General features: G+C 44.2%; 1 protein-coding gene across 1 annotated transcript; it reads right to left on the reverse strand.

Moving 5' to 3' along the window:
- Positions 1 to 3,887: 3,887 nt before the first annotated feature.
- Positions 3,888 to 222,527, reverse strand: ATP10A (ATPase phospholipid transporting 10A (putative)). The gene is made up of 21 exons (XM_069757826.1): positions 221,935 to 222,527; positions 153,555 to 153,759; positions 135,310 to 135,395; positions 122,370 to 122,476; positions 120,818 to 120,949; positions 95,469 to 95,599; positions 88,001 to 88,253; positions 86,517 to 86,734; positions 86,207 to 86,401; positions 71,375 to 71,933; positions 59,422 to 59,525; positions 55,606 to 55,732; positions 49,864 to 50,048; positions 26,014 to 26,326; positions 24,927 to 25,003; positions 21,047 to 21,172; positions 19,230 to 19,430; positions 8,866 to 8,946; positions 8,672 to 8,776; positions 8,361 to 8,548; positions 3,888 to 6,986 (listed from the first exon to the last, which is right to left on the reverse strand). The coding sequence occupies exons 1-21, from the start codon at positions 222,384 to 222,386 to the stop codon at positions 6,371 to 6,373; spliced, it is 4,461 nt and encodes a 1,486-aa protein (XP_069613927.1). The 5' UTR covers positions 222,387 to 222,527; the 3' UTR covers positions 3,888 to 6,370.
- Positions 222,528 to 288,358: the final 65,831 nt, after the last annotated feature.

The raw sequence follows: 288,358 nt of genomic DNA on the forward strand, positions 1-288,358 counted from the left end.
CCTCTTCCCCCAATGGCTGCCAATCTGGGTCAACAACTGGGTCATCTATCACCTCCTCTTCAATTTCATGTGCACCTTCCTCTGTGTCACCGTGTAAGGTGCTATAGCGTTCGTGACGGGGCACCATAGTCTCATCAGGGTCAGATTCTGGCTCAGTACATTGCGAGGGCACTGTAGTGATCTGAGTCAATGGAACAGCATAATAATCCACCTGTGGCTGTGCACTCCATGTCCGATTCATCTTGTAATGGGCTTTTAACAATTTCCCTCTCTAACCCAGGCACGGTATATGTCAAGAGCTCCATGGAGTAAACTGTAGTTTCGCCTGCCGCATCCTTCACTTTTGGTTTGGGTGGACACAAGGAAGTGACTTGTTCCTGACCGGGAGCATCCACTGACGACTCGCTGCTTTTAGATTTCAAACCTTCTGAAGAGGAGGCAAAAGAGCTAGGGGCTGAGTCAGCAAGGAAAGCCAAAACTTTTTCCTGCTGCTCCAGCTTTAAAAGCTTTTTTCCTACTCCCAGATAAGGGAGCCTTCGAGGCCTTGTGCAGCCAGATGATGACGCTGGCTCAACACCTCGAGCCTTTGGTGCTATTTTGCTTTTCCCACTACCACCAGATGCTCCACCACCACCATCAATACCAGCTGGCAATGCCCGCCCACGGCCTCTTCCACCAGACTTCCTCATTTTTGGAAAAATCTAACCAAAATAACAACCGTTATATGGTACTGTGAAACAAGGTAGAAGGTGTATATAAACTTGTGGAGAATTTTAATCTCCCTTTTTTTTTTTGGGGGGGGGGGGGGGTCGGGGAGACTGCAATAAAACTCAGGCGTTGTGTATTACACTACACAATGTTAGTGGCAGAGCGTGGCTGGAAAATGTACGACAAACTAACAGAACTGTGACGTAGATCCACTTAGTGCCAATTTAAATCTCCCTTTTCTTGGGGGGAGACTACAACAAAACTCAGGCCCAGTGTACTACACTACACAATGTAAGTGGCAGAACGTGGCTGGAAGATGTACGACAAACAGAACTGACGTATAGAAACTTTTTGGCAATTTAAATCTCCCTTTTTTGGGGGGGACTGCAGCAAAAAACAGACCCTGTGTATTACACTCACAATGTAAGTGGCAGAACGTGGATGGCAGATATATCAAAAAATACAAGGGCTGTAGTGCAATTTCAATCTCCCTACAATGATCAAAGGACAAGTATGGCAGCAATAAAAAGACCATTCCTCCAAATCGTCTGTCTGTGGATGGTAGACTAAGGTCCTGAGTTGTGTGATTTGCAGGATTTTGCACAACTCCCTCATCACCTTGGACATAGAGTCCCTTGGTCTGTTAGGATCTATTTAGGTAACCCTGTTCTGGAAAAGATGTGGACCAACGCCCGGGCTATACACTTTGTAGAGGAGTTTTGCAGTGGTATAGCCTCCGGATACCGTGTAACATAGCCAAGTATCACCAGACTGTATGGAAGCCCTCTAGCGGACTTGACCAGGAGTCCCACTAGTTCCATGACTTTGCAATCAATAGGGACCTCAATGATAGGCAATAGCACAAAAAAGCAACGGAAGTGAGTGATTGGGGTGGTCAGCTGGCAGGTGGGACATGACCTACAATATATTAATGATTTCTCAGTGACAACTAGGCCTGTTTTTTCTATCCCCAGATGATCACCTATCATGTGTATGGTCAGTATCCAACACTCGGAGTCTGAACGGCCCTGGCACCAGTAACTGTTCTATTACCTCCCATCTCAGCTTGGTGACCCAATATAGTAACTACCCATTTATAACAAAATACGGGTATCGATTTCAGCCTCTTGCTTTTGAGCAATGCCATTAAGTACAGGCACATTATCTGTCGCCCTTTAAGTCCCTGAGGTTGGTAACGAGGGATGCTGCATCATCCTCATCGCCAAACACACAAAAGGGAAAGGGAAAGCTGTTAGGTGGCCTGCAATGAGGTATCTTTAGGAGCGACCAGGCATCTTACCTTTCCCCCACAAACCCCAAAACAATGCAAAGTCCCTTCCTTTTATAACAAGTTGTAATAGGTTCTTGACTATGCTAACCTCATGGGATGCTGTGCCATAGTATGGGTCTATAACCAATCATGCTATAGGGTAGTCTTTACCATCCCCATGGATAGAACGGACAGCCACCATCTTTCCAGGAATCAGCCGATGAGGAATTGTGACCCTCATTAGGGTTACGAACTCCCCAAGTCTAATAGACCAGTTATTTGTACTCCGTTCACTGACACGAGACATGCCTGCGGTCCCTCGCTTGTTTGAGGCACAGCACTGCAGGCAGGATGTACAAAATACGAGCAGCACTGTCCTATGCTACAGTCCATTGGCTTGTGATCATGGGGCAACGGGTAGCTATGTGACCTGGGGTATGACACTTTCAACAAACTACATTATTAGATGGGGCCTTTGGCAACAACTCTGACACCTCTTGGATGCCTGCCAGATGTGGCTCTAGTTCCTCTCTTTTGGGTGTCACCCCCCTTTGAGAATCCCATTATGGAGATGCTTAGACCTCTTGCTTCCCCCCAAGGAACACTCAACTGCCTAGTATCTTTCCACCAGGCCGTCGGCATTACGGGGATCTACCTGGGCAACCCAGGTTTGCAATGGCCTTGGAAGGGAGTGTATGAACCTGTCCATAATGACCCTCTCCACCATCTGTGCTGTGGAAGAAGATTCAGGTTGTAACCACATTTGGACCAGGAGTAGGGGGTTGAACATTTGGGACCAGGGAGGTTTGTCACTGCAATAGGCCCAGTAGTGTACATGTTGTGCCTGACAGTGACTCTTAAGAGCACCAAGATCTCTGTTTTCAACTTGGTGTACTCTTTCGCACCCTGCACGGCCAGGTCATAATAGGCCTTCTGCGGTTCCTCTGTTAAATATAACGCCAGAACCTATGCCCACTGCTCTGGAGGAAATTTATCACGTTCCATCACCTTTTCAAAATCTGTCAGGAACGCCTCAACATCATCACCCGGAGTGATCTTTTGTAAAGCTCTCCTTACAGTCTTCCTCATGTGTGAGTCATCACCTGGATTTGGGGGTAGGGCGGATGCTCTGCCACGGAACGCCTCGGCTAGGAGTTTCAGCTGCTGCTGACAAAACCTATTGCTGCTGCAGATTAGCCTACACCAGTTGCTTTATCAACTCCTCCATGTTGTCGACTTCCGCTACTGCAGTCACTTTGACCCAGGACAAGCAGTATCTTTGCGCTAGTCACTGTCCTTTGGGATTCGTGCTAATGCTTCTAGCACCAATTGTAGGATTTCTACTCACTTGGTTGCAGTTGAGGAAGGCACCAGAAGCGGTTTCATTAAAATGTCCAGGCAGGTTTATTATGGCTGCATATACCTCTCAGGAATCAAAACAAAAAACAGCCTTTTCCAGCAGAAAGTGAAGATGCAAAGAAAATAGTCCATACAGTATTGCAGGTTCGCTCACTCAGATTGGTGTCCAGTTCTTAAGGCCTTAAGTACAGACCAACACACTGGAGATCTACACATCTCGACACTGAATGAGAAAACTAGTCTCCATTTTATCTGCCATACTATTCCCCCGGGGTGGAAAATGTGAGCAATCCGTTCCACCCATCTCCTTGACTGCTCGTAAAACTCGGCCCTGATACGTCCCCTATTAACTCTCTCAGCACTATACGTGCTGGAGTCTGCTTTCCCGGGCGTACAGCACCAAAGCTACCAACAGAGACATATTTCCCCTCAAGGACATATCAATATATATTTCTGTAAAAAAGTTTGATAAAACTTGATAAATATGAGATCATTGTTAAAAGGACACATCACGCTAAGGAAATAGGCTCACCAAATATATTTTATAGAAATAACCCTCTATTTTATTTACTGGTTGTGTGTATGACAATGACCATATTACATCCCATTGGCATTTATTTCCCATCATACAATTAAACTGCGGGGTGTTAATGATGAAACTATAAATTGCTTACCCAAAATATATGCAATACAATCTGTTTATACATTTAAAATATGACATTTTCTTTCCAGTAGTTAGCATTACTATGGTATTTTATGACATGCATAATGTTAGCATAGATGTACTATCAACATCATATTAAAATATATCTAAAGCACACTAACAATAAATTTAAGTTGTAATGCCTTTATTCACATGTAGGCTTATATAACTATACTCTGGTTTCTATTATTACATTACAGCAAGTGATCTGACACATTATAGTTCAGGTTAAATAGCAGTCATGGAACGAATGCCAGAAGATGTGATACAATCTGTATAGTCAAGTCAAATTTGTGGACCAGTAACAAACGACACTTTAGTTTAACAGTTGGTCCTTACAAAAAGATGTGCAGCGAGTAACATTTTTACCATCACATTGTAAACAAAACATTAATTGTACTAATCATTTTATCAAGGATACTTTTTAAACCTTTTAATTTCTCCTCGTCATGTGTAGCGATAAAGCAAAATGATTTTGCTAAAACAATATTAGGAAAAATCAATCGTCAATAATCCCTTCCCTTCAGGAGGCTCTAAAGCCCAACAAAGGAAATTTGTCAAGTGAAAAAAACAGTATTAATCTGCAGATATGGGGTCAATCTGCAGGTTAATAGTGTTCTGAACCTGCCTAGTACTTAGAGCCCAACTGTCGGGAGGAAAAGAACTTTATCACTCCCGGCAGCATTTGGTATTCAGTCTCCGCTCTGCGTATAGAGAACAGAGCTGTAATCGTGCCCCCGGGATGGACTGACAGCAGGGTCAGCATTAGGGTCGGCTGTCAGTCAATGCCGGGGGTGTGGAAACAGCAGCAGCTGTCTATACACAGAGCAGTGACTGAACCAAAAGTGGGGCCACCCACGTGACTGAATGCCAAACGCTGCTGGGACGAAAAAAGTTAATTTCCTCTCTAAGTGTGGGGGCCAGGCAGGTTAAGAACGCGATTAACTTGCAAATTAACCCAATATCCGCAGGTTAATAGCGTTTTTTTTTCATGTGACACGGCTCCCTTCAAAGAGTAACTGTCGTTTTCATTTTTATATCATAAACCAATAGTACACTTGAAATTAAGAAACCTTGCAATATATATTAGCACAGAAATCTGCCTCTTTTTCCTCCTGGATTGTATCAAAATGTGACAATAGTGCAGCCTCAGGATCTATAATTTTAAGACAACATATACCAACATATAAGACATTTAAGAAGCAGTTATCACTTCCTTCAAAAACAATGAAATGGTTGTTTTAGAAATTGTGTAGCCACAAAGTTGCTTCCATAAGGATCTAGGAAACTCTGCTCTATGCTGCAGTTTGCCAGATGCTTACTAACAAGGTCAAAGTTCAGCTGGTTATGGTCATGGAGCCATTATGGCAGTGCACAGGATGTATAGTATGGAGCTGTATAGTATGTGGGTACGTCTGTGCAGGCTCTGCCATGTGCCAGATATATGGAGCCATGCCAGAGGTGAGCACCCAGCTACAGACAGAATATGAATATACCCCATTGTCCTGGTCTAATTTCTACAGTTTTGCATAAATGGGAGTCATACAGAGGTTTGGTGAAGGACTAACAAACCGGCATAGGATTCTTGTTACTACTCCATACAAAACAAGTACAGGCCTATTTTTTATTTTTAGAAGGGTTTAGTGCCTATCCATTTAGCTCTCTCCTCAAAAGCAACATGGAGTTCTGGTCAGTCCAGTTCTAATGCAGAACTGCTGTAGATTACTGCAGATTAGTTGCCCGTAGTGTTTACATCACCCACTATCCAACAATGTGCTGTTCCCTATAACAATGTACGTTTGAGGTACAGTGAACCTTTATGTACTTCTATAGCTTTCTTAGGTATACAGCTTAATAGTCACTATACACTGGACCAAATTCTCAGCTATCAGCCCATCAATGTTATATTAAACCCCATTTCAATCATTTACTTTTCTCATATAAGGCACTTTGTTAAATGTATTCATTCAACAAATCAAAAATCAGTGTAAATGACAGGTAGTCTTCCAGATGTCAGGCACCATGGGAAGTAATTGCACAATTTGTCAAATAAAATATAAACTTGAACTCTACAAATAAATCTCTCTTTTGTATGTTTCAGAAGTTTGGTAAAGCCAGTTAAAAAAAAAATATACAGCATTTTTTCCCCCATAAATCTCTAGTATAATTTCAGAACAGGTTATTTACATAAACCAGAAAATAGTTCTGTACCGCTGATCATCTGCTTCCGATTCAGAAACAAAGTAAATTACCTAAAAAATACTGTGCAAAGTAGAAAATATAAATAGTGTTTCAAATATATATATATACACAAACATACACACATTCATTTATAAAAATGTTGTTTCTTGCACTTCCCCATTCCCTGGGCTCCTTATTATTCTCTCTGGAAAAATGCTGGTATCGCATCTTAGGCTAACTTTCAAATCTTCAGAAATACATAAATCAGATGGCAAAACAGAAGAGGAATCTTTTGATACAGTCTGAACAGGTAATATTTGCGTTGCTCTACTAGAGTCTTGCAATAAAGGAGTAGATGTTATCCAACTCATTAAACCAATGTCCGACTGGTCCATCTTTGAATTCCACTGAATTATTTCATCCATATACATAGCTTCTGATGCCACAGAAGAGTCAACAGTGTATGGCTGGAAAAGAGATTGGTCTTTATCCTTTAGAGGAAGGGAAGGGATTGTATCTTGCTTAGGAAGATATAATAACGGAGTCTCTCTCTCTTGATCCACATTGGCTTCTTTTTGGTTCCAAAATGAATGGAGGTCACTTACAGTTGACAATGTAGTATTGAGTTGTCTATCTGGAGCAGCTGTTGTGATAGAAGTCTTTTGACTGACATAGGACAGGCATTCTGGATGTGCTTTCAACAACTGGCGTCCAACTTGAACCTGTGTTGGAAACATTGTGCCTTGGATAGATTTATATAAAAACCTAAAAGATATTCAAATGATAAAATAAATACAAAATAAACACAAGAGAAAAATTTGTTAAATATTCAGCATATCATTTAAAGGGTTCTTCTCATGTTTAGAGATAGGTAGACAATGAGGAATTAGGTAAGTTTGAAATTTGTTATTTCTTCCTGCCCCATTCCCCTCCTATCACTGCTTCTCTCTCTCTATCAGTAGCCTGGGTAGTGCGCTCCTAAATAAAGATCGTAATAACTACTAGTGATGAGCGAAAAAGTGTTATCCAAGCATGCTCTTCAGCATGCTTGAAAAATATGTTCGACATATTTCTTCATATTATTTGAGCAAGCCAAAGACACTTAACACACAAGCATGCTTGGATGACATGTTATTCAAGCACGTTTGCTCATCACGAATAACTACCCTTTATAAAGTAAACTCAGAAAAGGCAAACACCTAACGCTTCTTCCTGTGACGATGGAGTCCTTAAATAGGTTCCTGACGGAGCATTAGATTAGATATGGCTAATTTGAAGTTAGTGAAAATAGGTTCCCCAGAGGTTGAAGGGGTTGTCCAGTACTCAGACAACCCCTTATCAATCTCTATGCTTCCCGTTATTATTTTCTAACACTTCCACTCACCTCCGGTTCCGGCGCTGGCTATCCCAGGGATCTCGTGAATTACAATCCGGCCAATCAGTGGCTGCTTCACTCTCCCTGCTTTCAGATAAATCACACAGATCTGGAAGAAGTGAGAGCTGCTGCCATCATGTATATATGTGATCCCTCCATAAAAGAGAAAAGTAACGGAAAAGTTGATTGGCCACATTATGACACACGATCCCAGTGACAGTCAATGCAGATACCCCTGGAATTGCGCTGGCATTGGGGGGAAATATAGAGGTTATTATTTAAATAAAGGAAACATAAGGATTGAAAATGAGCTAGCAAAGTCGTGGACAGCCCTTTTATCTTTGCAAATCTTAATTACAAAAAATCCTACAAATGTGATACAAAACTCCAAGATAATTAACTAGAAAAGGACCTTGTGTAGTCTTAATCTCCAGTCTTGCGCTCTTCCACCTGTCCTCCACGTCTGCTAACTGTCTAACTGTATGTTAGAAAAAAGGACCTCATGGAACCCAATGGAAACCAGAGTATCAGACTATACAGTTTATAATTTCTAGTCTGTAACCATGCAGATTGTTACAACTGATTAGTAACTATGAATACCAAATGGTAAAACTATATATTTTTTCTATTAAGACCATTTGCAAAATTTTAATTAGATGTACAGTGCTGGAGCAAAAGAAAAGTGTACATGACACAGAGTTAGTGAACGTGAAAGTCAGAGTGACACAAAAAGGGGAAAATGAACAAAACAGAACTTAAAATACCTCGGTAACAAAGCAGCGATGGGTGACAAGATGCAAATAAAATAAAACAAAGGATTGGCGAGGAGTTTCTGCATAGTCCAATATGGATTTGAAGGAGGATTGCAGGATGGACAGGTTGAATTGTAAATCAAAGCCACAGTAAAAAATAGTAGAATACTGAAGGCAATGGAGGACACATTGATCCACGTCTGAAAACAAAGTAAGTCAATTCATAAATGTATAATGTATGTGAAAAATATCAATAAATGAATAACTGTATACACAAAATGTGAACTGAATACCATAACACACACAAAAAAGTGGTATCTTACCCAAGTTTTGGTCTCAATACCCAAGTGCAGCATGATGGTGAAAAGCGCACATGTGACTATTGGAGTACCCCATGTAAACAAATCAATATCAGAATCATAAAAGGTCTGCATAAAAAAAAAAAAAACAACAATAATATGCAAATTTACACTTTTGAGCCATGTGCATGTTTATGGTGAATTAGTAGGTCACTTACAAGATATGGAATGAAGAAACAAATAAGACTTTGATAAAAAGCATCAACCATGTTGCGCCAAAACATATGAGGCTTGTACTCCTGTAGAGAAATAAAAAGCAGAGAATGGCATTTATGGTATGGTACATTGGCATTAATTAGTAATATTGGAAGGTTATTCTTACTCTGGGCCATAAATGACTGTACTGAAAAGAGGGGTCTAATTCCAATCTTAAAAATCTTGTGTCCAAGTATAGAAGAGCTGATTGATTTGCGAGACTCCAAACCAGCATATGTGGTACCTGGCAGCTAGAGGGTAGTCCTGCAAATGTTTTACCTTCCGATGTCCCTGGCATAGCATTTGATTTGTCAGGGTCGGGGCAATGTCATCTGTACAACGTGACGCACACATGACATAACGCCATCCCTGGCTAATCAAATGCAACACCAGGTATGCTGGAATGTAATCGATTCGCTGGACTACCGTCAAGCCACCAGGTACCTGGATGCTGGAGCGGGAGCAATACAAATTGATCTGCTTATTTCTAGTGCCCAGCTCTGGATAATGTTGAGCTATATAAATCCACAAGTTCAGTGATTGTCATTGCATGAAGTAATTATTTAATTTCAGCAATAATAGAATGATATACAGTGGCTTGCAAAAGTATTTAGCCCCTTAGATTTTTGCCTATTTTGTTACATTACAACCTCTTTAAATATTTTTGTAATCCGATTTTAGAGTGATGCATCCGCAATACACTGTGTGCAGAATTATTAGGCAAGGTGTATTTTGATCACATGATTCTTTTTATACATGTTGTCCTTGAGAGCCAACTACCAATTAAGTAAATCAGGTGATGTGCATCTCTGTAATGAGGAGGGGTGTTGTCTAATGACATCAAACCCCTATATAAGGTGTCCTTAATTAGGCAACTTCCTTTCCTTTGGCAAAATGGGTCAGAAGAGAGATTTGACGGGCTCTGAAAAGTCCAAAATTGTGAGATGTCTTGCAGAGGGATGCAACAGTCTTGAAATTGCCAATCTTTGAAGCGTGATCACCGAACAATCAAGTGTTTCATGGCAGATAGCCAACAGGGTCGCAAGAAGCATGTTGGGCAAAAAAGGCGCAAAACAACTGCCCATGAATCGAGGAAAATCAAGCGTGAAGCTGCCAAGATGCCATTTGCCACCAGTTTTGCCATATTTCAGAGCTGTAACGTTACTGGAGTAACAAAAAGCACAAGGTGTGCGATACTCAGGGACATGGCCAAGGTAAGGAAGGCTGAAAAACGACCACCTTTGAATAAGAAACATAAGATAAAACATCAAGACTGGGCCAAGAAATATCTTAAGACTGACTTTTCAAAGGTTTTATGGACTGATGAAATGAGAGTGACTCTTGATGGGCCAGATGGATGGGCCAGAGGCTGGATCAGTAAAGGGCAGAGAGCTCCACTCCGACTCAGACGCCAGCAAGGTGGAGGTGGGGTACTGGTATGGGCTGGTATCATCAAAGATGAACTTGTGGGACCTTTTTGGGTTGAGGATGGAGTGAAGCTCAACTCCCAGACCTACTGCCAGTTTCTGGAAGACAACTTCTTCAAGCAGTGGTACAGGAAGAATTCGGAATCGTTCAAGAAAAACATGATTTTCATGCAGGACAATGCTCCATCACATGCCACCAACTACTCCACAGTGTGGCTGGCCAGTAAAGCTCTCAAAGAAGAAAAAATAATGACATGGCCTCCTTGTTCACCTGATCTGAACACCATAGAGGCCCTGTGGCCCCTCATAAAATGTGAGATCTACAGGGAGCGAAAACAGTCCACCTCTCGGAACAGTGTCTGGGAGGCTGTGGTGGCTGCTGCACGTGATGTTGGTCGTAAACAGATCAAGCAACTGACAGAATCTATGGATGGAAGGCTGTTGAGTGTCATCATAAACAAAGGTGGCTATATTGGTCACTAATTTTTTTTGGGGGGGTTGCTTTTGCATGTCAGAAATAATAATTCTGCACAGTAATAGTTACCTGCACAAACAGATATCCTCCTAAGATAGCCAAATCTAAAAAAAACACTCCAATTAAATATTAAGCTTTGATATTTATGAGTCTTTTGGGTTGATTGAGAACATAGTTGTTGATCAATAATAAAAATAATCCACTAAAATACAACTTGCCTAATAATTCTGCACACAGTGTGACGCCCCCGGAAGAAGCCAGGGCGAAACGCGCGTCGGGGCGCTGGGACAGTGACGTGGGAGGACGCTTCTCATCTAGCATACCATCGGTAATTATTTATAGCCTTTTTCCTTGCCTTGCTGGTTATTTATATGTATTCTGTATACAGGTTTTATTAGGCTGGGATCTGGAATGTGGATAGGACTGCCTTTTGGCTAGAGCACTGGATATTATATGGATGCTTTCGGCACCTGTAGTTTATATAGCTATTGAGGTGGTCTGTTGTATTTGGTATATTTGGTATCTGCTGGTTGTGATCCTCCCCGCCTTCCCATGGGGTATTTCCAGGATGATTTGTTGTAGCTTTCTCTTTTTTGTTTGTGTATTGTTTGTATTGTTTGTATTATTTTTTTCTGTAATAAATATTTATTTTATCATCATCTTTTTTGGTCGGCTTCTTTTCAGATGTCAGGGAATTGCTGCCATCTAGTGGTTTATGCATATATAGTTGGGAAGTACCATATGTTATTCAATTGGACTTTTTTGATAACACAGTGTAAATAGTCTAAGGCGGTGAAGTGGTAAACATTTAGGCATAAATTAAATTTATGGGATCAAATAACTCAAAATTTCCATGTGCATATATATTCAGCCCTTTTGCTATGAAGCCCCTAAAAATTTCTGGTGCAAGCAACTACCTTCATAAGTCACATGCTTAGTAAAAGGAGGTCCACCTGTGTGTAATCTAAGGGTCACATAGTCTGTAAGTATACACACACACAACTTTCTGAAAGGCCAGAGAGGCTTCAACACCATTAAGCAAGAGGCATCACTAACCAAACACCATGAAGACCACAGAGATCTCCAAACAAGTCAGGAACAAAGTTGTTGAGAAGTACAATAGTGTTCAAAATAATAGCAGTGCAATATGACTAGCCAGATTAAAACCTCCGTTTTAGGTGAAGTCTGAGCCTGAAAAATATGGGTCATTCGAGACATTGTTCAGAAGAACAGCATACTGGAGAGGGTAAAACTTATAAAGAAGTGCAGACAATGATAGGCTGTTTAGCTAAAATTATCTCCAATGCTTTAAAATGGAAAGCTAAATCAGAGAGACGTGGAAGAAAACTGAAGACTACCATTTCAATGTATGGAAGAATAGCCAAAATGGAGAAGGCTCAGCCAATGATCAGCTCCATGATGATCAAAGACAGTCTCAAATTACCTGTGAGTACTTTGACAGTTAGAAGATGCCTGTGTGAAGCTAATCTCTTAGCGAGAAGTCCCCACAAGTCCTACTGTTAAAAAACCCCACATGTACTAAAGCTGATACAATTTGCCAAAGAACACATCAACTGGCCCAAAGAGAAATGGAGAAACATTTTGTGGACTAGTGAAAGTAAAATTGTTCTTTTTGGGTACAAAGACCGCAGACAGTTCAACAGACACCCCCCAAACTCTGCATTCAAGCCACAGTACACTCTGAAGACCGTGAAGCATGGTGGTGCAAGCTTCATGATATGGGCATGTTTCTCTCACTATGGTGCCAGATCTATTTACCGCATACCGGGGATCATGGACCAGGTTGCATATATTAAAATACTTGAAGAGGTCATGTTGCCTTACGCTGAAGGGGATATGCCCTTGAAATGGTATATGCCCGTTCAGCAAGACAACGACCCTAAACACACCAGTAAACGAGCAAAATCTTGGTTACAGTCCAACAAAATTGAGGTTATGGAGTGGCCAGCTCAATCCCCAGATGTTAATCCGATAAAACAATTGTGAGGTGACATAAAAAATGCTGTTTCTGAGGCAAAGCCAACAAATGCCAAAAAATTGTGGGATGTAGTCCAAGCATCCTGGGCTGGCTTAACAGATGATAGGTGCCAGAACTTGGTTGACTCTATGCAACATAGATGTGAAGCAGTTCTAAAAAATTGGGTATACAACTAAATATTAGGTTAGTGATTCACAGGAATGCTAAATGTACAAAAAAGCACATATTATGAATTTGTAAAGACAAATGCAGACACTGCTATTTTTTTTTTACAACAGCCCAATGTTCATTTTTAGTTATTTTCTGTAAAGTAGTTAAAATTATATACATTTATCTTCATGTTTTGAAATAGAAAACAGTGCGCAATGTTCCCAATGCATGTAAATAAAAACTAGTATAAAGATTTTGTGATTAAGTCATGTTTTTGAACACAATGCTATTAGTTTGAACACTGCTGTACAAGTCAGGGTTGGGTTATAAAAAATATCCCAATCTCTGATGATCTCATGGAGCACCATAAAATGCATTATCAAATGAAAAGAACATAATGCCACTACAAACCCGCCAAGAGAGGGCCGCCCACCAAAAGTCTCAGCTCCAGTCTCAGTGATTGGAGTATCTGTCTATACGACCACAATAAGCTGTGCACTCCATACAGTTGGCCTTTATGGACACTGCACCAGCCGAGGCAGAGCAGGTATCGCTACCGGAGTCGGCCGGCCAGGACAGGGAAAGGCCTACTCTATCTACCGTTCTGAATCATGTATGCCTGCATGAGGTACCCCCGTCAGGGACAGGAAACAGGAGCTGGAGCAGTTTTGCCTTGAGGAAGGGGCAAAAATACCAGTGGCAAATTGTGGACAGCTGATAAGAGACTTATCCGAAGCGACTTGTAGCAACTGTCAAAAATGGAGGCTCTTCCAAGTAGAGACTTTAGGGGGGTGAATAGATATGCACACTGAATAGATATGCACACTGAAGTTTACAGTTATTTTGTCCTATTTGTTGTTTGCTTCACAATAAAAAGAAAACCAAATGCTCACAGTTGTAGGCAAGTTTTTACATGAACTAACGCAAACCTTAAAAAAAACAAAAAAACAAACTAACAAACAGGGAAATTCCAGGCTGTGAGGTAGAAAAACACGAAAAATACCAAGGGGATTAATACTTTAGCAAGCAACTGTACTACTTGGTATTAGTCCACCAGTGAGAAAATAACAGTTCATCAGGTACTCCACCTGTAGTAAGTTCCAAATGTTTGTCTTGTGACAATGAACTATTAACTTTGTATGGTAGAGGCTAGGCTTCACAAATAGAGGATCGTGCATTGGTGGGAAATTAAAGCATGCATTTTTCGAATACTTAACCCCTTTCTGCCATTAGACGTACTATTGCGTCCATGTGGGGTGGGCTTTACTTCCCAAGGACGCAATAGTACGTCATATGCGATCGGCAGCGCTCACGGGGGGAGCGCCGCCGATCGCGGCCGGGTGTCAGCTGTTTATCGCAGCTGACATCCGGCACTATGTGCCAGGAGCGGTCACGGACCGCCCCCGGCACATTAACCCCCGGCACACCGCGATCAAAGATGATCGCGATGTGCCGGCGGTACAGGGAAGCTTCCCGCTGGGAGGGGGCTCCCTGCGGGCTTCCCTGAGCCCCCCGCAGCAACGCGATGTGATCGCGTTGCTGCGAGGGTCTCACCTCCCTCCCTGCTCCCTCCAGCCCCGGATCCAAGATGGCCGTGGATCCGGGTCGTGCAGGGAGGGAGGTGGCTTCACAGAGCATGCTCAGAGCAGGCACTGTGAAGGCTGCAGCGCTGCATGTCAGATCAGTGATCTGACAGAGTGCTGTGCAAACTGTCAGATCACTGATCTGTGATGTCCCCCCCTGGGACAAAGTAAAAAAGTAAAAAAAAAAAATTTCAAATGTGTAAAAAAAAATAAAAAAAAATATTCCAAAATAATGAAAAAAAAAAAATATATTATTCCCATAAATACATTTCTTTATCTAAATAAAAAAACAAACAATAAAAGTACACATATTTAGTATCGCCGCGTCCGTAACGGCCCGACCTATAAAACTGGCCCACTAGTTAACCCCTTCAGTAAACACCGTAAGAAAAAAAGAAAAAAAACGAGGCAAAAAACAACGCTTTATTATCATACCGCCGAACAAAAAGTGGAATAACACGCGATCAAAAAGACAGATATAACTAACCATGGTACCGCTGAAAACGTCATCTTGTCCCGCAAAAAACGAGCCGCCATACAGCATCATCAGCAAAAAAATAACAAAGTTATAGTCCTGAGAGTAATGCGATGCAAAAATAATTATTTTTTCTATAAAATAGTTTTTATCGTATAAAAGCGCCAAAACATAAAAAAATGACATAAATGAGGTGTCGCTGTAATCGTACTGACCCGAAGAATAAAACTGCTTTATCAATTTTACCAAACGCGGAACGGTATAAACGCCTCCCCCAAAAGAAATTCATGAATAGCTGGTTTTTGGTCATTCTGCCTCACAAAAATCGGAATAAAAAGCGATCAAAAAATGTCACGTGCCCGAAAATGTTACCAATAAAAACATCAACTCGTCCCGCAAAAAACAAGACCTCACATGACTCTGTGGACCAAAATATAGAAAAATTATAGCTATCAAAATGTGGTAACGCAAAAAATATTTTTTGCAATAAAAAGCGTCTTTCAGTGTGTGACGGCTGCCAATCATAAAAATCCGCTAAAAAACCCGCTATAAAAGTAAATCAAACCCCCCTTCATCACCCCCTTAGTTAGGGAAAAATTAAAAAAATGTATTTATTTCCATTTTCCCATTAGGGCTAGGGTTAGAGTTAGGGCTAGGGTTAGGGCTAGGGTTAGGGCTAGGGCTAGGGTTAGGGCTAGGGTTAGGGCTAGGGTTAGGGCTAGGGCTACAGTTTGGGTTGGGGCTAAAGTTACAGTTAGGGTTTAGATTACATTTACGGTTGGGAATAGGGTTGGGATTAGGGTTAGGGGTGTGTCAGGGTTAGAGGTGTGGTTAGGGTTACTGTTGGGATTAGGGTTAGGGATGTGTTTGGATTAGGGTTTCAGTTATAATTGGGGGGTTTCCACTGTTTAGGCACATCAGGGGCTCTCCAAACGCGACATGGCGTCCGATCTCAATTCCAGCCAATTCTGCGTTGAAAAAGTAAAACAGTGCTTCTTCCCTTCCGAGCTCTCCCGTGTGCCCAAACAGGGGTTTACCCCAACATATGGGGTATCAGCGTACTCAGGACAAATAGGACAACAACTTTTGGGGTCCAATTTCTCCTGCTACCCTTGGGAAAATACAAAACTCGGGGCTAAAACATATTTTTTGTGGGAAAAAAAAAGATTTTTTATTTTCACGGCTCTGCGTTATAAACTGTAGAGAAACACTTGGGGGTTCAAAGTTCTCACAACACATCTAGATTAGTTCCCTGGGGGGTCTAGTTTCCAATATGGGGTCACTTGTGGGGGGTTTCTACTGTTTAGGTACATTAGGGGTTCTGCAAACGCAATGTGACGTCTGCAGACCATTCCATCTAAGTCTGCATTCCAAATGGCGCTCCTTCCCTTCCGAGCTCTGCCATGCGCTCAAACGGTGGTTTCCCCCAACATACGGGGTATCAGCGTACTCAGGACAAATTGGACAACAACTTTTGGGGTCGAATTTCTCCTCTTACCCTCGGGAAAATACAAAACTGGGGGCTAAAAAATAATTTTGGGGGGAAAGATTTTTTTTTTAAATTTTCACGGCTCTGCGTTACAAACTGTAGTGAAACACTTGGGGGTTTAAAGCTATCACAACACATATAGATGAGTTCCTTAGGGGGTCTAGTTTCCAAAATGGTGTCACTTGTGGGAGGTTTCTACTGTTTAGGTACATAAGGGGCTCTGCAAATGCAATGTGACACCTGCAGACCATTCCATCTAAGTCCTCATTCCAAATGGAGCTCCTTCCCTTCCGAGCCCTCCCATGCGCCCAAACAGTGGTTCCCCCCCACATATGGGGTATCAGCGCACTCAGGACAAATTGGACAACAAATTGTGGGGTCGAATTTCTCCTGTTACCCTCGGGAAAATACAAAACTGGGGGCTAAAAAATAATTTTTGTGGGAAAAAATTTTTGTTTTATTTTTACGGCTCTCCATTATAAACTTCTGTGAAGCCCTTGGTGGGTCAAAGCGCTCAGCACACATCTAGATAAGTTCCTAAGGGGGTCTACTTTCCAAAATGGTGTCACTTGTGGGGGGTTTCTACTGTTTAGGTACATTAGGGGCTCTGCAAACGCAATGTGACACCTGCAGACCATTCCATCTAAGTCTGCATTCAAATGGCACTCCTTCCCTTCTGAGCCCTCCCATGTGCCCAAACAGTGGTTCCCCCCACATATGGTGTATCATCGCACTCAGGACAAATTGGGCAACAAATTTTGAGGTCCAATTTCTCCTGTTACCCTCAGGAAAATACAAAACTGGGGGCTAAAAAAATAATTTTTGTGGGAAAAAAATTTTGTTTTATTTTTACGGCTCTGCATTATAAACTTCTGTGAAGCACTTGGTGGGTCAAAGTGCTCACCACACCTCTAGATAAGTTCCTTAGGGGGTCTACTTTCCAAAATGGTGTCATTTGTGGGGGGTTTCAATGTTTAGGCACATCAGTGGCTCTTCAAACGCAACATGGCGTCCCATCTCAATTCCTGTCAATTTTGCTTTGAAAAGTCAAACGGCGCTCCTTCCCTTCCGAGCTCTCCCATCCACCCAAACAGTGGTTTACCCCCACATATGGGGTATCAGCGTACTCAGGACAAATTGTACAACAACTTTTGGGGTCCAATTTCTTCTCTTACCCTTGGGAAAATAAAAAATTGGGGGCAAAAAGATAATTTTTGTGAAAAAATATGATTTTTTATTTTTACGGTTCTACATTATAAACTTCTGTGAAGCACTTGGTGGGTCAAAGTGCTCACCACACCTCTAGATAAGTTCCTTAGGGGGTCTACTTTCCAAAATGGTGTCACTTGTGGGGGGTTTCAATGTTTAGCCACATCAGGGGCTCTCCAAACGAAACATGGCGTCCCATCTCAATTCCAGTCAATTTTGCATTGAAAAGTCAAATGGCACTCCTTCGCTTCCGAGCTCTGCCATGCGCCCAAACAGTGGTTTACCCCCACATGTGGGGTATTGGCATACTCAGGACAAATTGTACAACAATGTTTGGGGTCCATTTTCTCCTGTTACCCTTGGTAAAATAAAACAAATTGGAGCTGAATTAAATTTTTTGTGAAAAAAAGTTAAATGTTCATTTTTATTTAAACATTCAAAAAATTCCTGTGAAGCATCAGAAGGGTGAATAAACTTCTTGAATATGGTTTTGAGCACCTTGAGGGGTGTAGTTTTTAGAATGGTGTCACACTTGGGTATTTTCTATCATATAGACCCCTCAAAATGACTTCAAATGAGATGTGGTCCCTAAAATAAAATGGTGTTGTAGAAATGAGAAATTGCTGGTCAACTTTTAACCCTTATAACTCCCTAACAAAAAAAAATTTTGGTTCCAAAATTGTGCTGATGTAAAGTAGACATGTGGGAAATGTTACTTATTAAGTATTTTGTGTGACATATCTCTGTGATTTAATTGCATAAAAATTCAAAGTTGGAAAATTGCGAAATTTTCATAATTTTCGCCAAATTTCCGTTTTTTTCACAAATAAACGCAGGTACTATCAAATAATTTTTACCATTGTCATGAAGTACAATATGTCACGAGAAAACAATGTCAGAATCACCAGGATCCATTGAAGCGTTCCAGAGTTATAACCTCATAAAGGGACAGTGGTCAGAATTGTAAAAATTGGCCCGGTCATTAACGTGCAAACCACCCTTGGGGGTAAAGGGGTTAAATAACTATACTGGCTTCAGGTGTCCGTGCCTTAATTTTCCAGTTTGGGAAAATTGTAGTAAATTTCTGCGCTGCTGAATTACTAGAATTCCAGAATTATTAGAACAAGTGGCTTTATTATTCTACGCATTTCAGAGTTCAAGACTCCTTCATCAGGAAACACCACAGGAACATGATTCTGGAATTCTAGTGATACAGCAGCGCAGAAATTTACCACAATTTTCCCAATCTGTATCTAACGGCTGGTCCTTCCTGGACTCGTGGATCTGCAGCAGCGAATCCTTTCAATGCTTCAACTCAGTTACATCTGGGGAGTGCAATCTTATGGATTAACTTTTTAACCTTCTCAGATATGGCACTATTTGAGCTCTTTCCTTCAACAGTTTTCATTTAAATTTTCCAGTTGTCATACTGCTGATAATTACAATCAAATTATAGTATTATTTACATTTTAAAATTAAAAATGGAATATGATCATTGTAGCACAAGGCTACAAAATTACCTGCATTGCCTGCCCACTTTTGTACAGCTCAGGAACAGCGATTAGCATTTCTGCTGGTAGGTCTTTATCAAGAATTCCAGTAATCAGTTGTGGAATGGATGAAAAGAGTAAATTGAAAAAGATAAGATACCACTGGTCAATCATTGTTGATCCAGAGAAACCACAAAAAAATTGGTACCAAAACAGGAGTGCCACAAACATCTACAAAGAAAGCAAAAGGAATAGAAGCAAATGTAAATTTTCATCATTGTGAAGCAAAAAAGTGACAAATAATTACTTACACAGGACACCATACAGTCTTCTGTGGGATTGAAATAACAGAAAAACAAAAAAACAAATACTCACAAACTAGTCACACTGAATGCCAAATTTTGACATGCACGTGTTGAGAAATGTAAGGGTTTTTTTTTTCACAAAGCTAAAAACATCAGTATGAGTAACTTTTGCATTTTATATCTCTTGCATCTTCGGGAATCAACTTGACCAGCTTTTCAGCAAGTAGGCATTGTATAAAAACAGTCAATTATACAAGGGAGAGTTCTTCAAAAATCTATTTGTGAACTGCTGAAGTGGAAATTGTGAAGTAAATAGATTTGGTCACAATCTAGAGAAATATAGCAGCAGCCATGTTACAGCTCAATAAAAGAATTCTATTGGATTAGTTTGTAGCTAAATTCATTCAGCTCACCGATGAAAAGTTAAATGTGATTTACCGATACTTTGGTTTTATAATGTCTTTATATGTAAAATCAGATTATTTTTTTTTGAGGCAACTAGTTATTTTTCAAGTTTTGTTGTTGGTGCAGTATATAAAATAAAACATTATTCATACCAATTAACCCATTTCTGTCCAGGTGTTTAAATTCACTAAATACTCAACGTGTGAACGTGGCCTAATAGGATAGGTGCTTGTATGTGCAGTAGGAGGCTTCAATGCTGTGACGTGGAACCAAACTATACCACTGTACTGCAATGTTATCGTCAGGTCACAGCAGCAGCATTCAGAAAGACAGGGTGGGCAGCAGTGTGAGCAGCCTCTTCTTACCTCGACGCCCACAGGTATCTCCAGCATCAGATCAGAATACCCACTTGGAGCACATCTTCCTGCACAAAAAAAGTGGAGGCAGAGCTTCCTACTGCACGTGCTCAAAAGGCACCGGTTCTATTAATATTCAACGACAACTTCCTGTCGGTGGCCATTTAAATTCTAGAGTGATTACCTCCTTTCACAAAACAAGTATTTGCCAATTACAGGTATTTATGAATTTTCTTATAATTACCCTTCTCCCCCATTTCCTGAGAAACTCTTTAGTGGAGCCAAACCAGCTTTTAGACTAATCGTTGACCTATCATTTTCATTTTTTTAAAAAAAATGAAAAAAACAAAAAACAAAAACTGACTCAATCCAGCGTCCCTTACTGGCGGTGCGGGGCTCATGCGAGTCTTATTTGCCTGCCAACATTTAGTCCTAGTTAGAGGAGGGCAAATTAACAAATATCCCCTTTTGCCACGGTCAGCTTTTTATAAAAGACCGAAAGTAGAAGAGCTCCGACAGATTACCACATAAAGGCTACAAAAACACGGCATTCGGTCAGTATTTGGTCAGTACATGTAAGCCAAAACCAGGAGAGGAACAATCAGAGGAAAAGTATAATAGAAACATATGCACCACTTCTGCATTTATCACCCACTCCTGGTTCTGGCTTACAAATACTGATGGAAAATACTGACCAAATACTAAATGTGTGAACGTGGCCTAATCATAGCTTACGCATCAACATGAACAGTAATATAATCAGATTTACATATTTACTTACAGCATTTTTGTAAAAGAAATATAAAACCATATTTGCAAGTCGAGAATAACACCATCGACCATGAACAAGCAGCAGTTTCTCCAAGTATCGGAACCTTGGCACAGCAAAGTCACTGGCCATCACAGCCTGGAGCGAGAAGGTAGGAAGAAACAGGCAAAAATATAGTTAAAGCAAAATCACAGCATACATTTCCATATGCTCATGTTTGTGTTTGTCATTTGAGACTTTAGCTAGAGTCCCCCGATAAAGGACACATTGTGCTAGGCTGAAGCAAATAAAGCAATCCTGCAACAATATTCTGTATGTGTAACAGGCACACAGATGTTCACTTTCCGCTGTGTAATTAGATGTGTGTACTATACACATTACAGCAATTTTCACAACCAGAATTCGGTTTGATTTGCTGGGTTTAGCATTTGCTCTGGCAAGTGTAATGGAGTGCAAAGCAAAATCAATTTCCTTTATTGAGTATAATGAAGTGCATAGGGAGGTTAATTCAATTTGTTGCATATTCAATGACTGCAACCACGAACGGTCAATCATGTTTTATCCACTTTAAAGAATCAAGGAAAACGCACTCTCATCTCTAGTCTATATAATACAGCTTTAGAGGTGACTTCGGGAAAATTGATAGGTTTAGAAGTATTTTGTATGATGGAATATGCACACCACAGCCATCTCCGTATGGAAAGCAGGGGCAGGAATTTAAGGAAAAGATTCATTCTTGCTCCATAAATCAATAGTACATATAAATGTAAGAAACTTTACAATACATATTATTAGAGAAATCTGCTTTTTTATCCTCCTGTACTGATCATTCTCAATTCATAGGTATAATCTATCTTCAGTGAACACAGAATTTCCTATTACTAAGATAGGAGATGACAGTCGGTGCTCAGAAAAGTTCTATAGAGAACTAGCACTGTCCTTTCAGGGAGTTTGTAACAGAATGTCTTCTATCTCCTCCCCTCTCCATAGAACTTTATAAGTACCAACTGTCATCTCCTGTCTCAGTAATGAGAAAATCTGTTTTCATGGAATACAGATTCCACACATAAATCGAGAGTGAATCAGTCCAGGAGTTGAAAGAAGCAAATTCTTCTAAGGCTCCTTTCACACTAGCGTCGGAATCTCCTCGTCACAATGCGTCTGGGAGAGATTCCGACGCTAGCGTTTGCTGCATTGCACAATGGAGGCAGCAGATGCATTTTTCCAGCGCATCCGCTGCCCCATTGTAAGGTGCGGGGAGGTGGGGGCGGAGTTCCGGCCGCGCATGCGCGGTCGGAAAAAGCGGTCCGTCAGGAGAAAAAAACGTTACATGTAGCGTTTTTTTCTCCCGACGGTCCGCAAAAGCACGACACATCCGTCGCTCGACGGATGTGATGTGTGGCAATCCGTCGCAAATGCGTCGTCAATGCAAGTCTATGGGGAAAAAACGCATCCTGCAAGCACTTTTGCAGGATGCGTTTTTTCTGCAAAACGACGCATTGTCACGGATTGCAGAAAACGCTAATGTGAAAGTAGCCTAATACGACATTATTTTCATGAGTGTTATTGATTTATGAAATAAAAATTAAAACGATGGCTACGATTTAAAATTATTTTTAGGAAAATCACTAAACAGAAATGCCTTGTAAACAACAAGTTCATTTGAATTTCCCATTGTACTGTATATTTGTGTAACAGACACACGGGATAGGTACCATCAAATGTTATCAATGAGAATTATTTTTAGGCTCACAGAAAAGATAAGTTAACCTTTTTTTTAATGTACCAAAAATTTCAATTTTTTTTTTATTTTTTACTGATGACATTGACCATAACCACCAGAGAACACATGTGATGTTTGCATAGAATTAGTAAAAATGGTACTGAAAGCCTAACGAAAAAAAAGGTTGTAATGGAATTGGCTGTCTAAATATTTAGACAATCATTTACAACCTAATCAATTTGTTTTACTTTTAAATACCATCCATTAAAAATTCTATACAAATAGCCCACATACCTTGTCAAGTACAGGCAGAGACAAAAACTGGAGAAGTGCAACTCTCATCTGTAAATTAAGCTTTAAGTAGATTTTTACACCTTTATGAAACTTTTTTACTACATTATTTTCTCCCCTCTGTAGTAAGAATGTGCGTGGGCACCAGGAAGCTCTACTTGGTAATCCAGTACTGTGCCATCTGCCTCCCACAACGCTGCACACAGAATTCAGAACTCTTTATATGAAGTTTCTTCTCTTGTTATAGGACAACAGCAATCAGAGTTCACTCACACTTGCATATAAATGGGAAGAGTAAAATCTGATAAAATGTTATTCAATGAGGCAGCGCAGATCAGTGTATTTTTCTCAGCTGCATTTGCCATGAGAGAAAAAAAAATCAACTGTATGCTGTGATTTCATTCTGAAATGCGGTTGGTGTGAAGAAAAAATAAAAAATAAAAATTGAATGCCATAAGGACGGCATTCGATTTTTATGGATACTTTACAATTCTGTAAGACAGGCAACTGTAAATGGTGCTGTATTAGACTAATAGCTGCTGAGTAAAAAAGGGGATTACATATGGATAACGAGTCAGAAGAAAAATCATCCCACTCTCCTGGATGAGAACTGACAGATTATTTATGCGCAAGTGTGAACGAACCCTTACACTTAGTGCGCAGTCAGGCGGCCTTATATCACGGGTTGCAATGCTCGGACTGGCCGGCGGCTCTGCTGACCCGAGTGTGACACCATGTATTTCTATGCAGCTCTAACGCTCAGGTCAGAAGAGTTGCCAGCCAGTCCGTGCACTGCGATGGTCATTCATGTTTTACAGCTGTCAGACTGCGCCCTTACTCACCATCTCTGACAAGCAGTCATATTATGAACACAGCCTGCTCAGCAACGCAGAGATCCCTTCACACTGCTGAAGAGGACAACCAGCGGAGAGACCACTAAGGGCCGTGATTAGCTGCAAGTGGTCAGGTGACTAGAATGGTGCATCAGAGAAACATCCGATGACTTGCCATTCTAGACACCTAAGAACTGTAATCAATCACAGTCCTTAGCGGTCCGGTAACAGAAAATTGTGAGGTCAACCCCATTAGAGATGGAGGTGAATAAGCCAACTACCAGACACCAAGATTATAGAGCTACAGTATGCGAGGTCGCTACGAACAACACGTGTAGCCCAGTCGCACTTGAGTATATCTGCTGCTTCTTCTAGTTTCAATAGCATTCCTATAGACATTAGTGATAATAGAAACAAAAGCCTGTATTCTTATGAGAGCAACATAGAATTAAAGGGGTATTCTCAAGTTGTATTTTAAAGCAGCGAAGACCTAAGCATTCTCCCTGGTTTCTGGCAGAGTAGCACTCTTCATTGAGTAACAATTTAGTTGTAGCATTAGTAGAACTAAAAGGTCCAGCACAAGTTCTGGTTTAACACATTCAGCCACAAGTGGTTTGTTTTAGAGGGTACACTGCTATCATATTCACACAGATATAACATGACATTTGAACACAGTACACAGCTTGGGACAGCTAGAACTGCACTGGGAGAAGCTGATTCTGCAGGCTGGTGATTTTGCAGTATTATAACCGCAACTTGTTAGACGTTGAGGTGAGCAGATAAGAAAGCAGTATAGAAATCAATGTGCTGAAGAGAGGTGGCTGGTATGTTAGGAGTCAACTCCTCTCCTAGAATGTACACGCTCAGACAGGGTCTGGGCAGGCACTAGTGGCTGAACTCTAGTAAACTAGCTGTACACTATGAAAGATAAAAGCCCTCACTGCAGGAGAAAGACAACCAATTTTTCTATTTCAAACTTGCTAATTAAAATAATTTAATACCTTGAGAATATATTTTTTAAGCAAAAATACGAGTCTGAACTTGCCTGCATTCCCTCCTGACCAGATATCCCAACACCAACATCTGCTACCTGGATCATACTGACATCATTTGTTCCATCACCTATGAAGAATAACAAAAATAGGAATGATAAAAAGCAGTACAGCAGTGGGGGAACATATAATAGAAATATGCAAAGAACAATGGTGGAACATACTGATAAAAAGTTACATTGCTTAAATTATGACCAGTAATAAGACAGATCATCACTGAAATTTCACTTTATAAAAATGATCTTATAGCTATCCATGCCAACAGTCAAAACAATCCTAACAGTGCTGACAATAACTTGAACCCCATAAAAGGGATAGCGTTCCAGCAAATTTGTAGCGAACGTGGCTAGTATGCAGACATTTCTGAGGCCTTAAAGAGAATGTATCAGCAGAAAATTACCATTTCGTTAAATCATATTTTTATTTCAAATGTTTTTCTTAAAATGTTTGTCATGTTCTTTTACATTTTCCATAATATGATCTATGTAACAAAAATATTAATCAGGGGTCTTGCAATTTTCACTGGGCATCAAGTCTTATACTCATACTTCCTGTTCATTAGAACAGCTTCTTGGACATAGACAGTAATAGACTGGCTCTAACTCATTCCAGGCATACTCTAATCTAGTCAAAAGGTGATTGTGCAGGTGTGAGGGGCATGGCGGGCGCGGTTACATGACCTATTGTGAATAATGTGATCCTATGCCATCCATTTGATACTTTCATTGTAATCCTCCCTGTAATGAGAGTGATTTCTAAAAAGTGGTCTGTACAGAACAGGAAGTAGGAGTCCAAATTTTAAGCTAAGTGACTGGTGTGAAAAGTGCCATTTTAAAAAAAATACATATATATATATATTTTAATATAGATAGCTATATGGCAAACAGAAAATATAAGGCAAACCATAAAAAAATGCATTCAGCATAAAAACCTGAATGAAAAAGTAGGTAATTTCCTACTGACACATTCACTTTTTAATTCAACAAGATTAGGGACAGAAATGTTGGAAAGTATGATATCCATTTTTGCAAAGTTGTTTTGGGGATTTCCAGAGTAGGTCAGGTAAATACAACAGCGTACCTATTGCTAAAGTCATTGCTTTAAGCTTGTCTCGAACAAGCTTTACTACCATGCTCTTCTGTAGAGGAGTAGAACGACAGCAGAGAACAGAACGGCATTTTCGAGCCAATGAAATAAATTTATCCGATTGGGTTGAGTCTAGTGCAAAGGCTAGTGTTTTGCCATCGATAACAAGTCCAAGATTTGGGCTTTTTGTAGATGAAGGTAATGAAAAACCCAAGTCAACATTCCAAGTAGATCGTTCCTTCGAGTTATTTGGAATCTTGGACTCCACATAGTGCAAACACTGGTCAAGCAAAGCAGCACAGGCATCCTACAAAAAAAGAAAGTATAGGTGAACAATGTACAGAGATACAATGAGAAAAAAAATGACAGTTGTTTAACCCCTTCATGCCGTGACAATTTTCCGTTATAAGTTTTTCCTCGCCTTCTTCCAAGAGGCATAACTTTATTCGTCCATCAATATTGCCATATGGGGGCTTGTTTTTTGTGGGATGAGTTGTACTATTTTAATGACACCATTTTTTCTACCACATCGTATACCAAAAACGGGAAAAAAGTCCAAGTGCAGTGAAATTGCAGGGAAAAAAAAAAAAAAAAAAAAGCATTTGCTTTTTGTATTTAACATCTTCACTATATGGTAAAACTGACTTGCCAATATGATTTTCCATACGCAGATACCAAATGTCTATTTATTTTATTTTTTTTGTGGTGAAAAAAAAATTCGGAAATTTGCATGACTTTTTTTTGAGACCTGTAACATTCTCATTTTTCTGGCTGGGACAGGGCTCATTTGCTCCCTGAGCTGATGTTTTCACCGATACAATTTTGGGGTAGATACAATATCTCTTATTGCAATGTTGTGTTGGCAAAAAAACATGTAATTCCGGCAGATTATTTTTTCTCGTTACATTGCTTACCAATCGGATTAAAGGAGTTGTCTACTACTTGGACAACTTCTTGTCATACCCCTTGCTTGACCCCGATAAAATAATAAAACCTTTTCTCAACCTCTTATATCGACGCAGTTTCAGTGATGTCGGTACTCATACTTGCCGGCACCCTTGTGCGGTATTGTGACACGTGCCCACGGCATCCAATCGGCGCTGACGTCTCTGTCTTTGGACTAATCTAACATGAAGAGGAAGGCAGAAATCAGTTGCCTCCCGGACTTCCTCTGCATGTTCAATATGTCCGAAGGTGGGGACAGTGACACCAGCTCTGATTGGGCGTCGGTGTCACGTTTCACAACACTGCACGAGAGCCCCGGGGAGAATGAGTGCAAACAACGGGGGAACGGCACCGACACGGAAGGAAAGTATAGGCTTTATTATTTTATGAGGGCTAGACATTTTGATCAAGAAGGGGTTGTCCAAGTAGTGGACAACCCTTTTAGTTTGTTTTATATTTTGACAGATTGTACATTTCTGAAAGCAGCAATATCAAATGTGTATTTTTTTTTAAATTGTTTTATTTTCAACAAGGCAAAAAACGGGGGTGAACTTGCATTTCTTAATTTTTGTACTTTTCACTTTAAAGGGACTCTGTCACCTGAATTTGGCGGGACTGGTTTTGGGTCATATGGGCGGAGTTTTCAGGTGTTTGATTCACCCTTTCCTTACCCGCTGGCTGCATGCTGGCTGCAATATTGGATTGAAGTTCATTCTCCGTCCTCCATAGTACACGCCTGCGCAAGGCAATCTTGCCTTGTGCAGGCGTGTACTATGGAGGACAGAGAATGAACTTCAATCCAATATTGCAGCCAGCATGCAGCCAGCGGGTAAGGAAAGGGTGAATCAAACACCCGAAAACTCCGCCCATATGACCCAAAACCAGTCCCGCCAAATTCAGGTGACAGGTTCCCTTTAAGTAGTCTCCTTAAAGAGACTTGAAGCTGCGGTCATCCGATTACCTGTGCTATACATAGCAGGGCTTCAGAACTGCTATGTATAGCAGAAATCACGATCTATGAACGCCAGCCAAGAGTGGGTGTAATGACAGGCACATGGGTCATCAGAAGATTCCCGGCTGTTATGACAACCCGTTCAGCGTGATCAGTGCCCCACAATTACATGACAGGGGCAGAATGAATCACGCGCTTACGGCTGGCTGGCATGTGTTAAATCCTGCTGTCAGTGATTGATAGCGGGTTTTAACTGGTTAACAGCTGTAAGCTCAGCGCCGCTGCACCCATGGCTGTTAAAAGCACATGATGAATAATTAAATCAGCAACCATGTGCGGGGAAAGATGTGGGCTCAAGTGTTGTGAGCCCGCATCAAAGTCAGAGGCACGACACAGGACATAAATCTACGTTATATGCCATGAAGGGGTTCTGGATTACACAAGAGGATAAAAAGAGGTTATAAAACAATTGTGTGGTCTTTTTGGTGGCAGGATTCAGTTGGCTATCATCCCAGACTACCATGGCCATTAAAAAAAACCCTTATGGAGTAGCTAGTTAACTGAGGTTCATAGAAAATTACTGCTGGTACGGTCCGTCAGGCTTTTTTCATCTGCTCACTCCCCTGCCACCTGCACACCACACTTTAACATGATGTGGATGTTATTCTAATATCAAGGACCAGGTGAGTACTCAATTTCTTTTCCTCTCATCTGTGAAACCCATTTAACCTCCTGAAATCTAACAATTTTGAAAATTACAAATGATGGGTGATGAAAACCACTATCGGCAGCAAGAAAAGACTTATACAAACACCTGATAAAAATGTAATACAAAAGATACATGTAAAAGAAAAGAAAAATGGCTATTGGAAAAATGCAGACAATACTACGAGAGAAGTGAAGAAAATATAACAAAAATCTCTTTATTCTGAGGGCCATACAGCCCGTACCTTGGATCTGAATTGTTTGAGATTGCTAGATTACCTTTTCTACTCCACCATTGCTATAGCGTATTTGTGCAACAGCCTAGTATCTACATTTGTTTCTTCTACAAGTTTGCACTTTTACTAGAGCTGGTGTTTATATATCCTTTGATTGCAAGTCATAGCTAGATCCAAGTTATTATTTAACCTTTTTGGGAGAGGAGGGGTGAGGGTTAGGTCAGGACACATACCACTGTGCATTCGTTTGTGATGACGTTATAAACATTTAAAAAGCAACAAAATGCTGTCTGTTGCTCCACTTTATGAATTAAACTTAACATAAGCCTGGGCCTTTGAATATATTTTTTGTTATTTAGGGTGAAATTTTTTTTTTTATAACACAATCTGTCTATTCAGCTTTTCCATGTGTGTTTGTAGGTGTGATTGTACACCACTGCAAATTTTTTCAGTGCTTGACCGCCAAAAGCAGGGCTGTGGAGTCCAAATCATAGAGTATGTGTCCATTTTGATGGAGTCAGTATAAAATGGACCAACGTTGAAAATATATAACAAATTCGGTACAGTAGTACAATGTAGGTGCTGTACATTTTTTCATAATAATTTGGTAAAGTTATGAAATGTCTTATAAATATTTGTTCTGTTTCTGATCTAAGGTTCACCCTTTTAGTTGAGTCGTGGAGACAGAAGTCAGGGAAATTGAGAAGTCGGAGGTTTGGCTTACTGACTCCGCAGCCATGGCCTCAAGGTGTTGTTGCAGTGTATTAACCTGCTTAAAGAGGAAACTGCCAATAACGAATGCAGTTTTCATGAATGGTCTGCAAAATTGTTTAGAGCGGAGTATGCAGCTCCATGCATTGCTCCATGCATTGCTATGCGGCCGCACGCTCCGCTCCGGAGTGCTTGGTTTTAACCTGCGAGACTCGGACGTATCTCGCTGTGTGTGATCCCGGCCTTAAGCTCATGCTTAGATTATCCCTCTCTGCTTGATAATTCTGTTCTTGTCACTCACCCCCTGGTATTGACATGGCTTTCTGACCACCGCTTTGTCGGAAGCCAGCTCTCACTCTGTGGACATCACCCAGGGGACCCAGATCCCTATACGGTGATTAAAGGGTAAAGGTCAGGACACTCTCTGGGATCTATTAGATGGAGAAGCAAGGTCTGTCTAAGGAAGCCTTCATCTGAATGCTTGTGGACACACAACAAGCTGCAAAGCACTGCTTATCCTGACCACTTTCTATCATAGCAACAATTCATTTTTTTCAGCAATTTGTGTTGTAATAGGTCTTCTGTGGCTATCCTTCACAATCCATGTGAATCCAAGATTCTGTTGCAGTTTCACTGGTCGTTTTTTCCCCATGTCTACTTTTGGCAAATATAGACTACTGCACATCTGGAACACCCCACAAGAGCTGTGGTTGCCTAGTCGCAGTCTTGTCCATGCTCAGGTGCTTACAACTGAACATCATTTTTTGATTCTGACTGTTCACTTAATACATTTTATATCTGATCCTATGACAGGTTGTATTGTCACTAAATAATCAATGTTTTTCACTGAATCTGTCAGCGATTTAATATTATTGCTGATTGGGGAATAAATGAGCCGTAGTGTGAACCTTACAATTTGGGTTTGTGGAACTTTATACACCTGCATTGCTGTGGGGCAGGATTACACTAGCGATGAGTGACGGCACAAGCAATATGTACTACTGCATTGCATGACTACATTTTATAACACTCAATACTAATGCTACTTCATGGGAAATGGAAATGGGAAGCATCATGAAATTGGATGAAAACCTTATAATTATCCTGTATGAGGCTGATCTGTAACATTGTTTAAAATATGTAATATTCCTAGATAGCTTCTCCAAGCTCTTTGCTGCTCCATATGTTCTGAGGGTTTTAGATCAATATGGCTTAGCTGCAGCAAAAGTTACAAGACTAAGTCAGCATAAAGCACAATAAAATTATCATCTCCATATGATTTGCTAGAAGCGGGCACTCCCCCAACTGCTAATGCTAGAAAATAATCAGCAATTTCTATGCATGATCTTTAAGCACAAAGAACATATATCACATTTTTGTACATCTTCAGCATTCCAGCATTCATTCCTCGGATAGAAACTGTTGAGATTGCAAGCAATAAGATCAGTAATTAATTAAAAAGGAAATGCGCTTTTATTGACCACTGACAGAAGTACAATTTCAGCTTTATAGCAGTTCGTACTTTGCTTTCACCTTTTAGTGAACCTTCACTAACCTATTAGGACAGTAAGGCTATGTGCACACGTAGGAAAAGAGGTGCAGAATTTTCTGCACAAAATCTGCATCTCCTGGCAGAATTCGCAGCCGCGGATTTGCCGCGGTTTTTAAGTGGAATTTGTGTGGTTTTTATGCGGAACTGATGCGGATTTTCAGCGGTTTTGGGCCACTGCGGAATTTTAACGAGGGGTGCATAACCACTGCAGATCCGCACAAAAGAAGTGACACGCACTTGTTTGAAATCCGCAGCAATTCCGCACTGATTTTTCTGCACAGCTTTTTTTTTTTTCCATAGACTAACATTATACTGTACATTACAGTGCGGATCTGCAGCGTTTCTGCGCAGTAAAATCCGCTACGGATCCGCAGCAAATCCGCATCGTGTGCACGTAGCCTAAAGCTACAGAAAATTCCTAACAAGCACACCATCTCTCAAACAGTCACTTTTACAAGAGGGATATATGAAGGTATTCACCCCGAAAGAAAACCACCTGCAAGACCGTCTGGATTAAGAATATTATTATTATTTATTTATATAGCACCATTGATTCCATGGTGCTGTACATGAGAAGGGGTTACATACAAGTTACAAATATCACATACAGTAAACAAACTAACAATGACGGACTGATACAGAGGGGCGAGGACCCTGCCCTTGCGGGCTTACATTCTACAGGATTATGGGGAAGGAGACAGTAGGTTGAGGGTTGCAGGAGCTCCGGTGTTGGTGAGGCGGTAGCTCCGGTGTTGGTGAGGCGGTAGCTCCGGTGTTGGTGAGGCGGTAGCTTCGATAGTGATGAGGCAGCCGCCGTGTCAGTGCAGGCTGTAGGCTTTCCTGAAGAGATGAGTTTTCAGGTTCCGTCTGAAGGATCCGACTGTGGTTGATAGTCGGACGTGTTGGGGCAGAGAGTTCCAGAGGATGGGGGATATTCGGGAGAAGTCTTGGAGGCGATTGGATGAGGAGCGAATAAGTGTGGAGGAGAGAAGGGGGTCTTGGGAGGACCGGAGATCACGTGAGGGAAGATATCGAAAGATTAGTTCAGAGATATATGGAGGAGACAGGTTGTGGATGGCTTTGTAGGTCAGTATTAGCAATTTGAACTGGATACGCTGAGGGAATGGGAGCCAGATAAGAGATTTGCAGAGGGGGGAAGCGGAGGAGTAGCGAGGACAGAGATGGATTAGTCGGGCAGCAGAGTTAAGGATGGACTGGAGAGGTGCAAGGGTGTTAGCAGGGAGGACACAGAAAAGGATGTTGCCGTAGTCAAGGCGGGAAATGATGAGGGCGTGCACAAGCATTTTAGTAGATTGGGGGTTGAGGAAAGGACGAAACCTGGAGATATTTTTGAGCTGGAGGCGACAGGAGGTGGAAAGAGCTTGGATGTGTGGTTTGAAGGACAGGGCAGAGTCGAAGGTTACTCCGAGGCAGCGGACTTCGGGTACAGGGGAAAGCATGATGTCATTGACTGCGATAGATAGGTCAGGTAAGGAAGATTTGTGGGATGGAGGAAAGATGATGAGTTCAGATTTGTCCACATTGAGTTTGAGGAAGCGAGAGGAGAAGAAGGAGGATATGGCTGATAGGCACTCTGGGATTCTGGACAGCAGAGCGGTGACGTCTGGGCCAGAGAGGTAGATCGGAGTGTCGTCAGCATAATACGGAATACGGATTATATTTATATACACCATGTTTGCATTTTCTAACCCCTTGAGGAATCATTTTTTCTAAGTAGCTGCATGAAACCTTTTTCCTTTTGGGAGACAAAATGGTACATTATGTGGGTGCAAAGTTTTGGTACATACATATATTAGTCAAAAAGAGAAATGATCCAGCTGGAGGTGGAGGCAGTTCAGACTTTGTGAGACTTTATTAGACAACTAAAGCGATAAATAGTTCTTCAACAAGAAAAATCTTTACATAGCAAACACCTGGCACACCAGTGAGGAGGATCAACGCGTTTCAACTATGAAGTCTTACTCATGATCTGCCATGGTAGATCATGAGTAAGACTTCATAGTTGAAACGCGTTGATCCTCCTCACTGGTGTGCCAGGTGTTTGCTATGTAAAGATTTTTCTTGTTGAAGAACTATTTATCGCTTTAGTTGTCTAATAAAGTCTCACAAAGTCTGAACTGCCTCCACCTCCAGCTGGATCATTTCTCTTTTTGTCTTCATTTGCTGTGGGCGCTCACCCCGAACCGTGCTGGGCGTTGGCAGGTCTGGGGATTTCGTCTAAGACCGGTAAGCTGACTGCATTCCTTTTTTCTTTAGTTATACATATATTAGTGTTTCAAGCAGATTTGTCACCAGGTATGAGCATGTAAACTGCATGCATTATTAAACTGATGTATAAGATCGGATGTGGTTGGTAGAATTACAGTGAAAAAAAAAATCCATAACAGAATGGTTTTCAAACCTCTTTTCCAACATTTTCCTGCATGATCATCACATTCAAGGCAAGTACACAAGGCTGATAAGATAATAATAATTATAATCTTTATTTTTATATAGCGCTAACATATTCCGCAGCGCTTTACAGTTTTGCACACATTATCATCGCTGTCCCTGATGGGGCTCACAAGCTCAATTCCCTATCAGTATGTCTTTAGATCTAAAATATCCCTTTAGTAATAAATGCAGATTGCATTGTGAAATATAAAAGAGTTGTATTCACCTGCACTGTCTATAAAAACGAACAATAAAATGAAAAATAGATGAATAAATGAATAAGAGAGCACTTAATGAATAATCATTGGTTATGCAGTGGATGTTGTAATAGGTCCTTGAAGTACTACCAGAATCTTAGGGGAATGAGGAGAGGAAAAAAAAAAGGTAAATGTTCGCATTGGTGAATATAGTGAGACTAAATAGATTTATAATATATACTCACTCAGATATTAAATGGAAATGTGCAATGAAGAGACGTGATCCCTGTGTATCTGCAATTGATGCGGGTATTGTGATGACCACGGTTGCTTAAAGGGAACCTGTCACCCCCCCCCAGTCATTTGAAACTAAAAGAGCCACCTTGTGCAGCAGTAATGCTGCATTCTGACAAGGTGGCTCTTTTAGTTATTGGTGCTGTAAATGCAGAAATAATCCATTTTGTAATTTGTCCGAAATACCTGTCTTCAGTCCAGGAGGCAGGTCTTTCCCCCCTGCTGCAGACGCCTCACAGCCATCACTCAAGTTATCTTGGTGCCGGGCGCCGCCTCCTCAGCGCTGTTTGTTTTGAAATCTGCCGGCGCCTGCACTCGTTTGTCTTGCCTGGGCCAGGTGCAGTGAGCGCTGCCCGTCTGTCCTCATATGCAGTCTCGCTGACTGCGCCTGTGCGGCCGCCCTGCTTGTTAATCCCAGCCCCTCAGTGTCTTATGATTTATTCACACTGCGGGGCTGGGATTCCTGGGCATGCGCACTGCGTGTCTAAGCCACTCACCCAGGTCGCAGTGCGCATGCCCAGGAATCCCAGCCCTGCAGCGTGAACTGTGAACAGCACATTTAGCATTTCTTACTCCCACACTACCTCCTCATCTTGCCCTCTCTATTGGTGTCCCTCAAAGCTCTGTCCTAGGACTCCTAGTCTTCTCCATCTATACCCTTGGTCGGGGACAACTCAAAGTCCTATGGCTTCTAGTACCATCTATATGCTGATGACACTCAGATCTACCTCTCTGGGCCAGATGTCGCCTCTCTGCTGAACAGAATCCCAGAGTGTCTATCAGCCATATCCTCCTTCTCCTCTTGCTTCCTCAAGCTCAATGTGGACAAATCTGAACTAATTATCTTTCCTCCATCTTGCATATCTTTCCTACCTGATCTATTTATCACAATAAATGACATCACACATTCCCCTGTCCCGGAAATCCGCTGCCTCGGAGTAACCCTTGACTCTGTCCTGTACTTCAAACCGCATATCCAAGCTCTCGCCATCTCCAGCTCAAAATTATATCCAGAATCTGTCCTTTCCTCAACCCTTACTCTACCAAAATGCTTGTGCATGCCCTAATCATCTCACGCCTCGACTCCTGCAACATCCTCCTCTGTGGCCTACCTTCTAACACTCTCGCACCTCTCCAGTCATTAAATCTGCTGACCGACCAATTAATCTCTCTCCCCGCTACATTCCTGTTTCCCCCCTTTGCAAATCCTTCACTGGCTCCCAATTTCCCAGCATATCCAGTTCAAACAACTAACACTGACCTACAAAGCAATCCATAACCTGTCTCCTCCGTATATCTCCGAACTAATCTTCCAATATTTTCCCTGACGTAATCTCCGGTCCTCCCAAGACCTCCACACTTATTCGCTCCTCACAAAATTGCCTCCAAGAATTCTCCTGAATATCCCCCATCCTCTGGAATTCTATGCCTCAGCACCCCCAATTATCCACCACATTCGGAGCTTTCAGGCGGGACCTGAAAACCCATCTCTTCAAGAAAGCTTACAACCTGTAATGATCACGCTACCACCTCACCACCATAGGGGTAATGCAACCATCAACCTATTGTGTCCTTCCCCATAATCATGTAAATGGAAGCCCGATAGGGTTCTCTTCCCTCTGTACTGGTTTACCATTGTTAGTTTATCTACTGTAAGTGATACTCGTATTTTGATGTAAAGGTACTGTCACACTAGACGATATCGCTAGCGATCCGTGACGTTGCAGCGTCCTCGCTAGCGATATCGTCCAGTGTGACAGGCAGCAGCGATCAGGCCCCTGCTGGGAGATCGCTGGTCGGGGAAGAAAGTCCAGAACTTTATTTCGTCGCTGGACTCCCCATAGACATCGCTGAATCGGCGTGTGTGACACCGATTCAGCGATGTCTTTGCTGGTAACCAGGGTAAACATCGGGTAACTAAGCACAGGGCCGCGCTTAGTAACCCGATGTTTACCCTGGTTACCATCCTAAAAGTAAAAAAACAAACACTACATACTTACCTACAGCCGTCTGTCCTCCAGCGCTGTGCTCTGCACTCCTCCTGCTCTGGCTGTGAGCGTCGGTCAGCCGGAAAGCAGAGTGGTGACGTCACCGCTCTGCTTTCTGGCTGCCCGGCGCTCACAGCCAGACCAGAGAAGCAGAGCGCCGAGGACAGACAGCAGAAGGTAAGTATGTAGCGTTTGTTTTTTTACTTTTTAGGATGGTAACCAGGGTAAACATCGGGTTACTAAGCGCGGCCCTGCGCTTAGTTACCCGATGTTTACCCTGGTTACCGGGGACCTCGGGATCGTTGGTCGCTGGAGAGCTGTCTGTGTGACAGCTCTCCAGCGACCAAACAGCGACGCTGCAGCGATCCGGATCGTTGTCGGTATCGCTGCAGCGTCGCTATGTGTGACGGTACCTTTACCCTTTCTCATGTACAATACCATGGAATCAAAGGTGCTATAAAAATAAATAATAATATGTGCACATGATGAATACATCTTGAGGCAGCAAGGCTCAATTAGGGATTAATTCTGGAAATTCAGTATATGAATTAGGTTAGGGATTGCCCGGGTGTAGTAAAACTTTGTTTAGGGAACAGGATAAGTAAAAAACAAACTCAGTCATACTTACCTATCAGCACCCAGCTGGAGCCATCGCAAGCAACTTTGCAGATACAGAAAGAGGTGATGTCACCATTCTAGTAGCTGCTGGAACATTGCAGCTTGAGATGTGCTGCAGTGGTCAGATACTGTAACTTTGTGAAGTGTGTTATCATAACTTATGACCAGCTGCTCAAGTCATTTAATCACTGTAAACCCCCCCCCCCACATGCTCCAGTGGTCAGCCAGTTGGTGGAATGGTGACAGCCGCTTTAGAAAGTGGACATGCAAAACACATATCGGTGTTGCGGTGTCCATATGGTATACTTCTGATTAGCATATCATGAGTATGAATGATGTTTATACATGATGTATCGCCAGAAAAATTGAGAAAAATTAGATGATGTATTAGCACTTTTTCTTGGTTCTAGGACTGGACCCTATGATTTATCAAGTGAGTTATGGTAATAACCTTATGATGCATCTGCACTTTTAAAGTCGGTATGCAATGTGATCCAAGATTTATATTCCAAGTGTTACAATTATATAGTTTTTGCAGTTTATTTGAATATTCTCTATACATCTTCTATTTACAATTATATTTAAATGAATGCACTCAATTTATTTTAATATCAAGTATAAAATATATATACCAAAGCTCCCACTTCCAAAATGAATATTCAGTGAACGAAAGCTGCATATACCAACAACACAAACTGCCTATGTGCTAAATAAAAGCACTCTGAAAATATGAGGATATGCGCTAAAGTCCCGATTTTCAGGTCTGGTTGCAATATTTAAATGTAGGACCAAAGAGAACCGGCTCTATTCTGTGGGTATAAGACCTCTATATTGGGAGGCATCCTATGGATAGAGGTCAGTGTATAGCCGTGGATTTCTCCATGATAGGATACAATCAAAAGTACATCCGCAGAGTCCCACTATTAATATGATGGTTTCAGGAGATGTCCTCGGAATAAATGTCAATGAGTTCCATGGATTTCTCCACACTATATTGAATGGATAAATAACGCCCAGACTCATGGATCCATCAATACTCAGCGTTCTGTCCGGTAATGCTTGATGATGCCTCCCACGATACGAAAAAAAATAAACAAAAAAAACACACCGCTCTATGCTATGGTGAAGTCACCAGCTACGGACTGCTAAACAGGCAAAAGAGTAAGTCTCTAATCCTACGCGTTTCGGAGGAGAACGATGGTAAATATGAAAACAGGGATTTTTTTGTGTACTCACCGTAAAATCCTTTTTCTCTGAGCCACTCATTGGGGGACACAGGACCATGGGTGTTATGCTGCTGCCACTAGGAGGCGACAATAAGCTAATACAAAGAAAGTTAGCTCCTCCTCTTAAGTATATACCCTCATGTTAGGGCATATTAGGTTAGGCTATAGGTTGAACTAGATGGACTTAAAAGTCTTCCTTCAACCTTAATAACTATGTTACTATGTTGGCTCCAAGAGAACCAGTTCAGTGCAAAAGCAGTAGGATGGGTTGTGTGTCCCCCAATGAGTGGCTCGGGAAAAGGATTTTACGGTGAGTACACAAAAATCCCCATTTCTCCTTCGCCTCATTGGGGACGCAGGACCATGGGACGTCCCAAAGCAGTCCCTGGGTGGGAAAACAACATAAAAGATCAGGCTTCACATAACAACTGATTGGATGTGCACCACTGCGCCCTGCAGAATTCTTCTGCCCAGACCCGCATCAGTGGAAGCTTGAGTGTGAATATTAAAGTGCTTCGAGAAAAGATGTTGACTGGACCAAGTCTGTTGTGAATTCTGTGGCTGAATTCACTCCTGTGGTCACAAGTGGTACTGCAGCTTCTGAGCTTCCTCCCTCAGGTGTTCTGGTGAGCTCGTTAACTGCTTCATTACTTAACTCCGCCTGATGCTGCTATCCTTGCTCCTTGTCAATGTTTCAGTGTTGGATCTGAGCTTCTCCTGATTGTTCCTGTGACCTGCTGCTCTGTATAGCTAAGTGCTTTTTGCTTTTTTTGTTGCTTTTTTTCTGTCCAGCTTGTCTTTTGTTTTGCTGGAAGCTCTGAGACGCAAAGGGTGTACCGCCGTGCCGTTAGTTCGGCACGGTGGGTTTTTTTTGCCCCCTTTGCGTGGTTTTGCTTTAGGGTTTTTTGTAGACTGCAAAGTTCGCTTTACTGTCCTCGCTCTGTCCTAGAATATCGGGCCCCACTTTGCTGAATCTATTTCATCCCTACGTTTTGTCTTTTCATCTTACTCACAGTCATTATATGTGGGGGGCTGCCTTTTCCTTTGGGGAATTTCTCTGGGGCAAGTCAGGCCTATTTTTCTATCTTCAGGCTAGCTAGTTTCTTAGGCTGTGCCGAGTTGCCTAGGTAGTTGTTAGGCGCAATCCACAGCCGCTTTTAGTTGTGTTTAGGATAGGATCAGGTGTGCAGTCTACAGAGTTTCCACGTCTCAGAGCTCGTTCTTGTATTTTTGGGTATTTGTCATATCACTGTGTGCGCTCTGATCGCTAAGCACACTGTGTTTCTGGATTGCCTTCATAACACCTGTCATTAGCAAACATAACAGTTGAAGGAGCCTAACTAATGATTCTCAATAGAGGGAAAGAAAAAGTTCTGACATCATTTTTTTTTTTTTTCTGCTCTGTGTTCACTTTTTTTTTTTCCCCTAGACATTTGGGTGATTCTGGACACAGGTGTGGACATGGATATTCAGGGTCTGTACTCTTCAATGGATAACCTCGTTATAAATGTACAAAAAATTCAAGATACTATTGATCAGAAATCTATGTTAGAACCAAGAATTCCTATTCCTGATTTGTTTTTTGGAGATAGAACTAAGTTTCTAAGTTTCAAAAATAATTGTAAGCTATTTCTGGCCTTGAAACCTCATTCTTCTGGTAATCCTATTCAACAGGTTTTGATTATTATTTCTTTTTTGCGCGGCGACCCTCAAGACTGGGCATTTTCTCTTGCGCCAGGAGACCCTGCATTGAGTAGTGTCGATGCGTTTTTCCTGGCGCTCGGATTGCTGTACGATGAGCCTAATTCAGTGGATCAGGCTGAGAAAAATTTGCTGGCTTTGTGCCAGGGTCAGGATGATATAGAAGTATATTGTCAGAAATTTAGGAAATGGTCAGTACTCACTCAGTGGAATGAATCTGCGCTGGCAGCTTTGTTCAGAAAGGGTCTCTCTGAGGCTCTTAAGGATGTCATGGTGGGATTTCCTATGCCTGCTGGTTTGAATGAGTCTTTGGCCATTCAGATCGGTCGACGCTTGCGCGAGCGTAAATCTGTGCACCATTTGGCGGTACTGCCTGAGGTTAAACCTGAGCCTATGCAGTGCGATAGGACTATGACTAGAGTTGAACGGCAGGAATACAGACGTCTGAATGGTCTGTGTTTCTACTGTGGTGATTCCACTCATGCTATTTCTGATTGTCCTAAGCGCACTAAGCGGTCCGCTAGGTCTGCCGTCATTGGTACTGTACAGTCCAAATTCCTTCTGTCCATTACCTTGATATGCTCTTTGTCGTCGTTTTCTGTCATGGCGTTTGTGGATTCGGGCGCTGCCCTGAATCTGATGGATTTGGATTATGCTAAACGTTGTGGGTTTTTCTTGGAGCCTTTGCGGTGTCCTATTCCATTGAGAGGAATTGATGCTACACCTTTGGCCAAGAATAAACCTCAATACTGGGCCCAGCTGACCATGTGCATGGCTCCTGCTCATCAGGAAGTTATTCGCTTTCTGGTGTTGCATAATCTGCATGATGTGGTCGTGTTGGGGTTGCCATGGCTACAAACCCATAATCCAGTATTGGATTGGAATTCCATGTCGGTATCCAGCTGGGGTTGTCAGGGGGTACATGGTGATGTTCCATTTTTGTCGATTTCGTCATCCACCCCTTCTGAGGTCCCAGAGTTCTTGTCTGATTATCAGGATGTATTTGAAGAGCCCAAGTCCGATGCTCTACCTCCGCATAGGGATTGTGATTGTGCTATCAATTTGATTCCTGGTAGTAAATTCCCTAAAGGTCGATTATTTAATTTATCCGTGCCCGAACACGCCGCTATGCGCAGTTATGTGAAGGAATCCCTGGAGAAGGGACATATTCGCCCATCGTCATCACCACTGGGAGCAGGGTTCTTCTTTGTAGCCAAGAAGGATGGTTCGCTGAGACCGTGTATTGATTACCGCCTTCTTAATAAGATCACTGTTAAATTTCAGTATCCCTTGCCATTGTTATCTGACTTGTTTGCTCGGATTAAGGGGGCTAGTTGGTTCACTAAGATAGATCTTCGTGGTGCGTATAATCTGGTGAGAATCAGGCAAGGAGATGAATGGAAAACTGCATTCAATACGCCCGAGGGTCATTTTGAGTATCTAGTGATGCCGTTCGGACTTGCCAATGCTCCGTGTTTCAGTCTTTTATGCATGACATCTTCCGTGAGTATCTGGATAAATTCTTGATTGTTTACTTGGATGACATTTTGATCTTCTCAGATGATTGGGAGTCTCATGTGAAGCAGGTCAGAATGGTTTTTCAGGTCCTGCGTGCTAACTCTTTGTTTGTGAAGGGATCAAAGTGTCTCTTCGGTGTGCAGAAAGTTTCATTTTTGGGGTTCATCTTTACCCCTTCTACTATCGAGATGGATCCAGTTAAGGTCCAAGCCATCCAGGATTGGATTCAGCCGACATCTCTGAAAAGTCTGCAAAAGTTCCTGGGCTTTGCTAATTTTTATCGTCGCTTCATCTGTAATTTTTCTAGCATTGCCAAACCATTGACCGATTTGACCAAGAAGGGTGCTGATTTGGTCAATTGGTCTTCTGCTGCTGTGGAAGCTTTTCAGGAGTTGAAGCGTCGTTTTTGTTCTGCCCCTGTGTTGTGTCAGCCAGATGTTTCTCTTCCGTTCCAGGTCGAGGTTGATGCTTCTGAGATTGGAGCAGGGGCGGTTTTGTCACAGAGAGGTTCTGATTGCTCAGTGATGAAACCATGTGCTTTCTTTTCCAGGAAGTTTTCGCCCGCTGAGCGTAATTATGATGTGGGCAATCGAGAGTTGCTGGCCATGAAGTGGGCATTCGAGGAGTGGCGTCATTGGCTTGAAGGAGCTAAGCATCGCGTGGTGGTATTGACTGATCATAAGAACTTGACTTATCTCGAGTCTGCCAAGCGCTTGAATCCTAGACAGGCCCGTTGGTCGTTATTTTTTGCCCGCTTCGACTTTGTGATTTCGTACCTTCCGGGCTCTAAAAATGTGAAGGCGGATGCTCTGTCTAGGAGTTTTGTGCCCGACTCTCCGGGTTTATCTGAGCCAGCGGGTATCCTCAAGGAAGGAGTCATTGTGTCTGCCATCTCCCCTGATTTGCGGCGGGTGCTGCAAAAATTTCAGGCGTATAAACCTGATCGTTGTCCAGCAGAGAAACTGTTCGTCCCTGATAGGTGGACTAATAAACTTATCTCTGAACTTCATTGTTCGGTGTTGGCTGGTCATCCTGGAATCTTTGGTACCAGAGAGTTAGTGGCTAGATCCTTCTGGTGGCCATCTCTGTCACGGGATGTACGTACTTTTGTGCAGTCCTGTGGGATTTGTGCTAGGGCTAAGCCCTGCTGTTCTCGTGCCAGTGGGTTGCTTTTGCCCTTGCCGGTCCCAAACAGGCCTTGGACACATATTTCGATGGATTTCATTTCTGACCTTCCCGTTTCTCAAAACATGTCAGTCATTTGGGTGGTCTGTGATCGCTTTTCTAAAATGGTCCATCTGGTGCCCTTGGCTAAATTGCCTTCCTCCTCTGATTTGGTACCTTTGTTCTTTCAGCATGTGGTTCGGTTGCATGGCATTCCTGAGAATATTGTTTCTGACAGAGGTTCCCAGTTTGTTTCAAGGTTTTGGCGAGCCTTTTGTGGTAGGATGGGCATTGACCTATCCTTTTCCTCGGCTTTCCATCCTCAGACTAATGGCCAGACCGAACGAACCAATCAGACCTTGGAAACATATCTGAGATGTTTTGTTTCTGCAGACCAGGATGATTGGGTGTCCTTTTTGCCGTTGGCTGAGTTCGCCCTTAATAATCGGGCCAGCTCGGCTACCTTGGTTTCTCCATTTTTTTGCAATTCTGGGTTCCATCCTCGTTTCTCTTCAGGACAGGTTGAGTCTTCGGACTGTCCTGGTGTGGATTCTGTGGTGGATAGGTTGCAGCAGATCTGGACTCAGGTAGTGGACAATTTGATCTTGTCCCAGGAGAAAGCTCAACTTTTCGCTAATCGCAGACGCCGTGTGGGTCCCCGACTTCGTGTTGGGGATCTGGTTTGGTTATCTTCTCGTCATATTCCTATGAAGGTTTCCTCTCCTAAATTTAAACCTCGTTTTATTGGTCCGTATAGGATTTCTGAGGTTCTCAATCCTGTGTCTTTTCGTTTGACCCTCCCAGACTCCTTTTCCATACATAATGTATTCCATAGGTCGTTGTTGCGGAGATACGTGGCACCTATGGTTCCATCTGTTGAGCCTCCTGCCCCGGTTTTGGTGGAGGGGGAATTGGAGTATATTGTGGAGAAGATTTTGGATTCTCGTGTTTCTAGACGGAAACTCCAGTATCTGGTTAAATGGAAGGGTTATGCTCAGGAAGATAATTCCTGGGTTTTTGCCTCTGATGTTCATGCTTCCGATCTTGTTCGTGCCTTTCATGCGGCTCATCCTGGTCGGCCTGGGGGCTCTGGTGAGGGTTCGGTGACCCCTCCTCAAGGGGGGGGTACTGTTGTGAATTCTGTGGCTGAATTCACTCCTGTGGTCACAAGTGGTACTGCAGCTTCTGAGCTTCCTCCCTCAGGTGTTCTGGTGAGCTCGTTTACTGCTTCATTACTTAACTCCGCCTGATGCTGCTATCCTTGCTCCTTGTCAATGTTTCAGTGTTGGATCTGAGCTTCTCCTGATTGTTCCTGTGACCTGCTGCTCTGTATAGCTAAGTGCTTTTTGCTTTTTTTGTTGCTTTTTTTCTGTCCAGCTTGTCTTTTGTTTTGCTGGAAGCTCTGAGACGCAAAGGGTGTACCGCCGTGCCGTTAGTTCGGCACGGTGGGTTTTTTTTGCCCCCTTTGCGTGGTTTTGCTTTAGGGTTTTTTGTAGACTGCAAAGTTCGCTTTACTGTCCTCGCTCTGTCCTAGAATATCGGGCCCCACTTTGCTGAATCTATTTCATCCCTACGTTTTGTCTTTTCATCTTACTCACAGTCATTATATGTGGGGGGCTGCCTTTTCCTTTGGGGAATTTCTCTGGGGCAAGTCAGGCCTATTTTTCTATCTTCAGGCTAGCTAGTTTCTTAGGCTGTGCCGAGTTGCCTAGGTAGTTGTTAGGCGCAATCCACAGCCGCTTTTAGTTGTGTTTAGGATAGGATCAGGTGTGCAGTCTACAGAGTTTCCACGTCTCAGAGCTCGTTCTTGTATTTTTGGGTATTTGTCAGATCACTGTATGCGCTCTGATCGCTAAGCACACTGTGTTTCTGGATTGCCTTCATAACACCTGTCATTAGCAAACATAACAAGTCGCAGCTTAACAGACCTGCTCCGCCGAAACTTGATGCCAAATGGCACAAGAAGCCCCCACCGACCGAGTGGAGGGTGCCCTGATCCCCGCTGGGATAGGCTTACCTCTGACGCAGTAGGACTCCTGGATGGTGGAACGAATCCACCTGGCTATCGTGGCCTTTGAAGCGGCTAACCCCTTCCAGAGATCCTCAGGAAGCATTAACAAAGCATCAGACCTTCGAAAGGACGCCATCCTCGATACGTACTTTCTCAGAGCTCTGACTACATTCAGAGTGTGGAGAGCCCTTTCCATCTTGTGGACTGGAGCCGGACAAAATGAAGGAAGAACAATGTCCTCGATATGGTGGAAAGACGAGATGACCTTGGGCAAAAAAGGGACGGCCTGAGGACAACCTTGCCCTGATGGAAAATAAGGAAAGGCGCCCGACAGGACAGAGCAACTAGCTCCGAAACTCACCTGATTGATGTAACTGCAATGAGAAAGGCGACCTTCCAGGACAGAAAGGTCAGCGAAATGTCCTTAAGCGGTTCAAAAGGAGTTTCCAGCAAAACTCCCAGGACAGAGTTGAGGTTCCAAGTATCTAAAGGCATGCGATAGGGGAACCACATGTGAAACCCCTTGCATGAAAGTCTGCACCTGTGGTCTTGTTGCAATCCTAAGCAGGAATATGACCGATAAGGCGGAGATCTGGCCCTTGAGAGAGCTGAGCACCAGGCCTGAGTTCAGACTGGTCTGTAGGAACTCTAAAATGGTGGGAATAGAGAAGACGAGAGGAGGACGTCCACGATCCTTGCCCCATGCAAAAAATGTCTTCCAGGAATGGTGATAAATGCGTACCGACGCAGGTTTAAGAGCACTAATCATTGTGGAAACGACTTGTTGTGAAAAACCAGTATGGGTCAGAACCCAGGATTCAGCGGCCAAGCAGTTAAACACAGGGCTGCTGAGTTCTGATGGTATATTTGACCCTGGGAGAGCAGATGTTGATGATCCAGTAATCGTCGCGGCACGTCGGCGAGGAGGCGCACCAACTGTGCGAACCACGCCCGGCGTGGCCAATCCGGAGCGGCCAGGATCACTGAAACCCCCTCCGCTATGGCTTCCTGATGACTCTAGGAAGTAGCAGCAGCGGGGAAAATAAAAAAAATGTACGGAAGACTGAACTGGCACCACGGAAGAACCAGATCATCCACTCCGATAGCTCTTGGATCCCAAGACCGAGCTATGAACTCGTGAACTTTGGAATTCAGTCTGGATGTCATCAGATCCACATCCGGGTCCCCCAGCGAAGACAGATCTGTTGGAAATCTTCCAGATGAAGTTCCCACTCCCCCAGGAGAGACCCTGACAGCTGAGGAAGTCTGCCGCCCTGTTTTCTACGCCTGGTATGTGCACTGCTGAGATTACAGAGTGGTTCCTCTCTGCCCATTGGAGAATGCGAGTTACCTCGCACATGGCCGCCCTGCTGCGGATATCCCCTTGATGATTGATGCATGCCACAGCCTTGTTAAAAAGGATATCTGCTGGGCTGGGACGGGGAAGACTTGGTTAAATTTATCAGCCAGCCCAGGCGAGAAAGGGTATCTATCCCAAGTGATAAGAACGGACTCCGCGCAGTCATGGAAAAATGGACCATTGACTAGAATGTCGACCAGATAAGGCAGAACGACCACGCCCGCGAGAGTGCGAGATGGACATGATGGCCGCCATGACCTTTAGGAAAACAAAGAGCGGAAGGGAGGCTGAAGGGCAAGGCCATGAACTGAAAATGCTGTTTGCAATGGCGAAACGCAGGAACTTCTGATGTGGGGAGGGGAGAAAAATAAAAAATAAAAAATATCGGGATATGCAGGTAAGCATCCCGAATGTCGATGGATGCCAGAAACTCCCCTTTTTCGTTGAAGTAATGACCGAACGCAGAGACTCCATGAGGAAAAGACGGACCTTGACAAACTTGTTTAGAAATTTGAGGTCTAGTATGGGTCTCACCTTTACATCCTTTTTTGGGACAACAAATAGGTTCGAGTAGAATCCCTCGAACCTTTCATTTTCTGGGACCATGACGCCATTGGGACGCAATGAATCTATGCTTCGGGAAAAAGCTTTTGCCTTCACCTCTGACGTTGGAGGACGGGAAGGGAAGAAATGTGCTGAGGGGCGCAAAGAAAAATCGATTTGTATCCGGAAGACACCAGGTCTCTGACCCATTTGTTGTGGACGATGGAAAGCCAGACCTGACGAAACAGAAGTAGGCGACCGCCTACCTTGCTGGTGTTGACCGGATAATGCCAGGAGTCATTGGGTGAAAAAATCTCTGAGACCTAGGTCCCTTAGATCTAGATTGTTTGGGACGACTTTTCCATTGCTGGATGGGCCTATAGGAGGTCCTCTGTAACTGCGTGGGGAGCACCCTGATCCGGAAAAAGTAGTGGTGGTGGACAAGCCAGATTGGTGCGAAAGGATCAGAAAATGATTTGTTGTTGACGCCGAAAAGGATGCCTGAGCCTCTACTGGGGAACAAATTTGCTCTTTCCTCCCGTAGCATCGGAGATAAGCTGATCCAGCTTCTCTCCAAATAAATGGCCACTCTGATAAGGAAGGGATGTCAGAGACTTTTTTGATGCAGAATCCGCCTTCTATTCTCAGCCATAAAGCCCTTATGATCATGATGGCATTTGCCGCTGACAGAGGAGCACAGCTAGCCGCATCCAAAGATACGTGTACCAGGTAATCTCCTGCCCGAGAAATCTGACTGACCAGATGCGTGGCCTCCGGACGAAGATTACTGTTCTGAATGGAAATAGCCAAGGTCTCCGACCAGGAGACCATTGCTTTAGCTACCCACGCTGCAGCGAAAGATGGATAGAGAGCCGAACCTGAGGTCTCAAAGACAGTGAAAGCCAAATTTTCTATCTGACGGTCAGTAGGATTTTTAAAGGATGATCCATCCGGCAGGGATAGAAGGGTTTTGGATGCCAGGCGAGACACTGGCGGGTCTACTACAGGAGATTCAGCCCAATCTTTCCTCAGATCAGCTGAAAAAGGATACTTCGCCTCAAGAGGTCTTTGTCCTGTGAAAGGTTTATCTGGTTACTCCCTGTGCTGATTAACTATAGCCCGAAACTCTGAGTGAATAGCAAATGCTCTATGAGGTCGTTTAGTCCTCTTGAAAGACACAGGGTAAACTGGCACAGAGCAAGAGTCTTCGTCAATTTTCAAAGTCTGGTTGACGGCCTCAATCAGCGAATCCACTGTTTTCTGAAAATCTGGTGAATCCGGATCCAAGGAGATGTCCGATTCATATTCAGAATGTTCACTACACACCCCTGGATGCCAAGGCATGTGATTGCTCGGGTGACATACTACGGAACCATTTTCTAGACGCCTGTACGTTGCTAGAGTGCTTGCAGCCCCTGCTAGCTGACGGCTCCCGTGTAGGGGAGGATCCAGCTACGCCAGTCATGCGAACGACAAGATCCACAGAAGGAACATGGAAAGATTCAATCGCTTTGGCCAGAGAAGCCATGGATTGCTACAGTGACGAAACCCACTCAGGGGGACTAAGTACACAGGACTCGGTGGCAGCGGGGGGGGGGGCTCCTGAGCGTATTTGGGGTCACAGCCGTTGCAGAGCTGTGAACTCTGAGCTTTAGGAAACGCAGACTGGCAGGAATTACATGAAGTGAAAAAGACTAGTTGAGATTTTTTAGGTGCCTTTGGCTGAGACATGATGTACCCTCTATGTGCCTCTTTAATAGGGATTCCTACAGAGTATGGAATACAGCAGAGGTGCGGGAGAGTGATAGTGCAGCGCTCCCTTACCCAGATCCTGTGTCGCCCTGCTGATGTGGTTAGTGCTGTCCTCAGCGCTGATGCCTCCGGATCCTTGTGCAAGGAATCCGCTTCTGGATGTCAGTGTTTGTCTGGAGGCAGCAGGTGAAGGAGAAAAATGGCCGTCAAGATCTGCATAGGCGCTTCTCGTCCTGGACGAGAAGTGCCAAAATAGTGGGCGGGGCCGTCTGGTGCCAGCCAGTGCCGAATGGCAGAAGAGCCGAATGTTCGACCCCCCCAGGATGGGACCATAATGCCAGCGCCGCCCCGTACTGCCTACTCAGAGCCCTCCAGCTCCGGCACTTACCCAGAGAAGCTGCCGGGTGGCAGGTAACACCGCTATATGCAGCAGGTCAAGATACAGCAACTCCTCCTGCTGTCGCTTTCATAGGGAGGTGGAGCGGGACTGCCTCCTTGCATCATCCGCTTTAACAGTTTTGATGCAGTGGGGGCTGCACAGACGCCAAAAAAGTGCCACTGTACATCCAAGGGTTGAATCCCCCAGGATGGACAGGGCTGAGTGTCCGACATTAGGTCTGGCTGCAGAAGATGGTACATGGAGGAGACACTCCATGTGCTCGTCTGTTGATGGTGCGGTGAGATCGGTGCCCTTTAATGGACTTGTCGCCCCTAAAAATCAGCCCAGGCATGAAGTCCCACGCCGCAGGAGGGGGTACATGGAGGCAACACTCCACTTTCGCGCCTGTTGTTGGTTTGGGGAGATCAGAACCTTGAAAGGATCCGTCGCCCCTTCATCCGAAGAAAAAAGTAAAACTAAAAGAAAAAAAAATTGAAAAGTTAAAATAAAAAAAAGGATTTTTGGTCTGAAGACCAGACCTGTGTGCCTCCTATGGATACCAAGCATGAACTGGTTCTCTTGGAGCCAGCATGAGGGTGTATACTGCAGAGGAGGAGCTATCTTTCTTTGTATTAACTTGGTGTCGCCTCCTAGTGGCAGCAGCATAACACCCATGGCCCTGTGTTCCCCAATGAGGCGAAGGAGAAATACATTTTATTTACAGTTATTGGGCACGGCCATGTGGACGAGTCTCGCACCAAGTTTAGCGAATATCTAGGAAATTTTTCTAGAAAAAAATAGAAAAACATTCAAGAGGGGGCAATTTCATACATTAGATGTCCAAAGCTGAAAGCCAGTGGATTTTTGAATTGAACACACTTACACCAGCTGGAGTGAATAGTGAAATAAAGCCATTTGCATTTACAGATAAACAAAAACATTAACCACCAACGGATATGGATCCGGAAACAAACCTTCAAGAGTCCTAGGATGAGCAGTTCTGAAGGGTTTAATAGGGGGAAGTTTAGGGTTGGACACAAGTTAATACTGAGCTTCACGACTTGTGCCAAGAAGGGACTTCCCAGAGACATAAATTTTTATCATTAGTACTTGGCACTTTTTAAATTAGTTTATAATGTCATATTGATTAAATAATACTAATTTACATGATCTATGGGGCCATATTCTGTATTAGCTACAGCATTTGCTATGGTGAATCGTTAATAGGGGATTTATTATCAGAAGCTGTGTGAAAAACTCACTAAAATCTCATTGTGATAACTTAACCTAATGGTAGTTTTTCTTCACTAAATTTCTTCGGTATCTAGCTTCCATACATAAATAGTGCCTTATGAACAGTAAATTAATCGCTACCTGTTTGCAAAGAATATGAGTGTACTAGCTAGATACAGATGGGTACCGGTAGTAAAGTGTGATGGCTTGTTATTTTTTGCTTGAACAACCCCTTTAAGTATAAATGCATTTTAGAGAAGAAAAAATACTTTATCAAATAAGCAATTGATAAGTACAAATCTTACCATAGATTCTGCATTTAAAGTGATGAGATCATCATCATGATCCAGAAGCTTGCAGGAATACCCTATATTTACAGCAGTTTCCTGTTTATCTCCAGTCAAAACCCAGATTTGCAGTCCAGCCTTGCGCAGCCTTGTAATAGTTTCTGGAACGCCTTCCTGTAAGCGGTCTTCTATGCCTGTAGCACCTGATGGAAATAAAAATTGTCTGGTTTAAAAGATGCATTAGACTCAGTAACAAATAGTCATTTACAAGTGGCAAAATTTCAGTTACAGACATTTCTGAGACTGAAAATTAGTACTGTTCTTTCTGTTGTAGCTGCAACCACAGATTTCTGCAGATCCTAAACATACTAACGGTATCCTCACAAATTGCATTTTTCTTCTTTTGTGGAAAGTAATTTGCTTTATCTGAAACAATCCCATTCAGATGTATGGAACAGATTTCTAGCGTCAGAAATGTCTGCAACAAAATCTGCAGCGTGGGAATTCACCCTTCTATTTCCTGCAATTAGCATCTAGTTGTCCCCATATCGCTAATTAACAATATGACTGGATAATTAACAAGATAATGGCCTATGTTTATTTGCTAAAATGAATAGTTCTGAATGATAGAAATCTGTTTCTTAATAGAGGACAGATTGAAGGCAAGAGTAAAATTTATATTCTGAATCTTGGAAAAAACAATTGTATCAATGAAGATACATTGCAGCATTTATTCCTGTAAGAAAGGGGCAACAAAACCCAAGATCTGATAAACTGTCCTCTGTACGGTCTGCTTTAGGGCTCATACCCATCACTGTAAAAAAAAAAAAAAGGTCCGATATTGGTCCAGAAAAGTCTTGAAGGATGTCAAGCAAGTGCCATGTACAATGCAATTTTTGTCATTGAGTTGAACTGAGTGCATTGGATCTCAACTCTGATGACCTTTCTGATGGCACCGCAAGAGTAGGAACCTTCTCATGCTCGCGGTGATGTCAGTGAGGTGACAGGTGTTCACTGGATATGAACTCCAATCAACCTTATTAAATCACCACGAGTCACTGAGAAGAGCAAGCATGCACAGCTCAGTGTCTCTGCTAGATAGCAGGTTGCATAGTCGCATCATGCAACAATTCATCTAGATGTGGCAGACCTAGACACGTCACGGGACAATTGGATTTTTATCTTCAGGTCGGCAACAGTTGAGGATGATGTTGCTTTATTATTTACTAGATGGTGGCCCGATTCTAACGCATCGGGTATTCTAGAATATGTATGTAGTTTATTTATGAAGTTTTCAGAATACTGCAATTTATACACAGGATTCGGCCGGGCGCGACCAATTAGCGAAGCGTAGTTCAAATTCCGCACCAATTCACGGCCGGACTGCACCTGTCGCTGATTGGTCACGCCCGGCCGCGAACAATCAGTGAAGCCAGGGTCTGCTCCAGGTTTTTGAGGGCCCCGGGAGAAAGAGTCTCAGTGGGCCCCCCTCTTTAACACATACCATGATTCATGATGCACAGATACAGCAGAGAAATATAGCACAGCCAAGTAGCATACAGCTCATGTAGTATATAACACAGCCCACGTAGTATATAACACAGCCTACGTAGTATATAGCACAGCCCACGTAGTATATAACACAGCCCATGTAGTATATTGCCCAGCCACGTAGTATATAGCACAGCCACGTAATATATTGCACAGCCACGTAATATATTGCAGCCACGTAATATATAGCAGACACATCGTATATAGCACAGCCACGTAATATATTGCACAGCCACGTAATATATTGCACAGCCACGTAATATATTGCACAGCCACGTAGTATATAACACAGCCCATGCAGTATCTCACACAGCCCACGTAGTATATAGCAATGTGGGCACCATATCCCTGTTAAAAAAAAAAAGAATTAAAATAAAAAATAGTTATATACTCATCTTTCGTCGGCCCCCGGATCCAGCCAAGGCGTTTACCGTTGCTCCTCGCGATGCCCCGGTTCCAAGAATGCATTGCGGTCTCCCGAGATGATGACATAGCGGTATCGCGAGGCCGCTACATCATCATCTCGCGAGAACGCAATGCATGGACCGGAGCGTCGCGAGGAGCAGCGGGAAAGGCGACGGAAGGTGAGAATAATGATTTTTTATTTTGTTTATTATTTTTAACATTAGATCTTTTTACTATTGATGCTGCATAGGCAGCATCAATAGTAAAAAGTTGGTCACAGAGTTAATAGCAGCGTTAACGGACTGCGTTACACCGCGGCATAACGTGGTGTAACGCAGCCATTAACCTTGTGTGAGCGCTGACTGGAGGGGGCACTGAAAGTAGAAAGGGACGAATTCGCGGCCGGACTGTGCCCATCGCTGATTGGTCGGGGCCTGGACCAATCAGCGACACGGGATTTCCGTGACAGACAGACAGACAAACAAACAGACGGAAGTGACCCTTAGACGATTATATATATAGATCTTTTTTACCGGGGATATGTGCTTCAATGGATTGGGCCTAACAGTGAGTATAAATTTTCTTGGTTAAATTTAAAATTGGAGTTAGTAATGGGGGCGTCTTATAGACATCTCTCCATTACTGACCCTGGGCTTCATGTCAGCTGTCAATACAAAGCAGACATCAATCCCAATACTATCACCCCACCAGGGCAAGTGGGAAGAGCGAGTCTAAGTGCCAGAATTAGTGCATCTTATGGATGTGCCTTCTCTGGAGCGGCTGAGAGCTGATGTTTGTAGTCTGGGACAGGCCAATATCCATGGCCTCTTCCTAGCCTATGAATATCATCCTAAAGCTGTATGCATAGCCTTTGCTGGTTATTAATTATAGGGGGACTCAGTCTTTTTTTTTTTTTTGGGGGGGGGGGGGAGGGGGTCCCCATTTTAATAACCAGTAAATGCTAGGTATACAGCTGTGAGCTGATATTAATAGTCTAGGAAGCTCCATGGGTATTTTTTTCCCCAATCTGAAGCTTAGTGTTTGCCGCATGGTTTTTTTTTTGCCTACCTCTGGATCAACATGTTAGGCCATGGGTTAAACTAGATGGACTTAGAGTATTCCTTCAACCTTAAATACTATATTACTATGTATACTACCCCCTTCCCAGGCTATAAACTTCAGCTCCTAGTTGTCTGCTTTCCCTCTGTTGGTTAACAAAACTTCGGGGGATCTCACACAATTCTCTTTAGAAATTTTTATTACGTAATAAAATGCATGTACAGTAAGGCCCCTTTCCCACATCAGTTTTATTCCATCATTCACAATCCGCTGGCTCGACGGATCAGTCGCAGATTGTGAAAAACTGATGTGACGGATCCATTTTTTGGACGGATCCGATTAGTGGATCTTGCTAATTGGATTGGAGTATGCTCAGTTAAAAAAAAAAACGGAATTCATCGCAGGATTCTGTCATTTGACGGATACGGCGCCGTAGGCTTCCTTTCTAGCAAATGATGGCAATGGATCCGTCGTTATCAGTTTTTTCGACGTACACAAAAAAACATTACTTTGTCCGTTGTCTCCGGCCGCCGGAAAACAATTTTAGACAGATCAGACGAACGACGGATGAATGTGAGGCCATCCGTCGCGAATACAAGTCTATGAGAGAAAAAAAAACGGCTCCAGCGGCATCAGTCGCCGGATCTGTTTTTTTTTCTAAATTTGACGGATTGCGACTGATGGCAAAAAAAAAAACTGATGTGTGAAAGGGGCCTTAGCTACACAAGCACTGTAATAATTATATATGTGACTGACATCTTTATACCTATCTATCTATTCTTTGTATTCTATCTATTCTAACTTTTCATCCTGCAATTTTACTGTACGCGGCTGATGAAATGTCGGGTTTTCAAGGACATGGGTGTGTAAAAATGGGACTCGCATGGTCCGACTGCCATGTGATTTTTGTTTTTATCACACCCATTGACTTGCATTGGCGAGTCTCCGCCGAGATAAGAGGACAATCACAGCATGCAGCAATTTTTTTTCTCAGCCTGATCTGAGAGAAAAAAAAAAGAAAAAAAAAACAAAAACGCATACTAGCAGAGACTCATAGATTAACATTGATCAGAGTTCAATACGCTTTTTTTTTTATTGTATTGCACTCATCTTTTTTTTTTTCTCGCAAGTGAGTATGAGCCCTTAGGGTAACGTGATTTGGCACTCGCAGCACACACCCGTTTTAAAAATGCAGAATCCCTTTAATAGCTGTGGACAAAACTGCATAGCTATTAAAGGAATTCTGTCACCAGGTCTACAGTGGTATTCACACTCTTGGCTTCTTACTTAGTTTTTTACATTGCAACCTGTGTTTAAATATTTTTGTAATCAGATGTGTATTATGCATCAGCACTAACTAAGTTAGTGAAGTGAGGAAAATTTATGGGATTAAATAACTAAAAATTGGCATGTGCATATGTATTCACCCCTCTTGCTATGAAGCCCCTACATATTTCTGGTGCAAGTAATTACCTTCATAATTCACAAGGTTAGTGAGTCCACATGTGTGCAATGTAAGTGTCACATTGTCGGTCAGTATATACACACACTTTTCTGAAAGGTCACAGAGGCTGCAACACCATTAAGCAAAAGGCATCACTAACCAAACAACACCATGAAGGTCAAGGAGATCTCCAAACAAGTCAGGGACAAAGTTGTTGAGAAGTACAAGTCAGGGTTGGGTTAGGAAAAAATATCTCAATTTCTGATGGTCCCATGGAACACAATAAAATTCATTATCATCCAATGGGAAAAAACATGGAATCACAACAAAAACTGCAGATAGATGGCCACCCACCAAAACAGTCAAGCATTAATCAGAGAGGTAGGTCATAAGGTAACGATGAAAGAACTGCAGAGTTCCCAGGCAGAGACTGTAGTATATGTACATATGACCACCGTAAGAAGTACACTCCATGGAGGTGGCCTTTATGCAAGATTGGGGAGTAAAAAAGTATTTTCCTACACACAAAAATTGTAAGGCTTGTTTTGAGTTTGCCAAAAACTCCACAAATGTATAGACTAGAGGATGGAGCTGTGGTCACATGAGACCAAAATTTTACTTTTTGGAATTCAAAGTAAAAACCAACGCAGCTCATTACCCCAGGAACACCATTCCTACAGTGAAACATGGCGTTGCAGCATCTTACTATGGGGATGTTTTTTGTCATCATGGATAGAGAAAATGGTCTGAGTCAAGTGGAAGATGGATGGTGCGAAATACAGGGATTTTCTTGATCAAAACCTGTTTCAGTCTGTCAGTGATTTGAGACTGGGACAGAGGTTCATCTTCCAATAAGGGGAAACATGTAAATGTTTTGGAGTGGTCTAGTCAAAGTCCAGACATTAATCTAATTGAGAATCTGATTGAAGTTGGCCAGGGACAGAATTGGACTAGTCAGGTATTTCACTATAGTCCCTGGCCAACTTTTTTAGCCAAATATGTTTTACTCTGAAACGTAGCAGGATTTTAGAGAAAACAGTTTTTGCAATGGTTTAGGCAGGCTGCGATTCATACTGCCCGTGGTTCAAGCGACATGACCCAAATGACAGTTTCCCTTTAAGCAATTAGTTAGTATTAAAATATATTATATTAAACGGTAACTAACAAATGATGAGACAGAAAAAAATAAAGTGCAGGGTTTCCTGAACATTACCAGTTAACAGCGCTGAGTATGTATCTATACAGTATTAAAATAACAGCCTCTGCCTATTCTTGTATGAAAGAAAAATTAATAAACTTACCCAGCAAATGCAGATTGGTCTCCAGGCGAACTGCAGATTGAAACAGTAGCTCTTCACGATTCTCTAATGAGGATTCTGCTTGTAAATGAAATTTCAACCAACAGGCGTACTCCTCCTTACTGAGAACCTGGAAGAAAGTAATTTAAAATGTGTATTATTTATGGACTATAATCTCCAAAGTAAACTCTACTTGGATAATATATGGTTTGTGTTTAGACAGCAAAGAATAAGATGACACTAAGATGGATTAACAACATGTTTAGATTCCGCTATCTGCACAAGGCCATTTTATTCTAACGGAGATAGAAGATGTTCCTGACAAACTATTTCTGTAAACTCACAAGTAACCACATATGTATACAAGATGACGAGATAAAGGCACCTTCTGGTGAAATAATGTTGGCACTAAATCTGATAAAAAGCCAAGAAACCACGTTTTATAGGAAATAAAGAATGGGGATTTCGAATAGAAACCTTGACTGGCTGGTGGATACGCTATAAAGAAAGTGCCCCCCAGGGAGAAAGAGGCGGCAGAAAACCCAAAAGTATGGATTTATCTGTATACTAGAGCCAATAACATTATTCTATGCCAAAGAACAAGAATACAACATACAGTGGTCAGTATAAATGAGTACACTCCCTTTAAAAATTAACATTTAAATTAACATCTCACTGAATACAAGAACAATTTCCAAGATTTTGATTGGGTTTAATTTATCGCTCCCCTTCTTTCCAGAGCCATAACTTTTTTATTTTTCCGTCAATATGACCATGTGAGGGCTTATTTTTTGTGGGACGAGTTGTACTTTTGAACGATACCATTGGATTTACCATGTCGTGTAACAGAAAGCGGGGAAAAAATTCCAAGTGCGGTGAAATTGCAAAAAGTCTCACACTGGGTTTTTTTTTTGTGTGGCTTTTTTGCTAGGTTCACTAAATGCTAAAACCGACCTGCCATTATGATTCTCCAGGTCATTACGAGTTCATAGAACACAGGTTCTCTTTTATCTAAGCAGTAAAAAAAATTCCAAAGTATGCTAAAAAAAAAAAAAATAAATTGCGCAGTTTTCCAATACCGGTAGCACCTCCATTTTTCGTGATCTGGGGTCGGGTGAGGGCTTATTTTTTGCGTGCCGAGCTGACGTTTTTAATTATACCACTTTTGTGCAGATACGATCTTTTGATCGCCCGTTATTGCATTTTAATGCAATGTAGCGGTGACCAAAAAAAGTAGTTTTGGCGGTTTTATTTTTTTGCTCGTTACACCGTTTAGCGATCAGGTTAATCCTTTTTTTTTTTATTGATAGATCGGGTGATTCTGAATGCGGTGACACCAAATATGAGTAGTTTTTTTTATTGTTTTATGTTGATTGGGGCGAAAGGCGGTTGATTTGAACTTTTATACTTTAAAACACTTTTTTTTTTATTTTGCCATGCTTCAATAGCCTCCATGGGAGGCTAGAAGCATCCACTACTCCATCGCCTCTGCTACATAGATGTGATGCACAGATCACCTCTATGCAGCAGAATTACAGGCTTGCTATGAGCGCCGACCACAGGGTGGCGCTCATAGCAATCTGCCATCAACAACTATAGAGGTCTCGAGCAGACCTCTGGTTGTGATGGCAACGCACCGATGACCCCTGATCATGTGACAGGGGCCAGCGGTGCGCGTACTTATGGCCGTGTGGCTGGCACCGCTTGTTAAGTGCCGTTGTCAGAGTTTGACAGCGGCATTTAACTAGTTATTGGGCGCGGGTGGATTGCGATTCTGTTTGTGCCCATTGCGGGCACATGTCGTGGCTATGAGATGGGCTCACGGCCGAAGCCCACCGCAAAGCGGGGGATACTGCCAGCTGACATACTTTCCCGTCAGCTGGCAGAAAGGGGTTAATAGAACTTTTTTTTAACCCATAACATGAAAGTAAGATTAATAATAAAAATTTCAGAACAAGATCTTCAATTTCTTCAAATTAGTTGATGTATAAATGAATACACCACACATCAAAAACTACCACATCTAGTATTTTGTAAGACCTTCATGATTTTTAAGGATAGCATGAAGTCTTCTAGGGATAGAATGAACAAGTTGGTGACTTATTGCAACATCAATCTTTTTCCATTCTTGAAGACTGACCTCTATTGGAGCCTTGATGCTGGATGAAGAGTGATGCCCAACTGGTCTCTTTAGTGTTCCCCATAGGCGTTCCATTGATTTCAGATCAGGAGACATACGGTACTTGGCCACTGAATCACTTTCACCCTGTTCTTCAGAAATGCAACAGATGTCAATTTGCAAAATTATGTTGGGAAAGTGCACGTGTACCAAGGGCATGGGAGCGATGGTGGCATCTTCTATTTCAATATGGAGCAGTACATTCATGATGCCATCAATGAAATGTAGTTCCCGACACAAGAAGCACTCAACAGCCCAACATAAGGATCCCGCCATCACCATGTTTCAATGTAGGCACCATGTATTGTTGAAAAATGCGGAGTACCTAAAGTGAAACAGGGTGATGGCATTGTCCTTATGTAGGGCTGTTGAGTGCTCCTGGTGTCAGGGAGCTATATTTCACTGATGGTACCATGAATTCACAGATGTACTGCTCTATATTGAAAAACAAGATGATACCATTGCTTGGCCTTGGAAAACATGCACTTTTCCAACATAACACATCTGTTGCATTTCTGAGGCTGATGCACACAGACATGCTTAGTGATTGGCTGGGGCTAAGTGGAGTGGGCGTGGCTGATGCACATTTTTGCATATATAGATTTTTAGAGCACCATTGATTCCATGGTAATGTACATGAGAAGGGGTTACACACAAATATAAATTACAGTGAACCTGTAACCAACATTGACAGACAGGTGCAGATGGGAGAGGGCCCTGCCCTTGCCTGCTTACATTCTACCGGGTATTATTACTTTCATTTACTTACGGGTTAATCAAATGTTCCATGGAACTCAGTACTCTCATAATTTTGGCAATTTTTCTTGCACGATAAATTGATTAAAATCTTATAGTAGAGGAGAAGGAATTAGAAGAAACACAAAATGCAAGAATTTGCATTATTAATGTGGTAATACAAAAATATGTGATCTATCAGGTCACTGCTCTGAACATTTTTGTAATAGTAAAAGAGGGGCCTGAACAATTACCGGTGCTAGACACAAACTAACCTGCACGGCAAAGACTGACGTCCCTTCCTAACAGAGACCAGGTGTGAATAGGTGCGCACGAGGAGTAGCCACATCCATATATAACAAAGTTCTAGGCTGATGGCCTACATATATTTTATAGAGCAGTAATGCAATCACATATTTCACGCTTGCATGCTACAGTGTTACAGACTGCAATCTCCCTCAATGACAGAATTACGGTATCATGTTCTGCTGTTCTGGGCTGAACCACAGCTGCAGAGGAATAAGAAAACAACCAATAGATTTTCTTTTTGTTTACATATTCTACAGAGATCATTATGAAGGAAGGCAGGAGAGATGAGCAGTGGTCATCACCCACTGTCAGTGGTCGACCCTGTATTATCTGCCTCCAGCTCATCTCATAGGCGTTTCACAATGGCATGACTGCTAAGTGATCTCTACTCAACAGCATTAGTCTATTACTAAACATAGTGGTCAGAGTGAAATCTGCAAAAAAAAAAATATTTGAAACATAAAAACTTGATGTAAAACAACAGAGCATTTTCTGATGACACATTCCCTTTAAACTGACGAATAAACACAACAAACACAATCAATATTCTCTGCTGAGAGACAGTAAAATTATTAGTAATAATAAAGAAGACTTACTCGTTTGGCAATACACAAAGTACGTAATCCATCAACTGCATAACAGTTCAAGTAGTTTTGAGTTTTGGCTTGGATTCTCCTTTGGTACTTTCCCACAGAGCTCCCTAAATGAAAAAAATAGACAGGTCAGTAAACTGTTAAACTAGAGCTTTCCCAGGAAGGCAACATGATGAACACTGTAGGGCAATCTGATGTGTAATGTATGGGGGCGCTTTGTGGGTATTATAGTTTCTCTCTCTCCATCACCAGTAGCAGACATATCCTATCTTTAGAAGGGAATCTGCAGTCAAATTGGTATACCTTCATTGCTTACATCATGTCCATCTATTTATCATCACTGTTCACAGTGTGCAGTCCCTCACACCAGGCCCCGTCCCTAGTGGGGCTTGTAGGCCACACTCAAGAACAACACTACTGGACAGTGTCCCAATTAATGCTTCCCATACACATTAGCTTGCCACCAAAAGCCATCTCCGAGTCTCCCATACACATGCATGATCTCCTCAGCTGAGAATGAATGAGATCTCAGCAGAAAGAGGAAAGCAATGCTGGATTTACCATACACCAATGGCACAGAATGATCTCTGGTCAGTTATTTGTTAGCTGATCGTCGATCACTTGAACCCTTCACGACATGCCCCGTACTGGTACGGCACATGTCGTGTCTCCCCCTTTGATGTGGGCTCCAGCGCTGAGACCACATCAAAGTCGTGACATGTCAGCTGTTTTGTACAGCTGATATGTGCGCGCAATAGCGGCAGGTGAAATCGCGATTCACCCGCCGCTATTAACCAGTTAAACCCTTCATGACCTATTTTGACCTTAATGACCTGGCCGTTATTTGCAATTCTGACCAGTGTCCCTTTATGAGGTAATAACTCGGGAACGCTTCAACGGATCCTAGCGGTTCTGACTGTTTTTTCGTGACATATTGGGCTTCATGTTAGTGGTAAATTTAGGTCGATAACTTTTGCGTTTATTTGTGAAAAAGATGGAAATTTGGTGAAAATTTTGAAAATTTCGCAATTTTCAAATTTTTAATTTTTATTCTGTTAAACCAGAGAGTTGTGTGACACAAAATAGTTAATAAATAACATTACCCACAGTCTACTTTACATCAGCACAATTTTGGAAACAAAATTTTTTTTTGCTAGGAAGTTATAAGGATTAAAATTTGACCAGCGATTTCTAATTTTTACAACGAAATTTACAAACCATTTTTTTTAGGCACCACCTCACATTTGAAGTCAGTTTGAGGGGTCTATATGGCTTGAAATACCCAAAAGTGACACCATTCTAAAAACTGCACCCCTCAAGGTGCTCAAAACCACATTCAAAAAGTTTATTAACCCTTCAAGTGCTTCACAGCAGCAGAAGCAACATGGAAGGGAAAAAATGAACATTTAACTTTTTAGTCACAAAAATGATCTTTTAGCAACAATTTTTTTATTTTCCCAAGGGTAAAAACAGAAACTGTACCCCAAAAGTTATTGTACATTTTGTTCGGAGTACGCTGATACCCCATATGTGGGGGGAACCACTGTTTGGGCGCACGACAGGGCTCGGAAGGGAAGGAGCGCCATTTGACTTTTTCAATGAAAAATTGGCTCCAATCTTTAGCGGACACCATGTCGCGTTTGGAGAGCCCCTGTGTGCCTAAACATTGGAGCTCCCCCACAGGTGACCCCATTTTGGAAACTAGACCCCCCCAAGGAGGTTATCTAGATGCATAGTGAGCACTTTGAACCCCCAGGTGCTTCAGAAATTGATCCGTAATTATGAAAAAGTACTTTTTTTTCACAAAAAAATTCTTTTAGCCTCAATTTTTTCATTTTCACATGGGCAACAGGATAAAATGGATCCTAAAATGTGTTGGGCAATTTCTCCTGAGTACACTGATACCTCACATGTGGGGGTAAACCACTGTTTGTGCACACGGCAAGGCTCAGAAGGGAAGGAGCGCCATTTGACTTTTGAATGAAAAATTAGCTCCAATCGTTAGCGGACACCATGTCATGTTTGGAGAGCCCCTGTGTACCTAAAGATTGGAGCTCCCCCACAAGTGACCCCATTTTAGAAACTAGACCCCCCAAGGAACTTATCTAGATGCATAGTGAGCACTTTGAACCCCCAGGTGCTTCACAAATTGATCCGTAATAATGAAAAAGTCCTTTTTTTTTTTTCCACAAAAAACTTCTTTTAGCCACAATTTGTTAATTTCCACACGGGCAGCAGGATAAAATGGATCCTAAAATTTATTGGGCAATTTCTACTGAGTATGCTGATACCCCATGTGTGGGGGTAAACCACTGTTTGGGCACACGTCGGGGCTCGGAAAGGAAGTAGTGACGTTTTGAAATGCAGACTTTGAAGGAATGGTCTGAGGGCATCATGTTACGTTTGCAGAGCCCCTGATGTGCCTAAACAGTATAAATCCCCTACAAATGACCCCATTTTGGAAACTAGACCAACCAAGGAACTTAAGGTACCGTCACACTAGACGATATCGCTAGCGATCCGTGACGTTGCAGCGTCCTCGCTAGCGATATCGTCCAGTGTGACAGGCAGCAGCGATCAGGCCCCTGCTGTGCTGTCGCTGGTCGGGGAAGAAAGTCCAGAACTTTATTTGGTCGCTGGACTCCCCGCAGACATCGCTGAATCAACGTGTGTGACACCGATTCAGCGATGTCTTCGCTGGTAACCAGGGTAAACATCGGGTAACTAAGCGCAGGGCCGCGCTTAGTAACCCGATGTTTACCCTGGTTACCATCCTAAAAGTAAAAAAAACAAACAGTACATACTTACCTACAGCCGTCTGTCCTCCAGCGCTGTGCTCTGCACTCCTCCTGCTCTGGCTGTGAGCGTCGGTCAGCCGGAAAGCAGAGCGGTGACGTCACCGCTCTGCTTTCCGGCCGCTGTGCTCACACAGACAGTACAGGAGGAGTGCAGAGCACAGCGCTGGAGGACAGACGGCTGTAGGTAAGTATGTAGTGTTTGCTTTTTTTTTACTTTTAGGATGGTAACCAGGATAAACAACGGGTTACTAAGCGCGGCCCTGCGCTTAGTTACCCGATGTTTACCCTGGTTACCGGCATCGTTGGTCGCTGGAGAGCGGTCTGTGTGACAGCTCTCCAGCGACCAAATAGCGACGCTGCAGCGATCCGGATCGTTGTCGGTATCGCTGCAGCGTCGCTAAGTGTGACGGTACCTTTATCTAGATGTGTGGCGAGCACTTTGAACCCCCAAGTGCTTCACAGAAGTTTATAACGCAGAGCCATGAAAATAAAAAATCATTTTTCTTTCCTCAAAAATTATGTATTACCAAGCAATTTTTTATTTTAGCAAGGGTAACAGGAGAAATTGGACCCCAATAGTTGTTGCCCAGTTTGTCCTGAGTATGCTGGTACCCCATATGTGGGAGTAAACCACTGTTTGGGTGCACATCAGGGCTTGGAAAGGAGGGAGCACCATTTGACTTTTTGAACGCAAGATTGACTGGAATCAATGGTGGCGCCATGTTGCGTTTGGAGATCCCTGATGTGCCTAAACAGTGGAAACCCCTCAATTCTAACTCCAACACTAACCCCAACACACCCCTAACCCTAATCCCACCTGTAGCCATAACCCTAATCACAACCCTAACCCCAACACACCCCTAACCACAACCCTAACCCCAACATACCCGTAACCCTAATCCCAACCCTAACCCTAATCCCAACCCTAACCACAACTTTAACCCCAACACACCCCTAACCCTAACCACAAGCCTAATCTTAACCCTATTTCCAACCCTATCCCTAATTCCAACCCTAACTCTACTTCCAATCCTAAGGCCGGCCTCACACTCAGCGTTGAAAAATATGGTCCGTATATTACGGCCGTAATACGCTGAAAAGTCCCCAAAATAGTGGTCCGTAGCTCCTCCGTAGGCAGGGTGTTTCAGCGTTTTTTGCGCATGGCATCCTCCGTATGTAATCCGTATGGCATCCGTACTGCGTGTTTTTCTCGGAGGCTTGCAAAACCAACATACGGCTATACAAGGGATCCATGTGTAAAAAAAAAAAAAAAACATATATACTGATTTTATATATATATATATATATATATATATATATATATATATATATATATATATATATATATATATATATATATATATATATATATATATATATATATATATATATATATATATATACACAGGTCCTTCTCAAAAAATTAGCATATAGTGTTAAATTTCATTATTTACCATAATGTAATGATTACAATTAAACTTTCATATATTATAGATTCATTATCCACCAACTGAAATTTGTCAGGTCTTTTATTGTTTTAATACTGATGATTTTGGCATACAACTCCTGATAACCCAAAAAACCTGTCTCAATAAATTAGCATATCAAGAAAAGGTTCTCTAAACGATCTATTACCCTAATCTTCTGAATCAACTAATTAACTCTAAACACATGCAAAAGATACCTGAGGCTTTTATAAACTCCCTGCCTGGTTCATTACTCAAAACCCCCATCATGGGTAAAGGTACCTTCACACATAACGATATTGTTAACGATATCGTTGCTTTTTGTGACGTAGCAACGATATCGTTAATGAAATCGTTATGTGTGACAGCGCCCAACTATCAGGCCCCTGCTGGGAGATCGTTGGTCGCTGAATAAAGTCCAGAACTTTATTTCGTCGCTGGACTCCCTGGAGACATCGCTGGATCGGCGTGTGTGACACCGATCCAGCGATGTCTTCACTGGTAACCAGGGTAAACATCGGGTAACTAAGCGCAGGGCCGCGCTTAGTAACCCGATGTTTACCCTGGTTACCATCCTAAAAGTAAAAAAAAACAAACAGTACATACTTACCTACCGCTGTCTGTCCTCCAGCACTGTGCTCTGCTCTCCTCCTGTACTGGCTGTGAGCGTCAGTCAGCCGGAAAGCAGAGCGGTGACGTCACCGCTCTGCTTTCCGGCCGCTGTGCTCACAGACAGTACAGGAGGAGAGCAGAACACAGCGCTGGAGGACAGACAGCGGTAGGTAAGTATGTACTGTTTGTTTTTTTTTACTTTTAGGATGGTAACCAGGGTAAACATCGGGTTACTAAGCGCGGCCCTGCGCTTAGTTACCCGATGTTTACCCTGGTTACCGGCATCGTTGGTCGCTGGAGAGCGGTCTGTGTGACAGCTCTCCAGCGACCAAATAGCGACGCTGCAGCGATCCGGATCGTTGTCGGTATCGCTGCAGCGTCGCTTAATGTGAAGGGGCCTTAAGACTAGCGACCTGACAGATGTCAAGAAGGCCATCATTGACACCCTCAAGCAAGAGGGTAAGACCCAGAAAGAAATTTCTCAACAAATAGGCTGTTCCCAGAGTGCTGTATCAAGGCACCTCAATGGTAAGTCTGTTGGAAGGAAACAATGTGGCAGAAAACGCTGTACAACGAGAAGAGGAGACCGGACCCTGAGGAAGATTGTGGAGAAGGACCGATTCCAGACCTTGGGGAACCTGAGGAAGCAGTGGACTGAGTCTGGTGTGGAAACATCCAGAGCCACCGTGCACAGGCGTGTGCAGGAAATGGGCTACAGGTGCCGCATTCTCCAGGTAAAGCCACTTTTGAACCATAAACAGCGGCAGAGGCGCCTGACCTGGGCTACAGAGAAGCAGCACTGGACTGTTGCTAAGTGGTCCCAAGTACTTTTTTCTGATGAAAGCAAATTTTGCATGTCATTCGGAAATCAAGGTGCCAGAGTCTGGAGGAAGACTGGGGAGAAGGAAATGCCAAAATGCCTGAAGTCCAGTGTCAAGTACCCACAGTCAGTGATGGTGTGGGGTGCCATGTCAGCCGCTGGTGTTGGTCCACTGTGTTTCATCAAGGGCAGGGTCAATGCAGCTAGCTATCAGGAGATTTTGGAGCACTTCATGCTTCCATCGGCTGAAATGCTTTATGGAGATGAAGATTTCATTTTTCAGCACGACCTGGCACCTGCTCACAGTGCCAAAACCACTGGTAAATGGTTTACTGACCATGGTATTACTGTGCTCAATTGGCCTGCCAACTCTCCTGAACTGAACCCCATAGAGAATCTGTGGGATATTGTGAAGAGAAAGTTGAGAGATGCAAGACCCAACACTCTGGATGAGCTTAAGGCCGCTATTGAAGCATCCTGGGCCTCCATAACATCTCAGCAGTGTCACAGGCTGATTGCCTCCATGCCACGCCGCATTGAAGCAGTCATTTCTGCCAAAGGATTCCCGACCAAGTATTGAGTGCATAACTGAACATTATTATTTGATGGTTTTTTTGTTTGTTATTAAAAAACACTTTTATTTGATTGGATGGGTGAAATATGCCAATTTATTGAGACAGGTTTTTTGGGTTATCAGGAGTTGTATGCCAAAATCATCAGTATTAAAACAATAAAAGACCTGACAAATTTCAGTTGGTGGATAATGAATCTATATATATATATATATATATAGGAAAAAAATGAGTGCAGCACAACGCTCACCAATGGGTGCCAGGCCTCCTGGAAAAGACCATCCTCATGTCCATCCAAGTAATATACCAAACAAAAAACGGAAGGCAGCACTCCAATGGATAATGAAGGTGAAAAAAGCTGTGAAGTTTATTTCAGACCCACATCTCGCGACGTTTCGGCTCGCACTGAGCCTTTCTCAAGCCTTGGCCTTGGCTTGAGAAAGGCTCAGTGCGAGCCGAAACGTCGCGAGATGTGGGTCTGAAATAAACTTCACAGCTTTTTTCACCTTCATTATCCATTGGAGTGCTGCCTTCCGTTTTTTGTTTGGTATATATATATATATATATATATATATATATATATATATATATATGTCAGTAGACACATATATGTACATATATTCTTACTTCATACAGCGCTAGATAGCTTTAAAGCCGGTAATTCAATTGCCGGCTTTTGCCATCTCCTTCCTAAAACCCGACATGATATGAGACCTGGTTTATATACAGTAAACCATTTCATATCACTTTTTTTTGCATATTCCACACTACTAATGTTAGTAGTGTGTATATGCAAAATTTGGCCGTTCTATTAAATTAAAGGGTTAAATGGCGGAAAAAATTGGCGTGGGCTCCCGCGCAATTTTCTCCGCCAAGAGTAGTAAAGCCAGTGACTGAGGGCAGATATTAATAGCCTGGAGAGGGTCCACGGTTATTGCCCCCCCCCCCCCCCCTGGCTAAAAACATCTGCCCCCAGCCACCCCAGAAAAGGCACATCTGGAAGATGCGCCTATTCTGGCACTTGGCCACTCTCTTCCCATTCCCGTATAGCGGTGGGATATGGGGTAATGAAGGGTTAATGCCACCTTGCTACTGTAAGGTGACATTAAGCCAAATTAATAATGGAGAGGCGTCAATTATGACACCTATCCATTATTAATCCAATAGTAGTAAAGGGTTAAAAAATACACAAAAAAAGAACTCATTGTTCGAAATGCGTAGCCTGCTGCTACTCATTCTGCTGTGAACCATGTCATTGGACTTTGGATTTTATCCTCAATAAATTTTGATATTTTTGGAAGCTGGATTTCTTTTCCTGTTTGCCCTAAAGTACAACTCCCCCTGTCCCTGCAGATCGGGTGAAATTGGAGTTAACCCTTTCACCCGATCTGCAGGGACGCGATCCCTCCATGACGCCACATAGGCGTCATAGGTCGGATTGGCATTGACTTTCATGACGCCTACGTGGCATCACAGGTCGGGAAGGGGTTAAATGCCGCTGTCAAACGCTGACAGCTGTATTTAACCGGAGCTTCCGGCCGTGCGGCCGGAAATGAGCGCATCGCCGACCCCCTTCACATGATCGGGGGTCAGCGATGCGTCAAGATAATAACCATAGAGGTCCTTGAGACCTCTATGGTTACTGATGCTGGTTTGCTGTGAGCGCCACCCTGTGGTCGGTGCTCATAGCAAGCCTGCAATTCAGCTACATAGCAGCGATCTGATGATCGCTGCTATGTAGCAGAGCCGGTCAGGCTATGCCAGCTTCTAGTCCCATGGAGGCTATTGAAGCATGGCAAAGGTGAAAAAAATATGAAAGTTTAAATTACCCCCCTTTCACCCCATCCAAAATAAAATAATAAAAAAAAAAAAAATCAAACCTACACATATTTGGCATCGCCGCGTTCAGAATCGCCCGATCTATCAATAAAAAAAGCATTAACCTGATCGCTAAACAGCGTAGCGAGAAAAAAATTCAAAACGCCAGAATTACTTTTTTTTTTGTTGCCGCGACATTGCATTAAAATGCAGTAACGGGCGATCAAAAGAACGTATCTGCACAAACGTGGTATCATTAAAAACGTCAGCTTGGCATGCAAAAAATAAGCCCTCACCCGACCCCAGATCACGAAAAATGGAGACCCTACGGGTATCGGAAAATAGCACTTTTTTTTTAAGCAAAGATTTTAATTTTTTTGTCACCACTTAGATAAAAAATAACCTATACATGTTTGGTGTCTATGAACTCGTAATGACCTGGAGAATCATAATGGCAGGCCAGTTTTAGCATATAGTGAACCTAGCAAAAAAGCTAAACAAAAAACAAGTGTGGGATTGCACTTTTTTGCAATTTCACCACACTTGGAATTTTTTTCCCATTTTCTAGTACAAGACATGGTAAAACCAATGGTGTTGTTCAAAAGTACAACTCGTCCCACAAAAAATAAGCTTTCACATGACCATATTGACGGAAAAATAAAAAAGTTATGGCTCTAGGAAGGAGGGGAGCGAAAAACGAAAACGCAAAAAGGCTGCGACGTGAAGGGGTTAATAGACTAACTAGACACTGAACCATACATAGTGGTTTAGACAGAACATTAAGAGTTGTTTTACAGAAACCAGCATAAAAGAATGGCGTACCTAAGAGTACGGAAATCAACTTTATGACAGCTTGTCGTGTGGACACAGTTAAAAGGGTTGTCCGATGAAAAGAAAGAATCACTTATCCATAAGAAAGTTGGCAACTAAAGATTGGTGCCGATATTCTTAACAGGGGACTTTTTTCCCCATTAGAATGGAACAATAGTGCCATGCTCTTCTCCTCTGTTTATTCCTTATGGAACTGCAGAGCGCTATGGTCGGCTTTTTCTGGCAGTCCACATAGAGAAGGACGATCATGCTCATGGCTGTTCCATTCCAATGGGGATAAAAGTGCTTCACTCTTGTGATCAAAGGGAGTGTTTGGTAAAAAGAAGTTACCAGTAGTCTCATCTTCGGTAATGTCACTGCTCTATAATTGTGGAAAGCTCTACTGGCTTAGGAGTGTCAAATAATATGATTAATATAAAATAAAAATAAAGAATTGATACTTCTACAAACAAGTCGCAGTTGTCTAGTCTTTCATAAAGGTGGGACAAAAAAGACTGCAGTGTTTCTTGTTCTGAGGGCAGACGGGGGATGAGCTGCAGCTTTGAGGCATAGCCAGATATCCACTGCTTTCTTTTCTACTATTTTTTATACCTCTTTCATTTAGTAGTTTGTTAATATGATTTAGACATTCAGTAACCGATCCCCTTAGTGGGCAGCCTTGGATATCTGCTAGGTATCTTGCACATGATTTATGTTCCTCTGTGCAGACGATCAACAAACTGAATGTAGATTTGGAGTGTTCGGGACCTTGGCTATGTGTAGCCATCCTGACAGGTACCAGCGCTACTGATCTGATCCATTGCTTCCAGAAATAGGTCTCTAACAGCTGCGCTATGTAAGGGGTATGCGTCTTACGACCCAATTATCAATGGGAGGTCAAGCCAACTGCTTGTTTGCTTATCAAAATCATTAGTCTTGTGAACCATCACATGAAATAAATCAGATTAATATGGCCACACTGGTCATGTATGGTGGCTTTATGCAAGACTTAGACTGAACACATTTTCAAATTTGTACTTTTACTTTTGCTTTTTTCAAGTATTGGCGAGATGAATATAAAATACAGCAAAGAGCAGCCATATCTAACTTTGGGGACCTGACTGATAACTTGAGACGGAAACCATCCATTTAAATGTTATATTTTAAGACATACCAAGGTTGCTTTAAATCAAGATGCCCATATAGTTGTCCCTTGAGATGGACAACTGATCAGAAAGACTATCATCAAGCCAAATGTGGCATGTAGGCCTCACAGAAGGATGTACACTTGAATCTTATATTTCGCCAATTTATTGGAAATCTCGAAGTTACGGTTCAGTGAAGAACATGCATTTTTGATAAACAAAACTATTGCAGTTATTTTTAGCCATAAAATACCATTTGATACCATCTGCTTTGGCTCTCTGTACTGGGAACAGGTTCAAAAAGTAATCCCATGTGACCGGAGGCCCGAAACGCACGTGCAGCTAGGAGAGACTCTCTCGAATACGAGAGTTCTCATTAGAATGTCTTGAATACACGAAAAGCAGCCATCTGAAACTACAGACAAACATACCTGCACAAATCCTCCTTACATATGTGCAGTCAAGTCTTAGGAAGCAAGACAGCTGCTTTTTATAAAAATTTCTAGCAATATGCCCCGTCCCCATATACAGCAATGTAACATTATGGGAGCATGCTCTGCACAATCCTGGAACATGATTATTAAGATTTGTATCGACCATTACGAGCACATGAGTGATGGACTTCTCATTCTGCCCTTTATGCCCTTGGGACACACAGCATGCACTATTTTAACATCCTACTCATTCTGAAGAGCTCATAAATTATTTCTATACAATGTATATCCATGTCAGTAACAAATATATGAGGCACTCACACCAAGAGCCGACACCTTGTACATCGATGACATGCTTGGCAGTGACCCGAACGTCACATTATTTTACAGTGTGTTCCATAATTCATAAGCTAGTGGCATTCTACGATCCATGGAAAGCACGGAGTTCATTTCGGATCGGTACTTTTTATAAAACACCATAGGAATCACTTAACATATTAGTTTTTAACTCCCTTAGGTGGCAGCTTTTTGGGGCCTTACGAATGCAGTGATTTTTGTCTCGGAGAGACATACGCTAACTTAATTTATCCCCACTAATGTAGCCTGATTCAGGGTTACATTCACAAGGAATATATTTGCTAGCAATTTACCACAGAGATAATTCTGTGGTTGAAATTTGCGCAATAAATTGTGCAATTGCAAACAGCAATTGAATTGTTTTTTTCTATGGTGGTCCACTGTAGAGGACACGGAACTATATGTTATCATGGCTGCAACAATACTAAGTATTTTCCACTTAAAGTGAACCTGTCAGCAGGATTTTGATAAGTAACCTACATAGTCAGGTTGGTGCCATTATACTGATTAAAATGATACCTGGGATGAAGAAATCCATCTTGTGGTTCTTGTGTAATCAGTGTTAGAAATTTTCAATAAATGATATGCCCGTGCTCCGGGGCAGGACTGTAGGCAGAGTCTTTTCTTTCTGGTCTAAGCCAGAGAACCCAAGGAGAGACCTGCTCACAGGCCGCCCCAAAGCACAAACATTTTCCTCATCATAGAGATAGAGAAAGAGACCGACTGTTTGTCTTGCTTACACAGCATCAGTGCTTTAGCTGTGAGGAGAGTTGCACCTTGAAACACAGTAATAAAGTCACTATAATAAATAAAAAGGTAATATAAAAAAAAAAATAAGGATCAGACTGTTTCACTGTCAAATCTGGCTAAATCTAAATAAATACAGTAAAATCCTGGTATAATGTAATTATTAATTAATTAAAAAAAATAAATTAAAAAAATCGCTAGGTGAAGGGTAAAGTCACCATGATAACGTTATAGAACATTGTAGACTTTTCAAATAGACAACTAGCGCCAACCCTCTTTATATAATATAGTGGTCTCCCAGTAACTGAATTGTAGTTTTACAACAGTTGAAGAGATGGAGAACACGACTATTATATACAAGTAATGTTACGTCTTACCTTTAGACCTTGATTCTACGAGATCAAGAACAACGGAGTCCGCCCCTTTAGTGTAAACAACAATTTCATCTGTAACTGGATGTCTAACCACAACAGACATTCTTTTCCTGGTTGAGTCAAATCCCAGCGTATGCAAGAGTTCAAAGTTTAATCTCCCCAAATGGGGTAATTCCACCATTACTTGGTCAGACAATCTACCAACCAGAGAAAAATTATACGCCCTGGCTGCATATACAAGTGCAGCTTCATCAGGACTCTCTGCCTCGTAGCGCAACTCGCCTTCATGTCCATCATCTGATAGTTTACTGCCCTGTTGAGACGTCCGACCACTTAAAGTGATCTGTGGAGAGCAGGACAATTTTCCTTCCAGCTTCATAAAATTGCCCTCGGTTGAGGTTGAGGATAAGATACTTGATCCAATTCTTTGCATTGATTTGCTAGTCGAAAGACTCGAAGAACTGCTGCTATTTGATCCAGAAGTTAGCCTGCTGGGTGTAAATCTCCGGATGAAGTCTTCAATGGTTTTAACTGGAGATTTCAGTTCAAATCGAACCCTTACCTAAAAATGTAATATATACATCTTAGTGTTTAGCAATAGTTTTAGATTCTGGATATTCACTGTGATTTATAGGAAGGAGCAGTTTTCATTAAAAAACAAACAAACATTTGCTCTATTTGAAAATATGACTGTCAGATGTAAGACTAGTTACTAGTGATGAGCGAATATACTCGTTACTCGAGATTTCTCGAGCACGCTCGGGAGTCCTCCGAGTATTTTTGAGTGCTCGGAGCTTTAGTTTTTCTTACCGCAGCTGAATGATTTACATCTGATAGCCAGCATAAGCATATGTGGGGATTCCCTAGCATCCAGGCAACCCCCACATGTACTTATGCTGGCTAACAGATGTAAATCATTCAGCTGCGGCAATAAAATCTAAATCTCTGAGCACTAAAAAATACTCGGAGGACCCCCAAGCATGCTCAAGAAATATACTCGAGTAACGAGTATATTCACTCATCACGACTAGTTACTACTGTGGCAGACTAGCGGCATCCATGTATTAAATGGTCAGACTACAAAAAAATGAAAGCTCCTAATAGAATGACACCTAATCAAGAGTTAGAAAAGGCAGACCCAAGTGCTTAGTCAATTGCTGGACTAGCTAATGCTTAGAAAGAGGTTGCCTGTCAAAGTTCAGAGATCAAAGTGTATGCACAGAGGAGAGCGATGTGTGAGTGCACGCTCTTCTTGTAAGTGTAGGCACTGGCATTCTTCGGAGACAACACTGGCTCTAGGTCAGTGTTTCCCAAACTCCAGTCCTCATAGCCCCCCACAGGTCAGGTTTTCGGGATTTCCATAGTATTGCATGGGTGAGAGAATTCCAAGTGCCATGATGCTACTTCCATCACCTGATCCTGAGAACATGACCTGTGGGGGGCGTGAGGACACGGTTCTAGGCAAACCAGCACTGTCAATCACCTGAGACAGTGGAGGGGCAGATTTATACAACAGGCATGATTTTTATAAAAAGTTTATATATTATTAATTATTATAGCACCATTTATTCCATGGCGCTTTACATGTGAGGAGGGGTATACATAATAAAAACAAGTACAATAATCTTAAACAATCCAACTGGTTACCTTTGAGGAACTGAATTTAAGTCCATTAATGCAGAAAATTCGTACCAAGAATGGAACAAATTACATTTATCGGTGGTTGGTAGGGTGAACCTCTTAAGGCCCCTTCACATTAAGCGACGCTGCAGCGATACCGACAACGATCCGGATCGCTGCAGCGTCGCTGTTTGGTCGCTGGAGAGCTGTCACACAGACCGCTCTCCAGCGACCAACGATGCCGGTAACCAGGGTAAACATCGGGTAACTAAGCGCAGGGCCGCGCTTAGTAACCCGATGTTTACCCTGGTTACCATGCTAAAAGTAAAAAAAAACAAACACTAGATACTTACCTACCGCTGTCTGTCCTCCAGCGCTGTGCTCTGCTTCTCTGCTCTCCTCCTGTACTGTCTGTGAGCCGGAAAGCAGAGCGGTGACGTCACCGCTCTGCTTTCCGGCGCACAGACAGTACAGGAGGAGAGCAGAGCACAGCGCTGGAGGACAGACAGCTGTAGGTAAGTATCTAGTGTTTGTTTTTTTTTACTTTTAGCATGGTAACCAGGGTAAACATCGGGTTACTAAGCGCGGCCCTGCGCTTAGTTACCCGATGTTTACCCTGGTTACCAGTGAAGACATCGCTGGATCGGTGTCACACACGCCGATCCAGCGATGTCCACGGGAGATCCAGCGACGAAATAAAGTTCTGGACTTTATTCAGCGACCAACGATCTCCCAGCAGGGGCCTGATCGTTGGTCGCTGTCACACATAACGATTTCATTAACGATATCGTTGCTACGTCACAAATAGCAACGATATCGTTAACAATATCGTTATGTGTGAAGGTACCTTTAAAGATGATTGTAATGCCACAGTTGTTGTACGTGCTACATAACTCTCCCATTTGGATTACACAATGCAGATTCCGTAAGATTAGGTCTTTGTTTGGGGAATTAATATGGGGAGGAAAGAGTCCTAGGTTTAAACAGGAGATACTTCAGAGGGCCAAAACAGAGGGGGGTCTTGCACTTCCTAATCCATGGCTATACTTCTTAGCAGCACAGTGTCAACATCTCAAAGGATGGGGGGAGGAGGCAGGGAGTGTGCAAATACCTAATAGCTTGAGGTTCTTACTACAGGCAGACGTTTTGAGTGACAGTTTGGAGGGAGGACAATTCAAAAAAATGGGTTCACATGGGTGCACTATCAAATTAATTCACAGAGTATGGGAAAAAGTCAAACTCATTAGGGAAGTGAGTGGGTTCACCAGATTCTCGCCTATTTGGGACAACATTTATCTACCGGAATTTAGGCAGAGGGAGGGTTTTCACTTTTGGTCTGCAGCAGGTATTAAATGGCTGGGGCAGCTGATAAGTCAGGGCAGACTTAAAACATTTGAGGAGTTGCAGGAAGAATTTCAGTTGCCACGGTCTGAATTGTTCCAGTATAATCGTATCTCTCATGCTTATCAGGCACAGAATAAAAGGGGAGCCATAGTGGTACAGATTGATCTCATGATCGACTATATCCTTAAGAATAGCTGCACGAAGGGGGCGATTTCAGAAATATATGGGTTTCTACTTTTTTCTTTCCTGGAAAAATATCCCATCCGAGCCAAAGGGAAATGGGAAGCTGAATTGGGAATAATTGACAATGATAGATGGGAGTCGGTCCTAGAATATGTGACCAAGATATCAATGAGTGAACCAGGCAGGCTATCACAGTTATTCGTAATCCATAGGGCCTATAGAACCCCTGACAGGTTGTTCAAGGCTGGGCTTAGGCAGAACTCGGACTGCCCTCGGTGCTCACAATCCCAGGCGGGGATATTGCATATGATGTGGCAGTGCCCTAGACTGTCCTCCTTCTGGATAGTTGTTTTAAATCGTATTGAACTGGTGTATGGATGTTCTGTCCCTAGGGTTCCACTGACTTGCATATTGGGATATGTGGAGGAAATTGTTACGGACAACATGTTTAAAATAGCTATTGCACGATTGTTATTCATTGCTAGGAAATTGATCGCCAAATTTTGGATTAGAGAGGAACCTCCAACAAGAAGAGACTTTCTTAAGCAAGCGGAGCATATACTTACTTTGGAGAAAAGTATCTACACCAAAAGGAATAAGCTGGACATCTTCCACAAGCTGTGGCAACCGTGGATGGACTTGAATTAGGATGATAAATGAGAATATAGGGAACCTAGTATTCAATGGAAATATAACGGATGTTTATTCAAATGGTTGTATGATGATGGGAAGTGGGGTGGCTCTGGCTGAGGTCTCGGGTTGGGCAGGGTGGGGGGGCTCTGGGTCGGGGGGGAAAAAGTTATCTGTAAATGTTTAATGAAACATTGCCATGAGAAATATTCTGATTGTTTATTCTTTGCGGATAATAAAAATCTATCTGATAAAAAAAAAAACAATCCAACTGGTACAGTAGGAGAGAGGACCCTGCCCGCGAGGGCTCACAGTCTACAGTACAAGGGATGGGTGAGGATACAATAAGTCAGGGTAGAGCTGGTCGTGCAGCGGTTTGGTCGATCGGCGATTACTGCAGGTTGTAGGCTTGTCAGAAGACGTGGGTCTTCAGGTTCTTTTCTATGACTCAGTTTACAATTGTTTTAAAATATATGTTATTGTAAGATCTGCTTAAACAAATACTATCAATAATGACCCAATAGGCACATATGAGGGGGGGGGGGGGGGGGAAAGCACAAATATGGATTTAATATCCAAAAGTAAGGTAGGAAGTGTAAAATGAAATGTATGAGACCAAGTCTTATACAATCTACACTATTGCACCCAGCAAACCTTGGGACAGGAGGTATGCTATAAAATTAACCCTTTCTAATTGGTAGCTACTGACACAGTAAAGTGAACCTTAAAAGGGTTTTCCACAGTTTTGATATTGACAACTTATCCTTTGGATATTCATAGCCTAGAGAGGGGCCATAGATATTGGCCCTCTCCGGCTACAAATACCAGTCCGCAGCCGCCCAGAAATACAGATGCGCCAGTTCCGGCACTTAGCCCCTCTCTTCCCAGTCCCGTGTAGCGGTGGGATATGGGGTAATAAGTGGTTAATGTCACCTTGCTATTGTAAGGTGACATTAAGCTGGGTTAATAAAGGAGAGGCGTCATAAGACGCCTATGCATTATTAATCCAATAGTAATAAAGAGTTAATAAAACACGCACACATTAGGAAAAAAGTATTTTAATATTCTTCATTTAACCATACTTACCATACTTCAGCGCCTGCAAAAAACGTAAAATAATAAACCGTATACTACCTGTCCGCCGTAGTCCAATTAATAACGAGTGTCCCACGGCGATCTCCCCTATAGAACTGTGACATCGGGTGATGTTACTGCTCTAGAGGACCCTCAGTGACACACTGACAGGAGACAATGGCTCCTGCAGTGCATCACTGAGGTTACTATAGCTCAAAGTCTCACTTTATGGCAATTGCTGCGTGGGAAAATTTCTCACACAGCAATGCCAAAGGTGAGGCTAGGGACTATTTTTTTTACAGCGACGGAAGAATACAGTGCGGAAGGATACCTTCCTCCCGTCATTGGATTCCTGGAGTCCCAGGAGAGCGGTCGCATCAGCTGATGCTACCGTTCTCCACGGGAGATCGTCGTGGGACACTGGTGGATTTCTGCGGATCAGGGAGTATATTGGTTGTTTGTTATTTTAATATTTTTTTACAGATGACACTGGCTTCGGGAACGAAGTGACAAGTGATGGTGAGTATGTACTCTATGTTTAATGTATTGTATGCAATGCATCAATGTAGTATGTATGTAATGTATGAATGTAGTATGCAATGTATGAATGTAGTATGCATGTATGTAGGTAGTATGCATGTATGTAGGTAGTATGCATGTATGTAGGTAGTATGCATGTATGTAGGTAGTATGCATGTATGTAGGTAGTATGCATGTATGTAGGTAGTATGCATGTATGTAGGTAGTATGCCATGCCATTGGTCCATCGGAGCACCTCCAACAGTGCTTGTCGGGCCGAGCTGGGCAGATTCCCTCTACACCTAACAGTTCTAAAGAGGGCGCTGTCATTCCGGGCTCACCTGCATAGGAGCAATCCAAGCTCCCATCACCATAAAGCCCTGATACATGTAGGTGAAACAGAAAAACCAGAACCCTCGGAACAGCCCAGCCAAACCCAACCGGACCAGAACACCAATCACAACAACCTGACAAAAGCCGGAATCAGGAAGATGGCAGACGAAGGCCAGGAGAGGTATGTCAGTGACTGGAAGAATGATATCATCAGCTCACAGAAACTGACCATGTACCGGAGCCTACAGAGAGACTACAGACTGGCGCCATATCTGGAGAAACTCCCGGACCCCAGAGACCGCCAGATCCTGAGCCGATATAGACTCAGCGCCCACAGTCTGGCCATCGAATGTGGCCGACACAGGCAGAGCTACAAGCCCAGGGAGGAAAGACTGTGCCAACACTGTGACCAGGAGGCCATAGAGGACGAAACCCACTTCCTGCTACACTGCTCCAAATACTCAGCAGTGAGGGACACTCACTTCAGGAGACTCTCACATCTCTTCCCAGACTTCATCACCATGAAGGAGGAAGAGAAAACATATATCCTGCTGGGAGAAGAAGAGAGAGCGGTGGAGATAGCAGCGCGGTATGTGAGCGAATGCCATAGACTGCGAGAAAGAGAACTATGATGCCATGGACTATAGCCCCCACAATGGATCTGCCCCATCCACCTCCCCTATGCCATGGTCTACAGCCCCCACAATGGATATGCCCCCATCCACCTCCCCTATGCCATGGACTATAGCCCCCACAATGGATCTGCCCCCATCCACCTTCCCTACAGCTCCTACCCAACATCCCCACAGTCCCTATCCCTATTGCATTTATACACTTGCTTTGGCAAAACTGATGTGTATTTGGTCCTGCCAATAAAGCTTCTTTGAATCTTTGAATCTTTTGAATCTTGTATGCATGTATGTAGGTAGTATGCATGTATGTAGGTAGTATGCATGTATGTATGTAGGTAGTATGCATGTATGTAGGTAGTATGCATGTATGTATGTAGTTTGCATGTATGTAGGTAGTATGCATGTATGTAGGTAGTATGCATGTACAGTTAGGTCCATATATATTTGGACAGAGACAACATTTTTCTAATTTTGGTAATAGACATTACCACAATGAATTTTAAACAAAACAATTCAGATGCAGTTGAAGTTCAGACTTTCAGCTTTCATTTAAGGGTATCCACATTAAAATTGGATGAAGGGTTTAGGAGTTTCAGCTCCTTAACATGTGTCACCCTGTTTTTAAAGGGAACAAAAGTAATTGGACAGATTCAATAATTTTAAATAAAATGTTCATTTTTAGTACTTGGTTCAAAACCCTTTGTTGGCAATGACTGCCTGAAGTCTTGAACTCATGGACATCACCAGACGCCGTGTTTCCTCCTTTTTGATGCTCTGCCAGGCCTTCACTTCGGTGGTTTTCAGTTGCTGTTTGTTTGTGGGCCTTTCTGTCTGAAGTTTAGTCTTTAACAAGTTAAATGCTGCTCAATTGGGTTGAGATCAGGTGACTGACTTGGCCATTCAAGAATATTCCACTTCTTTGCTTTAATAAACTCCTGGGTTGCTTTGGCTTTATGTTTTGGGCCATTGTCCATCTGTAGTATGAAACGACGACCAACCAGTTTTGCTGCATTTGGCTGGATCTGAGCACACAGTATGTCTCTGAATACCTCAGAATTCATTAAGCTGCTCCTGTCCTGTGTCACATCATCAATAAACACTAGTGACCCAGTGCCACTGGCAGCCATGCATGCCCAAGCCATTACACAGCCTCCTCTCTGTTTTACAGATGATGTGGTATGCTTTGGATCATGAGCTGTACCACGCTTTCTCCATACTTTTCTCTTTCCATCATTCTGGTAGAGGTTGATGATGGTTTCATCTGTCCAAAGAACGTTCTTCCAGAACTGTGCTGGCTTTTTTAGATGTTTTTTAGCAAAATCCAGTCTAGCCTTTTTATTCTTGATTCTTATGAGTGGCTTGCACAGTGCAGTAAACCCTCTGTATTTACTTTCATGCAGTCTTCTCTTTATGGTAGATTTGGATATTGATACGCCGACCTCTTGGAGAGTGTTGTTCACTTGGTTGGCTGTTGTGAAGGGGTTCCTCTTCACCATGGAGATTATTCTGCGATCATCCACCACTGTTGTCTTCCGTGGGCGCCCAGGTCTTTTTGCATTGATGAGTTCACCAGTGCTTGCTTTCTTTCTCAGGATGTACCAAACTGTAGATTTTGCCACTCCTAATATTGTAGCAATTTCTCGTATGGGTTTTTTCTGTTTTCGCAGCTTAAGGATGGCTTGCTTCACCTGCATGGAGAGCTCCTGTGACCGCATGTTTACTTCATAGCAAAACCTTCCAAATGCAAGCACCACACCTCAAATCAACTCCAGGCCTTTTATCTGCTTAATTTAGAATGACATAACGAAGGGATTGCCCACACCTGTCCATGAAATAGCCTTGGAGTCAATTGTCCAATTACTTTTGATCCCTTTAAAAACAGGGTGGCACATGTTAAGGAGCTGAAACTCCTAAACCCTTCATCCAATTTTAATGTGGATACCCTCAAATGAAAGCTGAAAGTCTGAACTTCAACTGCATCTGAATTGTTTTGTTTAAAATTCATTGTGGTACTGTCTGTAACCAAAATTAGAAAAATGTTGTCTCTGTCCAAATATATATGGACCTAACTGTATGTAGGTAGTATGCATGTATGTAGGTAGTATGCATGTATGTGGTATGTATGTATGTAGTATGCATGTATGTAGTATGCATGTAGGTAGTATGCATGTATGTAGTATGTATGTATGTATGTATGTAGTATGTACCGTGTTTCCCCGATAGTAAGACACCCCCGATAGTAAGACGTAGTGGGGGGTTTTAGGGGGTCGGATAATGTAGGACGTACCCCGAAAGTAGGACATAGTGCAGACCTGGGCAAGATGCGGCCTGCATCCGGCCCGCCTGACGTTTTTAAACGGCCCGCGGCACTGGCACTGCTCGGCCAGCCGCCAGAGACAGTGAGGCTGCTGCGCGTCGCTACGCCAGGTTCCCCTACCCTTCAGGCACTCCAGCGCCTGCGCGCCCTGCATTGAAACACGGACAGGCGCTGACCGCCGCTGGCACTTCCGCATCAGAGAAGCCCCAGCAACGGGTGACGTCACTGAGCGTGACACAGGCTGCTGCGCCGGACGCCGGTGTTTTGTGCACCTGTATACTGCAACTTGTGGGGTCGGTCGGTGCCGGTGCTCCATACCACGGCCGTGGGGACCAGGTAATGGAGCTGCCTGCCTGTATGCATGATAGGGGGAGGGAGCAGCGGCCAGCCCTGGGGGGGATGCGGATGGGGGCAGCACAAACCGGACCATGGGCTGTGTGGGGCACAATTATCAGGAGTCAGGACAGTATGATGGGGGCATAAGTGACAAATCAGGACAGTATGGGCCCCATACTGTCCTGATTTGTCACTTGTGCCCCCATCCATACTGTCCTGATTTGTCACTATGGGGGCACAAGTGACAAATAAGGACAGTATGGGCTCCATACTGTCCTGATTTGTCACTATGGGGGCACAAGTGACAAATAAGGACAGAATGGGGGCACAAGTGACAAATCAGGACAGTATGGGCCCCATACTGTCCTGATTTGTCACTTGTGCCCCCATACTGTCCTGATTTGTCACTATGGGGCACAAGTGACAAGTAAGGACAGTATGGGGCCCATACTGTCCTGATTTGTCACTTGTGCCCCCATACTGTCCTGATTTGTCACTATGGGGGCACAAGCAACAAATAAGGACAGAATGGGGGCACAAGTGACAAATCAGGACAGTATGGGCCCCATAACAAAAATCGACATTTTTTTCCCCAATATAAGACATACCCCGAAAGTAAGACATAGTGGGACTTTTGGGGGTAAAAAGAATGTATGACACTGTCTTACTTTCGGGGAAACACGGTATGTATGTAGTATGTATGTATGTATGTATGTAGCATGTATGTATGTAGCATGTATGTATGTATGTATGTATATTTCACAGACAAAAATAAATATTTGGGGTAAATCAGACTTAGCTCACAGAAAAATCCCCAAAGGAAAATTTCAAGGATACCATAAAATTTAACCTTTATTTCAAGTATAATTAAAACCATATGTGTGCACTTGCAAAACCATCACCAAAAAACAAGTGTACTACAGGAAAGGCCGGGACAGTGCCAAGCCCTACACTCACTGGATGCACCCTACCTGCCTGCGGAGGTTGGCACCCTGTGTCCTGCGCCGTGGCGCCCCCGCTCCTCGTCGGCTCTCCCTACTATCCCTGTATAGCCCTGCTGGGATAGGGAACAGAAATATTCATATATACAGTGCGTAGATAGAAATAACTTGAGGAAATAGAGATAAATCAGTATGACTATCTAACTAAAACTAGTGTTCTAAACTAACTTGGTAAACTGTGTCCCTAGTTTCTCATGATGGAGTTCTAGCCTTATTATTCCCGATAATTACACAAAAAAGACTAAAGTAGGTAAAGGTGCTCCAGTGTATCTTTGTCAGAATCTAGGACTAGATGCATATATTATCTCGTTTGGTTTTGCATATACTGGGGATATCTCTAAGGGTGCTGTTATAACAATAGAGAAGGGTACCTGCTGTGATATCCAGTCATACCTCACGTTGCCATACAATGTTTTGATATCAAGCCGCAACGTAAATACATTAGTAGGTACTTAGAGCAGCCACACACTGCACCATTTGTAGGTGTAATAATAATATATTTACAACCCCAGTATAAACCAAACCGTTAGACCACATTGTTCAATAGGTCCTATATCAAAACCATATCCCCTTGGACTTAAGAGCTTGATATCAAAACATTGTATGGCAAAGTGAGGTATGACTGGATATCACAGCAGGTACCCTTCTCTATTGTTATAACAGCACCCTTAAGGCCCCTTCACATTTAGCGACGCTGCAGCGATACCGACAACGATCCGAATCGCTGCAGCGTCGCTGTTTGGTCGCTGGAGAGCTGTCACACAGACCGCTCTCCAGCGACCAACGATGCCGGTAACCAGGGTAAACATCGGGTAACTAAGCGCAGGGCCGCGCTTAGTAACCTGATGTTTACCCTGGTTACCATGCTAAAAGTAAAAAAAAACAAACACTACATACTTACCTACAGCCGTCTGTCCTCCAGCGCTGCGCTCTGCTTCTCTGCTCTCCTCCTGTACTGTCTGGGAGCCGGAAAGCAGAGCGGTGACGTCACCGCTCTGCTTTCCGGCTCCCAGACAGTACAGGAGGAGTGCAGAGCGCAGCGCTGGAGGACAGACAGCTGTAGGTAAGTATGTACTGTTTGTTTTCTTTTACTTTTAGCATGGTAACCAGGGTAAACATCGGGTTACTAAGCGCGGCCCTGCGCTTAGTTACCCGATGTTTACCCTGGTTACCAGTGAAGACATCGCTGGATCGGTGTCACACACGCCGATCCAGCGATGTCTCCAGGGAGTCCAGCGACGAAATAAAGTTCTGGACTTTATTCAGCGACCAACGATCTCCCAGCAGGGGCCTGATCGTTGGTCGCTGTCACACATAACGATTTCATTAACGATATCGTTGCTACGTCACAAATAGCAACGATATCGTTAACAATATCGTTATGTGTGAAGGTACCTTTAGAGATATCCCCAGTATATGCAAAACCAAACGAGATAATATATGCATCTAGTCCTAGATTCTGACAAAGATACACTGGAGCACCTTTGCCTACTTTAGTCTTTTTTGTGTAATTATCGGGAATAATAAGGCTAGAACTCCATCATGAGAAACTAGGGACACAGTTTACCAAGTTAGTTTAGAACACTAGTTTTAGTTAGATAGTCATACTGATTTATCTCTATTTCCTCAAGTTATATATATCTACACACTGTATATATTAATATACATGGTAGAAGGTTTACACAGTAAAATATCGATATTTGCAGATGATACAAAACTATGTAAAGCAGTTAATACAAGAGAAGATAGTATTCTGCTACAGATGGATCTGGATAAGTTGGAAACTTGGGCTGAAAGGTGGCAGATGAGGTTTACCAATGATAAATGTAAGGTTATACACATGGGAAGAAGGAATCAATATCACCATTACACACTGAACGGGAAACCACTGGGTAAATCTGACAGGGAGAAGGACTTGGGGATCCTAGTTAATGATAAACTTACCTGGAGCAGCCAGTGCCAGGAAGCAGCTGCCAAGGCAAACAGGATCATGGGGTGCATTAAGAGAGGTCTGGATAATTCAAAAAAATGGGTTCACAGGGGTGCACTATCAAATTAATTCACAGAGTATGGGAAAAAGTCAAACTCATTAGGGAAGTGAGTGGGTTCACCAGATTCTCGCCTATTTGGGACAACATTTATCTACCGGAATTTAGGCAGAGGGAGGGTTTTCACTTTTGGTCTGCAGCAGGTATTAAACGGCTGGGGCAGCTGATAAGTCAGGGCAGACTTAAAACATTTGAGGAGTTGCAGGAAGAATTTCAGTTGCCACAGTCTGAATTGTTCCAGTATAATCGTATCTCTCATGCTTATCAGGCACAGAATAAAAGGGGAGCCATAGTGGTACAGATTGATCTCATGATCGACTATATCCTTAAGAATAGCTGCACGAAGGGGGCGATTTCAGAAATATATGGGTTTCTACTTTTTTCTTTCCTGGAAAAATATCCCATCCGAGCCAAAGGGAAATGGGAAGCTGAATTGGGAGTAATTGACAATGATAGATGGGAGTCGGTCCTAGAATATGTGCCCAAGATATCAATGAGGGAACCTGGCAGGCTATCACAGTTATTCGTAATCCATAGGGCCTATAGAACCCCTGACAGGTTGTTCAAGGCTGGGCTTAGGCAGAACTCGGACTGCCCTCGGTGCTCACAATCCCAGGCTGGGATATTGCATATGATGTGGCAGTGCCCTAGACCAGAGGTCCCCAACTCCAGTCCTCAAGGCCCACCAACAGGTCATGTTTTCAGTATTTCCTTAGTCTTGCCCAGGTAATAATTGCATCACCTGTGCAATGCAAAGGAAATCCTGAAAACATGACCTGTTGGTGGGCCTTGAGGACTGGAGTTGGGGACCCCTGCCCTAGACTGTCCTCCTTCTGGATAGTTGTTTTAAATCGTATTGAACTGGTGTATGGATGTTCTGTCCCTAGGGTTCCACTGACTTGCATATTGGGATATGTGGAGGAAATTGTTACGGACAACATGTTTAAAATAGCTATTGCACGATTGTTATTCACTGCTAGGAAATTGATCGCCAAATTTTGGATTAGAGAGGAACCTCCAACAAGAAGAGACTTTCTTAAGCAAGCGGAGCATATACTTACTTTGGAGAAAAGTATCTACACCAAAAGGAATAAGCTGGACATCTTCCACAAGCTGTGGCAACCGTGGATGGACTTGAATTAGGATGATAAATGAGAATATAGGGAACCTAGTATTCAATGGAAATATAACGGATGTTTATTCAAATGTTTGTATGATGATGGGAAGTGGCTCTGGCTGAGGTCGGTGGGGTGGGGTGGGGCGGGGTGGGTGGGCTCTGGGTCGTGGGGAAAAAGTTATCTGTAAATGTTTAATGAAACATTGCCATGAGAAATATTCTGATTGTTTATTCTTTGCGGATAATAAAAATCTATCTGATAAAAAAAAAAAGAGAGGTCTGGATACACATGATGAGAGCATTATACTGCCTCTGTACAAATCCCTAGTTAGACCGCACATGGAGTACTGTGTCCAGTTTTGGGCACCGGTGCTCAGGAAGGATATAATGGAACTAGAGAGAGTACAAAGGAGGGCAACAAAATTAATAAAGGGGATGGGAGAACTACAATACCCAGATAGATTAGCGAAATTAGGATTATTTAGTCTAGAAAAAAGACGACTGAGGGGCGATCTAATAACCATGTATAAGTATATAAGGGGACAATACAAATATCTCGCTGAGGATCTGTTTATACCAAGGAAGGTGACGGGCACAAGGGGGCATTCTTTGCGTCTGGAGGAGAGAAGGTTTTTCCACCAACATAGAAGAGGATTCTTTACTGTTAGGGCGGTAAGAATCTGGAATTGCTTGCCTGAGGAGGTGGTGATGGCGAACTCAGTCGAGGGGTTCAAGAGAGGCCTGGATGTCTTCCTGGAGCAGAACAATATTGTATCATACAATTATTAGGTTCTGTAGAAGGACGTAGATCTGGGGATTTATTATGATGGAATATAGGCTGAACTGGATGGACAAATGTCTTTTTTCGGCCTTACTAACTATGTTACTATGTTAATATTTCTGTCCCCTATCCCAGCAGGGCTATACAGGGATAGTAGGGAGAGCCGACGAGGAGCGGGGGCGCCACGGCGCAGGACACAGGGTGCCAACCTCCTCAGGCAGGTAGGGTGCATCCAGTGAGTGTAGGGCTTGGCACTGTCCCGGCCTTTCCTGTAGTATGCTTGTTCTTTGGTGATGGTTTTGCAAGTGCACACATATGGTTTTAATTATACTTGAAATAAAGGCTAAATTTTATGGTATCCTTGAAATTCTCCTTTATGTATGTATGTATGTATGTATGTATGTAGTATTTTTTTTTTTTTTTTTTTTACATTCAACACATTAGCCGGATGATGGGACTACTACTGTCCCATCATTGGCTAATGTGTCAATCACTGTCACTGTAGCAGGCATCGTCCGATGGGACTTGTAGTCCATTGTAGTGGCCATTTTCCGGGAGGTCACCACATACGACAACCCTAAGACAGCAGCTTGCCAATAACATGCAATAGCCTACCAAGGGTTCCTCTTCCTATACTGCATTCAGTTCTGATGAAGGTCCCTAATAGCACTGAAAACATTTAACTACAATGAATGCACAATAAAAGGAACTTTATTATCACAAACTACTATCCTCTGAGTGCCAAGTTTATTCTATAGTGTACAATACAAAAACTAAAGCCGCAAATCTGAATCAGTTTCAAAACCTTTGGCCATAACCATATAAAAAGGTTTTGGTATGAAGGTTTAACCACAACAGCCGAGACAAATAAGTACATTTATCACGTACTACCACATTTACCTTTTGTCTTGGTTGGTTTGGTGCGGTTACAACTACGGTGTTGCAAATAGTCAAGGCAACGAAAAAGTCAAGTACATCCATCAGTTCTGGTGTTGATTGGGAAAACAGATCTTCATGGTTTCGCACGATTTTCAAGGCTTTCGTACAATCATTGACTTTTTCTAGTAGCTTTGGGTCAGGGGTGATATCTTTTTCCTAAAGAGAAAGTATAAGAAAAAATATAAAAGCAAAATGTATGAAGGTGTATTTAAATTGTGCCCCAGCAATTACATACAAACAAAGATGGACATTTTCTTTAGAAAGCACTGACCATGGGACTACTGAATGCCGTGTGCTTGGAGAGGATGCTAGCTTTCATAACTTCAGCCCGGCTGCCTGTACGCCGGTGCGTCTTAGTACTTTGGCTTCTATGGATCACTTTAACACTTTGATGACTGCCACTGCTATCTCTTCGTGGGAGAGTTCCTGATTTTGGCACAACGTCCTCTTCTTCCGACTCTACTTCCTGATAGGCTGCTAAACGCTTTGCTGTAGATCAAATTTGAAAAATTATAAATGCCACAGGACGTGTAAAAAATGAAATCTTCTATATGCATCTTAGCAAACTGTGCAAGGGGAGTCATTTTCAATTAACATTACAGAAAACAAGCTAGCCACAAATAGCAAAACTAAAGGATCAAAGCTTCTTGTCGTCCTTCTCTATTTAATGCTGCAACATTCATCTACAAACTAAAATCATTTATTTCTTGGCACTTCTTGCTTTTTATCAAATCCACCATAAACATGTATAAACCAAACATTACAGCCAAAATTTACCTGGTCTTTTCTATTTGCTACTATAACATGGAGGTCTTGTATCAGACTTTTCCGGATGGAGGGCAACAAAATGTCACTTCAGAACTTTAGGAAATGAAATATCTCAGTGGCAATTCATACAGAAAAAGTTCTGGAGTGGGACACCATTTCATTGGAGAATTAAAAGCTGCTGACAGATGGGTGTCAAAGTAATGCACTTTTCATTGCAGAAATATTTATCGCCGCCGCAGCAGCAGGGTCTAATAATAATGCTCGGAGCAAGCTCTGCCATACCCTGGCAGACAGAAAAAGTTAAACAGATGCCCATCTCACAGGGCGCTGGAGTGTATATGGGAGAACTAACAGCTGAAACATTATATTCACAGATGGCTTTGTTTTGTAGTTATCAGGGCTGCTCAGGTAGCTAAATATGCATTTTTCTACAAGCTGCATCCCTAAAGTGAGCAGGAAAATTAAGGAGTTTGTCATTAGGGCAGCCTAAGGCCTTTCTACTTTTATACTGTGCTACATTTATGCTAAGGATCTGCTATAACTTCCAAGGAAAACTTGTCTTAAAGTCCTAGTAATGAATATAACAAGTATGCAAATAAGAGCATCTTTAAATTCTTAGTATGAAGAGCTGTTTGACCTAAAAGGACTGCAAGTGGTTCAATATTCTCAAAATTGGAATGAAGGCTCAAAGCAGGTCTTATATGATAGGAAACCATGTAAGCCTAAAAAGGTAGAAACAGAAGATCATGAGATTTACTGACAAAATAGGACTAATGGGAGGAGCATGAATGGATCAGTGGTCGAGCATCCATATTGCCGTTTCACCCAAAGTCTATGAGAATGATGGTAGGAGACATACAGAATGCAGATACAAGCCAACATATTTTACGAGGCGGTGCACACACAACAATAGCCCATACAATTTCCTGTTACCATTGTGACTAACAACCTAACTTCCCAGCCTTCCGCACAGTACAGTGTGCTCACCATTAGCATCATGGGAATATTCTATTCCGGACACTGTGCATCTTCTAAACACCATTTTATTCTCAGTTAGCGTTCCAGTTTTATCGGAGAAGATGTACTGTATCTGACCCAAATCTTCAGTGATGTTTAGAGCTCGACACTGAAGACGAGAGTCGGTTTCTTCGTCATATAAGTCTTTATCTTGGTGAATAAAATATACTTGGCAGATTTTAACAATTTCAATGGAAACATACAGAGAAACTGGAATAAGCACCTGTTAAAGGGGAAAAAAATAAAAAGTAAGGAAAGGTTATTTTCTGAAGAATAAAATAGCGGCATCCTGAAATAGCACCTTGCAATAGCTCTGATTTTTTTTTAACACATGCAAATAAACACATTCAGAATAATGGCACTTCAGTTTTCATAGGGTAGTACGTTACATCGTATAGCCAGCGTGCATCAGGTCATATATTGGGAGCCTGAGCCGTGCCTGCCAGATTATAGCTACACACATAAATATAAATATACATTTCTGCCAAAACACAAAGGTCATCTTTACTACCTGTACTATTTGCCATTTTGTCTCCTGAACTATTCAAGAGGTTCAGGTTTATGTAGTCTACTTATAGTTTGTGAATTATAAAAATTTCAACATAGCGCAAGCCTATTAGTAAGTATGCCAGGAAAAAACTCTTGATGCACACACTAAGCATATCCATGGGAATCAAAGAAACGTCAGCATGCCAAATAAATGGAAAATACCATGCAATGTTTGTTAGGATGTCACTATATGGCATCATTCATAGACATCCTCTTAATAGTTTTCATGACACATCAGCTAAACGAATCCCATAATAGCTTGTGTATTCATGAAAAATAAGCTCCAATGGCATGTTTTAACCCCTTAAGCCCCGAGGGTGGTTTGCACGTTAATGACCGGGCCAATTTTTACAATTCTGACCACTGTCCCTTTATGAAGTTATAACTCTGGAACGCTTCAACGGATCTTGGCGAATCTGACATTGTTTTCTCGAGACATATTGTACTTCATGACAGTGGTAACATTTCTTTGATATTACCTGCGCTTATTTGTAAAAAGAACGGAAATTTGGCGAAAATTTTGAAAATTTCGCAATTTTCCAACTTTGAATTTTTATGCCCTTAAATCACAGACATATGTCACACAAAATACTTTATAAGTAACATTTCCCACATGTCTACTTTACATCAGCACAATTTTGGAAACAAAATTTATTTTTGTTAGGGAGTTATATGCGTTAAAAGTTGACCAGCAATTTCTAATTTTTACAACACCATTTTTTTTTTAGGGACCACATCACATTTGAAGTCATTTTGAGGGGTCTATATATGATAAAAAATAACCGAGTGTGACACCATTCTAAAAACTGCACCCTTCAAGGTGCTCAAAACCACATTCAAGAAGTTTATTAACCCTACTGGTGATTCCCAGGAATTTTTGGAATGTTTAAAAAAAAATGAACATTTAATTTTTTTTCACAAAAAAATTACTCCAGCTCCAATTTGTTTTATTTTCCCAAGGGTAACAGGAGAAATTGGACCCCAAAAGTTGTTGTGCAATTTGTCCTGAGTACGCTGATAACCCATATGTGGGGGTAAACCACTGTTTGGGCGCATGGCAGAGCTCGGAAGGGAAGAAGCGCCATTTGACTTTTCAATGCAAAATTGGCTGGAATCGAGATGGGAAGCCATGTTGTGTTGGGGAGCCCCTGATGTGCCTAAACATTGAAATTCCCACAAGTGATGCCATTTTGGAAAGTAGACTCCCTAAGGATCTTATCTAGATGTGTTGTGAGAGCTTTGAACCCCCAAATGTTTCACTACACGTTAGGACGCAGAGCTGTGAAAATAAAAAAATTTTTTTTTTTCCACAAAAATTATTTTTTAGCCCCCAGTTTTGAATTTTCCCAAGGGTAAGAGGAGAAATTGGACCCCAAAAGTTGTTGTGCAATTTGTCCTGAGTACGCCGATACCCCATATGTGGGGGGGGGGGGGGTAACCACTGTTTGGCCGCATGGCAGAGCTCGGAAGGGAAGGAGCACCATTTGGAATGCAGACTTAGATGGAATGGTCTGCAGGCGTTTGCAGAGCCCCTAATGTACCTAAGCAGTAGAAACCCCCACAAGTAACCCCATATTGGAAACTAGACCCCCCCCCCAAGGAACTTATCTAGATGTGTTGTGAGAACTTTGAACCCCCAAGTATTTCACTAGATTATAACGCAGAGCCGTGAAAATAAAAAAAATCATTTATTTCCTACAAAAATGTTTTCCCAAGGGTAACAAGAGAAATTGGACCCCAGAAGTTGTTGTCCAATTTGTCCTGAGTTCGCTGATACCCCATATGTTGGGGTAAACCCCTGTATGGGCGCACGGGAGAGCTCGTAAGGGAACGAGCACTGTTTTACTTTTTCAACGCAGAATTGGCTGGAATTGAGATCGGACGCCATGTCGCGTTTGGAGAGCCCCTGATGTGCCTAAACAGTGGAAACCCCCAATAGTAACTGAAATTCTAATCCAAACACACCCCTAACCCTAATCCCAACCGTAAATGTAATCCAAACCCTAACCCTAATGGGAAAATGGAAATAAATACATTTTTTTTTTATTTTTACTTTTCCCTAACTAAGGGGGTGATAAGGGGGGTTTGATTTACTTTCATAGCGTGTTTTTTAGTGGATTTTTATGACTGGCAGCCGTCACACATTATTTTTACTGCAAAAAATATTTCTTTGCGTTACCACATTTTGAAAGCTATAATTTTTCCACATTTTGGTCCACAGAGTCATGTGAGGTTTTTTTGTTTTTGCAGGACGAGATGACGTTTTTATTGGTAACATTTTCGGGCACGTGACATTTTTTGATCACTTTTTATTCCAATTTTTGTGAGGCAGAATGACCAAAAAACAGCTATTCATGAATTTCTTTAGGGAGGGGTGTTTATACCGTTCCGCGTAAAATGGATAAAGCAGTTTTATTCTTCAGGTCAGTACGATTACAGCGATACCTCATTTATATCATTTTTTTATGTTTTGGTGCTTTTATACGATAAAAACTTTTACAGAAAAAATAATTATTTTTGCATTACTTTATTCTGAGGACTATAACTTTTTTATTTTTTCGCTGATGACTCTGTATGGCGGCTCGTTTTTTGCGGGACAAGATGACGTTTTCAGCGGTACCATGGTTATTTATATCCGTCTTTTTGATTGTATGCTATTCCACTTTTTGTTCGGTGGTATGATAATAAAGCGTTTTTTGCCTCTTTTTTTTACGTTGTTCTCTGAAGGGGTTAACTAGAGGACAGTTTTATAGGTCGGGTCGTTACGGACGCGGCGATACTAAATACGTGTACTTTTATGGTTTATTTTTATTTAGATAAAGAAATGTACCGTATTTTTCCGGCGTATAAGACGACTGGGCATATAAGACGACCCCCAACTTTTCCAGTTAAAATATAAAATCTTCTCAAAAGTCGGGGGTTGTGTTATATGCCGGGTGTCGTCTTGTAGGGTGGGTGCAGAGCAATCTGCGGTCGAAGTATATAGTGGGGGGGAGTGGTCCCGCTGACGAGGTGAGGGAGCGCCTCACCAGGAAGGTGTAAGTGAAGCAAACCGTCAGCGTCTGGGATGCCAGGGTTATGCAAATAAGAGAGAGCGGTGCAGTGCCTAGAAAAACACTAATCTGGCTCACCCTTGTATCCTATTATCTCCTTCTCTGCCTCTGCTTCACTTACACCTTCCCCGTGAGGTGCCCCCTCACCTTGTCATTGGGATCGCTCCCCCCACAATATGCGGCGACCGCAGATTACTCCGCACCTGCCCTATAAGACGACACCTGGCGTATAAGACGAGAAGATTTTCAAGGGTTAAAAAGTAGTCTTCTACGCCAGAAAATACAGTATTTATGGGAATAATATATATATATATTTTTTTCTTTATTTAGGAATTTTTTTAACACATCTAAATATATATTTATTTTACATTATCACATTGCCCCAGGGGGGACGTCACTATATAATGACAGATCGCTGATCTCACACTTTGCAGAGCACTGTGTCAGATCAGCGATCTGACGTGCACTGCTGCAGGCTTACCAGTGCTTGCTCTGAGCAGGCGCTGGTAAGCCACCTCCCTGCAGGAACCAGATGCAGCCCCGCGGCCATTTTGGATCCGGGGCCTGCAGGGAGGAGACGTTCGGTACAAGGTGAGCACATCGCCTTGTACTGAGGGTCTCAGGGAAGCCCGCAGGGAGCCCCCTCCCTGCGCGATGCTTCCCTATGTCCCCAGAACGCTGCGATCATGTTTGATCGCGGTGTGCCGGGGGTTAATGTGCTCGGGGGCGGTCCGTGACCGCTCCTGGCACACAGTGCCGGATGTCAGCTGCGATAGTCAGCTGACACCCGGCCACGATTGGCCACGCTCCCCCAGTGAGCGCGGCCGATCGCTATGACGTACTATCCTGTCCCCGGGAATTAAGTCCCAGGTCACCTTGACGGGATAGTATGTCATATGGGATTATGGGGTTAATGATCATAACATTCACGTAAAAAAAAAAAACCGAAGCAAAGCCGATTCTACCACTTATTGAAAACATGCACTCAGATGCCCTCCCAATAATTGTTGATTGCACCAAGTAAAAGTAGAAGCAATAAATAAAAGAAAATAATTGTCTTTTCTTAGGGTTCGATGCAGATTTTCATAGATGACATCCATTTTATTTTAATGGTACCAGTTTGCTTTTAAAATGTTTTTCAATGTGTGATGTTTTTTGGAGACAACTGAGGTGTACGCTAGCATTATGTTCCCATTAATGCTTCTTTTATGCATTATTAGGCAATTTCTACAGCCTTGTTCATTGTTTAAAGTATATGTCAGGAGCTCTCCCCAGCATACAAGTTAAACAGACATTATATAATATATATCAGAAACATAGCACCAAAGGATGAGATGCTGAGAGAAAGCCTAAGGCAGAAACAACAACAGATCTGGAAGGAAGCACAGGAACATAAAGCGCCATAGCAAGACATGCCGCTGCATGGGATGAACCATCGACTGGTGGCTGACGTGGAGAAATCCTACCAATGGCTAGAGAAAGCAGGACTCCGAGACAGCACAGAGGCACTAATCATAGCGGCACAAGAGGAAAACACTAACTACCAGATCCATAGAAGCAGGAATCTACCACACAAGACAAGACCCAGGGTGCAGACTACACAAAGAATCCTCAGAAACTGTCCAACACATAGTGGCAAAATGCAAGCAGGAACAGCATATGCCGAACGCCACAACCAAGTAGCGGGTATTATATACAGGAACATCTGCACAGCATATGGGCTAAGTCCCCCTAAGTCCAAGTGGGAGACTCCAGAAAAAGTGGTGGAGAATGAAAGGGCTATAATCCTGTGGGACTTCAACATCCAGATGGATAAGCAGGTGTTGGCAAACCAACCATACATTGCGATAGTAAACAAGGATCAGAAGACAGCAATGATAATAGATGTGGCAGTGCCAAGTGACAGCAACTTCAGAAAGAAGGAATATGAGAAGCTGGAGAAATACCAGGGCCTCACAGGATAACTGGAGAAGATGTGGAAGGTGAAAGCAACAGTGATTTCAGTGGTGATAGGAGAACTTGGGGCAATGACCGCTAAGTTGGGAAAATGGGTACACCAGATCCCAGGAGTAACATTTGAACTCTCTGTCCAGAAAAGGGCAATGCTGGGAACAACTAAGATCCTGTGCAGAACCATCAAACTCCCAGGCCTCTGGTAGAGAACCCCAGAATGAGAAAGGACAAAAAAAAACACCCCGATTGGGGGGTGAGAAGGAAGTTTTTTTATACATGAATGTAAGTATATAGATGATCAACAAAAATAAAAAAAACTGAAAGCAAGCATGGACATCAAAGATCTGCAGTGAACTCACTGAGCTGAACTGCGGTGAATTCAGTGACTTTTTCCCACGGTGCTGAGGTCACCACAGTTCAGCCCGCTTCTGGGAAGGCAGCCTCAGTGACTGACAGTAACCTCCATGAGGTCACCGCTGTTCACTGATGCTGTGCTTGGCAGAAGCTCATTCACCAGTGGATCTCAGCCTGGATGGTCACTTCTTGGCACAGTCCAGGTTGAAAACTATTAACCCCCAGGCATGGATTACGGTGTGGCACAGAAGGTCGGACAGGTGAAGGATATTGTTTTTTTTTTATTTTTGTTTTATTACAAGAGATGATGGATCCAATGGAATGGGCGTTCGGTGAGCATAACTGTGTTTGTTATTTTAAAATAAAAATGGAAAAGTGTGTTTTGTTTTATTTCAAATAAAGGACTTTATTTTGACTGTCTTTATTTACCATACAACTATAGGACTAGTAATGGAGAGGTGTCTTATAGACACTTCTCCATTACTAAGCTGTGGGCATGATGTCACCATCAATACAAAGGTGACTTCAACCCTGCAAATATGAACCCACTTGCCAGCACTACACAGCAAGTGGGAAGAGCCAGACAAAGCACCAAAATTGGTGCATCTAATAGATGTGCCTTTTCTAGGCAGCTGAGGGCTGCTATTTTTAGGCTGGAGAGGAGGGCCCCTTACCAGCCTGGGAATACCGGCCCCCAGTTTTAGCAAAACTGGTTGTCAAAAATGGGGGGACCCCACACAGTTTTTTTAAATTTATTTAAATACATTAAAAAATAAACAAACACAAGAGTGGGACCCCTCTATTCTTGATAACCAGCCTTGCGAACACTGACAGCTGAGGGTTGCAGCCCCCAGCTGTCAGTTGTGCCTAGCTGGTTATCAAAAATATAGGAGAACCCATGCTAGTTTTTTTTTTAAAGGGGAGAATGATGAGAGTAGAGTGGTCTTCAGCATCAGGCGTCGAGGAACAGCTCTTACTGTACCGCTGCTTCTGAGGCACCGGTACGTTTCACACGGATGACAGCCCTGTGTGCAATCCGTGTGCAATCCGTGTGCACGTGTGGGACGTTTTGCGGCCCGTGCTGCTGTTAAACAGACATGTCAGTGTATTTTTCCCACAGACACACGGTCCGTGGAAACACTCTGACATGTGCATAGACCCAGTCACTTGAATGGCTCTACATGTGTAAGTGTCTCCGGTACGTGCGAAAATATTGTGAAAGAGGCCTAAAAGTGTATGCAATACAGTACAATTCAAGTAAAAAAAGGTGCAGAACATTAGGGAGATACAAACATTAAAATGTAATTTGACATTAAACCAAGCTTCTTTGCCTTTAAAAGATTATATGATTTATAATTACATTTAACCATGATGTATTGCACAAGATGGAAACAAACTTCATCTCATTTATAAAAAACAAAATACGGAATCATCACATTACAAATCATCAATTGTTTTTAAGAGAAGAAACAACCAAAGCAAAAAGTGAAATATTGCGGCCTAAGGATAGTTAAAACTAAATTGGTTACCTGTAAAACAATGATCATGGTGAAAAATAAATATACAGCTGAAAGAAGTGGCTTCACATAATTGCCATCGCTACCGAGGACATCAAACACTGGTCTCTTTTCCCCATACTGGTATACCCAGAGCGCATGACCTAAAGAAGAGTAGAAGAGACATCACTGTACCGTTCAACCTTTAAACACTTTGCCATCTGAAGGGTTGGACCCTCCATATAGAAGCCCATTTTTAAAGATCATGAGAACAAAACAATCAAATCTTAGTGGTTTGAGGTGAATAATGTACAGGTCTAATACATATATCCATAAAGGCACAGATGATTGGCCTCAGGGAGACCAAAACATCCAACACTGCGGAGACACCATCACGTGTTTCTCAACGCAGTGATTCCAGAACACTGCCCCCATCCCTTATGGGAAATATGCAGATGCATGTAAAGAAGCTGCGGAGACACCATCACGTGTTTCTCGACGCAAGCAGTGAATAGCCAGGCCTTTCCCCGGGAAGGAACAACCACGGGAAGGGCAGCATCCTATGAAGGAAAGCCACCTATGCCAAGCATGGTATCCATCCACAGACAGCTGTTTCGGGGTGTTTGCCCCTCATCAGTGTGGCATAGGTGGCTATTCACTGCTTGCGTCGAGAAACACGTGATGGTGTCTCCGCAGCTTCTTTACATGCATCTGCATATTTCCCATAAGGGATGGGGGCAGTGTTCTGGAATCACTGCGTTGAGAAACACGTGATGGTGTCTCCGCAGTGTTGGATGTTTTGGTCTCCCTGAGGCCAATCATCTGTGCCTTTATAGCCTTTTTACTAGGCACTGCTCCTAATAGCCAGATTCCTACTCCACACTGATGAGGGGCTAACACCCCGAAACAGCTGTCTGTGGATGGATACCATGCTTGGCATAGGTGGCTTTCCTTCATAGGATGCTGCCCTTCCCGTGGTTGTTCCTTCCCGGGGAAAGGCCTGGCTATTCACTGCTTGCGTCGAGAAACACGTGATGGTGTCTCCGCAGCTTCTTTACATGCATCTGCATATTTCCCATAAGGGATGGGGGCAGTGTTCTGGAATCACTGCGTTGAGAAACACGTGATGGTGTCTCCGCAGTGTTGGATGTTTTGGTCTCCCTGAGGCCAATCATCTGTGCCTTTATAGCCTTTTTACTAGGCACTGCTCCTAATAGCCAGATTCCTACTCCACACTGATGAGGGGCAAACACCCCGAAACAGCTGTCTGTGGATGGATACCATGCTTGGCATAGGTGGCTTTCCTTCATAGGATGCTGCCCTTCCCGTGGTTGTTCCTTCCCGGGGAAAGGCCTGGCTATTCACTGCTTGCGTCAAGAAACACGTGATGGTGTCTCCGCAGCTTCTTTACATGCATCTGCATATTTCCCATAAGGGATGGGGGCAGTGTTCTGGAATCACTGCGTTGAGAAACACGTGATGGTGTCTCCGCAGTGTTGGATGTTTTGGTCTCCCTGAGGCCAATCATCTGTGCCTTTATAGCCTTTTTACTAGGAACTGCTCCTAATAGCCAGATTCCTACTCCACACTGATGAGGGGCAAACACCCCGAAACAGCTGTCTGTGGATGGATACCATGCTTGGCATAGGTGGCTTTCCTTCATAGGATGCTGCCCTTCCCGTGGTTGTTCCTTCCCGGGGAAAGGCCTGGCTATTCACTGACTGCTTGCGTCGAGAAACACGTGATGGTGTCTCCGCAGCTTCTTTACATGCATAATACATATATCCAGTCATTAGATTTCATATTACATTGTTGGCCGCGTGGGCTCACAGGGGTTGGTGAAAAGTAGAACCTAATGAATGTACCATATATTAATGAAGTTAGGATGCAGACAATGTATTTACCTGGGTGCATAACAAAAGATAGGCTTGTACACCACATGTGCCCCTTCGAACCTTTGACTATGCTCATACAGTTTGTTTTTTGTCCATTCCAAAATTCTACTTAAAAGCCCCTTCAAAAACTCTAATTCATTTCTAGCAGAAATCCCCTTTGCTGTTCATATGAGATTTTTTTTTCTCCTGAAGACTTTTTGAAAAATCTCTGGTGGAAGAAAAATGCAGGTCACTTCTGACTAAATTCACTCTAAATGAAGCAGTGTCCAAAGAACAAAGGAAAAAAAAACAAAAAAAAAACCGCCTCTGCAGGGGAAAAAAAAACCCTCGTCCAAAGAGTCTGTATCTTCCCGACCCCCACTCCCCCAAGTATTTCCCACTTGAAAAACTTCATAGCTTTACATGTTTGATACACTTGGGTATGGCCATATAGATATAGATAAATGGAAAGCAACACCTTAGTTTAACCCCTTAGTGACAGAGCCAATTTGGTACTTAATGACCGAGCCAATTTTTACAATTCTGACCACTGTCACTTTATGAGGTTATAACTCTGGAACGCTTCAACGGATCCCGCTGATTCTGAGATTGTTTTTTCGTGACATATTGTACTTCATGTTAGTGGTAACATTTCTTCGATATTACTTGCGATTATTTTTGAAAAAAACGGAAATATGGCGAAAATTTTTAAAATTTTGCAATTTTCAAACTTTGTATTTTTATGCCCTTAAATCAGAGAGATGTCACGAAAAATAGTTAATAAATAACATTTCCCACATGTCTACTGTACATCAGCACAATTTTGGAAACAACATTTTTTTTGTTAGGGAGTTATAAGGGTTAAAACTTGACCAGCAATTTCTCATTTTTACAACACCATTTTTTTTTAGGGACCACATCACATTTGAAGTCATTTTGAGGGGTCTATATGATAGAAAATAATGAAGTGTGACACCATTCTAAAAACTACACCCCTCAAGGTTCTCAAAACCACATTCAAGAAGTTTATTAACCCTTTATGTGCTTTACAGGAACTGAAACAATGTGGAAGGAAAAAATGAACATTTAACTTTTTTTGCAAAAATTTTAATTCAGAACCATTTTTTTTATTTTCACATGTGTAAAAACAGAAATGTAACCATACATTTTGTTACGCAATTTCTCCTGATTACGCCAATACCCCATATGTGGGGGTAAACCACTTTTTGGGCGCACCGCAGAACTTGGAAGTGAAGGAGCGCTGTTTGACTTTTTCAATGCAAAATTGGCTGGAATTGAGATCGGACGCCATGTCACGTTTAGAGAGCCCCTGATGTACCTAAACAGTGGAAACTCCCCACAAGTGACACCATTTTGGAAACTAGACCCCTTAAGGAACTTATCTAGATGTGTGGTGAGCACTTTGAACCCCCAAGTGCTTCACGGAAGTTTATAACGGAGAGCCGTGAAAATAAAAAATCGCTTTTGTTTACACAAAAATGATCTTTTCGCCCACAAATTTTTATTTTCACAAGGGTAACAGGAGAAATTAGACCACAAAAGTTGTTGTGCAATTTCTCCTGAGTACGTCGATACCCAATATGTGGGGGTAAACCACTGTTTGGGCGCACCGCAGAGCTTGGAAGAGAAGGAGTGCCGTTTTACTTTTTCAATGTAGAATTGTCTGGAATTGAGATCGGACGCCATGTCGCGTTTGGAGAGCCCCTGATGTGCCTAAACAGTAGAAATCCCCCACAAGTGACCCCATTTTGGAAACTAGACCCCCCACGGAACTTATCTAGATGTGTGGTGAGAACTTTGAATGCCCAAGTGCTTCACAGAAGTTTAGAATGCAGAGTCGTGAAAATAAAAAATATATTTTTTTTCCACAAAAAAGATATTGTAGCCCCCAAGTTTTTATTTTCACAAGGGTAACAAGAGAAGTTGGACCCCAAAAGTTGTTGTCCAATTTGTCCTGAGTATGCTGGTACCCCATATGTGGGGGTAAACCACTGTTTGGGCGCATGGCAGAGCTCGGAAGGGAAGGAGCGCCGTTTTGGAATGCAGACTTTGATAGAATGGTCTGTGGGTGTTATGCTGCGATTGCAGAGCCACTGATGTACCTAAACAGTAGTAACCCCCCATAAGTGACCCGATTTTGGAAACTAGACCCCCCAAGGAACTTATCTAGATGTGTGGTGAGAACTTTGAATGCCCAAGTGCTTCACAGAAGTTTAGAATGCAGAGTCGTTAAAATAAAAAAAATTTTTTTTCCACAAAAAAGATATTGTAGCCCCCAAGTTTTTATTTTCACAAGGGTAACAGGAGAAATTGGACCACTAACGTTGTTGTTCAATTTATCCTGAGTACGCTGATGCCCCATATATGGGGGTAAACCACTGTTTGGGCGCACGGCAGAGCTCAGAAGGGAGGGAGCACCATTTGACTTTTTGAGCGCAAAATTGGCTGTCGTGTTTGGACACCCCCTGATGTATCTAAACAGTGGAAACCCCCCAATTCTAGCTCCGACCCTAACCCCAACACACCCCTAACCCTAATCCCAACCTGATCCATAATCCTAATCACTAACCCTAACGATAATCACAACCCTTACCCCAAAACAACCCTAATGTCAACCCTAACCATAACCCTAATCAAAACCCTAAATCCAACACACCCCTAATCCTAATCTCAACCCTAACCTCAAACCTAACCCTTATCCCAATACACCCCTAATCACAACCCTAACCCTAATCCCAAGCGTAACCCTAATGCCAACCCTAACCCTAATACCAACCCTAATCCTAACCCTAATCCCAACTCTAACCCTAACTTTAGCCCCAACCCTAGCCCTAACTTTAGCCCCAACCCTAACCCTAGCCCTAAGGCTACTTTCACACTTGCGTCGTTTGGCATCCGTCGCAATCTGTCGTTTTGGACAAGAAACGGATCCTGCAAATGTGCCCGCAGGATGCGTTTTTTGCCCATAGACTTGTATTGCCGACGGATCGTGACGGATGGCCACACGTCGCGTCTGTCGTGCACTGGATTAGTGTTTTGGCGGACCGTCAGCGCAAAAAAAGTTCAATGTAACGTTTTTTTGTACGTCGCATCCGCCATTTCTGACCGCACATGCGTGGCTGTAACTCCGCCCCCTCCTCCCCAGGACATAGATTGGGCAGCGGATGCGTTGAAACACTACATCCGCTGCCCACGTTATGCACAATTTTCACAACGTGTGTCGGTATGTCGGGCCGATGCATTGCAACGGCCCCGTACCGACATAAGTGTGAAAGAAGCCTAACCCTAAATTTAGCGCCATCCCTAACCCTAAATTTATCCCCAACCCTAACCCTAAATTTAGCCCTAACCCTAGCCCTAACCTGTTGTGAATTCTGTTATCGAACTCCCTCCTGTGGTCATGAACGGAACTTCGGCGAGTTCTGTCCAAGGACTCCCTCTGGTGGCGGTGAGTGGTGCTGCTGCTTCTGAGGTTCCTTCCACAGGTGACGGAGTTTATTCGTTGGCTGGCTGCTCTATTTAACTCCACTCAGATCGTTACTCCATGCCAGCTGTCAATGTTCTTGTACTGGTTCAGTTCGCTCTTGGATCTTTCTGGTGACCTGTCTACTCCAGCAGAAGCTAAGTCCCTGCTAGTTATTATTTGTTCATTGTTTTCTGGTCCAGCTTGCTATCATGATTTTGTTTTGCTAGCTGGAAGCTCTGGGATGCAGAGTGGCACCTCCGCACCGTGAGTCGGTGCGGAGGTCTTTTTGCACACTCTGCGTGGTCTTTTTGTAGTTTTTGTGCTGACCGCAAGGATACCTTTCCTATCCTCAGTCTGTTTGGTAAGTCGGGCCTCTCTTTGCTGAAACCTGTTTCATTTCTGTGTTTGTGACTTTCATCTTTACTCGCGGTCAGTGTGTGTGGGGGGCTGACTTTTCCTTTGGGGAGTTTCTCTGAGGCAGGGTAGGCTTTATTTTCTATTTCTGGGGCTAGTTGGCTCTTAGGCTGTGGGGAGGCGTCTGGGCCGTGTTGGGCACGCTCCACGGCTATTTCTGGTTGTGTGATGGGATTAGGGGTTGCGGTCGGTAGAGTTCCCACTTCCCAGAGCTTGTCTTGTGTGAGTTTAACCATCAGGTCGTTCCTGGTGCTCCTAACCACCAGGTCCATAACACTAACCCTAGCACTAACCCTAATTTTAGCCCCAACTTCTCCTGCCGGCCGGCAGATGGAGACAGATGGCGGGCGCACTGCGCATGCGCCATTTTCTTTTCCCCAGAAGATGCCGGCGGCCAGGAGGAGCAGCAGGACCCAGGGACACCGGTAAGTATAATAGGGTCCCCGAATCCCCCTATTTCTCTGTCCTCTGATGTGCGATCACATCAGAGGACAGAGAATGTTGTGAATTCTGTGGCAGAGCTCCCTCCTGTGGTCACAAGTGGTACTTCGGCTGATTCTCTCTGGGAGCTTCCGTTTGTGGAGGAAACTGGTACTGCTGCTTCTGAGTTTCCTCCCTCAGGTGATCTGGTGAGGTCGTTAGGTGCTTCTCTACTTAACCCCACCTAATGCTTTGATTCATGCTTCCTGTCAATGTTCCAGTGTTGGGCTTGTGTTTCTCTGGATCATTCCTGTGGCCTGCTGCTCTGCATAGCTAAGTGCTTCTTTGCTATTTGTTGCTATTTTTTCTGTCCAGCTTGTCCATTTTGTTTTGCTGGAAGCTCTGGGACGCAAAGGGTGTACCTCCGTGCCGTTAGTTCGGTACGGAGGGTCTTTTTGCCCCTTTGCGTGGTTTTCTTTAGGGTTTTGTGTAGACCGCAAAGTTATCTTTCCTATCCTCGTTCTGTCTAGAATATCGGGCCTCACTTTGCTGAATCTATTTCATCCCTACGTTTGTCTTTTCATCTTACTCACAGTCATTATATGTGGGGGGCTGCCTTTTCCTTTGGGGTATTTCTCTGAGGCAAGGTAGGCTTGTTTTTTCTATCTTCAGGCTAGTTAGTTTCTCAGGCTGTGCCGAGTTGCATATGGAGCGTTAGGCACAATCCACGGCTGCCTCTAGTTGTGTTTGGAGAGGATCAGGGATTGCGGTCTGCAGAGTTCCCACGTCTCAGAGCTCGTTCTATTATTTTGGGTTATTGTCAGATCACTGTATGTGCTCTGACCTCCATGTCCATTGTGATACTGAATTGCTTTTCATAACAAGAGAATTACACTTTGCTTTTTTTTTTGCGGTCGCCGGTAAACAGGTAATTACCGACGATCGCAAAACTCTTAGCGAGACCCCAAAGATTCACCCGGGGCCGGCCGGCGGGCGCACTGCGCCCGCCATTTTGAAGATGGCGGCGCCCATCGGGAGCCACGAGGAGCACCGGGGGAGACAGATGAGTATTGGGGGGCGATCGGGGATCCCTTTTCTCTGTCCTCTGATGTGCGATCACATCAGAGGACAGAGAAATTAAAAAGAAAATCGCGTTTTGTTTTTTTTTTGCGATCGCCGGTAAACGGTTAATTACCGGCGATCGCAAACGCGGGGTCGGTAAAACCCCCCCCGAATCATGTTCTCTGGGGTCTCGGCTACCCCCGGCAGCCGAGACCCCAGAGAAAATCCGACTCTGGGGGGCGCTATTTACTTTTTCCACAGCGCCGTTAATTAACGGCGCTGTGGTTTAAATACCCTTAGCGGCCGCCGTTAAAAGGCGTATCGGCGGTCGCTAAGGAGTTAAATCTATTCTGTACTTTTAGGAGAACGCGTAGTAGAATACCTGCCTCTGCACCTACCGCTCATCTCCATACAATTTTATGAGCACTAACTGCCATGCTTCTCAGTAAAAATTAACCTGTTTAATGGAGAATGAAGGACAAGTCCAGGAAGAGAAAAACTAAAGTGTGCGATAAATTATGTTCATTATTTTTATATGTATTATTGAGGGTGAGACGGTTACTCTGTAAAAGTTATACAAAGTTGGTATGTCTCAAACTGGAAAGTCTGTAAGAATTGTGAATAAGAATCATTAAAATATTGCACTTTTTTATGTAGAAATATGTCCCGAGAGATATCAAAAGGAGATTTGGAAACAATACAGACAAGTGAAGCATCCAAGAGAAATAAAAAAATAAATGAATGTGATACCTGAATGGTGAAACAAGTCAGGACAGGGTGCAATGCAATAAGGGAAACAATGCACTAATGACTTCATAGATCAAATACCTGCACAGACATGGTCATAGCCATGAACTCATGGAACATGAAGAATGCCAAGCACGTGTTCATGAAAACCATAGCACGTTCACGAAACATGGACAGCTAGGTGACTAATACCTTAGTCTGCAGATAAACAACATTTAAGATTGATCGTATCATCCGCATCGTGAAGGATATTTTCATTAGGAGACACCAGCTTGAATAATGAATGTTCACAGAATATTCTTTGAAGAAACATTAATATTTTCATTATGAAATCCATGAGTCAGAAAGCCATACATCCACATTCCCAGGGCCGAGTCTATACTAGAGAATGCCATGGTTTCAAAGCTAAATATAGGAATGACGTCAACTCAACCAGTACTGAATGTATTAGAGCCAGCAGATTCTCGGTTTTATGAGAGGATCAATGATGAAACCTCTGTGGCCAATTTCCATTGGGTTATTTTTTTAGTTTTTTCCTTCCCTTCCTCTAAGAGCCAGAACGGTTTTATTCATCTGTCCACAGACACACGAGAAGTTGGTTTTGCAGGACGAGTTGTATTTTTGAATGACACCATTTATTTGACCACATAGTGTACTGGAAAAGAGGGAAAAAATTCCAAGTGCGGTGAAAGAGAAAAAAAAATGCAATTCTGACGTTGTTTGGGAATTGTTTTTACAACAGATTGTGTGATAAAAAAAGACTGCAGTATGATTCTGCTTATCAGTATGAATACAGCAAATTTGGCCATTTTTTTTTATTATTTTAGTGGTGAGGAAAAAAATATCAACTTTTTTTAAGTTTTATTTTGTGTCTATTTGCAAACACAATGTTTTTATTTTTGGTGAACGGAGCTGTGAGGGGGTTTATTTTTCACAGGGCAAAAAAATGTTTTTATTGACACCATTTTGGGGTACATATGACATTTTGATCACTTGTTACAGTCTTTGTGGTTTTGTAATGACCAATAAATACAATTTTAGAGCTTTGAATTTTTATCCAGTTAACGGTGTTTAATAATCAGGTTAATTATTTGATATTTTGACAGATCAAACGTTTCTGGATGTGACGCTACATGTATTTTTTTCAATCCCCCAGTACGGAATGTCTTATTTAAGTAAAGGAGAATCCACAAAGAGAAAGTTGTAACATTTATATTTTTGTGTCATGCTTCAAAATGTTTAGGAGGACAATGTGACATATAGAAGTAAATAGGACACAATCACCGAAATTCTTAGGAGGTATTTGTGTGCGGCTTAGGCCTCTTTCACACTTCCGTTTTTACAATCTGCACAGGATCCGTCAAAATGTTGAAATTATGGATCCTGTGCAGATTGTAAAACGGGTGCACTGGGCCCGTTTTTCTGAGGACCCGTCGAGGCTATGTGCACCTGTTGTGTATGCATCTTCGCAGCGGTTTTCCGACGCTGGAAGGTAAGAATATTGCTATTTTTTTATTTTATTTTTAACATTATATCTTGTTACTATTGATGCTGCATAGGCAGCATCAATAGTAAAAAGAGAGGGCGAGAGAGCGAGAGCGAATTTCCCCGACGGGAAATTCCTCCACGCATGCTCAGTTTCAAAAGACGGAACCCGTCACTGGATTCCTGCTTTTGACAGTCAGCGACGGATCCTGCGCCCATAGTCTTCCATTAAAGCCAATGACGGGCAGCACAGGATCCGTCGCTGAGCGATTTTCTGACGTGCAGAAAAAAAAAACCTTCCTCTGAGTTGTCCCCGCCCGACGGACAGCGACTTTCCGACGGATCCAGTGCACAACAGATGAAACGGATGGCTATCCGTTGCTAATACAGGTCAATGGGAAAAGACAGGATCTAGCAGAAAAATTTGCTGGATCCTGTTTATTCAAAAATCGACGGATTTCGACGGGAGCTCAAAGACGGAAGTGTGAAAGAGGCCTTAAAAGGAATTCATGAGTAAACAATAATGAACATGCCACTTGGCATAATTCCTCAATGACAGGATTAGTTTTCATTTATAAGAAACGCCTGAAGTACCTGATTATAATGGATGATTACTGTATATACAAGCAGTTGAAAAAAGTATTTAGCATGTCACCAATGTTCTATTTAAATATATTTCTAAAGGTGCTAATGACATGAAATTTTCACCAGATGTCAGTAAAAACCCATGAAATCTACATTGTCAAAGAAATCAAAGCATAAATGTCCATAAATTAAGTAATGAGAAATGACACCGGGAAAAAGAATTGAACACAAAGCATAGAGAGGTGCAAAAAGCCATGGAAAGTCATGACACTAGCTGAAATCTATCAGTAATTAGAAAGCAATCCTGCCACTAAGTGGAAAATAATGCCGCAGGTTCAACTAATGGCCTATAAAAAGGTGTCTCATTAAGAAAGGTGCCACACAAGAAACATCTCATTATAGGTAAAACCAGTGAGCTGTCTCAATACCTTTACAACCTTATTGTTATCAAACATACTGATAGCACAGATTACACAAGAATTTCTAAACTACTGGAGGTTCCAGTGAGCACAGTTAGGGCCATAATCCGGAATTGAAAAGAATATTTCACCATATACCAGTCATATGCAAGTGCTCACTGCAGGATATCAGACAAAGGCGTGAAAAGATTTATCAGAACAGTTGCCCAAGAGCCAAGGACAGTGTGTGGAGAGCAACAGAACGAATTATAATCAGCAGGCATAATTGTTGCACTCAACCTCTATGTCCTATATACATGCTTACAGTAACCATGAAAGACTCCATTGCTGAGCAAAAAGCATGTTCAAGCACGTTTAAAGTTTGCTCAAAAACATTTAGACAAGCCTCTGACATACTGGGAGAATATAGTTAGTCAGATGACATCAAAATTGGACTCTTTGGATACCATACTACACACCATATTTGAAGGCCAAAAATCACTGCATATCACTCCAAGAACACCATACAAACAGTGAAGTTTGGAGGTGGAAACACCATGGAGTGGGGCTATTTATCAGCATACGGCAATGGCAAACTTCATATAGTTGAAGGAAGGATGAATGGACAAACGTACGGAGACATTCTTGATAAAATTCTGCTGCCATCTACCAAGATGATGAAAGTGAAATTAGGGTGGACATTTCAGCAAGACAATGATCCCAAACACATGGCCATGGAAACGCTCAATTGGTTACAGAGGAAGAAAATAAAGCTGCTAGAATGGCCCAGCCAATCACCTGACCTGAATCCAACAGAACATTTATGAAAGAACTAAAGTTGAGAGTTCATAGAAGGAACCTATGGAACCTTTAGGATTTGAAGAGTGTTTGTGTGGAAGAATGGACAAAAATCACACCTGAGCAATGCATGCAACTAGTTTCTCCATACAGGAGGGTTCTTATAGCTGCCATCGCCAAACAAAGCTTGTGTACAAAGTATTAACTAAATTTCTGTTAAGTGTATTAAATACTTTTTCCCTGTGTCATTCCTCATTATTACACATAATTTATAGACATGTATAGTTTGATTTCCTTGTATGAGTGAACTGGATGGATTGTTGCGGACATCTGGTGAGAATTTCATGTAAATAGCACCTTTATAAACATATTTACTCAGAAAATTGGTGACGTGTTGAGTACTTACTTCACCCGCTGTACATAGCAAAAACAATCAGCAATGATGATTCTCTACCTGCACCTAGCAATCTATTAAAAAATAAAATTAGGCAGCCTTGATCAACCATCTATTGATCAATACGAGGTTAATGGCATAAAATTATAGGATATTCCCTGCATCATAACTTTGATCAGGAGACACAAACGGGCACTTGGTAGCTTATCTAGCAAGGAATGCCAACACTAAAGTTGTAGCCCTTCATGAAATGAACGGCACCATGGTTTCTGAAACTTTGCAAGTAAACTTAGCCTTTGCAGATGTACAAGTCCTATAACTAGCTCAGTCAGATAACAAATTAGTGATATTTTTGGATCTCCTTTCTAGTGCTCTTCCCAAACAGCTCACTTTTGCTTGATGAAGACCTAGCTGAAAGGAAGGTGACAGATGCGATTATGACTTTTCCCAATAGACAATCCTTGGAAAAAATGTAAATGTAAAAACTTTTTGCCACTGAATTGCTTAAACTTTACAATTCTATCCTTAAAATTGGACTGTTGATGAATTCCTTATGAGAAGTCCTAATAGTCTTGATACCAAATCCTGGTAAGGACCCCACTAATAGATGCTCTTAAAGACCCATTAGGCTCCTAAATAACAATATAAATCAAACAATATTAAGATTTTAGCCAAAATTCTGGCATAAATCAGTGAGGTTCTAGTAAAAGAAAAAAAATCCTACAAGAAGACCAGTAAGATGACATTAATCAGACTCCTCATTAATCTTGCGCTTAAACACACCACTGTGGACAATGAACTGTCATTTGTATTGTTCAGGCCAAAGCGTTTGACTTGGTGGAGGGAGATCCAAGAAGCAACATTTCTCCTTGCAGAGAGTGACATGTTAAGCATGCCGAGATGAGCAGTCTTAAAGCCACAATGCTCCTCTGGGAAATATACATATTGTCTCTTCAGAGGGGAAGAGGACTAGAACTCTAGTGCCACCTATAGGAAGTAGCAATCCTAACAGTCAATGTCAACCCTTTAACGGGCTTTGTTACATGACTTAGGATAAAAGCCAAAACCAGAATCTCAATTTGCAGACACTGCACTGACGAGGGACAGTACCCCGAAACAAAGTGTGAGATCTGGTTTGGCTGTGTGAGTGGCGTCTGACCGGGATCTAAGAAGTAACCCTTCTCTCCTTGCAGAGAGGGACACGTTAAGCATGCTGAGATGAGGAGACTTAAAGCCACAATGCTCCTCTGGGAATATGCAAATTGTCTCTTAAGTACCCCGAAACACATTTTTTAGATTATGTCCTGGATGTAGCAACAGAGACTATGTCAGCAGCTGTTCCACTACAGTGGAATAATAAAATAATGTACCTGGGTATTGAAGCAAGCAGACAGCTGAACAGACGAGTTCTTTGAGGATAATCAAAATTAAATTGCTACCTTCATTTTTGGACATTGTAAGTAATTCCCCTCTATGGGTCCCAAAGTGTTTATTCGCTGCCCTTCATAGGGAGCTCTTCAGAATACTATCTAACATTGTACAAGGAGTATGCACCGCACGTTCCAGCAGTTACAGGTGGCCTATAATGTTTCCGAAAATTGACTGTTCAGATACTATCATCTGCGGAATGTATTCACAGAACAGTTTGGGGGACCAGGAATAGCTCTTGATCTCACCATCTTAGAGGACCCAGCTCAACTCACAGTTCTAGCTAAACCGTTGTCTATCATCTAGCTAGAACTTTTGTCCTAATGAAAAAATAAATTCTGTAGCAATGGAGTGAGGCTAAATCTAATATATGAAGATAACCCCAGTCACACACTTGTCAGTACGGCCATCCCCCGTAAGCACTCTGTATGCTGTATATATGCCCCAAATCAGCTCTGCAAGTAACAAAAAATAGTTTATCATCATACTGTCCCGATGGGCATCTCTGGTCTGACGCCTCCTCTCTTCTCACAATCGCTGTCCTCATTCCCAGCTTTGTGTAGATGACATCCTACGTCATCCAGTGTCCTCCATCGCGCTTCTGTGCAGGTGCATTTCTCTGTGCCCTGCTGTGCGCAGAGCAAAGTACTGTAGTGCGCATGCTCCAGCTTTAACATTCGGGTCATCTGTCCATGTGCGCAGGCGTACTTCTCTCTGCCCTAGGTAAGGCAGAGAGAAGTACGCCTGCGCATGAGCACAATGGAGGAGGCTGCATGGATAATGTAGGAAGCTAGATTTTGTGCCTTGCAGATCGGATTGAGGACATATATACAGCATTATAGTATGCTCTAACAGAGGGCTAACAGGTGACGGCTCGACAGTACTTTATGTGGAGAAAGCCTGGCGACAGGTTCCCAATAAGCTCCTCAGTAAGATGTATTATATACAATCAGTGTCATATAAAAATGGGCAGGATGGGATTTGCAGACAGTAATGAATATGTTCTGGGAGTGTGGGATACGCCAATTATTGGTGGGATGCTCTGGAATGTATGGCGACTCAGGGAGATTGATTATTGGCACACCTTCATAAGAGCTGTCTGTTTGAATTAGGGGGGAAGCCATCTTTAAGTGTTGCTGTTTGCAGCTTTCATAAAATGTTGCTATATTATGTAAAACAAAGTTGTATTATTAAATTGGAAACATCTTAGAAAACATTCAAGAGCTGTGTGAATAAAAAAAGAAGTGAATAGTGTACTTATAATGTATAAGCTTACATATGCAGCAAGAGGATGCTCGGATAAATTTCCCAAGACAAAGAGAAGCGATACTTCTTGGATACTAAGACAAGGGGGAAATTGATGGACTCCCATGCCACAAACTCAGGGGCACAGGACTGTTAATTAATGAGTATTAATGTTTATAGGAAAGGTATAAATGCCAAAGCTCATCACAATTCTTTACACCATGTGGTCGCACTGAACTGTAGTTGCAACCTCTCCTCCCTCCCTTTTATTTCCTCCATGTTTATATTTTGTGGACCCCGGTTGGGGTAGTTCCAAAAACTCTTGTATGTCCATAATATTGGCTATTTTCTTAGGCCTCTTTCACACATCAGTTTTTAGCCATCAGGCACAATCCAGCTAATTTTGAAAAACACGGATGATAAAATGAAGAAATGAGCCACGTTTGGTCAAGGGTATGTGTATCTGATTTGTGCTATAGTTTACAATAATGAACTAAGGTAAAAAGCCACAAAACTTATATGAGAATAGACCATTACACCCTTCACCTCCGATGACTTTCGTTTTTTTTTTTTAAATTCTCCTACCCCACTTCCCCTTTCCTTCTAAGAACCGCAACTTTTTTTTTTCTACTTTCCACATAATCTTATGAGGGCTTGCCTTTAACAAAAACGAGCTGTACTTTTGAATGACAATTTATTTTGTCATATATGATGCACTGGAAAGCAGGAAGAAGATTGAAAGTGTGTTAAAATTGCAAAAAAAAAGTGCAATTTATTTTTGGGATTTTTTTTATTTACTACGATCACTATATGGTAGAACTAATTTCATTACCCCTCCACAGAGAGAGATTTTAGTCTAAGAAGAGGATTCACAGTAGGTTCCCATTCAGATGAGGACGTTTATTCTCAGCGAGGAAAGGAAAGTTTAGGACCTGGTATACGAGAGATGCCTTAATGTGGCTACCAGGTACACATGAATTGGCCAATTTATGCGCTAAACACTCATTTTTTCATATTTCTCATGCAGTTCAATTTTCATGTTTGCATGTTTTGGCGCCGCAATGTCTGCTGCCTTATTTATTTAACTGTATGGCAAAACTGACCTGGAAATATAATTCTCCAGGTCAGTACGATTGCATAGATACCAAACATGTAGGTTTTTGTGTTTTTTTGTTTTTTTGTTTTTTTTAAAGTGGTGAAAATAAATTTGGAGATTTGTAAAAAAAAAAAAAACCAAAGGAAAAAAAAAAAACTTTGCTTGTGTCGCCATTTTCAGAGATCTCCAACTATTTACATTTTCACATATTGCTCTTTTTGAAGACTTATTATTTTTGCACCCTGAGCTGAAGTTTTTATTGATAACATTTTGGGGTAGATATGATGTTTTGATCCCGTTATTGCATTGTACTGCAATGCTGCAGTGGCCAAAAGAAACGTAATTATGGCGATTTGATTTTTTGGGCACTATGCCATTTACAGATTAGATTAATTTATCTGATATTTTGATTTCGTTATTTGACACGACCCCCTGCAGTTAAATGCTGTCTTTGGAGATTGACAGCAGCATTTAACAGATTAACGATCGCAGGCTGTTAAGGTACCTTCACACTGAACAACATTACAACGATAACGATAGCGATCCGTGACGTTGCAGCGTCCTGGATAGCGATATCGTTGTGTTTGACATGCAGCAGCGATCTGGATCCTGCTGTTACATCGCTGGTGGGAGCTAGAAGGCCAGAACTTTATTTCGTCGCTGGATCACCCGCTGACATCGCTGGATCGGCGTGTGTGACGCCGATCCAGCGATGTGTTCACTGGTAACCAGGGTAAACATCGGGTTACTAAGCGCAGGGCCGCGCTTAGTAACCCGATATTTACCCTGGTTACCATTGTAAATGTAAAAAAAAAAAACACTACATACTTACATTCCGGTGTCTGTCACGTCCCTCACCGTCAGCTTCCCGCACTGACTGTGATCGCCGGCCGTAAAGCACAGCGGTGACGTCACCGCTGTGCTCTGCTTTGCGGCCGGCCGGCGCTGACACAGTGCAGGGAAGCAGACGGCGAGGGACGTGACAGATACCGGAATGTAAATATGTAGTGTTTTTTTTTTTTTTACATTTACAATGGTAACCAGGGTAAACATCGGGTTACTAAGCGAGGCCCTGTGCTTAGTAACCCGATGTTTACCCTGGTTACCCGGGGACTTCGGCATCCTTGGTCGCTGGAGAGCTGTCTGTGTGACAGCTCTCCAGCGACCACACAAGGACTTTCCAACGATCACGGCCAGGTCGTATGGCTGGTCGTGATCGTTGGAAAGTTGCTGAGTGTGACGGTACCTTTAGAGGTATGCAAGCCTGCGTCAAAGGCAGACACGCGACATATGACGTACATGTAGGTCATATGTCATGAAGGGGATAAAGATGGTTGCCTGTGAAAACAACTAACTAACCACGTACTGGTGGGGGACTGACCTCTTTGACCTGCAAAGAATGGCAGAATGGGGAACTTTCATCCCTGTTAAAATCGAGTGATAGGCCAGACATGCGCACTGTGTTCCCACCAGTCCCCATGGAAATACAGTTAAGTAAATAAGGCAGCACACTGCAGTGCTAGAATATGCAAACTTGAAAAACGAAATTTGAACTGCATTACTGCACTAGAAATATCAAAAATGAGAGTGTTTAGCGCATAAAAATGGCCAATTTTATGTGTACCTGGTAGCCCCTTTACGGCATATATCTAGTGCAGTAATGCAGTTCAAATTTCGTTTTTCAAGTTTGCATGTTCTAGCGCTGCAGTGTGCTGCCTTATTTACTTAACTATATACGAGTTGGCTACTCTAGGTTCAGCACCTGTTCACACTGAGTCTATGTTTGGATGTGCCGGTCAGGTTTTTGAAATGTATTCTCTAGCCTTCTGATCGGCACTCCGCCTCCTAGCCACAGTGTTGTGAATTCTGTGGTCAAGCTCCCTCCTGTGGTCTTGAGTGGTACTTCGGCTGGTTCTGTCTATGAGCTTCCTCTGGTGGATGTGAGTGGGGCTGCGGCTTCTGAGTTTCCTTCCTCAGGTGACGAGGTTAAGTCGTTAGGTGCTGCTCTATTTAACTCCACCTAGTTCTTTGTTCCTTGCCTCCAGTCAATGTTCCAGTATTGGTCTTGCTCTCTCCTGGATCGTTCTTGTGGCCTGTCTACCCTGCATAAGCTAAGTTCTGCTTGTGTTTCTTTTGTTTGCTATTTTTTCTGTCCAGCTTGCTATTTTGGTTTGTCTTGCTTGCTGGAAGCTCTGGGACGCAGAGGGAGCACCTCCGTACCGTTAGTCGGTGCGGAGGGTCTTTTTGCGCCCTCTGCGTGGTTGTTTGTAGGTTTTTGTGCTGACCGCAAAGCTATCTTTCCTATCCTCGGTCTATTCAGTAAGTCGGGCCTCACTTTGCTAAAATCTATTTCATCTCTGTGTTTGTATTTTCATCTTTACTCACAGTCATTATATGTGGGGGGCTGCCTTTTCCTTTGGGGAATTTCTCTGAGGCAAGGTAGGCTTATTTTTCTATCTTCAGGGCTAGCTAGTTTCTCAGGCCGTGCCGAGGCGCCTAGGTCTGGTCAGGAGCGCTCCACGGCTACCTCTAGTGTGGTGTGATAGGATTAGGGATTGCGGTCAGCAGAGTTTCCACGTCTCAGAGCTCGTCCTATGTTATTAGTAACTATCAGGTCATTTTGTGTGCTCTTAATCACCTAGTCCATTGTGGTTCTAAACCACCAGTCATAACAGTACTGGAGGCCCAAAGTACTAATGCTTCTCAATAGAGGGAAAAGAGAAGTTCTGAGACCATTTTTTTTTTCTTTGCACTGTTTGGTCTTTCTTTTCCCCTTTACATCTGGGTGGTTCAGAACACAGGTGTAGACATGGACATTCAAGGTCTGTCCTCTTTGATGGATAATCTCACTATAAGTGTACAGAACATTCAAGATTTAGTGGTTCAGAATCCTATGTTAGAACCTAAAATTCCTATTCCTGAGTTATTTTCTGGAGATAGAGCTAAGTTTCTGAATTTCAAAAATAATTGTAAACGGTTTCTGGCTTTGAAACCCGGCTCCTCTGGTGACCCAGTTCAACAAGTAAAGATCATTATTTCTTTTTTATGTGGCGACCCTCAAGACTGGACATTTTCCCTTGCGCCAGGAGATCCTGCATTATGTGATATTGATGCGTTTTTTTCTGGCGCTCGGATTGCTTTATGATGAACCTAATTCAGTGGATCAGGCAGAGAAAATCTTGCTGACTCTGTGTCAGGGCCAGGATGAGGTAGAGATTTATTGTCAGAAGTTTAGGAAGTGGTCTGTGCTCACTCAATGGAATGAATGTGCTCTGGCAGCAATTTTCAGAAAGGGTCTCTCTGAAGCCCTTAAGGATGTCATGGTGGGATTTCCTATGCCTGCTGGTCTGAATGAGTCTATGTCTTTGGCCATTCAGATCGATCGACGCTTACGTGAGCGTAAAACTGTGCACAATTTGGCGGTATTATCTGAGCATAAACCTGAGCCTATGCAATGTGATAGGACTTTGACCAGAGCTGAACGGCAAGAACACAGACGTCGGAATGGGCTGTGTTTTTATTGTGGTGATTCCACTCATGCTATCTCCGATTGTCCTAAGCGCACCAGGCGTTTCGCTAGGTCTGCCACCATTGGTACGGTACAGTCGAAATTTCTTTTGTCCGTTACTTTGATCTGCTCTTTGTCATCCTATTCTGTCATGGCATTTGTGGATTCAGGCGCTGACCTGAATTTGATGGACTTGGAGTATGCTAGGCGCTGTGGGTTTTTCTTGGAGCCCTTGCAGTATCCTATTCCATTGAGAGGAATTGATGCTACGCCTTTGGCCAAGAATAAGCCTCAGTACTGGACCCAACTGACCATGTGCATGGCTCCTGCGCATCAGGAGGATATTCGCTTTTTGGTGTTGCATAATCTGCATGATGTGGTCATGTTGGGGTTGCCATGGCTACAGGTCCATAACCCAGTATTGGATTGGAAATCTATGTCTGTGTCCAGCTGGAGTTGTCAGGGGGTACATGGTGATGTTCCATTTCTGTCTATTTCATCATCTACCCCTTCTGAGGTCCCAGAGTTCTTGTCGGATTACCGAGATGTATTTGATGAGCCCAAATCCAGTGCCCTACCTCCGCACAGGGATTGCGATTGTGCTATCGATTTGATTCCTGGTAGTAAGTTTCCTAAAGGTCGACTGTTTAATTTGTCTGTGCCTGAGCACGCCGCTATGCGGAGATATGTAAAGGAATCCTTGGAGAAGGGTCATATTCGCCCATCGTCGTCGCCATTGGGAGCAGGGTTCTTTTTTGTGGCCAAGAAGGATGGTTCGCTGAGACCTTGTATTGATTACCGCCTTCTAAATAAAATCACGGTCAAATTTCAGTACCCCTTGCCGCTGCTGTCTGATTTGTTTGCTCGGATTAAGGGGGCTAGTTGGTTCACCAAGATAGATCTTCGTGGTGCGTATAATCTTGTGCGTATTAAACAGGGCGATGAATGGAAAACAGCATTTAATACGCCCGAGGGCCATTTTGAGTACCTGGTTATGCCATTCGGGCTTTCCAATGCTCCATCAGTATTTCAGTCCTTTATGCATGACATCTTCCGAGAGTACCTGGACAAATTCCTGATTGTATACTTGGATGATATTTTGGTCTTCTCGGATGATTGGGAGTCTCACGTGAAGCAGGTTAGAATGGTGTTCCAGGTCCTGCGTGCTAATTCTTTGTTTGTGAAGGGGTCAAAGTGTCTCTTTGGTGTTCAGAAGGTTTCATTTTTGGGTTTCATTTTTTCCCCTTCTACTATCGAGATGGACCCTGTTAAAGATCAGGCCATTTATGATTGGACTCAGCCGACATCTCTGAAGAGTCTGCAAAAGTTCCTGGGCTTTGCTAATTTTTATCGTCGCTTCATCAATAATTTTTCTAGTATTGCTAAACCGTTGACTGATTTGACCAAGAAGGGTGCTGATGTGGTCAATTGGTCTTCTGCTGCTGTGGAAGCTTTTCAGGAGTTGAAGCGTCGTTTTTCTTCTGCCCCTGTGTTGTGCCAGCCAGATGTTTCGCTCCCGTTCCAGGTCGAGGTTGATGCTTCTGAGATTGGAGCAGGGGCTGTTTTGTCGCAGAGAAGTTCTGATGGCTCGGTGATGAAACCATGTGCCTTCTTTTCCAGGAAGTTTTCGCCTGCTGAGCGTAATTATGATGTTGGCAATCGAGAGTTGCTGGCCATGAAGTGGGCATTCAAGGAGTGGCGTCATTGGCTTGAAGGAGCTAAGCATCGCGTGGTGGTCTTGACTGATCACAAGAACTTGACTTATCTCGAGTCTGCCAAACGGTTGAATCCTAGACAGGCTCGTTGGTCGCTGTTTTTCTCCCGTTTTGACTTTGTGGTTTCGTACCTTCCGGACTCTAAGAATGTGAAGGCGGATGACCTGTCTAGGAGTTTTGTGCCCGACTCTCCGGGTTTGCCTGAGCCAGCGGGTATTCTCAAAGAGGGGGTAATTTTGTCTGCCATCTCCCCTGATTTGCGGCGGGTGCTGCAAAAATTTCAGGCTAATAGACCTGACCGTTGCCCAGCGGAGAAACTGTTTGTCCCTGATAAATGGACGAGTAGAGTTATCTCTGAGGTTCATTGTTCGGTGTTGGCTGGTCATCCTGGAATCTTTGGTACCAGAGATTTGGTGGTTAGATACTTTTGGTGGCCGTCTTTGTCACGGGATGTGCGTTCGTTTGTGCAGTCCTGTGGGACTTGTACTCGGGCTAAGCCCTGCTGTTCTCGTACCAGTGGGTTGCTTTTGCCCTTGCCGGTCCCGAAGAGGCCCTGGACACATATCTCTATGGATTTTATTTCGGATCTCCCTGTCTCTCAAAAGATGTCGGTCATTTGGGTGGTTTGTGATCGCTTCTCTAAGATGGTCCATTTGGAACCCTTGTCTAAATTGCCTTCCTCCTCTGATTTGGTGCCATTGTTCTTCCAGCATGTGGATCGTTTACATGGCATTCCGGAGAACATCGTTTCTGACAGAGGTTCCCAGTTTGTTTCGAGGTTTTGGCGAGCCTTTTGTGCTAGGATGGGCATTGATTTGTCTTTTTCCTCGGCTTTCCATCCTCAGACAAATGGCCAAACTGAACGAACCAATCAGACCTTGGAAACATATCTGAGATGCTTTGTTTCTGCTGATCAGGATGATTGGGTGTCCTTTTTGCCTTTGGCTGAGTTCGCCCTTAATAATCGGGCCAGCTCGGCTACTTTGGTTTCGCCGTTTTTCTGCAATTCTGGTTTCCATCCTCGTTTCTCTTCAGGGCAGGTTGAGTCTTCGGACTGTCCTGGTGTGGATACTGTGGTGGATAGGTTGCAGCAGATTTGGACTCATGTAGAGGACAATTTGACATTGTCCCAGGAGAAGGCTCAACGTTTTGCTAACCGTAGGCGCTGTGTGGGTCCCCGACTTCGTGTTGGGGATTTGGTTTGGTTGTCATCTCGTCATATTCCTATGAAAGTTTCCTCTCCTAAGCTTAAGCCTCGTTTCATTGGTCCGTATAGGATTTCTGAGGTTCTTAATCCTGTGTCGTTTCGTTTGACCCTTCCAGCTTCTTTTTCCATCCATAATGTATTCCATAGGTCATTGTTGCGGAGATACGTGGCACCTGTGGTTCCATCCGTTGATCCTCCTGCCCCGGTTTTGGTTGAGGGGGAGTTGGAGTATGTGGTGGAGAAGATTTTGGATTCTCGTATTTCGAGACGGAAACTCCAGTACCTGGTTAAGTGGAAGGGTTATGGTAGGAAGATAATTCCTGTGTCTTTGCCTCTGATGTTCATGCTGCCGATCTGGTTCGTGCCTTTCATTTGGCTCATCCTGGTCGGCCTGGGGGCTCTGGTGAGGGTTCGGTGACCCCTCCTCAAGGGGGGGTACTGTTGTGAATTCTGTGGTCAAGCTCCCTCCTGTGGTCATGAGTGGTACTTCGGCTGGTTCTGTCTATGAGCTTCCTCTGGTGGATGTGAGTGGGGCTGCGGCTTATGAGTTTCCTTCCTCAGGTGACGAGGTTAAGTCGTTAGGTGCTGCTCTATTTAACTCCACCTAGTTCTTTGTTCCTTGCCTCCAGTCAATGTTCCAGTATTGGTCTTGCTCTCTCCTGGATCGTTCTTGTGGCCTGTCTACCCTGCATAAGCTAAGTTCTGCTTGTGTTTCTTTTGTTTGCTATTTTTTCTGTCCAGCTTGCTATTTTGGTTTGTCTTGCTTGCTGGAAGCTCTGGGACGCAGAGGGAGCACCTCCGTACCGTTAGTCGGTGCGGAGGGTCTTTTTGCGCCCTCTGCGTGGTTGTTTGTAGGTTTTTGTGCTGACCGCAAAGCTATCTTTCCTATCCTCGGTCTATTCAGTAAGTCGGGCCTCACTTTGCTAAAATCTATTTCATCTCTGTGTTTGTATTTTCATCTTTACTCACAGTCATTATATGTGGGGGGCTGCCTTTTCCTTTGGGGAATTTCTCTGAGGCAAGGTAGGCTTATTTTTCTATCTTCAGGTCTAGATAGTTTCTCAGGCCGTGCCGAGGCGCCTAGGTCTGGTCAGGAGCGCTCCACGGCTACCTCTAGTGTGGTGTGATAGGATTAGGGATTGCGGTCAGCAGAGTTTCCACGTCTCAGAGCTCGTCCTATGTTATTAGTAACTATCAGGTCATTTTGTGTGCTCTTAATCACCTAGTCCATTGTGGTTCTAAACCACCAGTCATAACAGTACTGGAGGCCGTGCCGAGGCGCCTAGTGTTGTGAATTCTGTGGCAGAGCTCCCTCCTGTGGTCACAAGTGGTACTTCGGCTGATTCTCTCTGTGAGCTTCCGTTGGTGGAGGAAAGTGGTACTGCGGCTTCTGAGTTTCATTCCTCAGGTGATGTGGTGAAGTCGTTAGGTGCTGCTCTATTTAACTCCACCTAGTGCTTTGATCCTGGCCTCCAGTCAATGTTCTAGTATTGGACCTGTTTCGTCCTGGATCGTTCCTGTGGCCTGCTGCTCTGCATAGCTAAGTTCCGCTTTGCTATTTTGTTTGCTGTTTTTTCTGTCCAGCTTGTATATTTGTTTTTTCCTGCTTGCTGGAAGCTCTGGGACGCAGAGGGTGTACCTCCGTGCCATAAGTTCGGTACGGAGAGTCTTTTTGCCCCCTTTGCTTGGTTTTTGTAGGGTTTTGTGTTGACCGCAAAGTTACCTTTCCTATCCTCGCTCTGTTCAGAAAGTCGGGCCTCACTTTGCTAAATCTATTTCATCTCTACGTTTGTCTTTTCATCTTAACTCACAGTCATTATATGTGGGGGCTGCCTTTTCCTTTGGGGTATTTCTCTGAGGCAAGGTAGGCTTATTTTCTATCTTCAGGCTAGCTAGTTTCTCAGGCTGTGCCGAGTTGCATAGGTAGCGTTAGGCGCAATCCACGGCTGCCTCTAGTGTGGTTGGAGAGGATTAGGGATTGCGGTCAGCAGAGTTCCCACGTCTCAGAGCTCGTTCTATGTTTTTGGGTTATTGTCAGGTCACGGTGTGTGCTCTGACCTCTATGTCCATTGTGGTACTGAATTATCTTATCATAACAGCCTAGGTCTGGTCAGGAGCGCTCCACGGCTACCTCTAGTGTGGTGTGATAGGATTAGGGATTGCGGTCAGCAGAGTTTCCACGTCTCAGAGCTCGTCCTATGTTATTAGTAACTATCAGGTCATTTTGTGTGCTCTTAATCACCTGGTCCATTGTGGTTCTAAACCACCAGTCATAACACCACAGGTGTTTTAATTACAGCAGGTCCAATACCCCTCCACAGAGAGAGAGAGAATTTTAGTCTAGGAAGAGGTTTCACATGTACCCATTCAGATGGAGACGTTTATTCTCAGCGAGGTAAGGCAAGTGTAGGACCTGGTATAAGAGAGATGCCGTAAAGGGGCTACCAGGTACACATAAAATTGGCCATTTTTATGCGCTAAACACTCATTTTTCATATTTCTAGTGCAGTAATGCAGTTCAAATTTCGTTTTTCAAGTTTGCATGTTCTAGCGCTGCAGTGTGCTGCCTTATTTACTTAACTATATACGAGTTGGCTACTCTAGGTTCAGCACCTGTTCACACTGAGTCTATGTTTGGATGTGCCGGTCAGGTTTTTGAAATGTATTCTCTAGCCTTCTGATCGTGCACTCCGCCTCCTAGCCACAGGTGTTTTAATTACAGCAGGTCCAATACCCCTCCACAGAGAGAGAGAATTTTAGTCTAGGAAGAGGTTTCACATGTACCCATTCAGATGGAGACGTTTATTCTCAGCGAGGTAAGGCAAGTGTAGGACCTGGTATAAGAGAGATGCCGTAAAGGGGCTACCAGGCACACATAAAATTGGCCATTTTTATGCGCTAAACACTCTCATTTTTCATATTTCTAGTGCAGTAATGCAGTTCAAATTTCGTTTTTCAAGTTGGCATGTTCTAGCGCTGCAGTGTGCTGCCTTATTTACTTAACTATATACGAGTTGGCTACTCTAGGTTCAGCACCTGTTCACACTGAGTCTATGTTTGGATGTGCCGGTCAGGTTTTTGAAACCCATGGAAATACAGGGCACTGTGCTCTGCTTTATCCACAAGGTAAGTGATAACTGTTTTTACTGGACAACCCCTTTAAAAGGTTTATGCTAATCATTTTCTTTCGCAATTTTTGGTGCCATTTCCAAAATTGTGGCCAAATCTTCAATATATTTGTTTAAAATCTCAGAAAAGCAGAAAAATATTTAGAATTCAGAGTCCCTAGTGGTTGATACCTTTTAATGGCTAACTGAAAAGATGGTAACAAATTGCAAGCTTTCGAGACTACACAGGTCTCTTCATCAGGCAAAGACAAGCAGAAGGCATTTTTTAAGAAGAAAAAGTGACAAACTAGTAATAACCTACAGTAAATACTGAAATATTGTTACATGTAACGTCCCATGAAATTGCTAATGCTCCAGCAACTGAAGCTGCAAACACTTTATCAATTCTTACCAATAGCGGAAAGCAGACACATAATTAGGAGGATCAACACACACCAGAAGACGTCAGTATTCATCTGCCTTTCCAGCTTACTTCGCTTATAACGAGGTCCATTGTTGTTTAACAATGCTTTGGTCTCATGACCTATACAAACGAAAGACATTATATATACCTATTAATGCATGAACACGACACATTGTATGTACTATTGAAGGTACCCACACTCACAGAAGCAAAAAGGCAGCTACATTAAAATTATAGGGGCATGTCAACTCTTTCCCCAGAAAGACATCAGGGATATTGAGTTTCTACATGCAAAATCCTTTGCTGACAGATTAGCCAGCACCCAAGGTGTCTGACAATGATTTGCCCATCTCCCTATTGTGTACACATGCATGCTCGACTATACCAGAGTGTGCATGTATAAATGCAAATAGGATAGTCAGGAAAAATACATAACTGCTGGAAAACATGTATGATCACTAGTGATGAGCGAGTGTACTCGTTGCTCGGGTTTTCCCGAGCATGCTTAGGTGGTCTCCAAGTATTTGTGACTGCTCGGAGATTTAGTTTTTGTTGACGCAGCTGCATGATTTACAGCTGATAGCCAGCCTGAATACATGTGGGGGTTACCTGGTTGCTATGGAATCCCCACATGTATTTAAGCTGTCTCTCACCTGTAAATCATTCAGCTGCGGCAATGAAAACTAAATCTCAGAAGTTACAAATCCTCGGAGACGACCCGAGCAACGAGTATACTCGCTCATCACTAATGATCACCTTTAGCTCAAAAACACTTCCATTTCACATTTGTCTGTGTTTTTTTTAATGTTACCTGTAATCCATGTATACAAAATTAAATATACAGAAGTACAAGTGTGATCAATTTAAAATACAGAAAAAAGTATAATTTATTACATCAAAATCGTATGGCTAAGGAAGGTTTAAAAAACATAAAAATAAAAAAAGGATTGCAAGATTACCATTCACTAATGGTAGGTGGACACGGTCAGTAAACACTGCGGTTTGGACGCTGCGTATATCCGCAGCGTCCAACCCGCAGGGTCCAGATGTTACAGCATAGTGGATGGGATTTCAAGAAATCCCATCTCCACTATGCGTGCACCGACTCCCGCAATTTATCTGCGGAGATGGACATGTGGCACGTCTTTCCAGACTGCAGCATGTCTATCTTGTGGAGGCGCTCAGTCTTCACAAGGTAAATGTCACCCGTACAATGTATTGGGAGCGGTGATTCTGCACAATTCAATGAACACATGCAAAATCATCTGCGTTCAAAAGCTGGCAGCACTTTGGACGCAGCGGACATGTGCAGCGTCCAAAACGCTGCCAATTACTGACCGTGTGCAACTACCCTAAGAGTCAGGTGGTCCCCATACAAATTAGATGGTCAGTCTCAGGAGAACCACCGTATAAGGACACCTCGGAAATTCTGTATATAAAATCAGCACTCTAAGACTTAATATTCATATATTTATCAGGAATCACTAAATGTAATAGATGAGCGATTCTATTTAGTGGCAACGTTGGAATATGTCAGTACCTGCATAAACAACTATCCCAGACACAACTTCTGTATTTCTAAGAGTGCATCCTCGTAACAGGAGATTTTCTTTGTAAAGACCAGATTTTTTTCCATTTTTATGAACCCTGCAAAAAAAAAAAAAAAGTTTGTACACGTTACACAATATAGCACCCACACTCATCCGCTAAATACTCGCCTCACACATGGCACTTTTGTTTGGGATTTTCAGTTGACCAATTCACCAAACAGTGCAATCTAAGTAAATGGGGCTTTAGCGACTGCTGGTCACGAACTACCACCCAAAAAAAATCTGCAGTGATTTTGAAGCATGGAAAAGATATTCAGGCGCACGGCATATCCTATCAGATGCATATTTTGCATTAGTGGCATATTACTGCACTGTACGCACGTCGATAAGCAGACCATTGTTTTATGTAATGCGGTACACAATTTTCGCTTTGCCATTGTAGATGTAAAAGTCTGCTTACAAAATACACCTCAAAGAAAAGATAAAAGTGTTGATCCTAAAACACCAGTTTTGGTTATGCTTTTGCAGCATCCAAGTACAAAAAACATGACATATTACTTTGAGAAATACCCAAGCCATCGTCCCTCTATCACAGTCTGAAAAAAAAAGATAAAAAAAAAGCTGAGGTTTCCAAATTATGGTTTAACCCCTTAATGACCGCCAATACGCCTTTTAACTGACCTGAGATATAAGAATAGCCTCCCCACAAAGGTGACAATACAGCATCTACCGACTGTACAGTATAGCTGACAACTTGCTGTATAAGCCAGGATGAGTGTTTGCACCTTCAAAATCTGTTTAACCCCTTAGATGCTGCTGTCAATAGTGACTACATCATATAAATGGTTAACAGAGTGCGGGGGCTTCCTCTTTATCCCAATTTGTGCCCTGAGATGATGATTGTGTGGTCCTGATGTTTGCCATGGGAATTGACGACCAAATAGCGGCCTTAGAGTCTGACGGCTGTTGTAACCTGTTCAGAAGTTAGTGGCATTTAGGTGGTAAAAATACACATTTTCATTCCTGTCATGCCACTTTACATTCATTCCTGAAAAGCACATGAAGGGTTAATAGACAACTTGACTGCAGTTTTCAATATGTCAGGAGGTGCGGTTTTCAAAACGGTATGACTTTTGGGGGTTTACCAATATATAGGACCCCTAAAGTCATTTCAAACCTGGAAAGGCCCCTAAAAAAAAAAACATTTTTGTAACTTTCCATGAAAAAATGAAAAATTGCTGCTACATTATTAAACCTCCTAAAACGCTAACAAATTAAAATAACATTTTATAAATGGTGCTAATGTAAAGCAGACATGAGGGAAATGTTATTTATTAATGCTTTTTTGTGGTATGACTATCTGGATTAAAGGGATAATCATTAAAAGTTTGAAATTGCTAATTTGTTTAACATTTTTCAGTGCACATTTTTGATATTTTTTAAAAATAAACACAAAACATATGGACCTAAATTTATCATTATCATAAAATATAATGTGTCACAAAAAAAAAAATTCTCAAAATCACTGGGATCTGTTGAAGTGTTCCAGAGTTATTATCACATAAAGTGACACTGGTCAGATTTTTAAAATTTGGCTCTGTCACTAAGGGGTTAAAGAGAAACCTTTTGCTGGGATTGCCACCTTAAAAAATACGGTGAATTCACACCACTGCAATGTTTTTTGCTATAACTAACGACATCAGTGTCCATCGTGACTTACCCTTAAGATTAGTTGATACATTGTATAACAAGCTAAATTAGCCCCAGACCCATAACCATACATAAATGTACATGTGGCATAGAAGTGCCATATAGGTCAGTGTGCCCTGCCTATGCCCGTCATGTAGGATTCTCACAGTTGACTGCAACACAATTGAGAAAAAAAAAAAAAAAAGTGTTCACAAATGAAAAAATAAAATTGCAACTCATCTCCTAACCATTAAAATGTTAATCACGGACAACACATGGAAATCACACAGATGGCATCCGGGTGCTATTCGTGATTTTGGCGGACCCATAAACTTGTATTGGCAAAACTATGCTAGGATCAAAAACAAACAGGTTTCTGAGACTTTTGCAGACACTCAGACATAAGAACAATCATGTGTGAAAAACACAGATACTGTAGAACACGTATGTGAAAAACGGACATCTGAAAGAGGCCTTAAAAGTGGAAAAGAGGACAATGAAAACATTTTTGTTCTTCTTCATAGCATTGCAGAGATATGGGCTTTTGTAAATTTCTCCTACAAACAAGGGAACTTTAACAGCCATTATTCTCTGGAGAGGCTTACTTTCTCCCCTGTAGGACTTTACTCAATCTTAAGGAGGCAGCATCATTTACCATATATACTCGTGTATAAGCCGAGATTTTCAGCACATTTTTTTGTGCCAAAAACGCCCCCCACACGTTGCCGATTTGATTCGTTTCCGCAGCGTTTTTGGATGCGCGGAATTGCATCAAATCTGCAATGCAGTACAGTAACAATGATAGCCAATGGGAATTTGAGAATTGGTGTGTAATTCTTTGTGCGGAAACGCAGCGTTTCTGCACCCATTGACTATACATTGAGTAAGGCAAATCCGCACATCAGAAAATGCATGACAATCCACAACAAATCTGCAAGTAATCAGCAAGAAATCCACATTAAATCTGCAAGCATTTTGGCCTGCGCTTTCTGCCAAGAGATACAGATTATGTGCGGAAAATTCCGCAGGCCAATCCGCAACGTGTGAACATACCCTGTTCAATCTTTGACCGAGTGATAGAAGTAGTCATCTCCAGGATCTCATCTTCTCGCCCTACTATCTATATACGTGACCCTTTTCCTGGCTGTCTCACTACAATAAGCTTGCTCTTTCTTGTAGTATTTCCCTCTGCTTTTACATGTGCTGCTAGAACTGAAATTCTTAATCTAGTCTTGCCTGATCAGCTCTCTGCTGAATCTCCTCTTGACCTTTACAATCTATTTTCCACACATTACAGAATCTGTCATTACTAAAGTCCCAAATAATCTACTAACAAATACATCAAATGGCAACTGTTCTCAGATTCTTCTCTTTGCAGCATTTCACATGGAAGACCACCAACTCACTATGATACGCTCTACTGGTCTTAAAGGGATTGTACAAAGGTTGTTAAGTAATTCACTTTCCAATTGAAAGAAGATAGCACATGGATTGCTGGGAGTGCAACCATTATATTTCCCACAGATTCGGAGTACAGTGCTTGGCCATTTCCAGCAATTCCATAGGCAATAAGCAAAGCTGAGGTGCGCACACCTTTGCTCTCTCCAGGCACATCCATCTCCAGAGAACTTTTCCCTAGACTGGCGGGGTTCCCAACAGCAAGAGCCCCAGCAACCAACAGATTACTGCCCATCCTATTTACAGGGGATTTCATACACGGTGTGTACTATTATAAGACCAGTGAGTTTTTTGACCAGATCATCATTTTTATGCCGATTTTTCAACTCCAAGCCGAAGTTATTAGATGATGCAGATTAAGGCTACGTTCACATATGCGTTGCGTCGGGCGCAGCCGCGGCGACGCATGCGTCATGCACCCCTATATTTAACATGGGGGGCGCATGGACATGCGTTGTGTTGCGTTTTGTGACGCATGCGTTTTTTTGGGCGCAAGTGTCAGGGCGCAGAGGACGCTGCTTGTTGCATTTTTTTGCGCTATAAAAATGAACGCATGCGTCACAAAACGCTGCGTTTTGCTGCATTTTTGCGTGCGTTGCGTCGCCGACGCAGCACACAATGACGCAAATGTGAACGTAGCCTAAGTGATGCATATTTATGTAATACTAGATGGTGGCCCGATTTTAACGCATCGGGTATTCTAGAATATGCATGTCCACGTAGTATATTGCCCAGCCACTTAGTATATTGCCCAGCCACGTAGTATATTGCCCAGCCACATAGTATATTGCCCAGCCACATAGTATATTGCCCAGTCACGTAGTATATTGCCCAGCGACGTAGTATATTGCACAGCCACTTAGTATATTGCCCAGCCACGTAGTATATTGCCCAGCCACGCAGTATATTGCTTAGTGATGTAGTATATTGCGCAGCCACGTAGTATATTGCCCAGTTACGTAGTATATTGCCGAGCTACGTAGTATATTGCGCAGCCACGTAGTATATTGCCCAGTGATGTAGTATATTGCACAGCCACGTAGTATATTGCACAGCCACGTAGTATATTGCACACCCACGTAGTATATTGCACAGCCACGTAGTATATTGCACAGCCACGTAGTATATTGCCCAGTGACGTAGTATTTTGCACAGCCACGTAGTATATTGCACAGCCACGTAGTATATTGCACAGCCACGTAGTATATTGCACAGCGAAGTAGTATACAGCACAGAGCCACGTAGTATATTGCCCAGTCACGTAGTATATTGCCCAGCCAGGTTTGTCACAGGTGAAAAAATAAACATATACTCACCTTTCCGAGGGAGCCGTTGTAGTCCACGGCAGGTTCCGGTCCCAGGGTTGGTATTAGCGCGAGACCTGTGATGATGTCGCGGTCACATGACCGTAACGTCATGGCAGGTCCTTGTCGCGCTGGCCCTGTGATGACGTCGCGGTCACATGACCGTGATATCATGGCAGGTCCTTCTGCCACCGGACACTGCAATGGAAGATGGCGGCCGGCGCGAGCTGCAACGGAGGGTGAGTATAGCAGGTTTTTCTTTTTTAATTATTATTTTTAACATTACATTTTTGACTATTGATGCCGCATAGGCAGCGTCAATAGTAAAAAGTTGGGGAGACACAGGGTTAATAGCGGCGGTAACAGAGTGCATTACCCGCGGCATAACGCGGTCCGTTACCGCCGGCATTAACCCTGTGTTAGCGGTGACCGGAGAGGAGTATGCGGGCGAAAGGCAATGACTGCGGGGAGTAAGAAAAAAAAATTAAACGTAAAGCAACCATTATCCTCCAGTACGGTCATATTCCAGAACTACAACCTCCTGGAGAGCTAAGAACAAGGTGTTCAGTACTCAGACATTGCCAATGTAAGGAGGCTGAAACCCGACCACTACTGAGCACGACACAGAAGTTGAAACATCAAGACTGAGCCAAGAAATACTTGAAAACAGATTTTTCAAAAGTTTTATGGGCTTTTGAGAGTAGAGTAACTTAACAGACCAGATGGATGGGCCCATGGCTGGATCAGTAATGTACACACACCTCCACGCAGAAGCCAGCAAGGAGCAAGGTGAGGTATTGCTATGGGCTGGTATTATTAAAGATTACCCAATTGCATCTTTTTGGGTTGAAGATCAGCTCAAAATCAATTCCCAAACCTACTACCAGTCTTAAGAAGACATTTCTTCAAGCAGTAGTACAGGAAAAAAAAAGTCTACATCTTTAACCTATTCACGACCCTTGATGTATAGGTACATCAAAAATCGTGTCCGGCCTCCGATGCAGGTTCTGACGCCGAACCCCCATCTTTCGCCGCAATTGACGGCTGATTTAGGCCATGTGCACACGTTCTGGAATTTTCGCGTTTTTTCAGAGGTTTTCCGCTGCAAAAAAAGCTTTAAAAAACGCTTACAGTAAGCATCACATCATGTTTAATGCGTTCCGCAATTTTTGTGAACATTTTTTTTTTTTTTTTTAGATAAAAACGCAGCATGTTCATTAATTTTGCGTATTTTTCACAGATTTCCCGCTATATTATTGCATTGGGAAGCTCCGGAAAAAAACAAAAAATCCGCAAAAAAAACACATGCAAAAAAAGCGAGAAAAACGTGAAAAATAAGCGTGCGGATTTCCTGCGAAAGTAGTCTGAATTTGCTCAGGAAAATTCTGCTTACTTTCCTGAACGTGGGCACATAGCCTTAATCAACCATCAAGTGCCTTTATCATGGCTGGTAACCAGTTAAATGTAACCCACGCCGGCTGCAAGCGTGTCACAAATCCCACCCATTGATGTCCCTGTCACATGATCGCGGTGTTCCGATAGGTTGTCATGACAACGGGGATCTGCAGAAGATCCTAATGCCAGTCACTGTGGATCTCCTGTTAACACCAGAGATATAGATTTTATATATAGTAAAAAAAATAAACAAACACCACCCTTTTGCCCCCCTGAAAATAAATTAAACCCTTCAACCCAGAGCCTGTTTTCATCTTCATGATCAGACAATTTTCTGACCAGTGTAATAACTCTGGAACGCTTCAATGGATCCCAGGCCAGGGATTCTGAGACTGTTTTTTATGACATATTGTACTTCATAATAGTGGCAAAATTTCATCCATATGCATTTATTTGTGGTGGGAAAAAAAAAAAGAGAATCGGAAATTTGGTGAAAATTTGGAAAAGTTAGCAATTTTCAAACTAAGTTTTATTATGAGAGTCATATCACACAAAACAGTTAATAAAAAACATTTCCCACATGTATACTTTACATCAGCACATCATTTTTTTTGTTAGGAATTTATAAGGGTTAATAGTTGACCAGCAATTTCTCACTTTTACAACAAAATTTACAAAACCTTTTTTTTTTTTTTTTTTAGGAGCCACATCTCATTTGAAGTGACTTTGAGCGGCCTATATGACAGAAAATACCCAAAAGTGACACCATTCTAAAAACTGCACCCCTCAAGGTGCTCAAAACCACATTCAAAAAGTGTATTAACAATTCAGGTGCTTCACAGGACCCCGTTATGACATCGCAGGGTCTCTGATCCAAGAGCAGAGGGACAGTCTTCCCTCTGCCCATGCTCGCTAAATGCTGCTTTTGAGTTTGATTGCAGCATTTAGGGGGATAGGGGAACCACTCTTGGCACGGAGAGCCGGGTATCAGCTGTGAGGATCAGCTGACACTGGTGGCGATCACCGGCGCACAGCCCCCTGCGCGCGATCGCTATGATGTACATGTATTACATCAATCGGGAAGTCCTTCCCGATCATGACGTACATGTGCTGCAAATGTCGGGAAGGGGTTAAAAAATAAAATAAAAATGCACTTTTCGTATAGCTGTGTTCAGAAATGTCTGATCAAAATAAAGAAACAATTACGGTAATCCGATTGGTAAAAGGCGCAAAAAAAACCCCGCTGGAATTACAGCTTTTTGGCTACCACAACATTGTAATAAAATGTAAGAGGTGATCAAAACATTGTATCTACCTCAAAATGGTATCAATAAAAAAAATGTCAGTTCGGGGAGCATAAAATAAGCCCTCACCCAGCCCTAAATGAAAATTGCTAAGTATTTCAGAAAGTGGCAATATGCATTTTTTTCTTACAAATGTTTTTATTTTTTTTTTTAACCACTTAAAAGAAAAAAAACACACATGAAAAATCCTCACCATACTTAAAGCACAACTGTCCTCATTGTCAGGAGTGCCATTCCGATGCGGCTGACCACATGCAAATGAAAAAAAAAAAAAAGTCATCAAGCGTTATTTCATATAAATTGAAATAAAAGTTCACATGGGGACGGTGATAAAATCCCCTCTGATGCGTTTGTCACCCAATGTGCCCTTAGTCTTCGAGTCTTCAAGCATGAATATGTAAATTTGGGTTCTGGTACCAGAACTTTATTGCAAAGTTCGGCTCAGGAACCAGAACTGTACAGAAACTGGAAATGGAGACAGAACCCAATTGAAAACAATGGGAACCCGAACTTGTAAGATGGAAAAAGCCCTCTCTCTTTGCAATGGACTTCACCAGGAAACTCCAGACATTGCAATGGACTTCTGGGAGAAGTCAGTGTTCGGCATTTAGCACCGGACACCAACTGTCCCGTATGAACCCTACACTTTAAAGCTCCGGTTCGCTCTGCTCTAGTCTTTACAGATGTCCGTAGGATCCGAGAATGCTGTTTTATAGGTACCGTTGTCATGAGGAATTGAGTAAACTTGCTACTCATACACCACACCATCCATTGTCACAACGCAACCCCCTTGATCAGACTTTCCGATTATTAGATTGGAATTCATAGCCAAATGCTCGATTTTTCAAATTTATCAAAGTTGTCACATGGTGTTCCATATGCAGCAGTGTCAAGAAGCAGCCCCCTCATGGTTTGCTCAACTAAGGACTGGAATGAACCTGCTGCCAAGTAGTCCTCTAGTGAGAATCTCCTGCTGGCAGAACAGAGATTTCATAAAAACTACTCTAAAGGTACCTTCACACATAACGATATTGTTAACGATATCGTTGCTTTTTGTGACGTAGCAACGATATCGTTAATAAAATCGTTATGTGTGACAGCGACCAACGATCAGGCCCCTGCTGGGAGATCGTTGGTCGCTGAATAAAGTCCAGAACTTTATTTCGTCGCTGGACTCCTGCTGACATCGCTGGATCGGCGTGTGTGACACCGATCCAGCGATGTCTTCACTGGTAACCAGGGTAAACATCGGGTAACTAAGCGCAGGGCCGCGCTTAGTTACCCGATGTTTACCCTGGTTACCTTCCTAAAAGTAAAAAAAACAAACAGTACATACTTACCTAACGCTGTCTGTCCTCCAGCGCTGTGCTCTGCTCTCCTCCTGCACTGGCTGTGAGCGTCGGTCAGCCGGAAAGCAGAGCGGTGACGTCACCGCTCTGCTTTCCGGCCGCTGTGCTCACACAGACAGTACAGGAGGAGTGCAGAGAAGCAGAGCGCCGGGGACAGACAGCGGTAGGTAAGTATGTAGTGTTTGTTTTTTTTACTTTTAGGAAGGTAACCAGGGTGAACATCGGGTAACTAAGCGCGGCCCTGCGCTTAGTTACCCGATGTTTACCCTGGTTACCGGCATCGTTGGTCGCTGGAGAGCTGTCTGTGTGACAGCTCTCCAGCGACCAAACAGCGACACTGCAGCGATCCGGATCGTTGTCGGTATCGCTGCAGCGTCGCTTAATGTGAAGGGGCCTTAAGCAGACCAGTAGGTGACATTGCTGGCATCGGGTATCTGTCTCTACAGAATGCTGCTCTCAGATTACATAGCCAAAACCCAGCAGCATGTATGTATGTATGCATGTACACACATATATTATTCTTCTATTGTATCAAAACATTACTGATCAGAAACAAAATGTCACTTGGGTCACCCTCCCACCGTTAAGCAGCATCAATGGCTTATCAATTAAGATATTCAGCTTTGGTAAGGACTAATATTTGCTGATATTTATACATTCTTGTATAATTAGCTTAGCGTAATTTAATTATGGTAGTTGATGAACTGCAATACTATGTATTATATTCTCAAAGGCTTAGGCTTTGACTATATGCTGCAAATTAATTGCCATTCAGATGATATTAATTAAGCTGTTTTGGTTTGAGATTTTGCACTTTTAATCTCTATTCAGCCAAGCCATCCAAAGTTCAGCCTTGATTTTATGCATATCCATAGCACTTTTCCAAGAACTAGCATTGCTATTCTTGTGAATGGTGGGTGTAATCGCAAACATTTCCATTTTCTAACAACAATGATATTTTGTGTTGGTCCTAGAACGGAGCTGAATAATTATTTTACAATCTCCCCTTGTGATGCGATTGTTCTAGAGCATATACAGTGGGTATGGAAAGTATTCAGACCCCTTTAATTTTTCACTGTTTCATTGCAGCCATTTGGTAATTTCAAAAAAGTTATTTTTTTTTACATTAATGTACACTCTGCACCCCATCTTGACTAGAAAAAAAAACAAATGTAGAAATTTTTGAAAATTTAATAAAAAAGAAAAACTCAAATATCACATGGTCATAAGTATTCAGACCCTTTGCTCAGACACTCATATTTAAGTCACATGATGTCCATTTCCTTGTGATCCTCCTTGAGATGGTTCTACTCCTTCATTGGAATCCAGTTGTGTTAATTTAAATTGATAGGACTTGATTTGGAAAGGCACACTCCTGTCTATATAAGACCTCACAGGTCACAGAAGCCTCTCCTCAGTGGAAGACATATGAAATCACCCATAGAGTTTGCTAAAAGACACATGAAGGACTCCCAGACTATGAGAAATAAGATTCTCTGGTCTGATGAGACGAAGACAGACCTTTTTGGTGATAATTCTAAGTGGTATATGTGAAAAAAACAGGCACTGCTCATCACCTGCCCAATAAAATCCCAACAGTGAAACATGGTGGTGGCAGCATCATGCTATGGGGGTGTTTTTCAGCTGCAGGGACAGGACGACTGGTTGTCATTCAAGGAAAAATGAATGCGGCCAAGTACATAGATATCCTGGATGAAAACCTCTTCCAGAGTACTCTGGACCTCAGTACTTGGCCGAAGGTTCACCTTCCAACAAAACAATGACCCTAAGCACACAGCTAAAATAACAAAGGAGTGGCTTCAGAACAACCTTGTGACCATTCTTGACTGGCCCAGCCAGAGCCCTGCCCTAAACCCATTTGAGCATCTCTGGAAAGACCTGAAAATGGCTGTCCACCAACGTTCACTATCTAAACGGACGGAACTGTAGAGGATCTGCTAGGAAGAATGGCAGAGGAGTCCCCTAATCCAGGTGTGAAAAACTTTTTGCATCATTCCCAAGACGACTCATGGCTGTCATAGCTCAAAAGGCGCTTCTACTCAATACTGAGCAAAGGGTCTGAATACTTATGATCATGTGATATTTCAGTTTGTTTGTTTTTTTATTAAATTTGCAAACATTTCTGCATTTCTGCTTTTTTTTCAGTCAAGATGGGGCGCAGAGTGTACATTAATGTGAAAAAAATGAACTTTTTTGAAATTACCAAATGGCTGAAATGAAAAAGAGTGAAACATTTAAAGGGCTCTGAAAACTTTCGGTACCCACTGTATTTCCATGAACAATCTGTAGAACACACCTAGACCCGATACATGAACATTTCATGTTCTTGGTCTGGGTGGGACATTACCAGGAAACTCAAACTTCTGCAGCACACTTGACAAGATAGTGCCCAAATGACAGAGGGGAAAACAACTGATATAACTCATATGTGCAACTTGGAAGGCAGAAATGAAACACCTGGAAAACGAACAACTATTTATCAGCCCTATGATCACCGGTTCTAGCGAGTAAAGTTTTAAAGTTGCCTAGTTCTACTGACCTTAATCCTAAAGGGAATCTGCCCCCACGTTTTGGTACCACATCTAATAGCAACATTCTGTAGGGGAAAGTACCTGGTTTCCAGCAAGGTGTCATTTACTGGGGTGCATGCTGTAATTTTAATAAAAAATGACAGCTTTCTGGGTATAATGGGCCTGCTTTCACTGCAGTAAGTCATTCTCCCTTGCACTTCAGCATGAGCGGTCGCCTCAGGACACCATTCACGCTGATGAACAAATGTAGCACAGATGGATTACGGTGTGAGAATCTATGGATTCTTTCACCTTTGGACAGGTGAGATAGTATTTTTTTTTTATTACTTTTTTTTTCCTTTTTTTTTTTTTTTTTTTACAGGGGACAATGGCTTCAGAGAATTAGGTGTAAAGGCGAGTACGAATGTTTTTTTTATTTTATGCTTAACTTTACACTCAATGTATTGAGTCCCCGCTGTCTACAACTCTGAACATTGTCCCCTGCTTGCGCTAATCGCAGGGAGAGCAGACGACAATGATGTGAGCAGTCTTCAGCACCTGGCGTGTGAGAACAGCGCGATTTGTGCTGGTTTCTCTCGGGCGCCGGCATGTGCGATACCTATGCGGCACACCATTGCCACACATATGAAACACATGGACAGATCCAGGTTTTTTCAGCAACAGAAATATCAGGACGTGTGAACTGTGCCATTCTCAAATTGGGTGGTAAAAATCTGGTGACTGATTCCAGTTAAGAATGTTAATGTGAAATAATAATGGCTATATTACAAATAAGCAGTGTGCTCATCATAATGTGGATATGCCGAATATTATAGCGCCATCGACACATGCTCAGTAAAGACAAGCCCTTATCTTGCCATGGTCGCCTGTGATGCGATGTATCCTCTCACATTTGTAGGAAGGAGGTGTGAAAGAATCAGCAGCAGGTCAGCCCCTGGAGTGAATGTCAGTGATGATGCACTATTAGAAATTCTGCTGTGTATGGTGGAAGTTTCAAACAGAACGCTAATCGTAAATTGTGAATAAAACCTGAAGAGGAGATATCTGAAGAACAGGTGGGAGTTTCACATTTCGATAAATCCTGAAAATGCTGAGGGACAAATACATCATTGCATTTCCACTAATAGTTTGGCATGAATACTTCTCAGTGACGTTTTGATTTCTGACAAATTCATAAAAGCATCTTGTGCCTTTTTGAAATGTATCTTTTAGTTTCCAATTTAATTTTTTTACATCAATGTGGCTTTTCCAAATGTTTTAGGATACATCAATTTAAATTTTTTTTAAAAAAAAGTGCGGACACTTGGTGCAAATGTACTCATTGTTTGCTACATTTTTGAGCAATTTTGGTAAAAATTGTGACTTTTTGAGCAATGGAGTTGCAAAACTAGTCAAAGACAGAAAAAAGAAAAAGTGAAACAGCACGCTTTATGTTGCACTAAATTCATGAATCGCTTGCACCATTTTGAAAAATTTAGCACTAAAAATAACAAAAACCACAAGACAAAAAAGAAAGTTTGGTATGGGACAACCTCTTTAATGTACAGCGTTGAAATCCGCAGCACAAATAGCTAAAGATTTCATGCACAAAAAAAAAACAATATACTGTATTTGTTGTGTACATTAAAAAAAATCTATTTTGTTTTTAGTAAAAGCGGGGAACCAACCACCATGAACCTTAAATGTCTAAAAGATACCTTTGGATATCCCCACACTCAAAAAAAAAATTATAATAAGTTAACATACATGTAATGCCCGACAATGAGAAAAATTCAGAGGAGAGATTTTGGAAGAAAATCCAAATACTTAAAAAAAAAAAAAAAAAATCTATTAGGCGATTAGGCTTGGAAAATTCTCCATGTGACCTAAAAATACTTACATGTAACCGCGAAACCTGCTCAAATCATTATTTGGTTTCTCACATTCAATAACACTGTTAAACGTCATTGGGTCAAACTCAGATTCCTGAAACAAAAGGAACATATAAAGATATAAATTTAGGTTCAGCAAGTGAGGTGTAAAAACATTGTGCAAATTACACACGTGAATGAGCGTGGAGAACAATCTGGTTTCCTTCTGACCACATTGTATTTTTGTATTGTGACGCTTTTGCTGCTTTATATGAATGCTATGTAAATAAGAGGACCTGAAACAGAGATTGGCAGCAGGAAATGCCTTGTGTGGTCGACAAATTGCGAGGTAACAAGTACAAGAATCCACTCCAATTAAAGTACTCATTACCACTGAGCGTCAGCTAGTAGATTATTCTTCTAATTCCAGTTTTCCATAAATGCATTTACCCTTTCCAATTTAGGCTTCTTTCACACTAGCGTCGGGCCCGGCCCGTCGCAGTGCGTCGGGCCGAGGTTACCGACGCCAGTGTTGCCTCCGCCGCACAACGGGTGCAGCGGATGCTGCTTTTCAGCGCATCCGCTGCCCCATTGTGAGGTGCGGGGAGGTGGGGGAGGAGTTCCGGCCGCGCATGCGCTGTCGGAAAAGACGGTCCGTCGGCTGCAAAAAATGTTACATGGAACGTTTTTTGCGGCCGACGGTCGGCCGAAAAACGGCACAACCGTCGCGCGATGGTTGCGACGTGTGGCAATCCGTCGCAATGTGTCGCGTAATGTTAGTCAATGGAGAAAAAACGCATCCTGCAAACACTTTTGCAGGATGCGTTTTTTCTGCAAAACGACGCATTGTGACGGATTGCAGTTAACGCTAGTGTGAAAGTAGCCATAGATTTTTTGTTTCTACATTATGTATCTAACAGGTAATTTCTTTTTTAGAAAACATACTGAATGTGCATAAAGGGTTAAATCAGCTCAACAGAGGCCAATAGGGCCCAATTACCCTCCGCTGTCAGTTTACACACGCACAAAAAAAAAAAAAAAATGGAATACCATAGTCAACTACAACAGTATAAATTATACAGGAGGGGCGAATTGTGGAAATTCCACGCTGCTGGCAGTTGAGTTGGTAAATCCAGGTCCATAAAAATAGGTCTGCGTTATTTTATTATGTTAACATTTTTGTCCTAAAGAAAAACCTCAAACCTACAGGCTCTTCTCGCAAAATTAGAATATCATCAAAAAGTTTATTTATTCAGGTTTTTCAATACAAAAAGTGAAAGATTACACTGTGTGCAGAATTATCAGGCAAGTTGTATTATGATCACTTGATACTTTTTATACATGTTGTCCTACTCCAAACTGTTGAGGCTTGAGAGCCAACTACCAATTACGTAAATCAGGTGATGAGCATCTCTGTAATGAGGAGGGGTCTTGTCTAATGACATCAAAACCCTATATAAGGTGTGCTTAATTATTAGGCAACTTCTTTCCTTTGGCAAAATGGGTCAGAAGAGAGATTTGACGGGCTCTGAAAAGTCCAAAATTGTGAGATGTCTTGCAGAGGGAAGCAGCAGTCTTGAAATTGCCAAACTTTTGAGACGTGATCACCGAACAATCAAGCGTTTCATGGCAAATAGCCAACAGGGTCACAAGAAGCGTGTTGGGCAAAAAAGGCGCAAAATAACTGCCCATGAATTGAGGAAAATCAAACGTGAAGCTGCCAAGATGCCATTTGCCACCAGTTTTGCCATATTTCAGAGCTGCAGTGTTACTTGAGTAACAGAAAGCACAAGGTGTGCAATACTCAGGGACATGGCCAAGGTAAGCAAGGCTGAAAAACGACCACCTTTGAACAAGAAACATAAGATAAAATGCCAAGTCTGGGTCAAGAAATACCTTAAGACTGACTTTTGAAAGGTTTTATGGACTGATGAAATGAGAGTGACTCTTGATGTGCCAGATGGATGGGCCAGAGGCTGGATCAGTAAAGGGCAGAGAGCTCCACTCCGACTAAGACGCCAGCAAGGTGGAGGTGGGGTACTGGTATAGGCTGCTATCATCAAAGATGAACTTGTGGGACCTTTTCGGGTTGAGGATGGAGTGAAGCTCAACTCCCAGACCTACTGCCAGTTTCTGGAAGACAACTTCTTCAAGCAGTGGTACAGGGAAAAGTCGGTATCGTTCAAGAAAAACATAATTTTCATGCAGGACAATGCTCTATCACATGCCACCAACTACTCCACAGCGTGGCTGGCCAGTAAAGATCTCAAAGAAGAAAAAATAATAACATGGCCCCCTTGTTCACCTGATCTGAACCCCTGTGGTCCCTCATAGAATGTGAGATCTTCAGGAAGGGAAAACAGTACAACTCTCGGAACAGTGTCTGGGAGGCTGTGGTGGCTGCCGTACGCAATGTTGGTCGTAAACAGATCAAGCAACTGACAGAATCTATGGATGAAAGGCTGTTGAGTGTCATCATAAAGAAAGGTGGAGAGTTTTGTTTTTGCATGTCAGAAATGTTTATTTCTAAATTTTGTGCAGTTATATTGGTTTACCTGGTGAAAATAAACAAGTGAGATGGGAATATATTTGGTTTTAATTAAGTTGCCTAATAATTATGTACAGTAATAGTTACCTGCACAAATAGATATCCTAAGATAGCCAAATCAAAAAAAAAACAACACTCCAATTTCCAAAAATATTAAGCTTTGATATTTATGAGTCTTTTGGGTTGATTGAGAACATAGTTGATCAATAATAAAAATAATCCTCTAAAATACAACTTGCCTAATAATTCTGCACACAGTGTATATAGAGTCATTACAAACAGAGTGATTTATTTCAAGTGTTTATTTCTGTTAATGTTGATGATTATGGCTTACAGCCAATGAAAACCCAAAAGTCATTATCTCAGTAATTTAGAATACTTTATAATGCCAGCTTGAAAAATGATTTTAAAATCCGAAATGTTGGTCTACTGAAATGTTTGTTCAGTAAATGCACTCAATACTTGGTGGGGGCTCCTTTTGCATCAATGTGGCGTGGGTCTGATGTCTCATCTTTCTCTTGACAATACCCCATAGAGTTTCTATGGGGTTAAGGTCAGGCGAGTTTGCTGGGCAATCAAGCAGAGTAATTCTGTTTTTAAATCAGGTATTGGTATTTTTGGCAGTGTGGTCAGGTGCCAAGTCCACATTGCCATAAAGCTTGTCGGCAGAGGGAAGCATGAAGTGCTCTAAAAATTCCTGATAGACGGCTGCGCTGACTTTGGTCTTGATAAAACACAGTGGACCTATACAGCAGATGACATGGCTCCCCAAACCATCACTGATTGTGGGAACTTCACACTAGACTTCAAGCAGCTTGGACTATGGCCTCTCCACTCTTCCTCCAGACTCTGGGACCTGGATTTCCAAATGAAATGCATAATTTACTTCCACATGGAAACACCTTGGACCACTGAGCAACAGTCCAGTTCTTTTCTCCTTGGCTCAGGCAAGACGTTTCTGGTATTATCTATTGGCCATGAGTGCCCTGACACAAAGAATGTGACACTTGTAGCCCATGTCCTGGATACGTCTGTGTGTGGTGGCTCTTGAAGCAATGCTTCCAGCAGTAGTCCACTCCTTGTGAATCTCCCCCACGTTTTTGAATGGCTCTTTCTTAACAATCCTTTCAAGGCTGCGGTTATCCCGGTTGCTTGTGCACCTTTTCTACCACACTTTTTCCTTCCTCTCAACTTACCATTAATATGCTTGGATACAGAACTCTGAACAGGCAGCTTCTTTAGCAATTACCTTTTGTGGCTTAAAAGCACTAAAGCAGCAAACTTTCAGAAAACCATAATTTGTCTCGGTCTCAAACCTTTTGGTGTAATGAGGGCATATAGACAGGGGTTGCCTTCATTAGACTGCCAGTTTATACCAAAGCCCTAAACTAGAAGAGCAATATTTTACACTGATGACAACTAAAAAAAAACAAACAGTGAATGTGAGATAAAATAGTGTTATACTTCTAGATCTTATCTGTACTGTATACAATTTAATTAATATAATGGAGGGGAGCTCTAGCTCCCATCAAATCCCTTGTGTTTTTTACCATTCTAGTATTAAAAGGAATTTAGAGCCATCGCAACCTTTATACTAATATAGATTTCATTTCTTTGCATATTAGCATAAGATACAATCTCCTACAAAAAATAAGGCAGGTAAGAAAGATGCAACTTTTCAATTCTGCTATGAAAACGGTGCTCACGTCACATTTCATAAAAGCATAACTACATGAAATATGGAGGATAGACTTTCACTTGCTGCTGACGTTAGCAAAGTCATACTAGCGTTTCCACATTGAGGGAGTTTATCTGATTTCTGAGTAGCTGCTCATTTTACTAACAAGTATAACACAAAATGCTGATATGGCTCCTAGTAAACCTGGGCCCTGGGATTTACTCAGCAAAGACTTTCCCATGGGACAAAGTAATGCACATTAGTGCCAAGCTGTGGTGTCACTATTTTTCTCAGAATTTTGCCTTTAATTTTCCTTTTTTGTTTTTTTTTTGTTATTCCAGTTTTAATTCCTTATTATTTGATCATGACACAAAATACTGAAACTAAAGGATTCACTTATTTACATTACATTACAGATTTTACTAAGAGTGTTGTGTAATGCCCTACTACTCTTATTAGACACATTATTGGCATTTTAAAACAGTCTGATACTAATCATCCTAATTATTGCTAAATACATAAAAACATTGGTCGCAGCATATGTAATTGAATGTGTAATTGTATTTTTTTACAATTTGACATTAGCCTGTATACCCCAGTAGAAGCAAAGCCACTCTTAAGAACCTAAGGGTGCATTTATAACGGATAATTGAGAACGAACATCCCTAAGGCTAATTTCTAGATTTTTGGACTGACAAAACAGGCTGCAAAATGATAGTTTGTCAGTGCCAGTTTTAAACATGTTTCTGCATAAAGACATTGGATTTTACCAGACCACTATTTTTTCTTCTTATATACACGATTGCACCTTATTATCCCTGCAGGTATTGGGTTCTCACAAAATAAGCAAGTTTAAAAATGATTGTTCTCGACAGGGCTGTGGAGTCTGTGTCCATTTTGGTGTAGTTGGTATAAAATGGACCGACTGGCTCTTAAAATATATAATAAATTGGATGCAGTAGTTCAGTGCAGGATGTGATGTAAATGTTTCCATAAGAATTTGGAAAGTTATGTAATGTCCTATAAATGTCTGTTCTGTTCCTGATCTCAGGATCTCGGCTTTTAGTTGAGATGAATCTGTGCTGCACTTTATGTACATGCTCAGTAGTGACCAGGGCTGTGGGGTCTGAGCCAGTGTTATGTAATGTTCTATAAATGTCTGTTCTGTTCCTGATCTCAGGATCTCGGCTTTTAGTTGAGATGATTCTGTGCTGCACTTTATGTACATGCTCAGTAGTGAGGCAGTGCTGTGGGGTCTGAGCCGGTGTCATGTAATGTCCTATAAATCTCAGTTCTGCTCCTGATCTCAGGATCTCGGCTTTTAGTTGAGATGAATCTGTGCTGCACTTTATGTACATGCTCAGTAGTGAGGCAGGGCTGTGGGGTCTGAGCCGGTGTCATGTAATGTTCTATAAATGTCTGTTCTGTTCCTGATCTAAGGATCTTGGCTTTTAGTGGAGATGAATCTCTGGTGCACTTTATGTACATGCTAAGTAGTCACCAGTGCTGTGGGGTCTGAGCTGCTGTCATGTAATGCCCTATAAATGTCTGTTCTGTGTCTGTTCTGTTCCTGATCTCAGGATCTCGGCTTTTAGTTGAGATGAATCTGTGCTGCACTTTATGCACATGCTAAGTAGTCACCAGTGCTGTGGGGTCTGAGCTGCTGTCATGTAATGCCCTATAAATGTCTGTTCTGTTCCTGATCTAAGGATCTTGGCTTTTAGTTGAGATGAATCTCTGGTGCACTTTATGTACATGCTAAGTAGTCACCAGTGCTGTGGGGTCTGAGCTGCTGTCATGTAATGCCCTATAAATCTCTGTTCTGTGTCTGTTCCTGATCTCAGGATCTCGGCTTTTAGTTGAGATGAATCTGTGCTGCACTTTATATACATGCTCAGTAGTGAGGCAGGGCTGTGGGGTCTGAGCCGGTGTCATGTAATGTCCTATAAATCTCAGTTCTGCTCCTGATCTCAGGATCTCGGCTTTTAGTTGAGATGAATCTGTGCTGCACTTTATGTACATGCTCAGTAGTGAGGCAGAGCTGTGGGGTCTGAGCCGGTGTCATGTAATGTCCTATAAATCTCAGTTCTGCTCCTGATCTCAGGATCTCGGCTTTTAGTTGAGATGAATCTGTGCTGCACTTTATGTACATGCTCAGTAGTGAGACAGGGCTCTGGGGTCATGAGTAAGGGAAATTGATGAGTGGGAGGTTTGGTATACTGATTCCACAGTCCTGGTTCTCAGCAGCACATAGTCTTGTGGAAATATATTAACAATCATTATTTGCTTATTGAAGTGTGGTCAGCCTATCTTAACAGGCTATTTATTACATGACTGCCTATCGGCCATATGTAAATATCCCCTTAACGACCAGAGGTATTTTTGATTTTGCATTTTCATTTTTTTTGCTCCCCTTCCTTCTTCCCAGAGCCATAACTTTTTTATTTTTTGGTCAAAATGGCAATGTGAGGGCTTAATTTTCTTGGGGCAGGCATGTCAACTACCGTTCTCATTTTACTTTGATTCATGCTTAGACCTTCTGGGGAGATGATATATCCCAGAAATTGAGTTCGGATTTGTTCGAATTCACATGTTTCGAGTTTTATATAGAGATGGTTTTCTAATAGACGTTCCAAGACTAACTGAACACGTGTGCGATGCTGCTCTAAGGAATATGAAAATATAAGAATGTCATCAAGATAAACAACAACAAATCGATCCACGAAATCTCAAAAAACATCACTAATGAAGTGCTGAAAGGTGGCAGGGGCGTTGCCAAGGCCGAACCAGATATTCAAAATGTCCATATCTAGTTCTACGGACAGCTTTCCACTCATCTCCCGGGCAGATTCGTATGAGACCATAAGCTCCTCTTAGAGCGAGTTTGGTAAAAATTCTGGCAGAAAGAAGTCTCTCCAGCAACTCAGGAATTAAGGAGAGTGGGTAGCGATTTTTACTGGTAATTTTATTTATTTCACCATCATCAATACATGGCCGCAGGGTTGAGTCTTTCTAAAAAAAACAAGGGTAATCCAGCCTGCGAAGAAGGTTGAATAAAGCCTATCTCTAAATATTTGTCTAGGTATTCCTTCAGCACTATTAATTCAGGCTCGTATTCTTTCAAACGGAATGGACGCTCCAGAAAGTAATTCAATGGGACAATCGTAAGACCGATGACGAGGCAGTTTGATCGGCTTTCTTCTTACTGCAGACCTCACTGAACTGGTGGTATTAAAGTGGTAGTAATCTCGGAAACTTGAATTTGTTTGTAAACAGATACATTAGCATGGCAATTGTTCTTACAATACTCAGAGGGAGAGGTAATGGTTCTTGATGCCCAGTTGATAGATGACTTGAAACTTTGGAGATGAAATAAGATGAAAACTAACCGCTTCATGATGATTCGGCTCAATACAGATTTCCAGTTCAATTGTCTCGTGAGTAACAGGTCCATGGATTGAGTCCTACTTGCAATGCTATTATGAGGTGTGAATTGTAAACCCCATGAAATTCCCTCCTGCTCCAGAATCTAAAATGGCAGAGCATTGTATTTTTTGGCTCACAATTATGACCTGTATGGGAACAACAAAATGAGACAATGGTGATTGCCCTTTGCCTTTATCCTGTAGTACAGAGATGGTTTGCAAAATTGGATCTGGCCATTCAAAAAGGTCAAAATCGCTTTCAGTCTTGGCATTTGTGAAAGCTACGGTCCTTTTATTAGCACAGTTGTTGGCAAAATGTCCAGAACCCCCACAATAGAAACAGATTATCTGTACGTCGTCTCTCCTTCTCTACTGCAGAGAGAGGTTCATGGATTACATCAATTTGCATCTCTTCAGGCACACTTTCCATTTCCTGTTGTTATTTTAATACGGATTGAGTAAAGGGAGTAGTTAGGGGTGTTCCCAAATACTCGCAGTCTTTCCTTTCTTTGTCCGTGAGTCTCTGATCAATTCGGATGCATAGTTGAATAAAGTCTTCTAAATTATCAGGGATCTCGACCATTGCAAGTTCATCCTTAATTACCGTATATACTCGAGTATAAGCCGAGATTTTCAGCCCAAATTTTTGGGCTGAAAGTGCCCCTTTCGGCTTATAGTCGAGTCAAGGTGGGTGGCAGGGTCGGCGGGTGAGGGCGCTGAGGCATACTTACCTGCTTCCAGCGATCCTGGCGCTCCCCCTGCCGTCCCACGGTCTTCTGTGCTGCAGCTCTTCCCCTCTTATGGGAGGTGGAGCCGCCTATTCATTTCTCTAATCAGCGGTGCCGGTGACCGCTGATAGAGGAAGAAGCTGCGGCACCGAAGACAGCTGTACGGGGGAAGGAGCCGGACGCTGGGAGCAGGTAAGTATGTTATATTTACCTATCCCCGTTCCAGCCGCCGCTCCATCTTCCCGGCGCCGCTCCATCTTCCCGGCGTCGCTCCGCTCTGACTGTTCAGGTCAGAGGGCGCGATGACGCATATAGTGTGCGCGGCGCCCTCTGCCTGATCAGTCAGTGCAGAGAGACGCAGGGACCGGACGCTGGGAGCTGCAAGCAAGAGAGGTGAGTATGGCTTTTTTTTTTATTGCAGCGGCATCAGCGGCACAGATTTATGTGGAGCATCTATGGGGAAATATGAACGGTGCAGAGCACTATATGGCACAGCTATGGGGCAGTATGAACGGTGCAGAGCACTATATGGCACAGCTATGGGGCAGTATGAACGGTGCAGAGCACTATATGGCACAGCTATGGGGCAGTATGAACGGTGCAGAGCACTATATGGCACAGCTATGGGGAAATATGAACGGTGCAGAGCACTATATGGCACAGCTATGGAGAAATATGAACGGTGCAGAGCACTATATGGCACAGCTATGGGGCAGTATGAAAGGTGCAGAGCACTACATGGCACAGCTATGGGGAAATATGAACGGTGCAGAGCACTATATGGCAGCTATGGGGCAGTATGAACGGTGCAGAGCACTATATGGTACAGCTATGGGGCAGTATGAACGGTGCAGAGCACTATATGGTACAGCTATGGGGCAGTATGTACGGTGCAGAGCATATAGGGCACAGCTATGGGGCAGTATGAACGGTGCAGAGCACTATATGGTACAGCTATGGGGCAGTATGAACGGTGCAGAGCACTATATGGTACAGCTATGGGGCAATAATGAACATGCAGAGCACTATATGGCACAGCTCTGGGGCAGTATGAACGGTGCAGAGCACTATATGGTACAGCTATGGGGTAGTATGAACGGTGCAGAGCACTATATGGTACAGCTATGGGGCAGTATGAACGGTGCAGAGCACTATATGGCACAGCTATGGGGCAGTATGAACGGTGCAGAGCACTATATGGCACAGCTATGGGGCAGTATGAACGGTGTAGAGCACTATATGGCACAGCTATGGGGCAAGAATGATCTATTTTTATTTTTGAAATTCAACGGTAAATGCTGCATTTCCACCCTAGGCTTATACTCGAGTCAATAAGTTTTCCCAGTTTTTTTGTGGCAAAATTAGGGGGGTCGGCTTATACTCGGGTCGGCTTATACTCGAGTATATACGGTAGCTCTGATCATCCTTGTCGAAATTGACTCCTATGGTTAGCTAAATTCCATGTGGTGTCTGCCACCCAGCGGCAGAATTCAGAGGTATATTCTGCTACAGAGTGCCGCTCTTGATGTAGGTTATGTAATTTGGTTTCAGCTGTAGCACAACAATTTGGGCCAAACACTTGATTCATAGTAATGATGAAGGAAACTAAGTCATTTAGAAGGTAAAAGTTCTTTTCCACATAAGGTGAGGCCCATGCAAGAGCCTCATCAGTCAGGAGATTAATGATGAAAAGAACCTTTTTCCTCTCACTGGTAAACGGAGAATGTTGCATCTGGAAATAGATACAGCATTGATTTAGGAAATCATGGTAATGATAACGATCCCCACTGAGTTCTGCAGGCAGCGGTATGCATGCGTTCGATTCAGCGCCAGAGTTGCGCAAATACAGAATTTGCCTCTATAGCTCAATAATTTCCTTTTGTTGACCCAACACCTGTGTTCGCCACTTAGAAAATTATGCTTGGTATGTGGCATCAAAATTCTCAAGTTCAGCAACTTGTTGCCTCAGTTGGGCTGCAACAGACTCCATTTTGGGTACGAAATTATTCTACAAAGGAACAGCAATGTAGTATCTTGAGGATAAGCAGCAGGCGAAAGGAAGCTTGACTAGATGTTGTTAGCTCAATAATCTTGCAAGGAAGGGAGTGCTATGCCATGTTTAAGTAGGGTATTCAATCAGGATGGAGCCAAATCAGAAACACAGGGCAGTGACCAACAGGAACTCAGGGTGGAGACCATTAGAATCCTGATAGCTATAGACAGTGAGCTGCCTATCACAAGACAAGGCGGAGTCTGACCAGGAGGCACATGCTTCTATAGCTTGGACAATGATAAATCACAAGGTGATAAAACCTTTAGTCTAAGGGTACCGTCACACTATACGATTTACCTACGATCACGACCAGCGATACGACCTGGCCGTGATCGTAGGTAAATCGTAGTGTGGTCGCTGGGGAGCTGTCACACAGACCGCTCTCCAGCGACCAAGATGCCGAGGTCCCTGGGTAACCAGGGTAAACATCGGGTAACTAAGCGCAGGACCGCGCTTAGTTACCCGATGTTTACCCTGGTTACAAGCGTTAAACTAAAAAAAAAAAAAACAGCACATACTTACATTCTGGCGTCCGTCAGGTCCCTTGCAGTCTGGTTCCCGCACTCAGTGACTGCCGGCCGTAAAGTGAAAGTGAAAGCACAGCCGCTGTGCTCTGCTTTCACTTTACGGCCGGCAGTCACAGTGCGGAAGCTGACTGCAAGGGACCTGACGGACACCAGAATGTAAGTATGTGCTTTTTGTTTTTTTTTAGTTTAACGCTTGTAACCAGGGTAAACATCGGGTAACTAAGCGCGGTCCTGCGCTTAGTTACCCGATGTTTACCCTGGTTACAAGCGAACGCATCGCTGGATCGCATCGCTAGATCGGTGTCACACACACCGATCTAGCGATGACAGCGGGAGATCCAGCGATGAAAGAAAGTTCTAAACGATCTGCTACGACGTACGATTCTCAGCAGGATCCCTGATCGCTGCTGCGTGTCAGACACAGCGATATCGTAACGATATCGCTGGAACGTCACGAATCGTACCGTCGTAGCGATCGAAATGTTATAGTGTGACGGTACCCTAAGTACGACATGTGACCCATCAATGAATTCTTTGTTTTAACCCTCAACTCATGTTGTCCTCGGGTTACATAAGAAAACTTGCTGACAGATTCCCTTTAAGTACCGCTACAAGAAGAGCGATCAAAACAGTATTCCCATCCTAAATACTATTGAATACCTTTACTTAGTGGAAGGTTGAACTCACATTAAAGTACTTAAGCGGTTGCAGCACTAATGCAGTCCTGCATTAGCTTCATGGTGCCTCAGGGAACTAAAATGCAACTGCATGCCAGGGAATGGGCCTGACTAAGCATCCCTGATGTGCAAACAAAAAAGGGGCATTGTTAATCCTCCATTCTCCAGATCGCTTGTGGACTAAAAGGTCCAACCCCCACCAATTATGTGATCGCATATCCTAGTGATATACTATAACGTAGCGTCATGTCCAGATTATTAAAGGAATCATTATCACAAGACAACTGGCCTCATGCCTCCTAGTCCAACCACAACCCCACCACTTATTTATTGGCAGGTTTCTGTCTACATTGTATAGTGACAGAAAGCAGCCAATCAGTGGTGTGTGTGTTGGGGAAGGGGAGGGTTACACCACGGGGCTCAACATCTGACCTCTGTTAGAACTGCAGCAGAGAAAACGGTGATTCTATTACAACTTCTGCACCCAGTAAACTGATACATTGTTGGAATTGGGGTCTCTGTCCCTCTACCTCGTTTTGCTGTTAGATTACATGGCAAACAAAACTTCTGACAGATTCCCTTAATGTATTCATTTCATTGTCACACAGAGGGCTCTACAAGCCATTATTAGCACGGAACACCATTAACAAGCAGAATAAGACCATACAAGTCTTCAAGATGCTGCTTTATTGAAGTTTGCTTTGTGTTGCCTAAATATGGCTTTAACCTGTAAAATCTAAATCAAACCTGATGCATACTAGTGGATATTATGTCTTAAATGATGAAATTTCTATTGTTTTAACATATTAATTGGGGCTCACACCCTTCCTTTAGCAGACAAAGGAAACAGAAGTAATACAAAGGGAATGTCCTCAGATCTTAGACATCACATTTCCTCTATGGATAAGGTATGCTAGGTCTGTTTTTAGAGTTTATAAGGAGTCTGAATAAATTAGGACGAAAGGTTCAACGTTCCCTTGAGTACATATTATTTTTCCTGTGCAGCAAAAGACATCTAAATTTGCTGATTAAAAATAGAAAATAAACCCAATAACATACAGGAATAATAATAATGAACCCATCCACATTCTCAAGGCTCTATTCGGACACGGCGAGCTCTAAAAATATCTAACAGGGTATAATGCAGCTCAATCCTAGGAGAAAGAACTGTATATGCTGAGGAAGCATATGGAGGAGGTAGGTATGCCTTGAGAAGAGGCCGTAACATTATTACGGTGCAGACAGTGCGCACATTCACAGACTGCACTCAAGCTGAAGACTAACTGGAGATATGAGCAAAACATTCCATATGCAGTTATGGGTGCGGCAGCAAAATACTTGCAATACAGAAAAAGCATTGAGGTTCTGCTCACAATACAGGTCCTGTTTAATAGCTCAGTAAACTCCAATTGACTGGAATGTAGCTAGGTGGGCCAGAGAAAAACCTGATGTTTTGACAACCGTAGAAATCCTCTGCTCCCACTTGTTCTTTCCGTAATAATTAAAAAAAAGCACTCTCTCGAAATAAATGAAGGTGCACGTTCATATTAGAACATTACGGAGCTCGTAAAACAATTCAGTTCACTTTTTCCAACAACAGAACATATTTTCACTGCGTGTTGAGCAAGAAAAAAAAAAAAAAAAAAAAGGGATTTCTGAGATCTTACATAAGAAATACAAATAGGGCCAAAAAAAAAAAAAAAAGGCAAAATCAGTAAAATGCCAAAAACACAATGTCAGAAAGATTTCTCTAAAGGAGAAAGAGCCCTGTATTATGCTGTGTGTGCATATCTTCCCTAGATCGGTCAAAGTACAACTGGGTTTAGTTGGACCTGTAGAAGTATAGCAGGACCAGATATCACTCAGATCTACCTCTCTGCTGTCCAGAATCCTGAAGTGTCTGTCAGCCATATCCTCCTACTCTCTTGCTTCCTAAAGCTCAATGTAGACAAAACTGAGCTCATCATCTTTATCCATCTCACCTATCTTCCCTTGTACGTGAAGTCCACTGTTTAAGAGAAACCCTCGACTCCAAGTCAAAAATATTTCCAGAATTGGTTCCATCTTCAATCTACTAAAATACTAGAGCATGCCCTCATCATCTCCTGCCTCAACAACTGCAATATCCTCCCCTGTAGGGGGGAGAGGATCTCCTCTCTGCATATCCCTACATAGGCTCCCAACTGCCCAACATATTCATTTCAAGCTACTAACACTGACCTACAAGCCGTACATTATAGGTCTCCTCTCAGAACTAATCTCCCCACATGTAATCTCTGGTCATCCCCAGACCTCCTCCTCTTCTTCACACACATTCCTCTCCCAACCGCCTGGAAGACTTCTCCCGAGTATCTCCCATCCTCTGGTATTCTGTGCCCCAACACATCCAATTATCCTCTACATTTGGAACTTTCAGGCACAGTTTGAAAACCAATCTCTTCAGAACAGTTTACAGCCTGCAATGACCCCACCGCCACCTCAAACACCAGAGCTGCTGACACCCCCGAACCTACTGTAGATTGTAAGGGTTGCAATGGCAGGGTCCTCGCCCCTCTGTTCCAGTCTGTCACTATTAGTTTGTTCACTGTAAGTTATATTTGTATTTTGTAGCAACCTCTCCTCATGTACAGCACCATGGAATCAATAATATCAGGCGTTAGGGTACCGTCACACTATAACATTTCGATCGCTACGACGGTACGATTCGTGACGTTCCAGCGATATCGTTACGATCAGGGATCCTGCTGAGAATCGTACGTCGTAGCAGATCGTATGGAACTTTCTTTCATCGCTGGATCTCCCGCTGTCATCGCTAGATCGGTGTGTGTGACACCGATCTAGCGATGCGATCCAGCGATGCGTTCGCTTGTAACCAGGGTAAACATCGGGTAACTAAGCGCAGGACCGCGCTTAGTTACCCGATGTTTACCCTGGTTACAAGCGTTAAACTAAAAAAAAACAAACAGCACATACTTACATTCTGGTGTCCGTCAGGTCCCTTGCCGTCTCTGCTTCCCGCACTGTGACTGCCGGCCGTAAAGTGAAAGCAGAGCACAGCGGCTGTGCTTTCACTTTCACTTTACGGCCGGCAGTCACTGAGTGCGGGAAGCAGACTGCAAGGGACCTGACGGACACCAGAATGTAAGTATGTGCTGTTTTTTTTTTTTTAGTTTAACGCTTGTAACCAGGGTAAACATCGGGTAACTAAGCGCGGTCCTGCGCTTAGTTACCCGATGTTTACCCTGGTTACCCAGGGACCTCGGCATAGTTGGTCGCTGGAGAGCTGTCTGTGTGACAGCTCCCCAGCGACCACACTACGATTTACCTACGATCACGGCCAGGTCATATCGCTGGTCGTGATCGTAGGTAAATCGTATAGTGTGACGGTACCCTTACTGTTATATGCGCAAGCACACATGCTGCCTTCTCCAGGGTGCCTGGCTGTCTGAAGTGCTGTGTCATTAAGAAGCTAGTGTAATATGTCTAATTTTGCTTTTTATATTTCCACTGCTCCATAGAAGGTTCCAACTGGAAAGGATTGCGAGTTTAATATTTTTTTCTTTAGAGTAACGGAATGTTCTTGTGTAACATAAAAGCTAATGTTAATGTCTATTCTGTCAAGTTCAAGTAAAAATTCACAATACAAGTACTCAGAGCGACTATTCTACAGAGCTTTAAGCACTAGATGAAGTTCCTGAAACGTGCTCTTGGGCAACAAAACGCATTGGTGCTATTGTGTACCAGTTACTGACACCTGCTGTGCACAGCCGGACTATGTTTAGTGTAACGAAGCAGACATTCAGGTCTACTCCCAAAAATCAGCAGGGTACAGTGATCAACAGCTCTGTATTTTCCATGTCTAATCACTTATGTCACGAGATTCCACTACAAATGTGTAATAGCAACACTTATCCGTAAATAAATACAGTGATGGGAAAAACACATAGAAAGTAATACAAAAAAATAGCCAATAATGGTTCTTTAGAGAAAGCAAGGTTAAAAAAAGGCAAAAGTATGGCTGCTCATTCCATAAATTGGAAGCTTCCATCAGCAGGTACAGTATATTTTGAGAAATACTTCAGATGCCTCAGCGATTGTCACATCTGTGTGTAAGGGTCACACAGAGCTCGATTACACTATGACACTGCTACAGCATGACATATTGATGACCCTACTACCCTGGGATGACACTACTACACTATGACGACACTTCTACCCTATGACACTACTACACTGACGACACTTCTACCCCATGACACTACTACACTAGGATGACACTTTTACCCAGTGATACTACTACCCTATGATGACATTACTCTATAACACTACCCTTTGATGACACTTCTACACTATGAAGACACTACTACACTATGACGACACTTCTACCCCATGACACTACTACACTAGGATGACACTTTTACCCAGTGATACTACTACCCTATGATGACATTACTCTATAACACTACCCTTTGATGACACTTCTACACTATGAAGACACTACTACACTATGACGACACTTCTATCCTATGACACTACTACACTAGGATGACACTTCTACCTTATGATACTACTACCCTATGATGACATTATTACTCTATAACACTACCCTTTGATAACACTTCCACACTATGATGACACTACTACACTTCTATCCTATGACACTACCACACTAGGGCCACCATTACATTTTGTATTGCCACGGCAAACTGTTAGATCAATAGCGAAGAGCATGTCTGGTTAGCCTTGTGATTGCTAGATCATGTGTATGTGAACGAAATCACAGTAACATATTATTTGCTGCACAGTAAGCAGTTCATTATGAATCATATGCACGTGGAAAACCAGCCAGCAATTAAATGGATTGAGCCCCTGTGCCAAAACTGGTTTACAATGTTTAAAGAATTGCTATAAATTTAAAAAAAAAAAAAAAACCTTTGACAAGGATAACTAAAAAAAAAAAAAAAAATGGCCAACGCCGACTTTGGTTTACAATCGGTGACTGGACCCCTGCAGCAATCAGGTGACTGGAGCAGAATGGCATCCAATAATAGGTAATAGGTTTCTGCATTTCAGGAACATCCATCCGAAAGGCCCAGTCAACGTGCTAACCACCTGAGTGGCATGTGCTTGATCACCAGGAAGGGTGGAAGTAAATAAGAATGGCGCCGTTTGTAAATAATCTGTAACTTAGATTTAGGGCCCCTTTCCACTTGTGTGAGACAAAAACGGTCCGATTTTCGGACTGAAAAAACAGATGTAACGTGTGCGATTGTCATGCGAGTGTCATGCGAGTGTAATGCGATTTTTTAATCGCATCATCCGTTTTTACATCCGTATGCAATCCGTTTTTTTTCACTGCAACTATTTTTATATAGTCATTTACAGGACTATTTACAGTGTTCTGTGCCACAGAATGGTAAGGTATCCGTAAAAAACGGATGGAATACGGATGGTCCGTATTCCATGCGTTTTTTTTTTTCTCGCACCCATTGACTTGCATTGGCGAGTCTCGTCCGAGAATCTCAGCAATACGCAGCATGCTGCGATTTTTTTCTCAGCTGACACAGATTTTTCTCCGTCCGATTTCGGCTGGGAAAAAAAAAAAAAAAATCGCAAATGGAATGTCACCTATTGAAAAACATTGGTCCGAGTGCAATCCGATTTTTTATCAGATTGCACTCGTCCGTTTTTCTCACAAGTGGAAAGGGGCCCTTAAGGAGGGGGGTTGACAAACAAACAAAAAAAACATGATCCAAGAAGTATTGTTTCTCCTTGCGGAGAGTGACATGTTAAGCATGTCAAGATGAGGAGACTTAAAGCCGCAAGGCTCCTCTGGGAAATTTGCAAATTGTCTCTTCAGGGAGGAAGAGGATTAGAACTCTAGTGCCACCTATTGGAATTTTCAGCCAGTTTCATTTCACCTCTTTGTGAACATACAAAAACTTCAGAGGTCCAAATAACTTTTGAGGAATGTGGATAGGGGCAGTCATTACAGCTCTATATTTTTTGCCTCTAAAAAGTCTTTGAAGTGCACAATTCCTTCATATTGTAGAACTGATTTAGTTTCAGTTACTTTATAAAAGGCTTTGTTTTGATGACAAAACCTGCACATACACCTTATTATTGCATTTTTACATGACAGCGAGTAGTCTGCACTTTAGGTCTCATACTCACTTGCGCGAGACTCGGATGGGTCTCGCACGGCAATACCCGGCGCTGCGGCCGGCACTCAGATCGGAGCGTGCGGCCGTGTAGCAATACAAGCAGCCGCACGCTCCGCTCCTCTGTGCCAGGGCCAGTGCCGGGTATTGCCATGCGAGACTCATCCGAGTCTCGCGCAAGTGAGTATGAGCCCTTATGTTAGAATACAGATCCGCCATGTCATGTTAGATGTCCCCTGCAGTGGAGAAATGTATTACGGGCTTTCCCAGCAATAACAGCTGACAACCATTGGCATTGATATTTAGCTAGTGTGTTACCTCTAAGGCTACACAACTTCACTTCATTCTAAATATTCATTACTAGCTCACATACGGTACTGTAATTCATTCCTGGCTTCATGACCAAAGTTTCTGTCTGTTACCCAACAAATGCCCAGTGTTTTGTAACACGAGGAGGAATAAAGGAGGTTTTCTTACCAGCTCTGAAAATTGCTTTACGACTTGTCTTTGTTTCAGGTTGGTTTCCCCATCCAGATTAGCAGTTTCTATGTGACAGAGCCCATCTGGGTCACTGGATGAGAGCAGGAGTATGTCAGCAGGGATGATCTCATTGCAGCGCAGCTGTATAAAGTCACCAACTTGCACTTCTTTCCAGAATCTTTCCACATATTTTCTGTCATTCCTAAGGAAGCAAATGTACAGATGGAAGAACTTCAGATAAGTCATAGAAATTATAATAAATCATACAAAATGTCAGATATTGCCGTAATTCAAATTACCACAACTACTGTGGCATGTAAAATCATGCGTGTATATACAGTTGTGGCCAAAGGTATTGACACCCCTGCAATTCTGTCAGATAATACTCAGTTTCTTCCTGAAAATGATTGCAATCACAAATTCTTTGGTATTATTGTCTTCATTTAATTTGTCTTAAATGAAAAAACACAAAAGAGAATGAAGCAAAAAGCAAAACATTGATCATTTCACATAAAACTCCAAAAATTGGCCAGACAAAAGTATTGGCACCCTCAGCCTAATACTTGGTTGCACAACCTTTAGCCAAAATAACTGTGACCAACCACTTCCGGTAACCATCAATGAGTTTCTTACAATGCTCTGCTGGAATTTTAGACCATTCTTCTTTGGCAAACTGCTCCAGGTCCCTGATATTTGAAAGGTGCCTTCTCCAAACTGCCATTTTTAGATCTCTCCACAGGTGTTCTATGGGATTCAGGCCTGGACTCATTGCTGGCCACCTTAGAAGTCTCCAGTGCTTTCTCTCAAACCATTTTCTAGTGCTTTTTGAAGTGTGTTTTGGGTCATTGTCCTGCTGGAAGACCCATGACTTCTGAGGGAGACCCAGCTTTCTCACACTGGGCCCTACATTATGCTGCAAAATTTGTTGGTAGTCTTCAGACTTCATAATGCCATGCACACGGTCAAGCAGTCAAGTGCCAGAGGCAGCAAAGCAACCCCAAAACATCAGGGAACCTCCGCCATGTTTGACTGTAGGGACCGTGTTCTTTTCTTTGAATACATCTTTTTTTTGCCTGTAAATTCTATGTTGATGCCTTTGTCCAAAAAGCTCTACTTTTGTCTCATCTGACCAGAGAACATTCTTCTAAAACGTTTTGGGCTTTTTCAGGTAAGTTTTGGCAAACTCCAGCCTGGCTTTTTTATGTCTCGGGGTAAGAAGTGGGGTCTTCCTGGGTCTCCTACCATACAGTCCCTTTTCATTCAGATGATGACATATAGTACGGGTTGACACTGTTGTACCCTCGGACTGCAGGGCAGCTTGAACTTGTTTGGATGTTAGTCGAGGTTCTTTATCCAACATCCGCACAATCTTGCGTTGAAATCTCTTGTCAATTTTTCTTTTCCGTCCACATCTAGGGAGGTTAGTTACAATGCCATGGGCTTTAAACTTCTTGATGACACTGCGCACGGTAGACACAGGAACATTCAGGTCTTTGGAGATGAACTTGTAGCCTTGAGATTGCTCATGCTTCCTCACAATTTGGTTTCTCAAGCCCTCAGACAGTTCTTTGGTCTTCTTTCTTTTCTCTATGCTCAATGTGGTACACACAAGGACACAAGCCAGAGGTTGAGTCAACTTTAATCCATGTCAGCTGGCTGCAAGTGTGATTTAGTTATTGCCAACACCTGTTAGGTGCCACAGGTAAGTTACAGTTGCTCTTAATTACACAAATTAGAGAAGCATCACATGATTTTTCGAACAGTGCCAATACTTTTGTCCACCCCCTTTTTTATGTTTGGTGTCGAATTACCGTATATCCAATTTGGCTTTAGGACAATACTTTTTGTGTTTTTTCATTTAAGACAAATTAAATGAAGATAATAACAAAGAATTTGTGTTTGCAATCATTTTCAGGAAGAAACGGAGTATTATCTGACAGAATTGCAGGGGTGTCAATACTTTTGGCCACAACTGTATATATTATGTAAAATGTGTGCATGCTCTTTTTTTGACACGTCTGTTCATAAGGTGTGTGTAACAAAATACTTCCCCTAGGGGACTAATAAATACATCAAAAAGTAAATTAAAACAAAAATTTAAAAAAAAAAAAAAAAAAAAACAGCTGGTCAACTCTTTTTCCCCTTTGACCAAATAATGCTGTAAGAAGTAATCAAAGTGTCATATCTATCCCAAAATAGTATTGATAAAAAATTTTGTTTAGCCCCACAAAACGCAAACACAAATCTCCAATGAAAAAAAAAAACAGAAAAAAAAAAACTTTGAGTCTCAAAAAAAGGCGCCATAAATAATTTTTTTTTCTGGCATGTTCCTGTTTTTTTGTCAACAGTAAAATAATAAACAAATTGGACAAGTTTGATACTGCCATAATTGCATTGATGAGGAGAATCATATTTGCAGGTCATTTTTACCACACAATGTAATGCTGTAAAAAACAGATCCCCAATAAAAAATATCAGAATTGCAGGGTTCCCCTGCACTTGGAAATTTTTCCTGTTTTCTTCAATACAATATGGGGTAAAATGAATGGTGTCATTCACAAGTACAACTCTTCCAGCAAAAATACAAGCCTTCATATATGACTATTTGGACAGAAAAAAAAAGGCCATGTTGGGAAAGGGTTAAGTCATGACATACCAAGACAAAAATTTCATTGTTAAAAAGGGGATAAAATGCACGTTTTAGGCTATGTGCACACGTTCAGGATTTCTCACAGAAAATTCCTGAGAAAAACCTGAAATTTTCTGCAAGAAATCCGCAAGCGTTTTTGGTGCGTTTTTTTCTGGACATTTCCCAATGCATTTTGTAGTGGGAAATCCGCAAAAAAACCGCAAAATTAATGAACATGCTGCGTTTTTTACCGCGATGCGTTTTTTTCGCGGAAAAAAACGGATCATGTGCACAAAACATGCGGAATTCATTCTAAATGATGGGATGCTTATCGTATGCTGTTTCTTTGCGGTTTTATAGCGTTTTTATCGGGGGAAAAACGCAAAAAAAACAGCAACGTGTGCACACAGCCTAAAAAAAAAAGCACTCAAAAAACAGTGAAAAAAAATGCAAGATACCAGATTTACCCAATAGGAGCAGAATATCTGCAACTTCAAAAAACTCATTGTGGGACATAGCTTAAAGGGTTCCTTATGCGCAGGTCGTCGGCTGGTTGAGACAGATACATTTAAATAACTACAAAATCCAGCAAGCCCTGACAGCTTGAACAACACCGAAAAAAATGAACTGGAGTATAAGGCTATGTTTCCATGGTCAGGAAACATAGTGCTTTGGACGCAGCGGATTTCCCGCTCCGCCCCCTGTTGTATGCGCGGTGATTCTGGGAATGTTCATTGAACACATCCGGAATCACCGCATCACATTCATAGACCGGGTTATTTATCTTGTGGAGACAGAGCGCCTCGGCAAGATAAATAGACATGCTGCGGTCTATAAAGATACGCCACATGTGAGTAAAAGCAGGGCCGCTGGATGCGCACATAGTGGAGACAAGATTTCATAAAATCCTCTCCACCATGCTGTAACATCTGGACGCTGCAGATGTACGCAGCATCCAATCTGCAGCAAATACTGCTGTATTACGCCACGTAGAAACATACCCTAAGCTGGTATAGATGAAAATGTAGGCACATATTCATACTGGCCATAAATAAGACAAAACCCAAGATAGAAACACACTGAACATGTACCCTGCCATAAGTAAAAAGCAATAGCACATATAAATAATAAGGTACTTAGTATACATGGTTTTCTGAAAAAAACAAAAAAACAAACAAACGCAAAAGCCATTCCAGCGCCAATGTGTACCCAGTCAGGATGGGTCCCATCGTCTAGTATAAAAACCGAACCGGAACGGGTCCCAAACTATGGTCACCCAGGAAAGGAAGCTGTTAGCGATGGGAGAATTCCTGGATGTTCGGGTCTGGCGGGTTCCGCCCAATAGTTAAAAAAGTTCAGAATGGTACCCAAATCTGTAGCCCAGTGACATAAATAGGGGGGCCCAAACATCAATCGTTTGCCACACTGTCACCTGCATGTATACCCCATGTGCTTTATATGCATTATTGCTTTTTACTCACTTACAGCAATGTATATGTTCATTGTGTTTCTATCTTGAGTTGTGCCTCACAGCATGAAGCTGTATCGGCTTGCAGGGAGCTGTAGTTCAAAACAGCTGGAGTGCTGCAGGTTGTTGACCACTGGGGTATGTGATAAATGTGCATTGTGTAGATACCCTCTAACATACAGTAAATGAAGTTTTATCAGTTCTCAGAATTCTAGTTCTCCATGTCAGGTTTTCATTAACCAAGTTGTAGTATTCTAGAAATCTTTGTGTAACCCTTTCATGACCGCCAATATGACTTTTAACTGATCAGAGATATAAGAGAATAGCCTCCCCATACAGAGGACAATCCAGCAGCTGCCGGCTGTCCACTATAGCTGACAACTTGCTGCATTAGCCACGATCAATGTTTGCACCGTCCAAATCTTTTTAACCCTTTAGATGCTGCTGTCAATAGTGACTACATTATTATAAATGGTTAACAGAGTGCAGGTTCTCCCTCTTTATCCCAATTGGTGCCCTCAGATCATGATTGCGTGGTCCTGATGTTTGCCATGGCAATTCACAAGCAAATAGCGGCCTTAGGGTATGTGCCCACACTGCAGATTTTCCTGCGGATTTTTCCGCAGCGGATTTTGAAAATCCGCAGTGCAAAACCACTGCGGTTTTCACTGCAGATTTTCTTGCGGTTTGTTCTGCGGATTCTTCTGAGGGTTTTCACCAGCACTTTCCTATTGGTGCTGGTTGAAACCCGCTGCAGAATCCGCACAAACAATTGACATGCTGCGGAAAATAATCCGCAGCAATTCCGCGCGGCTTTTTCCGCAGAATGTGCACAGCGGTTTTTTTTTTCCATAGGTTTTCATTGTACTGTAAACTTTGGGAAAACTGCTGCGGATCCGCAGCGGCCAAATCCGCTGCGGATCCGCAGCAAAATCCGCAGCGTGTGAACACAGCCTTAGAGTCTGACAGCTGTTGTAACCTGTTCAGAAGTTAGAGGCATTTAGGTGATAAAAATACAGTTTTTTATTTCTGTCATGCCACTTTGCATTAATTCCAGAAAAGCACCTGAAGGGTTAATAAACTACCTGACAGCAGTTTTCAATATGTCAGGGGGTGCTGTTTTAAAATAGTATAACTTTTGGGTGTTTCCCAATATATGGGACCAATAAAGTCAATTCAAACCTGGATAGATCCCTAAAAAATAAATTTTGTAAATTTCCTTGAAAACATGAAAAATTGCTGCTACATTTTTAAACCTCCTAAAATGCTAACAAAATAAAATAACATTTTACAAATGGTGCTGATGTAAAGCCGACATGTGGGAAATGTTATTTATTAATGGTTTGCTGTAGTATGACCATCAGAATTAAAGGGATAATTATTCAAAATTAGAAAATTGCTAGTTTTTAACATTTTTCTTAAATTTCTGATATTTTTTTATAAACAAAACATATCGACCTAAATTTACCATTATCATAAAGTATAATGTGTCATGAAAAAACAATCTCAAAATCACTGGGATTTGTTCAAGTATTCCAGAGTTATTACCACATAAAGTGACACTGGTCAGATTTAAAAAATGTGGCTCCGAAGGGGTTAAAAGAAAATGAAAGTAGCCAATGTTCACACCAGCAGGTTTCTGGATTCTTTAACCCCCAAGGCCTCTTTCACACTTCCGTCTTTCTGCTTACATCGCAATCCGTATTTCCCCATAGACTTGTATTGCTGACGGATCGCGACATATGGCCACATGTCGCGTCCACTGTGCACTGGATGCGTCGGGTTTTGGTCGGCCCGTCGTCACAGAAAAACGTTCAAGGGAATGTTTTTCTGTACGTCGCATCCAGTGTTTCAGACTGCGCATGCCCAGCAGGAAATATCGTTATCACGATCTTTCCTGCTCGGCAACGCTTCGTTACGGCCCCGTACCGACGGAAGCGTGAAAGAAGCCTTAATGACAGAGCCAATGTGGTACTTAATGACCGAGCCAATTTTTACAATTCTGACCACTGTCATTTTATGAGGCAGAACACTTCAACGTAGCCCACTGATTCCGAGACTGTTTTTTCGTGACATGTTGTACTTCATGTTAGTGGTAAAATTTCTTCTATATAACTTGTGTTTATTTATGAAAAAAAACGGAAATTTGGTGAAAATTTTGCAAATTTTGGAAACATTTTTTTTTACTTAGGACGTTATAAGGGTTAATAGTTGACCAGCGATTTCTCATTCTCACAACAAAAACATTTTTTTTAGGGACCACCTCACATTTGCAGTGAGTTTGGGGGTCAATATAACAGAAAATACCCAAAAGCAGGGTGGATAAAAATCAATGTTTTTTTTTTAAAAATAAAAAAAATAAAAAATCGGATTTTTTTTATTTAAATCGGATTTTTTTCAATAAACTGCTTTTTGAGGAAAATATTTTACCATCCAAAGGTTCTTCCATCATGAGATAAAGCCGAGTTGTTTAACTCAGTAGAATAAAGGCTGTATATGTGTAACATTCACAATGCCATGCTCTTCCAGAGGTTTCTGTAGGATTAGTGGGCAGTTTCTCTCCTATATTATCACAGACGCTCGCTTTACTTACGCAGTTCTCAAAACTGAATTTGACTCCGCAGAGGTCCCAGCCTCTTCTTCACGGCAAAAATGTTACAACATGAACAGAGTTGAGAAAATTGTTCTACAAACATAAATTGTTCTATTGTTCTACAAACCTATGAATACAGAATCAACCCCTTCAGTGCCAAGTCCAAGAAGTTAGACAATATGTTTCTGATTGTTTGGAGTGGAATAGATCTGCACAACACAAGAAAAATGTGAATCTAAGTGTGAGGAGGAGGAAGGGCAAGCAGACAAGAAAATGAAAGTGAAACTTTGAGCACAATACTGCAGCATAGCCACAGACAGACAAGTCTGGATCTGTTTGTGTGTACGATCTGAGGTTTATTACATTCTTTCCTTATAATGGCAGCAGGCCGTAAAAGAGACCCAGTTTGGGAATATTTTAATGAAGATCCTTCGCCTATCGGTAAGGCAGGCATGCGTGCAAAATGCAAACGATGCAACAAAGAGATGCAAGGCCTGGTGGCGCGAATGAGGCAACATCATGAGAAGTGCGGTGATGAAGATGACCAAAGAAACACTTCTGAACAGGCAGGATCTTCAGGTTGGTAAACATTTTTATTGAATCCTATTTCTAAAGACTGAACTGTCATGTGTGAGAAAAATTATATTTCTTATTATTACTGCATGTTACTGTCATTTGGTACAGTTATGAAGAAAAACAAATATTCCTTTTAGGGCAGGGACAGTGATGTGTTGTGTACAATAAGCAGAAATTGTATAAACAATAAAATAACAGCATTGACTTTTTTTGTTTAGGGGAATTCATGGATTCTGGAAACTATCCACCTCCAAGATCACCATCATCCTGTTCTACAGTTTCAGAGTTATCCATCCAGGATAGTGCTTCATTAGCAGCAGCATCATCATCAGACACCCACAGCCACATATCACCATCACCCAAAAGGAAGAAAAAACCTTTACCTCCTGGAACCACCATAGATAGGTTTGTGATAAGAACTAGCAGATTAGAAAAAGAGTTGATTGATGAAAAAATTGCCCAGTTTATTTATGCAACGAACTCTTCTTTCCGTCTGACTGAGAACCCACATTTCATTAATAAGTTCAGTCACTGAGACCAGGATACAGTCCACCCAGCAGAGCTGATGTTGCAGGGAAACTGCTGGATCAAGAGTATGACAGAGAAATGGAGCAATGTGCAACAGCTCTGGAGGGTAAAATTGTTAACCTAAGTATTGATGGGTGGAGTAATGTCCACAATGATCCTATTGTATGTGCTTGTATAACAACAGAAGAAGGTAAAGTCTTCCTTGCACAAACAACTGATACGTCAGGAAATGCACACACAGCAGAATACTTACAAGAAGTGGCAGTAAAAGCTATAACGACATGTGAACAAAAATTCAAATGTCTAGTACGCAGTTTGGTTACTGACAATGCTGCAAACGTATCCAAGATGAGAAGAGATTTAGAAGAGCAGGGAGGGAATACAAAGCTGCTAATAACATATGGTTGCAGTGCTCATTTGCTGCACCTCTTAGCCAAAGACTTAAGTGTTCCAGAAATAAAGGCTAATGTTGTTGAAATTGCTAAATACTTCCGTAATAATCATTTTGCTGCAGCAGCTCTGAAAAGGATGGGTGGAACCAAGCTAACGCTCCCACAAGATGTTAGATGGAACTCTGTGGTGGACTGTTTTGAGCAGTATATCAAAAACTGGCCTATTCTGATGACACTTTGTGAAGAAAATCGAGATAAAATAGATGGCACTGTCACGGCCAAAATCCTCAACATTGGGCTTAAGAGAAATGTTGAACATATGCTGAGCTTCCTGAAACCCATCTCTCAAGCTTTAAACAAAATACAGAAAAATAGCTGTTTTATTGCGGATGCTGTTGAAATTTGGAAGGAACTGAGTGAACACTTAAAAACAGAACTACACATGGACAGAATTAAATTACAAGCAGTAAACAAACAAATGGGACAAGCACTGACTCCAGCTCATTTTTTGGCAAATATTGTCAATATCCAATATCAGGGTCAAAACCTAAGTGCTGAGGAAGAGGAGTTAGCTATGACATGGGTATCCAGCAATCATCCATCTTTAATGCCAACTATAATAAACTTCAGAGCTAAGGGGGAACCATTCAAGAAATATATGTTTGCTGAAGATATTTTAAGGAAGGTCACATCAGTAAACTGGTGGAAGTCACTTAAGCGCTTGGATTTAGAGACTGTTCAAGTAATGATTTCACTTTTAACAGCAGTAGCTTCTTCTGCAGGCGTTGAAAGAATATTCTCTTCCTTTGGACTCATTCATTCTAAATTGAGAAATCGGTTGGGACCCAATAAAGCAGGAAAGCTTGTTTTTCTTTTCCAGATTATGAATAGGAACAAAGAAGAAGATGATGATGATGAAGATGACGACAAGTGAGCTACAGAGGACAGCAGGGACAGTAGTATTTAAGTTTTTCATGTGTCGGCTGGGCTGACAGTCTAAGTTTCTTAAAATATATATATATTTTGTTTAGCCAAATTAGTTAACAAACATGGGTGTTTGTTTAAGCAAATAACTTATGCTGTAATGTTGTTATTGTTTCAGTTGAATAAATCTATTTAAATTGTTATTAAGGTCAGGATTATTTTTCTCCTTCCTAAGTACAACAGAACAGTGGTGTCCAAATATGAAAGATTAACCCATTAAACTGGGGAGAAAAAAGTAATATAAAAAATGATTCTAAAAATCTTCATCTACTTGCATGTTAAAGTAGCAAGAACTAGTTTAGGTAGAAACTTTGATTTAAATCACTGATTTAAATCAAGCCTTAAGCCCCCGTCACACATAGCGAGATCGCTAGCGAGATCGCTGCTGAATCACAAGTTTTGTGACGCAACAGCGACCTCAGTAGCGATCTCGCTATGTGTGACACGTAGCAGCGACCAGGCCCCTGCTGTGAGATCGCTGGTCATGTCGGAATGGCCTGGACCTTTTTTTGATCGTTCGTTCAGGTCCCGCTGGGTAGCACACATCGCTGTGTTTGACACCTTACCAACGACCTCATGACAGGACGTCCCTCATTGAGGTCTGTTAATCGTCATGAAATAGCTGCCATGTGACATCGTTGTACAGGTCGCTACAGGTCGCCGCATCGCTGCTGCGTCGTTGGGGAGCTCTCACAGTTTGACATCTCTCCAGCGACCACATAGTGACGCAGCAACGATCCCTGACAGGTCGTATCGTTGTCGGGATCGCTTTAGCGTCGCTAAGTGTGACGGGGCCTTTACTGACTAGTGATTTAAATCGTGATTTAAATCAGTTAGATTTAAATCAAATCCACCCTGCCCAAAAGTGACACCATTCTAAAAACTGCAGCCCTCAAGGTATGCAAAACAACATTCAAGAAGTTTCTTAACCCTTCAGGTGCTTCACGAGAAACTAAAGAAATGTGGAAGGAAAAAAATGAACATTTTACTTTTTTCACAAAAAAAATACTCTGGAACCAATTTTTTTTTTTTATTTTCACAAGGGTATCAGAAGAAAATGGACCAAAAAAATGTATTGTGCAATTTCTCCAGAGTACACCGATACCCCGTATGTGGGGGAAATCCACTGTTTGGGCGCATGGCAGGGATCAGAAGGGAGAGAGCACAGATTGACTTTTTTAAAGCAAAATTGGCTGGAATCAATGGTGGCGCCATGTTGTGTTTGGAGACACCCTGATGTACCTAAATAGTGAACCCCCCCATTCTAACTCCAACCCTAACACAGCCCTTGCCCCAACACACCCCTATCCATAATCCTAACCACAACCCTAACCGTAATCCCAACTTTAGCCCAACCCCAACCCTAATGGAAATACTTTTCTTATTATTGTTACCTAACTAGGGGGGTGAGGGGTGGGGGTTGATTTACTATTTTTTTATTTTGATGACTGTGATAGGGTCTATCACAGTGATCAAAATGAACCCAATAGGAAAAAATGTCGTATTGTTGCCGGCTGATCTCAGCATGCACACGCCATTTTCTTCCCGGAAGAAGACGCCGCCGGCCGGGGTACACCACGGGGCGAATGCAGGAGAATCCAGGGACACCGGAGGTACTGGGGGAGAAATCGGAGGACCCTCATATCTCTCTCCTCTGATGTGCGATCACATCAGAGGAGAAATTAAATGGGAAATCAGACTTTTTTTTGTGGTTGCCTTTATTTAGTTAATAACGGCAATCACAACACTGGGGACGGTAAAAACCAACCCACATCATGGTCTCTGGGGTTTCAGCTACCCCCGGTAGCTGAGACCCCGGAGAAATTCCAAGTTAAAAGTAGCGCTGAGGAATAAGTACCCTTAACTGCCGCCGCTAAAACGTAAAAGGCGTATCGGCAGTCGTTAAGGAGTTAAAACAGAGCTCCCCAAGAACACTGCTTTATAGGGAGTCTGTCTCCCCCCAACTTTAGTGATATAGTGGACTTGGGTACAGTTCTAGTATGAGCTTTATACACGCCCTTAGGGAATTGCTGCAGTTTTGACGCTGTGCATTTAGTAACATAGTAACATAGTTATTAAGGTTGAAGGAAAACTTTAAGTCCATCTAGTTCAACCCATAGCCTAACCTAACATGCCCTAACATGTTGATCCAGAGGAAGGCAAAAAAAAAAAAACTATGTGGCACAGAGTAAGCTCCACATTGGGGAAAAAAAATTCCTTCCCGACTCCACATACGGTAATCAGACTAGTTCCCTGGATCAACACCCTATCAAGGAATCTAGTATAAATAACCTGCAACATTATACTTTTCAAGAAAGGCATCCAGTCCCCTCTTAAATTTAAGTAATGAATCACTCATTACAGCATCATACGGCAGAAAGTTCCATAGTCTCACTGCTCTTACAGTAAAGAATCCGCGTCTGTTATTATGCTTAAACCTACTTTCCTCCAGACGTAGAGGATGCCCCCTTGTCCCTGTCTCAGGTCTATGATTAAAAAGATCATCAGAAAGGTCTTTGTACTGTCCCCTCATATATTTATACATTAACATAAGATCACCCCTTAGCCTTCGTTTTCCAACTAAATAGCCCCAAGTGTAATAACCTTGGTATTGCAGACCCCCCAGTCCTCTAATAACCTTGGTTGCTCTTCTCTGCACCCGCTCTAGTTCAGCTATGTCTTTCTTATACACCGGAGACCAGAACTGTGCACAGTATTCTAAGTGTGGTCGCATTAGTGACTTGTATAGAGGTAAAATTATGTTCTCCTCATGAGCATCTATGCCTCTTTTAAATGCATCCCATGATTTTATTTGTCTTTGTAGCAGCTGCCTGACACTGGCCACTAAATGTGAGTTTGTAATCCACCCATACACCCAGGTCTTTTTCATTGCCGGTTTTGCCCAGAGTTTTTACATCTTATTACTTCTCCCCGAGTGCATGACCTCACATTTATCCCTAGGCTTGCAGACTGCGTGTGTGCGGACAGTGCGGCCACCCACCTTGGGAATCCCAGCCCCGCAGTGTGTTATGCATTATGCACAACGCGGGGCTGGGATTCAGAGGCAGGGCGGCCGCACAGGCGCAGTCTGCAAGCCTGGCTGTGACGTCAGACGGCCAGAGCTCACTGCGCCTGCCCCACACAGTAGTACACAGCGCAGGCGCCAGATTTCAAGCGAAAACAGCACGGAGGGGGCGGCGCTCGGATTCCCTGAATATTTGAGTGGCGACAGTGTGGCGTTTCAAGCAGGGGGGTGAGGACCTGCCTCCCTGGAGAAAGACAGGTATTTTGGAGAAGTAATAAAACGCTTTATTTTGGGAATACATGCACCAAAAACTAAAAGAGCCACCTTGTTAGAATGCAGCATTACTGCTGCACAAGGTGGCTCTTTTATTTTATAACGGCTGGAGGGGGTGACAGTGGCCCTTTAAAGCTCATTTGCCATTTATCAGCCCAAGCTTCTAGTTTACATAAATCATCCTGTAATATAAAATTGTCCTCCTCTGTATTGATTACCCTGCAGAGTTTAGTGTCATCTGCAAATATTGAAATTCTGCTCTGTATGCCCCCTACAAGGTCATTAATAAATGTTAAAAAGAAGAGGGCCCAATACTGACCCCTGTGGTACCCCACTGCTAACCGCGACCCAGTCCGAGTGTGCTCCATTAATAACCACCCTTTGTTTCCTATCCCTGAGCCAGCTCTTAACCCACTTGCACATATTTTCCCCTATCCCCATTATTCTCATTTTATGTATCAACCTTTTGTGTGGCACCGTATCAAAAGCTTTTGAAAAGTCCATATACACTACATCCACTGGGTTCTCTTGGTCCAATCCAGAACTTACCTCTTCATAGAAATTGATCAAATTAGTCTGACATGAACGGTCCATAGTAAGCCCGTGCTGATACTGGGTGATGAGGTTATTCCTCTTCAGCTACTCCAGCATAGCATCCCTTAGAATGCCCTCCAGGACTTTACCCACAGTAGAGGTTAAGCTTACTGGCCTATAATTACCGAGTTCAGTTTTTGTCCCCTTTTTGAATATTGGCACTACATTTGCTGTACGCCAGTCCTGTGGTACAGGCCCTGTTATTCTGGAGTCTTTAAAAGATTAAAAATAATGGTCTATCAATGACTGTACTTAGCTCCTGCAGTACTCGGGGGTGTATCCCATCCGGGCTCGGAGATTTGTCAATTTTAGTGATTTTTAGACACCGATGTACTTCCTGCTGGGTGAAGCAGGGGACACTTTAAGGGGAATTTTTGTTATCACTGATCATATTGTCTGCCATGGGATTTTCTTGTGTAAATAATGATGAAAAAAAAGTAATTTAGTATATTGGCTTTTTCCTCATCCACCATTTCACCCAGACTATTTTTAAGGGGGCCAACACGATCATTTTTTAGTTTCTTACTATTTACGTAGTTAAAGAGTATTTTGGGATTATTTTTACTCTCTCTGGCAATGAGTCTCTCTGTCTCAATCTTTGCTGCCTTGATTTGCTTTTTACAGAATTTATTTAATTTTCTGTATTTATTTAATGCCTCATCACTACCTCCTTCCTTTAATTCTCTAAATGCTTTCTTTTTGTCACTTATTGCGCCCCTTACAGCTCTATTTAGCCATATTGGTTTCCTCCTATTTCTAGTATGTTTATTCCCATACGGTATATACTGTGCACAGGTCCTATCCAGGATACTAATAAATGTCTCCCGTTTTCTTTGTGTATTTTTATGTCTCAGGATGTCGTGCCAGTTATTTGCACTAAGATCCTCTCTCATCCGTTGGAAATTTGCCCTCCTGAAGTTTAGTGTCCTTGTAACCCCTCTACTACACATCTTATTAAAGGATACGTGAAAAATTATTTTGTGATCACTATTCCCCAAGTGACCCCCAACCCTTATATTTGATATGCGGTCTGGCCTGTTGGTTAATATTAGGTCTAGCAGCATCAAAACTGCAGCGGCAAGTTGTGGCAGCATGACAAATGGCATTTCTAGAAATCCCATGTCCACTATGCGTGTATGTGCACTTGGGGATCACCCGTGGAAACTGACATGCATCACGTCTTTCAGATCCGCAACAGAAATTTCCACAACAGCGTGTATAGGATGTGGTAACTCCGCACGGTTCAATGAACACATTCGGATTTACCTGTGCTCAATTGAACACAGCGAAAATACGCTGCATCCAAACCACTGCTGCTTCCGGAACGTGGGCACATAGCCACACTGGTACATGTGGCATTACTATTCCTCTGCATCATTCTTACAATGACTAATCTGGTTTACATTGTGAAGAGATAATATAGGCGGGTGTTGCTAAATATAAAACGGTATATTGGGGTTTACTTTGGATGAGCAGCTTCCTCATAAATGTAGGTCGTGTCACAACACCAAATCCCAAACTCATTAGTCAATTGTCAGGTATTGAAGAGGATTGTCTTGAACAGTGGCAGTGATGTGTCCAGTTGTGAGAGCATTAGCAAGGTTGGCCACTGGGGATGGCAACACTTGCTCTAAACCTTTAACTGAAATCAACGCCAAAGGTTTTTTTTTTCCCATATAAAAGGGCGTTAGTGATTTACATGAAGTCTCTGCCTCAATACTAAAATATTAGGATTTGAGAGTCTCCCCATTGGTTGATGCTTTTTAATGGCTGACTGAAAAGATAGAAACAAATTGCAAGCTTTCGACATTACTCAGGTCTCTGCATCAGGCATGAAAAGACCCGCGTAGTCTCGAGAACTTGCAATTTGTTACCAAATTTTTCAGTCAGCCATTAAAAAGCATCAAGCAATGAGGACTCTTACATTTGAATCTTTTTCTATCTACTGGCCAACACGGTACAAAGATACCGTATATATTTTTCCATTAGTAACACCTAAAAACAATTTTCTTTAGAAATTTACTTTTGCTAGCAGGAAAAAGTGTAGCTAAAATTGTACTAAAAAGATAGAACCTCATACCTTTATATAAGATCATTGTAAGCAAGTCAAAAAAGGGCTGGTCTCAAAAATCACTTGTTAAATGCAAGCTAGCCCCTCCATAAGTTTATTTATGCCCATGTGACTCGCTGATTGATTTCTAACCAAATGAATGGCTACACAGTTAATTGTCTGCCACAGCAGGGGGCACGCTAACAGAGGCGGTCTGTCAAACCTAGTAATATGACTTAATAGTTATGTCAGGTACTCCTCAAAGATTTCCATACACTACAACCACCAAGGTTCCACCATTAAAATCAAACAGAAAGAAAGAAAAGACCATACACAAATGCAGACAGCGGTAATGGACAATTCATCCTTCTCAGCTTCCTGGCTGATGGAAGGTTGGGTTGTCATTTGTGTGTTGCATCAGTTCTCACTTGAGTTTCTCTCTGGTGTTTTTAAAGTGGGGTGCAGGGAAAAAAGCCAGATGGCGAAATAAATGGAAACAAGGCAAAAATCATGCAAAGTAATAGTTCTCATCTATCTAATGTCTGGTCATAGTGTAGTGGTATTTGTTCCTTGTGTGTGTTATTATTCAAATACCGCAACACCATCACCAGACCACATATTACCACCACAGTGACCGAATAATACCACATACAAGGAATAAATACAGCCACACTATGACCAGACCATATATTATCACCACTTTGTGAATCAATACTACTACTAGCAAGGATAAAATACCGCCACACCATGACCAGACTACATATTACCACCATCTAGTGATCGAATAATACCACATGCAAGGAACAAATACCACCGCACCATGGTTGGACCACATATTACCACCACAGTGACTGAATACTACAAATACTGATCATTAATAGAAAAAAAAACAAAACAAAAAAAACAAAAACACAATACTAATATTACCACGAGTGCCATTATACACAGGAGATCTGTACTTCGTATATAGTGTCAGTGTACAGGTAATACAGTGATCACCAGTGATACAATACACAGGAGCTCTATATATTGTCAATGTACAGGTAATACATGCATCATCGGTGACATTATACACAATAGCTCTGTATATAAACTCAGTGTACAGGTTATACGGGGATCATCGGTGACATTATGTACAAGAGCTCAGTATATAATTTACAGGTTATAGTGTGAGCGTACAGTACATGTAATAGACTGAATCACCAGCGACATCTCTAGTTGAAGTCCTTCATCTTCGCTTTTCATCTTCATGCAGCCCAGACCTCCATCACTTCTTCCATTCAGGACTCGTCTCTGCAGAAAATAACAGTTATCTAGAGCACCACTTGCAGAGTACATTACTTAATTTTTCCTCAACTTCTACACTACACTAGATGAAGAAAAAAAAATGAGAGTGTCACCCTGTACAATACCACCCCCCCCCCCCCCTTGAAAACAGTATCCTCAAAAATAAAATACTTCACTGCAGTAATAATTTCCCTTAATTAGCCCCTACAGTAATATCCTCCATCCTGGCCCCCTTGTGTCTCATTCCTGGCTCCAGCCAAATGTTCTCCCATTCTGCCCTCACGTGTCTCCAGTCTGCCCCCATGTGATGTCCCATGTGACCCACGATCCTGCCCCATTTGTCCAATGATTCTGCCCCATGTGTCTGCATCATATCCATCCTGCTCCATCTGTCTCCATCCTGCCAATCTGTCTCCATCCTGCCCCATGATCCTGCATCTCCATCTTGCCCCATGATCCTGCACCATGTGTCCCCATCCTGCCCCACGATCCTGCACCTTGTGCCTCCATCCTGCCCCACGATACTGCACCATGTGTCTCCATCCTGATCATGCGGCAGGATAGAGACAGTTGGGGCAGCATGGAGACACATGGTCTACGAGACTCCATCCTGCTGCCCAAACAAATTGCGGTTTGCAGTTTTGGATTAAAAAAAAAAAACCACTGTCTCCTTACCTTGCCGCGGTCCAGCGTCGTCATCCCCACCAACCATTTAAAGCGTGGACTCGCTGGTGAATGGCAATAACATCATACACTGGCGACGTGCATGCTGATGTTCAATTACTGCACCTGTGGCCCTTTTACTCCAGTAAGGGCACTAATGCCCTGATGACGGCCCTGGAAATAAAAACACTCACAGAAAACCACAAAAACCAACTTATGCCACTTATGGATTCCAAGAGCTACCATAAATAATAAAAAAAAATATACAGGTATATATACAGTGGGGCAAAAAAGTATTTAGTCAGTCAGCAATAGTGCAAGTTCCACCACTTAAAAAGATGAGAGGCGTCTGTAATTTACATCATAGGTAGACCTCAACTATGGGAGACAAACTGAGAAAAAAAAATCCAGAAAATCACATTGTCTGTTTTTTTAACATTTTATTTGCATATTATGGTGGAAAATAAGTATTTGGTCAGAAACAAAATTTCATCTCAATACTTGGTAATATATCCTTTGATGGCAATGACAGAGGTCAAACGTTTTCTGTAAGTCTTCACAAGGTTGCCACACACTGTTGTTGGTATGTTGGCCCATTCCTCCATGCAGATCTCCTCTAGAGCAGTGATGTTTTTGGCTTTTCGCTTGGCAACATGGACTTTCAACTCCCTCCAAAGGTTTTCTATAGGGTTGAGATCTGGAGACTGGCTAAGCCACTCCAGGACCTTGAAATGCTTCTTACGAAGCCACTCCTTCGTTGCCCTGGCGGTGTGCTTTGGATCATTGTCATGTTGAAAGACCCAGCCACGTTTCATCTTCAATGCCCTTGCTGATGGAAGGAGGTTTGCACTCAAAATCTCACGATACATGGCCCCATTCATTCTTTCATGTACCCGGATCAGTCGTCCTGGCCCCTTTGCAGAGAAACAGCCCCAAAGCATGATGTTTCCACCACCATGCTTTACAGTAGGTATGGTGTTTGATGGATGCAACTCAGTATTATTTTTCCTCCAAACACGACAAGTTGTGTTTCTACCAAACAGTTCCAGTTTGGTTTCATCAGACCATAGGACATTCTCCCAAAACTCTTCTGGATCATCCAAATGCTCTCTAGCAAACTTCAGACGGGCCCGGACATGTACTCGCTTAAGCAGTGGGACACGTCTGGCACTGCAGGATCTGAGTCCATGGTGGCGTAGTGTGTTACTTATGGTAGGCCTTGTTACATTGGTCCCAGCTCTCTGCAGTTCATTCACTAGGTCCCCCCGCGTGGTTCTGGGATTTTTGCTCACCGTTCTTGTGATCATTCTGACCCCACGGGGTGGGATTTTGCGTGGAGCCCCAGATCGAGGGAGATTTTCAGTGGTCTTGTATGTCTTCCATTTTCTAATTATTGTTCCCACTGTTGATTTCTTCACTCCAAGCTGGTTGGCTATTGCAGATTCAGTCTTCCCAGCCTGGTGCAGGGCTACAATTTTGTTTCTGGTGTCCTTTGACAGCTCTTTGGTCTTCACCATAGTGGAGTTTGGAGTCAGACTGTTTGAGGGTGTGCACAGGTGTCTTTTTATACTGATAACAAGTTTAAACAGGTGCCATTACTACAGGTAATGAGTGGAGGAAAAAGGAGACTCTTAAAGAAGAAGTTACAGGTCTGTGAGAGCCAGAAATCTTGATTGTTTGTTTCTGACCAAATACTTATTTTCCACCATAATATGCAAAAAAAATGATAAAAAAACAGACAATGTGATTTTCTGGATTTTTTTTTCTCAGTTTGTCTCCCATAGTTGAGGTCTACCTATGATGTAAATTACAGACGCCTCTCATCTTTTTAAGTGGTGGAACTAGCACTATTGCTGACTGACTAAATACTTTTTTGCCCCACTGTATGTTCCTTTTTAATACTCATTGCTATATTCTATTTTTTTTTTTGCAATGTGAAAAATAAATAGAAAGACTATACATCTTGTACACCTCTATGAAGAGTTAACCAGACGGGTAGTCTACATCAGCAATAAGGAGTTAAACAGAACAAGCTACATGCTAAAAAAGAAAACATTTACTTTACACTATTGTGACATAAATTGGATATAGTTAATAAATATTTTCTAACAATGGGCGGAAAGATTAACAAATGTTGGCTTATTTACCATAGCCAAAGATACAGGTTTTTGAACAATGAATTTTGCCTTCATGCTGCTGCTCCCTCCCAAAACACAAAAAGTTAGATCACAGAAAAAAGCAGGTACTCCTTGCTGTGAGAGCCACAATGGAGTGTAGTTCAGAGCCACGTACAGAGAAGGGACAATAACAGCCCTAGTAGTTTGCAATTTTTTTTTTTTTACAGTGACAAGCTACATTGTGCAGACAATTCAATATACTGTAGTTTAAGCTTTACTAAATTTATTTGGCATACAGGTTCATAACCGGAGAAAAAATTTCAAGAGATTTGGAAACCATTTTTTTAACCCCTTCCTGACAGGGCCAATTTCTATTTTTGCACCTTGTTTTTTTCATTCCTTCTTCCAAGAGCTAAAACTTTTACTGTTCTGTCCACATAGAGATATGAGGGCTTTTTTTGGGGGGGACATGTTGTATCTAAGAATGACAAGATTCATTTTATCATGTGAAGTACTGGAAAAGCATCGAAATAAAAAAGGCAATTCTGCAATTGCTTTTTCGTTATTTTATATACCAAATTCACTATATGGTAAAACTAACCTGGAAATCCGAATATCCAGATTAGCACAATTATGTAGACACAAAATATGCATCTTTTTTTATTTTACTGGTAAAACAAAAAAAAAAAAAACACAGATTTTTGTATTTAAAAATTTTTAATATTTTGCTTATATTGCCATTTTCCAAGACCTGTAACGTTTCCAATTTTTTATCGATGGGGGTTGCGTGAAGGCTTATTTTTAGTGTCTTGATCTGACTTATTGATACAATTTTGTAGATACGATGTTTTGATCACCTCTTATTGCATTTTGTTGCAATGTTGCACAGGATGAAATTCTGGTATTTCAACTTTTTTTCTCATTATGCCATTTACAGATGGGATTAATTTTTTTATTTCTTAAAGATCAGACTTTTACAAACTCATCGATACCAAATATGTGAATGTTTTACATTTCTTTATTTTTAGTGAGGGAAAAGGAGGGTGACAAACTTTTATGTTTTACTTTTTCATATTGTAAAAAAACAACAACAAAAAAAAAACAAAACTTTTTTCACTTTCAACTGTATTTATTTGCTATTCCCCTTTCGGGACCTGAACCTGAAATTATTTAATGGCTTCTATTATACATAGAAATACCACAGCACTGCTATGTATAGCAAAAATCATGAGGTCCTATGAACGCCATGTACAGTTGGGCTTTCACAGGAGTATCATAATAACAGGCATAGGGCGTAGAGGGGCTTCAGCAGATCCTTGGTCATCATGGCAACCTATTAGTGCCCCAGATCACATCATGGTCACACCTCTGGGTGCATAGAATGACCAATCTCAGGGTGTTGGTAAAATCAGCTAATATTAAAAGGTTAACCACATGTGTGCCCGTTTCAGAAAACAATTTGCTTGGCTGGGACATAAGCCACTGAAGGCCGGTTTCACACGTCAGTGGCTCCGGTACGTGAGGTGACAGTTTCCTCACGTACCGGAGCCACTGACACACGTAGACACATTCAAATCAATGCATCTGTGCAGATGTCATTGATTTTTTGCGGACCGTGTCTCCGTGTGCCAAACACGGAGACATGTCAGTGTTCGTGGGAGCGCACGGATTACACGGACCCATTAAAGTCAATGGGTCCGTGTAAAACACGTACTGCACACAGATGTTGTCCGTGTGCAGTCCGTGTGCCGTGCAGGAGACAGCGCTACAGTAAGCGCTGTCCCCCCCACATGGTGCTGAAGCCGCGATTCATATCTTCTCTGCAGCAGCGTTTGCTGTAGAGAAGATATGAATAATCCTTTTTTTTTTTGTTTCTCGTGTTTAACATAAAGATCCATGTCCCCACCCCCCTCCCACCCCCTGTGCGCCTGCCCGCTGTTATTAAAATACTCACCCGGCTCCCTCGCTAGCGCTGCTTCCTGTCCTGGCCGCACCTTCTACTGTATGAGCGGTCACGTGGGACCGCTCATTTACAGTGATGAATATGCGGCTCCACCCCTATGGGAGGTGGAGCCGCATATTCATGACTGTAATCGGCGGCCCCACGTGACCGCTCATACAGTAGAAGGTGCGGCCAGGACAGGAAGCAGCGCCAGCGAGGGAGCCGAGTGAGTATTTTAATAACAGCGGGAGGGTATTTTTTTTTTAATTACATAGGTCCTTCTCGTTAGAATATAAAATGACTGCTGATGATGAGCTGTTGACCAGACGACCAGTCCACCAGCTCCTCCATTAGGAAAGAAGCTTTCCCATGCTCTATCAGCCATCATAGCAATTATATATCTAACAAGACAGGACAGTATGTAATAAAGACAGGGCTCTATATAATCCGATATGTAAGGGACGGTGCTGTACACAACAAGAGAGGGCACTGTGTAATAAGGGATGGCAATATACATAATAAAGGATACTATACTATGTAAGATATATACACGTGTGTGTGGCTATAAGTGGAGCGGACACTGACAGCTTGGGGTCCCTGTGAAAGAAAAGGTATCCCCGAGGGTGTCTGGGGCCCCTTGCTTTTATGGGGACAAAGATATATAGATAGATGTACATATATATATATATATATATATATATATATATATATATATATATCTATATCTATATCTATACATACATACATACATACATACATACATATATATATATATCGCAGTATACATTTTATACATTTTAAACTATCATATGTATAAGGAAAACCAGCAGACATTTTCCTAAATAGAGAAAAAAATATATATATTACAATATAATTATATAAACACACTGTGTACACACCCTTGCTAAAATGTCAGGTTTTTGTAAAAAAAAAAATATATATATATATATATATATATATATATATATATATATATATATATATATATATATATATACAGTGGGGCAAAAAAGTATTTAGTCAGTCAGCAATAGTGCAAGTTCCACCACTTAAAAAGATGAGAGGCGTCTGTAATTTACATCATAGGTAGACCTCAACTATGGGAGACAAACTGAGAAAAAAAAATCCAGAAAATCACATTGTCTGTTTTTTTTATCATTTTATTTGCATATTATGGTGGAAAATAAGTATTTGGTCAGAAACAAAATTTCATCTCAATACTTTGTAATATATCCTTTGTTGGCAATGACAGAGGTCAAACGTTTTCTGTAAGTCTTCACAAGGTTGCCACACACTGTTGTTGGTATGTTGGCCCATTCCTCCATGCAGATCTCCTCTAGAGCAGTGATGTTTTTGGTTTTTCGCTTGGCAACACGGACTTTCAACTCCCTCCAAAGGTTTTCTATAGGGTTGAGATCTGGAGACTGGCTACACCACTCCAGGACCTTGAAATGCTTCTTACGAAGCCACTCCTTCGTTGCCCTGGCGGTGTGCTTTGGATCATTGTCATGTTGAAAGACCCAGCCACGTTTCATCTTCAATGCCCTTGCTGATGGAAGGAGGTTTGCACTCAAAATCTCATGATACATGGCCCCATTCATTCTTTCATGTACCCGGATCAGTCGTCCTGGCCCCTTTGCAGAGAAACAGCCCCAAAGCATGATGTTTCCACCACCATGCTTTACAGTAGGTATGGTGTTTGATGGATGCAACTCAGTATTCTTTTTCCTCCAAACACGACAAGTTGTGTTTCTACCAAACAGTTCCAGTTTGGTTTCATCAGACCATAGGACATTCTCCCAAAACTCCTCTGGATCATCCAAATGCTCTCTAGCAAACTTCAGATGGGCCCAGACATGTACTGGCTTAAGCAGTGGGACACGTCTGGCACTGCAGGATCTGAGTCCATGGTGGCGTAGTGTGTTACTTATGGTAGGCCTTGTTACATTGGTCCCAGCTCTCTGCAGTTCATTCACTAGGTCCCCCCGCTTGGTTCTGGGATTTTTGCTCACCGTTCTTGTGATCATTCTGACCCCACGGGGTGGGATTTTGCGTGGAGCCCCAGATCGAGGGAGATTATCAGTGGTCTTGTATGTCTTCCATTTTCTAATTATTGCTCCCACTGTTGATTTCTTCACTCCAAGCTGGTTGGCTATTGCAGATTCAGTCTTCCCAGCCTGGTGCAGGGCTACAATTTTGTTTCTGGTGTCCTTTGACAGCTCTTTGGTCTTCACCATAGTGGAGTTTGGAGTCAGACTGTTTGGGGGTGTGCACAGGCGTCTTTTTATACTGATAACAAGTTTAAACAGGTGCCATTACTACAGGTAATGAGTGGAGGAAAGAGGAGACTCTTAAAGAAGAAGTTACAGGTCTGTGAGAGCCAGAAATCTTGATTGTTTGTTTCTGACCAAATACTTATTTTCCACCATAATATGCAAATAAAATGATAAAAAAACAGACAATGTGATTTTCTGGATTTTTTTTTCTCAGTTTGTCTCCCATAGTTGAGGTCTACCTATGATGTAAATTACAGACGCCTCTCATCTTTTTAAGTGGTGGAACTTGCACTATTGCTGACTGACCAAATACTTTTTTGCCCCACTGTATATATATATATATATATATATATATATATATATCTCTCAAGAAGAATAATTTCTGAACTTTTTCTAATCATTAATATCATCCAAAATCTGTACAAATCCATTGAGAAACAGACTGAAATAATTTTGAGTTGGAAAATAAAAATACCAAAATAACGTGGTTGCACAAGTGTGAACACCCTCTTATAATTGGGGATGTGGTTGTGTTCAGAATTAGCTAATAACATTTACACTCATGTTAAATAGTAGTCAGTAGACAGATGCCATCATTTACTGGGATTAACCCCATATAAAGTTTAACTGTTGTGGAAGGAATTTACTGACATTTTCTCAGGTACATTTTATAGAGCCATGGCCACAAAAGGTTCTCATCATTTAAAGTTTTAAGTCAACAGAAAGATGAAAAAAGAAAACACAGAGGGCTGTGATCGGTCAGTCAATCTGAGTGACCGATCTCAGCTTGATCGTGCAGAAAATATCAGCACCTCCAAACAGATCAAAACAGGACACTGTCCTTGGTGTGGTATAAGTGATTAGATGACTTTATACTTCAGGTTAGTGCGATTGCAGCAATACCAGAAATAAATATATATATCTACTATATAATTGTCTAAGGGTCACTTCCGTCTTTCTGTCTGTCACGGAAATCCCAAGTCGCTGATTGGTCACGGCAAAACAGCCACGACCAATCAGCGACGGGCACAGTCCGGCGGCAAAATGGCCGCTCTTTCCTCCCCGCAGTCAGTGGCCGATCCATAATCCCCTCAGTCAGCCCTCACACAGGGTTAATAGCAGTGTTAGCAGACCGCATTATGCCGCGATGTAACGCACTCCGTTAATGCGGCTATTAACCCTGTGTGACCGTATGCAGCATCAATAGTAAAAAGATCTAATGTTACAAATAATAATAATAATAAAAATAATAAAAAAGAGGTTATTCTCACCTTCCGACGTCGCGCGCTGTCCTCGGCAGTGCAAGCGGCAGGTTCCGGTGCCAATGATGGTATGCGAGAAGGACCTGCCATGACGTCACGGTCATGTGACCGCGACGTCATCACAGGTCCTGTGCTCATACCAACCCTGGGACCGGAAGCTGCCGCATGCACCGCACACAGGCGCCAGGACTTCATGGGGCCTTCGGAAGGGGAGTATATGTTTATTTTTTATTTTAAGTCTTTTTAACCACGCATATAGTGCCCACATTGCTATATACTGCATGGTCTGTGTTACATACTGCGTGGGCTCTGTTATATACTACATCTCTGTGCTATGTACTATGTAGCTGGGAAATATACAACGTGACTGTCCAATATGCTACTTGGCTGTGCAATATACTACGTGCTCTGTCTTATATACTACGTAGCTGTGCAATATACTATATGTGGCTGTGTCGGTTCTGTTATATACTACGTCGACTGTGCAATATACTACGTGGCTCTGTTTTATACTATGTGGCTCTGCTATATACTACGTCGCTGACCAATATACTACATAGCTGTGCAATAAACTACATACGGTAGCTGTGCAATACACTACATGCCTGTGCAATATACTACGTGGCTCTACAATATAGTACATGGCTATGTTATATACTACGTGGCTATGGTATATTACGTGGCTCTGCTATATACTACGTGGCTGACCAATATACAACGTGCCTGTGCAATACACTACGTAGCTGTGTAATACACTACGTGGCTATGTTATATACTACGTAGCTGTGTTATATACTACGTAGCTCTGCTATATACTACATACGCTGTGTTACATACTACGCAGCTCTGTTATATACTACGTCGGTTGTGTTATATATTACGTCACTCTGCAATATAGTACGTAGCTTGTGCTATATACTGCCTACATATTCTAAAATACCCGATACGTTAGAATCGGGCCACCATCTAGCATATATTATAATTATATATCTATATATATATTTATTTTTTTTTAGCTGCTGTCACACACTAACAGATGCCTTTTTATGTTCGGGCTTGTTTTTTGGGGGGAACAGTTGACGTATTTATTTGCACCATTTTTGGTGACAACATTTCTGATGAGGCAAAATTTTTGGGAGGCAAAATTAACAAAACCCAGAATTTTTTTTAGTTTCAGCGGGGGGGTAAGGGGATGTGGTTATGCCATTCTGCGTGTGGTAAAATTGAGTAGACAGCTTTATTCTTTGGGTCAGTATGATTACAGCAATACCACATTTACAGTGGGTACGGAAAGTTTTCAGACCCCTTTAAATTTTTCACTCTTTGTTTCATTGCAGCCATTTGGTAAATTCAAAATAGTTCATTTTTTTCTCATTAATGTACATTCTGCACCCCATCTTGACTGAAAAAAAACAAATGTAGAAATTTTTGCAAACATACAAAAGAAAAACTGAAATATCACATGGTCATAAGTATTCAGACCCTTTGCTAAATCACACATATTTAAAGGTACCGTCACACTAGACGATATCGCTAGCGATCCGTGACGTTGCAGCGTCCTCGCTAGCGATATCGTCCAGTGTGACAGGCAGCAGCGATCAGGCCCCTGCTGTGATGTCGCTGGTCGGGGAAGAAAGTCCAGAACTTTGTTTCGTCGCTGGACTCCCCGCAGACATCGCTGAATCGGCGTGTGTGACACCGATTCAGCGATGTCTTCGCTGGTAACCAGGGTAAACATCGGGTAACTAAGCGCAGGGCCGCGCTTAGTAACCCGATGTTTACCCTGGTTACCATCGTTAAAGTAAAAAAAACAACCGCTACATACTTACCTACCGCTGTCTGTCCTCGGCGCTCTGCTTCTCTGCTCTGGCTGTGAGCACAGCGGCCGGAAAGCAGAGCGGTGACGTCACCGCTCTGCTTTCCGGCTGCCCGGCACTCACAGCCAGACCAGAGAAGCAGAGCGCCGGGGACAGACAGCGGTAGGTAAGTATGTAGCGTTTGTTTTTTTACTTTTAGGATGGTAACCAGGGTAAACATCGGGTTACTAAGCGCGGCCCTGCGCTTAGTTACCCGATGTTTACCCTGGTTACCGGGGACCTCGGGATCGTTGGTCGCTGGAGAGCTGTCTGTGTGACAGCTCTCCAGCGACCAAACAGCGACGCTGCAGCGATCCGGATCGTTGTCGGTATTGCTGCAGCGTCGCTTAGTGTGACGGTACCTTTAGTCACATGCTGTCCATTTCCACAGTGCATGTCAAACCAAATGATATTCATGAGGTCAAAGGAACTAGCCAAGGAGCTCAGAGACAGAATTGTGGCAAGGCACAGATCTGGCCAAGGTTACAACAGAATTTCTGCAGTACTCAAGGTTCCCAAGAGCACAAAGGCCTCCATAATCCTTAAATGGAAGAAGTTTGGGACCACCAGAGAAGTCTTCCTAGACCTGGCTGTCCAGCCAAACTGAGAAATCGTGGGAGGAGAGCCTTGATGAGAGGTGAGCCTTGATGAGAGAGGTAAAGAAGAACCTCAACATCACTGTGGCTGAGCTCCAGAGATGCAGTAGGGAGATGGGAGAAAGTTCCACATAGTCAACTATCAATGCAGCCCTCCACCAGTCAGACCTTTATGGCAGAGTGGCCTGACGGAAGCCTCTCCTCAATGCATGATAGAGTTTGCTAAAAAAAACAAAAAAAAAAAAAACACAAGAAGGACTCCCAGACTATGAGAAATTCTCTGGTCTGATGAGATGAAGATAGACCTTTTTGCTGATAATTCTAAGCGGTATGTGTGGAGAAAACCAGGCACTGCTCATCACCTGTCCAATACAATCCCAACTATGAAACATGGTGGTGGCAGCATCATGCTATAGGGGTGTTTTTCAGCTAAGGGACAGGACAACTGGTTGTTATTGAAGGAAACACAAATGCGGCCAGCCAAGTACAGAGATACCCTGGATGAAAACCTCTTCCAGAGTGGTCTGGACCTCAGACTTTGTCTAGTTGGAAGGTAAACCTTCGGCCATGACCCTAAGCACACAGCTAAAATAACAAAGGAGTGGCTTCGGAACAACTCTGTGACCATTCTTGACTGGCCCAGCCAGAGCCCTGACTTAAATCCAATTGGGCATCTCTGGAGAGACCTGAAAATGGCTGTCCACCAACGTTCACCATCCAACCTGAGGGAACTGGAGAGGATCTGCAAGGAAGAATGGCAGAGGATTCCCAAATCCAGGTGTGAAAAACTTGTTGCATCATTCCCAAGAAGACTCATGGCTGTACTAGCTCAAAAGTGTGCTTCTACTAAATACTGAGCAAAGGGACTGAATACTTATGGCCATGTGATATTTCAGTTTTTCTTTTTTAATAAATTTGCAAAAATTACATTTTTTTTTCAGTCAAGATGGGGTGCAGAGTGTACATTAATGAGAAAAAAAATATAACTTTTTTTGAATTTACCAAAAGGCTGCAATGAAACAGAGTGAAAAATGTAAAGGGGTATGAAGACTTTCAGTACCCACTGTATATACCGTATTTTTCTGACCATAAGACACACTTTTTTTCCTCCAAATTTGAGAGGTAAGTGTGGGTGCGTCTTATGGTAGGGATGTAACGTGGGGAGGGTGCAGCAGAGGGTGGGATTGCACTGGGAGGCAGGAGGCAGAAAAATGACCCTGCCAAGCTTCAGGAATCAGTACTGGGGAAACCACATGGTCCCGATCATTAAAGTGCAGTGAATATTCATTAGCTGCTTCCCTGCCCACCTGTCAGCTGAGCAGTGAGTGGGGAGCAGCAAATGAATACTCCTTCACAGGTGCACACATGGTTACCCCAGGGCTGGATTCCTGCAGCAGCTGGGGAGATCTGTGTGTCTGGTGGAGGAGGCAGCAGCAGGCGCCAGAGGGGACAAGATCACTGCATACCTGCCTGCTGGGGCTGTGCTGGATGTGAGTGCTCCAGCACAAGGACCTGTGTGATGTCATGAAGAGGGCGGCCTGGAGCATCACATGGCAGCACAGAGCCCTCTCTCTTCTGATGTCATCACAGGTCCTGCAGAGACCACACTACAATCTGCAAGCTTACTCCTGTCCTGTGGAGAGGGAGCGCTCTGTGGTGTCATGGGATGGGATGCTCCAGCATTTTACCTCACCACAGTGTGGCTGGCTGCCACAATTAAAAGGTTAGTCACTACAACACACAATAAAGCACTCTGCCACTTCTGTGGTGAACTATAAAGGTACTGTCACACTAGACGATATCGCTAGCGATCCGTGACGTTGCAGCGTCCTCGCTAGCGATATCGTCCAGTGTGACAGGCAGCAGCGATCAGGCCCCTGCTGGGAGATCGCTGGTCGGGGAAGAAAGTCCAGAACTTTATTTCGTCGCTGGACTCCCCGTAGACATCGCTGAATCGGCGTGTGTGACACCGATTCAGCGATGTCTTTGCTGGTAACCAGGGTAAACATCGGGTAACTAAGCGCAGGGCCGCGCTTAGTAACCCGATGTTTACCCTGGTTACCATCCTAAAAGTAAAAAAACAAACAGTACATACTTACCTACAGCCGTCTGTCCTCCAGCGCTGTGCTCTGCTCTCCTCCTGCTCTGGCTGTGAGCGTCGGTCAGCCGGAAAGCAGAGCGGTGACGTCACCGCTCTGCTTTCTGGCTGCCCGGCGCTCACAGCCAGACCAGAGAAGCAGAGCGCCGAGGACAGACAGCGGTAGGTAAGTATGTAGCGTTTGTTTTTTTACTTTTTAGGATGGTAACCAGGGTAAACATCGGGTTACTAAGCGCGGCCCTGCGCTTAGTTACCCGATGTTTACCCTGGTTACCGGGGACCTCGGGATCGTTGGTCGCTGGAGAGCTGTCTGTGTGACAGCTCTCCAGCGACCAAACAGCGACGCTGCAGCGATCCGGATCGTTGTCGGTATCGCTGCAGCGTCGCTATGTGTGACGGTACCTTAACTCCCAGCATGCCATAGGTTCTGCAGGACATGCTGGGAGTTATAGTTCTCCCAATGGGATCTCAAATCAGCACTCCAGTGTTATTTTTCAGTGCTGGAGTGATGCTTTAAATATAAGCCCTGTGCCCCCATTCTTATACTCACCTTCCAGCATCTTCATACAGTACTTTACAGACACCACACTGGTCCCGCAGCTTCCAACATAATAACATACTATTCTATATAATAACACATATAATAGTATGTTTATGTTATTAAATATTTTACCACCTTTTTTGCTTCAAATATTTTTTTCCCTATTTTCCACCTCTAAAACCTGGGTGCGTCTTATAGTCTGGTGCGTCTTAAAGTCCGAAAAATACGGTAATTATTTTATGCTTTGTTGCCTATAGACAAAACAAAGAAAAAACTATTAATTTTTTCATCGCTTTATTCTGAGAGTTATAACTTATTTTTCAGCTGATTGAGCTGTATGGAATTTTGCGCGACAAGATGGAGTTTTCAGCGATACCATTCTTATTTACATTCGTCTTTTTGAAGCGTTTTATTACACTTTTTGTTTGGCGGTATCATGAATTAGCAAAGTTTTCTGATGCCAATTCTGATGCTGATATTTTACGGTGTTCACTGAAGAGATTAACTAGCGTGACAATTTGATAGGTCGGGTCATTCTGGAAGTGGAGATGCGAAATATGCATATTTTGTGTACTTTTTGTTTTTTAACATAAAAATCCAAAAATGTATGGGCAATATACTGTATATATATAAAAAATTATTACTTTGTGATTTCAAATATACCGTATATACTCGAGTATAAGCCGAGATTTTCAGCCCAAATTTTTGGGCTGAAAGTGCCCCTCTCGGCTTATACTCGAGTCAAGGTGGGTGGCAGGGTCGGCGGGTGAGGGCGCTGAGGCATACTTACCTGCTTCCAGCGATCCTGGCGCTCCCTCTGCCGTCCCACGGTCTTCGGTGCTGCAGTTCTTCCACTGTTCAGCGGTCACGTGGGACCGCTCATTAGAGAAATGAATAAGCGGCTCCACCTCCCATAGGGGTGGAGCCGCCTATTCATTTCTCTAATCAGCGGTGCCGGTGACCGCTGATAGAGGAAGAAGCTGCGGCACCGAAGACAGCTGTCCGGGAGAAGGAGCCGGACACCGGGAGCAGGTAAGTATCGCATATTTACCTGTCCACGTTCCAGCCGTCGGGCGCCGCTCCATCGTCCCGGGGTCTATCTGCACTGACTGTGCAGGTCAGAGGGCGCGATGACGCATATAGTGTGCGCGCCGCCCTCTGCCTGATCAGTCAGAGCGGAGAGACGCCGGGACTGGACGCTGGGAGCTGCAAGCAAGAGAGGGGAGTATGGCATTTTTTTTTTTTTATTGCAGCAGCAGCAGCAATGGCACAGATATATGTGGAGCATCTATAGGGAAATATGAACGGTGCAGAGCACTATATGGCACAGCTATGGGGCAATATGAACGGTGCAGAGCACTATATGGCACAGCTATGGGGCAATATGAACGGTGCAGAGCACTATATGGCACAGCTATGGGGAAATATGAACGGTGCAGAGCACTATATGGCACAGCTATGAGGAAATATGAACGGTGCAGAGCACTATATGGCACAGCTATGGGGCAATATGAACGGTGCAGAGCACTATATGGCACAGCTATGGGGCAATATGAACGGTGCAGAGCACTATATGGCACAGCTATGGGGCAATATGAACGGTGCAGAGCACTATATGGCACAGCTATGGGGCAATATGAACGGTGCAGAGCACTATATGGCAGAGCTATGGGGAAATATGAACGGTGCAGAGCACTATATGGCAGAGCTATGGGGAAATATGAACGGTGCAGAGCACTATATGGCAGAGCTATGGGGAAATATGAACGGTGCAGAGCACTATATGGCACAGCTATGGGGTAATATGAACGGTGCAGAGCACTATATGGCACAGCTATGGGGAAATATGAACGGTGCAGAGCACTATATGGCAGAGCTATGGGGCAATATGAACGGTGCAGAGCACTATATGGCAGAGCTATGGGGAAATATGAACGGTGCAGAGCACTATATGGCAGAGCTATGGGGAAATATGAACGGTGCAGAGCACTATATGGCAGAGCTATGGGGAAATATGAACGGTGCAGAGCACTATATGGCAGAGCTATGGGGAAATATGAACGGTGCAGAGCACTATATGGCAGAGCTATGGGGAAATATGAACGGTGCAGAGCACTATATGGCACAGATATGGGGAAATATGAACGGTGCAGAGCACTATATGGCACAGCTATGGGGAAATATGAACGGTGCAGAGCACTATATGGCACAGCCATGGGGCAAGAATGAACGGTTTTGAGCACTATATGGCACAGCTATGGGGCAAGAATGATCTATTTTTATTTTTGAAATTCACGGGTAAATGCTGCATTTCCACCCTAGGCTTATACTCGAGTCAATAAGTTTTCTCAGTTTTTTGTGGCAAAATTAGGGGGGTCGGCTTATACTCGGGTCGGCTTATACTCAAGTATATACGGTATATATTTTTACAATATTTTTTGGCTTTTGTTTTACTTTGTACCTAACTTTTATCACTCTAATCACTGGTATTGGCAATGCTTTATACCTGTCAATGCAGCACTGACAGAAGCCTCTTAGACCATGGTCTGAGGATTCTCTAACAGGCTTTCCATATCTGGGTAACCCGGATTTCATTATAACAACGATTAGGCCCTCGCAATGATGTCATGGAGGCGGCGATCGGATGGTTAAGGGAACCCCCTCCCTCTCCCAGCTCCTTAATGTTGCGATTGATTCAATAACAGCATTTAGGGGGATTACAACAGCCGGGGGTGGTGCGAGTACAGCTCCTGGCTGTGAGAGTCGGGTCTCAGCTGTCATGTAAGCTGAATACCTGTCAACAAATCGCAAGGGCACAGCTCCTGTGCCTGCATGATTACAGGAAGTACCCATACGTTCAATGTCTTGAAGGGGTTAAAAGGTGGGAAAAGGCCTGAAATTCTTCTTGATATAATGTTTTTACATGACAAAAACGTACCATTTTAACAGGTGTGTGAATAGGTTTTACATAAAATATATTAGAATATCTATTCAACATAATATAATTTTTTCTATTATTGTTTTATTTTCTCTATAATTCTTTTTTGGGGTGGTTTCGGGGGAATATCGAATACTATTCAATACAGAGTTAGTAAGTATGTGTATAATATATAAACAAACACAATGTTTAGAAGAAAGCTTGATCAAGGGCTTGTCTACACAAGCTGCAATCATCTAATGAATGAGAAAAATCTTTGTCTGCAGGGTGAAACTATTGTTCAGTCTGCTTAAAAATGTAATTGTACTCTCCAGCACATTGTTCTGCATAAGAGATATGCTGTCGATAACCATAACATTCTATATGCAGAGCGTCTGTGCACATGCAAGCAATCAGACAATTGCAGATTCAAGTCTCCTGGGGGCACGTCAATCAAACGAAAATTAAAAAGGTTATGTGTCTCGGAAAATGGCAGACCATTTTTCCCACAAATTCATGGCTCTTGGAATTTTTCCCCCCATTTTCCAGTACACAAGGTTAAAACAAATTTCCCGGATCCGTGCATTCCTTGACCATGAAACCACAAAAACACTAGTGCATGCCCATATCATCTCCCGCCTCTACTACTGCAACCTCCTGCTCTCTGGCCTCCCCTCTAGCACTCTGGCACCACTCCAATCCATCCTAAACTCTGCCCGACTAATCCACCTGTCTCCCCGCTATTCCCCAGCCTCTCCTCTCTGCCAGGCCCTTCATTGGATTCCTATTGCCCAGAGGCTACAGGTCAAAACACTGACAATGACATACAAAGCCATTCACCACCTGACTCCTCCATACATCTGTGATAAGGTCTCCTGTTACCTACTTACACGCAACCTTCGATCATCTCATGATTTCCTTCTCTACTCTTATCATCTCTTCCTCCCACAACCGCATACAAGACTTCTCCCATGCTTCCCCTATACTCTGGAACTCTCTACCCCAACATATCAGACTCTCGCCTACCACGGAAACCTTCAAAAGGAACCTGAAGACCCACCTCTTCCGTCAAGCCTACAACCTGCAGTGATCCTCTGTCTGCTGAACCGCCGCATAACCAACTCTGCCCTCTCCTAGTGTATCCTCACCCATCCCCTGTAGACTGAGCCCTCGCGTGCAGGGTCCTCTCTCTTCGCGTACTTGTGTGTGCCTTGTTTTACTCATGTTTATTGTACTTGTCTATATTTGCCCCGTTCACATGTAAAGAGCCATGGAATAAATGGCGCTATAAAAATGAATAATAATAATAATAATAATAATAATAAATGGCATAATTCATAGATACGACTTGTTCTGCAAAAAACAAGACCTCATATTGCTAGGTAGGGGGTCCGAACACATGGACTCCGGTAAAGAGGCTCTAAAATGGACCGTGAAAATGCTGTATGGTCAAACTGCCGAAAAAGTTAATTTTCTCATTTTGGGTAAGTTCACACAGGGCGCTTTTGGTGCTTTTTTTTTTCTCTTTGTCCATGCTAATGTCCTTGGATTTTCAGCAGCAAATAATGACACCAGAATTTTTGCTGAGTTTTTTTTCAACACCTATTCAAGTCAATGGGTGAAAAAACACAGCAAAAACACTGAAAGAAGTGACATGCTCTATGTCCAAAAAACGCAGCAAAGCTCAAAATACTGATCAAACAAAAAACCAACGTGTGCATGAGATTTCTGTAATCTCATAGGCTTTGCTGGTATTGTAAAAAGCAGCTGAAAATTAGCATTAAAAATGCAGCAAAAAAACGCCGCAAAAAACGCCCTGTGTGAACTTACCCAAAATGAGAAAATTTACTTTTTTGGCAGTTGGACCATACAGCATTTTCACAGTCCATTTTAGAGCCACTTTACTGGGATTTCTGGGAGTCCGTGTGTTCGGACCCCCACAGATCTGCAAGTTATCGATTCTGTGCAGAGAAAAGTGACCAAGGTTATTAGAGGACTGGGGGGGGGATGGTCTGCTATTGCAGATAGCAATAGATAGATTATTACACTTGGGGCTATTTAGTTTGGAAAATGAAGGCTAAGGGGTGATCTTATTTTAATGTATAAATATATGATGGGACAGTACAAAGACCTTTCTGATGATCTTTTTAATCATAGACATGAGACAAGGACAAGGGGGCATCCTCTACATCTGGAGGAAAGACGGTTTAAGCACAATAACAGATTCTTTACTGTAAAGGTACCGTCACACTAAACGACGCTGCAGCAATACCGACAACGATCCGGATCGCTGCAGCGTCGCTGTTTGGTCGCTGGAGAGCTGTCACACAGACAGCTCTCCAGCGACCAACGATCCCGAGGTCCCCGGTAACCAGGGTAAACATCGGGTTACTAAGCGCAGGGCCGCGCTTAGTAACCCGATGTTTACCCTGGTTACCATCGTTAAAGTAAAAAAAACAACCGCTAGATACTTACCTACCGCTGTCTGTCCCCGGCGCTCTGCTTCTCTGGTCTGGCTGTGAGCGCCGGGCAGCCGGAAAGCAGAGCGGTGACGTCACCGCTCTGCTTTCCGGCCGCTGTGCTCACAGCCAGAGCAGAGAAGCAGAGCGCCGGAGGACAGACAGCGGTAGGTAAGTATGTAGCGGTTGTTTTTTTTACTTTAACGATGGTAACCAGGGTAAACATCGGGTTACTAAGCGCGGCCCTGCGCTTAGTAACCCGATGTTTACCCTGGTTACCAGTGAAGACATCGCTGAATCGGTGTCACACACGCCGATTCAGCGATGTCTACGGGGAGTCCAGCGACGAAACAAAGTTCTGGACTTTCTTCCCCGACCAGCGACAGCACAGCAGGGGCCTGATCGCTGCTGCCTGTCACACTGGACGATATCGCTAGCCAAGACGCTGCAACGTCACGGATCGCTAGCGATATCGTCTAGTGTGACGGTATCTTAAGAGCAGTGAGACTATGGAACTCTCTGCCGTATGATGTTGTAGTGAGTGATTCATTACTAAAATTTAAGAGGGGACTGGATGCCTTTCTTGAAAAGTATAATGTTACAGGTTATTTATACTAGATTCCTTGATAGGGCGTTAATCCAGGGAACTAGTCTGTTTGCCGTATGTGGAGTCGGGAAGGATTTTTTCCCCCAATGTGGAGCTTAGTGTTTGCCGCATGTTTTTTTTTTTTGCCTTCCTCTGGATCAACACGTTAGGCTGTGGGTTGAACTAGATAGACTTAAAGTCTTCCTTCAACCTTAAGGGTATGAGCACACGTTGGGGATTTGGCTGCGGATCTGCAGCGGATTGACCACTGCGGATTCGCAGCCGTTTTCCATGTGGTTTACAGTACCATGCAGTGCCCATGGTGCGGAAAATACCGTGCGGAAACGTGTGTTGTATTTTCCGCAGCATGTCAATTCTTTGTGCGGATTCCGCAGCGTTTTACACCTGCCCCTCAATAGGAATCCGCAGGTGTAAAACCGCAGGTGAAATCCGCACAAAAAATGCAGGAGTTCTGCGGTAAATCCACAGGTAAACCGCTGCAGAAAAATCCACACACGAATCCGCAACGTGGGCACATAGCCTAAATCCTATGTTACTGTTTGAAAAGATGTATTCATAACTACATAAGTGTGCTTGAAGCTCCCTATGGCCAAGAATCTGTCATACAATCTGTTTATACCTACCAAGTGAAAAACTGATTACGGTACTTTATTTCCCTAGTTTTTCAATGGGTGCAGAGATTTTGAGCAGTCATAAATAAAGTAGGTAGGTATAGGGGGAAAGGACATCTGAAATGTTAGATATTTCAACGTTTATTGGGTTTGTTTGCACATTGATTTAGGCAAACCTCAAAACACACAAATTACACCAGACATCATGGGTAATGGCTGACCATGCTGATACGACTAAGGTGGGCTGTGACCCAACATTGTGTTCTAAGATTTTTCTGGAAAGCTTTAAAGGACATGATCGCTACTCATATTCAGTAAAATAACACTTGTATCATGATTTGACAGCCAATAGAAGCAGATGTGGTTATTCTCTTTCTCACTTTATTTGCACTTTAATATTGGCATTTATTTTCCTATTACGGTAATTTAACAGTTATTAAAAAACATTTTTTTACTTCGTACAGAAACAAAAATGATTAAACAATGTGTCAAAAACAAACCTATTTGATTATTACCAATATTAAAATTATCCAAAATGTTAACCATGTTTCTACCAGCAACAAAGCCAACATTTATAACAATATTTTCATGTGCCTGCGACGGATACAATGTAATATTTGTTTGCATAAAGTCATGTCAGACTGTGTGGCAGGAAACAGAAGGTAGAGAGGATCACCAGCCAAATACCATATTCTGTATTCTCAGAAGCTGGAATGTAGAGACTTCACAAGAAAACAATGTGGAATTGCTTAAATGGGTTAGACATGTTAAATAAAAAAAAAAAATCGGTTTCCAAAGCTAAAAAAAAATAAAATTATATTATAATATATATACGGTATATAATATAATATATCCATGTATATATCTATAATATAACGCTGGGAGCGTCACTCTGTCCGAAGCCTTTATAGACTGCGCAGGAGCAAGCGCCGGCGCAGTCTGGGCCTCACAGAGTGACGCTCCCTGGAGATCGCGGTATGCGTTCACACTGAACGCACACCACGATCTCCAACAGAGCAGCAGGGACCGCCAGGAGGGTAAGTATCGGCCATATTCACCTGTCCTGCGTTCCACCGCTGAGCGCCGCCATCTTCCCGGTCTTCGGTCTGTGACCTTCAGTTCAGAGGGCGCGGTGACGCGCTTAATGCGCGCCGGCGCCGCCCTCTGACTGAACAGTCACAGCCAGGAGACCGGGAAGATGGCGGCGCGCAGCGCTGGAACAGGACAGACAGGTGAGTATAGGAAGTGCTGGGGGGCCTGAGCTGGCGGCGATACCGGCACCTGACCCCCACAGCGCGCCGGTGTCCCCGCCTGCTCAGGCCCCCGGATGGTTGCAGCACATACCAGGATGGGGACGCAGGATGGTTACAGCACATACCAGGATGGGGACGCAGGATGATTGCAGCACATACCAGGATGGGGACGCAGGATGATTGCAGCACATACCAGGATGGGGACGCAGGATGGGTGCAGCACATACCAGGATGGGGACGTAGGATGATTGCAGCACATACCAGGATGGGGACGCAGGATGGGTGCAGCACATAACAGGATGGGGGACGCAGGATGGGGATGCAGGATGATTGCAGCACATACCAGGATGGGGACGCAGGATGGGTGCAGCACATGACAGGATGGGGGCGCAGGATGGGTGCAGCACATGACAGGATGGGGACGCAGGATGGGTGCAGCACATGACACACATATATACACATATACACACACAGCATATTATTTCAGATGAAAAAAAAAGTCCAATTTCTTAAGCACATGCTTAAATTTAAATTCCAAGTAGAAATGCTGAGTGAAGGTCTCTGATCCCACTGTAACCAATGGTTCTAGTTTACAGATATGGTAAAGATCCTAAATTCTGAGATTTGTTTGTAGGGTTCAAGGCCAATACTTGGAATCTTGCATCAGTCTTTTAAGGTGTACACCATTTGTTTTAGTTAAAGGGAACCTGTCACCCCCAAAATCGAAGGTGAGCTAAGCCCACCAGCATCAGTGGCTTATATACAGTATTCTGGAATGCTGTAGATAAGCCCCCGGTGTATCCTAAAAAGATGAGAAAAAGAGGTTAGATTATACTCACCCAGGGGCGGTCCCGGTATGATGGGCGTCGCGGTCTGGGGCCTCCCATCTTCTTACGATGACATCCTCTTATCTTCACGCTGCGGCTCCGGCTCCGGAGTACTTTGTCTGCCTTGTTGAGGGCAGAGCAAAGCACTGCAGTGCTTTGCTCTACCCTCAACAGGGCAGACAAAGTACGCCTGCATCGGAGCTGCAGCCTGAAGACAAGAAGAGGAGGTCATCCTATGAAGATAGGAGGCGCCGGACCAGACCGAGACGCCAATCGGACCGGACCGAGACGCCCATCGGATCGGACCGAGACGCCCATCGGATCGGACCGAGACGCCCATCGGATCGGACCGAGACGCCCATCGGATCGGACCGAGACGCCCATCGGATCGGACCGAGACGCCCATCGGATCGGACCGAGACGCCCATCGGATCGGACCGAGACGCCCATCGGATCGGACCACCCGCCCAGGAGAGTATAATATAACCTCTTTTTCTCATCTTTCAGGTTACATCAGGGGCTTATCTACAGCATTACAGAATGCTGTAGATAAGCCCCTGATGGCAGTGAGCTTAGCTCACCTTCGATTTTGGGGGTGCCAGTTTCCATTTAATTAAAAAAAGAATCATATAAAAAAATTGAGTGTTACAATAAGACTTACCGTAACTTTTAATAGTGCACTAATTAATAATCACATTGCTGCCTAAAAAGAGGCCAGATGTTCCACCTAAGGTGTAAGTGACCTTTTGTGTGATGTGGAGGTCTACCTCCACTAGTAAAACAAAGTTCAAAAACAATAATTTAGAGTAGTAATGGGATGCAAATCATGAATCCAAGAAGTTGTGTCATGGAAAGAGAAACACATTGGGACACTTAGGTGCTTACTGCCCAACTCCACCCCAATCCAGGAAACCATAATATCCTATTGCAGAAACACATATAGAACAATTGTTCAAATATCTCCATCGTCAGAGGATGAGTATTTGGGGTTTGAGCTTAATGTAGCCACTATAGAGATCTATACGGCTAGACTTCACCTCTTTCTCTCCAGGATGATTCCTACTAGGATGAGGTACACTTCCACCTGCGGCAAAGAACACGAAATGGGTGAGCACGTTCCATACCATATCTAATTGTGGGTTCTGAAATACATCAGGTACAATGTATTGATTTGAACCGATCTGCTTGCCACTTGTCGTGGTCAGATTTCGTGGTCGGATTTGTATACCATAGCTCGTTTCTATAGTTTTTGTCTGACCACTGTCAGCACTTGAATCATGATGGTGATATCTGGGGTAGAAACAGTTAGAGATATTTGAACAATTGTCCTATAAATGTTTTTGCAATAGAATATTTTGGTTTCCTGGATTGGGGTGGATCCTTGAGCAATGAGCACCTAAATGTCCCCGTGTCCTACTCTTTCCACGACAACTCCTTGGATTCATGATTTGAACCTCCCTACTAGTCTAAATTATTGTTTTTGAACTTTGTTTAACAGGAAGAAGTAGACCTCCACATGACACAAAAGGTCACTTATACCTTGGGTGGAGCATCTACCCTCATAGGCACCAACGTGATTCTTAATTATTGAACTGTTAAAAGTCTTATTGTAACACTCAATTGTTATATATGATTTAATACAATGAGGTGTCTGTAGATGGGCAATCTATTCCCACTATTTTTTCTTTTTCTTAGTTAAAAAGAAGCAAACACATAAAATAAGATTTGAATTGCAGTGAAAGAAGGGGACCTATCTCAGGTTTTGACCTTGAACTAACAATTTATGTAAAGCATCTGAAATGTTGATTAATGTCTATACCCTTTTATATGCAAGTTAGTTTCTCCATTTTCTAGAAATCAGTTAGTGAACGTTTTTGCAAATGAGCTTGCAAGTGCAGGAAGCTTGGCCTGCTGTTACAGCTCTCTAGCCACCCTCTTTTCTCCACCCTCGTCACTCTCTGTGTGACCTTCTTCCAGATCCAAGATCCCAAGCAGGTGACAGCATTTCTGAGGGTGGCACATGTGCAGTGAGGTTCCAACGAGGTTGTAAGCGCCACACCATCAATTTGCGGATACGCCACCTACACAAGACGGGCAAGCAAGGCACAGAAAAGAGTAACCCGTCAGTCACTGACAAGAAGACGGCAAGAGAAGGAGAAAGATGAAGAGAGGCCAGAGTGCTGCATGAGAAGATCAAGCCCCCTATACTTGCAATGCTCATTTGCCAACAGATTTCTACAAAAAGGAAAACTGACCTATAATAAAAAACGTATGGACACTATAAACATTTCAGACGCTTAACACAGATCAGATTTTTCATTTAGTCTTTAAAAATCCACTGACAGATTTCCTTTAACCACTGCTACAGGTTAAAAAAGGTTATCCGGGACTAGATAGAGGTTTTCTATCCTACTGAGCTAAAAACTTGCAGGTAAGTAGTTGCCTATTGCCTGTTCTGCCCTACTGAAATCTCTCACGGGTCAGGTGGTGACTTCTCTGCTCTTATTAACCTCACGTCAACAGAGCAGCTCCTCCACTGTCAACAGGACATCACTGCAGACATCATGTTGATTGACAATCAGGTCCTCGCAGTTAGGCAGCCAGTTGTCAATCAGCATGGCACTGATAGGGACGCCCAATCAACAAAGCAGAGCAGAGGGAAAGAGAAGGCGCTGCTCTGTCAATGTAATGGTCTCTAGAAGGAGAATCGCTGCCAGGAGTGATCCGTGATTGCTTTGGACTGAAACAGATTGTTGCAGGGCAGAAAACCCAGGGAGTTAACAACCACCTGCCTATTAATTCTTAGTCAATAGGAAAAGAAAACCTTTAAAATAACCCCTTCAAGTCTTGTAACCAGCAATCTAGTCATAAGGATGGGAATTGTGTAAACTATGAAAGGGATGAGTTCTTACTGACTATGAACATCCTGATCAGATACCAACAGATTAAATACGGTAAACATTATTAGCCTATTCCAAGGAAAACTTTTAAAACCGTAAACATTTCATTTCTGTCCCATATTAAATGATTCAGTGATACAGGCACAAAATGCTTAGCTGGAAATCCCCGAAGAAATGTACCGATATTAGTGGAAAGAAACTAGAAGAAAACAAAACAGTTTCATTTCACAGCTAATACACATCTACAGGATGAAGCAGAAATCCTATGACTCACATTAATTGCTAGATTCACCTCTGCGTCAATTCTATCGCAGTTTGTATCACTAATGGCAAAAAAACATAGCACGGCATGCAGTTTTATTTTTCTGGTAAAATGACAGGCGCCATGACAAAAACCCAATGGACCCTAATATAGTCAGTCCAGTCTGTCACTGATGTTTGTAATGTGATAAGTCTGCCTGTGACATCATTTTTCATTCTGACACAGAAAAATGGAAATTTAAAAAAACTGAACAGTTTCACCTATCTCAATTTTCTGCCATCTCCATCACCCAAGGCAGCAGAAAAAGTATTTTAAGAGCATAGCCAGTTTTTTTGTTTGTTTTTTTTTTCTAACTACCTTTACCCACAAGGGTGGTTTGCACGTTAAAGGGAACCTGTCACCCCGTTTTTTCAGTATGAGATAAAAATACCGTTAAATAGGGCCTGAGCTGTGCTTTACAATAGGGTATTTTTTGTCCCCTGACTCCCTACCTATGCTGCCGAAATACCTTACAAAAGTGGCCTTTTTCGCCTGTCAATCAGGCTGGTCAGGTCGGATGGGCGTGGTCACAGCGCTGTTTCTCCCCCACATCTTGCTTATGTTCCCGTTGGTGGCGTAGTGCTTCTCGCATGCGCAAGTGCCGAATGCACTGCGCAGCTGTGGAAAAAGAGCGCGCTCGCCGCTATTCAGCGGTTTCTCGGTGGGCGCGGCCATCTTCCTGAGGCCGCGCGTGCGCAGATGGAGTCTCCTGCTTCCCGGGGCTTCAGGAAAATGGCCGCCGCGATGTCCATCTGCGCACGCGCTGCATCCCGCGGCCATTTTCCTGAAGCCCCGGGAAGCAGGAGACTCCATCTGCGCACGCGCGGCCTCAGGAAGATGGCCGCGCCCACCGAGAAACCGCTGAATAGCGGCGAGCGCGCTCTTTTTCCACAGCTGCGCAGTGCATTCGGCACTTGCGCATGCGAGAAGCACTACGCCACCAATGGGAACGTAAGCAAGATGTAGGGAAGAAACAGCGCTGTGACCACGCCCATCCGACCTGACCAGCCTGATTGACAGGCGAAAAAGGCCACTTTTGTAAGGTATTTCGGCAGCATAGGTAGGGAATCAGGGGACAAAAAATACCCTATTGTAAAGCACAGCTCAGGCCCTATTTAACGGTATTTTTATCTCCTACTGAAAAAACGGGGTGACAGGTTCCCTTTAATAACCGGGCCAATTTTTACAATTCTGACCACTGTCCCTTTATGAGGTTATAACTCTGGAACACTTCAACGGATCCCGGTGATTCTGACACTGTTTTCTCGTGACATATTGTACTTCATGATAGTGGTAACATTTCTTTGATATTACCTGCGTTTATTTGTGAAAAAAAAACGGAAATTTGGTCAAAATTTCGCAATTTTCCAACTTTGAATTTTTGTGCCCTTAACCCCTTCAAGTCGCGGCCCTTTTTCATTTTTTTCGCTTTCGTTTTTCACTTCCCTCCTTCCCTGAGCCATAACTTTTTTATTTTTCCGTCAATATGGTCATGTGAGGGGTTATTTTTTGCGGGACAAGTTGTACTTTTGAACGACACCATTGGTTTTACCATGTCTTTTACTAGAAAACGGGAAAAAAATTCCAAGTGAGGTGAAATTGCAAAAAAGTGCAATCCCACACTTGTTTTTTGTTTGGCTTTTTTACTAGGTTCACTAAATGCTAAAACTAACCTGCCATTATGATTCTCTAGGTCATTACGAGTTCATAGACACCTAACATGACTAGGTTATTTTTTATCTAAGTGGTGAAAAAAAATTCCAAACTTTCCTTAAAAAAAAAAAAAAAAAAAAAAAAGTGCCATTTTCCTATACCCGTAGCGTCTCCATTTTTCGTGATCTGGGGTCGGGTGAGGGCTTATTTTTTGCGTGCCGAGCTGATGTTTTTAGTGATACCATTTTTGTGCAGATACGTTCTTTTGATCGCCCGTTATTGCATTTTAATGCAATGTCGCGGCGACCAAAAAAACGTAATTCTGGCGTTTCGGATTTTTTTCTCGCTACGCCGTTTAGCGATCAGGTTAATGCTTTTTTTTAATTGATAGATCGGGCGATTCTGAACACGGCGATACCAAATACGTGTAGGTTTGTTTTTTTTTTTATTGTTTTATTTAGGATGGGGCGAAAGGGGGGTGATTTAAACTTTTATATTTTTTATATTTTTTTCATATTTTTAAAAACATTTTTTTTTTTTTACTTGTGCCATGCTTCAATAGCCTCCATGGGAGGCTAGAAGCTGGCATAGCCTGATAGGCTCTGCTACATAGCAGCGATCATCAGATCGCTGCTATGTAGTATGTAGCAGAAATGCAGGTATGCTATCAGCGCCGACCACAGGGTGGCGCTCACAGCAGACCTACATCAGTAACCATAGAGGTCTCAAGGACCTCTATGGTTACCTTCCTGATGCATCGCTGACCCTTGATCATGTGACGGGGGTCGGCGATGACGTCATATCCGGCCGCGCGGCCGGATGCGGTAGCTAAATGCCGCTGTCTGTGTTTGACAGCGGCATTTAACAGGTTAATAGCGGCGGGTGAATAGCGATTTCACCCGCCGCTATTGCACGCACATGTCAGCTTTACGAAACAGCTGACATGTCGCGACTTTGATGTGGGCTCACCGCCGGAGCCCACATCAAAGGGGGATTCACGGCATGCGCTGTACTAGTACGGCGCATGTCGTGAAGGGGTTAAATCACAGAGATATGTCACACAAAATACTTAACAAGTAACATTTCCCACATGTCTACTTTATAGCAGCACAATTTTGGAACCAATTTTTTTTGTTAGGGAGTTATAAGGGTTAAACATTGACCAGCAATTTCTCATTTTTACAACACCATTTTTTTTTTTAGGGACTACATCACATTTGAAGTCACTTTGAAGGGTGTTTATGATAGAAAATACCCAAGTGTGACACCATTCTATAAACTGCACCCCTCAAGGTGCTCAAAACCACATTCAAGAAGATTATTAACCCTTCAGGTGTTTCACAGGAATTTTTGGAATGTTTAAAAAAAAAACGAACATTTAACTTTTTTCACAAAAAAATTTACTTCATCTCCAGTTTGTTTTATTTTCCCAAGGGTAACAGGAGAAATTGGACCCCAAAAGTTGTTGTGCAATTTGTCCTGAGTAGGCTGATACCCCATATGTGGGGGTAAACCACTGTTTGGGCGCACGGCAGAGCTCAGAAGGGAAGGAGCGCCATTTGACTTTTCAATGCAAAAAATTGACTGGAATTGAGATGGGACGCCATGTTGCGTTTAGAGAACCCCTGATGTGCCTAAACATTGAAACCCCCCACAAGTGACACTATTTTGGAAAGTAGACCCCCTAAGGAACTTATCTAGAGGTGTGGTGAGCACTTTGACCCATTAAGTGCTTTACAGAAGTCCATAACGCAGAGCCGTGAAAATAAAAATTCTTTTTTTTTTTCCTCCACAAAAATTATTTTTTAGCCCCCAGTTTTGTATTTAAGGTTAACAGGAGAAATTGGACCCCAAAAGTTGTTGTCCAATGTGTCCTCAGTACACCGATACCCCATATGTTGGGGTAATCCCTGTTTGGGCGCACGGGAGAGCTCGGAAGTGAAGGAGCACTGTTTTACTTTTTCAACGCAGAATTGGCTGGAATTGAGATCGGACGCCATGTCGCGTTTGGAGAGTCCCTGATGGGCCTAAACAGTGGAAACCCTCCCAATTCTAACTAAAACCCTAATCCAAACACACCCCTAACCCTAATCCCAACAGTAACCCTAACCACATCCCTAACCCTGACACACCCCTAACCCTAACTTTAGCCCCAACCCTAACTGTAACCCTAACCCTAGCCCCAACCCTAACCCTAGTGGGAAATGGAAATAAGTACATTTTTTTTATTTTATTATGTTTCCCTAACTAAGGGGGTGATGAAGGGGGGTTTGATTTACTATTTATAGCGGGTATTTTAGCAGATTTTTATGATTTGCAGCTGTCACACACTAAAAGACGCTTTTTTATTGCAAAAATAGTTTTTGCGTCTCCACATTTTGAGAGCTATAATTTTTCCATATTTTGGTCCACAGAGTCATGTGAGGTCTTTTTGCGGGACGAGTTGACGTTTTATTAGAACCATTTTCGGGGACGTGACATTTTTGTGAGGCAGAATGACCAAAAACCAGCTATTCATGAATTTCTTTTGGGGAGTGTTTTAACCATTCCCGTTTGGTAAAATTGATAAAGCAGTTTTATTCTTCGGGTCAGTACGATTACAGCGATACCTCATTTGTATCTTTTTTTATGTTTTGACGCTTCTATACGATAAAAACTATTTTTTATAAAAAATAATTATTTGTGCACCATTTTATTCTGAGGACTATAACTTTTTTATGTTTTCGCTGATGACGCTGTATGGCGGCTCGCTTTTTGCGGGACATAATGACATTTTCAGCGGTAACATGGATATATATATCGTTTTTGATCGCGTGTTATTCCACTTTTTGTTCGGTAGTATGATAATAAAGCGTTCTTTTTTGCCTCGTTTTTTTGTGACGGTGTTTACTGAAGGGGTTAACTAGTGGGACCGTTTCATAGGTCGGGTCTTTACGGACGCAGCGATACTAAATATGTGTACTTTTATTGTTTTTTTTTTAATTTAGATAAAGAAATGTATTTATTGGAACAATATTTTTTTTTCTATACTTAATTTTTTTTTTAAGCTTGTAAATATATATATTTTTTATTTTTTTACATTGTCCCAGGGAGGGGACATCATACTATAGTGTCAGATTGCTGATCTGACACTTTGCAGAGCACTGTGTCAGATCAGCGATGACAGGCAGTGCTCCTGGATTACCAGCGCCTGCTCTGAGCAGGTGCTTGAAAGCCACCTCCCTGCAGGACCCGGAAGCAGCCCCGTGGCCATTTTGGATCCAGGCCTCCAGGGAGGAGGTAGGAGACCCTCGGAGCAACGCGATCCCATCGCGTTGCTCCAAGGGTCTCAGGCAAGCACGCAGGGAGCCCTTTCCCTGCGCGATGCTTCCCTATGCCGCCGGAACTCTGCGATCTTGTTTGATCGCAGTGTTCCGGGGGTTGATGTGCCAGGAGCGGTCCGTGACTGCTCCTGGCACATAGTGCCGGATGTCAGCTGTGATAGTCAGCTGACACCTGGCCGCCTTCCCAGTGAGCGCAGCCGATCGCATGACGTACTATCCAGTCGGTGGGCATATGGGCCCACCCCACCTCGATGGGATAGTACATCAGATGTCAGAAAGGGGTTAAACATTTTGTTTGGAACGCACCCGCAAACCTGCCACACAAAAAAAGACTACAGTGCACAGCAACGTTAACCCCTTTCCCACCTGAGACGTATCCATACGACCCTGTGACCCGAGTCGTATGGATACGTCCCAGCGATTCTGCGCGTGCACGACCTGTGCACGTGCGATAGCCTCCAGGTGTTAGCGGATTCTGACACCCGGCACTTAAAGGGAACCTGTCACCCCCAAAATCGAAGGTGAGCTAAGCCCACCCGGTCCGGTGCCTCCTATCTTCATCAGATGATGTCCTCTTCTTGTCTTCACGCTGCAGCTCCGGCGCAGGGATACTTTGCCTGCCCTGTTGAGCACAGTACTGCAGTGCACAGGCGCTGGGAAAGGCCAGAGAAGCCCAGCGTCTGCACACTGTAGTACTTTGCTCTGTCCTCAACAGGGCAAAGTACGCCTGCGCCTGAGCCGTAGCGTGAAGACAAGAGGACGTCATCGTAAGAAGATGGGAGGCCCAGGACCGGACTGCGACACCCATCGGACCGCGACCGCCCCTGGGTGAATATAATCTAACCTCTTTTTTTTCATCTTTCAGGATACATCGGGGGCTTATCTACAGCATTATAAGCCCTTGATGCTGGTGGGCTTAGCTCACCTTCGATTTTGGGGGTGACAGGTTCCCTGTAACTCTCAGAATAAAGCGAGCGATGCAAAAAATAGAATTAGACTTACCGGTAATTCGGTTTCTAATAACCTACCACGACAGCACACAGGAAAAGGTCATCCCATCTTAATAGGGACAGGAAATCCCCTCCCACCTCCTTTTCCCAGTGTTATTATAAAGGACCACAGTAGTACGAATGCTTTAATATTTATTACTATTAGATCCAATAATTGAGAAAGGGTGGGAATTACCCGTGCCATCGTGGTAGGTTATTAGAAACTGAATTACCGGTAAGTCTAATTCCATTTTCTCTATTAACCCCTCACGACAGCACACAGGAGGAATACCAAAGATCTGGAGGATCTTTCTCCCAAACGGTAGATCTTTGACAGATATTAAATCAAGTCTACAATGTCTAACAAAGGTGTGGACAGATGACCAGGTAGAAGCTCTGCATATCTGTTTGATGGAGGCACTCCGGTGGAGTCCAGCTGAGTAATGCATTTGAATTTCCCAGTACGTTCCACTGCAAAACCGGAAGTGACTAAGCATGCTGGCCGGCATCTGACGTCGCTTCTGGCCACCAGTACTGCATCAGTCTATACTGAGGAAAGCCGGAAGCAACGCTTCCCTCGCAGCACAGCGGTCCGCGATCCACAGGAGCAGGGGAAAAAATGAGAAAGCGCTGGTCAACTTTTTACCCTTATGAATTCCTAAGAAAAAAAAAAAATTATGTTTCAAAAATTGTGCTGATGTAAAGTAGACATGTGAGAAATGTTATTTATTAAGTATTATGGGTGATAGCTGATTTAAGGGCATAACATTTTAAAAAAAGTTTAAAAATTGCAAAATTTGCTAAAATTTTGCCAAATGTTTGTTCTTTCCCCAAATAAACGCAAGTCATATCGAAAAATTTTTACCACTAACATGAAGTACAAAATGTCACGATAAACATTCTCAGAGTCAGTGGCATCCGCTGAAGCATTCCATAAATACTACCACATAAAGTGACAGTGGTCAGAATTGTAAAAATTTGGCCAGGTCATGAAGGTGAAAACAGGCTAGGCGATGAAAGAGTTAAAGTGAACATGTCACCAGGTTTCACCAAGATGAGATACAGCCACCACCTTTCAGGCCTGATATATACAGCATTATAGAATGCGGTCTATGTCCCTGATCCGGCCTGCAACAAAAAGAAAAACACCTTTTATTATACTAACCCGTGGTGCAGCCTGGTACGAGGAGTGTCGCTGATTTTATATCAACTCCAACAAGATGGACACAGACCCCGAAGCCCTGTGGACAACCCCACTACAATTATATATATGTATGTATGGCCTATATATTAATATTACCGTATATACTCGAGTATAAGCCGAGATTTTCAGCCCATTTTTGGGGGGCTGAAAGTTCCCCTCTCGGCTTATACTCGAGTCATACCCAGGGGTCTGCAGGTGAGGGGGAACGGGGGCTGTCTAATTATACTCACCTACTCCTGGTGCGGTCCCTGCAGGTTCCTGGCGCTGGCAGCTTTCTCCTGTACTGAGCGGTCACATGGTACCGCTCATTACAGTAATGAATATGCGGCTCCACCTCCCATAGAGGTGGAGCCGCATATTCATTACTGTAATGAGCGGTAATGGTGTCCGCTCACTACAGGAAGAAGCTGCAGCGTCGGGGAAGCAGGGACTGCACAGCGCCAGGAGCAGGTAAGTATAACGGGGAGGAGAGAGCAGCTCTGCGCGATAATCACCTGCTCCTTGTTCCGGCGCCGCTCCGTCTTCAGCAGTGGCGCTCAGGTCAGAGGGCGCGGTGACATAGTTAGTGCGCACCCTCAGCCTGAACGTCAGTGCTGAAGATGGAGCGGCGCCGGAACGATCAGCACGTGAATATTGAAAGCGCCAGGGGCCTGAGCGACGGAGAGGTGAGTATGTGATTTTTTTTTTTTTATCACAGCAAATAGGGCAAGTGTCTGTATGGAGCATCTATGGGGCCATAACGTTTGTGCAGCACTATACGGGGCCATAACGTTTGTGCAGCACTATATGGGGCCATAATGTTTGTGCAGCACTATATGGGGCCATAATGTTTGTGCAACAATATAAGGGGCCATAACGTTTGTGCAGTACGATATGAGGCAAGTGTCTGTATGGGGCCATAATCAATGTTTGTGCTGCATTATATGGGGCAAATATCTTTATGGAGCATCTTATGGGGCCAAAATCAGCATTTGTGCAGCATTATATTGGGCAAATATGTCTATGGAGCATCTTATAGGGCCATTATTAACCTTTACGCAGGATTATATGGGGCATATTTTAATATGGAGCATCTTATGGAGCCATAATGAACTTTATGGAGGCACTGTTCTGTAAAGCACCAAGATTCCCATCATCTGAAAGCATTTCTATTTCCTTATAAAGTTACCAGGAATACACATTTCCTGATTTTGTTTGTGGAGTCAACCTTCTAGACACACAATTTCAACAAAGTCAGTATCTGCAATTGCTACACTGAAGGGTAAATACGCTTTTGCAACTTACAGTTCACAAAATTAAAAAAAATAAAGTCACGCTATATTGTACAATAATTATTTTAAACTATGGTATGTTTTTAATCATGTTTAGCATCCAATTCAACTGAAAGGGAAAAGGTCACTAGATTCATGCTGCTCGAACCATGGGCAGCAGGAATCAGAGCCTGGCTGTGCAATTGCAGCCAGTTACATCTTTCTCCAAAACTCCACAATTTGAAAAAGCCCCTGGCACGCTTTTCCCAGCCCAAGGTCATAGACAGTTCTCTCCCTATTTACACACATAGGAGAGACTTATCAATAAACTTGACAAGGGCAGGGAGAAGGTGTAGCGTCAGACTAGCCATGACTCTCCTCCTGCCAGCTCTTCAAACTAGGTTTGAAAAGTTGCAGCATTTTAGAGAATGACAAACCTAGCTACAAACATGTTGCCAGGCCGTAATTTGTGCTGCATATGATTCGGACAGCATGAATCTAGGGACTTGTTCCCTTTTAAATCTTTCAATAAGGCCTCATTCAAATTTGTCGTCAGCATTTTGGATCAGAGTGTCTGTTTTTTTTTTAATCAGACATTTTCTCTTATGCAAAAAAAAGTATTTCCAAGTATTGACACTGTTCGAAAAATCATGTGCTGCTTCTCTAATTTGTGTAATTAACAGCACCTGTAACTTACCTGTGGCACCTAACAGGTGTTGGCAATAACTAAATCACACTTGCAGCCAGTTGACATGGATTAAAGCTGACTCAACCTCTGTCCTGTGTCCTTGTGTGTACCACATTGAGCATGGGGAAAAGAAAGAAGACCAAAGAACTGTCTGAGGACTTGAGAAACCAAATTTTGAGGAAGCATGAGCAATCTCAAGGCTACAAGTCCATCTCCAAAGACCTGAATGTTCCTGTGTCTACAATGCGCAGTGTCATCAAGAAGTTTAAAGCCCATGGCACTGTGGCTAACCTCCCTAGATGTGGACGGAAAAGAAAAATTGACAAGAGATTTCAACGCAAGATTGTGCGGATGTTGGATAAAGAACCTCGACTAACATCCAAATAAGTTCAAGCTGCCCTGCAGTCCGAGGATACAACAGTGTCAACCCGTACTATCCGTCGGCGTCTGAATGAAAAGGGACTGTATTTTAAGAGACCCAGGAAGACCCCACTTCTTACCCCAAGACATAAAAAAGCCAGGCTGGAGTTTGCCAAAACTTACCTGAAAAAGCCCAAAACGTTTTGGAAGAATGTTCTCTGGTCAGATGAGACAAAAGTAGAGCTTTTTGGGCAAAGGCATCAACATAGAATTTCCAGGAGAAAAAAAAGAGGCATTCAAAAGAAAAGAACACGGTCCCTACAGTCAAACATGTCGGAGGTTCCCTGATGTTTTGGGGTTGCTTTGCTGCCTCTGGCACTGGACTGCTTGACCGTGTGCATGGCATTATGAAGTCTGAAGACTACCAACAAATTTTGCAGCATAATGTAGGGCCCAGTGTGAGAAAGCTGGGTCTCCCTCAGAGGTCATGGGTCTTCCAGCATGACAATGACCCAAAACACACTTCAAAAAGCACTAGAAAATGGTTTGAGAGAAAGCACTGGAGATTTCTAAGGTGGCCAGCAATGAGTCCAGACCTGAATCCCATAGAACACCTATGGAGAGATGTAAAAATGGTAGTTTGGAGAAGGCACCCTTCAAATATCAGGGACCTGGAGCAGTTTGCCAAAGAAGAATGGTCTAAAATTCCAGCAGAGCATTGTAAGAAACTCATTGATGGTTACCAGAAGCGGTTGGTCGCAGTTATTTTGGCTAAAGGTTGTGCAACCAAGTATTAGGCTGAGGGTGCCAATACTTTTGTCTGGCCCATTTTTGGAGTTTTGTGTGAAATGATCAATGTTTTGCTTCATTCTCTTTTGTGTTTTTTCATTTAAGACAAATTTAATGAAGATAATAATAACAAAGAATTTGTGATTGCAATCATTTTCAGTAAGAAACTGAGTGCTATCTGACAGAATTGCAGGGGTGTTAATACTTTTGGCCACAACTGTATGTACACATTGGTGTAGTGTAGCCACTCTACCTCATTTTTTTATATTCCTTTTCCATTGACAGATTCAGCAGTCTCTTTCTTTATCTCTATCATCATTCTGTGAGAAGGTTAAAACAACCAATCACATATGTGGGCAGCACGGTGGCGCAGTGGTTAGCACTGCAGCGCTGGAGTCCTGGGTTCTAATCCCACCTTGGACACCTTCTGCAAGGAGTTTGTGGGTTTCCTCCGGGCACTCCGGTTTCCTCCCACATTCCAAAGACATACTGATAGGGAATTTAGATTGTGAGCCCCATCGGGGGACAGTGATAATATGTGCAAAACTGTAAAGCGCTGCGGAATATGTTAGCGCTATATAAAAATAAAGATTATTATTATTATTCTGTAAATGTACCTTTTTTATCTTCCATTGATAATCCACTATATATCAAGATTTGGGGGTTATGATTCAAATATATCCTTTTCTTTATGGAGGTTCACCATAGAAATAAAAGTCTAACTTCTTAATGAAGTTTTCGCTTTTGGTTTCCCTACCTCCCTTCCAAAAGCAATAACTATTTTCTTTATCTGCCAATATCGCTATACGAAGGAATGTTTTTTTTTTTGTTTTTTTTTCACAGCTCTACGTTAACTTCTGTGAAAAATCTGGGGGTTTAAGGTACACATCACACATATAGATACAGTCCTTGAGAGGTCTAGTTTCCCAAATTGGGTCACCACTGTTTAGGAACATCATGGGCCCTCCAAACGTGACATAGCGTCAATTCCTGCCATTTTTGCGTTGGGGTATGGGGTATCTGCATTCTCAGGAGAAATTAGTCAACAAATGTTGGGGCCCATTTTCTCCTACTATCCTTGCGAAAGAAAAAAAAAAAAAGGATTGTGGCTAAAGTAACATTTTTGTGTAAAAAGTTAAAAAATATTCATCTTTTCCTTCCATGATGCATTAATTCCTGTGAAGCACCTGAAGGGTTAAACTCATTGAACTTTCTAATAAAAAAAAATTATCATATGTTTCAAAAATCATGTAGATTTAAAGAAGACATGTGGGGAATGTTATTTAGTAACTTTTAGTAACCTACAAGAAAGATACATAACTAGAAAGATTTTTAGGAATATTACAAATAGCCTTTATTCAATACAAATACAGTAAATGTCAGTCACCTCAGACAACTTTCCCATACACGGTAGCACTTCTTTGGCCGAGAGCTCCTGTGTTCTCTATGAGAAAGTCGCTGGTTGACACATCTGCTCATATATTGGAAAATAATGCAATTGGTAGTCCAAAACCAGGCGTGCCCCATAGACATGTTCCCTGATGATCAGTGACCTGATGCTCCATACACATTAAAACGCATCAATATCATCTGACATTAGTCTAAAGGGTATGGGATGGGACCTTTAGGACAGGTCATCAATAACTTATGACCAGATAACCCCTTTAAGGCTAGACCCTTTTATTATTCAGGAGATTCGCCACTGACAGAGCCCTATCAGCCACTTTATCCATTCTCCCCTTTGAAAACAAGGGAACATTTAAGCAGAGCTAAAGGTACGGTCACACTCAGCGACGCTGCAGCGACATAGAAAACGAGCCGATCGCAGCAGCGTCGCTGTTTAGGTCGCTGTAGAGACGTCAAACACAGCAGCTCCAGAACGATGCAGGAGCGATCCAGTGACGTAACGGCGACTCACTTATCGTTCTCGCTGGTTGTTAGCTCCATGTAAAACATCGCTGGCATCGCTGCTTTTGCTGTCAAACATAACGATACACGCCGACCTGATGACCAAATAAAGTTCTGGCCTTCTAGCTCCGACCAGCGATGGCACAGCGGGATCCAGATCGCTGCTGTGTGTCAAACACAACGAGATCGCTATCCAGGACGCTGCAACGTCACGGATCGTTGTCGTTCTCGTTGTAAAGTTGCTGAGTGTGAAGGTACCTTAAATGTTCATGTGTATGGGGGAATCAGGAGAGGCAAAGACAAAAGACCAGTCTGCTAATTAACATGAATGAGGGACCTTTATTATTACAACAATGATCAATGTTTGCTTATCTAACCAGTTACAGAAAAAAATATATATCTTTGTACTGTGTTATCTAACCAGTGACAGCTACCAATTAGACCATTGTCTGTTTCACGTTTTGCTTTAGGATAAGGAGGTTTGCCCAGGAGACAATAAGCCTGTTTACATAAACCAGACAAGCAAAGGGTGTCTCTACTCCTCAGTCCAGGGTCTCCACTCTTAACAGAAATGCAATCAACACAAGACAAAAAAAGCCATCAATAGCAAATAAGTGAAACAGGAGAGAAGGGACAGGCACCACACTACCTTATTGGGGCCAGATGATTAGCACAGGATTACACCTTCCATCCAATCTGAGAATGGCAGATTTATGCAAGACAAAAATCATCAAGCATACAGTGGAAATGTGGCCAAGAGTGGATCAATGTCACTCCCCCAACATTAAAGGGACTCTGTCACCTGAATTTGGAGGAACAATCTTCAGCCATAGGGGCGGGGTTTTCGGGTGTTTGATTCACCCTTTCCTTACCCGCTGGCTGCATGCTGGCTGCAATATTAGTTCATTCTCTGTCCTCCATAGTACACGCCTGCGCAAGGCAAGATTGCCTTGTGCAGGCATGTACTACGGAGGACAGAGAATGAACTTCAATCCAATATTGCAGCCAGCAGGTAAGGAAAGGGTGAATCAAACACCCGAAAACCCCGCCCCTATGGCTGAAGATTGTTCCCTCCAAATTCAGGTGACAGAGTCCCTTTAATGTCCAGATACACTGGACCAACAGGACAACTCCAGAATACATAAAGACCAAGAAGACTGAGTATAAACATCCAACAAGTCATAATAATAATTAGAAAAAATATTTTATTATATTATAACCAAATTACACAATAAAATGCTAATGTGGCACTTCCAGAGAGGAAATATGGAGGCGACATGTAGGTATGCTAGGTTATGCGGGGGGAAGACGTGGGAAGTAAGACAAATAACAAAAAACTACCAGAACAGTCCCATGCTACAAGTAGAGCCAGGAAAAATACATAGGTATAGAGGCACAATACCCCATAAATACTCCTAATCAGTTAGTAAATCCCAAGTGATTACTCATGTCCAAACGGATGGTTCCCCCGGTTCACCCAGCAGCCCCCTGACGCGCGTCTCGCGGTCTAGCTTTCTCAAAAGCATACCATAGGCTACGTTCACATTAGCGTTGCGCCGCCGTGCGTCGGCGACGCAACGCGCGACGCACGCTAAAACGCGCGCAAAAACGCGCGCGTTTTGCGACGCGTGCGTCGTTTTCCGACGAAAATCGGACGCACAGAAAATGCTACATGTAGCGTTTTCTTGCGTCCGACGCTAGCGTCGGAAACGACGCATGTGGCGAAAAACGCCACCAAAACGACGCACGCGTCCCCTATGTTAAACATAGGGGCGCGTCGCCGCTGCGTCGCCGGCGCAACAGCGACACACATTGGCGGAACGCCAATGTGAATGTAGCCTTACATGTCTTCCTCCATATTTCCTCTCTGTAAGTGCCACATTAGCATTTTACTGTGTAATTTGGTTATAATATAATAAAATATTTTTTCTAATTATTATTATGACTTGTTGGATGTTTATACGTGGTCTTCTTGGTCTTTAAGTTCTGTCATATGTAAACCGGTCAGTAATGAATAATTAGGATATTAAAATATCGCATGGCTCATAATAAATGTAATGAAGTGCTATACTATGCACAGGCTCTGCCCAGCTCTGTTCCAGACTAGGCTCCATGTGGCGGGAATATTTTAAACTGCTGAAATTATATCGGAAATATATGCAGCCTTATGCCTATACAGCTCCAAATGTCTGTCATTGATTCCCATTAAAAAAAAAAAAAAAAAAAAAAGAATACTCCACATGGTATTCATAATTTTCGTATTGTTGCAATAAAACATTTTTTTTTTTTGCTTCTTTCCCCTCCAATTCTTCCCAGTAAGGACTACAGAACTGTGGTAACGTCACCAGTATTTAAGCATGTAGTTTTGCAGAGTTTTCCCTTTACACTAGCGTGCAGAGACCACTGCTCCCCTAGTGATTACCATACCTTCCGATTTCATTAAAGCCTACATACACATTTTAAGGGGATATCAATCTCAGACGGGAACCACATTGCTCTCGCATTCATTTGAAAAGCCATATGAGATACAAAATGCACATATATTTATTTAACTTTCTTGTACAGTATAGCATCACACATTTTCACAGTCATCATCATCGTTGCCCCCATTTGGGGCTCACAATCTAAATTTCCTATCCGGATTTCTTTGGCGTATGGGAGGAAAACATCTTGCAGATTTTGTCCTTGCTGAGATTTGAACCCAGGACCCCAACGCTGCACAGTGTCAGTGCTAAGCACTGAGCCACTGTGCTACACACACATCCACCTGCAACCTCCCACTGCAGAGAGCAGCTGTACCCCGGGAAATTAGGGCAGGGTTGTTATTTAGGTGAGAGCCTATGAAATAGATAGCAACAGCTTGTCAAAAAGGAGTCATTAGGCCACATTCATATTTTGAATGTGTAAGCAACCAGAGGAATCACTAACCAAAGGGATCATACATGCTATAGAGGGACCAATTAGCCTTCAGCACATGGAAAAGTTTTTCTGTTGCATAAACCAAATTTGCAAAACGTGATGAGAACAGTCTAATCTGAGTTCAATTCCTTAAAGGGAACCTGTCACCTCCAAAATCGATGGTGAGGTAAACTCACCGTCATCAGGGGCTTACTACAGCATTTTGTAATGCTGTAGATAAGCTGCCAATGTTACCTGAAAGAGGAGAAAAAGAGGTTAGATTATACTCACCCAGGGGCGGTCCGGTCAAATGGGTGTCTCAGGTGCGCTCCGGCGCCTCCCATCTTCATTCCATGACGTCCTCTTCTGGTCTTCAGGCTGCGGCTCCGGCACTGGTGTACTTTGTCTGCACTGTTGAGGGCAGAGCAAAGTACTGCAGTGCGCAGGCGCCGGAAAGGTCAGAGAGGCCCGGCGCCAACGTGGCATGACCGAAGTTCGCTCTGTGCTGCTGCTACATCGCTGTGCTATAGAAGTGAATGGGATCGCATTGCTACACCTACAGTAGTGTAAGAAACAAGTTTAAAAAATAGAATTAGTCTTACCGGTAATTCGGTTTCTAGTAACCCACCACGACAGCACACCTGGAGGATGTTACCCCTTTCCTAATAGGGACAGGAAATGACAGAAGTTAAATAACCCCTCCCTCATCCTCCCCTCCTCAGTTTTATCCTTCCCTCAGAAGTTATGCTTTAAATTATATTTATTCTTTTCAGAACGTATATTAAAGGGAACCTGTCACCCCGTTTTTTCAGATTGAGATAAAAATACTGTTAAATAGGGCCTGCGCTGTACGTTACAATAGTGTATGTAGTGTACCCTGATTCCCCACCTATTCTGCGAAATACATTACCAAAGTCGCCGTTTTCGCCTGTCAATCAGGCTGGTCAGGTCAGGTGGGCGTGGTGACATCGCTGTTTCTTCCCCAGCTTTCCGTTGGTGGCGTAGTGGTGTGCGCATGTCCAAGTGCCGAATCCACTGCGCAGGTGAAGAAAAAGCGCGCGATCTGCGCTATTACCCTTGTCATCGGTGGGGGCGGCCATCTTCCTGAGGCCGCGCGTGCAGATGGAGATCGCGGCGGCCATTTTCCCAAAGCCGAGTTTGCATCTCGGCTTCAGGAAAATGGCCGCTGCGATCTCCATCTGAGCACGCGCGGCATCCCGCGGCCATTTTCCTGAAGCCCCGTGCAGCAGAGCACTCCATCTGCGCACGCGCGGCCTCAGGAAGATGGCCGCCCCAACCGATGACAAGGGTAATAGCGCAGATCGCGCGCTTTTTCTTCACCTGCGCGCAGTGGATTCGGTACTTGGACATGCGCACACCACTACGCCACCAACGGAAAGCTTTGGAAGAAACAGCGATGTCACCACGCCCACCTGACCTGACCAGCCTGATTGACAGGCGAAAACGGCGACTTTGGTAATGTATTTCGCAGCATAGGTGGGGAATCAGGGTACACTACATACACTATTGTAACGCACAGCGCAGGCCCTATTTAACAGTATTTTTATCTCAGTCTGAAAAAACGGGGCGACAGGTTCCCTTTAAGCAAAGGGAGGGATTACTCCTGCTGTCGTGGTGAGTTACTAGAAACTGAATTACCGGTAAGACTAATTCTATTTTCTCTAGGAACCCCCATGACAGCACACCTGGAGCAGTACCCAAGAGTAATATTTAGGGAGGGACTATAGCTCTAAGGACTTTTTCCCCGAAGGCTAAGTCTTCCTTTGACATCAGGTCTAGCCTGTAATGTTTGGAAAATGTATGGACCGAGGACCATGTAGCAGCTCTGCATATTTGCTCGATCGAAGCACTGGCTTTCTCGGACCAGGAGACAGCTGTTGCTCTGGTAGAATGAGCTGTGAATTTCTCTGGCGGTGGAAGGCCTTGGATCTGATAAGCCTCCAAGATCCAGTTGGCAATTGTAGATTTGAAAGTCTTCTTCCCTTTATTCTGGCCATGAAGATGAATAAACAAATTCTGATCCTTTCTAATGTTGTCTGAAACTTGAAGATAATAAAAGTACCATTCTCCGAACATCCAAAGTATGGAATTGTTCTTCTTCCTCATTCTTTGGTTCCTGATAAAAGGAGGGGAGAATTATCTCCTGCGACTTGTGGAAGTCAGAGACGACGTTTGGGAGAAAGGATGGATCCAATCGCAGGATAAGTCTGTCTTGTAGAATCCTCATGTAGGGCTCATTGATTGACAGGGCCTGTAGTTCACCTGCTCTCCTGGCTGTAGTTATTGCTACCAGGAAGGTGGTTTTCCAGGTGAGTCTATCCATTTTTATTGATGACAAGGGCTCAAAAGGTGGAAGTGTAAGTCCCTTCAGGACTATATTGAGATCCCAGGATGGGACTATATTTATGGATCTTGGAGATATGCAGGATGCTGCCGTCATAAATCTTACTATCCATCTGTGGTCGGCTAAAGGCTGGTCAAAATACGATTTCAGGGCCGCCACCTGTACTTTGAGGGTGCTGGGTCTGAGACCTTTTTCTAGCCCATCCTGTAAAAAAATCCAAGATCCTGGCTAGGTTCGGCCGGTCTGGGTTAGGCCGTTCAGGAACACTCAACGTGAAAAGGTCTTCCATATTTTTTGATAGATAGAATTGGTTACCGTCTTTCGGCTTTTCTATAGCGTTCTAATGACGTTCTTTGATAGCCCTCTAGTCCTCAGAATTGAGAATTCAGAAGCCAGGCATTCAGGTGTAATCTCTCGGGATCTGGATGAAGTATTGGCCCTTGATAGAGAAGGTTCTTGACCGGAGGTAGTGCCATCAGTCCATCTACATTTAGGCTGATGAGGGTCCCAAACCAGCTTCTTTTGGGCCAAAATGGAGCCACTAGGATTACCCAGACACTTTCTGTCCTTCTCTTTTGTAGGACTTTTGGTAGAATTGGTAACGGAGAAAAAGCATAAGCCAGTGAGAATGTCCATGGTTGGGCCAATGCGTCCATACCTAGCCCCGGATTGGTTGGATCAAGCAAGAAAAATTGGTCCACCTTTGTGTTCTGACCGTTTGCGAACAGGTCCACTTCTGGCTGTCTCCACCTTCTGGCCAGTATTTGAAAAACTTCCGGGTCTAGACTACATTCTCCTGGATGGATCATTTTCCTGCTCAGGAAGTCGGCCTGTATATTTATTTCCCCTTTTATGTGTAGGGCAGAAAGTGAGAGAACGTGTTCTTCGGCCCAGGAAAATATTCTGGCTGATATTGTTTTTAGATCCTCGTGTCTTGTACTTCCCTGATGGCGAAGGTGGGCAACTGTTGTCATGTTGTCCGAATATATCTTGATACGGGAATTTTGAACAAGAGTTACTGCTGCTTTGAGAACTTCCTCTACCGCTTTCAGTTCTCTGAAGTTCGAGGATCGTTGGCTTATCTCGTTTAGCCAGTCTCCTTGAAATATATATTGGGCCACCGTAGCTCCCCAACCTCTTCGCTGGCATCTACTGTTATAGTGATCGCTGGATTCTGCGACCAGGGAACTCCTCTGATTAAAGTTCTCCTTTTGTAGCCACCATGTCAATGAGGATTTTACGTGTGGTGGTACGTGGATTTTTTTGTCTAGAGAATCTGGGGATCCGTCCCAGTTTGTCAGAATATGAGTCTGGAATATTCTGGTGTGGGCTTGTGCCCATGCCACCATCTGGATACATGATGTCATGGTCCCGAGAACGGACATGTCCCATCTTAAAGATAAAATCTTCTTGTCCCGCAACATTCTTATTTTTGATGTAAGCAAGGTCTGTTTTTGTTCTGGTAAGAAAGATGTTTGGCAGTGAGAGTCTAGTAGTACTCCTAAAAAGATCTTTATTGTTGACGGAACCATATCCGATTTCTTGTGGTTCACTATCCAGCCTAGGGACGACAAGATCTGGACTGTCTTTTGAAGATGCTCTTGTAGAATGGGAACTGTGGGAGCCACTATCAAAAGGTCGTAGAGGTATGGAATTATGCATATTTGTTGACCTCTGATGTAGGCCATTACTTCGGACATGATCTTCGTGAAGATTCTTGGGGCTGAGGATAGCCCAAATGGGAGGACATTGAACTAAAAATGGTCTTTGTTATCTCCCCTGGCGACGGCAAATCTTAGGAATCTTCGATAAGTTGGATGGATTGGGACGTGGTAGTATGCATCCTGTAAATCTATAGTTGCCATGACGAAATCTTGTCCTATGAGGGGTACTGTAGATCTTACTGATTCCATCTTGAACCTGCTGTAGGCGATATATCGATTTAGGGGTTTTAGGTTGATTATCACTCGATGGGACCCATTCGGTTTCTTTATTAGGAATAAGTTTGAATATTGTCCTCTGTTCCTCTCGTTCTCCGGGACTGTGGAGATCACATTGTTGACTAGGAGATCTTGTACTCCGGCTATCAATGTGGATTGTAGCTTTGCTGTGGATAAAGATGTTGTCTTTAACATCTTTTGAGGATATGATACAAACTCTATCTTTATCCCCTCTCTGACTGATCTTAAAGGTCCACTGATCTGAGCAGATTGTTTGCCAGTATGGGAGGAAGTTTAACCCCTTAGTGACCGAGCCAAATTTTTGAAATCTGACCAGTGTCACTTTATGTGGTAATAACTCTGCAACGCTTCAACAAATCCCAGTGATTTTGAGATTGTTTTTTCGTGACACATTATACTTTATGATAATGGTAAATTTAGTTCAACATTTTTTGTGGTTATTTATAAAAAATATAAAAAATTTGAGAAAAATGTTAAAAAATTAGCAATTTTCTAAATTTGAATAATTATCCCTTTAATCCAGATAGTCATACAACAGCAAACCATTAATAAATAACATTTCCCACATGTCTGCTTTACATCAGCACCATTTATAAAATGTTATTTTATTTTGTTAGCATTTTAGGAGGTTTAAAAATGTAGCAGCAATTTTTCATTTTTTCAAAGAAATTTACCACATTTATTTTTTTAGGGGACTATCCAGGTTTGAAGTGACTTTAGGGGTCCCATATATTGGGAAACCCCCAAACGTGATACCATTTTAAAAACAGCACCCCTAAACATATTGAAAACTGCTGTCAGGTAGTTTATTAACCCTTCAGGTGCTTTACAGGAATTAATGCAAAGTGGCATAACAGAAATGAAAATGTGTATTTTTACCACCTAAATGTTGCTAACTTCTAAACAGATTACTACAGCCGTCAGACTCTAAGGCCGCTATTTGGTCATGAATTGCCATCGCAAACATCAGGACAACAAAATCATGATCTGAGGGCACCAATTGGGATAAAGAAGAAGCCCCCACACGCTGTTAACCATTTATAATGATGTAGTCACTATTGACAGCAGCATCTAAGGGGTTAAACAGATTTAGAAGGTGCAAATACTGATCGTGGCTGATACAGCAAGTTGTCAGCTATAGTGTACAGCCGACAGCTGCTGGATTGTCATCTGTATGGGGAGGCTATTCTCTTATATCTCAGGTCAGTTAAAAGACGTATTGGCGGTCATTAAGGGGTTAAGATATGACCCCCCACCGTGGTGTCGTCATTGTTTTCTTTGATTTTGGTGTTGGGGAAGAAAAAGATTTCTGTCTTTTCCCCCTTTTGGATAACTCAAATGGCCCGACTTACCCTTGCCTCTGTATTGAGGAGTATGCTCTTGTTGAGAGCGAAAGGGTCTCTTTCTAAGGTTTCTAGGCTCTGGCAATGTCTTCTTTTTGTCTGAGGCTTTCTCCAGTAGATCATCCAGGGCAGGCCCAAAAATATATTTTCCTTTAAAAGGAATAGAACACAGCCTCATCTTCGAAGTGATATGTCCAGACCAAGATCTTAGCCAGAGTGCTCGTTTTACTGAATTTGAAAACCCTGATAATCTTGCTGCCACCCTCACTGATTCTGCCGAGGCATCTGCTAGAAAGCCTGTTGCTTTCTGGAAGATAGGTAGGGAGGCTAGAATATCCTCTCTGGGAGTGCCTGAGGACAGGTGCTCTTCTAGTTGTCCCAGCCAGCGGTGCATTCACCTAGCCACACAGGTAGATACAGAATTGATGTTCAGTAAGGACACTGACGTTTCCCATGATTTCCTTAGTAGCCCGTCCATTTTACGTTCCAGAGGATCTTTCAACTGGGAGGCATCCTCAAATGGTAGCGTGGTTTTATTAGCTACCCTAGCGATCTGGACGTCCACCTTTGGAATCTCCGACCAGCATGAAGCAGTGTCTTCATTTACCGGACACCGGTCCTTAATCTCTGCTGGGGTGGTCAGCCTTTTTTCTGGGGATTCCCCTTCTTCTAGGACTAAGTCACGCATATTTTTGTAAATGAGAAATATTTATTTTTTTCTTAGAACGGAGACCCACCAAAAATCTCTTCCTGTACTGAGTGAGCCGTTTTTTCTTCTTCAATCTCCATAGTCTTCCTCACTGCTGTGAGGAGTTCTTCTATGTCAGTCGAGGAGAAGTAATAGCTCTCCTGCTGGGAAGCCTCTGAGTCTAATGATATTTCACCCTCTTCTGGAGGTTCATCCGACATCTCCCCCTGAGAATCCTCATGTCCTTCATCCTCTGGATTAAGCCTTCTTTCCTTAGCCTCCGAAGGAGAACGAGGGGAGGGTGTGGGTTGGGAAAAGGTGACCAGAGAGTTTTTGATCTCGTGCTGGATTAAGCCTTTAATCTCTTCCATGAGAGATGGCTGCTCTTCCCTAATAATTTTCTCTGTGCATTCTTTGCAAAATGTCTTCTTGTATGAAGAGGACAGTTTTTTTTTTTTTTTTTCCACAAACTGCGCGTAGCTTTGGATTTGCCTCCTGATGCGGGTTCCTTGTCCCCTTGAAATAAAGGGGAGAAGGAATCATAAATTTGCAACCCGCATCAGGGAGTGGACAGCCTGGGCCAGACTACTTACTGGGGCCGGGATGGTGCTGGGATCTGCAGGTGCAGAGCACGAGGCAGCGGACATCTCCATGATTTTCACCATACAGTGGTCCTACCTGAGATGTCTTCTTGTCCGGGGCTCTTAAATAGGCGACCGGACCACAGCACCTGTCCTCCTGGTGAGAGGACTTCCTCCTCGAATGTCCGGATGTATGTGGAGGGAGGCTGTCGACTCGATCCATGCCGTTCTATCATGCGTCCCAGCGTGGAACGCAAAAGCACCTTCCTAACCGCTGAAGCTGGCCGGCGTCTGACGTCACATTCTGCCGCCGGCTTCAGACCGGAAGTCCTCATGTCGCGCGCATACCACTGGAGGAGACGGGCTGGAGAGCTCCGAGAGGTCTCCAGCCGAAGAATGCCCCCCAGACCTTGCCCTGCAGGTGCAGACTGGTGGCGGACGTCCCGAGTCCAGAGGAGACGGGAGCAGCGCTCAGAGAAGAGAGGTAAGTCTGCTCCCCAGCTGCCTGGCGCTAGAATTTCTTTTCCCCCCAGTGACCTCTTCCGGCACAGTACACCTGGGATGACCTCTTCATCCCTAGTAGGGACAGGAAAAAACACTGAGGGGAGGATGAGGGAGGGGTTATTTAACCTCTGTCATTTCCTGCCCCTATTAGGAAAGGGGTAACATCCTCCAGGTGTGCTGTCGTGGGGGTTACTAGAGAAAAAAGGTTTTTTTTTTTTTTTTCATTGTGTGTTCTAGTAGTGTAGGTGTCACAATGTGAATCCATTGACTTTTAGGGTATGTTTCCATGGTCAGTAAATTCTGCGGGTTTGACTTGAAGAAATCCCATCTTCAGTATGCGTATAGGGGACTCCTCTGGCTTCCCTGCGGAGACGAACACGTGGCGCATCTTTCGAGACTGCAGCATGTCAATTTATCTTGCGGAGACGCTCAGTCTCAGCAAGATAAATTTCCCGTCTAATGTATTGGGCGCGGTGATTCCGCATGGTTCAATGAACACATGGGAAATCACCTGCGTTCAAAAGCCGGTAGCGCTATGGATGGAGCGGACGTGTGCTGCGTCCAAAGTGCTGCCTGATACTGACCGGGGAAACATACCCTTAATGTGTTGGGGTGTGGCACCACAACCCAGCTAACATCAGGTATCGCAATTTTCATCGCCAAAGTCAGTAGCCCTGACATAATGATAAGAAAATACACTTGCTATATGGACGTGAATCAGCCCAACGCATGCGAACATTTCCATTTGACTGTTATATCTTAAGCCGGAATAAATATGTCACTAATCAGTCGGAAATCAATATTACAAAAATGTAGCAAAGAAAACATTACACAATGAATAGTCAGAAGTACCGTAGATTCTAGTAAGTAATCTGTAGCTAATTAACACTTTGCACTTGACAAGCTCACAGCTCGAAGATGATTTTGTTGATGCATTAAACACCAGTTGGCGATGCTGGAAAATCTCTCTAAAACTGCCAAGTTTCATTTGGATCAAACAAGTGGAAATGGAATTTATAAGAGCTGGCGATCGGACAGCCTCTCCCAGGCACACTCTCGTGGACACCAGAATGGGTGTAGAACTAAATGTTCCATTGAAATACAGGACAGCAATCAAAAGCAGATGTCAGATGCTACTGTGAGGTCCCAGTATCTATCTCACACCCATTCCCACAGCAAGGAGTAAATACACAATAGGGAAAGGTACATTTGTTATTACAGGGCTCAGAGCTGTGCCTTCAGGCTATAGGATTGTATTGTCAGGACAGGATGGGAGTGACACGACACAACCTACACGTGCTGTGCTGCTGAGAACATGACTCCCACCAGAGGCCATGAATGAGCCTCCCCTGCCAAAAAAAAAACAAACATTGTCCCAGACTGGCACTAGTATACAGAATAATAAGGTTAGGGAGTGCGGGGTGACAGAGGCGGCATTGCCCATGTCCCTCCCCTTCTCCTATGAATGGAAAGCACAGTACTTAGAAGCAAGGCTAAAAACGTGGCAGACTCTACTAAGTAGCTTCTTGTTTCCAGTTCACATGGAGGCGGACTAGGGTGGGCTTCTATTTAACCCCAGACCAGCTGACCTCCATAAGGCACGCATAACTGAATGTCAGCTAAGACCCATGTGAGAAAGCATGACAAGATGGAATCTACGCAGGTCTCGATCTCTTGTACACCTCACTCGAGCATACAGAAACTTTTCATACACTGGTTCTTAGGGTGTTTGGTGCCCTTAAAAGCAAAGCTTTAACACTGGGTTGTCCCTCAACGTATTATTTGTGAAATGACAGGTTATACCAGTATGACTGAGGCGGGGCTAGCCTATTGGACCCTCAACAATACTAAAAACTAGAGGTCCTATTCCCAGATGGTAATCTGGCTGTCCCTCACAAATGCAATCTAGTTTTTCGCTAGCATAAAGGGAAGAGTGACAAGAGTAGGAGGTAGTGGACCATCACTCATGTGACCTAAAGGACAGCTTGTAGAGAAGAGTATTTCTTGGGAGAACACATTTCATTTACGGAAACCCTGATCTTCATAGGCCTTGTTCCCACAATGAGTTTTGGACGCTGCGTATTTAAAAAAAAAAAAAATGCAAGTAACCGATCTTACATAATGGATGCAGAAAATCTACAACATCAAAAATGCAACAAAAAGGGAATAGTGGGAATGTAGCCTAAGGGTATGTTCCCACGGTCAGTAAACGCTGAGGGTTGGACGCATTCTATTCATACATCCTATTGTTGTGATTCTATACTATTCTACTGTATGGACATTTCTATTGATGAAATTTCTCCTAATGAGACTAGAGTCTCTGAAAGAGAAATTGACATGCTGCAGTCTGGAGAGATGAGCCACGTGTCAGTCTCCGCGGGTGATCCGCAGGCGTCGGTGCATGCATGGTAGGCATGGGATTTCTTGAAAGCCCATCCACTATGCTGTAACATCTGGCCGCTGCGGGTTTAATGCTGCATAAGTACGAAGTGTCAAAACTTCAGCGATTACTGATTGTGTACACATACCCTTACTGACCCTTCTGTGTGCATATTAAAGGGACTGTCAGCAAGTTTTTATGCTATCTAATCTGAGAGTAGCTTACTATAGGTCAAGCGAGTCTGGGTCCAGGGATATGTCACTGTGTCACAACCCTAAACTATCAGATTTCTTAAAGGGAACCTGTCACCCCGAAAATCGCGGGTGAGGTAAGCCCACCGGCATCAGGGGCTTATCTGCAGCATTCTGTAATGCTGTAGAAAAGCCCCCGACGTTACCAGAAAGAGGACAAAAAGACGTTATATTATACTCACCCAGGGGCGGTCCCGGTGCTGGTCAGGTCAGATGGGCGTCTCTGGTCCGCTGCGACGCCTGCCATCTTCATTACAAGACGTGCTCTTCTGATCTTCAGTCACGGCTCCGACGCAGGCGTACTTTGCTCTGCTCTCTTGAGGGCAGAGGATAGTACTGCAGTGCGCAAGCGCTGGAAAGGTCATAGGCCCGGCGCCTGCGCACTGCAGTACTTTGTTCTGCCCTCAACAGGGCAGAGCAAAGTACGCCTGCGCCGGAGCCGTGGCTGAAGATCAGAAGAGGACGTCTTGTAATGAAGATGGGAGGCGTCGCAGCGGACCGGAGACACCCATCTGACCTGACCAGCACCGGGACCGCCCCTGGGTGAGTATAATATAACGTCTTTTTGTCCTCTTTCAGGTAACATCGGGGGCTTATCTACAGCATTACAGAATGCTGCAGATAAGCCCCTGATGCCGGTGGGCTTACCTCACCCGCGATGTTCGGGGTGACAGGTTCCCTCTAATGGATTTGGCATATAGCAGAGCTCAGAAAGCTGCCCCTGCACACACCCCAGTTCTCTAGGTACATTGTCTATGGACAGTGAGCTGCTGATCAGAGGAGGGGTGTGGTTGGGCCAGGGCTCACACTGTGATCCAAGCAGTAATAATTTATTGGCGATAAGACCTTCATTGTATGGAAACAAAAAGCACAACAGCATTATCATCATCTCCCACCAACAGTACCCCCGCCATCGCCAGGCAACATCAGTCGGCCAGCGCCACCATCAGTGACGATTAGTCGGCCAGTGTCACCACGTGACGATCAGTTGACCAGTGCCACCACCAGTCAGATAGTGCCACTGCCTGTCAGCCAGTGCCACCACCTCTCACGATTAGTCAGCCAGTGCCACCACAATTCACAATTAGTCGGCCAGTGCCACCACCAGTGACGATTAGTCGGCCAGTCCCACCACCAGTGACGATCAGTTGACCAGTGCCACCACCAGTCAGCCAGTGCCACCACCAGTCATGATCAGTCAGCCAGTGCCACCACCAGTTGGCCACTGCCACCACCAGTCACGATCAGTCGGCCAGTGCCACCACCAGTTGCGATCAGTCAGCCAGTGCCACCACCAGTCGGCCAGTGCCACCACCAGTCGGCCAGTGCCACCACCAGTCATGATCAGTCAGCCAGTGCCACCACCAGTTGGCCACTGCCACCACCAGTCACGATCAGTCGGCCAGTGCCACCACCAGTTGCGATCAGTCAGCCAGTGCCACCACCAGTCAGCCAGTGCCACCACCAGTCGGCCAGTGCCACCACCAGTCACGATCAGTCAGCCAGCGCTACCACCAGTCAGTCAGCTAGTGCCACCACCAGTCACGATCAGTCGGCCAGTGCCATCATCAGTCAGCCAGTGCCACCACCAGTCAGTCAGCTAGTGCCACCACTCACCTCCTGTAGACCAGACAGTCCATATGATTGATCTCCTTGTCGGAGCGGTAGCGGCGATAATCTTCCCACAAGTCCTTGATGGCGGTGACAGCCAGTATGAAGAGCACCGGGGCCAGCGCCAACTCCGGCTTGAAAGCGTTGACCGCGGGCACGAAGTTGAGGAGAGCGATGAACACGAAGTAGACATTCGCCAGGCGGTGGAACTGCTCGAACAGGTTCTTGGGCAGGAAGGAGAGCGCCGTGTACTTGGTGGTCTTGATGGAGTTGCCCGCGTACTGCCGGTTGGGGTTCTCCGCCGCCGTCTTGCCGGTCGCCTCATAGAGCAGACTGGAGCGGACGGTCCTCGCCTTGTTTTCCTTCTTACTTTTCCTCCGCTTCTTCCTCCTCCCGGTGCCCTGCTCCTCTCTTGCCACCTGGCACTTGGGGTCTCCGTCTCCTCCGGCCGCCTCCATCCTCCACGAGTCTACGAGCAGTGGGCAGGCGGTGGCCACGTTACTGCTCCCTCATGTCCCGCTGCAGACACGGGCCGGCCGGCTCTCATCCTCCCGCCTGTGACGTGAGGGGGAGTCGCATCACCCGCTGTTTTTGTTTTTTTTCCCTCTGATATTTCGGGTTCCCGCTTTGAACTTTCGTCTCCAAACTTTGGAGCGTCCCTGTAGTCCCGCCCTGTGAGCGCGGCCTCGTCACCGATGGCAGCCGGCCGCACGGCTTCCGCTCCACCGACGGGGCAGATGGGGGAGGCTGTGACCAGACACCGGGGAGGGAATTCCCACCGTGTTATCTCCGTGTCGGGCTGAGGTGGCCGCTGCCTGCAGGGTGGGCTTATGCCAAGGAGGGAATTACACCAGAGCATTTTTTGTGAAAGAAAGTGGACCCTGCCCCCCCCCCCATCGCACTCGTTTTCCATCACCTCAGTGAGGAGACCCCGAATTTAGCGAATTTTCAAAAGCAGCTACTACTAAGCACCCGACGTGGACCCAGCGGGGAGGTTCATGAAGATCTTTACATGGGTGTAAAATTGCTTAAAAAGTTGAACAATTTTTGTACAATACTGAATTTGCCGCAGAATTTTTTTGTGTTTCCCCGGCAGTCACAGTCAGCGTCGCCAAAATGGACGAGGCGAGGGTACGCTCAGCCATCTGATCCATGGAAAGTGTGCTGCATTTGGTGCTCAGGGCATGTCCGCTGCGTCCAAAGCGCTGCCGTCTATTGAACGCAGGTGATTCCGCATGTGATCACTGAACTGTGCGGATTCACCGCGTCCAATACATTGTACAGTTGACATCTAGCTTGTGGAGACTGAGCGTCTCCACCAGATAAATAGACACGCTGCGGTCTGGGAAGACGTGCCTCATGTCCGTCTCCGCAGGTATCTCTACGCATAGTGTACATGGGATTTCTTGAAATCCCATCCACTAAGCTGTAAAATCTGGATGTTGCAGAAGTACCCAGCGTCCAACCTGCAGCGTTTACTGACTGTGTGCACCTACCCTAAAGCACAAAGTCTGCAGTGGGTCATCCGTTTCCACAAATCCCAATAAACCTTAATGGTGGAGTCTGATCTGCAGAACCGAATGAGACTAGGACATAGACCACATTCACACACTCAGTATTTCTAAGCCAAAATCAATCAGAGACAAGTATGTTCAGTATTTTCCATCAGTATTTGTAAGCCAAAACCAGGAGTGGGTGATAAATGCAGAAGGGGTGCATATGTTTCTATTATACTTTTCCTCTGATTGTTCCTCTCCTGGTTTTGGCTTACAAATACTGATGTAAAATACTGACTAAATACTGCTAGTGTGAATGTGGCCCAATAGAAACTTCTGCATTTATCACCCACTCCTGGTTTTGGCCTGCAGATACTGACCAAATACTGGACATGGCCATACTCTGAGTCTCACGGACCAGAAACATGGATTTGATCATAAGGGCTTGTTCAGATATGTGTTTAATATTGACATGTGCTGTCCAAGTAAAATCAGACAGAACACTGACCAATAGAATTCAGATCACAGGTTTTTACGTGTGAAATCACTCTTGGCGTATTTCGGATGAGACTCTCCCATTTAAGTCTATGGCTGCGTAAATGAAATCAGATCCCAAATAGTACATCCCACATTGCATCTTATTTTTAAGGCTATGTCTCAATTATTAACCTAGGAAACTGCATTTAATCATACATTTTTTTTAAATCCCTTCACAACCTTAGACGTATCCGTACATCCAGGTTGGGAAGGATTTCTCAGCCTTGGACGTATGGACACGTCCTGGCGATTTTTGCACACATCGAAGCTGTGCGCACAATCGCCGCCGCCGGGTGTTCAGCAAACATCATAGCTGACACCTGTCACTCACTGCCAGGAGCGGTGCCTGCACCACTCCCAGTAATGTAACCCCTTAAATGCTGCAATCCACATTGATCACAGCATTTAGAAGGCAGGCAGACGGCGATAGCTCCCTCTCCCCTCCGATGAGCGACCCCACAACATCATCATGAGGGCAGATCGTTGCCATGGTCACCTGACCTGACATCGTCTGGGTCACCAGGGCTAGCAAGAGGGCATGTGTTTGGTAAAAATTCTGGCACAACACAGTCTCTCCAACAACTCAGGGATTAAGAGGCGTGGGTTGCGAATTTTTATTGGTAATTTTATTTATTTCTCTATAGTCAATACATGGCCGCAGGGTCGATTCCTTTTTTCTACAAAAAACAAGTGTGATCCAGATGGTGAAAAAGAAGGTTGAATAAAGCCTTTCGCTAAATTTTTGTCTAGGTATTCCTTTAGTACTTTTATTTCAGGCTCAGAAAGATTGTAAGTTCACCTAGACTGAATGGACACTCCAGGACGTAATTCAATGGGACAGTTGTAAGAAGGATGAGGAGGCATTTGATCGGCTTTCTTCTTAGGGTACCGTCACACTATACCATTTCGATCGCTACGACGGTACGATTCGTGACGTTCCAGCGATATCGTTACGATATCGCTGTGTCTGACACGCAGCAGCGATCAGGGATCCTGCTGAGAATCGTACGTCGTAGCAGATCGTATGGAACTTTCTTTCATCGCTGGATCTCCCACTGTCATCGCTAGATCGGTGTGTGTGACACCGATTTAGCGATCTAGCGATGCGATCCAGCGATGCGTTCGCTTGTAACCAGGGTAAACATCGAGTAACTAAGCGCAGGGCCGCGCTTAGTAATCCGATGTTTACCCTTGTTACAAGCGTAAAACTAAAAAAAAACAAACAGCACATACTTACATTCTGGTGTCCGTCAGGTCCCTTGCCGTCTGCTTCCCGCACTGTGACTGCCGGCCGTAAAGTGAAAGCAGAGCACAGCGGTGACGTGCTTTCACTTTACGGCCGGCAGTCACAGTGCGGGAAGCAGACGGCAAGGGACGTGACGGACACCAGAATGTAAGTATGTGCTGTTTGTTTTTTTTTAGTTTTACGCTTGTAACCACGGTAAACATCGGGTTACTAAGCGCGGTCCTGCGCTTAGTTACCCGATGTTTACCCTGGTTACCCGGGTATCTCGGCATCGTTGGTCGCTGGAGAGCTGTCTGTGTGACAGCTCCCCAGCGACCACACTACGATTTACCTACGATCACGGCCAGGTCATATCGCTGGTCGTGATCGTAGGTAAATCGCATAGTGTGACGGTACCCTTACTGCAGACTTCATTGAACTGCTGGTACTGAGGTGCTAGTTTATCAATATATTGATGAGAAACCTCAGAAACTTGAATTGGTTTGTAAACAGATAAATTAGCATGGCAATTGTTCTTACAGTACTCAGAGGGTACCGTAGTGGTCTTTGATGCCCAGTTGATAGGATAGATGGGTTATGGATTGAAAACCAGGGAATTCCTAGAATAACTGGGAATTTTGGAGGTGAAATAAGATGGAAATACTAACCGCTTAATGATGATTCGTTCAATATAGATTTGTAGTTCAATTGTCTCATGAGTAGCAGGTCCAGACGATAAAGGTGATCCATCCACCGTTTCCATATCGATTGGCATGGATTTAGTCCTAGTTGTAATGTTACTATCAAGTGTGAGTTGTAGTCAATGAAATTCCCTCCTGCTCCAATATCTAACCATGAATAAACATTGTATTTTTTGACTCCCAATTATGACCTGTATGGGAACTACAAAATGAGAAGATGGTGATTGCTCTTTTGTATTTATCCTGGTTTACAGATGAGATGGTCTGCACAACTGGATCTGGCCGTTCAAAAAGGTCTAAATCGCTTTCAGTCTTGGCATTTGTGAAAGCTACGGTTCTTTTATTAGCATAGTTGATGGCAAAATGCCCAAAACCCCCACAATAGAGACATAGATTCTTTGTATGTCACCTGTCCTTCTCCACTGCAGAGAGAGGTTTATGGATTACATCAATTTCCATAAGTTTAGGAAGACTTTCCATTTCTTGTTGTTTTTATAATGCAGATTGAGTAAAGGAGTAGTTAGGGGTGTTTCCAAGTACAGTCTTTCCTTTCTTAATTCTGCGAGTCTCTGATCAATTCGGAAGCAAAGTCTTCTAAATTATCAGGGGTCTCAACCCTTGCAAGATCATCCTTCATTAGCTCTCATAATCCTTGACGAAATTGACTCCTATGGTTAGCTAAATTCCATGTGGTGTCTGCCACCCAGCGGCAGCATTCTGAGGTATATTCTGCTACAGAGTGCCGCTCTTGAAGTAGGTTATGCAATTTGGTTTCAGCTGTAGAACAACAATTTGGGTCACCAAACACTTGATCCATAGTAGCGATGAAGGAAACTAAGTAATTTAAGAGGTCAGAGTTCTTTTCCATATAAGGTGATGCCCATGCAAGAGCCTCATCAGTCAGGAGATTAAAGGGAATCTGTCACCTACTTTTTCGTATATAAGCTGCGGCCACCACCTTTAGGGGATTATCTACAGCATTCTGTAATGCTGTAGATAAGCCCCCTCCCCCCCGATGTAACCTGAAAGATAAGAAAAACAAGTTAGATTATTCTCACCTGGGGGGCAGTCTGGTGCGGTCCTGACCGATGGGTGTCCGGGTCCGGCGCCTCCCAACTTCATGCAATGATGGCCTCTTCCTTGCTTCCTGTCGCGGCTCCGGCGTACTTTATCTGCCTTGTTGAGGTTAGAGCAAAGTACCGCAGTGCGCAGGCGTCGGGCAAGGTCCAAGAATCCCAGCACCCGCGCACTGCAGTACTTTGCGCTGCCTGCACAGGAGCCATGACAGGAAGCAAGGAAGAGGACGTCATTGCATGAAGATGGAAGGCACTGGACCACGACGCCCATCGGACCGGACCGCCTCTGGGTGAGTATAATCTAACTTGTTTTTCTTATCTTTCAGATTACATCACAGAATGTGCTGTAGATAAGCCCCTGATGGCGGTGGCCGAAGCTTATATACGAAAAAGCAGGTGACATTCCCTTTAATGATAAAAAGAACCTTTGTTCTATCACTGGTAAATGGAGGCGGTTGCATCTGGAAATACAGTGAGGGAAATAAGTATATGATCCCTTACTGATTGTAATTTTGGCCACTGACCAAGACATGAACAGTCTATAATTTTAAGGGTAGGTTAATTTTAACATTGAGAGATAGAATATAAAAAATGAAATCCAGAAAATCACATTGTATAAATTATATACATTTATTTGCATTTTGCAGTGAGAAATAAATATTTGATCCCCTACCAACTCCTTGCGTCAAACACCTGGGTCCACAATTAATCTCTGTGAGTGACACCACTGTCTCTTCCCTTGAGCTACGTGCTTGCCAATCTCCTGTCCAGGACGCAGGTGCTGATGTCTCCAGCCCTTCACCTGTTGTGGCACATTCGGAACCACCATCTGCAACCACTTCCAATTCTTTATCCCAGCAGAGCATTTAGTTGTCCCTACCCCACACCTTGGAATACAAACTTAAATACCCAGCCACGCACTCACAGGATCAAAGACAAAATGGGCACATTTCCAGACTGCTGGCCTTGGAGATGTTGCCATTTAAGGTACCTTCACACTCAGCGACGCTGCAGCGATACCGACAACGATGCCGATCGCTGCAGCGTCGCTGTTTGGTCGCTGGAGAGCTGTCACACACGGTTACCAGTGAAGACATCGCTGGATCGGCGTCACACACACCGATCCAGTGATCTCAGCGGGAGATCCAGCGACGAAATAAAGTTCTCGACTTTCCTCAGCGACCAACGATCTCCCAGCAGGGGCCTGATCGTTGGTCGCTGTCACACATAACGATTTCCTTAACGATATCGTTGCTACGTCACAAAAAGCAACGATATCGTTAACGATTTCGTTATGTGTGAAGGTACCTTTAGGCTTGTGGACATTGAGACTTTGCGCAACCTCATGGCGTGGCCGTTCCTTGGTACTCAGTCTTCAGCTGCCACTATTTATCTCGGTGTGCCATCCCTGCTTTACACCAGCACGTGTCCCATAACACAGGTGCCCTGACCAATGCAGTTACTGGGAAGGTTCACTTAATGACCGATACGTGGACAAGTGCTTGTGGCAAGGGAGGCTACATTTTCCTGGTGGCACACTGGGTGAACTTTGTGGAGGCCGGGACCTAGTCGGATCCTGGGATGACACACGGGCTACTGATACCGAGGTTTGCTGGCCAAAGTTCTATCTGGTTTCCTACACCTCCTACACCAGTTTCTGCAGTTCCTCCTTCTCCTCATCCTCCATCTCCGAATTGTCATCTCGGAGCATGTAATCCACATCAGTCACAAACTGGAAGCACAAGAGCACTGCATCGATGAAGTGGCAACAGGCTTTGCTGAAACTAATTTGTATAGGTGACAAACAGCACACCACTGCAGAGTTGTGAAAAGGTATAACAGACCACACAGATCTATGGCACTTGCCGCTTTACTTACAACCAGGTATGGTCGTGTGTGATAATGGCCTTCACCTGGTGGTGGCAGTGAAGCTTGGCAAGCTTGCGCATGTACCATGCCTGGCCCATATGCTCAACTTAGTGGTTCAGCGGACCTAACCTATATTTGCCTGAGCTACTTGTGAAGGTATGCCACGTGTGCAGGTCTGACAGTGCTGCAGCAGCTATTGCAAGTGCCTGCTCACTGATTGGTGTGCGACGTGACTACGCACTGGAACTCCACATTACACATGTTGGCAAGGCTTTGTGAGCAGCAGAGGGCAGTAGTTGAATACCAGCTACAACATGCCCGTCAATATTCTTGTCAGCCTCCACACATAGAAACAAAGCAGAGTCTATATAATGACTGGACTATACAGGGAGAGTGCAGGGCATGTTTGGACAGGGGTAGCTGTGGACTGCCCTTGTAAGGGCAGGAGCTTTGGGGATAGTCTATAGATAGCCCCATAGGGACTGTCGTCTCCGTCACTGTTCCGGATTACCTTCTGACCAGAAATTTTCCGGCGCTCCTGGGCCCTCATCTTGGAACCGGTGAGATTGTTCTTTTTTTATGTTATTTATAGCCATCAGTGGCACTGCCTATATGCTACTTGTGATGGTTTTTATTGTTTGTTCATGTAACTAGTCTGACGTTAGGTGCTGTTGATGTTATTCTACTCCAGCCTCATATGTCATTGACTAGTTCTCATGATATCTCCAATACGCTGTGGAGGATATCATCGTGTCCTTTCTGGGGATAACTAGTCTTCGTGGCGATCATACCAATTGTTTGAGACTTTGCCCCAGTTTTTTACTTCACTTGGGTGTTTGGTTATAGTTTTTTTGTTGTGTGGCTTCATGCCATAATAAAAGTTATGTTTTATTCTTTTCCACTTATGCTTTGTTAGACAGCCTCCACACATAACAACCGATAAGTGGGCATGGATGTCTGACATCTATGAGGTTCTACAAAACTTGAGGAATCAATGGTGAGCGACAATGTGGACGAGGTGGAGAATGAAAGGACACAGGGTGATACTACCCAGCCAAGCCTCATCACATCTTCTCAGTGTTGAAGTTGATAATGAGAAGGAGGAGGAGGAACAGGAGATGGTTGCCTGCAGAGGGAGAAGGGATGGAGAATCATACTCCTTGTGGGGACAGAGAAGTCTTGCCTGTTGGGAGTCTGGCACACATGGCTGACTTTATGTCCTGCTGTCTTTACCGTGACCCTCACATTGATGACATTAACCAGTGTCATCTACTGTAGTCATAGGCGATGGGGAAATATGAAGGGAGATGGCCCAATTATTAAGGGGTGGAGAGGCATTTTTAGTCATTATACCAGAAAAAATGTTTCCTAACGTTTTTCCCGTAAAATCCATTTTATCTTCGGTTTTGATGTACAATAACAAATTGTATTGTGGTACCATGTTAGCCAGCAAAATCGATGTGAATAGTATTCACATCGTATCTTCGGTTTTGTATGTTTAATTGTCAGTCTATAAGGCCGGCGTCACCCTAGCGAGTTTTACGGACGTATGAGCGCATAAAATACGTCCGTAAAACTCGCCTAACAAACGTCCCAATTATTCTCTATGCCCCTGCTCCTATCTGCCGTATTTTACTGATCAGTATTATACGGCTTTCTACGGCCGTAGAAAATCGCAGCATGCTGCGTTTGTCACCGTATTGCGCAAAAAAAACGCCAATGAAAGTCTATGGAAGCCCCAAAAATACGGATTACACACGGACCAGCAGTGTGACTTGCGAGAAATACGCAGCGGTGTTAGCGAGAAAAGCCGGCAATTCAGTGCGGTGTACAGTAAAATCACACTGACAGCTTACAATAGAATAGGTAGAATAAATGTGTACACATAGAATAGGTATATATATGTACAGGGTGGAGCGCGGTAATTTGCTTTTTTGCACTGCATGCTGTGGCGGCACTGTCGGTCGAAGAGAGGGGAGAGTGGGTGTGGCTTACAGTGGCTGATGGGAGATTTGTATTCCTCTGCCTTTCAGTTGCCATCATGCAGTGGACACGTGAGGAGAGGTCATTTTGTGTTGAAGCGTATTTTTCAAATGCCCACTCAATCATTGCAGTGCAGCGTGCTTTTCGTTTACAATTCGCTGTTCCTCCACGCGGACGTGTTCCTGGACGGCAATCAATTGTAAATTGGGTGAATTTTCACATTTTCACCTCAGTGGGTGTGTAAACAAACAAAATATGCGTTACTGGAGTGAAACAAACCCCAGAGAAGTTCACGAGAGACCTCTGCATTCGGACCGCGTCACTGTGTGGTGCGCCATATCACGAGTAGGCATCATTGGTCCTTACTTTTTTCAGGATAATGGTCGTGCCATAACTGTGAACTCCGAACGGTACTTGTCTATGATACAGGATTATTTTCAGCCGGCTCTTGAGGCAATGGAACTAGAGGATACATGGTTCCAACAGGATGGTGCCACTGCACACACAGCGAGGGTTACCATGAATTGTTTGAGGCAAATGTTTCCTGGACGGCTTATCTCTTTGAGGGGAGATGTGAACTGGCCAGCACGCTCACCAGATTTAGCCCCATGCGATTTTTTCCTTTGGGGTTACCTGAAGTCTAAGGTGTATATCAACCGTCCCAACACCTTGGAAGACCTAAGGAACAATATTGAAGCTGAAATTGGCAGAATACCAGTGGACATGCTTGTTAGAGTTCATGAAAACTTCAGAAAACGTATGCAGCAGTGTGTGGATAGCGAAGGTCGACATTTGCCAGATACACTATTTAAAACCATGTAATTTAAAAATTCCATTACTGTTCAGTATAATTAAAATATAAAATAAATTTTTCTAATGATCATAATTTTTTTATTTCATTCCCAAATCAGCAAATTACCGCGCTCCACCCTGTATATGTCAGTGAGACACATATATGTATATATATTATTATTTCATACAGCGCTAGATAGCTTTAAAGCTCCCAGGCTCGAGTTCATATGAGGGCGCCCTCTGCTGGTTGTCCTCATATGAACTCGAGCCTGGCAGCTTTCTAGGAAAGTTCCCACGCTCCAGGAACAGCCAGCAGAGGGCACCTCACCGCAAATGAAGGTAAATATAGGTCATTGACCTACATTACCTTCATTCCCCGGGGTTTTGCAGCCAGGAGCACCTGCATTAGCAGAGCTCCTGGCTGCAAAATATTTTAACCCCTTCAGATGGATTTACATCGTGGGACGTTACAGATCTTCGGAAGGTATGTATATTGTTGGTTTATTATTTTTTCTTTGTCACAGAGCGAGGGTCTTCAGAAGGATTGAGCGAAGAATAAATTATTACAACAACCTTTGTTTTTATTTCATTAAAATAATTTTTATTAATGTGTGTGTGTTTTTTTTAACCCTTTACTAGTATTGGGTTAATAATGGATAGGTGTCATAATTGACGCCTCTCCATTATTAATTTGGCTTAATGTCACCTTACAATAGCAAGGTGGCTTTAACCCTTCATTACCCCATATCCCACCGCTACACGGGAATGGGAAGAGAGTGGCCAAGTGCCAGAATAGGCGCATCTTCCAGATGTGCCTTTTCTGGGGTGGCTGGGGGCAGATGTTTTTAGCCAGGGGGTGGCCAATGACCATGGACCCTCTCCAGGCTACTGACATATATATATATATAGACAGTATATATGTTTTTTTTTTTACACATGGATCCCTTGTATAGCCGTATGTCGGTTTTGCAAGCCTGCGAGAAAAACACGCAGTACGGATGACATACGGATTACATACGGAGGATGCCATGCGCAAAATACGCTGACACACCCTGCCTACGGAGGAGCTACGGACCACTATTTTGGGGACTTTTCAGCGTATTACGGCCGTAATATACGGACCGTATTGTCTTACGCTGAGTGTGACTCCAGCCTAAAGGTGATGTAATATTCTGACAACATTGTACCCAGAAGTGGGAGTCAGAGATGCATCCAGGCGTCTTCCCCATGCTGTTCCAATTCCATTTGAGTGCTGTTTCCATCCATTTGATTTATTTTTCTTGCCTCCCCAGCCCTCCTGTTAGGGTTTTCCGGAAAAATGCTTGAGTTTCCCATTATACTGGGTGCTCGAGTTGTGCCCGTCCAAGCTTCCATCCAAGCATCTGTCCAAGCATCCGACCTGCTCTATTCGAATACCGAGCACTCGAGCATTTTTGTGCTCAATAATCACAAGTCTCTATCAGACACCCCCATTGCTTACCCAGTACTAAGCTGAAAAAACACACAGACAAAAATACTTTATTTAAAAAAACAGTCCCCAACTATTTCCCTGGTTCACCAGTTTGTTAAAAAAAAAATCCCACGTAGGCCTGACGTAGTCCAGGGAATCTGGTGTAGTCTACAAATGGAAAACCTGAAAAACATAAAAAGAGAGAAACAAAAACAAGACACTGTCCATCGTTCACCAATTTATTATAAAAAAGTTCCCACGCAGGTCCGACGTAGTCCAGCGCTTCTCACGACATTCCCTGAATCCTTTTTCTAAAGCCCCTATCTGAGGCTCCAAAGGCTTTAGCAGCAGCTGCTTCCGGGTTACACTGCGCTCAGCGTCTGTGAAGAGTGGTGACGTCAGTAACGTTACTGCTCTGCACAGTTGCCGGGTCTCGCGGAGTGCAGTGTGACCTGGTAAGGCCTCTTTCACACTTCAGTCTTTTGGCGTCAGTTTGAATCCGCCATTTTCTTTAAATAGTGGATCCGCCATTTTTTTTTTGGTGGATCCGCTATTTTCCCATAGACTTGCATTAGCGACGGATTGTGGCGGATGGTCGTCCGTTCCATCCGCCATGTGACGGATCCGTCGAGATTTGGCGGACATCATCTAGACATAGACGGACATTGTAACGTTTTTTGTCTCCGCCGAAATGGATCCGTCGCGTCCGCCATTCCATAGAATGGCCGCCTATGGGTGACGGATCCGTCGCGACCGTCATTTCGGCGGATCAGTCGCCCCAATCCGCTTTTTCAATTGTGCATGCTCCAAAAAGTAGATACTTTTCCAAGACAACCCCCAAGTAACGGATCCGTCAAAAAAACGGATCCGTTAGAACAGTTTTCTTAACAATTGTGACGGATCCGTCGATCCGTCACTATGTCGGAGCAGACTGACACCAAACAACTGAAGTGTGAAAGAAGCCTAAGACTGATCAGTGTAACTTTACTGATGTCACCGCTGTTCAGAGCTGCCGGGTCTCACACAGCACAGCGTGACCTGACAGTGGCTGTTTGCGAAGACTATGATGCCTCAGAGCGAGGCTCCACAGGCTTTGTACGGAGGATTTGATGGACTTCACTGGATTTGCTTTGTCTGCATCGGATTCGGTGTTCTATGCTGGACCTGCATGGGATTTTTTTTAAATAAAGTGAACCAAGAAACGTGTCTGGGAGTGATTATTTGCATAAAGTTTTTTTTTAGTGTGTGTGTGTGTGTTTTTTACTTAAAAATCTGTCCATTCTATTGTGCTTTCTATTCCGGTACGTGTCATAAGTACGACACATAGACGACACATGGATGTTACACAGATGGTACTCACGAATACACGGATGGCATATGTTGTGAATTCTGTGGTCAAGCTCCCTCCTGTGGTCATGAGTGGTACTTCGGCTGGTTCTGTCTATGAGCTTCCTCTGGTAGATGTGAGTGGGGCTGCGGCTTCTGAGTTTCCTTCCTCAGGTGACGAGGTTAAGTCGTTAGGTGCTGCTCTATTTAACTCCACCTAGTTCTTTGTTCCTGGCCTCCAGTCAATGTTCCAGTATTGGTCTTGCTTTCTCCTGGATCGTTTTTGTGGCCTGTCTGCCCTGCATAAGCTAAGTTTTGCTTTTGTTACTTTTGTTTGCTATATTTTCTGTCCAGCTTGCTATATTGGTTTTTCTTGCTTGCTGGAAGCTCTGAGACGCAGAGGGAGCACCTCCGTACCGTTAGTCGGTGCGGAGGGTCTTTTTGCCCCTCTGCGTGGTTGTTTGTAAGTTTTTGTGCTGACCGCAAAGCTATCTTTACTATCCTCGGTCTATTCAGTAAGTCGGGCCTCACTTTGCTAAAATCTCTTTCATCTCTGTGTTTGTATTTTCATCTTTACTCACAGTCATTATATGTGGGGGGCTGCCTTTTCCTTTGGGGAATTTCTCTGAGGCAAGGTAGGCTTATTTTTCTATCTTCAGGGCTAGCTAGTTTCTCAGGCTGTGCCGAGTTGCATAGGGAGCGTTAGGCGCAATCCACGGCTACCTCTAGTGTGGTTTGATAGGATTAGGAATTGCGGTCAGCAGAGTTCCCACGTCTCAGAGCTCGTCCTATTTTAGTAACTATCAGGTCACTTTGTGTGCTCTTAACCACTAGGTCCATTGTGGTTCTGAATCACCTGTTCATAACAGGCATACCAATAACACAGGTATGGTACGTACGGCCAACAGAAAGCCACACTAATAATAAAAACAAACTGTGAAGGGAACCCAGTTACTCCCACGTCACCAATCCGTGACGTAACTACACAGGCACAGCTCTCCGGCACCCCATTCGTCTCTCAGGTCAATAAGGGAACTGCACCTAAAGCAAATGACCGCTGGTGAGACTGCCCTGTTACCCATGCTGGGTATTCTAAGATTCGCAATCAGAGTAAAATGATCAGCCCAAAATTAATTTATGATTTAATTGCCTTAAGGGCGCACTAGGTAATTACAAGAAATATACAGTCAAAATATATTAAGAGTTACAGTCAGAGTAAAATATAACAATAATAATACAAGGCTTAAAGGTATAAAGCTGGAGCTCAATTTACCAGGTTGAAAGTCGCTTGTGGAAGCCAGGTGGCTCAGCGTTCCGCAGGTCCAAGACTTTGTTGCCGGGTAGCCCCCAGAAAGTGTGTGCTTGCTCCCCTCTGGCTGGCATGCCCTGTTCCTTAGTTCCTTAGTTAGTCATCTTCCTCTTTTCTCACCCACTCTCCAAGGGTCCCAGCTCTTAACCCTGCTGTGTCCCTCCCCCTGTAACTGGGTGGGCTAGCATTCTCCACCCCTCAGCTTCCCAGCAAGATTTATTCCAATATCTAATAAATGGGATAACTGCTCTCAGGGTGGTCAGATCAGTACACGGGCGGTACCAGCGCATGAGGTTTGTTCTGCCAGTCATAGGGATCAAACCTGGACCCATTCGGTTGCTGTGGGAGGCTGATCTCCATATCTCAGCTCCCAGAACTCCCACGGACCCGGGAGTTGCACTGTCAGTGTCATGTCGGACGCTATTCACACTAGGGCGTCCGACAGACAGCGGTAATTCCGCATTTGTCCACTATGCGCTCAGTGGCGCCGGCTAGATTTTATCTAGGTTGTCCGGGGTTAATCTAGGTGGTACTCGGATTGGAGGATGGGTCACGCCCACTGCCTTTAAATAGTTCTGCTGAACTTTGGGCATCGACGATTATAGCTTGTGTCTTGTGCCTGGTGACCTCGGTCTGGAGTGGTGGTCTAGGAGAGGAAATATCATATCTGGTGGTGTATTATCCTTCGTCATAATTCTGCTTCCTATATTTGTATTTGTTTTGCCCTGTGCACATTATAGTGTTTTCCTGTGTGTCTGCGGCATGGTGCGTTTTAGTTTTCCCTGTCTGTGCTTTCTGTAGGGGTTAGTGTGAGGTATTATCACTGGGTGGCGGGTGGAGGTTTCAGCTTAGTACTGAAACAGGAGTCAGGGGCAGGTCTGGCGGCCCAGACAAGCACACCTTCAGTGTAATCTCTGGGAGAGGGACAGACAGGGTTTCCCTAGTCTGAGGGATATTGCAGGGGCCCGGGTAATCAGCTATAGTCTACCCAGTATCCCCGTGACATTATAATCGGCCTCAAAATTTTGTATTCCATGGATCCCATGACTTCCATAACCCGCCAGTTGGAGGCGCTGTCCTTACAGGTCACTGAGTTGAAAGGGGCAGTTCAGCAGCAGGGTCTTGTAGTATCTAATGTGCAAGCTGAAAATGCAGGTAGAGTTGCAGAGCCAAAGATCCCTTTGCCTGAGAGGTTTGCTGGGGAACGCAGTAAATTTGTTGTCTTTCGTGAAGCTTGCAAATTGTATTTTCATATGCGCCCGATTTCCTCGGTTAATGAGCCTCAGCATGTGGGCCTGGTGTTGTCATTGCTGAACGGAGACCCCCAAGCTTGGGCATTTTCTTTACCATCTGATTCAGCTGCATTTAACTCAGTGGAGAGTTTTTTTTCTGCTCTTGGACTCATATATGATGATCCTGACAGATTGGCTCTAGCAGAATCTAAAATTCGCGCTCTCCGCCAAGGGGAGCGAATGGCGGAGGATTACGGTTCTGAATTTCGCCGCTGGGCGGTGGACATGCCGTGGAATGACCCAGCGCTGCAGAGTCAATTTGTTCATGGGGTTTCGAGAAGGGTTAAACAAGCCCTTCTATTGTATGAGACTCCTGCTTCTCTTGAGTCTGCTATGAGTCTTGTTCGCATTGATCGCCGTTTGCGTCAGGGGGTGCAAGAGACGCCGAATTTGGGGGAGGGCGTAGGTGCACGTGAGGTTGCTGCAGGTGAGCCCACGGAGCCTATGCAAATCGCAGGGGTGTCACATCCTCGAGGGAGCCTGTTTTTGCTGTGGTAAAAATGGGCATTATGTAAATGCTTGTCCTCTGTTACCTAAGAAAAGTGCATCGGCGGAAAACTACTAAGCTCAGAGGGTGTGGAAGAGACTAACCTGAGCTTATGCATATCTTCCGTTGTGGTCTCTCAATGTATGCTCTCTGCCAGAGTTATGGTCGCTAGCAGAGAGCTGCCTATCACTGTTTTTGTGGATAGTGGTTCGGCCACTAATCTCATTGATGAGGAGTTTGCGCGCACGGCCGGGTTCACGGTCGAAAAACTGCCTCATCCTATCCGAGTGGTCACCATCAATGCTGCTCCTCTCCCACAGGGGGATATTACTGAGTTTGTGGCTGAAGTGAAACTCCACATTGGGGTACTACATTTCGAGCAGGTTACATGTAGGGTACTCAGTAATCTTCCTGCACAAATGGTTTTGGGTTTTCCATGGTTATCTTTGCACAACCCGGTGATTGACTGGAAAACTCAGGACATAATCCAGTGGAGTGGATTTTGCCAGGAGAATTGTGTGTCCACTGTGACTCCTAGCATTCCTGAGTCACTGCTGGATTTTGCGGATGTGTTCTCAGAGAAGGGTTGCTCAGAATTGCCACCACATCGCCCCTATGACTGTACTATCAGGTTTAAACCAGGGGCCAAATTGCATAAAGCTAGGATGTTTAACATCTCTGGTCCTGAGAGGCAAGCTTTAAAGGACTACATTGCTGAGAGTTTGAGCAAAGGGCACATCAGGCCTTCGTCCTCACCTGTGGCAGCGGGGTTCTTCTTCGTTAAGAAGAAAGATGGCGGACTACGCCCGTGTCTGGATTTCAGGGAGTTAAACCAGATTACGGTTCGTGATCCATCCCCTATACCACTTATACCTGATTTGTTCAAGCAGGTGGCTGGTGCTAAGTGGTTCTCCAAGCTTGACCTCAGGGGGGCGTACAACCTCATAAGAGTCCGTCAAGGTCATGAGTGGAAGACGGCTTTTAATACTCCTGAGTGTCATTTTGAAAATTTGGTGATGCCATTTGGGTTGACAAACGTGCCTGCAGCATTTCAACATTTCATAAATGATGTGTTCTCGCATGTTTTGGGGAAATTCGTTATTGTGTACTTAGATGACATTCTCATTTATTCATGCGACCGTGATACTCATTTAAAGCATGTCAGGCAGGTGCTACAGCTTCTCAGAGAGAATAAGCTCTATGCTAAACTTGAGAAATGTGTATTTTCGGTTCAGGAGTTGCCTTTCTTGGGTTATATTGTTTCCGTTTCAGGGTTTAAAATGGACGCCGCTAAGGTGCTGAGTTGGGAACGGCCTGATAACCTTAAAGCGCTTCAGCGGTTCCTTGGGTTTTCTAACTACTATAGGAAGTTTATCAAAGATTTTTCTACCATTGCTAAACCGCTTACTGACATGACGAAAAAGGGTACCAATTTCTCCGCGTGGCCTGAGGCTGCTGTGCGCGCATTCGAATTTCTTAAGAACAGTTTTGGTTCGGCCCCCATTCTGGTGCAGCCGGACGTATCAAAACCATTTACCGTGGAAGTCGATGCGTCTGAGGTTGGAGTGGGGGCGGTGCTGTCACAAGGCTCATCTTTGGGTGAGTTGCGTCCATGCGCCTACTTTTCCAAGACGTTGTCGCCCACCGAACGTAACTATGATATCGGCAACAGCGAATTGTTGGCTATCAAGTTGGCTTTTGAGAAGTGGGGACACTTCTTGGAGGGGTCGGTCCACCAGGTTACAGTTATCACCGACCATAAAAATCTGCTTTATCTGGAGTCAGCCAAGCGTCTGTCCCCCAGGCAGGCTCGCTGGGCATTGTTTTTCACGTGGTTTAACTTTTTTGTTACTTACCGACCGGGGTCTAAGAACACTAAATCAGATGCTTTATCCAGGTGTTTTCCGGGGGGAGAGCCTCGGGAAGATCCGGTACCCATCCTCCAAAAGGGTGTAGTGGTCTCGGCTCTCACGACAGAGGTTGAGGCTGAGATTGCCGAGGCTCAGGAGGAAATGCCACCAGAGCTTCCCATTAACAAATCATTTGTACCGATCCATCTTCGCCTAAAGGTGTTGGGTGAGCATCATGATGCTGCCCTGGCTGGCCATCCAGGGGTTAGGGGTACCTTGGAGTTGGTGTCGCGTCGGTTTTGGTGGCCCAAAATCCGACAGGACGTGGTCTCGTACGTGTCAGCATGTACCACTTGTGCTAGGGCTAAGACGCCTTGCTCCTGTCCTGCTGGCACATTACATCCGCTAGGGGAACCCAGTAGACCATGGACGGAGATCTCCATGGATTTTATTACAGATTTGCCCTCTTCAGCTGGGAACACGGTCATCTCGGTGGTTGTTGATCGGTTCTCAAAAATGTCCCACTTTGTGTCCTTACCTTCGTTGCCTAACGATAAGACTTTGGCTCAGGTATTTGTACACAAGGTGGTCAGACTTCACGGGGTTCTGTCTGACATCGTATCTGATAGAGGTACTCAGTTTGTGTCAAAATTTTGGAAAGCATTTAGCTCACGGCTGGGGATCAAGTTATCGCATTCTTCGGCGTTTCATCCTCAGTCAAATGGTCAGACCGAGCGTATGAACCAGAGTTTGGAGCAGTATTTACGCTGCTTTGTTTCTGACAATCAGGAGGAGTGGTCGAAGTTCCTTCCGTTGGCGAAGTTTGCTATAAATAATCACCGCCAGGAATCGTCTGGGGAGTCCCCGTTCTTTTGTGTTTACGGGCATCATCCTCAATTTTCTACTCTGCGTCAGGGGGGCTCTGCTGGCATCCCGGAGGAGGACCAGATAGGAGCACAACTGTCATCTGTCTGGAGGAGAGTTAAACAGCGCTTGCTGAGTGTGGGTGCTAGGTACAAACGTGTGGCTGACAGTAGACGTGTGCCAGGTCCGGACCTGAGTGTGGGTGACTGGGTGTGGTTGTCCACAAAAAATATTAAACTCAAAATACCATCCCTGAAATTAGGTCCAAGGTTTATTATTATTGGTCGCCGCCATCATTTACCCAGTAGCCTACCAATTGGAGCTTCCTACGGTTTATAAGATACACAACGTTTTCCACAGATCGTTGTTAAAAAAGGGGGTGGGTTCCGTGGACGCCACGCCGACGCCATCTCCAGTTTTGGTGGATGGCAATTTGGAATTTGAAGTCTCCAAGGTGGCAGACTCACGAGTAGTGCGCCGCACATTACAGTATCTGGTACACTGGCGTGGTTATGGGCCGGAGGAGAGGTCTTGGGTACCAGCCTCGGACATTCATGCGGACCGGCTGGTCAGTATGTTTCACCGCCACCATCCGGACAAGCCGGGCCCTATAAGTCGTGAGGGCCCTGGGGTCCCTCGTAGAAGGCGGGGTACTGTCATGCTCACAGCATGGTGTCAGAAGCTTTCAGTTTATGTACAGTGGGGAAAAAAGCATTTAGTCAGCCACCAATTGTGCAATTTCTCCCGCTTAAATAGATGAGAGAGGCCTGTAATTGACAACATAGGTAGACCACAACTATGAGAGTCAAAATGAGAAAACAAATCCAGAAAATCACTTTTGTCTGATTTGGCAAGATTTATTTAGCAAATTATGGTGGAAAATAAGTATTTGGTCACCTAAAAACATGCAACATGTCTGGCTCTCACAGACATGCAACTTCTTCTTTAAGTGGCTCCTCTGTCCACCGCTCATTACCTGTAGCAATGACACCTGTTTCAACTTGTTATCCGTATAAAAAACACCTGTCCACAACCTCAAACAGTCACACTTCAAACTCCATGATGGTGAAGACCAAATAGCTGTCGAAGGACACCAGAAACAAAATTGTAGCTCTGCACCAGGCTAGGAAGACTGAAACTGCAGTAGACAAGCAGCTTGGTGTGATGAAATCAACTGTGGGAGCATTTATAAGAAAATGGAAGACATACAAGACCACTAATAATCTCCCTCGATCTGGGGCTCCACGTAAGATCTCACCCCATGGGGTCAAAATGATCACATGAACGGTGAGCAAAAATCCCAGAACCACACATGGGGGATCTAGTGAATGAACTGCATAGAGCTGGGACCACCGTAACAAAGTCTACCATCAGTAGCACATTACGCCGCCAGGGACTCAGATCCTGCAGTGCCAGACATGTCCCCCTGCTTAACCCAGTACATGTCCGCGCCCATCTCAAGCTTGGTAGAGAGCATTTGGATTATCCAGAAGAGTATTGGGAGAATGTCATATGGTCTGATGTAACCAAAGTAGAACTGTTTTGTAGAAACAAAACTTGTCGTGTTTGAAGGAGACAGAATGCTGAGTTGCATCTAAAGAACACCATACCTACTGTGAAGCATGGGGGTGGCAACATCATGCTTTGGGGCTGTTTCTTTGCATAGAGACCAGAACGACTGATACGAGTACATTAAAGAATGAATGAGGCCATGTATCATGAGATTTTGAGTGCAAACCTCCTTCCATCTGCAAGGGCATTGAAGATGAAACGTGGATGGATCTTTCAGCATGATAATGATCCCAAGCACACCACCAGGGCAACAAAGGAGTGGCTTTGTAATAAGTATATGAAGCTTCTGGAGTGGCCTAGCCAGTCTCCAGATCTCAACCCCATAGAAAACCTTGGGAGGGAGTTGAAAATCCGTGTTGCCCAGCGACAGGCCCAACACATCACTGCTCTAGAGGAAATCTGCATGGAGGAATGGGCCAACAGTGTGTGCCAACCTTTTGAAGACTTACAGAAAATGTTTGACCTCTGTCATTGCCAACAAAGGATATACAGTGGGTACGGAAAGTATTCAGACCCCTTGAAATTTTTCACTTTTTGTTTCATTGCAGCCAAAGAGGGGGTAAGGTCAGTATACCTTTGGCCAAATGGAGGCCAGGTGGATATGGACTCTAGACACTGTTTCTCCACTCGGCCTGAACGAAAACTTGAGCTTTGCCCCCTTTCTGTAAACCGTTATATTTTAATCAAGGTGTTTTACCTTTTTATTCCTTTTATATTTTTGTACATGTGGGTATATGTATATGCATATATGTATAGGCATATATATGTATGTATATATAGTTTCATGTTTTACTCATATTTATTATTAATTTTATGTTGATTATTCTCTTTTAAATTTTAGATTTTACTTACCTTATTTGAAGTCGTCATGGTCGTATTGTTGGTCCTTCCGCAAGTGATGTTCATCTATTTGGAACACTTGGAATATGCTCTTCATGCGGTGATGAAGGATTGGACCATCTTCTATATCTGTATTTAGAAATATGAATATGGATGTTATTTGTTATTCTAATATAGGTGTCCCATATGTTAATCATTATGATATTCTGTATCCTAGTGATCAATAATGTGTTAGTTTATTTTTGTGGAACATTAGTTATTTGTTTGCCCCCCTTTTTATATAAATAATATTTTTCCCTTTACGCTCATCCTGAATCCCCTGATGCACGATTATGTGATAATTATTACTACTATCACTATTATGTTTGGAGGTCAAATTAGATGGATGGTTGAGTGTACGTAACCTTCCAAAATATATAATTTTTTCTATTATGCTCATCATATACCTTTTTGATGCATGATTAAGCAGCAAATATCACTTTTTTTGGAAGAACCCTTTTTGCTTGTTATTTCCACGCAATCTTTTTGTGGGGTTTTAGTGTATATCACTTTCTATGATAAATATATATTTTCTGTGACTATGAGGTTGTCATATATACTAATTGATCTTTTGTGTCTACACTGTCAAGTTAGATTTATTGTTTGCATATATTTTTATACACTATATGTGACTCTTTGTCTTAGAGTCCTCATCACTTATAAGATAGATCTATGCTCATCCAGAAACTTCCTGATGCATATTGCATTACTACATGATTTTTATTTACTCTTTCTCCTCATCGTTTATAAGATAGATCTATGCTCATCCAGAAATTCCTGATGCACATTGCATTATTATATGTACTTAACGCAACTTGGGCACATAATTTTTCTTTTTCTTCGTCTTCCACTTTTGCTGCAATTTTAATTGGTAGCCTTCCCCCTTGGTAAAGCGCATATGGGGGCATTGGAATTGCATATGCAGCTTTGGATCCTACTGTGAACGTGCATCCAGTGAGCTCTAACATACCTTTCTGGGTATTGAGGCTATATGTTAGTCCATTTTCAGCTATTCCCTCCCATCACTCTTGCTCCACAATACATTTACAATGGGTACGCCACATCCCATATGTTTTTTGACCTGGCCCCTTTGATTACCCACATTTGTTCGCTGGAGTTGTGCGCATGTGCCCTCAGCGGTTCGCTGTCCCTGCTCTCTGTGTTTTGGTGGCCTAGGCAACGCCAGGTACTCAGTTCCTGTGCGTCCAACCATGTGACACGGGGGGTAGGAACTTCCGGATCTGCTTGTCGGCGTCTGCGCCGCACATCACCCTGGCATCTGACGTCGGATTACCCCATAATATATAAACTCCTTGATATCTGTTTCTGCCACCCCCTGACGAAGGATTCTATATCCACAATGCGCGTCGGGGTGCGCATTGTTTGGATCAGGTGCAGTAGACAGAAACAAGCGTATGCATGAAAATAGGGATCACCACAATATCATTAAGAGTAGGGTTGAGCGAAACGGGTCGTTCATTTTCAAAAGTCGCCGACTTTTGGCAAAGTCGGGTTTCATGAAACCCGATCCGACCCCTGTGCGGGGTCGGCCATGCGGTACGCGACTTTCGTGCCAAAGTCGCGTTTCAATGACGCGAAAAGCGCCATTTCTCAGCCAATGAAGGTAAACGCAGAGTGTGGGCAGCATGATGACATAGGTCCTGGTCCCCACCATCTTAGAGAAGGGCATTGCAGTGATTGGCTTGCTGTCTGCGGCATCACAGGGGCTATAAAGGGGCGTTCCCGCCGACCGCCATGTTACTGCTGCTGATCTGAGCTTAGGGAGAGGTTGCTGCCGCTTCGTCAGAAGCAGGGATAGCATTAGGCAGGGTCCATTAACCACCAAACCGCTTGTGCTGTAGCGATTTCCACTGCCCAACACCACCTTCGGTGTGCAGGGACAGTGGAAGCTACTTTTTTTTTTTTTTTTCCCCTCAGCGCTGTAGCTCATTGGGCTGCCCTAGAAGGCTCCCTGATAGCTGCATTGCTGTGTGTACGCCGCTGTGCAAACCAACTGCTTTTTTCAAAGCACAAATCCTCTTGTTCCTTCCTTTCTGCACAGCTATCTTTTTTGTTTGTCCACACTTTTTATTTAATTTGTGCATCAGCCAACTCCTTATTGCTGCCTGCCATACCTGGCTGAGATTACTGCAGGGAGATAGTAATTGTTGGACACTCCCTGTTTTTTTTTTTTTTTTTGTGGGAGATTAAGATTGACATTTCTGCTAGAGTGCCATCCCTGTGTGTGCCATCTCTCACTCAGTGGGCCATAGAAAGCCTATTTATTTTTTTGCTTGATTTGGGTTATAAAATCTACCTGAAAAAATCACTACATCAATCAGTGGGAGAAAAATATTGGCCTCAGGGCTTGTGTGCCACTCTTGACTCCTGTGTGTGCCATCTCTCAGTCAGTGGGCCATAGAAAGCCTATTTATTTTTTTGCTTGATTTGGGTTCTAAAATCTACCTGAAAAAATCACTACATCAATCAGTGGGAGAAAAATATTGGCCTCAGGGCTTGTGTGCCACTCCTGACTCCTGTGTGCATCATCACTCACTCAGTGGGCCATAGAAAGCCTATTTTTTTTTTTTTTTGCTTTATTTGGGTTCTAAATTCTACCTGAAAAAATCAATAAATCAATCAGTGGGAGATTAATATTGGCCTTTGGGCTTGTGTGCCAGTCCTAAGCGTGCCATCTCTCTCTCTCAGATAGTGGGCCATAGAAAGCCTATTTATTATTTTTTTTATTGGGTTTATAAATTTTCCCTGGAACAAAAAAAAAAATGTGGGAGATTAATATTGGCCTCTGGGCTTGTGTGCCAGTCCTGAGCGTGCCATCTCTCTCACAAATAGTGGGCCATAGAAAGCCTATTTATTTTTTTCTTTTGGTTTTATAAATTCTCCCTGAAAAAAAAAAGGGAGATTAATATTGGCCTTTGGGCTTGTGTGCCAGTCCTAAGCGTGCCATCTCTCTCTCTCAGATAGTGGGCCATAGAAAGCCTATTTATTATTTTTTTTATTGGGTTTATAAATTTTCCCTGAAAAAAAATAAAAAGTGGGAGATTAATATTGGCCTCTGGGCTTGTGTGCCAGTCCTGAGCGTGCCATCTCTCTCACAAATAGTGGGCCATAGAAAGCCTATTTATGTTTTTGGTTGATTTGGGTTCTAAATTCTACCTGAAAAAATCAATAAATCAATCAGTGGGAGATAAATATTGGCCTCTGGGCTTGTGTGCCACTCCTGACTCCTGTGTGCGTCATCTCTCACTCAGTGGGCCATAGAAAGCCTATTTTTTGTTTTATTTGTTTTATAAATTCTCCCTGAAAAAATCATTTTTATTTTATTTGGTTTCTAAATTCTTCCTGAAAAAATCATTTTTTTTTTTATTATTTTTTTTTTCTAAAGTCTCCCTGGAAAAAAAAAAAAATCAAATCAGTGGGAGATTAATATTGCCCTTTCTGCTTGTGTGCCAGTCTTGACTCCTGGGTGTGCCATCTCTCTCTCTCGCTCCAATTGTGGGCCATAGAAAGCCTATTATTTTTTTTAGCTTGATTTGGGTTCCAAAATCTACCTGAAAAAATCACTACATCAATCATTGGGAGAACAATATTGGCCTCTGGGCTTGTGTGCCACTCCTGACTCCTGTGTGCGTCATCTCTCACTCCGTGGGCCATAGAAAGCCTATTTTTTCTTTTATTTGTTTTCTAAATTCTCCCTGAAAAAATCATTTTATTTTATTTGGTTTCTAAATTCTTCCTGAAAAAATCATTTTATTCTATTATTTTTTTTTCCTAAAGTCTCCCTGAAAAAAAAAAAAAAATCAAATCAGTGGGAGATTAATATTGCCCTTTCTGCTTGTGTGCCAGTCTTGACTCCTGGGTGTGCCATCTCTCTCTCTCTCTCCAATTGTGGGCCATAGAAAGCCTATTATTTTTTTAGCTTGATTTGGGTTCCAAAATCTACCTGAAAAAATCACTACATCAATCAGTGGGAGATAAATATTGGCCTCTGGGCTTGTGTGCCACTCCTGACTCCTGTGTGCGTCATCTCTCACTCAGTGGGCCATAGAAAGCCTTTATTTGTTTTATTTGTTTTCTAAATTCTCCCAGAAAAAATCATTTTATTTTATTTGGTTTCTAAATTCTTCCTGAAAAAATCATTTTATTCTATTATTTTTTTTTCCTAAAGTCTCCCTGAAAAAAAAAAAAAAATCAAATCAGTGGGAGATTAATATTGCCCTTTCTGCTTGTGTGCCAGTCTTGACTCCTGGGTGTGCCATCTCTCTCTCTCTCTCCAATTGTGGGCCATAGAAAGCCTATTATTTTTTTAGCTTGATTTGGGTTCCAAAATCTACCTGAAAAAATCACTACATCAATCAGTGGGAGATAAATATTGGCCTCTGGGCTTGTGTGCCACTCCTGACTCCTGTGTGCGTCATCTCTCACTCAGTGGGCCATAGAAAGCCTTTTTTTGTTTTATTTGTTTTCTAAATTCTCCCAGAAAAAATCATTTTATTTTATTTGGTTTCTAAATTCTTCCTGAAAAAATCATTTTATTCTATTATTTTTTTTTCCTAAAGTCTCCCTGAAAAAAAAAAAAAATCAAATCAGTGGGAGATTAATATTTACATTTGTGCTTCAGTGACAGTCCTGCGTGTGTGGCATCTCTCTCATTTGTTGCCACCAACAACAGAGTGTGTAACATTGTGCCTGATTTTCGTTGTGATCTCACTCACCTGTAAAGGGGTAGCTAAATCATACTGACGTTATAGCTCACCGTGTAAGTTGTGTGACAGCAACAAATACCGTTAGTTTGGTTACGTTTTTAAAACAATGAGGAAGTCTGGTGGAAGAGGTCGTGGCCGGGGGCGTTCATTGTCACCTGGTAATGAGGGTAGTGGTAGTGGTGGAGCATCAGCTGGTCATGGGAAAAAAAATATTGCACCTAAGTCTGGAGCTGTGGAGCCAGGTTCGTCGTCTGGCTACACAAGGCCTCGAACGCTCCCTTTTCTGGGAGTAGGAAAACCGCTTTTAAAGCCGGAGCAGCAAGAGCAAGTTTTGGCTTATCTTGCTGACTCAGCCTCTAGCTCTTTTGCCTCCTCTCGTGAAACTGGTAAATGTCAAAGCAGCGTGTCGTTAGTGGATGTTCACGGTCAGGGACAAGTCGCTTCCTTGTCCTCTTCAGCAAAAACAACAACAGAGAAGAATGCAGCAGGCGACACAACGGGTTACTCCATGGAGCTCTTTACACATACCGTCCCTGGCTTAGAAAGTGAAGCAGTTAACAGTCCATGCCCATTACAAGTTGAATCTGACATGGAGTGCACTGATGCACAGCCACAGCCAGACTACTATGCTGGTCCTTTGACTCAGACCACAACATTGCCCTCGCAGGGTAATGATCAAGAATCAGACCCTGATGAGACTATGTTGCCCCATCACGAACGCTATACCACCGACCGACACGGTGACACAGACGAAGTTGCACACGAGCTACAAGAAGAGGTAATAGATGACCCAGTTCTTGACCCCGATTGGCAGCCATTGGGGGAACAGGGTGCAGGCGGCAGCAGTTCTGAAGCGGAGGAGGAGGGGCCGCAGCAGGCATCAACATCGCAACAGGTTCCATCTGCCGGGCCCGTATCTTGCCCAAAATGCGTGGCAAAGCCAAAACCTGTTGGAGGACAGCGTGGCCATCCGGTTAAAGCTCAGTCTGCAATGCCTGAAAAGGTATCCGATGCTAGAAAGAGTGCAGTCTGGCATTTTTTTAAACAACATCCAATTGATCAGCGCAAAGTCATCTGTCAAAAATGTTCAACTACCTTAAGCAGAGGACAGAATCTGAAAAGTCTCAATACAAGTTGCATGCATAGACATTTAACCACCATGCATTTGCAAGCCTGGACTAACTACCAAACGTCCCTTAAGGTTGTAGCACCCTCGGCCAATGAAGCTAGTCAGCAACGCAACATCCCTTCCGGTAGTTTAGGGCCACCATTTTCCGCACCACCTGCAGTATCTGTGCAGGTTTCTTTGCCAGGCCAAAGCAGTCAGGGTCAGGGAATCACCAGTTTCGTAGTAGGAAACACTGCATCTAGGGCACCGGCGGCAACAATACCATCTCCCACCGTCTCTCAGTCTGCCATGTCCACCGGCACCCCCGCTAGTTCCACGATCTCCAGCTCTCCAGTCCAGCTCACCCTACATGAGACTATGGTTAGAAAAAGGAAGTACTTAGCCTCGCATCCGCGTACACAGGGTTTGAACGCCCACATAGCTAGACTAATCTCGTTAGAGATGATGCCCTACCGGTTAGTTGAAAGCGAAGCTTTCAAAGCTCTGATGGACTACGCTGTACCACGCTACGAGCTACCCAGTCGACACTTTTTTTCCAGAAAAGCCATCCCAGCCCTCCACCAGCATGTTAAAGAGCGCATCGTCCATGCACTCAGGCAATCTGTGAGCACAAAGGTGCACCTGACAACAGATGCATGGACCAGTAGGCATGGCCAGGGACGTTACGTGTCCATCACGGCACACTGGGTGAATGTTGTGGATGCAGGGTCCACAGGGGACAGCAAGTTTGGGACAGTTCTGCCTAGCCCACGGTCTAGGAAACAGTTGGCTGTAGCCGTTCGCACCCCCTCCTCCTCCTCTTCGTCCTCCTGCAGAAGCGAGAGCTCGTCCACAGACCGCAGTCGCACAACCACTCCATCCGCAGCTGCCACTGTTGCACACCAGGTCTCCCATTATGGGGCAGCTACTGGCAAACGTCAGCAGGCTGTATTGGCTATGAAGTGTTTGGGCGACAACAGACACACCGCGGAAGTTCTGTCCGAGTTCTTGCAGAAAGAAACGCAGTCGTGGCTGGGCACTGTAGATCTTGAGGCAGGCAAGGTAGTGAGTGATAACGGAAGGAATTTCATGGCTGCCATCTCCCTTTCCCAACTGAAACACATTCCTTGCCTGGCTCACACCTTAAACCTGGTGGTGCAGTGCTTCCTGAAAAGTTATCCGGGGTTATCCGACCTGCTCCTCAAAGTGCGTGGACTTTGCTCACATATCCGCCGTTCGCCCGTACACTCCAGCCGTATGCAGACCTATCAGCGTTCTTTGAACCTTCCCCAGCATCGCCTAATCATAGACGTTGCAACAAGGTGGAACTCAACACTGCACATGCTTCAGAGACTGTGCGAACAGAGGCGGGCTGTTATGTTTTTGTGGGAGGATACACATACACGGGCAGGCAGTAGGATGGCAGACATGGAGTTGTCAGGTGTGCAGTGGTCGAAGATTCAAGACATGTGTCAAGTCCTTCAGTGTTTTGAGGAATGCACACGGCTGGTTAGTGCAGACAACGCCATAATAAGCATGAGCATCCCCCTAATACGTCTGCTTATGCAAAGTTTGACGCACATAAAGGATCAGGCGTCTGCAGCTGAGGAAGAGGAAAGCCTTGATGACAGTCAGCCATTGTCTGGCCAGGGCAGTGTACAGGACGAGTTAGCGGGCGAAGAGGAGGAGGAGGACGAGGAGGATGATGGGAATGATTATATTTTTAATGAGGAAGCTTTTCCGGGGCCACTGGAAATTGGTGGCGCGGCAAGGCCGGGTTCTGGTTTTTGGAGGGACACAAGTGACGTGGATTTGCCTGAAACTGCCCCTCAACCAAGCACAACCGCAGATTTGAGAACTGGAACTTTGGCCCACATGGCGGATTATGCCTTACGTATCCTCAAAAGGGACACACGCATAACTAAAATGATGAACGATGACGATTACTGGTTGGCCTGCCTCCTTGATCCTCGCTATAAAGGCAAATTGCAAAATATAATGCCACATGAGAACTTGGAACTAATATTAGCAACCAAACAATCAACTCTTGTTGACCGTTTGCTTCTGGCATTCCCTGCACACAGCGCCCGTGATCCTTCTCACACGAGCTGCAGGGGCCAGCAGACCAGAGGAGTTAGAGGGGCAGAAATCAGAAGTGGCGTTGGCCAGAGGGGTTTTCTGACCAGGTTGTGGAGTGATTTTGCTATGACCGCTGACAGGACAGGTACTGCAGCATCAGTTCAAAGTGACAGGAGACAACATTTGTCCAGTATGGTTACAAACTATTTTTCATCCCTTATCGATGTTCTCCCTCAACCGTCATTCCCATTTGATTACTGGGCATCAAAATTAGACACCTGGCCAGAATTGGCAGAATATGCATTGCAGGAGCTTGCTTGCCCGGCAGCTAGTGTCCTATCAGAAAGAGTATTCAGTGCTGCAGGTTCAATACTAACAGAAAAAAGGACTCGTCTGGCTACCCAAAATGTAGATGATCTAACCTTCATTGAAATGAATCACAACTGGATTTCGAAATCTTTTGCCCCACCTTGCCCGGCTGACACCTAGCTTTCCTATGAAAAGGTCTTGCCTGTGGACTATTCTGAATGCCTTTTCCAATCTCGTAATTTTCTGCACCTGATTGTCCAGCATACGACATGTTTACACCTCACTAAATGGCCAAACTCCCCACACGGGACCGTGGTATCGACACTTGGCGACAGCACCCGTGAGAGTGCTGTTTGTCTGAAGAGGTGGGTGTGCCCGCTTTTGGTCGATGGCACTGCCACTGGGTCCCTCCTAGTACAATAAAGTGTCTCTGGCGGTGGTGGTGCGCACCCAACGTCAGACACACCGTTGTAATATGAGGGGCCCTGGGCCTGTACCGCCGGCCACAAGACAGTTCCCCCCCCCCCCAGCTCAAACAGTGCTCTACCACTTGCAAAATTATCTCACAGCTCCACCAATGTTTAGTCTATGCGCTGACATCCTTCAATGCCTGCCACTGACAATACCATTGTATTGACATTTTTGTTATGTTAGGCCTTCGAAGCCTGTCTGCGGTCACTCCTTCCACTATGCCTCCACTGACCACACCACTGCTGCCCGTGTACCCCTGGAACCAATTTAAAATTGCCTACAGCCATGTGTTATTATTTTAGGCCTTCGATGCCTGTCTGCGGTCACTCCTTACAATATGCCTCCACTGACCACACCACTGCTGCCCGTGTACCCCTGGAACCAATTTAAAATTGCCTACAGCCAGCACAATTTTTTTATTTTAGGCCTTCGATGCCTGTCTGCGGTCCGTTCTTTCTACTACTACTACACTGACCAGGCCACTGCTGCCCGTGTACCCCTGGAACCAATTTAAAATTGCCTACAGCCATGTGTTATTATTTTAGGCCTTCGATGCCTGTCTGCGGTCACTCCTTCCACTAGGCCTCCACTGACCACACCACTGCTGCCAGTGTACCCCTGGAACCAATTTAAAATTGCCTACAGCCAGCCCAATTTTTTTATTTTAGGCCTTCGATGCCTGTCTGCGGTCACTCCTTCCACTAGGCCTCCACTGACCACACCACTGCTGCCCGTGTACCCCTGGAACCAATTTAAAATTGCCTACAGCCATGTGTTATTATTTTAGGCCTTCGATGCCTGTCTGCGGTCACTCCTTACAATATGCCTCCACTGACCACACCACTGCTGCCCGTGTACCCCTGGAACCAATTTAAAATTGCCTACAGCCAGCCCAATTTTTTTATTTTAGGCCTTCGATGCCTGTCTGCGGTCCGTTCTTTCTACTACTACTACACTGACCAGGCCACTGCTGCCCGTGTACCCCTGGAACCAATTTAAAATTGCCTACAGCCATGTGTTATTATTTTAGGCCTTCGATGCCTGTCTGCGGTCACTCCTTCCACTAGGCCTCCACTGACCACACCACTGCTGCCCGTGTACCCCTGGAACCAATTTAAAATTGCCTACAGCCATGTGTTATTATTTTAGGCCTTCGATGCCTGTCTGCGGTCACTCCTTACAATATGCCTCCACTGACCACACCACTGCTGCCCGTGTACCCCTGGAACCAATTTAAAATTGCCTACAGCCATGTGTTATTATTTTAGGCCTTCGATGCCTGTCTGCGGTCACTCCTTCCACTAGGCCTCCACTGACCACACCACTGCTGACCGTGTACCCCTGGAACCAATTTAAAATTGCCTACAGCCAGCCCAATTTTTTTATTTTAGGCCTTCGATGCCTGTCTGCGGTCACTCCTTCCACTAGGCCTCCACTGACCACACCACTGCTGCCCGTGTACCCCTGGAACCAATTTAAAATTGCCTACAGCCATGTGTTATTATTTTAGGCCTTCGATGCCTGTCTGCGGTCACTCCTTACAATATGCCTCCACTGACCACACCACTGCTGCCCGTGTACCCCTGGAACCAATTTAAAATTGCCTACAGCCAGCCCAATTTTTTTATTTTAGGCCTTCGATGCCTGTCTGCGGTCCGTTCTTTCTACTACTACTACACTGACCAGGCCACTGCTGCCCGTGTACCCCTGGAACCAATTTAAAATTGCCTACAGCCAGCCCAATTTTTTTATTTTAGGCCTTCGATGTCTGTCTGCGGTCCGTTCTTTCTACTACTACTACACTGACCAGGCCACTGCTGCCCGTGTACCCCTGGAACCAATTTAAAATTGCCTACAGCCATGTGGTATTATTTTAGGCCTTTGATGCCTGTCTGCGGTCACTCCTTCCACTAGGCCTCCACTGACCACACCACTGCTGCCCGTGTACCCCTAGAACCTATTTATAATTGCATAGTGCATCCTTTTTTTAATAGTAGGCGTACAAAGTCTGTCTGTGGTTCACTATTGAAATTGTCCTCCACTGCCCAGAGCACTGCAGCTTGTGTACCCCTGTAACTTTTTTCTGCTGCAGTGAGCCACATTTTTGGTTTGAGTCCTACTACCTGTGTCTGTCTGCGCCACTCAATTCAGCTGTGTTCCTTTGAAAAAAGCTGAGCGTCAATAGTCTTGTTTTCAGCCTCTAGGAATTTTAAAACTGCATTGGGTGTACAACTTTGGTAGGGCCTACTAACGGTGTCTGCCTCCCCAAGGTGTTCCCCAGGTTTCCTCTCCATTGCTTCAATCTTCATGCTCTCGTTTAGTAGTTGTTGGAAACTACGCTGCATTAGGCCTACAAATTGGGTATGGGGTGTAGAGAGATGGTGTGTTCCACTCCAAGGTGTTCTCCAGGTTGCCTTTCCTGAGCTTCAATCTTCATGCTCTCGTTTAGTAGTTGTTGGAAACTACGCTGCATTAGGCCTACAAATTGGGTATGGGGTGTAGAGAGATGGTGTGTTCCACTCCAAGGTGTTCTCCAGGTTGCCTTTCCTGAGCTTCAATCTTCATGCTCTCGTTTAGTAGTTGTTGGAAACTACGCTGCATTAGGCCTACAAATTGGGTATGGGGTGTAGAGAGATGGTGTGTTCCACTCCAAGGTGTTCTCCAGGTTGCCTTTCCTGAGCTTCAATCTTCATGCTCTCGTTTAATAGTTGTTGGAAACTACGCTGCATTAGGCCTACAAATTGGGTATGGGGTGTAGAGAGATGGTGTGTTCCACTCCAAGGTGTTCCCCAGGTTTCATCGCCATTGGTTCGATCTTCATGCTCTCGTTTAGTAGTTGTTGGAAACTACGCTGCATTAGGCCTACAAATTGGGTATGGGGTGTAGAGAGATGGTGTGTTCCACTCCAAGGTGTTCCCCAGGTTTCCTCTCCATTGCTTCGATCTTCATGCTCTCGTTTAGTAGTTGTTGGAAACTACGCTGCATTAGGCCTACAAATTGGGTATGGGGTGTAGAGAGATGGTGTGTTCCACTCCAAGGTGTTCTCCAGGTTGCCTTTCCTGAGCTTCGATCTTCATGCTCTCGTTTAGTAGTTGTTGGAAACTACGCTGATATTTTTTTTTATCAGGGAGAATTGAAAAGAAATCTGGCCCAGTATTACACACTAGGTTTAATGTGGCACAAAATTTGAGACAGGTGGCACACACAGGAGTGGCACTGAAGCAGAAATGCCAATTTTAATCTCCCACTATTTTTTTTTATCAGGGAGAATTTAAAAGAAATCTGGCCCAGTATTACACACTAGGTTTAATGTGGCACAAAATTTGAGACAGGTGGCACACACAGGAGTGGCACTGAAGCAGAAATTCCAATCTTAATCTCCCACTATTTTTTTTCAAGGAGAATTTAAAAGAAATGTGGCGCAGTATTACACACTAGGTTTAATGTGGCACAAAATTTGACACAGGTGGCACACACAGGAGTGGCACTGAAGCAGAAATGCCAATCTTAATCTCCCACTACTTTTTTTTCTGGGAGAATTTAAAAGAAATCTGTCCAAGTATTACACACTAGGTTTAATGTGGCACAAAATTTGAGACAGGTGGCACACAGGACTGGCACTGAAGCAGAAATGCCAATCTTAATCTCCCACTATTTTTTTTTTATTTATGGGAGAATTGGCAAGAAATCAGGCCCACTGTTAGACTGTATGTTTTCTGTGCCAGAAAATGAGACACAGATGCCACACACAGGACTGCCACTGATACAGAATTGCCAATTTTAATCTGCACCCTTTTTTTTTTTTTTCTTCAGGGAGACTAGTGAATAAATCTCGGCCACTGTATTAGAGTATATTTTCTGTGGCAGAAAGTGGCTTGAAGAGATATAACGAAACAAAAAAAAAAAGGGACTGTCCTACAATTACTATCTCCCTGCAGTAATCTCAGCAAAGTATGGCAGGCAGCAATAACAAGGAGTGGACTGCTGCACAAAAAAGTCAAAAGTATGGACAAACAAACAAGAAAGCTGTGCAGATAGGAAGGAGCAACAGGATTTGTGCTTTGAAAAAAGCAGTTGGTTTGCACAGCGGTGTACAAACAGCAATGCAGCTATCAGGGAGCCTTCTAAGGCAGCCCAATGAGCTACAGCGCTGAGGGAAAAAAATGTAGCCTCCACTGTCCTTGCAAACAAAAGGTGGTGTTGGACAGTGGAAATCGCTACAGCACAAGCTTTTTGGGGGTTAATCTACCCTGCCTAACGCTATCCCTGCTTCTGACAAAGCGGCAGCAACCTCTCCCTATGCTCAGATCAGCAGCAGTAAGATGGCGGTCGGCGGGAACGCCCCTTTATAGCCCCTGTGACGCCGCAGAAAGGAAGCCAATCACTGCAATGCCCTTCTCTAAGATGGTGGGGACTGAGACCTATGTCATCACGCTGCCCACACTCTGCGTCCACCTTCATTGGCTGAGAAGTGGCGCTTTTCGCATCATTGAAACGTGACTATGGCGCGAAAGTCGCGTACCGCATGGCCGACCCCACACAGGGATCGGGTCGGGTTTCATGAAACCCGACTTTTCCAAAAGTCGGCGACTTATGAAAATGACCAATCCGTTTCACTCAACCCTACTGGCAGGCATATCAGGTCAGCAGAGCTGTGTGGGTGCCAAGACCCTCCGTATCGACACTCGAGGCATCTTTCTCAAGATCAGTATGATGATTGTTTGGATCAGGTGACGGCATAAAGGTACAGGCACTCCTATATATTCCCCTTCTACTGTTCCTCTTATTTTTAGCACATAGCACTTTATCCTCTTGCTTCATATTTTGCACATTGCACTGTTTGCACGGTGTATAGCTTACTGCTTGCATCGCGGGTTATATATTTTAACCCCATATTTTTAGTTTTTACAAATTTTCATATATTTTTTATCACTTGTGGTATACAGTATATTTCATACTTTACCTATAGGAGTCCTGAGATTAATCCTTCCTTGTATGGTACACCCTATGCCTACTTAGGTTTTTATATATATTGGTGATTATTTTTATATATATGTCACTCATTATATTGTTTTTATGTTTTCCAACATGTGCACATAAAATATGTTGTTACCATTGCAAATAAAGTAATATTTTATAAAACGTATATCCGTGCCACTAATTTCTTGGAATTAGGTCTATAACTCTGGTGGTTGGTATTTGTTATTGCAGCCATTTAGTAAATTCAAACAAGTTCATTTTTTATCTGCACCCCATCTTGACTGAAAAAAAAAACAGAAATGTAGAAACTTTTACAAATTTATTAAAAAAGGAAAACTAAAATTTCACATAGCCATAAGTATTCAGACCCTTTGCTCAATATTTAGTAGAAGCACCCTTTTGAGCTAGTACAGCCATGAGTCTTCTTGGCAATGATGCAACAAGTTTTTCACTCTTGGACTTGGGGATCCTCTGCCATTCTTCCATGCAGATCCTCTCCAGTTCCATCAGGTAGGATGGTGAACGTTGGTGAACAGTCATTTTTAGGTCTCTCCAGAGATGCTCAATTGGGTTTAGGTTAGGGTTCTGACTGGGCCAGTCAAGAATGTTCACAGAGTTGTTCTGAAGCCACTCATTTGTTATTTTAGCTCTGTGCTTAGGGTCATTGTCTTGTTGGAAGGTGAACCTTTGACCAACTCTGAGGTCCAGAGCTCTCTGGAAAAGGTTTTCATCCAGGATATCTCTGTACTTGGTGGCATTCATGTTTTCTTCAATGACAACCAGTCGTCCTGTCCCTGCAGCTGAGAAACACCCCATAGCATGATGCTGCCACCACCATGTTTCACTGTTGGGATTGTATTGGGCAGGTGCCTGGTTTTCTCCGCACATACCGCTTAGAATTATCACCAAAAAGGTCTATCTTTATCTCATCAGACCAGAGAATCATATTTCTCATAGTCTGGGAGTCCTTCATGTGTTTTTTTAGCAAACGCTATGTGGAATTTCATATGTTTTGCACTGAGGAGAGGCTTCCGTCGGGCCACTCTGCCATAAAGGCCCGACTGGTGGAGGGCTGCAGTGACTGTTGATTTTGTGGAACTTTCTCCCATCTCCTTACTGCATCTCTGAAGCTCAGCCACAGTGATCTTGGGGTTCTTCTTTACCTCTCTCACCAAGGCTCTTCTCCCATGATTGCTCAGTTTGGCTGGACAGCCAGGTCTTTGAAGACTTCTGGTGGTTCCAAACTTTTTCCGTTTAAGGATTATGGAGGTCACTGTTCTCTTAGGAAGCTTGAGTACAGCAGAAATTCTTTTGTAACCTCGGCCAGATCTGTGCCTTGACACAATTCTGCCTCTGAGCTCCTTGGCCAGTTCCTTTGACCTTATGATTCTCATTTGGCCTGACATGCACTGTGAGCTGTGAGGTCTTATACAGACAATTGTGTGCCTTTCCAAATCAAGTCCTATCAGTTTAATTAAACAAAGCTGGACTCCAATGAAGGAGAAGAACTATCTCCAATGTAAGTTGGTTCCTAAAAAAAATGGCTTTGTAAATTTTGTTATAACTTCCTAACAAAAAATATATATATTTAAAAAATGCTGATGTAAATTAGACATGTGGGAAATGTTATTTATTAAATATTGTGTGTGACATAATGCTCTGATTTAGGGGCATAAAAATGAAAAGTTTGAAAATTGGGAAATTTTCAAAATTTTTGCCAAAGTTAAATTTTTTTCACAAATAAACGCAAGTCATATCAAAGACATTTTACCACTATAATAACGTACAATACCGCACGAAAAAACAGTCTCAGAATCACCGGGATCCGTTGAAGCGTTCCAGAGTTATAACCACTAGTGTTGAGCATTCCGATACCGCAAGTATCGGGTATCGGCCGATATTTGCGGTATCGGAATTCCGATACTGAATTCCGATACTTCCCGCGTATCGGATACCGGAATCGGAAGTTCCCAGAATTCAAATTGAACGCAGCAGCCAATGAGGAATGAATGAAAGTGTGGGCACATCCTGTTTAGCATGGTGGGCATGTAAGTACTGGCAAGGCTTGGATTGGCTGCTGAAATGATGTCACTCTGCACTATAAAAAAGCGCTGCCGCCATTTTGCGCTCACTCTGCTGTGATTTCAGTTAGGGACAGGACGCTGTGTTCTAACTGAGGGCCAGTTGAGCTAGCTAATTGCTTTATTTTCCTTTCCAAAGGCTAATTTAGCAAAACGCTGTGTGTTCTTCACTGTTCACCTTGCTCTTGCCTTGCAGCGCTGTTTTAACAGCGTTCTGCAAGGTCTCTGTGTGTGTGTGTGTGCAGCTCACTCTGTAGTCTGTGTGCAGCCATATACCCGGTTGTATTCAGCTCAGGGGGGGTTCACACTGCCTCACACAGTTGTTCTTTTTTGCTCTTAGTGCAGCCTGCTGCACATTTTTTCTCAAATTTCCTATTAGTGTTTTTCCACCAGTCTCCAGCTCTATTGTGGAAAAACACTACATAGGATAACCTAGAGGGGGGTTTTTGGGCCTTGCAGCGCCGTTTACGGCTGTCTGCACGGTCTCCGTGTGAGCCCAGCTCGCCCTGTAGTCTGTGTGCAGCCATAGCCGGTTGGATTCAGCTCAGGGTTCGTTACTGGCTCATACCTTGAGAAAAATTTTCCTTTTTTTCAAATAGTGCAGCCTGTTTAAAATTTGAAAAAAAAAATTCCTATTAGTGTCTTTCCACTCATATCCAGCTAAATAGTGGAAAAACACTATATAGGATAACCTAGAGGAGGGTTTTTTGGCCTTGCAGCGCCGTTTACGGCTGTCTGCACGGTCTCCGTGTGAGCCCAGCTCGCCCTGTAGTCTGTGTGCAGCCATAGCCGGTTGGATTCAGCTCAGGGTTCGTTACTGGCTCATACCTTGAGAAAAATTTTCCTTTTTTTCAAATAGTGCAGCCTGTTTAAAATTTGAAAAAAAAAATTCCTATTAGTGTCTTTCCACTCGTATCCAGCTAAATAGTGGAAAAACACTATATAGGATAACCTAGAGGAGGGTTTTTTGGCCTTGCAGCGCCGTTTACGGCTGTCTGCACGGTCTCCGTGTGAGCCCAGCTCGCCCTGTAGTCTGTGTGCAGCCATAGCCGGTTGGATTCAGCTCAGGGTTCGTTACTGGCTCATACCTTGAGAAAAATTTTCCTTTTTTTCAAATAGTGCTGCCTGTTTAAAATTTGAAAAAAAAAATTCCTATTAGTGTCTTTCCACTCGTATCCAGCTAAATAGTGGAAAAACACTATATAGGATAACCTAGAGGAGGGTTTTTTGGCCTTGCAGCGCCGTTTACGGCTGTCTGCACGGTCTCCGTGTGAGCCCAGCTCGCCCTGTAGTCTGTGTGCAGCCATAGCCGGTTGGATTCAGCTCAGGGTGCGTTACTGCCTCATACCTTGAAAAACAATTTCCTTTTTTTCAAATAGTGCAGCCAGTTTAAAATTTGAAAAAAAAAATTCCTATTAGTGTCTTTCCACTTGTATCCAGCTAAATAGTGGAAAAACACTATATAGGATAACCTAGAGGAGGGTTTCTTGGCCTTGCAGCGCCGTTTACGGCTGTCTGCACGGTCTCCGTGTGATTTAAACTAGCTCTGTAGCCCGATCTGCACCAAAAAAAAGGTTAAGTTCACCAAACACAACTTACACTTGTGTAGGCCACATTTGAAAAATAATAAAGTTTAGTCCACAATTTACAACATTAGTGTTTCTTACACCTGTTAGGAGGAGCATTACAGGAATAAGCACACTAAGGCCTTAGTACTTTTCTGCTTATCTTTATCTGTCAACCAAGATGAAGAGGGCAGGGAGTAAGGCACGTGGGCGTGGGCGCGGAGCAGGGAGAGGAGCAGGGAGAGGACGTGGTGATTCTGTGCCTGCTGCGGGCGCCGGTGACTCGTCGTCACTCAGTTTCAGCAGGGAACAGTCCTTCATGCGCAGCTTTGTCGGAGAGCGCCGTGCACCGCTGCTGCGTGAAGACCAAATTGAAGCCGTTGTCGGGTGGATGGCAGCTAACGCCTCGGCATCGACTTCAGTTAGTGCCACATCCTCTCAGGCACAGAGCACTGGAGAGCAGCCATCTGTCTCTTCACCACCTGCCAAATTGGCCAGGCAGTCAGAGAGCCCAGGACAGGAGCCGTCTCTACTTCTGTTCTCTGAATCTCTTGGCTTGGAAACAGGGGGCCAGCCAAGCAGCATTGGAGAAATGGAAGAAGAGGCAGTGTGCAGTGATGCCCAACACCTTTTTCTCTCTGACTCTGAAGAGGCAGGTGGGCCAGTGCCTCCGGTGACCACAGCGCAGTACGCATCTGATGATGAAACTCAGGTGCCGCTTTCTCGTGCGTACTGTGCTGCTGAGACTACCCAGGAGGAGCAGTTGGTGGCAGAGGGTAGTGGAGATGATGAGGTCCTTGACCCATCGTGGCGTGAGGAACAGGAAGGTGGTGGGAGCAGCTCAGAGGAAGAGCTTCCTCTTACGGGCCAAAGAGGGAGAGGGAGGGGGAAGACTGCGGAGCCTGTAGCCTCCACTTTGGCACCCGTTAGGAGCCTGTCTCTTTCCAAAGCCAAAAAGGGCGCTCCCAAGACTTGCAGTGCCTGGTCCTTTTTTGACACAGTTGCAGATGACATTTGTTTTGTCAAATGCAAGCTGTGTCATCATAAAGTAAAAAGAGGGAAAAATGTCAGCAACCTCAATACCACAAATATGTGGAAACATGTGCGGACCAGGCACGCGGTGGAGTTACAGAAACACACTGAAGATGTAGGCCAACCAACAGCGGCAGCTACCACCTCTTCAGCTCGTGTTGCCTCTTCCTCCAGCTCACGCACAGCTGGTTTGGCTTCCTCCCAGAGACCTTGTGTAATTCCACCCACAGCACCACCTTCCCAGTCATCCTCACACTCCCAGTCTACTCTACAGCCATCGGTAGTACAGGCATGGGAGAAAAGGCGGGCATTCTCGGCCAACCACCCCCGAGCACAGGCTCTGAATGCAGGCATTGCCAAACTGTTGTCCCTGGAAATGCTCTCGTTCAGGCTGGTGGAGACTGACAGCTTCCGTGACTTGATGGCATTGGCAGTCCCACAGTACAAGGTGCCCAGCCGCTTTTACTTCAGCAGGCAGGCTGTCCCTGCCCTGCACAGGCATGTTGAGGCAAACATAAAACATGCGCTACTGAACGCCGTCAGTAGCAAGGTCCACCTCACCACCGATGCGTGGACCAGTCAGCATGGACAGGGGCGATATGTTTCCCTCACTGCCCATTGGGTTAATGTTGTTGAGCCAGGTACAGATCGTGCGAGTGGCGCAGGACGTGTCCTGCCCACTCCAAGGATTGCAGGAATCCAGTCTGTACGCATCGACTCCTCCTCTTACACCAGTTCCTCTGATTCCTCTCTGCAGGATCCGTTACAGTCCACCCCCACATGGACCCGTGAACGTTTACCTATGACCGACATGAGTACAGCCGTGGCCAAACGTCAGCAGGCCGTCTTGAAACTAGTTTCATTGGGGCATCGAAGCCACACAGCGCAGGAGCTCTGGAATGCCATAAAGCAGGAGAGCGATGTGTGGTTACTGCCAGCGAATCTCCAGCCAGGCATGGTAGTGTGTGACAATGGCCGAAATCTGGTGGCAGCTTTGGCCCTTGGCAACCTCACTCACATCCCATGTCTGGCACATGTGCTCAATTTGGTTGTGCAGAGTTTTCTGAGGGACTATCCGGATCTTGATGCCCTGCTGCACAAGGTCCGCCTAGAGTGTGCTCACTTGCGGCGTTCCAGCTTGGCCAGATCCCGCATTGCTGCTCTGCAGCGCCGATTCCGCCTTCCGGAACACCGCATCATATGTGACCTACCTACCCGGTGGAATTCCACGTTACATATGTTGGAGCGGTTGTGTGAGCAGCAGCAAGCAGTTATGGAGTACCAGCTGCATCAGGCGCAAAGAAGTCGCAGTCAGCGCCGATCAGACTTCACAACCACAGAGTGGGCCACTATGAAGGACGTCTGCCAGGTTTTGCGTCCTTTTGATTATTCCACGCGGATGGCAAGTGCAGATGATGCACTAGTCAGCATGACTGTCCCCCTTATCTGCCTGCTTCAGCAAACTTTGCAAGGGTTAAGGGATGATGTGGTGGAAGAGGTGGAGGATGAGGAGTCACCTTTTCCATCAGCTTCTGGAGAGTCAGCGCCACGTGGTTCCTCACAAAGGGGTACGCAGGGGCCAATTTGTGAGGAGGATGAGGAGGAGTCAATGGAGGAGGAAGAGCTCCGTCCAGAGGAGGGAGCGACACAATTGTCCAGTGGTCAGTGTGTACAGCGAGGGTGGGGTGATGACGAGCGGGCAGAGATCATGTCTCAAGCAGGGGACAGCGTTTCTGGGCCGGTTGGCACTCTGCAGCACATGGTGGATTTCATGCTGCAGTGCCTGAGAAACGACCGCCGCATCGACCACATTCTCAACATGCCTGATTATTGGGTGTTCACCCTCCTCGATCCTCGCTACCGGGACAACGTCCAAAACCTCATCCCTGCGTTGACCCGGGAGCGTAAATTGCGGGAGTACCACGACACACTGGTGAATTCCATCATCTTCTCCTGTCCAACTGAGAGGAGTGCTGCTAGTGCTTTACAAAGCAGCTCAGTGCGTCGAGGCAGTGGGGGAGGCTCTGCCCAAAGAGGGAGCAGAAGCAGTGCCTCTGCCCAAGGCAAGCCCAGTATGGCACAACTCTGGCACACTTTTGTGTGCCCGCCCCAAATGTCTACACCATCACCGGCGGCTCCAGTCAGCAGGAGGCAACGGTTCCGTCAGATGGTGACAGACTACATGGCTTGCCCTCTTACTGTACTCCCAGACGGCTCTTCCCCGTTCAAGTTTTGGGTCTCTAAGCTGGATACATGGCCAGAGCTAAGCCAGTATGCATTGGAGGTGCTGGCTTGCCCTGCGGCTAGTGTCTTATCGGAACGTGTCTTTAGTGCCGCAGGTGGTGTACTAACAGACCGTCGCATGCGACTATCCTCCGATAACGTTGACCGGCTTACTTTCCTGAAAATGAACCAGGCCTGGATCTCGCAGGAATTTGCCACTCCTCTGCCTGATTAAGTAATTGGGTGTCATCCAGGTCTCCTGCTGTGTTCATCTTTCTACCACCTGAACTGCTATTCCTGGGCTCCAACACCGCCAGTTGCGGCTCAGAAGTGCAGGCTGCACAGTAAAAACATACGACCCAGTGTTATTGGGTTTCAGTAACGTCAGCTGATCCCCAGCTGTGTAGCCGGCAATGTGTCCTGCGACCGCCACGCTGGCACAACAACCTAAATGTAAGGGAACCTGTCCCCCCCCCCCCCCCGTCGTTTGTTACTGAAAGAGCCATCTTGTGCAGCAGTAATGCTGCACAAGGAAAAGGTAGCTCTTTTTTTTTAGCTCTTTGCACACGCAGAACTTAACACTTATAAAATGTGTTCACTGATACCGTTATACCGTCCCGGAGCTGGGACTTTCCTTCGTAATGTGACGCAGCACAGCCGTCATTCCTACCCCCTTGGTGCCATGCGCTGCCTCCTCAGCGTTGTTTTAAGCTGTCACGGAGCCTGCGCTGTTCTGTTATCCCTTGGGCATGCCCTATTTGCGCTGCCTGTCTTCTGACATAATTTGGTGTCAGGCTGGCTGCGCCTGTGCGGCCGCGGTGCCCGAGATCCCGCCTCGCAGTGTCTTCTGATTGAGTCACACTGCGGGCCTGGGATCCATGGGCATGCGCAGTGCATATCTTCCCCTCGGGCTCTCGCTCATTTCCCTCCGCCTTCTTTAGACTGTGCGCCGTCAGCTGATCCCTAGCATGCCACGGCCGTGACACCGCACAGTCTGAAGAAGAGGGAAGGAGGGGAGTGAGAGTCGAGGTTATGCACTGTGCATGCCCATGGTTCCAAGGCCCGCAGTGGGATTACGTTAGATGAGACTGCGAGGTGGGATCTGGAGCAGCGTGGACGCACAGGCACTGACAGCCTGACACCAAATTATGTCAGAAGACAGGCAGCGCTAATTGGGCATGGCCAAGGGCTAACAGAACAGCGCAGGCTCCGTGGCAGCTTAAAACAACGCTGAGGAGGCAGCGCACGGCATCAAGGGGATAGGAATGACAGCTGTGCTGTGTCCCATTACGAAGGAAATTCGCACCTCCGGAACGGTTTAACGGTATAAAGGGACACATTTTTAGTGTTTACTTCGGTGTTTGCAAGGAGCATAATTAAAAGAGCAACCTTTTCCTTTTGCATCCTTAGTGCTGCACAACATGGCTCTTTCAGCTACAAACGTCTTGGGGGGGGGGGTTAAAGGTTTCCTTTCAACTTGCTCCAATCAGGCTTCGGCCTACACTCTGTTCCTCTGCTCCTCCTGCTGTCCCTGGGCTCTAACACCGCCAGTTGGTGCCTGGAAGTGCTGTGTGCACAGTCAACAGTCGCTCCTCTGTTATTGGGGTTCAGTAACGTCAGCTGATCCCCAGCTGTGTGTGCGGCAATACCTCCAATCTGCTCCTCCTGCTGTCCCTGGGCTCTAACACCGCCAGTTGGTGCCTGGAAGTGCTGTGTGCACAGTCAACAGTCGCTCCTCTGTTATTGGGGTTCAGTAACGTCAGCTGATCCCCAGCTGTGTATCCGGCAACGTGTCATGCGACCGCCACGCTGGCACAACTAAAATGTAAGGGGACCTGTCCCCCCCCCCCCCTAGGCGTTTGTTACTGAAAGAGCCACCATGTGCAGCACTAATACTGCACAAGGGAAAGGTCGCTCTTGAAATTATGCTCCTTGCAAACGCTGAACTACACACTCATGTAATGTGTCCCCTCACACCGTCCAACCGTCCCGGAGGTGGGACTTTCCTTTGTAATGTGACACAGCACAGCCGTCATTGCTACCCCCTTGGCACCGTGCGCTGCCTCCTTAGCGTTGTTTGATTCCGTCATGGACCCTGCGCTGTTATGTTATCCCTTGGCCATGCACAGTTTGCGCTGCCCGTCCTCTGACATCATTTGTTGTCGTCCTGGCTGCGCCTGTGCGTCCACGCTGCCCGAAATCACACCTCGCAGTGTCGTCTAATGTGATCCCACAGTGGGCCTGGTATCCATGGCCATGCGCAGTGCATATACTAGCCTCTCACTCCCCTTCTTCACGCTTCTTCAGACTAGGCGGCGTCAGCTGATCCCTAATAGCATGCCACGGCCGTGACGCCGCACAGTCTGAAGAAGCAGGAAGGAGGTGAGTGAGAGGCGATGATATGCACTGCGCATGCCCATGGATCCCTGGCCCGCAGTGGGACTACATTAGATGACACTGCAAGGTTGGATCTCGGGCAGCTTGGACGCACAGGCACTGCCAGCCTGACACCTACATGATGTCAGAAGACGGGCACCGCTAACTGTGCATGGCCAAGGGATAACATTACAGTGCGGGCTCCGTGACAGAACCAAACAACGTTGAGGAGGTGGTGCCCGGCACCAAGGGGGTTGGAATGACGGCTGTGCTGTGTCACATTACAAAGGAAAGTCCCACTTCCGGGATGGTTTGACGGTGTGAGGGGACACATTATATGAGTGTGTACTTCAGCGTTTGCAAGGAGCATAATTTTCGGAGCCACCATTTTCCATGTGCAGTATTACTGCTGTACAAGATGGCTCTTTCAGCAACAAATGCCTGGGGGGGGGGTTAAAGGTTCCCTTTCAACTTGCTCCACTGCAGGCTTCGGCCTACACTCTGCTCCTCTTTGATTCCCTGGGTTTCAACACTGTCAGTTGCCACCTGGAAGTGTTGTCTACACAGAAAAAAACACTAGGTGATGTGTCAGTGGGGTTCAGCACCGCCAGCTGTTCCCCTGCTGTGTAGTCGGCAACGTGTCCAGCACAAGCCACGCTGGCACAACAGAACAAAAGCTGCCACCAGTGCAGGCTTCGGCCTACACTCTGCTCCTCTCCTCCTCCTGCTGACCCTGGGCTCAAACACCGCTAGTTTTTGCCCGGAAGTGCTAGCTGCACAGAGAAAAACACCAGCCAATGTGTTAGTGGGGTTCAGCAACGCCAGCTGTTCCCCTGCTGTGTAGCCGGCAACGTGACCTGCAAACGCCATGCAGGCACAGGAACTGAAATTAAAAGGGAACCTGGCCCCACCCCCCCAGGTGTTTCTATGTATAACAGCCACCTAGTACAGCAGTACTGCTGCATTTGTACAAGGTGGCTGACTTTTTCTCCTTGCCCACGTGGAACTCAACAAGTACAAAATGTGTCTCATTGAGACCATTCCACTGTCCCTGAGGTGTGACTTTCCTTTGTAATGATACGCAGCACCCCCCTTGGTAGCGTTTCCCGTCTTTTGTCATCATGGTTAGCTGGCTGCGCCTGTGCATCCGCCCTGCTAGAAACAACGCCCCTCGTTGTCATATTTATTTTGTCAGCGAGGGTGTGGTTTATGGGCACGAGCAGTGCATATGTTCGCCTGTCTTAACTCATCTCCTTCCGCCTTCTTCAGACTGTGCGGCCTCCTGGCCGTGGTAGGCGATAAGGGATCAGCTGAGGCCGCCCAGTCTGGAGCAGGTGTAAGGACATGTGTAAGCGGCAAACCTATTTACTGCACAAGGCCACGAATCCCAGCCACGCAGTGTGATTTTTTGAAAACACACTGTGGGTCTGGGATTCATGTCCATCGCTAACCGCAACGGCCGACATGAAATGAGGTCAGAAGACAGGAAGCGCTCACAGCGCATGGCCAAGGGATCACAATAGCGCAGACTCCTGTACAGCAAATAACAACGCTCAGGAATCTGCGCCCAGTACCTAGGTGCAAATTTTGACACCTGTGCTGCGTCTCGTTAAAAAGACAAGTCACGCCTCCACAACTGTTTGACAGTATAATGGGCTAAATAGTGTACGTGTTTTAGTCAGCGTGTGCAAGGAGCAAAACAAATAGAGCAACCTTTTACTTGTGCAGCATTAATGCTGCACAAGGTGTGGCTCTTGTACCTTGCAACACCTGAGGGGGGGGTTAAAGGTAACCTTTGAAATTGGTTCAACTAGGCTTCGGCCTACACTCTGCTCCTCTCCTCCTCCTGCTGACCCTGGGCTCAAACACCGCTAGTTTTTGCCCGGAAATGCTAGCTGCACAGAGAAAAACACCAGCCAATGTGTTAGTGGGGTTCAGCACCGCCAGCTGTTCCCCTGCTGTGTAGTCGGCAACGTGTCCAGCACAAGCCACGCTGGCACAACAGAACAAAAGCTGCCACCAGTGCAGGCTTCGGCCTACACTTTGCTCCTCTCCTCCTCCTGCTGACCCTGGGCTCAAACAACGCCAGTTTCTGCCCGGACATGCTAGCTGCACAGAGAAAAACACCAGCCAATGTGTTAGTGGGGTTCAGCACCGCCTGCTGTTCCCCCGCTGTGTAGCCGGCATCGTGTCCAGCACAAGCCACGCTGGCACAACCGACCAAAAGCTGCCACCAGTGCAGGCTTCGGCCTACACTTTGCTCCTCTCCTCCTCCTCCTGCTGACCCTGGGCTCTAACACCGCTAGTTTTTGCCCGGACATGCAATCGGCACAGAGAAAAACACCAGTCAATGTGTCAGTGGGGTTCAGCAACGCCAGCTGTTCCCCTGCTGTGTAGCTTGCAACGTGACCTGCAAACGCCACGCAGGCACATGAACTGAAATTGAAGGGAGCCTGCCCCCCACCCACAGGTGTTTCTATGTATATCAGCCACCTTGTACAGCAGTACTGCTGCATTTGTACAAGGTGGCTGACTTTTTCTCCTTGCCCACGTGGAACTCAACACGTACAAAATGTGTCTCATTACAGACCATTACAATGTCCCTGAGGTGTGACTTTCCTTTGTAATGACACGCAGCACCACCCTTGTTAGCGCTGCCCGTCTTTTGACATCATTGGTTAGCTGGCTGCGCCTGTGCATCTCCCCTGCTCGAAACAACGGCCCTCGGTGTCTTATTTTTTTGGACAGCGAGGGTGTGATTGATGGGCATGTGCAGTGCATATGTTTGCCTGTGTTCACTCATCTCCTTCCGCCTTCTTCAGACTGTGCGGCCTCCTGGCCGTGGTAGGCGATAAGGGATCAGCTGAGGCCGCCCAGTCTGGAGCAGGTGTAAGGACATGTGTAAGCGGCAAACCTATTTACTGCACAAGGCCACGAATCCCAGCCACGCAGTGTGATTTTTTGAAAACACACTGTGGGTCTGGGATTCATGTCCATCGCTAACCGCAACGGCCGACATGAAATGAGGTCAGAAGACAGGAAGCGCTCACAGCGCATGGCCAAGGGATCACAATAGCGCAGACTCCTGTACAGCAAATAACAACGCTCAGGAATCTGCGCCCAGTACCTAGGTGCAAATTTTGACACCTGTGCTGCGTCTCGTTAAAAAGACAAGTCACGCCTCCACAACTGTTTGACAGTATAATGGGCTAAATAGTGTACGTGTTTTAGTCAGCGTGTGCAAGGAGCAAAACAAATAGAGCAACCTTTCACTTGTGCAGCATTAATGCTGCACAAGGTGTGGCTCTTGTACCTTGCAACACCTGAGGGGGGGGTTAAAGGTAACCTTTGAAATTGGTTCAACTAGGCTTCGGCCTACACTCTGCTCCTCTACTCCTCCTGCTGACCCTGGGCTCAAACACCGCTAGTTTTTGCCAGGAAATGCTAGCTGCACAGAGAAAAACACCAGCCAATGTGTTAGTGGGGTTCAGCACCGCCAGCTGTTCCCCTGCTGTGTAGTCGGCAACGTGTCCAGCACAAGCCACGCTGGCACAACAGAACAAAAGCTGCCACCAGTGCAGGCTTCGGCCTACACTTTGCTCCTCTCCTCCTCCTGCTGACCCTGGGCTCTAACAACGCCAGTTTCTGCCCGGACATGCTAGCTGCACAGAGAAAAACACCAGCCAATGTGTTAGTGGGGTTCAGCACCGCCTGCTGTTCCCCCGCTGTGTAGCCGGCATCGTGTCCAGCACAAGCCACGCTGGCACAACCGACCAAAAGCTGCCACCTGTGCAGGCTTCGGCCTACACTTTGCTCCTCTCCTCCTCCTCCTGCTGACCCTGGGCTCTAACACCGCTAGTTTTTGCCCGGACATGCAATCTGCACAGAGAAAAACACCAGTCAATGTGTCAGTGGGGTTCAGCAACGCCAGCTGTTCCCCTGCTGTGTAGCTTGCAACGTGACCTGCAAACGCCACGCAGGCACATGAACTGAAATTGAAGGGAGCCTGCCCCCCACCCACAGGTGTTTCTATGTATATCAGCCACCTTGTACAGCAGTACTGCTGCATTTGTACAAGGTGGCTGACTTTTTCTCCTTGCCCACGTGGAACTCAACACGTACAAAATGTGTCTCATTACAGACCATTACAATGTCCCTGAGGTGTGACTTTCCTTTTTAATGACACGCAGCACCCCCATTGTTAGCGCTGCCCGTCTCCTGACATCATTGGTTGGCTGGCTGTGCCTGTGCGTCCCCCCTGCCCGACACAACGCCCCCCGTTGTCTCATATATTTTGACTGCGAGGGTGTGATTGATGGGCACGAGCAGTGCATATGTTCCCCTGTTTTCACTCCCCTCCTTCCGCCTTCTTCTGACTGTGCGGCCTCATGGCCGCGGCATGCGATAAGGGATCAGCTGAGGCCGCCCAGTCTGAAGCAGGTGTAAGGACATGTGTGAGCGGCGAACATATTTACTGCACAAGGCCACGAATCCCAGCACCGCAGTGTGACTTTAGGAAAAGCCACTGTGGGTCTGGGATTTATGGCCATCGTTAACCGCACCGGCCAACATGAAATGAGGTCATGAGACGGCCTGCACTAACAGGGTATTGCCAAGGGATAACACAAGAGCGCAGTTTCCTGTACTGCAAATAACAACGGTAAGGAATCTGCGCACAGCACCTAGGTGTAAATTTGTACACCTGTGCTGCGTCTCCTTAAAAAGACTAGTAGTCACGCCTCCACTACTGTTTGACAGTATAATGGGCTAAATAGTGTACGTGTTTAATTCAGCGTGTGCAAGGAGCAAAATTAAATAGAGCAACCTTTGACTTGTGCATCATTAATGCTGTTCAAGGTGTGGCTCTTGTACCTTGCAACACCTGAGGGGGGGGGTTAAAGGTAACCTTTGAAATTGGTTCAACTAGGCTTCGGCCTACACTCTGCTCCTCTACTCCTCCTGCTGACCCTGGGCTCAAACACCGCTAGTTTTTGCCCGGAACGGCTAGCTGCACAGAGAAAAACACCAGCCAATGTGTTAGTGGGGTTCAGCAACGCCAGCTGTTCCCCTGCTGTGTAGTCGGCAACGTGTCCAGCACAAGCCACGCTGGCACAACTGACCAAAAGCTGCCACCAGTGCAGGCTTCGGCCTACACTTTGCTCCTCTCCTCCTCCTGCTGACCCTGGGCTCAAACAACGCCAGTTTCTGCCCGGACATGCTAGCTGCACAGAGATAAACACCAGCCAATGTGTTAGTGGGGTTCAGCACCGCCAGCTGTTCCCCTGCTGTGTAGCTGGCAACGTGTCCTGCAAACGCCACGCAGGCACATGAACTGAAATTGAAGGGAGCCTGCCCCCCACCCCCCCAGGTGTTTCTATGTATAACAGCCACCTTGTACAGCAGTACTGCTGCATTTGTACAAGGTGGCTGACTTTTTCTCCTTGCACACGTGGAACTCAACAAGTACAAAATGTGTCTCATTACAGACCATTACAATGTCCCTGAGGTGTGACTTTCCTTTTTAATGACACGCAGCACCCCCATTGTTAGCGCTGCCCGTCTCCTGACATCATTGGTTGGCTGGCTGTGCCTGTGCGTCCCCCTGCCCGACACAACGCCCCCCGTTGTCTCATATATTTTGACTGCGAGGGTGTGATTGATGGGCACGAGCAGTGCATATGTTCCCCTGTTTTCACTCCCCTCCTTCCGCCTTCTTCTGACTGTGCGGCCTCATGGCCGCGGCATGCGATAAGGGATCAGCTGAGGCCGCCCAGTCTGAAGCAGGTGTAAGGACATGTGTGAGCGGCGAACATATTTACTGCACAAGGCCACGAATCCCAGCACCGCAGTGTGACTTTAGGAAAAGCCACTGTGGGTCTGGGATTTATGGCCATCGTTAACCGCACCGGCCAACATGAAATGAGGTCATGAGACGGCCTGCACTAACAGGGTATTGCCAAGGGATAACACAAGAGCGCAGTTTCCTGTACTGCAAATAACAACGGTAAGGAATCTGCGCACAGCACCTAGGTGTAAATTTGTACACCTGTGCTGCGTCTCCTTAAAAAGACTAGTAGTCACGCCTCCACTACTGTTTGACAGTATAATGGGCTAAATAGTGTACGTGTTTAATTCAGCGTGTGCAAGGAGCAAAATTAAATAGAGCAACCTTTGACTTGTGCATCATTAATGCTGTTCAAGGTGTGGCTCTTGTACCTTGCAACACCTGAGGGGGGGGGTTAAAGGTAACCTTTGAAATTGGTTCAACTAGGCTTCGGCCTACACTCTGCTCCTCTACTCCTCCTGCTGACCCTGGGCTCAAACACCGCTAGTTTTTGCCCGGAACGGCTAGCTGCACAGAGAAAAACACCAGCCAATGTGTTAGTGGGGTTCAGCAACGCCAGCTGTTCCCCTGCTGTGTAGTCGGCAACGTGTCCAGCACAAGCCACGCTGGCACAACTGACCAAAAGCTGCCACCAGTGCAGGCTTCGGCCTACACTTTGCTCCTCTCCTCCTCCTGCTGACCCTGGGCTCAAACAACGCCAGTTTCTGCCCGGACATGCTAGCTGCACAGAGATAAACACCAGCCAATGTGTTAGTGGGGTTCAGCACCGCCAGCTGTTCCCCTGCTGTGTAGCTGGCAACGTGTCCTGCAAACGCCACGCAGGCACATGAACTGAAATTGAAGGGAGCCTGCCCCCCACCCCCCCAGGTGTTTCTATGTATAACAGCCACCTTGTACAGCAGTACTGCTGCATTTGTACAAGGTGGCTGACTTTTTCTCCTTGCACACGTGGAACTCAACAAGTACAAAATGTGTCTCATTACAGACCATTACAATGTCCCTGAGGTGTGACTTTCCTTTTTAATGACACGCAGCACCCCCATTGTTAGCGCTGCCCGTCTCCTGACATCATTGGTTGGCTGGCTGTGCCTGTGCGTCCCCCTGCCCGACACAACGCCCCCCGTTGTCTCATATATTTTGACTGCGAGGGTGTGATTGATGGGCACGAGCAGTGCATATGTTCCCCTGTCTTCACTCCCCTCCTTCCGCCTTCTTCTGACTGTGCGGCCTCATGGCCGCGGCATGCGATAAGGGATCAGCTGAGGCCGCCCAGTCTGAAGCAGGTGTAAGGACATGTGTGAGCGGCGAACATATTTACTGCACAAGGCCACGAATCCCAGCACCGCAGTGTGACTTTATGAAAAGCCACTGTGGGTCTGGGATTTATGGCCATCGTTAACCGCAGCGGCCAACATGAAATGAGGTCATGAGACGGCCTGCACTAACAGGGTATTGCCAAGGGATAACACAAGAGCGCAGTTTCCTGTACTGCAAATAACAACGGTAAGGAATCTGCGCACAGCACCTAGGTGTAAATTTGTACACCTGTGCTGCGTCACCTTAAAAAGACTAGTAGTCACGCCTCCACTACTGTTTGACAGTATAATGGGCTAAATAGTGTACGTGTTTAATTCAGCGTGTGCAAGGAGCAAAATTAAATAGAGCAACCTTTGACTTGTGCATCATTAATGCTGTTCAAGGTGTGGCTCTTGTACCTTGCAACACCTGAGGGGGGGGGTTAAAGGTAACCTTTGAAATTGGTTCAACTAGGCTTCGGCCTACACTCTGCTCCTCTACTCCTCCTGCTGACCCTGGGCTCAAACACCGCTAGTTTTTGCCCGGAAATGCTAGCTGCACAGAGAAAAACACCAGCCAATGTGTTAGTGGGGTTCAGCACCGCCAGCTGTTCCCCCGCTGTGTAGCCGGCATCGTGTCCAGCACAAGCCACGCTGGCACAACCGACCAAAAGCTGCCACCAGTGCAGGCTTCGGCCTACACTTTGCTCCTCTCCTCCTCCTCCTGCTGACCCTGGGCTCTAACACCGCTAGTTTTTGCCCGGACATGCAATCTGCACAGAGAAAAACACCAGTCAATGTGTCAGTGGGGTTCAGCAACGCCAGCTGTTCCCCTGCTGTGTAGCTTGCAACGTGACCTGCAAACGCCACGCAGGCACATGAACTGAAATTGAAGGGAGCCTGCCCCCCACCCACAGGTGTTTCTATGTATAACAGCCACCTTGTACAGCAGTACTGCTGCATTTGTACAAGGTGGCTGACTTTTTCTCCTTGCCCACGTGGAACTCAACACGTAGAAAATGTTTCTCATTAGAGACCATTACAATGTCCCTGAGGTGTGACTTTCCTTTGTAATGACACGCAGCACCACCCTTGTTAGCGCTGCCCGTCTTTTGACATCATTGGTTAGCTGGCTGCGCCTGTGCATCTCCCCTGCTCGAAACAACGCCCCTCGGTGTCTTATTTTTTTGGACAGCGAGGGTGTGATTGATGGGCATGTGCAGTGCATATGTTTGCCTGTGTTCACTCATCTCCTTCCGCCTTCTTCAGACTGGGTGTCCTCATGGCCTCGGCAGGCGATAAGGGATCAGATGAGGCCGTCCAGTCTGAAGCAGGTGTAAGGACATGTGTGAGCGGCAAACATATTTACTGCACCAGGGCACGAATCCCAGCACCGCAGTGTGATTTTTTAAAAACACACTGTGGGTCTGGGATTCATGTCCATCGCTAACCGCAACGGCCAACATGAAATGAGGTCATAAGACAGGAAGCGCTCACAGCGCATGGCCAAAGGATCACAAGAGCGCAGACTCCTGTACAGCAACTAACAACGCTCAGGAAGCTGCGCCCATGCAAAAAGGTGTTGTTTTCGACACCTGTGCTGCTTTTCTTTAAAAAGACAAGTCACGCCTCCACTACTGTTAAACAGTATAATGGGCTAAATAGTCTACGTGTTGCATTCAGCTTGTGCAAGTAGACAAATTAATAGAGCAACCTTTTACTTGTGCAGCATTAATGCTGCAGAAGGAGTGGCTCTTGTTCTTTGTAACACCTGAGGGGGGGTTAAAGGTAACCTTTGAAATTGGTTCAACTAGGCTTCGGCCTACACTCTGCTCCTCTCCTCCTCCTGCTGACCCTGGGCTCTAACAACGCTAGTTTTTGCCCGGAAATGCTAGCTGCACAGAGAAAAACACCAGCCAATGTGTTAGTGGGGTTCAGCAACGCCAGCTGTTCCCCCGCTGTGTAGCCGGCATCGTGTCCAGCACAAGCCACGCTGGCACAACCGACCAAAAGCTGCCACCAGTGCAGGCTTCGGCCTACACTTTGCTCCTCTCCTCCTCCTCCTGCTGACCCTGGGCTCAAACACCGCTAGTTTTTGCCCGGAAATGCTAGCTGCACAGAGAAAAACACCAGCCAATGTGTTAGTGGGGTTCAGCAACGCCAGCTGTTCCCCCGCTGTGTAGCCGGCATCGTGTCCAGCACAAGCCACGCTGGCACAACCGACCAAAAGCTGCCACCAGTGCAGGCTTCGGCCTACACTTTGCTCCTCTCCTCCTCCTCCTGCTGACCCTGGGCTCAAACACCGCTAGTTTTTGCCCGGAAATGCTAGCTGCACAGAGAAAAACACCAGCCAATGTGTTAGTGGGGTTCAGCACCGCCAGCTGTTCCCCTGCTGTGCAGCTTGCAACGTGACCTGCAAACGCCACGCAGGCACATGAACTGAAATTGAAGGGAGCCTGGCCCCCACCCCCAGGTGTTTCTATGTATAACAGCCACCTTGTACAGCAGTACTGCTGCATTTGTACAAGGTGGCTGATGTTTTCTCCTTGCCCACGTGGAACTCAACACGTACAAAATGTGTCTCTTTGAGACCATTCCACTGTCCCTGAGGTGTGACTTTCCTTTCTAATGATACGCAGCACCCCCCTTGGTAGCGCTTCCCGTCTTCTGACATCATTGGTTGGCTACTTGCGCCTGTTCGTCCGCCCTGCCTGAATAAAATGCTCCTCGTTGTCTTAATTATTTTGACTGCGAGGGTGTGATTGATGGGCACGAGCAGTGCATATCCTCGCCTGTCTTAACTCATCTCCTTCAGCCTTCTTCAGACTGTGCAGCCTCATGGCCGCGGCATGCGAGTAGGGATCAGCAGAGGCCGCCCAGTCTGAAGCAGGTGTAAGGACGTGTGTGAGCGGCCAAAATATTTACTGCTCAAGGCCACGAATCCCAGCACCGCAGTGTGGCTTTATGAAAAGACACTGTGGGTCTGGGATTTATGGCCATCGTTAACCGCACCGGCCAACATGAAATGATGTCATAAGATGGGCAGCGCTAACAGGGCATTGCCAAGGGATAACACAAGAGCGCAGACTCCTGTACAGCAAATAACAACGCTCAGGAAGCTGCTCCAAGCACCAAGGCGTTATTTTGGACACCTGTGCTGCGTCTCATCAAAAAACCAAGTCACGCATCCACTACAGTTTGACTGTAGAATGGGGTAAATTGTGTATGTCTTTCATTCAGCGTGTGCAAGTAGACAAATTAATAGAGCAACCTTTCACTTGTGCAGCATTAATACTGCACAAGGTGTGTCTCTTGTACTTTGTAACACCTGAGGGGGGGGTTAAAGGTTTCCTTTGAAATTGGTTCAACTAAGCTTCGGCCTACACTCTGCTCCTCTCCTCCTCCTCCTGCTTCAACACGGGCTCTAACATCGCTAGTTTTTGCCCGCAAGTGCTAGCTGCACAGAGAAAAACACACGCCATTGTGTTAGTGGGGTTCAGCAACGCCAGCTGTTCCCCCAGTGTGTAGCCGGCAAAGTGTCCTGCAAACGCAACGCAGACACAAAGCTGCCTCCAGTGCAGGCTTCGGCCTACACTCATCTCCCCCTGCTTACCCTTTGCTCCAACACCGCTAGTTGGGGCTCTAGGAAGACAATCTTTAATAGGCAAGGCAACGCATCCGGGTTCCAGCACCGCCAGCTGGTTCTCGGCAGTGTTCTTGTCACAGGTACTCCCTCGTGCCAAGCCTGGTTTCAGCACCGTCAGCTGTTTCCGGGTTGTGTCAACTTCACTGAGACGCCTATGCTTGCCCCGTCGTGGTGCGGTCGAGTTAGCCAACTCCAGGGTGCCTCCAGTTTAGGAGCTTCCTATGTGGGCTGCGTGAACTGGTAGTCAAGGCTGGTTCTGTAGTGCCAGTAGGCCCAGCTCCCCCTGTAGGACTGTTGGGGTTCGGTAACTGCGGCTGCCTCGCGGCCTAGCTGTTCTCTCCTCTCCTGTGGGCCTTGGGGTCCACCACCTGGTTCCAGCACCGTCAGCTGGTTCCGGGCCGAGCCTTTGGCTTAGGTGCCTCCTCCTGGGTATCCGAGTTCCGCCAACGCCAGGCGGTCCTTGGTAGTGCTTTTAAGCGCGGGCACCTACAGCTTAGTAACCGGGTTCCAGCACCGTCAGCTGGTCCTCGGTCGTGCCATTGGCTCTTGCACACTGGGGCAACGCATCCGGGTTCCAGCACCGCCAGCTGGTTCTCGGCAGTGTTTTTGTCACAGGTACTCCCTCGTGCCAAGCCTGGTTTCAGCACCGTCAGCTGTTTCCGGGTTGTGTCAAGCTCACTGAGACACCTATGCTTGCCTCGTCGTGGTGCGGTCGGGTTAGCCAACTCCAGGGTGCCTCCAGTTTAGGAGCTTCCTATGTGGGCTGCGTGAACTGGTAGTCAAGGCTGGTTCTGTAGTGCCAGTAGGCCCAGCTCCCCCTGTAGGACTGTTGGGGTTCGGTAACTGCGGCTGCCTCGCGGCCTAGCTGTTCTCTCCTCTCCTGTGGACCTTCGGGTCCACCACCTGGTTCCAGCACCGTCAGCTGGTTCCGGGCCGAGCCTTTGGCTTAGGTGCCTCCTCCTGGGTATCCGAGTTCCGCCAACGCCAGGCGGTCCTTGGTAGTGCTTTTAAGCGCGGGCACCTACAGCTTAGTAACCGGGTTCCAGCACCGTCAGCTGGTCCTCGGTCGTGCCATTGGCTCTTGCACACTGGGGCAACGCATCCGGGTTCCAGCACCGCCAGCTGGTTCTCGGCAGTGTTTTTGTCACAGGTACTCCCTCGTGCCAAGCCTGGTTTCAGCACCGTCAGCTGTTTCCGGGTTGTGTCAAGCTCACTGAGACACCTATGCTTGCCTCGTCGTGGTGCGGTCGGGTTAGCCAACTCCAGGGTGCCTCCAGTTTAGGAGCTTCCTATGTGGGCTGCGTGAACTGGTAGTCAAGGCTGGTTCTGTAGTGCCAGTAGGCCCAGCTCCCCCTGTAGGACTGTTGGGGTTCGGTAACTGCGGCTGCCTCGCGGCCTAGCTGTTCTCTCCTCTCCTGTGGGCCTTGGGGTCCACCACCTGGTTCCAGCACCGTCAGCTGGTTCCGGGCCGAGCCTTTGGCTTAGGTGCCTCCTCCTGGGTATCCGAGTTCCGCCAACGCCAGGCGGTCCTTGGTAGTGCTTTTAAGCGCGGGCACCTACAGCTTAGTAACCGGGTTCCAGCACCGTCAGCTGGTCCTCGGTCGTGCCATTGGCTCTTGCACACTGGGGCAACGCATCCGGGTTCCAGCACCGCCAGCTGGTTCTCGGCAGTGTTTTTGTCACAGGTACTCCCTCGTGCCAAGCCTGGTTTCAGCACCGTCAGCTGTTTCCGGGTTGTGTCAAGCTCACTGAGACACCTATGCTTGCCTCGTCGTGGTGCGGTCGGGTTAGCCAACTCCAGGGTGCCTCCAGTTTAGGAGCTTCCTATGTTGGCTGCGTGAACTGGTAGTCAAGGCTGGTTCTGTAGTGCCAGTAGGCCCAGCTCCCCCTGTAGGACTGTTGGGGTTCGGTAACTGCGGCTGCCTCGCGGCCTAGCTGTTCTCTCCTCTCCTGTGGACCTTCGGGTCCACCACCTGGTTCCAGCACCGTCAGCTGGTTCCGGGCCGAGCCTTTGGCTTAGGTGCCTCCTCCTGGGTATCCGAGTTCCGCCAACGCCAGGCGGTCCTTGGTAGTGCTTTTAAGCGCGGGCACCTACAGCTTAGTAACCGGGTTCCAGCACCGTCAGCTGGTCCTCGGTCGTGCCATTGGCTCTTGCACACTGGGGCAACGCATCCGGGTTCCAGCACCGCCAGCTGGTTCTCGGCAGTGTTTTTGTCACAGGTACTCCCTCGTGCCAAGCCTGGTTTCAGCACCGTCAGCTGTTTCCGGGTTGTGTCAAGCTCACTGAGACACCTATGCTTGCCTCGTCGTGGTGCGGTCGGGTTAGCCAACTCCAGGGTGCCTCCAGTTTAGGAGCTTCCTATGTGGGCTGCGTGAACTGGTAGTCAAGGCTGGTTCTGTAGTGCCAGTAGGCCCAGCTCCCCCTGTAGGACTGTTGGGGTTCGGTAACTGCGGCTGCCTCGCGGCCTAGCTGTTCTCTCCTCTCCTGTGGGCCTTGGGGTCCACCACCTGGTTCCAGCACCGTCAGCTGGTTCCGGGCCGAGCCTTTGGCTTAGGTGCCTCCTCCTGGGTATCCGAGTTCCGCCAACGCCAGGCGGTCCTTGGTAGTGCTTTTAAGCGCGGGCACCTACAGCTTAGTAACCGGGTTCCAGCACCGTCAGCTGGTCCTCGGTCGTGCCATTGGCTCTTGCACACTGGGGCAACGCATCCGGGTTCCAGCACCGCCAGCTGGTTCTCGGCAGTGTTTTTGTCACAGGTACTCCCTCGTGCCAAGCCTGGTTTCAGCACCGTCAGCTGTTTCCGGGTTGTGTCAAGCTCACTGAGACACCTATGCTTGCCTCGTCGTGGTGCGGTCGGGTTAGCCAACTCCAGGGTGCCTCCAGTTTAGGAGCTTCCTATGTGGGCTGCGTGAACTGGTAGTCAAGGCTGGTTCTGTAGTGCCAGTAGGCCCAGCTCCCCCTGTAGGACTGTTGGGGTTCGGTAACTGCGGCTGCCTCGCGGCCTAGCTGTTCTCTCCTCTCCTGTGGACCTTCGGGTCCACCACCTGGTTCCAGCACCGTCAGCTGGTTCCGGGCCGAGCCTTTGGCTTAGGTGCCTCCTCCTGGGTATCCGAGTTCCGCCAACGCCAGGCGGTCCTTGGTAGTGCTTTTAAGCGCGGGCACCTACAGCTTAGTAACCGGGTTCCAGCACCGTCAGCTGGTCCTCGGTCGTGCCATTGGCTCTTGCACACTGGGGCAACGCATCCGGGTTCCAGCACCGCCAGCTGGTTCTCGGCAGTGTTTTTGTCACAGGTACTCCCTCGTGCCAAGCCTGGTTTCAGCACCGTCAGCTGTTTCCGGGTTGTGTCAAGCTCACTGAGACACCTATGCTTGCCTCGTCGTGGTGCGGTCGGGTTAGCCAACTCCAGGGTGCCTCCAGTTTAGGAGCTTCCTATGTGGGCTGCGTGAACTGGTAGTCAAGGCTGGTTCTGTAGTGCCAGTAGGCCCAGCTCCCCCTGTAGGACTGTTGGGGTTCGGTAACTGCGGCTGCCTCGCGGCCTAGCTGTTCTCTCCTCTCCTGTGGGCCTTGGGGTCCACCACCTGGTTCCAGCACCGTCAGCTGGTTCCGGGCCGAGCCTTTGGCTTAGGTGCCTCCTCCTGGGTATCCGAGTTCCGCCAACGCCAGGCGGTCCTTGGTAGTGCTTTTAAGCGCGGGCACCTACAGCTTAGTAACCGGGTTCCAGCACCGTCAGCTGGTCCTCGGTCGTGCCATTGGCTCTTGCACACTGGGGCAACGCATCCGGGTTCCAGCACCGCCAGCTGGTTCTCGGCAGTGTTCTTGTCACAGGTACTCCCTCGTGCCAAGCCTGGTTTCAGCACCGTCAGCTGTTTCCGGGTTGTGTCAACTTCACTGAGACGCCTATGCTTGCCCCGTCGTGGTGCGGTCGAGTTAGCCAACTCCAGGGTGCCTCCAGTTTAGGAGCTTCCTATGTGGGCTGCGTGAACTGGTAGTCAAGGCTGGTTATGTAGTGCCAGTAGGCCCAGCTCCCCCTGTAGGACTGTTGGGGTTCGGTAACTGCGGCTGCCTCGCGGCCTAGCTGTTCTCTCCTCTCCTGTGGGCCTTTGGGTCCACCACCTGGTTCCAGCACCGTCAGCTGGTTCTCGGCAGTGTCTTTTGCTCTTGTACCTTCTGCTCCCCATCCTGGTTCCAGTACCGTCAGCTGGTTCCGGGCAGAGCCTTTGGCTTAGGTGCCTCCTTCTGGGTATCCAAGTTCCACCAACGTCAGGTGGTCCTTGGTAGTGCTTTCAGGCACGGGTACCTCCTGCTTAGTAACCGGGTTCCAGTAACGTCAGCTGGTCCTCGGTAGTTCCATTGGCTCTTGGACCTTCGGCTACCCATCCGGGTTCCAGTACCGTCAGCTGGTTCTCGGCAGTGTCTTTTGCTCTTGTACCTTCTGCTCCCCATCCTGGTTCCAGTAACGTCAGCTGGTTCCGGGCAGAGCCTTTGGCTTAGGTGCCTCCTTCTGGGTATCCGAGTTCCATCAACGTCAGGCGGTCCTTGGTAGTGCTTTTTAGCACGGGTACCTCCTGCTTAGTAACCGGGTTCCAGTAACGTCAGCTGGTCCTCGGTAGTTCCATAGGCTCTTGAACCTTCGGGTAGCCATCCGAGTTCCAGTTCCATCAGCTGGTTCTTGGCATTTTCTCAGCCTTCTTGTACCTTCTGCTACATTTCCAAGTTGAAGACCCTAACGTCGACGACCCGGAAGACCACCACGATGACGACGACACGGAAGACCACCCCGATGACGACGACGACGACGGCGGAGACGACGACGGCGGAGATGACGACACTGGAGACGACGACCCTGGAGACGACAACATGGAAGACCGAGAAGCAGAAGAACAAGAGGCTGCAGAACAAAGAGCAGAAGAACATTAAGCATAAGACTTAATATCAGAGCAAAAGATATTATCTAAATTATATGCAGAAGAAGACTAAGCAGTGTATGGGGGTGAGTCCGTTCCTCCTCGTGGTGCCCCTGGATAAAGCCTGATGCTGCAGGCCAAACTGAACGCGGACAAATGTAACTTTTGTGACTGGCAGAACGGAAGGTGTAATCTTCAAACTTTTATAGATAACAACTACGGGAATGCCTGTCACAAATGAGAATATGATGAAGAAGTAGAATAGGAAGAATAATAACAGTGGAATAAAAAGAATATGTAGAATAAGAAGAATAATAATAGTTGAATAAAATGAATATGAAGAATGTAATAAAAAAAAAAAAATAGGTAGAAGATGAAGAAGAAGATGAATAAGGTGAAGAAGTTGATGTCAAAGATGCTGATGATGATGAAGATGAAAGTGTGGGAAAAGAAAAAAAAAAAGAAAAAAAAGAAGGGGAAGGGCGTGGAATAGTGAAACATCAATATCTGACAAAATAAAAAAAAAATTTACATAGTCAATATCTTTGTCACTCCGAACGTCTTAAAAAAAAACAAAAAACATGCTATTCTATTTGATTGGGATAAACCTCTATGACTTTAATGTCTCCGCCACCTCCCCAAATACATCCGGCATTATTCTTAGTTGTTTTCCTTCATGTAGAATGAACCTACAAGGAAAGAAAGGGTTTATTTTAATTCCGATATTTTGGTCCCATTGACTTGCATTGGGATCGGGTATCGGTATCGGCGATATCCGATATTTTTTGAATATCGGCCGATCCAAACCGATACCGATACTTTCCGATATCGGAAGGTATCGCTCAACACTAATAACCACATAAAGTGTCAGTGGTCAGATTTCAAAGTTATGGCCTGGTCATTAACATACAAAGTGGCATGGTCCTTAAGGGGATAAAGTGCCTAGAGCAGCATAAATGTTGTATACGGTCTTGGATCTAATGTCTAAAGGGATAATGATCAGAGTTTGGAATTTAAATTTTTTTTTGCAAAACTTTTCATAGGCAGCAGCTTTAACCAACTTTTATTGTAATTTTTTTTATGAAAGCTAGATTATTTGTTTCCATAAGCATTCGTTGTTTTAGCAGTATCCTTCTAGTTTATATAGAACCATCCTATCAGAATAATAATTATTGAGAGATTGTCTGAGTTTTGAAAATATTTACACTTACGTCTGGATGTTGATTTTTATTTGATTCATTTTTGGGAGGTAAACCACACACAGAATATAATAAATCAAGTATGTTAGGTGAGGTTCCTGGAATAGGATTGTCTGTTTAAACTTGGCAGAAGTATGCATATTTCTCTAGGTTGAAGATTTATCTATTATGTATTTATAACTACTATTGACCTTTTATGCTGAACTGCAGCCTAGCCTTACCATGACTCTGTCCATCCCTATCTGATAACATATTACTTCTGGAGTTCCCATCACCACCCGTCATATGGTACATACCCTGGGTGTGTATTGAAAGACAAACAAATATCCAGTACTTAAATGAGTTATGCAACTATCTAAAAATGTTTTATTATGTCTCAAATGAAAATACATAAACTTAATAATAAAATACAATTAGGAAAAATTATGTTTCATCACAGTATTGGGGTCCCAGGAGCTCCACTTCTACAATGGTTTCAACATATCAGAGTGATTCTGAGACTGTTTTTATCATGACACATTGTACTTTATGCTAGTTGTAAATTTAGGTAGTTTTTTTATGTTTATTTGTGAAAATATCTGAATTTTAGCAAACATTTTTGAAAATGTCTCAATTTTGAAACTTAATTTTTATGCCCTTAAAGCAGATAGCTATAGTGACATATAAAAGTTTGGGCACCCTTGGTCAAAATTACTGTTATTGTTAAGCAAGTTGAAGATGAAATGATCTCTAAAAGGCCTAAAATTAAAGACACATTTCCTTTGTTTTTTTAGGCAAAAAAATAGTATTTTCATGTTTTACACTTTAAAAATATCAAAACGGGAAATGGGCCAATACAAAAGTTTGTGCACCCTCCATGGTTAGTACCTAGTAGTAGTAGTTGAAACTATCACAGCTTGTAAATGCTTTTTGTAGCCATCCAAGAGTCTTTCAATTCTTGTTTGAGGGATTTTTTCATCCATTCTTCCTTGTAAAATTCTTCCATTTCTGTGAGATTCCTTGGTCATCTTGCACGTACTGCTATTTTGAGGTCTAGATTTTCAACACAAATTTTTTTTTCCGTGCAGTCGCCGCACACGTCAAATCGCCGCATACGGACGCATCCGCATACAACTCATGTCCCTGCATACCCAATGTTAAAGGGACACTGTCACCTGAGTTTGGAGGGAACAATCTTCAGCCATGGAGGCGGGGTTTTTGGGCGTTTGATTCACCCTTTCCTTACCCGCTGGCTGCATGCTGGCTGCAATATTGGATTGAAGTTCATTCTCTGTCCTCCATAGGACACGCCTGTGCAAGGCAAGATTGCCTTGTGCAGGCATGTACTACGGAGGACAGAGAATGAACTTCAATCCAATATTGCAGCCAGCATGCAGCCAGCGGGTAAGGAAAGGGTGAATCAAACACCCAAAAACCCCGCCTCCATGGCTGAAGATTGTTCCCTCCAAATTCAGGTGACAGTGTCCCTTTAAAGATAGGTACGCAGGGAAACGCAGGACGCTTCAGGGAGCTTCAGGGAGGAAGAAAGGAGGAAGTGCACAGCAATCCTCAGCCCTCCTGAACGCCAGTATGACGCCAACCTTAATGGTTGGCCAGATGTTCTTTTCCTGAAATTCTGTGCTCTTATTTGTCCACACATATCTTTTGATCATTGTGGCCAAAAAGTTGTATTTTAACTTCATCTATCCACATGACTTGTTTCCAAAATGCATCAGGCTTGTTTAGATCTTTTGCATACTTCTGATGCTGAATTTTATGATGAGGATGCAGGAGAGGTTTTCTTCTGATGACTCTTCCATGAAGGCCATATTTATACTGGTGCCTCTGAACAGTTGAACAATTTACCACAACTGCAGAGTCTATTAAATCTTTCTTAAGGTTTTTTGCAGTCAAGCGATTCTGATTTGAACTACAGAGTCTATTAAATCTTTCTTAAGGTCTTTTGCAGTCAAGCGGTTCTGATTTGCCTCTTTAGGAATCCTATGAACAACTCTCACTGAAATTTTGCTTGGTCTTCAAGACCTTATCTTGACCTCCACTATTCCTATATAATGCTATTTCTTAATTACATTTCGAACTGAAGAAAGGGCAACTTGAAAACGCTTTGCTATCTTCTTATAGCCTCTTCCTAATTTGTGGGCATTCACCATTTTCATTTTCAGAGTGCTAGGCAGCTGTCTAGAACCCATGGATGCTGCTTTTTGACACAAGGTTAGAGGAGGCTGGGTTTTTGTAAAGCTTGGAAATTTGAATCACCTGGCCTTTCTTAACTATGATAGCTGTTATGCTCATGCTCAGACTGTTTTGGGGATCATGGATTCACTGTGTCACGGACCAGACTTACCCCAGAGGGGTGTGACTAAGCAGCTACCTTTGTGTTCGCTGGAGCCTCTAGTGGTGAGGTCGGGCTTATGCAGCAGGTAGCTGCCAGGTACCACTCCAAGGCGGCATTCCACAGTAGCAGTTGACCCCCAAAGGGAGAGTAGGATGTAAAGATAGAAGCTGGCAGGAACGGCAGAGATACGGGTGGGCATGTCAGATTCAGGTAGGTGCAACAGATATACTGAATGTTACGGCCGATTCCCAGGCAGGCAGTTACTGGTAGACACGGTTGGTAAGTAGACAGACAGATGCTGGTGGGCATGGCCTATATAGAGGCAGGCAGGTGCTGGTGGTCACGGCTGACACACAGGCACGCAGGTGCTGGCACAGGTCGAAATCAGTTCAGACTGAATGAACAGGAATGGTTCAGGAAGACCTGGGTCTCCAGCAGGGGTCTGGAATACAGGAACAGATCGGTCGCAGTTCTGACTGAATGGACAGGAACAGCTTCAGAAATGACAGTGTCACTGACAGGTATGACTGGAATGCAGCAACGGGTAGGGCCCAGTTCAGACTGGACAGACAAGGAAACACAGGTGCGGACAGGAAGGGAACCAAAGGTGTGGACAAGCAAGGAACCGCAGATGTGGACAAGCAGGGAACTGCACATACGGACATGCAGGGAACTGAAGATGCGGACAAGCAGGGAACTGCAGATACAGAGAAGCAGGGAACCACAGATGCGGACAAGCAGAGAACCGCAGATGCGGGCAAGCATGGAACTGCAGATGTGCACAAGCAGGGAACTACAGATGCGGACAAGCAGGAAACCGCAGATGCGGACAAGCAGGGAACCGCAGATGCAAACAAGCAGGGAACTACAGATGCGGACAGGCAAGGAACCTCAGATTCAGACAGATATGGAGTCGCAGTTTCCCACAGGAGAGACAGGACTCGGTTCACATTGAGCAGACATGGTTAGGTTAGCACAAAACAATTACAAAGATAAATACACATAGGACAGACAGGAACACGTTCACACAAGAGCAATACAAGGACAGGTACACACAGGAGAGACAGAGCCATGATCACACAGGGTACTTACAATGAAGTAGCAAGGGCACACACTAATACAATGGTCCCCAACTCCAGGCCTCAAGGGCCGTCAACAGTGCAGGTTTTCAGGATTTCTTTAGTATTGCATCGGTGGTAATGTGATCATCTGCACAGGTGATGATTCCAACCCCTGTGCAGTACTAAGGAAATCCTGAAAACCTGCACTGTTGGCGGCCCTCGAGGCCTGGAGTTGGGGACCACTGCACTAATAACTAACATTGCACAGTGACAGCAGATTGGAGATAGGGACTGATTCAGACTCAGCTGGCTTAGGAAAGGTACAGATTCTAACAGCAGGTTAAAGGGGTTGTCCACTACTTTCAGTTAACCCCCCAATGTATCCCCTCCGGAGCCCCTAATAAATTGTGTAAATACCTTCTGTTTCCATTTTCGCCTGTGAGTGGCGCTATGGCAGCGGCTGAGTCCGGGTCACGTGACCCCCAGGCTGCAGCCACCGCTAATTTCCGCTGACATCACATCAATTTCCAGACTCTGGAAATTGACGTGACGTCGGCAACAGGCGTGACCAAGGCTCCACAGGCAGCAGTCACTCAAGAGTGACTGGGCTGTGGGTGTGGCTGTGTGCTGCCTGCGGGGCCGTGGTGGGGCGCCGGCGGGGCTGTGCTGGGGGCAGGGCTGTGCTAGGATCTGCTGGCGCTCATATGCCGAGATGTGCGGCCGGTGCCGTGTCGGCCGGTGCATCGGCGGCTGGTGCAGTGGCCGATGCGTCGTCGTCGGCCGGTAACGTGTCGGCGGCGGCCGGTGCATTGGCGGCCGGTGCCGTGGTGGCGGCCGGTTCAACGGCGGTGGTCTGCGCGGTGAAGGTCTGTGCCGAAGGTGCTGGAGTGTGCGGGGCTGTGCGGTGACGGCGTCTCTGTGCGCAGGCATCGTCCGATGGGACTACAAGTCCCATTGGGCTCTGCCTGCTACAGTGACAGCGAGTGACAAATTAGCCAATGATGGGACAGTAGTAGTCCCATCATCCGGCTAATGTGTTGAATGTAAAAAAAAAAACACACACAGTACATACATACAACACACACCATGTGACGTAACGTGACAACATGCAACACATGCGACGACATGCACCATGCGACGACATGCCCCAAGCGGCAACATGCTACATGCACCATGCGACGACATGCGCCATGCGACGACATGCGCCATGCAACAACATGCACCATGCGACAACATGCACCATGCAGCGACGTGCACCATGCGAAATGCACCATGCAACGACATGCGCCATGCACCATGCGACGACATGCGCCATGCAGCGACATGCTACATGCACCATGCAACGACATGCGCCATGCAGCAACATGCACCATGCGACATGCACCATGCGACGACATGCGCTATGCACCATGCGACGACATGCGCCATGAGATTACATGCACCATGCGACGACATGTGGCATGCGTCGACATGCGCCATGCGGCGACATGCTACACGCACCATGTGATTACATGCACCATGCGACGACATGCTACATGCACCATGCGATGACATGCACCATGCGATGCCATGCGCCATGCGGCGACATGCGCCATGCGACAACATGCGCCATGCGACGACATGCGCCATGCGACAACATGCGCCATGCGACAACATGCGCCATGCGACGACATGCTACACACACCATGCGACGACATGCACCATGCAGTACCATGCACCATGCGACGACATGCACCATGCAACGACATGCACCATACAACGACATGCACCATGTGGCGACATGCGCCATGCGACGACATGCACCATGCGACGACATGCACCAGGTGACATGCACCATGCAATGACATGCGACAACATGGGACATGCAACGACATGCGACATACAGTACATACAGACATACAACATACATACAGTACATATAACATAGAGTACATACTCACCATCACTTGTCACTTTGATCCCCGAAGCCATTGTCACCTGTAAAAAATATTAAAATAATAAACACTATACTCCCTGATCAGCAGAAATCCAATTAAAACGAGTGTCCCACGACGATCTCCCGTGGAGAGCAGGAGCATCAGCTGATGCGACCGCTCTCCAGGGGCTCCTGGAACACAATGATGGAAGGTATCCTTCCATAATGTATTCCTCACAAGGTATTCCTACGCCCCTGTGAGAAAATAGTGACTTATGGCATTGCTGGGTGAGACATTTTCCCTCGCAGCAAATGCCATAAAGTGAGACCAGTGAACTAGAGTAACCTCAGTGATGCACTTCAGGGGCCATTGTCTCCTGTCAGTGTGTCACTGAAGGTCCTATAGAGCAGTGACATCACCTGATGTCACTGTTCTATAGGGGAGATTGTCGTGGGACACTCGTTATTAATTGGACTATGGCGGCCAGGTAGTATACGGTTTATTATTTTACTTTTTTTGCAGGCGCTGAAGTATGGTAAGTATGGTTAAATAAAGAATATTAAAATACTT

This window comes from Ranitomeya imitator, chromosome 3 (assembly GCF_032444005.1).
Source record: "Ranitomeya imitator isolate aRanImi1 chromosome 3, aRanImi1.pri, whole genome shotgun sequence".
Taxonomy (NCBI): Eukaryota; Metazoa; Chordata; class Amphibia; order Anura; family Dendrobatidae; genus Ranitomeya; species Ranitomeya imitator.

Bases quoted from the DNA above. Each gene is read 5' to 3' on its own strand.
- ATP10A (XM_069757826.1), bottom strand. From the start codon at position 222,386: ATGGAGGCGGCCGGAGGAGACGGAGACCCCAAGTGCCAGGTGGCAAGA. The intron at 120,950-122,369 runs GTACTGACATAT...TCGTTTGTATAG, and splicing joins TGGGATAGTTGTTTATGCAG to GTCATGAGACCAAAGCATTG. The intron at 6,987-8,360 runs GTATTTTAAGTT...AATATCTTTTAG, and splicing joins ATCGCTGCTTTGTTACCGAG to GTTTTTATATAAATCTATCC.